The sequence below is a fragment of the Photinus pyralis genome, unplaced genomic scaffold (genome assembly GCF_008802855.1).
Source record: "Photinus pyralis isolate 1611_PpyrPB1 unplaced genomic scaffold, Ppyr1.3 Ppyr1.4_LG3a, whole genome shotgun sequence".
In the NCBI taxonomy this organism is placed as follows: Eukaryota; Metazoa; Arthropoda; class Insecta; order Coleoptera; family Lampyridae; genus Photinus; species Photinus pyralis.
The window spans coordinates 2209507-2454711 of NW_022170509.1; the positions used below are offsets into that span (position 1 = coordinate 2209507).

A 245205-nucleotide genomic window follows, 5' to 3' on the forward strand; every position below is an offset into this window, starting at 1 on the left:
CAATGTCAGGTTCCCCAACACCCAAAGTCACGTGGTCAAAGAACGGCACTCCCACTACGCAATCCAATAGAGTATCGGTACGTAAAATGATCCTGAGGTAAACATTTCATTTTCTGCGTTTTAGCACGAAACAACCAGCGAACACACAGTATTCCGCATTGAAGCGTCGAATCGCGACGACACTGGAAAGTATACTGTGCACGCTGAAAATGAGTACGGTACTGATCAAGCAGACATAGAAGTAACGGTAGTGGACAAACCTGGAATGCCCAAAGGTCCGCTACAGTACACTGCCACGACCCAAGATTCCGTGTCGTTATCTTGGAACCCGCCCAGTGACGACGGCGGAGGCGATATTACCGGCTACATAGTAGAAGTGAGCGAGTTCGGCTCTGACAGTTGGAGACCAGTCCCTGGTTATTGCCCCAAACCATCATTTACCGTGCGCGGTTTAACAGAAGGCAAAAAGTATGTGTTCAGAGTAAGAGCCGAAAATATCTACGGTGTGTCAGAACCACTCGAAGGCAAACCAGTGGTAGCCAAGAGTCCGTTCGATCCTCCAGACGCGCCAGGACAACCGGAAGTTACAGGTTACACACCTTCCACTTGTTCAATAAAGTGGACTCCACCAGCTCACACCGGCGGCAAACCAATCACTGGTTACAATGTTGAAAAAAGAGAAAGAGGCGGCGAATGGATTAAAGTCAATAATTATCCCACACCTAACACATCGTACACCGTCCAAGATTTACGCGAAGGTAACAAATACGAATTTAGGGTTATCGCGGTGAATGAAGCTGGTCCTGGACAACCTAGCAAGCCATCGGAACCAATTACAGCTGGACATCAAAGATGTAAGCCTGCTCTTCAGGTAAACTAAGGTTACATTTGAGTGTTCACAGTTAAACCCGATGCTCCCGATCCACCAAAACCAGACCGCATTACAAAGGACAGCGTTACGTTATCGTGGAGACCACCGAGAAGCGACGGAGGATCAAAATTGAAGGGATACATATTACAACAAAAAGCCAAAGGAGAACCAGATTGGACAGATGTTAATTCCATCCCAACTCCTGCGAATATTTACACGGCACCAAACTTGAAGGAGGGTCAAGAGTACCAGTTCAGAGTGATTGCTGTTAATGATGTAGGTCCGTCGGAACCGAGCAGGCCAAGTCCAAACATTTTGGTCGAGGAACAGCCTAACAAACCTTGTATTGATTTGGGTGGGGTACGTGATATCGTAGTCAAAGCTGGCGAAGACTTTAGCATCCACGTACCTTACGTTGGATTCCCGAAACCAACGGCCAGTTGGTTTGCAAATGATAAACTTTTGGATGAGTCGGATAGCAGAATTTTCCCTAAGCTTGCCGATGATTCCGCGAGCATTATAGTTAAAAACGCCAAGAGGGGAGATACTGGACAGTACAGACTTCAGTTAAAGAATCCATCCGGTTTCGATACCGCCACCTTAAATGTTAAAGTATTAGATCGTCCAGGCAAACCAGAAAATCTGAGAGCGGATGAGTTTGCCGGTGACGCCCTCACTTTGTACTGGCAGCCGCCTAAGGATAACGGTGGGGCCGAAATTACTAATTACATTGTCGAAAAGAAGGAAGCTAGAACTCCCAATTGGACTAAAGTCAGCAGCTATGTTACAGTGCCGTTTGTCCGAATTAGAAACTTAAACTTGGGACATGATTACGAATTTAGAGTAATTGCGGAAAATCTGTATGGGCAATCTGAGCCGGCGGTTACGACTGAGCCAATACGGGCCAGACATCCATTTGGTAGGTACTTCTGTTTAGTAGTTATGTGTTGCAACAAACCGTTTTTAGATCCACCTGGTGCACCTGGTTCCCCACGAGGTATAGAGACCACCGAAGATTCCATTACAATTCAATGGACGAAACCACGCCACGATGGAGGATCGCCCATTACTGGATATGTAATAGAAAAGCGATTGATATCTGAAGAAAAGTGGACTAAGGCTTCCCATGCCCTTGTACCAGACCTCTCTCATAAGTAAGCAATGTTTGGTGACAAAATAAATACTAAGATCGATTTGTAGGGTTGGTGGCTTAATTGAGAACTACGAGTATGAATTCCGAGTAGCAGCAGTGAATGCCGCTGGGCAGGGACCCTGGAGTGCCTCTTCAGACATGATCGTGTGTAGAGCTCCTCCAAGTGCACCGAAGATAACCTCCGATCTTAGCATACGTGACATTATAGTGGTGGCTGGTGAGGAATTTACCATTTCCGTACCGTACACCGCCACACCAAAACCAAATGCGTCGTGGTCGGTGAACGGAAACGAATTTGTGCCGGATAATCGTATCAAAATTGACACCAACGACATTGCGTCCGTATTCCATAACAAATGCGCTAAACGTTCCGATGCCGGAAATTACACGATCAAGCTAACTAACAGTGTGGGATCTGATTCGGCCACCTGTAGAGTTCAAGTGGTTGACAAGCCACAGCCTCCACAAGGACCATTGGATGTTTCCGACATTACACCCGACAATTGTTCTCTAGCCTGGAGACCACCACTAGATGATGGCGGGTCACCAATTACAAACTATATTGTTGAGAAACTGGAACCAAGCGGAGTAAGGAAATGCCATGCGACCATCAGCTAATGTGATATTAATTGTTTTGTCGTAGATATGGTCAAAGGTCAGCAGTTTCGTTAGAAATACGCATTACGACGTTATGGGATTGGAAAGCAACAAACGGTACAGCTTCAGAGTACGAGCAGAGAATCAATACGGTATCAGCGAACCTTTGGAGACTACCGAACCAATCACCGCTAAATTCCCATTCACGGCTCCCGATCCTCCAGGAGCTCCACGTGTAACGGACTACGACGCGAGCTCCATCACTCTCGCCTGGGACCGTCCACACAACGATGGAGGGTCTCGCATCCAAGGTTACAAACTTGAATACCGCGACGTTGCCGACGACGTCAACTGGCAGAACGCCAGCGACTATTTAATAAAAGACAACAGATTCATACTATACAATATGACCAGTGGTCACGAATATGAGTTCAGAGTTCGGGCGAAGAACGCCGCAGGCTTTAGCAAGCCTTCTGCTTCGTCGACCAAATTCAAACTAAAAGGCAAATTCAATGTTCCTTCGCCACCCAATAACCCGAAAGTTGTTAAAGTGGGCAAGAACTATGTTGATTTAACCTGGGAACCGCCTACCAACGACGGTGGGGCTCGTATTACTGGATACGTTATTGAAAAACGCGAGATCGGAAGCCCAATATGGGCAGTCTGTAACTCCTATAACATCACCGATACGAATTACACCGTAATCAACCTTACCGAACGTTCCGATTTCGAATTCAGGATATTCGCCATCAATTCTGTTGGAAGAAGTGATCCCAGCGCATGTACTTCGCCAGTTAAAGTTTGCGAAGTTGCCGATGGAGAAAAACCGCAATGGATCAAGCAACTTGCCAACCAGTCTGTTCCACTTGGAAAGGCCCACTCACTGGAATGTGCGGCAACTGGAAAACCATCACCAACATTCCGTTGGTTAAAGAACGGGCGTGAACTTACACTAGGTGCGCGCTTCAGATTGGAAACAAAAGGGGGTACTAGCTGGTTGCATATATCGGAAGTGTTGGACATTGACGAAGGAGATTATACTTGCGAGGCTAGTAACTCAGTTGGATCTACTACAACTACCGCACGTCTGAAAATTGGAAGTAAGTATAGCACCGTAGTAAAATTAGTATCTTACAATGGCAATCTTTATTTAGCTCCACCAAGGATTGACCGTATTCCTGGAGATCTTCACTTACCAGAAGGAGATAACACTAAGATTAAAATTTATTACTCTGGTGATCAACCGCTCGATGTCATTCTTACAAAAGACGGTAGATCACTTGATGCATCACCTCACATACGATACACCGTATTCGACGACTACATCATTATCTTCATGAAGGATATCAAACGAGACGATGCCGGAACATATAATCTAACAGTTAAAAATGATAGCGGAAGTGCTTCAGGTAGCTTCAACATGTTCATTACTGGCCTTCCGGGTAAGCCGAACGGACCATTGGAAACCTCCGATATTACTAAACACACCTGCTTACTACGTTGGAAGCCTCCTAGCTACGATGGAGGCTTAAGAGTAACCCACTATGTCGTAGAACGTAAAGACGTTACCCACAACCACTGGATTGTGATTTCGAGCTCATGTAAAGACACCTCCTTTATGGTACAGGGTCTAACGGAAGGCCAAGAGTACCTGTTTAGGGTAATGGCTGTAAACGATAACGGAATGGGACCACCGCTGGAAGGTACCAACCCAATAAAAGCTAAAGCGCCATTTGATCCACCATCCGCACCTGGAATTCCAAAAGTGACTGAAATAGGAGGCGATTTCGTCCACCTAGAATGGACCAAACCAGAATCAGACGGTGGTTCCCGAATCGAAGGCTACTGGATAGAGAAACGAGAGGTAGATAGCTACACCTGGCAACGTGTCAACCCCTCGCTCTGTCCGGCGCCTCAAATTAGTATTCCAAACTTGATCGAAGGCCGCCAGTACGAGTTTAGGGTATTCGCTCAGAATATTGCCGGTATTTCGCCTCCATCGACTGCGTCTACGTCCGTCAAAATAGTGGATCCACTCACAGCAACGCCACCAGAAATAATCAAACCGCTTAAGAACGCGAACTGTATTCAGCACCATAACGCGGAATTCCAATGCACAATTACCGGTGTGCCCAAACCGACAATTACTTGGTACAAGGGAGCTAGAGAAATCGGTAATGGCGCTCGTTATCATATTTATAGCGAAGGTGAAGTACAGCGCCTTGTGATACACGATGTATTCGGCGAAGACGCCGATGAATACGTGTGTAGGGCGGTAAATAAAGGTGGCATCAAATCTACGCGCGCGGAACTTATTATTATGAGTAAGATTGTGTTTTTATAGAAAAATGTTTTGATTTATGGTTTCAGCCGCACCGAAACTGAATATACCACCACGCTTCCGTGACACTGCGTTCTTTGATAAAGGTGAGAATGTTGTTATTAAGATTCCATTCACCGGCAATCCCAAGCCACGAATCTCCTGGGTGAGAGAAGGAGAGACCATCGAGTCTGGAGGACACTATCATGTTGAGGTCAAAGATCGCCACGCCATTCTTACAATTAGAGACGGTAGTCGACTTGACAGTGGTCCATACAGGATTACGGCCGAGAACGATCTGGGTCAAGACTCCGCCATTATTAAAATCCAAATTAGCGGTATGATAACTTGTCCAACTTTAACACTGTCATTGTTTTAAATGTTTTAGACCGACCAGATCCACCTCGATTCCCAACAATCGATAATATTGGAGTTGATTCCTTGTCGGTATCTTGGAAGGCACCAGTGTGGGATGGAGGTAGTAATATTACAAATTACATGGTGGAAAGAAGAGAGCATCCTCTACAAACATGGATAAGAGTCGGTAATACTCGCTTTACCACAATGGCCGTCGAAGGACTGGCGCCGAATCACCAGTATGAGTTTAGAGTGTACGCCGATAACATATACGGACGTTCCGATCCATCTGAAGTAAGCAACATTGTTACAACCAAAGACAGTGGCAAGAAAACGTCCCAAAAGAGACAATACGAAGTTGACGAAAACGGCAAGAAGAAGCGAGAGTCCATGAAAGAGCCCATTAAGGACTATGACCAATATGTGTTCGATGTATACTCAAAATATGTCGCGCAACCGGTTGAAATCAAGACTAGAAGCGTCTACGACGATTATGACATATTGGAAGAGATAGGAACCGGCGCCTTCGGTGTTGTGCACCGTTGTCGCGAGAGGAAGACCGGAAATATCTTCGCCGCTAAGTTTATTCCAGTATCTCACGCAATGGAAAAAGAACTCATTCGGAAGGAGATCGACATAATGAATCACCTACACCATCCCAAACTAATTAATCTTCACGACGCCTTCGAAGATGACGACGAAATGGTCCTAATTTACGAATTGTAAGTGTAATTGTAATTTCTGTCTTTTTAATCTGCTCGTTTAGCTTGTCCGGCGGAGAATTGTTTGAAAGAATAACTGCGGAAGGATACCAAATGTCAGAAGCTGAAGTGATCAATTACATGAGACAAATCTGCGAAGGAATTAAGCATATGCACGAAAGAAACATTATTCATTTAGGTAAAGTGGTGTGTTTTAAAAGGAAGCTACAGTGTTTTTGTTGTAGATATTAAACCTGAGAACATAATGTGCCAGACAAAGAAGAGCACAAATATTAAATTGATCGATTTTGGATTAGCTACCAAATTGGATCCCAACGAGTTAGTCAAAATATCTACTGGAACTGCGGAGTTTGCCGCTCCTGAAATTGTTGAACGTGAACCGGTTGGTTTCTACACCGATATGTGGGCCGTGGGTGTACTAGCGTATGTTTTGTAAGTACCGTGCACGCTATGAATTTATCATCAAGGAGTTTGCCTAGGCTGAGTGGATTATCGCCGTTCGCGGGAGAAAACGATATCGAGACACTGAAGAACGTGAAAGCTTGCGACTGGGACTTTGACGAGGAAGCATTTGGCAATGTTTCTGATGAAGGCAAAGATTTTATCCGCAGATTACTACTTAAGAACAAAGAGTAAGTGGTGTAGGTGAGGCGGATGATTCTTATACCGTTTACATTCAGGAAACGTATGACTGCGGAAGAGTGTCTATTACACGATTGGCTCAGTGGTGATCATAGCAGCAAAACAAAGGTCATCGATCAATCCAGGTATCTTCGAGTTCGCGATAAGATACGTGCTCAGTATAAGGATTGGGATAAATACCTCCTGCCCATTGGTAGAATTTCAGAGTATTCGTCCTTACGCAAACTGCGACTGGAGAAATACAAAATACATGATGCATACTTTGGTGCGTAAGCTATTTTTGTAGCGTGATCAAGAGAGTAGGTGACTTCTTTCAGATCGAAGGCAAGCGGCACCAAGATTTGTAATAAAACCGCAAAATGCCTTCTGTTACGAAGGACAGAGTGTAAAATTGTACTGCAGGGTTATTGGCGTAGCTACGCCCACTGTGACGTGGCTGCGAAATAACCAGGAGCTAAGACAGAGTGTGAAGTTCATGAAACGATACGTCGGAGACAATTATTACTTCATAATCAATAGAGTGAAATTGGAAGACAGAGGCGAATACATCATTAGAGCAGAAAATCATTACGGTGCTCGCGAGGAAGTGGTATTCCTAAACGTTAGACGTAAGTAGAATTGGCGATTTTCATACTTTGAACTTAAGTGGTTTCTTCTTCAGAATTACCCAAAGTTGTTCCCGAATACAAACCTGACACTCAACCAATCCGAAGGAGAGAACCACTGCCATACATGTTCTGGCAAGAAGAACAAGAATGTGCTCCCAGCTTTACGTTCTTGCTTCGCCCGCGTGTTATGCAAGAGCGTGATACGTGCAAACTGTTGTGTTGCTTAAGTGGAAAACCAGTACCCACAGTCAAATGGTACAAGGATAAGCGAGAACTTAGCAAGTACGAATATTCCATGACACATTCTGATGGCGTAGTCACATTGGAAATAGTCGGTTGTAAACCGGAAGATTCTGGAAAATACACCTGCGTGGCTACAAACGTGCATGGACAAGATGAAACTTCTTGCATTGTAATTTGTGAAGGAGAGACAAGCACTGAAGAACAAACTAGACTTGCTGAAAAGATTCTACACTCTGGAGGTATACCAACCTTCCAGTTTTTTTTTAAGTAGGCAACCCTTGTGTTTCAGATCGTAAATACATAGAACATCCAATCAAACCGGCGCCCATACCTATTACTATAAAAAGGCCAATCTACACAAATACTCCAACACACCAAGCTGCAGCTCCCCCTGTAAATATCTCCCATTCCTCCTCAAATCTTAGTGTTAACGACATGGATAAACGAACGCCCAAAAGGTATGGAAGATTAGATTCCACAGGAAGTCCAAACAGATCAAGAAGTACAACTAAAGAACTCGCATGTAAGTAACGCTTTGGCAGACCTAAAATGGTCATAAAAGTGTAACTAAACGTTTCCGTTTTTAGTTCTCTTCCTCACAGGTACTTAAACACACATTATTTCCATTTCACTATTTTGTTCTTCATTACTTACGCAACTTCTTTTATAGTACCTCCAGACGATTCAGCAATGTGTAAGCCAGTGTTTACCAAAGAACTTAAAAACATGACGGTCGGAGACGGAGAATCGCTAACGTTGAGTTGTATCGTAAAAGGAGACCCAGAGCCACAAGTCGTTTGGTCAAAAAATAATAAGGTTGAATTAGGTGAAAGAAATCGAGTCGCTACATCTTTATTTTAGGTTCTGAGTTCCTCCGACATTATGGATTTGAAATATAAAAATGGTATAGCAACTCTTCACATTAATGAGGTATTCCCGGAAGATGAAGGCGATTACGTATGTAAAGCAACGAACTCCATAGGAACAATTGAAACACAGTGTCACCTCACGATTAAACGTAAGTTAAGATACAAATGAGGCCGTCTGTAAACTCTCTTCCAATAGCCATGTCGAGCGTAAATGGGGAAAAGTCAAAGAGTGGCGAAGATAAGGCTCCAGCGATTGTTGATCATCTACAATCTGCCTTGATCAAAGACGGTGATCCCGTAACGCTCTCTTGTCGCATTATTGGCGCAAAGAAATTTGACGTGATCTGGCTGCATAACAATAAGGAAATTAAACCTAGTAAAGACTTCCAGTATACTAACGAAGCTAATATTTATAAATTACATATCGCTGAGATATTCCCAGAGGATTCGGGCGCGTACACATGCGAAGCATTCAACGACATTGGCGAAAGCTTCAGCAGTTGTACATTAAACGTCAACATACCCGGCGAGCCGGTTAAGGCCCCTGTATTCAAAACATTCCCCACCTCCGTCACTGTTGCAGAGGGAGAAGTGGCCTCATTTCAGGCTGAAACCGAAGAAGAGCCGTTACAGATCAATTGGCTGAAGGATGGTAAACCCCTTAAAGAAAGCACAAAATATCGTTTTACGGTAGATGGAAAGCGTTACACCTTACAAATAATGTCGTGCGATTCTAACGACATTGGACAATATCAAGCTAAAGCAATTGGGAAGAAAGGAGAATCGTTTGCTGCTTTCTCTGTGAATGTGGTTCTTGGTGGAGATCTATAGAAACGCTCAATTAGTCAATTCACAAAATCGAACGACTTGCATCAGCAAGAGCTATTTTCTCTGTATATGTTGTGTATAAAAACTATATATTGTAAAAATTTGAGTACTTTCGAGTCTACTATGCTAGAAATCTGCTCAAACCTCGTACCAGCATCCTCAATTACCATCTTATGATGTTTATCAGGTTATAGCATAATAGACTCTTGACTCTACGCTAAACTGCAAATTAGTATCGAATTTTATTTTAATTTTTTTGCTTTAAATCGAATAAATGAAAGCAGTCATTGTAATTGTTTTGAATGAAATGAAAATTTTTGTGTGAAAGCAAATCGAAACGTTTCTCGTTGTGCTATTTTTTCAAGTTACTTTAAATCAACTGTGCATTGCTTATGCAGAACCAAATCCATTATGTTGTACTATATTATTATATAATTTCTGAATTAATGACTTTCATTCCAAGTTTTGAGGCTTTTGCGATACCTACAACTGTTAAAATCAGTTCTTGATTTACACCGATAAGTGCTTATAGAATTGTCATTCCAAATGGTTTGCCGTAGTTATGAGCTATAAGGTCTAAGTATATACCTACTAAGCTGGACTGCTGTTAGTGAAATCAAACTTCCCAATCACTCGCAAGAATATTATGGTACGAATCGTTTTGGAATCTACGCAAGTGTATACACTGGGTTTTTTTTGGGCCGGAAAAAATAATTGTCTGAGAGCGACCGGGAAAAAACATTTTCTTATAGAATTTGGCCTGTCGAATTCATAATTTCAAACAGTTTGAAGAGTGGGCTACTAGATCAAGAAAAAGTACGACTCGTTTTGGATTCTACGCACCAAAATTTATAAGAAAAAGAGTTTTCCCGAGAAATTTTAGAGTTTGAAGATTGGGCTACTAGTTCAAAAGTTACAGCCCTTTGAATTTTTATTCGAAATTGGTTTCTAGTCTATAACCTTTGATTGAGAAATCTGATCGAAAATGTACGAATTGTTTTGGATTCTACGCACCAAAATTAATAAGAAAAAGTGTTTTCCCGAGAAATTTTGGTGCAGTCGATTTTTGGTAAAAAAGGAAGGTTTTACACTGCCTTTTTTTGAGGCCCGAAAAAAAAATTGTCTCAGATCGACCCGGAAAAAAATTTTCTTATAGAACGTGACCTGTAGAATCCATAATTTCAAACAGTTCCAAGATTGGGCTACTAGTTCAAAAGTTACAGCCCTTTGAATTTTTATTCGAAATTGGTTTCTTTTCTAGTCTATAACTTTTGATTGAGAATTCTGATCGAAAAAGTACGAATTGTTTTGGATTCTACGCACCAAAATTAATAAGAAAAAGTGATTTACCGAGAAATTTTGGTGCAGTCGATTTTTGGAAAAAAGGAAGGTTTTACACTGCCTTTTTTTTACCCCGAAAAAAAAATTGTCTCAGATCGACCCGGAAAAAAATTTTTCTTATAGAACGTGGCCTGTAGAATCCATAATTTCAAACAGTTCCAAGATTGGGCTACTAGTTCAAAAGTTACAGCCCTTTGAATTTTTTTTCGAAATTGGTTTCAAGTCTATAACTTTTGATTGAGAAGTCTGATCGAAAAAGTACGAATTGATTTGGATTCTACGCACCCAAATTAATAAGAACAAGTGTTTTCCCGAGAAATTTTGGTGTAGTCGATTTTTGGTAAAAAAGGAAGGTTATACACTGCCTTTTTTTGAGCCCCGAAAAAAAAATTGTCTCAGATCGACCAGGAAAAAAAATTTTCTTATAGAATGTGGCCTGTAGAATCCATAATTTCAAACAGTTCCAAGATTGGGCTACTAGTTCAAAAGTTACAGCCCTTTGAATTTTCTTTCGAAATTGGTTTCTTTCTAGTCTATAACTTTTGATTGAGAAGTCTGATCGAAAAAGTACGAATTGTTTTGGATTCTACGCACCAAAATTAATAAGAAAAAGTGTTTTCCCGAAAAATTTTGGTGCAGTCGATTTTTGGTAAAAAAGGAAGGTTATACACTGCTTTTTTTTGAGGACCGAAGAAAAAATTGTCTCAGATCGACCCGGAAAAAAAATTTTCTTATAGAATGTGGCCTGTAGAATCCATAATTTCAAACAGTTTCAAGATTGGGCTACTAGTTCAAAAGTTATAGCCCTTTGAATTTTCTTTCGAAATTGGTTTCTAGTCTATAACTTTTGATTGAGAAGTCTGATCGAAAAAGTACGAATTATTTTGGATTCTACGCACCAAAATTAATAAGAAAAAGTGTTTTCCCGAGAAATTTTGGTGTAGTCGATTTTTGGTAAAAAAGGAAGGTTATACACTGCCTTTTTTTGGGCCCCCGAAAAAAAAATTGTCTCAGATCGACCCGGAAAAAAATTTTTCTTATAGAATGTGGCCTGTAGAATCCATAATTTCAAACAGTTCCAAGATTGGGGCTACTAGTTCAAAAGTTACAGCCCTTTGAATTTTCTTTCGAAATTGGTTTCTAGTCTATAACTTTTGATTGAGAAGTCTGATCGAAAAAGTACGAATTGTTTTGGATTCTACACACCAAAATTAATAAGAAAAAGTGTTTTCCCGAGAAATTTTCGTGCAGTCGATTTTTGGTAAAAAACGAAGGTTACACACTGCCTTTTTTTGAGGCCCGAAAAAAAATTCTCAGATCGACCCGGTAAAAAACAAAGTGTATAATCGAAAAAGTACGAACAAGTTTAAAAACTGAAATATTCACATATTAACGTTTATTTCATACATCTTCAGTTATGTAAAAACAAAACAGTAATATCTTGTAATAATAGAATCCTTCAAATACCCAGTTCCACATTTAGTACAAAATTACACTTTTACACTTTCATTAACAAAAGTAAAATACATGTATCAGAAAATATGTCACTTTATAAAAAAAACTAATGGTACAGTTACATTGTTATACACTATTTTTTAATTTTCATCTAAATCTACAGTTTAGTGATCTTGCAACCCAAAAAAACTTGAGAATGTTTAGAACAATATCGTGAGCAATTAAAAAATATTTTCTACAACCAAAATTCAAACAACAAAAACACAAAATACTAAAATCTGTTCCGTTAATACAAACAATACTTTCAAACGTGCAATATATACAAATATAATGATTTGGCACAGATTGTAAAATACCTAATGCTTTTTTAATCCTAGTTTGGTCCTATATGAACAAACAAGTGTAACACACTCACATGATACGCTTATGAAACGAACACCTAACAATCAGTACATTACACAAAGTATCTATCACATGGTACTAAGTAATCAAACATAAAACCACCCACCGCTTTTCGATTTAAACATAAATATACATCTCCAACGTGCAACTGAAAGAAAATACTCAATTTAAATAAACTCGGTGCGTGACGGAATCTGAAAAAAATCAAAATAGAAAATTAAGTCGGCCACATTACAATGGAGATTAATGCTAAATGTTTACTTACATAACATTAAGACATTGTAGACAGTAAGGAATATTGGAAAGTGGCGCAAAAGATTCCGATTTCATTGAAAATCATGCTACATAAATGGAAAAGAGCAACATAAATCAGTTAATCCTTAATTAATCTGGACAGATTACAAAAGAAGACATCAACCTAAAAATAGCCATCTTCGTTTTTGGAATGCAATAAAATACATTTGTTTACACATTTTACTTTAATTAAACATAACTGACAGAGAATTTAATTTTTTGTTCGTAATAGTAAATTAGAAAATTTAAAACAGGGCGAAAACGAATTACATTCTAATCTTACAGCACTTGCTCTGTTTGCGGTATTCATTGACGTACAAAAATTAAAAATTAACACAGTACCATCTTGATACTTCGACATGCAACTGCCGGATTGTCAAAGAATTCAGATTATCGAGAGTAATAGAAAAAAAGACCAATTTTACTATGTATGTTACAGTCATTAACAAAAGTAATGATCCTGTACCATATGCAACCAACATTTGAATACAGTGTGCAACATGGAAATGGAACCAACAAATTAAGGCATCTCCTCCTTGAAGAAACCGACGGAGCGTGATGTGATAGGCATGTTAGTTGCTTATGCAATCATCATCACCGTACATACAATGAAAATGCTTAATACAAAGAAACACTAAAATACATCAATACGTCATTTTACAAACTAGAAAAAATAATCATTAATTTTTTTGTTTTCGTTACTGTATACATTTTGTCAAAAATGGCATCTTGTAGTCGTCCCATGGACGCAAGACGGATTATCAAGACTGTACTGTACTGTTCCTATTCTTGAAATGAAAATTTAAAAGCGAGAACTTCGTTCAAAAATGTGTTTTTCATCCAATATTTTAGGGCACTACTTCTGTCAAAAAGTGCTCAAATAGAAGCGTGTTTAAAATAAAAGGAAGGGGATGAAACTCAACCAATGCCTGCATGGAGAGTCCTCCAAATAAAATTCTTAAGTTAAAAATTGCACTTTTTTAAATTTCCTTTGAATATCACAGTTTCTTCAAAAACGTGTGGTTGCCACAATCAGATCTAACATGGCACACGATCGAGAATTTTAAATGCGTCAACTTTTAAGTTGTAGTCTTCTTCAAGCACTAATTGATATTCCACATAAGAAATTAAGAAACGAAACTTATTAACGTAGTTTTAGTAATAACTGAAAGCAATAAAAGTAAAAATACAGGAATGTATATTAAAACAAACGTTTTTCGTAAGAAAATAAACCATGAACGTTCCCTTCCAATTGGGCCGAATACGATCTTCTCTCAAATTTTAATTGTCCACTATAAGTCATGTCCCTAGAAAAACTCGTAAGAAAGAAACTAAGCGAAAGTAGAATATACCTCAACATTGATAAAGATCGTGCCCCAATATCTTGACATCCGTGCTTCAATCCACTTTGGAGGTACGGTACAAACCTTAGAATCGAACCTTTATCGACGATGGAGCCACTTACACCTTGGGCAACTTTCAACTTATCCCTTTGACTAGAAATATGTTATTAAATAAATTGCGAATTAACCATCGTTATTACTTGTGAAAGTATCGGTTCATGGCTGAACCTTGAGCATCTTTTCTATCCATCGCTTCTAAGCTTCCCATCCCTCTGTACTTCTTTAACCGAACACCTTCGGCAAAGAAATATTCTCCCGGTGCCTCAGAAGTGCCAGCTACTAACGAACCCATCATCACTAAAACCGACAACTGTTAAAAATAGATCCCAATTGGTACAAGCATATACCGGTCGAGGCGCCGAGCGACAATGCTTTTATTATGTGACCCACCGACTGTATGCCACCGTCCGCGATTACAGGGACACCAAACCTCCGAGCGTACGCCGCAACCTTGTAAACCGCTGTCGCCTGTGGTCGGCCGACCGCCATCACCTCCTGCGTTATGCAAATACTACCACTTCCCATTCCAACACGTAACGCGTCCACTCCGGCGTATATTAAATTTTTCGCTTGTTGAATCGTTACAACTAAAAAATTATGAATGTGACTAAATAAAATTAGTAGCAAAAGCCAACTAGTTCAATATGATACCTATAGTACTGTAACAACCCAACAACCATTAGATTCGTTAAAAACACTCAAAGTTCATAATACAAACAGTACCACAAGAGTAGCTCTAGGGTCTTCACTGGTTACAAAACAGGTTGCTGAAAACCTTCCAAGCTAGATACTCGCTTTCTTATTTCTTTTCTAATTACAGTATAATCACTCTCAGTTTGTACAACAACATCGTAGAATTCTATTTCGCTCAATCATAATTTTAGATGGATATTTAAAATATGTGGTCACTATCTTCACGGAAATGAAGGCTGTTATGCAACGGACATTCACACCATGGTCTCACAACGAAGAGTACTAGTTGGAATTACGTTAGAGCTCAGGCGCCCCCCATTTTGGCTAGAGGACATGACCTGTCGCATTATCATATAGAGTTGTCTACTTCGCCTGAGCTTACCTAGACAATTGTAATTGCATGTAACAAGATAGAACATTACTGAAAATAAGAGACTTGCTCTTCGCAGTCTGAAATATTCGTTTATAAAGACAATGATATAAAGTATGGCACAATACATCAGAATGGCCAGGAAAAAATTGGTAAGTATAAATTTATTGATCATGAGAAAGTGTGACTATACTATCAATTGAAAATTAGGTTCTATACATTTTGACAGATAAAGTATCTGTCAGTGTTCTTTATCTTTGTTTCATTCAGCTGATAATCGATCATCACTGATTACACCACTACCCATTTCTCGTTATATGCAAATAAATCCAATCGTGCAACATTTAAGCAACAACAATTCAAATACATACCATTTCCACCAATCACTTGTAAATTGGGATATGTCTTCTTAATGTATTTAATCATATTTATCTGATATATAGAATTACCCTGTGAGGAATCCTACAAATGATTTCCATTAAGATAAAGGGTAAGGAATAAGACAGATAATTACTAAAATAACAACGTCGACACCGGCTTGAGCTAGTAAGTGCAATCTGATTTTATCCTCTTCTCTGGTACCTATCGCTCCACCGACGATTAATTGTTTATTTTCGTCTTTCGACGCGATAGGGTAATTCCGAGCTTTCTTCAAGTCAGTACGTGCAATTAAAGCTATCAAATGTCCTTGAGAATTTACAATCGGTAATTTTCCTTTTTTGCTTTTTTCCAAAATAGAATTCGCCTCTGTAAGCGTTACTCCGGATTGTGCCGTTATGAGTTTGTCAAAGGGAGTCATAACCTAACAAGCTATTTAAACGACAAGCTTGAAACGCAGCGCCAACTTACTGTTCCTAATTTTATATTTGCTTTATCGTTATCTTCTAAGAAGTCAATATCACGTGACGTTACAATTCCCACTAACTTTCCACCTAACTTTCCATTTTCTGTAATAGGTGTACCGCAGAAACCGTGCGTCTTTTTAACATGCAAAATGTCCCCCACCGTGTTGTCGGGCGACAACACAATCGGATCCCGTATAAAACCGTGTTTGTATTTCTTGACTTTCAATATCTCGTTCGCCTGAAAATCCGGAGTGCAATTGTGATGAATAATACCGATACCTCCACAAAGCTGTAAAAAAAACAATGTTATATTGTGTATTACTATTATTACCACCTACAGCCATGGCGATTGCCATATCCGCTTCGGTAACTGTATCCATAGGTGACGATACTAGTGGCGCTTTTAATATTAGTTTTTTTGTTAAGTGTGACGATAAATCCTGAAAAACAGTTTATAGGACCGAGGTTCCACTGCCATACTAAGTTATACTCACAACTTCCTCTGCTAGGAAATCAATGTAACCGGGAAGCAAGATGAAGTCACTGAAAAGAAAATAGATGCAATGCTATAATCGAATACAAGTAATTTTAAACATAGCTAATTTAAGTCAATCCTTGAAATCAAGATAAAGCGTTTTGTTTTCTCAACAAAATTAGTGCAATAACGATTTCGACTCGTGATCATTGAAAATACGTTTTACCAAAGAAAACAGTACATAAATAACAATTTGCCAAAATGCAAGTGCGCGAGAAATTTACTTATTGGGCATCGAGTTAATGCGTTTAGACAGTAAATCACAGGACACATGCCAGCTCCTGGTTGCCCTAAGGAGCGAACAATTGTTTGCATATTTTATAGTCGATGTCTAACGGGATTTATGGAATATTCGCCACAATACACTGGGTGTCGCATTTAAAAAATACTATAGATCAAATCCGAGGTCAAATCTCAGAAAAAGGTGGTCCAAAAATTTTTGCCGCACTTTTGAAAAAAAATAAGCAATAATATTCGTTATTGCTGGCCGGCTGTCCGACTGAGATCTCAGCAATTACAATAGCTATAGAGACTTCAAATTTTCACTAAAAGCGTTCTGCTATAGTGTAGATGTACAGGCTCTAGTGTATTTTGAGTTAGATTACTTATGAGATAGATAATTTTAAACTTTGCTAATAAAATAGTGATCGGTATTACAAAAAAATGCGCTTTCATCATGCATATGCTGATTTACAACTTGTTTTGATTAGTTTGTGACACAGCGCCACCTGTTACCACTATGACAAACAAATGTTTCAAACAAATTCTTCATACTTATGGAATAGAAAATTTGGTTTCCCCCTCTACCGCCCCAAAAGTGGTGATAAAGGGGATCCAATTTTTGGGTCATTCGATATAGAACAACAATATTAGTAAGATCCCTGGGCTATTTGTTATAAAACGGGTGGACGGTTGGTCTGGACCACTCTATATAACAGGAAAACAATAAGAAACATATGCAAATAAATGCAGAGCCGGCCCGTGTAGCGCAGTTCAGTGGAAGCTCGACTGCGGTACAGGGTCCCTGGTTCGAATCAGGGTTCGGGCATGGATATTTGTAAATGTATAGTGGGTTGGATTGGTAGAGCAGCCTCGGCTGAAACCCCGCCCACTTAAAAATAAAGGCAAAATAAAAAAATAAAAAAAATAAATAATAATAAAAATAAGTAACAATAACAGTTTATTAATAAAATATGAGAATGCGTCTGTAAGAGCACCATAGATTAATATTGGATTTGGCTTCATTTGCAAAAATTGGTCTGTGGTTTACTACAATGTACTTAATTAACTGTGGTTTCCTAATCGCGTATGTAATCACTATCAGTCGAAATCGCTATAAAGTTGTACAATTAAATTCCCAAAATATTACTGTTTATCAACATTTTTTAATATAATTTGATAATTACATAGCTACTTCCTTGAACCGTAATTAAGATAATGCAAATTTATATGACAGAGAATTGAAATAATTCCCTTTTCACATGAATCATCTAACATTTTTCCTTATACAAAACCCGGCCTAGTCCAATGGTGCCCTTCTACACCAACAGTCTCGTGAAACTTTGACATATGCCTGGATTAAAATATTAGCGATGATGCACTGAACAGTGTAGATTGCAACACCTGCCATTACCCTATACCAAATATGAAGATTGTGCAGCGGGCAGAAGTATGGCATATTTAATTCAAGTGTCGTAGGAACTTCATGTTCCACATTGGGTCTACTTGATGTAGGAACACCCTGTAGTACAGGAAAAAAAAATCTGTATATGGGGATTTTACAAATCAAACTGAAGAAACAAGAGAAAATTGGGGCAATACAAAAATCAATAATAAAGAAAAATTACAAAAAAAAGATTTGTTTATGCTCTTCCACTGAACCAGGCAGGACTCAATCATTTCTCGCCCATATTCAAGTGACCTACATAGAAATTAAACCATTTTATACCGCGTATAGCAGGGATTCAAACTTTAATCATAGAATATACCTTAATTCCCTAATTTGATAAACGGTATCACTTAAACAGGATGCGGGACTACAATCATAGGTGTAGCTGTAGGTATCTGAAGGACGAAATGTGCAGATTAAAATAGGTCAAGATATATTTTGGACAGCTGGAAACCGAAAATCTACTGCTACTAGTGCAATGTGTACAATTTACTGCAAAATAAAAATATGTCAATAAAAACTTTTTGAAAGGTGTCCCACAATTCGTCTTTTGTACATACAGAATCCCATACGAGGTCCAGCAAGTGGGAGAAACCAGAAAGAGTGAATACATTTAAAGTGATCAACAGCTTGTGCAACAAGTACCTACATGTTTATTCGATAGCAGCAATAGAAGTAAAAGCTGCACCTTTCTATGCGCTTACAATGTGCAATACATATAAGTAGTCACTCAAGGTCTAAATAAAGGTGTTAATTTACTTCATGCAAATCATATTGCTTGGCAGATACCTGACTAGCACCATAATTTTGTTTTCGTCAAACATTTTTTGGCATATTTCCTACTGCATGATGGTAAGTGAAAAAGTTGATTGAACCTAAAGAAAACACATTTCATTGCCAGCCGTAATTTCACATTTTAAAAATGTGTTTGCGAATTAATTGATACGGAAACCGTATAATTGCACTTATATTACATCGCAATCTATTTAAAGACAGTATAATTTTATGGTTTCTTTGTAACTAGGACTTACTCGTATGTTAAACCGTTTCCATCCGAAATCATCTCTTTAGCACTAAGCCCATCTTCTGGGGTATCGTCATTTCCATTTTCCATTATATTTGGTTTAATATCTGCCATAACAGTGGATGTATTACTAAAACAAACAAATATATTTGCATTAACAGTTTTTCGAGCAAAATGTGAACAAAAACAGCAGCGCACGTGTTTTTGGAAAAGTACAATTAAAAAAGGTTAGGTTTTATTTTAAAAAATCAATAGATACGTACCTGACAAACAAGATTATAAAATGTTTAATTAGTGCTTAATTGTAAAACAAAGGCGGTAATTGGAATATTTGAAATAAAATTTAATGAGAAGTCAGCACAACCACGTTTCGTGCACTACCGCTGCTAGCTAAAGCCAACTATACGACACTTCAGTTGGTAATAAAGCTCCTCGCACACCAATGACAAAGCAACCAATGACGTCACACAATTCTTCTAACTACAACTAATTTAGTTGCGACTTTTTGAGTCTGAAGCAATAATTAAAAGGAAAGACCCAATATTAATGTCGCGCTTATAACTAAATTCGAATAGATATTTGAGTTTGCGCAAATTCGACAAAACATAGATTTCCCTCTCTTCGCTCGCCTCTAATTTCGTCTATAAAAGGAAGCAATTTCGAAATCAGAAGCAGATTAAAGGGCCAAGGCAATGATAATTTTTATACCCCTCCTCCTCCACAACCTTACGTACTTTACTTATAATTTTGTATGGCCGCATGCCCGTCCGTCTGCACGATAATTTTGTTTAGAAACGTCCGATCGCTTTGAAAAGTCGCTATTGTTGTTTACCTATAGGTACCTTAGTGGTAAAAATGATGGTTTTACTAATTTATTAATGGTAAAAGTACCTATACCTACTACAATTACAAATTAATCTGCATCACAGTAGGGCGGCATCTGCCACCCGTTATGTGCGTACATGGGCAAACATCATATTGATACCTACCGAAAGTAGGAGGGCCAACGTATGTGGAAAAAAAGTGATTGCACTGGCTGCACAGTCGGTCTTCATATGCATAGGAGACCCAATCTTATGTGGAGGCGATGAGGATCAACAAATATACAGACAGATGATAGAGGACACGCAAAAACATACGAAAATAAAACTCACAGGGGCGTACAGAACGGTGTCAGTTGGTGCAGAATAAAACAGGGCATACAAATTATTTTGGTAGTCAATTTTTGAGTGGTCATGATCATGGTTGCTTCATGGTGAATAAAGGCAAGGGACAACCCAAAATGCTTGTATTGCAGCGTATGACGACGTAGAACATACTTAATATAAGTGAACCAGATAGCAAGAATAAGTCATGGGGAAAATAGGGGAGAGCACACCCAGACAACGTAATGGAGTTCGCCCTCAAAAATAGCTCGACATGGAAAATACTAGTACAGTTTATGTAGAAGGAGTAATAAAAGAGAAAGAACTGGACGAACGAAAATTAGGAGGATGATACATAATATACTGCCTTTACTGGCAGAAGGAAGTGGAAAACAATTGCTACCAGTAAACATGCTAAGCCAAGGAGTGGTTTTGGTGGGTGTTCCAACCTGGACCAGAAGGAAAATCCCACACTACCATGCGCCAATAGATCTCTAAGGCGCTTTGTGTCTATATATAAAAACATAATACGCCTACACACAAAAAAAAGCCTTAGGTTTGGAACCCTACGTGGGGCACAAGCAAGTCTAGCTGGAGGAGTGATAAGAAGCCAGCTCAGAAAAGAGTAGAAACGTTTAAGGGAATCTGCTCATGGACTATCTAAAAAATTAATCAGTTCTCAGAAGACTGAAACCAGCTCGTTGTTAGCCATGGCGAGTAGAAGTGCACTAAGGTCTGAGTACATTAGGTCTGGTCTCTAAAATATCATCTCAATAAAACAGGGGTAGCACATATCTGCTTCAAGCAGGCTGCAACACACCACCTCAGCCCTCAGATTTTTTAACAAACTGCCCCTCTTAGAGCACACAAAATTGATCTAAGAGTCAACGTATGAAGAGGGAATAAGTTATTATAGATAAGACAAAATTGCTAAATCTGTTTGTATATCCACAAATGCAATTTACGCAATCGAAGCATAACCATTTTTATTTGAAATTTTAATTATCAATCTACATATTTTCTATTTCACGTAGGTAATCGTACAAGAATAGTTTCCATATTACATTTTAAATATGTTTTTACATACATTTTAGCCATCCCAAAAGTCTGGGGGTGGGCTTGAACTGCCAAGATGATGAAATGAGGGAGTAACCTGTGAAAAACATTTATAGGCGGCTTTTTTTACTGTATTTTTTACCTAAAACACCACTCAATGTTTTAAACAGTCTGCCATCCCATGCCTGGATCTAAAATCGGCTGAAAGACTATCCGGAACCGTAATTAGAACTAAAACTATGCTGAAACGAATACAACGTATTTGACTGCAATCCCAATATCTGATTTTACATTCGATTCCCCTTCTTTACTCTAACTTTTCCTTTATATATACTTTCTCATCCCGGCCTTCCGATCGGCAGGTCCAAGACAATAATTTTTCCCAACTACAACGATATCGACAGGTCAATTTCAATCCCAATTCCATAATTTAAACGTTTAAAGGGAATATAAATAATATTGATCGGTAATTAAAATTTCAAATAAAAATGCTTATGCTGCGATTGCATAAATTGCATTCCTGCATATGCAATTTTATCTTATCCATAACTTTTTTCCTCCTTGGGTTCGGCTGTTTTACCTTTTTGCACATTGACCCTTGAATCAATGGCTGCAACTCGATGGTTTGCTGAGGTGCTATTGCAGCCATAAACCCAGGTCTTGTGTTCTCTGTTCGAAGACAGCCTCACACTAGCCGCTGTCTTCCCCCTTGAAGCAGATCTGCAGATGCGACGTGTTATCCTGAGCTACTCCGATTTTATTGAGATGATATCTTAGGGAGCAGTGACTAGGCCTATGTATGCAGACCTTGGTTCACTTCTACTCACTGCTATAGCAATGAGCTGGTTTCAGTCTTCTGAAGTGTCTTAGATTGTCTTAATCCATGGGCAGATTCCCATAGACGTTTCCACCCTTTTCTGAGCTGGCTTCTTACCACTCCTCCAGCTAGACTTGCTGGTGCTCCACAGTAGGGTTCGGGACTGAAGGCTTTTTTGTGTGTGTATAGGAGTGGAAGAGCGCCTTTTAGATCTATCTGGGATTCTGCTTCCGATCCAGGTTGGCATACCCACCAAAACTACACCTTGGCTTAGCATGTTACTGGCAGGAATTTTATTTTCATTTATTTTGTATCATCTCCCTAATTTTATTTCGTCCAGTTCTTATTATTCCTTAAACTGTACTAGTATTTTCCATGTCTAGCTATTTTTGAGCGCTTCCACCACCACAGTCACCAGGTCCTGTTGTTATGAACTCTGAAAGAGGAAAAGCTTCGGCTTTAAGAGAAACGCGGCCCTGGGTCAATTGTTGCCTGTTTCATAATTCCCTGCAGAATTAGCGGATAACCCTAGGCTTATTTTGGAGAACTGCAGCAAAAGCGGATCGCTTACATTTCTTTTCACTTGATTCAGCTCCGAAAAAATCAATTGGATAGAGGAAAGGCGGTCACCCTTGGTGCTGGAAGGATATACTGTGGTGCTGGCACAGGCTTATGGCCTGCACCTTCGAGGAGGGGGGGGGAAGAAGCTGTCCGCTGAGAATGTTAGAATACTTAATTAACTTTCAAAAACGCCAACCAAGTCCGCTAAAGCATTTTTAGAAAGGTAAAGAGGTGCCCCCAGGCCCCTCTCCTTGGTACACCACTGTATGGTTACAGAAATCTTCAGATCGCTAAGTGGATGATAGTGCGACGAGATGTCGCCGTTCAATATTGCTAAAGCGTTTTTAGCTACCTGACAAATGAAGTTAATTGACTGCTTAAATGTTTGTGTCGTATCTATTTGTAATTAACCTTGTGCGTGACTTCAAATCGTGGTAGTATCGCTTTAATTTAATAGTAGAGAAACTTAACTGAACGGTGTATAAAATGCAACAAACGCTTCGCCTCAAACATAACTTAAATAACCATGGATAATTAAGTCTGTTGTTACCAAAATGGTGGGTGTCTTTTATTTGGTAATAATCATTCATTATTTGTGTAGTTCGATAAATTGTGCCAAAGATTGTCCGAAAACTTGTACGTGCTTAGGTGATATTGTTAGTTGTTCCCAGAAAAATTTAAAGACAATACCGTTAGATATACCAAAATGGACATCACAACTGTAAGTATGTTTTTATTTACAAGTGCACCTGTTTGTTTTTTTTGCACTTTTTTCGTTGTAATTATTATTTGTTTGTCTCAAAAACATTAGCCGCAATTGTCTAAAGCGAAATTAAACATTTTTACAGAAATTTAAACAACAACAGAGTTCAAGCATTCAACAGTGAGACATTCAGGAACCTTTCGCAGCTAACAGAATTAAAGCTAAACAAGAATAAAATTCGTGTGATACCAAAAGATGCCTTTAATAATTTGAAACGGTTGAAAATCCTGTAAGTATTTACTCAATTTTAATCTCGTGTTATATTAAGTTAATTGTACAATTTACAAACTCCAATCTAATAAAACATAATGTTTTATGGTACTGTTTTCGCTCCATTAATTATGCTGTTATCATTATTTATTACATAGGAATTTGCATTACGAGAGATTATATCGCTCACTTAAAATTTTATTATGTGAGATTCACAAAGCAGAACTGTTCATAATCTTAACTATTTTTATAGATCGATAAAGGGAACCACTTTGTATTGTCTGCCCCTTAACGTAATTTGGTATTTCATTGTGAGGAATTTGTCACTGTTTATCACTTGACATTGGTGCACCCCTGTTTTGAAAACATCATTTTGTAAAAACCGGACAAGAGTCTTAGATATAAATAATTCTAGTTGCATCAATTATTTTTCTTCTATGGCTATTTTTGTCTAAAGATACAATCAATTAAGTGTATCCTTCTGTGGAGTGCCCCAAGGTTTCAACCTTGGACCTCTACCGTTTTTGTTGTTTATTGATTATATTGCATGTGCTTTGAATTGTAATGTTATTTTATTTGCAGATAATTTGAAATGTATATGTCAGTCAAGTCTGATAGCGATTGTTTTTGCAACAGTAGTTAAGGGAATTGAACAATTGGCGTGACGCAAATGGCTTATCATTAAGTATACATAAATGTGATGTTGTGTCATAATACACTTGCGTATGTTTGGGTAACAATGCTCTTTTGACTCATACGGATGATGAAGATCTTTGATTTCCATAAAGTACTAATAGTCCACTTACTTTACCAATTTTCAGTATCGCCAGTAATACTGAAGAATATACAATTGTTCGAAGATTTCTTTGAAATTTCAACCTGGTCTCTCGTAAACATTTTTTTCTGGCCGGGGACAATGGAAACAGGTTTTGGTGCATTGAGGTACATTGAAGAAGGAACATCAGGTTGATAGATTCATTTGAACAATTTCTGGTGCTTTTATGAAGTTGGCCAAGTTTCTTTGAAGGGTAAACCAAGATGATTGACTATAAAAATGGCGCTGTGTATGACTTTTTACTCAATAATTCTATTATTTTACCAATTTTCAGTATTGCAATTGAATGAAGAATATACAATTGTTCGAAGATTTCTTCACAATTTTAATCTTGTGAACATTTTTTTCTGAACCGGATTTCCCGGCAACGACCGGGCCAGTGTTATTGAGGTACTTTGAATTTTTAAAAAGGCACATGTTCATAGATTTAGTAGGAAACTGGTGCTCTTGTGAAGTTGGTCGTGATCTTTTGCAACCGGGTTTTTTTAAACGGTAAACCAAGATGAACTATGAAAATTGGCGCAGCCGTATTATCCCAGGACGTATTTCCAAAAGGGATCTTTACCCAATAGTTCATTTATTCTGCGAATTTTCAGTATTGCCTGTATTGAATCATCGTTCGAAGTTTTAACCGGATCTCTTGAACATCTTTTTCGGATTTTCCGACAACATTCGGGGCACAACGGATACAAGTACATTGAATTCTGAAGAATACACAACCGTTGGATGGTTAACTGACTTTTGTAAAAAATTGTTTGGTAGCAGATATTCCGGTAAAGGCAGGGGTGCGATTACCTTTGGTTCAGAGCTGAGTAAATAATTCTGAAAATTGTCTAAGTACTGTTAAACAGATGGGAAAATAAAAATAATTAAATATGTTTCTTTTTTATCTTTCAACACGTACAGATAAGTACTCAAAAAAATAGTATGTTGTAAAATAAAAACTTGTTGCTTTACAAATGTAAAGATGGCATTTTTTATCGAAGTTATGCTTACTGAGTTTTGATCCCGGCGCCATGGAGAGGTGATCTAGACCTACCACAACCCCTTTGTGTCAACTCTCGACATATAGAAGATTGAAGTTTTGATTCCAGCGCCATTTTCATATTTAATTCTGTTTCAACTAACCGACGCAATAAAAGGCATCTATGGGGTAATGTTTTTTCAGAGAATGTAATGCTGCATCTGTTTGGTGAAGAAAAAAAGACTGATTTGAGGAAAATTTGTTCTTAAACTTATATTCGGATTTTCCGCTACTGCAGCCAAAACGTTGAATGTATTGTCGTTTTCCTGATGGTTTAGACGGACATTTTGAACGTTATTGCAATTGTAGTTATTTCACTAATTTGTGAACAAGTATAAATTATTAAATTTAATAAACGTCAAAGGCAAATAATGAAACGTGATCGCTGTTTTTTTAGGTAATTCAAGGCATATCTGATTTATTGTAAAATGAACCTTTTTATTTTGTCGATTTCTACGATTTTGAAAAACGGAAAATTATAACTAATAGTATGAACAGGTGCAGTATTTTTTTCTCTAAAAGAAACGTATTTAGACTTTTCTCTAAAATAATTAGGGGAGCTAGTAATTGGCTATAAAGAAATTACCATTGAAATCCCTATGCTGCGTCGGGCTAGGCACCACCCGGTATAGTGTACTACAACCTCTTTGTTAATACCTCCTTCACGAGGTATGAGTAATTTTAGTTTTGATCCCGGCGTCCTGTAGAACTGCTCTGAGTCTATTACTCTTTTGTTAGACCTCCTCGAAATATAGATCATTGAAGTTTTGATTCCTGCGCCATGTAGAGCTAATCTAGACTTATACAACCCTTTCTGAGTACCATTATTCTTGAGATATAGCGTTCTACAACCCCTTTGTTAATACACGCTTCACAAGGTATAAGTGATTCAAGTTTCGACTTCCGCATCCTGTAGAACTAGTTCGAGTCTATTACAACCCCTTTGTTAGTCCTCCTTGTGATATAAATGATTAAAGTTTTGATTCTGGCGCCATGTAGAGCTAATCTAAACTTACTACAACCCTTTGTGAGTACCCCATTCTTGAGATAAACCGCACTACAACCCCTTTGTTAGTATCTCCTTCAAGAGATATAAGTGATTCCAGTTTTTACCCTGGCGTCATGTAGATCTGGTTTGAGTCTGTTACAACCCCTTTGTTAGATCTCCTCGAAATATAAGTTTTGATTCCGGCTCCATGTAGAGCTAATCTAGACCTATCGCAACCCCTTTGCGGATACCCCATTTACGAGACATAAGCTATGGACGTTTTGCCCCGGGCGTCATGTAGCGCTGGTTCAAAACCCTTTTGGTAGTACACCCTTCTTGAGAAATAAGCGCTTGAAACTGTGGCTCCAGCCTCACACACCACAACCCCATTCTCGAGATGTGTCATATAGAGCTGGTACCTACCAGTCCCCTGTTCTCGATGTATAAACGATTGAAGTTTTGTACGTCAAGCAGATCTTACCTAGGCTTTTGACAATCCCTTTATTAGGAGCCCGTTCCAACACCACTTTCTCAAGAAATAAGCAATTACAATTAGAGATTTAACCCCTTCATCAGGGAGAGCCGTGACTAAAACTTCATCAAACACATATTCAAGAGAGATATTACCATAAGTTTACGCACGCCACTGACGTCACGGCAAAAATAAAAATGTCCTATTTCTTGTCTGTGAGGGAGGGTATCTCTAACCCGAAAAGTGCTAAAAAGGTAGGTGAAGAATATGCTGCCAGAAATAATGTTGCAAACTTGTTTCATGTGATTTGAGAAAAATCTGCATTTGTTCCGATGAACAGGAACTAAATTTTGTGCTCTTCCCATCTTGTTCTCTTTCTAGCTAAGCTGTTAGAGCAATAAATTTCATGGGGAAAACTGCAAAAACTATTGTCTGGATGAGCAGGAGGAAGAGCGGCGTTCGCTTGCCAGTATCTTAACATGAGAAATAAATTGTAATAAATTCATATTGATACAAACAACAATAATGAATAATAAGCGTACAGGTGAGCTACAAAAGAGTCATCATAAACACGTGCACCTGTAAGATTGAAAACGACTGGAGGCTTATAATATTCCCACGCCGATTCAATTAAACGCAATTTGTAAAATTATTCCTTGGGAGATATTGATTGGCGCTATTAAATAGAAGACGCTGAAAAATTTACACATTTCCTGTTTAAACTGGTTCTTCATTTATAGTTAGAGCTGCTTACATAGTAAAAAAAACCTGTAGATCTTGATAATCTCATTATTGCGCGAGCATTTATGTTCCTTATTTTCTCATGGTCGCCTTCATTTTTCCTGGGTGAATATAAAAGTTAGTCTTTCCGGCTTTCACTCTTCCTGTTTCATTATACTTTATGCCAGACTCATAATGTATCATATCCTACGTAATATAAGCTGATACAATCAAATACCTTCGATATTACCATCATCTACTTTGAGTTGGCAAGAGTACAGTTTACAACTCATTATGTTTATCCCAGAAAAATTACACCTCGAAAATGCATTTTTAAAACTACCTACAAAATTGATTAAATAATGGACGAAATTTCTATTTTTCTTATACTCAAGGGTTGGACAAATGATGATTTTTAAAAAAATTCAAAAGTGAGCATTTTAAAAATCAGGATTTTTTAACACTAGACCTTCTAGTTTTATTGCAATTGAAATTCAAAATGCCCCTGAATTTTTGTGAATAATCTTCGTACTATTTGCTAAATTTGACTACGTTACATTTACATGGGTCCAAAAACTCACTTGCATCAAATAACATTCAACCTCTACGGCACTGGTAAACAAATATATAAAATTTTAATTTACTCTCAGCTCAGTAACAAAAATCTTTTTTATACCCCTTACTTTGTGGAAGTATGACTCTTTATTCCCTCTGAAAACCTGAAATTCAAAATTTAATGCTTTGGTTTGATTGAACTCAATTAAATACGCATATGGCTTTAGTTGATTGAAATATATTAATGCAAAATGCGATTAATTTCCATTTTTCTTCACAAGTTCCCGGATATAAAATATTGGTAAGATTCATTAAAAGAAATACAAAAAGAATGTAATGTGCGAGGTAATGTGTTTCTCGTGATCACGTATCCATGCTAAATTTGATCCTTATCCTTTGGCATATACCTAGCGTCTCCTAGAATTTAGTCAACTGTCGCGGGGATGTGTCCCTGATGGTAGGAACCAACAGGGTTGCATCTCCACCACTTTTGTTGCCATTGCGCTGGGCCGCGACATATGTCAAACTGCATTAGAGGGAACTCTGCTTTTCTGTTGATAGCCTCTCCCCTGTGGTTCCATTAGTTCCGGATGCTTCCATCCATTGAACCTAACTCCTTCTTTCTTGTTTCTCCCTTCCTTATTGTTGTTCTCTCCCTCCCTCTGTCTACTATTCCCTCTACTGCCTCTGTTTCTGTCTCCCCCTTCTCACTTTTGAACCTGTGCCGCTTTTAGTTTAATTTTTTGGAAACGGTCATAGAGTCTTTCGTTGCTGGGGGTATTCCATACCTCCTAGATCTTCCGGTTGTGCGTTTTCTGTGGTATGTAGAGGAGGATCTTCCCCAACATTTCTGTTATAATAGTCTAGAAGCCTCAACTGTTGTTGGAGGAAAGTGTTACCAAAGGTCTGGGGGGTAGATAACAGTTTTATCGACATATAACTGGACATTACACTCCTGATTTTAGACAAATGGACTATGTTTCTACAATGCAATTTATTATCTTCATCGCTTTCATTCACAGAAAGCGACACTAACGATAGTATGTCGGTATTACAGAAACCATCACAAGGAATATTATCTAATCCAAAACGTATCGACATATATTATAATGCCATGTATGCAGGGTGGCACAATGAGAACGAAACAAACTGAATGACTTGCCAGGAAATAATTTCTTACACGCCTATTTAAATTAATTGTCATTTGCCACCCTATATCTTTCAAACGACCTGCTCAAATTTGAAAAATAAACCTTGGGCGTGTAGAAAATTAAGAGCCCATTCTAATCATGTATCACTCGACCCGAGGTTCAGTTTACAATTGTTGAAGGAGTGGCAACCCTGATTTCGTTACGAGTTATTCAGTCTGTTTCATTTTTGTTGTACCACCCTGTATACATAGAATATATCTTTGAGAGAAGATATATTCAGTTGTATTTTTAATATGCTTACATTTTATATTACATCCAAAATGTATGTTTATAAATTATCCATTACATACGAATGTTATGTGAGTACATATACATTTTTTGCTCGCTATGGGGATAAGGTCTTTCTTGTAAAAAAATAAGGAAATTAAAAAATTCAGTTTTATTTCTTTTAAAGGTCCACTCTATTGACTTGTTTCTACTTTGTAGCAATTCCAAATTTTCGTATTTTTATTTACCGTTTTTTGTAATTTTTTTTTAAGTAATTAATCATTAAGTATAATTAAAGAAATCTGTTGTGTACCTGGTTGTATATTCATCACATATCTTTTGACTAGATGTGAGATTTTTTTAAAATAATCACGAAATTATGACAATGTAGATTTTTAAAAAATAAAATGATTGTGTGTGTAAAATTGAATTTTAATTAATTATTGCCTGTTTTTCAGGGAACTAAGCCGAAATCAGTTGGAAGACATTGAGGCCTTAACTTTCAAACCGTTAGAGCAGTTAACAACGTTACGACTAAAGCGCAATCACATTAGTGAATTGAAAGATGGCGCATTTTTTGGCTTGAATAAGATTAAGTCTTTGTGAGTATCACAATTTAATTTTCGATCAACACTAATCATGTCTTTTCCAGGATGTTGGATTATAATTCTATACAGGTTATATCCAAAAGTTGGCTGTATGGATTGAGGAACTTAAAAGAGTTGACTTTTTCACATAATAAGATTAGCGACATACATGTAGACGCATGGGACGTCTGTAAGGAGCTACTTACTTTGTAAGAAAACAAAAGTATACTTGCAGCAGGAATGCAAATGTTGTTTTTGCAGGGACCTGTCATTTAATCATCTAAAAGCTATACAGAAAGATACATTCAAACACTTGGAGAAATTGCAGAAATTATTGCTAAACAATAACAATATTACCTTAATTAAAGAAGAGGCTTTCGATCACCTTCCAAACTTAAAGATTTTGTATGTCTTAACTTTGCTTAGAAATCGCAATTTTAATGCCATTTTGTAGGCAATTAAGTAACAATCACATTTCGTGGGCAGTGGAAGATGCCAACGGCGTATTTAGCAGCTTAAACAATTTGATGAAATTTTCCATTGCGTCAAATAATATTAAACTGGTCAATAGGAATGCGTTTAAAGGACTTGGTAGTGTTACTTATTTAGATATGAGCAACAACAATATCACTACAATCGAAAAAAACGCTTTTATGGAAATGCCGTCATTACAGGTGATTTATTATGACTGTACAAGAGGTATACTCACGTTTCTCCTTACAGGAAATCAACTTAAATACAACTGTTCTTTTATGCGATTGCAATTTACGTTGGTTTTACGACTGGTTAATTTTAAAACAGTTTCAAGTACAAACCATTTGCTCTTATCCTGAGGAGCTTAGTGGAAAATCACTTCTCGCAATTGCAGCGAGCAACTTTACATGCGGTAATAAAACAAGTTTAAAAAGTCATTATGCAAACATAAATGACGAGAGCGTATTTTCCTCCTAATAATATTAATGCTAGTACCAGGAAGAAATACCAGTAGGCACGAGATCCTTACCCCATTCTTTTTCAAATGAGCCGCCTATCGTCGAAGTCTATACAGTTTAATGAAAAATAGTGGAGTATACAAATACATACAAATTTTGAAATGGGCATTAGTTTTACTTTTATTCGAAATGTCTACATATGGAACTTTCTATAAATGCTTTCGTAAAGAGCATTGCGTTAACGGTAATTTTGGAACCTGTGTTAGTTTTAGTTTCATTCAAGGTGCCTACATATTATGATATTTTGTTTAACTGCTTTCATAAATAAGAAAGTTGCCATTGCGCATGTGCAAAACCAAATTTTAAAACTGGTGTTAGATTTTCTGGTATTTCAAGTGCCTATGTAATAAATTTCATTTAAATGCTTCAGTAAATAAGAAAGTTGCCATTGCGCATGCGCAAAACTAAATTTTGCAACTGGTGTTAGATTTGTCTTTATTCCAAATGCCTATGTTTAAAATTTCATTTAAATGTCTTCATAAATAAACAAGTTGGCATTCCGTATGCGCAAAACAACATTTTGAAAATGTTAATTTTACTTATATTCTTTGTGTTTACATATAAAGTTTCATTTAAATATCTTCATAAATAAAAAGTTAGCTCCGCACATGCGTTAAACCAAATTTTGGACACTGCGCATGCGCAAAACCAAAAAATATGGGACCAAGCCCTTTCAAATGAGTCCTATATCGCCAAAATCGGTTCAGTGGTTTAGAAGGAGTACGTGTGACGTACAGACGGACGTCAAAGTGCAGCCAATAGCGATTTTTCACTTTGAGGAAAATACGCTCACAAGACACAAAAATATAAAAAATGATCGCTTCTTTTCCAGTGGACCTACCGAAACCTAGATTAATCGAAGAACCTAAATTGGAAATTATGGCATTAAAAGGAGAGAATATTAGTCTTAGTTGTAAAGCGATGTCAAGTGCAGCTGGCCCTATGAATTTTATTTGGAAAAAAGACAATGTAGAGCTGATAAATGCGGATGTAAATTTGAAGACAGCTACATATGATGCGAAGAACATTGAAAGTACTTCCATCTTAAGTATTTATAAAGTAAAACATTCGGATGCTGGAAAGTATCAGTGTGTGGTTTTTAACGAATTTGGCACGACTTATTCTCAAAAGGCGAGCATTTCTGTTCTGAGTAAGTTAATTTGGTCTTCACAGTTCTTTTACATAAGGCGGTTTGATTTTAGTTTTTCCCACATTTGTAAAAATTCCTCAAAACTTGACTATTAAGGCTGGCGCAACGGCCAGATTGGAATGTGCAGCTCACGGCGAACCCCTTCCCGAAATCGCATGGCAGAAAGATGGCGGTAACGATTTCCCGGCAGCTAGAGAGAGACGAATGCATGTCATGCCCACCGATGACGTATTTTTTATTGTAAACGCCAAACCAAGTGATATGGGCGTTTACAGTTGTACAGCCAACAATGCGGCGGGTACAGTTGTTGCAAACGCGACACTTACAATAGAAGGTAAGAGAATTTTGCCAACTTCATGTTTCTTTAAACGTTTGTTAAAACAGAGATGCCATCATTCGTGAAACCCATGGAGAACAAGGAGATCACTGCTGGAGAATCGGTCGTATTGCAATGTATGGCAGGTGGTATTCCAAAACCGTCGATTTTATGGCTCAAAGATGGCGGTCCGATCTATGCAACTGAAAGACATTTTTTTACTGCCGAAGATCAGTTGATGATTATTGTGGATACCGTGTTGAGTGACGCTGGAACGTATCAATGTCGGTTAAATAACTCTTTAGGAACAGAAATCGATTACAGCGAACTGCTAGTTAAACCAGGTATGGCACAGTTTTTAATACAGACACTTGTTTCATGTTTCTTTCCAAGACTTAAGCTATCAGCTTGGCTCACAAACAGAAATACAAAAAATACAATAAATTACTTGTACAGTCTCCTGTTCAAAATACCCACAGACCTCTGAATGCTAAACAAAATTTTAATCCAAAGAACAAGTGTTACTGAAATTATATTCCAATCAATGAGACAAATAACCAAAATTCTTTGTTTGGATTCGATTCTTGTCCATAAATGCAATACAAAATCTATTTCGTGCAAATAATTTCCAGGGGTCAATTCCTTTAGGAATATTAAAATTATACAACCAAATTGATATTATGCCATTAAAAGTATGGAAACAGAATGCTTCGATGGCACAGTTGACTTTCTGCATCGCCCGATAACGTTATCTTTGCGAGGAATGCAAAATTGTTCACGCCCATTATTTTGAGTGTTATCGAGAAACTTAGAAGCATTTAATAAATTAAAATCAACAAACGCTCTCGCTATTGAAAATGTTTACAAATTGAATTGCACTAAAGATTTTGTCTTGCAGGTGTAAACATCGATAACGAATTGATGGGTATTATCATCATTACGGTAGTATGCTGCGCGGTGCTGACCTCGGTGGTTTGGGTTGTAATTATTTACCAAACGCGTAAACGTTTACATCCCACAAAAATACCTATGCCCGTAATAGAACCGGCCGCTCTCGATTTCGCCAACAAAACTATGTCACAGTTCGCAGACAATACATCGGAACACTCGTCTTGTAAAGACAGCGGTACTGGCGATTCGGCGAAAAGGAGTAACGACGATTTGCTTCCGGGTGATGAGTATACCTTAATAATTAATGGTGAGATTGTCCTATCGTTGTCTACATTTTTGCTAATTTCTGTTTTTAGAAAACAATTCCGACGATAGGAATGTTCCTGTAAGGACAGCTAGTTTAGTATATTTGGTAGCTGACACAAATAATTCTCATACGCCTCTGCTTCACAAGGACGGCCCGTCTTATCCTAGATCGACGAATCACGATCGGCTGGAGGAGGAGAAGCTCTCAAATTCCGATATTAAAATAGATACTATATCTGTTAGTAACCCCGATGACTAAAAAATATTAATTTATTCTTTATTACTGGCTACAAAAACCGGTGATTAACATAACTTTGAAGATGTATTCTTCCGCAAGATTTGTGGATTTCCTATTTAAAGGTACAAGTTTTTTCCGTGTAAAATTATATCTTTAGTTCCTGTCTAATTTTAAATAATCGACTGTTAAATATTTAAGTGAAGGGCATATTGCAATGTGTCAAATTTTGTTTTATTTCTTCTATGGGAAATGTGTAACTTGTGATTGCTATTGTACCTAAAGTATGTGATGCTCTTAGTTTGTATACTCTACTCACAAAGTGATGGTTTGATTATCTAACGATAACACTACAAGAGTATATTTTAAACAATATTGAGAAGCTGGAGTAGGAAATATTTTCTCGCCAACATATCGTTTAGTGTTTGCAATCATCGTCAGTTTGTGGAGTATATACAGTGTGTCTTATTTAAGATTCCACTCTTTGACATTGTTTTTTGTGTGAAATTAGTAAACATTTTTCAGATATCGCGTAGTAAATAAAAATTGAATCAACGAGTGAGGGAACCGTCTTAGAATGGAATCTTGTTTATAATTCAAAACTTCGTACCGCAAGTATAACAGCAAGCTATTCTCGTTACCTGATTTGAGATTTTCAAGTGAGCTTTTTGGCTAGATAAATGGTTTGGAATATTTTTGATAAAGATATTAAAATGTTTTGTGAAACGTTACCAATAAAAACAACAATATCAAGGAGCTCATTGGAATGTTATCCCATTGTATATTTTCTTGTAAAACGTGTATAGTATATTCTTGTAGGTATTAACAAGGTATTTGTAAAGTATTGTTTTTGTTTATAGAGCATGCTTGTTATGTTTGGTTGTCTATTTATTACAGTTTGCGTGTGCGTGTATGTTATAATATAAGCGTCTAGTGCCGTTTATTTGGTAATCCAGTGCACATAGTTGTTGAAATTATATTCTACAAGTTTGTTATTTGTTGCTTTTATTTATGGAAATATTACAATTTTTTTTTTATTTAGAAGCTATTTTCATTTTTAGTTCTGTTAGCTAATTTTTTCCAATAGGCATTCCATATTTTTTACATGTATATTCTCAATAGTTAAAAAGCATTTGTAAAAAATACAGACTCTGTTAGATGTTAAGGAAACACATTAAAATTCTTTGTTTTACCGATTCTGTTAACTTACCTTTTGCCCACTATTTATAGTATTATTAAGTATAATACCTCATTGTGATTTAACAGTGAAATTTATCATTGATAAGTAAAGTGTTAGAATGGGATATTGAAGTTTTTATTATAATTTAGATTAAATAAGAAAGCCTGTAAACCTGTATGATTTTTGATGAGTGCAGGGTCAGGTTAAGGCTCTATAGTCAATGTGCCATATTAAAAAAGGCAACCAAACGATCTGATGAAATTGTGCTTCTGTAGTTGAAGTCTCAATAGCAGATATTCTTTGCAAAGAGGAAAAGAACGTCTATACTTCCAGAAATAGAAAAAGCCAGTGGTGTGGTGCCAAATTTAGCAGTGCCGGAGCCCTTCAAATGCAGGTATCCAAGGGTATCGAATACCCCCCCCCCCCTCCCAAACAAAATTGAGGTCCAGGAAAATAAAAAAATTTGCAGTAAAATAAATGGGTTTTGCAACAATTTCAGTTTGTAGATTTTTGAATAAATTATTGCTCTAAAGGTGTAAGGCTTATATCTAAGTCGCAAATATCATTAGTATCATCACTAATCTTATCTCCGTCTCCTATCCTGTGCCGGAGCGCCGCTCCCCTTCACAAGCAGTGTCGGAGCCGCTGCGCTCCGGCTCCACTACACCACTGGAGAAAGCAATTTGATAGTTATAATGAGAAAAGAAACTGTACAGCACCAAGTTTGAAATGCGACAGCATTTTTTACGTCGATCTACGAGTTCCATCTATTACGATAATGCATATATTTTAAAGAGTATATTCTATGATTTTCAGAAAAAAAGCAAAGCAAAACATACAGATAGGCAACTCTGATTACACTTAAAACTCCCAAAAAATGAATCTGGGGGGAAAGTAGTGTAACCATTGAGTAATTGTGTAACTTCTCACTAAGTTTATTATATCGCTGTGCTAATTGCTATGAATGAAGATAAGTGTAACGCTAGTAATTATGCGCGCCGTGGGACCACCCTCTAGACTCCCAATGGATGAGCAAAGTGTTTATAAGCGCATAGAAGTTTATAAGTTAAAAAAGACTTTTCTGTTTAAATATTTATAAGATACTTATACTTACTGGTCATATCTAATTACTCAGTTAATTTATTGATTGACCTTGTCTATTAATTTAGTTGTTTCAAGCGCCGTTAGGAATTTAGCCCCTACAACATATTCTACTGATTGAAACCCTCCTAGCCTGCAGACCTTTGTTTATACATGAATAACCAAAAGCTGGAGTATCAGTAACGCAGGTAGGGATACCATTTGCATATACAATCAGACAGAATGCACTTTTTAAACTTACCGGCGCTCATATGGTATGTAATAAGCAAATTCGTACACAGGTGATAGAACAGATTTTTTCTATTTCGGTGTCACAATGATGATTTTGTACAACTGTTTTCGGCCGATAACAGTTGTACAAAGACAGTGATTATAGTCGTTTTTTTTGGTAACTCATCTCTTAAGTTGGCAGTTACTTAGTTAGTACAAGTAGGTACTTCGTTGGGTACTTCCATGTTTGAACTTCAAACTGTCAGTCTTATATGGTCTTACTACGCTGCCAACCTAAAACTTAACGGCATAAAAAGTGTTCCCAACATAAAACATGTTAGTTCTAATGTTCCCTATAGCTATAGTTTCTGATAATGATTTTTTTAATTAAATTAAAGCACCGAAATAGAAAAAATAGTATGAAAAACGCGTGTTACAATGCTTTATTGTAATACTCCTATCTTGCGGACACTCGTGGCTACGCTTCGCGTCGCCACTCGTGCCACAAGATAGTCGTATTACAATAGGTCGCATTGTAACACTTGTCTTTCAATATACTATTCTGTCAACCTCACACTGAGAAATTGTGAATATTTTTCATGTATTTACACAAATTGTACTTTATGTTGTAACAGGCTTAGTTACATTTACAAGGGTCGAAGACCTCACTTGCATTAAATAAAATTGAACCTCTATGGCACTGCCAAAAGTTTAAATAGGACGATTAGTTTTTATTTTACCCACGGCTATAGTCTCAATTTTCTTATATTTCTTGCCTTACGTAAGTTTGGCTTCTTCTCTCAAAACCTGAAATTCAAAAATCTAATGCTCCATGGTTTGATTGAATATATTAAGAAAAACAAGGACGATCAAATTTCAGTTCTTGGATGTAAATTCATAAAAAGAAATATCAAAAATGCGATGCCTATTTCGTGATCACGTGTCCATGCTAAATTTGATCCGTATCTAAACATTTTATCTTTACCACATAATGAATTACTGGCACATTCAAAATATACACACACCCTGAACTGAAACTAACTCATATTTTAATCCAACCAAAGTTGACCTAAAATAAGAATAAAAGCAAATAGAAAGCGAGGGCCAACTGTCGGTATAATCGGAACTCGAACAAAATTAAATATATTTTAGTTGAAACGGCTCATTGCAGGACCGATAAAGGTGGGTTAACTACCCTGGGCCTGCGCGTACCCTGGAGATCGGGTCTAAAGCGACCTTCAAATTGACCTTCAATTATAATTTAACAGCAATTTTCCCAAATAGTGGGTTGATGACTAACGCCTATCACACACATGTTAGAAAGATTTTGAAAATGCCTAAAAAATCAATAATTTTTACATATTAGCTCAAGAGAAATCAAAATCAGATTCTATCGTGTTTAAAGTGACTATCGTCAGTCATGCTACGATCTAAGGAACCGGAAAGCGGATTCAAAAAACCAAATCTATTTAAATAAGGAATACCTACTCGTTCTTGAGCATTTTCTTTAGCAGTTTAGCTGATGTAGAAGTTTTAGGCAGGGGCGGACTGGGTAACTGCGGGCCAGGTGGAATTGCATAGGTTACGGGCCATTTACCCAGATAGCACAGTTCGTTTTATGTACGTCCGTTATTAAGCTGTTATTAGTACATACGTCCTTGGACTAAATATGTACTTCCATCATACGTACAACAGCACACGTTCCATGTACGTAAGGTACACGTATGTACCGTGTACGTCCATTTATGAGTTATTGTTGTTGCGTAAGACTTATTACCAAATTTGTACATCCATCGTACGTACGTGTTAAGACGTCCTATGTTGGTACAACACCGTTCGTTCAGTATACGCCATATCTTCGGTTTGTGTTACTATTCGCGTTTACAGTTTACACTGTTGGTAGCGGCGGCTAATTTTTTCGTAGTTGGTAGAACTCGACACTCGTCCCGTTACGTGTTTTACAGGTTCCATTTGTTTAATGCTTTGTTTTGTTGTAGTGTAGTTATTTTATGGATTACACTTTTACAGGTAAACAAATAATAATTGCAAGTAGTTAAAATGAGGAATGAATTTAAATAATTTGTTGTAGGCGTTGTATGAAGTATTTTCGCGGTTTATTTTGTACGTAACCTCAAATTTGTTGGCGGTAATTTTCAGGATTACAACACTTGTACAGGTAAATAAATAATAATTGCAAGTAGTTAAAATGAGGAATTAATTTAAATAATTTGTTGCAGGCGCTGTATGAAGTATTTTTGCGGTGTATTTTGTACGTAACCTCAAATTTGTTGGCGGTAAGTGCATAAGTACGATTTCTTTTTATAATGGCTTCTAAAAGAAAGAGAAATTCTGTTTGTGCATCTCGGAGCCAGTATCGAATTGCGAGAACACGAACCGATCTGGCCGACGAAATGATTTCTTATGATGTCCCGCAAGTGGCTGATAATATACCCAATTCCGATCTTGATGTACCCAATTCGTTAGCTATTATTGATGATATTAGCAATGTAGAACCCTTACATTCTGTAGTTGATGACAGTATTGACGTGGAAGTGCATAGTGATGAATTTTCGTTATTTAGTTCCGATACTGAATCTAATAATAACGTTCGTGATTCGTCTCCAGAGTCATCCACGTTTAATTTCCCTACCACTACTAATGATCATGCCAGTGAAAATTTTCAGTCTCATTTAGCTTGCTGGGCCATTAAATTTAATATACCTCATGTCGCATTAAATGCATTACTTCTATTGCTAAAAATGTTTTTTGATGCTACACTCCCAAGCAATGCACGAACATTACTTGACACACCTCGACAGTTGCATATCAAAACAATTGAACCAGGTCAGTACTTCCACATTGGAATTATTAAAGCAGTTACAAAATTGTTGGCTAAGAATAATTTAGCCCATTTAACACCTGCCAGTGGAATTAAGATATGTGTTAATATCGATGGTCTGCCTATTGAAAAAAGTAGCAGCAATCAGCTCTGGCTAATTTTGTGTAATTTACAAGGTAATGTTAACAATGTCGAATTAATTGGTGTTTATCAAGGTTTTGACAAACCTAAAGAACCAAATATATTTTTAAATGATTTTGTTCAAGAAGCAATTTTCTTAACAAACAACGGCTTTACTTTTAATGGTAAAATATTTCCATTTGAAATAGCAGCATTTGTTTGTGACGCTCCAGCAAAGGCGTTTATAAAAAAGACGAAAGGTCACGCTGGTTACAGTTCCTGTACAAAATGTTACACAGTAGGTAATTTTGTAGAAAATCGTGTGTGTTTTCCCCAAATAGCAAACCTTAAACATCGAACAAACCAAGAATTCCGAAACAAGGTAGATGAAGATCATCACACTGGAACTACAATACTAGAATCTATTCCTGGTCTTAATATGATAGCTGCTTTTCCATTGGATTATATGCACCTCATTTGTTTAGGTGTGATGAGAAAGCTTTTGTTAATGTGGGTTACTGGAAAACCACCGACAAAATTGCAGCACATAAAAGTTCAAAATATATCACAAGCATTAATTAAACAAAGACCATTTTCACCTTGTGAATTTGCTCGTAAACCGCGATCTTTATCTGAAGTAAATCGATTTAAAGCAACAGAATATCGGCAGTTTTTATTATATACAGGCCCAGTTATTCTGCGTTCAATATTATCGCTAGATATGTACACAAATTTTTTAAGCCTGCATATAGCTACTTTAATTTTATCCAACACAAAGCTGTTATCGCACTTCGGAGATTATAGTGATTCATTACTTAAATATTTTGTAAAAACATTTATACTTATCTATGGCGAACAAAATGTATCACACAATATACATAATTTACTTCACATTTTTGCAGATAGCAAACAATTTGGAGTTTTGCAAAACTTTTGCAGTTTTCCCTTAGAAAATTATCTCCAGTCATTCAAAAGGATTATTAGAAAAGGTGACAAACCCTTATCCCAAATTATTAAAAGAAAGTTTGAGCAAGACTCTTGTGTAATTGTAGAAAATTCTTTCTGCTGTGGCTATCCTATACCCAGTATGGAACACAATAATGGACCTTTAATTGGTAACGGCGTATTGACACAATATAAGCAAATTCAATTTCAAAATTACACCTTGAAGCTTTCAATGGGTGATAATTGTTGCTGTCTGAATGATGGTAACGTTATATGTATTAAAAACTTTGTTTCAAAGGATGACGAGTTATTTATTATCGGGTTCAAGTACATGGAAAGAAGTGATGTGTATCTAAAACCTTGCAAATCTTCATCCTTGGGAATATATTTTGTAAGTGGGGAAGGATCCCTTAATATATGGAATATTAAGAACATTTCGAATAAACTTGTTAAGGTTATTGTAAATGATAAAATTGCTGTGTTTCCATTTTTACATTAGTTTTTTATAAGTTTGAATCTTTTGTTGAAAAATTTTTTTTTAGTTATTGTTTTATTAGCTGTGAGCATTGTTTTTGTTTTTGTCGCTTATAAGTACACTTTGTTATTTGTGGAAAAATACTTGTTTTGGCATTTATTTACAGTAATTCATCATAGAGATCATGTCTGCAAAAGTAACATGGTCCGTAATAAAATTTCCCGAGGACAATGATGCGGTTGAGGCAGTACCATCTAGATGGTTAGTGGGTAATAAATGTAAATGGCCTCCATACCCACCAAACAGCAAAAAGTTAATAGAGGCCATTGAGAAAAGTGAAATGCCTAGTGAAACATGGCAAGAATTTACCATTATACCTTTTCGTAACAATATTTATGGTATATTGTGTTATAATTTTGTATTACTAATAAACGAAAATTCTTTTTTAGATGATTATGAAGCTGTATCACTCCCAGATCCACCACCTGAGCCAGCATTCATCCGTAAGTAATGTTCATGTTATGATTGCAAGGTATATATATTTGTGTAATAAAACTATAATCAATAAAAATTTGAAATCTTTTTTATTGTTATCAGGATTTTTAACTGCAATTTGCTTTTACAGAGAAATTGATTAACAATGTAGAAGATTCGTCTTCACTTCAAGGTGCAATTGATTCTGATTCGTATCAAGATATAAATCCTAACGGATCTTCCTCAAAATTTATGGCTCCATCTCCAATTTGTAGAAAAACTCAAAAAGGTATTCCTATAATATATCCTATAATTTAAAAAAATAAATGCAAACACTTTTCAAGTGCGCAATGATCAACAACCTACTTATATCGAAGTACAACAGCCTATGCTTGACAAAAATTGTGACAAAACCGTTGTCCATACACTAGAAACACCAAATCAAAAAGAAATTGGAGTTAAAGATGTTTATAGTAAGTGCTAAAATAAGTTTTTTCTTTTGTACTCCACTGGTTTATGATTACTATTGCAGACCTATTGTTAAGGCTCACAAGAAAGCAAGAGTTATTACAGCTGGTAGTAACGGACATAAAGGAAAGTTTAATTAAAATGGAGACTGTATTATTGAGAAACCATCAGGTTGACGTAGAAACAGGAGATGCGGAATCCATTTCCCTTAAATTTAACCTACCCATTGATGGTGTCGAGAAGCTAAAAGAATTTGAAGCTTACTTCATTGAAAATGAGAAAGCATTTTAAAAAGCAGTGAGTAGTTCTTGAATTGCTGCAAATTTATATACATTGCATTATTAATTGTAGGTTCATGAAGTATCTCAATTAGGAGGGAAGCATTTGTATGACTTTATTTATAGAGCTGGGAGAACATTAATTACAAATAGCTTCGCATCAAGTTCAGCTACTTGGGAAAGCGACAGAAAGAATCTTTTAAAATTCTTAAGATGAATCATTTGTTGATAGGTACATTTTGTGCTGCATAAGGTATAAATACCTAATTATACTATATAACATTTCTTGTAGAATCTGCTATGCATCTTCATAAACAAGCTACTGTCAAGGATGTAGAGGTGGAGATCTCGAAATGGCTTAAAAGAGCTGCAGAGAGGGCAAAAAATGAAAAAGAATAAGTCTACTTTTATCTTCTTTCGACCTAACTTTTAAAATAAATTAATTCATATTTAAAATATATTGTTTTTAGTTTTCACCCAACACTACATCTATATAAGATTTATTTTGAATTTGTATGTAACAGTTAAAATAAAATTTCTTAATTTCTTGTTCCATATCAAGTTAACTAAAAACAATAATTTCTATATTCAACAAACAATGGGAAGCATAATGCTTCAGCATTCGACTCTTCAGTTTTGAGGGAAAACGCCAGACAGCACACGGTCTGTTTACTAAAACGGTTGCCTCATTCGCAGAAGTTTATAGAAATGTGACGTAGCTCTGAATGTAAAAAAAATTAAACCCATATCATATTAGCTAATCAATTTGACATACAACACACAAATCAGCTAATAACTATGCGATTCATTTTTTTACATTTGGAATTACGCCAGGCATTTACAAACTGCTTTCACTGAGGCAACCGCTTTAGTATACTGACCATAGATCAGTCGGCAGCAGCAATCAAACATGACCTCCAGCTTCGGTCCATACTGAATATACATTGTACATACTGAAAGTATGTACATGGTATGACCTAATATAATGTATTATGTACGTACAAAATGTATGTAATGTGGACGTCCAATTTGTTGACAAAAAGACTAATTTTGGACCAAAAAAATCTCATAACTGGACCAATTGTGGACAGGCTATGGACGGAAAAGTGATCAATACAGACGTCTCTTGGACGTCCACTGTATGTCCTTGTGCTATCTGGGTTAAGTATTAGTGTAGTGAATGAGGAGGCGGGGGGGGGGGGGTAGCTCTGAGGTGCACCACAAAAACATTTTAAAGTACTCCTTTCTCGAAAATAAATTACCATACAGTTTTTTTTTAATTGCAGCTGATAATTAAAAGTAACAAAATATACAATCCACACGAGGTGCGTCGCCTATCATTGTATTTCAGCACTTTCATGCTACGATAAAAAATGATAAATTCATTGTAAAACACTTCAATTAAAACAGAATTTTTTAACAACCTAACATCAACCCCAATTAGAGAAAGGTGTTAATAATTTATTAATAGTGCAAGAAACTAAATACAGCACATACTTATAAATTTCCAACGGGCCATTATGATCTACAGGGCAGGTGGCAATCGCCACCCGCCCCCCCTGGCCAGTGCGCCCCTGGTTATACACTGCCTTCTTTTGAGCCCCGAAAAAAACATTGTCTCAGATCGACCCGGAAAAAAAATTTCTTATAGAATGTGGCCTGTAGAATCCATAATTTAAAACAGTTCCAAGATTGGGCTACTAGTTCAAAAGTTACAGCCCTTTGAATTTTTTTTCGAAGTTGGTTTCTAAGTCTATAACTTTTGATTAAGAAGTCTGATCGAAAAGGTACGAATTGATTTGGATTCTACGTACCCAAATTAATAAGAAAAAGTGTTTTCCCGAGAAATTTTGGTGTAGTCGATTTTTGGTAAAAAAGGAAGGTTATACACTGCCTTTTTTTGAGTCCCGAAAAAAAAATTGTCTCAGATCGACCCGGAAAAAAAATTTTCTTATAGAATGTGGCCTGTAGAATCCATAATTTCAAACAGTTCCCAGATTGGGCTACTAGTTCAAAAGTTACAGCCCTTTGAATTTTCTTTCGAAATTGGTTTCTAGTCTATAACTTTTGATTGAGAAGTCTGATCGAAAATGTACGAATTGTTTTGGATTCTACGCACCAAAATTAATAAGAAAAAGTGTTTTCCCGAGAAATTTTGGTGCAGTAGATTTTTGGTAAAAAAGGAAGGTTATACACTGCCTTTTTTTGAGGCCCGCAAAAAAAATTGTCTCAGATCGACCCGGAAAAAAAAATTTCTTATAGAATGTGACCTGTAGAATCCATAATTTCAAACAGTTCCAAGATTGGGCTACTAGTTCAAAAGTTACAGCCCTTTGAATTTTCTTTCGAAATTGGTTTCTAGTCTATATCTTTTGATTGAGAAGTCTGATCGAAAAAGTACGAATTGTTTTGGATTCTACGCACCAAAATTAATAAGAAAAAGTGTTTTCCCGAGAAATTTTGGTGTACCTAGTCGAATTTTGGTAAAAAAGGAAGGTTATACATAGGGGCGGACTGGGTATACTTACGGGCCATTAAGCCATTAAAGTATTAGTGTAGTAATGATGGTGCCGGGGAAGGGGGGGGGGGGATAGCTCTGAGGTGCACCACAAAAACATTTTAAAGTACTCCTTTCTCGAAAATCAATTACCATACTTACAGTTTTTTTTAAATTGCAGCTGATAATTAAAAGTAACAAAATATACAATCCACACGAGGTGCGTCGCCTATCATTGTATTTCAGCACGTTCATGCTACGACAAAAAATGATAAATTCATTGTAAAACACTTCAATTAAAACAGAATTTTTTAACAACCTAACATCAACCCCAATTAGAGAAACGTGCTAATAATTTATTAATAGTGCAAGAAACTAAATACAGCACATACTTATAAATTTCCAACGGGCCATTAAGATCTACAAGCCAGGTGGCAATCGCCACCCGCCCCCCCGTGCCAGTCCGCCCCTGTTTTTAGGGTTTAGTAAGTTTACATGCATCCTAATTGATCCAAAATAAAAACTCACTCTTAGCCTTCCTAGTGCCCTCTCTAAAAGGGAAGAACCATCATCATTCAATCCATTTAACCGGCTACATACACCGCACTGTTTAAACGTTCGCCAACAACTGGACGCTAAATTGTACATGTGAAGCGATAACAGGTAGAGATCAGCGTCGGCGTGACCTTCTTATCATTAGTCACAAATACCTACTTTAATTGAAAATTGAAATCTCTTTAAATACAAACAATTGCGTCACTCTTAACTACGCGTTTTGACGCTATTTACATAAAAAAATGCTGCTAGCCATTATTGTTTTACGTCTTCCATTTCCCAATTGCACTTTTGCAAAAAAACATTTACGGCAATAAGGCACTGCAAAGCGAAGTATGCATAACTTTTTTATCTGTCAGTCATCTATCCATCTGGACAGGCTTTTACTGGACTCCCGATATCTATCTATGCAACAGGTAGGTACTCAAGTGGTATGAAATAAACTATTACGAGTGGAGTGTGGGGGGTAAAAATGATTCTCTTCTTTATACAATTCCCATCCCCTAACTTCCCACCAAGATCACGGTTGTAACCATTTGCTTGGTAACCTTGCCCGGCAGATTGGAATTCACATTTATCATCCATTTTGTAAGAGAGGTATCATTTCAGGAACCAAAAAACTTACCGGACGATAACAGATTAGAAACCGTGGAGTGAAGGCGGAAGAGAGAAAAAAATGTTTTTACCCATATCATCATATGTGATGCTCTTATGAAGAATCTCAACGTAAAGAATTTATCATCTATCGAAATCGTTCCATTTTTGAGAATAGAGTCCAGGGAAAGAGTCCATACAAAGGCACACCTGAACGTTTCAATGAGGAAGATCAAAATTTAAAGAATTGCCTCTGAACAATGAAACAAAGCTTCTTGAGATTTTGACTTGTCTTGTGTCTAAAAATAAACAGTCAAGAATTCCGGAATCCCTCAGCGAAAGCCCAGTTTTTTTATAACCGATCAATACTTGCAATATTTTTTCCCAATGTGCTCTTAAAGGAAAACTGGTTAGTCTAATTCGGTTGTTTTTTAAAGGCACGTTTTCAATGTACTTATTCAAAAGTAACATCACTGTCTATTAGAACTCCGGATTTCATCAATCGAATGATGAGATTGGGAATAACCCAGTCACTATACAGTTTTGTAAGCTACAGTGCGTGCTGGTCAATAATCTTTATCGTTAGGGTGAGCCGGCCTGCTACTCTTTGGGGTTGTGAACGACCCTGCTTCTTTAGAAATTGGTTAGAGTAGAATTACACTTGATCCGACAGACTCTTATACTCTACGGTGGAGTGGGTGACTGTCTGTCTACCCTATGACGCCTTCTTCTGCGTGGAGATGGCGCTACGTAATGTGGTGTGTTTGGAGGAGACTGTTCGTAGTAGACCCATCTCGGTTCTCTTCCTCCTCTCCTGCGACGCGCCAGAAATGCGCTTTTATCTTTTGATTTTTTATTGAACTTTCTTTACCTGCAACGACCCCTAATTTGCTTAGAACTTAATTTTAGATCTCATCTCCATGCATAGAGCTCACAAAGGGGACGTCTAATTAGAGGCGCATATTTAGCTCCCGCCCTACTTCCGATAGTCAGTCTGGTTCCACCAGCCCTCCAAAAACTCACCCAGTCGGTGGTCTTTGAACAGCCACCGTTATGTGACTATGCCCTTAGTCTACCAGGCTATATTTTTAGCCCCCTGGGCTAAAGTTTGGCAAAAATTATCCACAAGTACAGATTTAAATTGCAAATAATGAAAAAACATATAATTTAGCACATATCTTGCCGCCCCCCGAAAGCGGCGCACTGAGCAATAGCCGTGTTAGCCCATTTATAAACCAGGGCCTGTAATAGAGTCCAGACTCACATTTGGGAGGTGTCATACATCGGGTTGGCTAAGGGAATTAGGTTCCAATACCTTTATTCACTGATGTCCCACCACCGCCGTCAAACAACAGCACAGGAGATTTTTTTATTGCCATTTGAAAACGTCTACAGGGTCGACGATTTCCAAACACTCATTTGGACCGGTTCGCTCCGGCCCAATTGGAAACTATGCAAAAAGGTGATTCGCTCACCACTTGGAACTGGATGGTATTGATATAAACAAAGTATAATATCAGTTCGCGAAAGGAAGGGACTAAAGATTGCAACATTCCTATCACTAGCATTGAAAGCGCGAAAGAAGTCGGTATTTTATCCGAATAGTGGTCAAAGTGGTAATTATTTGACTGACTTTTTCAATCCGTCAGTGTGACATTAATGCAAAATTTGACAATGGTTACAATCGTGTCCGATAGTGCTTCATTAAACACCACCATGGTGCCATCCCGAGCGAGTAACTTGCTCTTCCATACTTTGGGATACATATTAATTGCCATACTGGCTGTAGTTGTATTACTCAATTGTATGTGTTGCTGCATGTGCTTCAATTTCACAAAGATCCTAAGGAGATGGTGGTTTTCCGTTACTGCCCTATTTGAACGTCGCCAGCCACTGCGTGAACGTCCGCCACTTCCAACTGAGGCAATATTCTATTAGTATAACACAGGTAAAGTAATCAATTATTTAAAATAATTGTACTATTTTTTTTCATTATTAATTAGCTCGCTGAGAAGATGCTAAAAAAATACGAAGACTGGGAATTTTTGCCACCTTCCTGTGATATGTTTATTTGTATATCTTGTCTGCCATTTATTTAATAAATCCATTGTATTGGGATGTTTATTAATTCAGTGTTTATTTGATGATTCGCACAATGTTTTGCAGATAAATGTTAAATACAATGACTACCTTTGCTAACTAATTAGATTAATATGAATACTTACGTTGGTATATCGCGTTTGTTTGTACCTAAAGATTCCGCACAGTCATACTTAGTCATATAAAGCTTTATAAATGTTACAGGTTTTGAAGGTAGTCTAATTTTTAAATAATGTGATTTGCAATTTCCTCGGGGCGCTATATGGTTACGGACTATTGATACTGCGATTACTCAGACACATATTAGGTGGAGTCACCAGGAGGAATTAAAAAAAACCAAATACATGAAGGGCCGCGGATCCAGAGTACACTGTTATCACGCTTCCGCAAACCGTAGGCTACCTGAAGTTCGCGGAAGATCACCTTCAAGACGAGGATCTCCAACGATTTTTTGAAGACCCTGTCAATGGCTACCTACACCTGGCTTTCCCGATATTGAAATTATGTGCGACAAGCAAAGAAAACCCTACGTTCCCAACAGTTTCCGGTCACTGATATTCAAAAAATGTCCCATCCGAGCGGAATGAAAATGTCCAAGCTAATCTGCCAACGTTTCGTATGGCTTAAATTGAGATCCGACATCAAACAAAGGTGCCACCGCCATGAATAAATTACGGGCCCATTCTAAATATATACACACCCCTGAATTGTAAATAATATTTTAATCCAACCAAAGGAATGGTATCACTGATTAACAGAATGACCAATTTGTTTAGATTTGATTCTTTTCCATAAGTACAATAGAAAATCTGTTCATGCAATAATATTTTCAGTAGGGGAATTTTTGACACTCAGCTCGCATTCGGAAGCACGACTTATTTTAATCCGGCTCACAATCAATAGCACTGATCCTTGAACTTGTAAAAATCGATTGGGGAAGGTTTTGACATCGCTGTTTTTTAATTCGTTCTCGAGTTAGACGAGGAAAAAATCGGACGGCCAAAACCATCACATAATAAAGGGAATTTCTTTTGAAAAATTCCGCTAAAAAAAGAATAAAAGCTAATAGAGGAAACGCGGGCTTTCGGTATCACCGGAAGTCGTACAAAATTAAACATATTTTAGCTGAAATGGGACCATTGCAGGACCGATAAAGGGGGGTTAACTCCCCTGGGTTTGTGCATACCCTGGGTGCCCGGTCCAAGGCGACCTTCAGTTATTTAACAGTAATTTTTTTTCACATAGTCGGTTGATGACTAACGCCTATCACACGTATGTTGGAAAGATTTAAAAAAAAGCTTAACAAATCAATAATTATCTTTTTTGGATTTTTACGTTAGCTCATGAGAAACCAAAATGAGATTCTGACGTGTTTAAAGTGACTATCGTCAGTCATGCTACGTTCAGGATACTAAAAGGATCCGGAAAGCGGATTCAAAAAACCAAATATATTTAAATAAGGAATACTCGTTCTTGAGAATTTTCTTTAGCAGTTCAGCTGTAGAAGTGATTTTTAGGGTTTAGTAAGTTTACATGCATCCTAATTAATCCAAAATAAAAACTCACTCTTAGCCTTCCTAGTTTCCTCTCTAAAAGGGAAGAACCATCATCATTTAGCCGATTTAATCGGCTACATATACAATATACTGTTTAAAGGTTCACCAACAACTGAACGGTAAATTGTTATAGGTGAAGCGATCAGGTAGAGATAAGCGTCGGCGTGACCTTCTTATCATTAGTCACAAATACCTGCTCTTTAAACACAAACAATTGCGTCGCTCTTGACTACGAATTTGTCGCTATTTACATCAAAATATGCAACTAGAACGTACCTACCTATTCCATTATTGTTTAAAATCTCTCTCTCCTTCGTCTTCCGTTTCCCAATCGCATTTTTGAAAAAAAAAAAATAAAGCATTGCAAAGCGAAATATGCACAACTTGAGTTATATCCGTCCGTCGTATATCCATCTGGACAGGCTTTTAATGACATTATCTTAGACTCCCGATAATATATGTAACAGGTTACAGGTACCCAATACCCTTGAAGATGTGTCAGATGACCTACACATTTTTATGCCTAAGAGCCTCCCCTCTCCTATATGGCAATAGATTTTAAATGGGACAATCGAAGTGAGTCAAAGTTTAAACAAGTGACCGCCCTTAGTAGTATCAAATGAACTACTATGAGTGGGGTAAAAATGATTCTCTTCTTTATACAATTTTAATGAAAGGTCGGGAGTTTTTGCTCTCAAGTCCAGTTCCATTCCCTGACTTCCCACGAAGAGCGGTTGTAACCGAGGTTGTAACCTTGCCCGGCACATTGGAATTTGCAGTAATATCCATTTTCTAAAAGAAAAAGGTTTCGAAAACCAAGCACTATGTGAACTAGCAGATTAGAAACTGTGGGGTGAAGGCGTGAGAGGGAAAAAATTGTTTTTGTTGAGTCCAGGTGGGGCAGAGGAACTTGCTGATTTGTATTCGGCGCCCTTAGGCGACGGTTGCTCCAACGAAAGTGGGAATAGGTATATTTGAGAGAAGGGCATATAAAGTTTTTCCGTCGCGTAGTGTAGTCATCATCAGGGGGTGGACGAAGGCGGAGCGCCCGTTTGCCCTTGAGGCATACTTTTCTAACGGTCGCTCAGCCATAGCCACGCAACGTGCATTCCGTACTCATTTTAATATCGCGCCACGTGGACGTGTTGCTGGCCGGCAATCCATTGTTCCATGGGTAAACAATTTTAGGGAAACTGGTGATGTGAAGAAAAAAAAATTAAAATGAGTACAAAATGCACGTTGCGTGGGTAAGACTGAGCGACCGTTAGAAAAGTTATTCTTTTTTTTTATAAATGGTTAAAATATTGTCTTACTTAATTAAAACTCAATAAATGTCATTATTATTATTATTATTAAAAGTATGCCTCAAGGGCAAACGGGCGTTCCGCCTTCGTCCACCCCCTGATGGTGACTACACTACGCGGCGGAAAAACTTTATATGCCCTTCTCTCAAACATACCTATTCCCACTTTCGTCGGAGCAACCGTCGCCCAAGGGCGCCGAACACAAATCAGCAAAGTTCCTCTGCCCCACCCTGTACTAACATTTAATTAACTGCTGCAACATCCAAACGAACGCACGGACAGAATATCCATCGACCGCCTCAAACCACTACCACCTGCAGCCCCATTCAAATTCAGCATGATCAAGTCAGCCCCCAGCTCAGCTACAAACGAGATCAGGGAGAGCAGTGAAGTCATGGTGAAGTTCAACGCTACCGCTACGACAGCCCGCCATAGACTCCGCAATAACGTCACCTGATTGGTCCACGCGGTTTGGCAACTAGCGCGCGAGCTCGACCATACCAGCCACGGGGCCATCATACACTAACGTCTGACCATCTGCCGGTTCTTATGAAGCTCCATACCGGACCCTCAGTAGTGGCAGGTCCGCAAACTAAGAGCATGACGATTGGAAAACATACACCATCAAGCACAAAATTACAGGGTACTTGAATAACGTCGACAAGTGCCCTATAGTTGGGCAGTGTAGCCGAAAATTAAATTTTGAATATGCAGGGTGTTCACTGGAAACTTGAATTTATTGATATGGGGAAATAGTGGACTCGTGCGGCGGGGGCACCCATCGGGCGCGTGCCCATGTGAGTATAAGAAGCGAGAAATTTAGTGTGCAGTATTCAATCATGTTATTAATACCTATAGAAAGTCTGCAACTTAGCAAAATGTCCCTTGTGCTGTAACAGATTAGGGTTTATAAAAAGACAAAGTTGTAAATACTGCTATATTAAAAATAGACATTGTTTTTTATAACATTGCGTATTTACAGTAACAATAGTGCAGAAAAATTAACAGTCTATGACGCAGAATATTAAATTCCGTTTCATATTGGCAATGTTTCAGTGTACGACGAAGATTCCTTTTTTTGCACAGTGAAAAACGAGGTTTAATTGACCGACCTATCGAATTGGAATTAACTTATTACAAGAATCTCATTTGTACTGCCATAAAACTATTCAACATTTGTCATATAACTTTTATAATAAACTAAACGTCTTTGGAATGCATTTCAATGTGTAGCTTCATCAATTACCTCAGTGGTACGAGTCAATACTGTCAGTTCCTTCGGCAATGGATGAACAGACAGTGTACATACTGATGAACTTCTGCGTGAACATACATTTAATTTTTTAATGGCACGTTTAAATGAACAAGTTCAGATAGGCATCTGATAGTAACATAATGGCAGTATATAAGTAATTAATAATTTGAAACAAGAAACAATCTTAAACGTGGAATCTGAATTCAAACAATAGTAATAATTAAACATTGAACAAAAAAAACAATAAATAACAAATTCTGCTTTATACCGATGTTCTTTGAGATAATCCCACTTTTTCGGCAAAATTACCTAATAGTGAACTGAGCGCTGAATCACTGCCATTTTTGAATTTAAAGCCAATGGTAGTACTGTAACAATGATAAAACAGCGCTCGAATTCTTAGTAATCTTTCCTTGCGTCTGTAAACAAATTAAATTAGGAAAATAGATACCACATCAAAAGCAATTCAAAAATATTACATCGACAATCCGTCTATACCCCTATTGATAGAGTCTTCTTCGTCTATTAAAGTGCAACTGGAATCTTGCGAGGACTGACCTTCAAACCTAAAACAGATCACAATCACGAAACACTCCGTCTTGTATAAAACGTACCTGTTCGAGTTAGTGCCATTGGAATCTATGGTAGAAATTGACGCCGAATCCGAACCTCTTAAGCTACCAGTTCCGCTTATCATCTGCCAACTACCTACACTAAGCGACGAGGACGATTCCTGCCTTTGTCGAAATCGAGATGTGACAGGTACAGTTACAGGAGATGTGCGTCTCGTTTGTGGCGACCAAAGTAAGCTGCTGGACATGTCGCACGGAAAATTGTTTCTGAAAAAAAAATTGCAAATAAAAATGACACTTTTTGTATTGCACGAGGGAAAACTTTATTCCAATATGGCGGCTTAGGTATGCTTACCCATTTGTATTTTCATCATGAAGATGAAATGACACTGGAGGCTGCTCTTGAGATTTGCTACTAACAGAGGAACAGGAAGAGTTAAGACTAACATTTGAGCCTCGCGAATCAGGCTCGAGTAACATACTGTCTAATTGCAAATCACTATCAGTCCTCATAACAGATTTCTCATTACTTCGGTCGCTTAACTTACTACTACTTCGATGCCTGAAAAAAATTAATTAAACATCGGATGTACCAATGGCAACTCTTACCGTATTGTGCCCGAAATACTGAATTCGTCATCTATTAAATGTTTTAGGACGTAAAAACAGAAAAAAAATATTTCTTCCCCTTTCCCGAGGCGATCACAAAGATGATGTCCGAATAACATCCAGTCGTAGGATATTGTCAAATAAAGTATTTGCGAAACATCGAGGCTTTGATGGGCCAAACCGTCGGCCCATAAACTTAAGCGTAATAGTGATATAAATAAAGGCGTCCGATCCCAGCCACTGATACAGTGAATAAGGAGCCCGGAACTGCTATCCTAAAATCTTGAAATTGAAACATACCTACAGTAAACGTAATTAATAACTCGCCTGTAAATATTTTAATAAAAGTTTCATATAATTCTGAGTAATTTTTACAAGATCCCAACCCTTATATTCTTCCCATTTAATTCCTAACTGGGCGGAAATTGAATCTTCTGGAACACAAATGCACGCGTCGACATGAGCTTGTGACCAGTCGAATACCAAATCTTGTGCGGTGTAATCGCTGTCACGAAATTCTCTAAAGAACTCACAACCGGGGTAAGGTAAAGAGATGATTGTGAAATCGGAATACCTATTCTCCTTATCAACCTTTTCCGATGAAGTTACGCTAAAACACATAGATTAATACCCTTGGAGGAACCTATGCCACAGGTATAAATATACTACAGATAGCACATGGCTAAATCAGGAAACACAATTCAGTTAAGGTACCATCAATTTTTCTTGGGTCTGAGGTTTTAATGCTAAATTTTTAGAACAAAACCCTACTATCGCGAGTAGTTGGCACCCCCACCCATTCCCAATTAATTAAGCAGTTCGACACTGGCGTCTACTTTACACAAGAGAATTTATCGAGCTCTTATGTATCAATTATTTATATCTTCGGCCCAAAATTAGTGATCAAGCAAACTTACCTTAAGTGAAGTAAGATTATAATTATATGAAGCGTCCAATTCGACAATATCACTTAGATTATACACCCTGTACTACTGTTTTCAGTGCCAGATTAACCATTAGGTAGAGTAGGCAACTGCCTAGGGGCCCCGTGCACTCACCAAGAAAAACATTTCACGAATAAAAATTATTTAAAAATTTGAAAATAATGGAATCTTATATCGTATGATGAAGTTTGTCTAATTTTTCTGCCTTATTCTCTAAATTAACACCATACATAAGGTTCGTAAGAAAGAGGAAAAAATAATCAAGAATCATATGACTTATGTTGCATTTAAAAAAATACAAGATGGCGGTCGCACTCAAAATCCATGCGTAAAAAAATTTAACATCAAAATAAGAGGTCTGTAAATAAATTGAGACTGGCAGGTTTTGTCTCAGACTAGGACATATAGTGAAACATTTGAAAAGCTTCAGCAAGCCTAAGGAGGCAGTATTTTGTCAAAGGCCCACGTTTCTCGGTGTTTTCAGGCATTCTCAGTTGGAAGAAAGTGAATTGAACTATTGAAGATGAACCTCGCAGCGCAAGGTCTGCAATTGCAAGCTGAAAATATCGTCTGATTCCGGGATCTTGTGCGTTTGGATCGTCAGATTCCCATTTCCTGGAACTTGTGGTCACAAGTGATGTGACTTGGGAATTTGAGTAAGACCCTGAAACCAATTCCTAGTGACTAGAGCATGGAATAGCACACGGTAACATTTCCAAGGTCAAAAAAAACAAGAATGAGCAGGTCCCAGATCAAAAGCATGCTGATTTGCTTTCTTGATGGCCAGGGCATCGTGCACAAAGGAATTGTGCCCCAATGCCAAACGGTTAACCAACACTTTTCATAGAGGTTCTTTAAAGATTTCGGAAAAGGGTCATGCGTGCGAGACTAAACATCAAAAACAGCTGGGGGTTGCATCATGGTTCATTCAATTTTCATGTCTATGTCTCAAACGGTTTGAGTGTGAGAGCTTTGGCTCCATCTTCAATAGCGACCCTGTATATCGGATTTATGGCTCAGTGGTAGAGCATTGGGTTATAAATCCGAAGGTCGGGTGTTCGAACCTGGGTTGAGGTGAATTTTTCATCTGTGGCGGAGATGGAAATTACCTTAGACCAGTTCCGAGCATTCTACCGGCTGCTCCGAATTAGGTTTTCCTGCAGTTTTCCTAATTCGTAAGGTAAATACCGGAGTAGTATAGACCAACTTAAGACCTTCTGCAGAGGCACCTCTAAATAGCATTATGCGGGTCACTCTGTAATTGGGCGCATGCCTGTTGAGGGCCCAAAACAAGAGAGGGATAAAAATAAAATAAAAATAAAATATAATTGCATGGTGTATTTTAAAAAGTAAGAAAGGGGTGAAGTGAAGGAAAGAGGGGGCCCAAGAGTAGCATTGCTTAGGCCCCCTGACAGGGTTAATTCGGCACTGACTGTTGCGCACTATGTTTAAAGAATAAGATTTTAATTTCCCGCTACCCGCGTCTATCTTACTCGTCCGTTGCCCCTCTATAATCATTCTTTAGAGATGTAATGGAGTGGGCGGAAATGTAGGCAATGAGTAGAGGCAAAGAGGGAGGGCGGGGAGGAATATTTTCGGATTGGACAGTTCATATAATTATGATCAAACTTCACTTAAGGTAAGTTCGCTTGATCACAAATTATATATCAGGGCCCAATGCTCAATATCACTTAGATTATACACCCTGTAGTTGTTTAGAGGTCAAGTACTCATACTGCCGCATGCTCGAGGCGGAGATTAATTCTACCATGGTGTAAGACAGCAAAATTTGATGGCCGTCTGGCACACCTTCAAGGTATAGGCAACCTATTGCAAAAAATTCCCGGACTCTAGGACCATTCCCCTAGAAGTTCAATATGGCAGAAGTGGGTCTGGACGGACGGAAAAACCGCAAACAATACCACATTTTTTTTTAATTCTTAAAAATTGCGCTCAAGTCAGAAAATGGCACACGCATGTGCTGCCCTTCCACCCAACCTCACTTAGCCCTTGCTCCTTTATTCAAAACAGCCCCCTCGGCTTAGTTCGAGGAGCAATCCTAGTACATCAACATTAAGCTTCGATCCCCTTCTTACTATCAACACATCTCCACCATCTCGAATGCGTGACCGCCACTGTTCACTTCCCTGAACTGAAGATACTTTCTTCTGTTATTACCACCCCCCAACCAGTTCACCTATTTCCATCGAACAACTGATATTTGTATTCACCTTACCCCCTGACATCCTCATGGACGACTCCATCACCCAACACATACAGTTCGGTGACTCCACCAGCAATGCCAATGGCTCTATCCTATCTGATCTGGTAACCAGTCTGCCTGCTCTAGGGAGCACCCAGGAACCTCCATAATTGGCCATATTTGGTCTGATATTTAGCCACTTCCATGACTTCTGACCATCTACCCTTGCTCGTTAAAAGGTCGGTTCGCCACCACTTCGGCTACCTGCTCGCATTTTATGTAACGATTTTAAAAACACCAATAGGAACCCCCGAACACGTCTCCACAAATCCAATTCCTTCAAACCGGTGACAGAGCCCTTAAGACAGAATACACCCGACTCATCGACAAATCTATACTATACCACCAACCCTCATACAAAATACCCTTAAAAAAGATAAGAATAGTGCCCCAGGTCCTAATGGACTCAACAGGTTGATTCTTCACCACCCACCACCAACGGTCTAACCCTCATATCTCAACTATACAATAAATGCCCTCAAACATCCTACTTTCCCAAGGTCTGGAAAACCTTCAAAACCGTTATGATCCCTAAGCCCAACGCGGACTACTATCCAAACACCCAAAAAAGAAACCTCAAATTTCCCGCTTCACTACTCCTTCAGATAATTGACAACCTTCCAACTGACTTAGACCAAGTCCTTAACTCCACTCCCTACATACTCAGATAACAACCATAGATGTAATAGTACACAGATTAAAAATTTCCGATAAGGACTCCAGCGCCGTCCCCACTCACAACAGCTCAGCACGCCAGATACCACACAGATCACTTCGCTGCACGCATCCGGTACACCAGGAAGAGACCGGACCCCTCCCCCCAATACCATGTAATGGAATTCCTTTTTGATACTTTGTATGCAATAAATTCCTTTAATGTAAATTCCCAGCTGAAGAGGATACTGAACAGCTACCACAAGCGCCATTTAATATTGTATAGGTATACCGGTTTCCTTTTTGTATCAATCGATCGTATCTACACCTAAACCTTCTATGCTCATGGCATCGCTAGCAAAGATTCGTACAGCTTTTTACACATTGGTAGGTCGCTGTAACTTTCTGGTGCTAAATTTTACAATTGTGGCACTGCTGTAACCTTTTAAATATAGTCATTACTCACCTAAATATGGATTTTTCACCTCTTCTCCTCCTTTTCCAATTTAATGTCAAATAAAGGCCAATGGCACATACATTTAAGCATAGGAGAATACTGAAGTAACTACTTCATTTCGCTTGGTGTTTTTGCACGGGAGTAAAATCACCTAGTCAGTCATGCTCGAGTAATCGGCTTTATTAAATGGCATTTGAATGGAAATCACATTAAAATTGTTCATGTGTCTTTGAAATTGACTAATAGTCACTGTTGGTAAGGCAGCCGCCTATCGCTTATGACACATGTGCTTGGTTTACAAATCAGTCATGAGACGCTTCAGATATAATTTACTTGTATTATCATCACCCTATTTCTATAGTACATTGCGGTAAAATGAAAAAAGTGATTGAGTATAAGAGAGAAAGAAGTAGTCACTTCCGTCGGCCACTTTCGTATTGTTTAAAGTGAGTTATTATGGTACATATGAATACAAGAGTTTAAAAGAGCGATTTGTTCCTATTGCTACTTACACTCACATCACCGTAGCTATCTGTAGTATATTTATACACGTGCATAAGAGCAGAACTTACTTCATTCCAAACTTTACTTTCTTTTTTTCTACCATAAAGTCTATGATTGTTCCCACATTGAAAGTCTTTAATAATTTAATATCTTGACTACGGACTCTATCAAATAACTGCCAATCCGACTGGGAATTTGAAGTCTCCAAATCCTCCTCGTCATTGTCATATTGTTCACAAACAGGTTCGGCGCCGTTAAACAGATAATTAATACCAGATCGGCCGTAAATCTCCGGCCCCCCTGACAACGTAGCAGAACGACAAATATATTTACCCTTATATAAAATGACCGGTAAGGGAAATCTCGCTCGACACCTAAAAATTATGGTTCAATTCAAAGAGGAATTCGCAAAAAGAGATTACCTGGCAAATCGAGCTTTTACAATCAGGTCTCGTAGTTTTTGAGAATCGTACATACATTCGTATATCGTATTTGTTGTACGTTGCGTCCCTTGTGAAAGCGGATTCGACACGCATAAATTTTGATTTGGAGTGCGCTCGCATTCAAGTACGATTAACTGGCCCGGATAATGTGTGCTTAATTCGCCTCCAACATTGTTTAACAAAAAAAGGTTGTAGTCAATTTTCATAAGTTCGATGCTACGTAAAAGTGCATCATTGCCCTGCGAAAGAAGATGCGAGTTTGTTGTTAAATACATCAGAATATACTTACGATGGAGTCTGCTTCCTTAGCTCGATAAGTGCTTTTTGAGAAGTAATTTAATAAATTTTGAATATCGGAAGGAGAAACTGTTACCATATTTTGATTAACAGAATTTCCATCACACATGGTTGATCTAACCTTACATGGTACGAAATATTTGGCAAAATATACGAAATTTAAGCAGAAAAAAACTATTTAACACAAAATAAACACACTTCAATTGCGACATACAACATTATCATTCAAAAATAATATCATTTTTGCTATTTATCTAGAAATAACATCAAATAAAATAACGGCAGACATGTTAAATTCGTAACGTAAAGCGCTGATGCCAAATTGCCAAAAACAAAACAAACTCGCCGCTGCCAATTTTAGTTTATTAACTTATCACCACAATTTTTTCAAATGTATATTTCTCATTGTATGATCAAATGCAAGTCCTCTTGGCTCTTTTGGGTTTTCTATTTTCTGATGGTGATGTCAAGGCAACGTCTAGTGCTTCACATGGTCGTAGCCTGAAAGGTTTTTCTGCCATAGAGTAAACCTTGGCAGTAAACTTGGCCTAAGGAACGGCCGCTTGTTATTGGCGATCTTGATGCAATTCAAAAGTTCACTAGCTGCTCAGGTAGTAATCTTTAAAAGTCGCTTAACTTTGGAGCAATTGGAGTCGGATTTACTGATCGCGATTTTTGTAAGCAGACCAAGATGCAATTGAAAGGTCACTCTGCGTCTCGATAGCAACTTTGGAACGTTCCCCTTAGAGGAGGCCATTGAAAATGCCTCCATACCCAGTTCAAACCTACTCTCTCGCTTTCCATGGTGATAACGTTGGAAAGTGCGAAGTGTGGCGATGTTGATGGCCCTATAAGCAGATCAAGAGGTGTAACTCAAAACCTGCGCGCTTGTTCCTCCTTATTGGATAGTTGAGGAAGGGGCCATAAAAAACCACTAGATTGCTCATGTGGTATCCAACAGTTGTCCCAACGTCTCCGCCGATCCTGCTCTTTTTTTAATCTGTCTATTCTTTTACATATCCAGATCGTAATATTTTTCTTCGAGTTTTCTAAATCTCTCCTCCCATACATTGCACTTCTCTTGAGGTAACCTAACGCTTTCTTTGGGGTTGGCTCTTTTTCACCTTGATGATAAAACCTCCAGAGTAGATATATTCAATCATCCTTGTGTTGAGAGGACGTTTTTCTCCTTTGGTCTCGAAAAACGAGCCAACCTTATCTGTTTCCACCTTTGATGAATTGCACCACCGGCAGAGTATTCGTCGAAAAGAGGGTTGGCGGCCTCTGTGTAGTGGGGTTTGCATAGATGCACCTACTGCTTACGTGCTTAATGAAGTTAAGTTAAGTTTGTCCTGTAATTGGAAAGATTTTCTGTTGGACATTTATTAAATATTATTATTATTATTATTATTACTGCTACTAGTTGTGTGCATCCCCTCTTCTTTAAAGATGTCATTAGGGATGCAATTCTAGTCGACTTCATAGTTTTGCAAGCAACTAGGCCATTCTATTTTTTTTTCTTCTGCGCAGCTCTGGAAATGCGCTTTGTTGACGATAGGCGCGACTTGTAAATGGAATGACCCAGTGCTATCAATTGTAGATTTTACCTCCCAAGGGCGGATGACAATGCACAGACTTCTAAGCACCCCAGTTGATGGACTGTTGGTCATTTCAACCTAGTCTCTATGTGAATTCGAAGAAGTGTTGCCTGCCGTTTTAGTTTCCCTTAACTACTAGGAGCCAATAATCTATGATTATACAGTGCCTTTAGTCTGTGCTTAAAAAAAATTAAATTTGTAGCCATCCCCTGATGTTACAGTCTGCCACATCAAGGAACAGCACTGAAGATGCAGACAAATTTCAACAAAATTCCTTCTTGAAAGACTCTATTTATAAAAATATATTACAATTTTGCCTTAACTATAAATTTTACTAATCAACAGCACCAACTTTTGGTAAACATAGGCATTTTAAGCCCTCAAATCATTGTATACAAGCACAACTATAAATTTGATATCACAGATAAAATACTTTAGATCACAATAATACTGAATGAAGTTTGACTTTTTACTTTAATGATTTGCCTTGGTCTTCAAGAAGTTTTAATACTTTTTCTTCAACATTATATAAATGCTGCTCGTCCACTAACGGTGCAATTGCTCTTAGTGACTTTGCTAAATTTAGGAGATATTCAACATTCGTTCCACTGGATCCGACAGCATTTACTATCTGTAAGGCGATGCTGTCTTCGTCAGCCCCACCAGAAAAATTTTCGTGATGTTCCTGTCCTACGTAAACTACACTGTCAAAAGGTGGGTGACCATATAAAGGAAAGAATGTTAAATTCTTGCGGATATATCCTCCCTTCTCTCTGATATCTAAATGATGAATGACTTGATCGATAAAATTATCAGGAACTTTGAAGGCTACTCCCCAGACGCGACTCTACAAAATTTATATTGACTTGACATTAGTGAATGACAATCATTTCTACTTACATGGGCCGAATCAGGAACGATGGTAACTACTCTACCAGGCTGTAAGGAAAGCAAATCTTAGTAAATTATTCAAATTTTGTAGGTATTACATTCTCCCGTGTGCCTCGGTGGTCCATGCTCAGCTGGTAAAATTTTCGAGCGTATCCTTTAATATATCCTACCGTTTTCACCGCGTATGGAAAATCTACCTTCCAAATTATGGAACCGTAGCCAAAAACCCACATGTTTATGTATTTTAAACAATATATTTTTAAATTAAACCAAAGAGAGAATATAACCTACAAAAAATCAAAGTCAAATAACAAAAAGAAAAACAAAAGAAGGCGCATGCGTCTTCGATCATGTCGAAGCGTTGGCTGCATTCAGGTAAACGGAGTTTGGCATTGGACTCATTCGACGACAAAGGGGCCGATTGTTGACAGGAGAACCACTATATTTCTAGGTACTCTACGTTCTCCCCGTGTCGGCGTGTCCTGTTAAGAATTGTGTTAGATGGTAGTGTACCTCTCCGTGCTTTCTCTAGTGCCATTTCTGGACGTCGGGAATCTATCTAATTATCCAGGGCTTCCTACGACCCCATTCTTCCTGTCAGCTGCCTACTTTTGCCCAGGAATTCTGCACCTCCAAGCACCGTTTAACCGCCCAACAGGTCGTCTGGTTCCCACTCAGATGACAGCCTTGAGGAGCCTAGGAAAGCAGTCTTTTCCCTCACTACCTTTAGGTGTGTAGCCAACCACCTCCTTCAACCACTAAAGGTAATGGTTGTTCTCGCACGAGGTGATTAAGGTTTGGTTATTAGTGAGGTTGGGTTAAAGTATACTAGTTGGGTTAGGTGTGAGAGGAGGTGATCAAACATTAGGATAAAGTATGAGTGAGGTTAGGTTAGAGTGCTCGTTAGGTTAGGTCAGAAATCTTGTATCAGGCGAGGAGATTGAACGTTAGGATAAAAGTATCACTCTATTCCCGACTCTTCTGCAGAAGGGCCTGAAGCCGTTGCTCTTACATTTTGTTGTATCTCTTTACAGCCACCCTGGCTTTAGGATATAGCTGGAGAAAGGTAAGAGTTGTGTGACATGGTAGAGAATTACAAGCCGACGGAGAAACTGATGGTAGATGTGTACGTAACAAATGGTGTACTGGGCCTTAGACGACTACATCCATTGTAACATGCTTACAGGGCTGATATGTTCACGGAGCAGACGGGGCAGGCTGGAGAAGGGAATGGACAGAGATGAGCTCATCGATTACTAGAGAATGTCCGCAGGATGGGGCGTTGTCTCCACCGCTGTGATGCCTGGTACTAGACGGGCTCCTCCACACTTTGATCGAGGACGGAGAGTGTACACAGGATTGGTATATTGGCTTTATACTGATAGTGATAAGGCCAATAATACTGTACGGTGCACTTGTATGGTGGCCTAGCCCACCATGCGCAGGGCAACCTACAGGAAGCAGCTAGGAAAGGTTCAGAGACTCGCCTGTGGGAGTCACTGCAGTCGTGAAAACCACGCCAATTTTGGCCATAGAAACAGTTCTGAGACTAGAGCCTTTACACTTAGTTGTGGGACGAGTGGAAGGCTCGAGCCTGCTTTAGGCACGGTTGGAACTGGGAGGAAACCCTCACATCTGATCTCCTCCTCCCAAGAAGGGATGTGATCCGGGCTGTCTTATTAAGACCAAAGAGTTATAAAGTCATTCTCCCGGACAAAGAGCAGTTGCTGAACTCGGATTGCCCGTTCCTCAAACCTGAGGGGCTCGTGTGTTCACAGACGGGCCCCTAACAGAAAGAGGAACGGGCATGGGTATATGGTGATCGACCGAGAGCTGACGTCAGCCTAGCACCGTGTTTCAGGCAGAGATGTTAGCCATCATGAACTGAGCGCAGGAGAACCTCCGTAGAGGTTTCCGTAATAAGCATGCAGTGACAGTCAGGCGGGGGGCCTTGTCAGGAAACATGTGCCGAGCGTCTACGGCGCTTGATTGCAGGCGAATTCTAGATAGATGATGTGAGTTAAATAGGGGCCAGCGCACTGTGGAATGGGGAGCAAACCAAAGGGCAGACGAGCTGGTTCGTGAAGGCAGGTGGGGTAGTCTTCGAGCCCGAGTCTACCCTAGGGATTGCTCCCTCCGTTGTCAGGGCCAAGGTTAAAGATTGGGGGACCAGTCAAATCCAGACTCAGTGGCAACAAGCAAACGGATTCACAGTCCAGGTCTGTTAACAGGGTCCCTTGGCAAATCTAGGTCCTATCCTTTATTGAGAGCAACGGGCTCTGAACCTAGTTGCGAAAGAAAGGAGGTAGGCATAATGGGCCTTTGGTGTGCCTAAGTGCTGCCTTGTCGGGCTGCCCTGTGAATCGATAGATAGACGGAAGAAGCAGAAGAAAATCTTAAAACATATGGTTCTAATTTCGAACTGCAGCCCTTCGCAATTTTCAAAATTCAAGAAGTTTTTTTATTGACCCGCTTTCGTGCTTTTAACGAGTGCGTTCACTAATAAACCACAATTACATTCAATTTGAGTTTGAGTCACTTGCAAAAATTTTCTGTAAACGGCAGCAGTTTCCATAATTATTATTATTAGCCTTGTAGGTTTGCCGCTAAGCCTGCGGCATTTTTGCGTGGTCCACCTGTAATTTAAATTAGTTTATTTTGGAGGCCAAAATGCATACCGTAGCTTAGTGTATACGAAATTTGACGTCTTACGTCCATTTGCGACATATTTTGGTAAATACATACGAGGTCGGTATGGTTTCAGACTATGTGATGCACAATTACTTGAATTTAATCCGAATCCAATATAAAACAAAACTCGGATCCTGGGGTCGCCAGCGATTTATAAAAGGTGCCCGAACGATCAACAGTTAGTAAAACTATACTTAATTTCCGCGTTTCTAGCGGAAATGCGTGAAAATTTTTAGCCTAAGTGGATTTGTTCACTAAATGCAAGAAATATCCTATTACTGCGGAAAATTCATTTATTATGGAACTCAGGAATAAGAAAGCATAACATTTATCAATGTCAGCCTAATTGACGGTTTGTCGATTGACAATTAGAAGCAATAAAAAGGCTTTTCTCGTGGGATATATTATGTCTTCTCTCAAATGTAAGCTTATAGTAATTTTCGCATCATAAGTGCCATTCATTCATAGCATTTATGACGAAAATACTAAAACTATCACCCTAATACTCAAATATGAGGTTAATCCTGATTTATGATGGGGTAGCAAATCCTTGAAGGACACAAGACTAGGAAAATACACAGCGACTTCATATATATTTGCGAACCAGGCTTTACGTTCACTTGACAAGTGCGAAAAATGCTCTCATTTCTCATCTTCACTCATCATCGTAAGGATAACCCATGAGAGAAAAATATATACATTATGGGGTTGCGGTTTATTAAGTCCTTCGGCGCCCTTTCATTACATGCGCCAATGATAAATTGCCCTTTTAATTGTTACGTTACCGAAGTTAACTAATTCACGACCTGTTGGTACGTATTTGTACAATGCACGCGAACGCAACCAGAGGCGGATTGGCCCTAATGGATATTCGAAATTTCCCATAGGAACTGTCTACTACTGCAGCAAAAACGTTTCTATATGCCCCGATAAATTATTAAATTCAATTTAAACTTTGATCTTGGTCAATGTGTTTCATTATTTCATGTTTACACGTCGTATAAAAACTGGACTCAGCACAAAAATAAGTAAAATTTTATGCGAAGCTTTTTATAACTTCATTAATATTTTTGCTATAAAAGTTAAAATAGTACAACGTAATTTGGCGACGAGGGGAATTCACTTTCGAAAACTTGTACACCTTCTCTTTTTACACTAATTCGAGTAATTTAGGTAATTGAAGTTATTGAACTGGGTAGTGGGGTTCCACGGACTAACTACCCCTGCCCACTTATAGGTGTCGGTCTTTGAGGGGTTGTGATATATAGCTTGAAGTAGAAAAGAGAATCAATTCTGCTGAATATTCTCAATAAGGAAAACTGAGACAATCTTATTGTCTTCTTACACGGGATAAGCATGAAGCTTGAGTACGTGCCAACACCTAACTGAAAGGGGTCACGTGAACGGCTTAATGTGCCCCATTTACTGATTTAACATATAAATAAAAAGATATCAAAAAAATTAAAAAAATTCCAACTATTTTTGAGATATGTAAGAACACATACCTACGCACATACAACGGCAACGAAACAGAATGATGGCTAAAGGCTCGCATTCACATAGCCAAACATAATCAGATATTTTAATCATTGGTTTGATACACGCCAAAGGTCATTTTGAAAAATAATATGATTATGACATTTATTTGTCTTAGAATGAAAAACGGTGAAAGTGAGTTGATATAATGATAGTGAAAAAATACTGCAGTTTACAACGAGCAGGCAGACACACTTCATCTAATAACGGGAACATTCCGCTTCCCAATCGTCTGGCAAAACGGCATGCAATCCTTTTACAAAATTGTTAAAAATACACGGCGATTTACAAAACTCCAGTTCCATTTGTTGGGGAACAGTTTCGTAGTTTTCTCCAAAAAAAATCTAAATAAACACAAATGAGAAAAAATGTAGACCACATCATCTCACCTTTATTTCATAGTCACCGTTGGCTTCGTGTAATTCAAAGACCAAATATGCTCCATAATCTGGTTTAAACAATTTTTCAAAGCCCAAAGTTCTCAAAACAGTTATCAAGGTGACATCGTGTCCGGAGAACAAAGCTATATTTAAAGCTGAAGTGCGATCAATTTTTGTTTTCATCTGTGTTATGACTTCTGTCAAAAATGAGCCTCCAGTGAGGCGTTTCATTAGAGTTGTGTCTGAGAAAATGGCGAAATTCATTTCAGCGATCTTTCTTAAGTGATTTAAGGAAATGTTTTTCGTCCATTGTGGCAGTGTCAAATTGTTTTGCAATTCAATTTCCAAGGTGTTATATAGGTATTCCACTGCGTTGATATCTTTTACTGGGTTACCGGTGGCGAGTGTCAAATATTCGTAAAGATCTGCGTTTGCTTCGTTAATTTGTTTTATTTTTGGGGACTGGTACGCATTTTTTAAAGCATCGTCATATACTAGGCACTGCTTTTTCATGGCGATTACCTAAAGTTGGCAAATGTAAACAGTTCATTTGGTATGAGTAGCTTACGTTGTCTAAATGGCGAGGTACGGATTTGACTGGAATGGGTTGCCACAACAAATTTGGGTTCCAAATTTGATCATCTTTCGGCGGAAATAATCCCGCTAAGAAGGTTTGTGCACTCATTATACATCTATCCGCATAACTGCTTCTGACATACACGTTCTCTGCAATGTAATGTTCCGGTAGGAAGGTGCGATATCGTTCTCTTAGAAGTTTGCCCAAATAATACATTTGCGATTTTCCTTTCTAAAAATAAGATAAAATAGGACAAGGTTGAATCTGTACAGAACGAACATTGGTTAGAATTCCCCAACCACCTTTCCAACTTTGGTGTGGGTCATTTGGATATGTTTCGGTAGGTGTGCGATCTCCATGCCTGAAAAGCTGCCTAACTTATTATCAACGGAAACGGAAATCATCACTACTTACTACTTGCACTAATTTTAAAGAACCGGCAGTTTCTCGGCACAGTTGAGAAAGAAGTAGAATTAAAAAAAAATTCCAGATCTTCATGCTATTGACACTAACTGTACACATTTATGACTATAGGTATCGTGTATTAATTATCTTATCGTGGCAATGAACCAGCACTAAGCAGGTCAAAGTTTTTTGATAGTAGTCCAAAAACGTGCATCGACACTATGGAAACTACGAGGCGTGTAAATACCAGGTCTGAATGTCAGGTAACTAAGTTAGTACACTTCACAGTCATCGTTTCGTTATAACCATTCGGAAAAAACTAGTCCCCACGTATCTATTCGTGTGGGAGTTAAGTGATAAAATGCAATGAAACTATTACAATTAACGAATCGACTTGAAGCAACCGGATTAATTTCAATAAGATTGGGTGGGCCCTATTAACATTCCTTCGCTACTTTTTCTCAAAAAGAGCTAATTCCTCTATTGAATGCGAGGTAGGCGCTTTAAATAAATCCCCCATAGCAAAACGGAAATAAACTTTTATTCACCAATAGCCCCCAAGCGTTGGGTACGGCTCCAGTGATACCTTTCAAAGGGCCGGGATACCCTTTCCAAATATGAGCAATAATAATAATTCTCGTTTCTTATACTCTCATATTATCTTCCAATTTGCTCCAATTGCTTTTCGCTAAACCCTCACAAGAAGGCAGAGGCAAAAAAATGCCAGGTAACTAACTCTGTCGGAAATGCCTCTTACGGTGCCTTGGGGAATCGTATTAACCCCAGTACCGGTTGGACACTGGGCAGGCCTCAGACGAACGTTATCCCTGGCAGATTCCCAAACTAGATTGAGTGAATATTTTCCCTCGCTCCCCGAGACAAAGAGAGTAAACGAGGTTATCTATCCCTGGCTCCAGTTAGTAAACTCACTGACAACGTTGTCTATTAGTGTAGGCGATAAAGACATCTAACTGGACATTTTGAGGTGGAAAAGAAAAAAAAATCCCACCCCCCAGACCCTGTGCTAAAGGCTCCAGCCACCCCACCATCCCCCAAAAATCGTGTTTTCGCTCTTTTTTGGTTGATATCTCGCGATCTATGAGGTCTATATGAAATATTTTTAGCTGAAAATATTTCTCGGGAAATTTTATGCAAGGTAGATACGCAGAAGTTAGCCTAGGTGTACCTCTTAGCCTAGGAAATTTATAAAAGGAGGCGAAAATCATCAATTTTCGTGTTTTTTTGCGGTTCATTGCCTTTTTTTGAGCCCCGAAAAAAAAATTGTCTCAGATCGACCCGGAAAAAAAATTTTCTTATGGAATGTGGCCTGTAGAATCCATAATTTCAAACAGTTCCAAGATTGGGCTACTAGTTCAAAAGTTACAGCCCTTTGAATTTTCTTTCGAAATTGGTTTCTAGTCTATAAATTTTGATTGAGAAGTCTAATCGAAAAAGTACGAATTGTTTTGGATTCTACGCACCAAAATTAATAAGAAAAAGTGTTTTCCCGAGAAATTTTGGTGTAGTCGATTTTTTGTAAAAAAGGAAGGTTATACACTGCCTTTTTTTGAGCCCCGAAAAAAAATTGTCTCAGATCGACCCGGAAAAAAAAATTTTCTTATAGAATGTGGCCTGTAGAATCCATAATTTCAAACAGTTCCAAGATTGGGCTACTAGTTCAAAAGTTACAGCCCTTTGAATTTTTTTTCGAAATTGGTTTCTCGTCTATAACTTTTGATTGAGAAGTCTGATCGAAAAAGTACGAATTGATTTGGATTCTACGCACCCAAATTAATAAGAAAAAGTGTTTTTCCGAGAAATTTTGGTGTAGTCGATTTTTGGTAAAAAAGGAAGGTTATACACTGCCTTTTTTTGAGCCCCGAAAAAAAAATTGTCTCAGAACGACCCGGAAAAAAATTTTCTTATAGAATGTGGCCTGTAGAATCCATAATTTCAAACAGTTCCAAGATTGGGCTACTAGTTCAAAGGCTACAGCCCTTTGAATTTTTTTTCAAAATTGGTTTCTAGTCTATAACTTTTGATTGAGAAGTCTGATCGAAAAAGTACGAATTGTTTTGGATTCTACGCACCAAAATTAATAAGAAAAGTGTTTTCCCGAGAAATTTTGGTGCAGTCGATTTTTGGTAAAAAAGGAAGGTTATACACTGCCTTTTTTTGAGCCCGAAAAAAAAATTGTCTCAGATCGACCCGGAAAAAAAATTTTCTTATAGAATGTGGCCTGTAGAATCCATAATTTCAAACAGTTCCAAGATTGGTCTACTAGTTCAAAAGTTACAGCCCTTTGAATTTTTCTTTCGAAATTGGTTTCTAGTCTATAACTTTTGATTGAGAAGTCTGATCGAAAAAGTACGAATTGTTTTGGATTCTACGCACCAAAATTAATAAGAAAAAGTGTTTTCCCGAGAAATTTTGGTGTAGTCGATTTTTGGTAAAAAAGGAAGGTTATACACTGCCTTTTTTTGAGCCCGAAAAAAAAATTGTCTCAGATCGACCCGGAAAAAAAATTTTCTTATACAATGTGGCCTGTAGAATCCATAATTTCAAACAGTTCCAAGATTGGGCTACTAGTTCAAAAGTTACAGCCCTTTGAATTTTTTTTCAAATTGGTTTCTAGTCTATAACTTTTGATTAAGAAGTCTGATCTAAAAAGTACGAATTGATTTGGATAAGTATAAGGGTAATGATTACGTTGAGGTATAAATGAATGTGTGAATATTTTACTATGAAAATACTGTTTTTACGTGAATAAATGGTACATAGAAATACTTTGTTTTACAATGAATATTTCCTCACACATGAAAGTTGAAGGTGAATGGTGACTTTACGCCAACTCTTCAGTTACCTATCTCGTATGAAATTGCACGAAGAGCATTTTCAGTTAAAAATATTTCATCTAGCCCTAAAGGTCGCGATATTTTTGCAAAAAGCCACGAAAATTGATGATTTTCGCCGCTTTTATGAATTTCCTAGGCTAAGGGGTACACCTAGGCTAACTTCTGAGTATCTACCTTGTATGAAATTTCCCGAGAAATATTTTCAGCTAAAAATATTTCATGTAGACCTCATAGATCGCGAGATATCAGCCAAAAAGAGCGAAAACACGGTTTTGGGGGATGGTGGGGTGGCTGGAGACTTTAGCACAGGGTCTGGAGGGTGGGATTTTTAATATGTTGTTTTTGACACCTAACTGAACATATTCCACCATTTTTTTCTTTTCCACCTCAAAATGTCCAGTTTGCCAATTTTACAGTCTCTATCGCCTAGACCAGGGTTTCTCAAACTTAATTGTTCCACGTACCCCTATTAGACTGTCAAGCCCACGGCGAACCCCTTTAAAAAATACAGACTACAGGTAGGCATTTTATTAAAAAAATCATGTTTTAAATTTGGGAAAACAAATAAGGTATTTTCTTAAAAAAAAACAAAAGAACTATTTTTAATAAAAAATAAAATAATTTAAAAAATAACATAAGTAACTACTAAAAGGTTTATTTTTCTTTCGGCCTTAGGTGGTGTTGAAGTGAAGGTTTGTAGGGTGAGTAGGTTCAAAAAAATTTGAGCCTACTCACCCTACAACCCTTCACTTCAATAAGTAGCTACCTTATACCTACTGAAATTAATGTGGTGGGTGGGCTTGTTTTTTTTCGCAAATGGAGTCGATTCTCGGAGCAATTTTGCTCAATTTTTTAGTCTTGATTGATATTCGGCGTTCAGTCGATTCCTATACGTCTTTAACATGACCAGGTGTGAAACCCCACTCTCACATAAATAAGTGCGACTTTGCCCGTGCGCCGTCACGCTTGTTGTAAGCTGCCACCATTACGTAAATTTTTTCGCGTACCCCCTATCATTCAATGGCGTACCCCCAGTGGTACGCGTACCCCACTTTGAGAAACGGTGGCCTAGACTATATGGTAAAATATAGGAATATATTTTCATATATTTTAATAACTTCTAAAACTAAAATTTCAAATTGTTAACAACTAAAATAATTCAAAAAAAGAAAGATAAAAACAGAAAAATGCAAAATTGGATAAACGGACAAACAAAAACCGAAATCATTACAATAAATGAAACCTCGGCCTGCACACTCAACCTCGGTTCACCAATCACCGGACAACCGAAGTCGTCAGAATAAAACCGAAATGAAACGTCGGATAAAGTCAATTCATCGGTACATTACAATCGAAAACGGGGTGCAAAAAGCTTTTGATTAGCGGACTTCTACCGCATGCAGTGGACATCTGATGCAGTGGAAATATTCTTTTTCCGTTTCCACACAGGGATGGACTATAAACCAACATATGAAATTTATTATTTACGTTATAAGAAAAATGAGACAACGTTAAACCTAAGGAAATTATCTCTAAACTATGAGCTGAACTAACAACTAAATAAAGTGGTAGTAGACAAAATCTTAAAATTCTACAAGACCGTATCGAGAACTAATGTTACCGTATTATATATGAATTAAACAAATTAAGCTTTGAGAATAACATTTGGAATCTAATATAAGAAACTACCTCAGGACCCAGGTAGCATTGTTTTATGTTCCAGTAACAAATATTAAAAACATAGAGGAAATGAGCAAAGCTATCTCCTTGCACCAAAGTAGGTATGTCCACCGACAAAGCAAAGAGTTTCCGATATCGAAATAGCGGTAGCGATCTGCTAAAAATGGATTTTGGAAGGTACTAAGTGCGACGTTAGGTTAGAGGAGGTTGTTTAGCATAGCCAAAGCAATGAACACCTTACTCATGTAAATCAAATGATGAACGAAAATGGCGAGAACCCAGGGGAGCTTTCAACAAAGAGGCCAAAAAGTTGCCTAAGGTGCCTAAGGACTGAAGTAAAATTCGTGAACGGAGCATGTAAAGTTGCCTAATCTAGATGGCGAAATACAGGCGATTTATATTAAAGAAAAGACCAAATTTATTACAATCCATTAGCATTACCTATAGTGGCTATAGTGCCTTGAGTGGAATTTAATTCGCACTTACCTAAATAGCAATATTCAATTCTGGGGGTTGTAAGTTTTGTTGTATATCAAAAATGCGTGTTTCTTTCGTAAATTATATCTAAAAGTCTTTAGTAAAGACCTATAAGTAATCTTTAAGAGAATCTTGCGTATATAGCAATTTTCAACTCCGGGGGTTGTAATTTTTGTTGTACACCAAAAATGTTTGTATATTTGGTAAATTTTCTTTAAAGGCCGTACAAGTAACCCTACAATTGGTACCTAACAATAAGATTCCTGGCTGTTTTAAAATTTCGTAATTTTTAAGAAAATTCGCACTTGCAGTCTTTAAGTCCGGGGTTTGTAATTTTTATTGTACATCAAGAATGTATGTTTATTTGGTAAATTATGTTCAAAAGGCCTACAAGTAACCCTACAATTGCTACCTAAGGTTTCTTGCTGTTTTAAAATTTCGTAATTTTTAAGCAAATTCGCTCTTACCTAGCAAGCAATATTCAAGTACGGGGGTTGTAATCTTTGTTGTACATCAAAACTGCTTGTATATTTGGTTAATTATGTGTAAAGGGCCTACAAATAAACCTATAATTGCTACCTAAAGATAACGTTTCTACTCTTTCTAAAATTTCGTAATTTTCAAGAAAACTGGCTCTAATTTAGATAGCAATATTCCAGTGCGAGGGTTGTAATGTTTGTTGCACATAAAAAATGTTTGTTTCTTTGGTAAATTATGTTTGAAGGACACATCTGTAACTGTAAAATGGCTACCTACATGTAAGATTCCTTCCTGTTTTAAAATATTATAGTTTCTAAGAAAATTCGCGCCCACCTGTATAGCAATATCCAATTCCGGGGGTTGTAATTTTTTATGTGCACCAAAAATGCTTATATATTTGGTAAATTTTGTTTAAAGGGCTTACAAGTAACTCTACAATTGGTACCTAACAATAAGATTCCTTGCTGTTTTAAAATTTCGTAATTTTTAAGCAAATTCGCTCTTACCTAGCAAGCAATATTCAAGTACGGGGGTTACTTAAAAATAAGGTTCATTCATTCCCGTTTTAAAACTTAAAAAATAGCAATATTCAATTCTGTGGGTTGTAGTTTTTGTTGTTGTTTCTTTGGTAAATTATGTTTAGAAGTCCTGCAAGTAACACTGCAATTGCTACGTTAAAAAAAAGTTCCTTTCCGTGTTGAAATTTCGTAATTATTAAGAAAATTCGCTCTTTGCCTATGTAGCAATATTCATATCCGGGGTTGTTATTTTGATACGCGTTTCTTTAGTAAATTATGTTTAAAGGGCTGAGCCTTGGTCGTCCAATATATCGCTTTGATTGTTGAGTTGTTTTTTATGCTGTTGATGATTCTTGTAAAGCGGTTTTTTAGTTTGCCGTGTTGTAACGGTAGAGGTCTTGCATGTCCGTAAGGAGTTGTATAGTTTCTGAAGGATTTCTTGACTGTACAGTTTCCCTAAGAAAGTTTCTGAAACTTGTTTATTCAAATATATGGAGTGTGGAATTTTTTGATAGTTCAATCCTTACTGGCTCGAGCATGTCATCTAGGGTTGGCGTTTCTATTTTGTCGGTTTTGTTTTGTTCTGTTTGTGGGTTTTTTAAAATTCGGCTATTGATATCTCCGTTTTGTTAGGTTCAATTATATCTGGAGGAATGCATGTGTGCGTTTTTTTATTAACTTCTGTCGTTCTGTCGTTGTTTCGGATATTTCTGTTGCTCCGTTGTTTTGCTAAGTTGGTCCTTCTTGGTATTGGAGATCTCTGTCAGTAGTTATCAGTCAGTGTGTAGGTATTTATCAGTGTAATCAAAAATAATCGGAGCATCTCAGTTGCTGACAAGTTCATTTGGTATAATAATTTATAATAATTTCCAATTTGTTTTGTAATACTTTAAAGCAATTTAATTTCCAGACAAATTATAGATTTTTCACAACCACACCTTCGCCTAGCCTTGCTTTTTATATTTGACACCTGGTCTACAAAAACAATTCACAGTTCTGAGTTTGTTTATGGCGTTTTATTTATACCAGATATAGGTATTCCATAAAATGTGAACGAAAAAATCAGAAACAATTGGTGGACAAAAAGAAACCTTTTTCTGTTTTCTCATGCTTTATGCGGAAGTGATCAGATGTGTTTGGGATACTAGAAAAAGATGATAGTTTGTACCGAAAGGAAGTTTCGAGACTTCCATAACTAATTTCATCGCAAAGGTACAGTAAAATACGTGTTCCTCAAGTTATACGATTTCTCAGTTTTCCATTCCCTCGCAATAATTCATGGGGCCAATTCACAAATTCGCCCGCCTGATTAAAATACCAATACAAAAATTCAGTTGTAGCTTTTGAAGGTGAAGCGAGATATAAAAGTAAAGGCGTGCCATGTAATTCGCAAATTTGCAATTCAAAAATAATTTAATACACTAATACTATTGATATGTAGAAGTTCAGTTTTTATGTAAATCCGTTTTTGGGAGGTAGGTAATCGATCTCTTCTTTGTCTTTCGTCTTAGTGGGGATCTAAAGAAAAACACTGCATATAAATATCAAACCAGTTATCTTCCTGATTATACGTATTTGTTTCCGAAAGAAATACTAACTATGGAGGTATTTAGCTTTAACAATTTTAATCAAATTTGCCTAAAAACTATGTTTATAGATACGTATAGTTGTTTTTCTCATGGCGGCCGGCCTCGCGTATGGCAGTGTGATTTATAGTTCCAATTTAAATAGTGCGCTCGTTAATTTTAAACAACTTGGTGGTAACTTTGCGTACAGCAGTTTTGAATTTCCAACGTATTTGGGCCCAACAGTTCTTCGTCAAGTAATCGGGCAATACCCATTTTATCCTCCTCAGCAAGTTTTATACCCCGGCTATCCGATCTTTACTTATCCCGGTCTTCCTATTCAAGGTCCCGTGTCTCCTCCTTTTATAACACAACAAAAACCACCCTCTTCGGGATCGCCATCACAAGTCATCATTGATGAAGATACTGTCGCAATTGATTCTGCGTAGAGTGTTTATGGATCATTTGTAAACCCAATGCTTTTAAATAAAGTGAGTTAACTTTATTTGATATTGTTCTCTTTCCCAAAATCCAAACTCATGAAAAAGTATTCAGCACAGCACAAAACTTTTTAAACTAACATTTATCAATGTATCAGCCGAATAAAATCGAATTATGTCAGAAATTTAGGCATCATCATAGATGGCGTTTATTAATCAAGGTTTATCATATTTCATAATTATTCGGTTAAAAGGTCGTCGACAATTATATTACGTGGTGGATGCTGTGAAAATGCATCGATTAATTATTGCGTTTGTATTACTTGTGTCGTGTACTTGTTATATAAACACAAAGAAGCCCCTCAATAACACTAGATTGAAGGTGAGCCGCAGTCTGCAAAATTCTTCAAGTAGGTATGTTTTAAAAAACGCAATGTACATAATTAATTTTTTTAGTTTCTTTGAAAATCGTGGATAAACAGCATCATTTATTTATAGGGCGATGTATCCCTTTGGATGATGTATTACATAGCGAGAACTTAATTTTAAATAATGACGGAAAAAGTCAAGTCAATGCTACTATCCGAGTAAATAATTTATGAGGTTTTGTTGGAACGTTTTTGTAAGAATGATGTTATTTTTAGATGAGCGTTGAAGGGTCTGTTTATATAACTTGCGTAAAAGTCTTAGACCAAGTTTCTGACGGTGAGGGTGCTTATCCGAGTTTTGTAGGCGGCGGAGTTGGCCATAATTATGTCATATTTAATGTAACAGCCGCTTATGGGAGAGGTTTCAATTTTTATGTCGAAATTAAAGGATATTCCTTAGACGAAAATGATGGTGATGTTTGAATATTTATTATTAATCATAATAAAGTAGATAATATCAATAAATATAAAAGTATAGACATCATTTCAATTACTTGCCTCTAATTATTGCTTGAGATTCTTATCTCAGCTATCAGCTTTGTCCCAGACTCGTAGAACATTGCGTTTAGTTATGAATTGCGTGGTTTTTCTTTGCCTGGCAATGGAGGCGGTGGCACGTCAGGTATTTCGGGATTTTTTTTTATGTTTGTGGGATATGGTATCTCAACCTTTTTCTCGGTGTTACCGTTGTTAATGTGTCCTAAGTCTCCAAAAATAGGTTGCTGGTAGTATGGCAAAGCCGGAAACAGCAGCTCAGAGCTGTAAGAATATGGAAAGTATGAATCTATCGCAAGAGGATACAATGAGCCATGATACGTCAACTGAGGGATTGAGGGTTTCTTATCTCCTCGCTTATCCTCGATTGTTTCAGTTTCATTTCTACGAGGTTCGCTCTTCGTATCCTTCTGTAAATAAACGTCAAATTAGAGGTGGCCAGTAAAATGAGCTTAAACCTGATCGGTTTCGGAAGTCGTCTGAAGTAATACGTTGTGAGGAGGATGTACGTATATTGGCGGAAAAGCGACTCCTAGAGCAGTCGTCCTTAAAACTGGTTCCACGACAGGAATTGCATGGCTAGGGGATAGATTTTCATCCGACGATATTAGCGCATTATAGATTTTAGGAACTCGAACCACTCCAGCAATGGATACTGTCACGAACGATGCAAATACAAGTAGTCTGTACATGTTTGCTGAAAATCAATAGGTCACATTATTTATTGAAAACCAAGAAATGTAACATTTTAAGTGCCCCTGTTGCATTTTGGGATTTGTATTTGATAGTTCGATGTACGAAAACTTTTCTAAATTATAAAAATTTACTATATCGGCGTTAGTTAAACAGTCTTAGCGAAGTCGATCAATCTTGAACTTTTACAAGGTTTTTATGTAAGCGTTGCAAACAGCTCACCAGAGTTTGTGAACATCTTGTCTCTATTTACAGAGAATGTGTTTGTTGCACTACAGTTGAAATTAAATGTGGTAGGTAACATTAAATAACTACTTATGGTCAAGAGCATATCGTGTACTTAATTATTTGTATAAATCTGAATAAGAAGGTTAAATCACCCAAACTGAAGGTTTCTTAAGAATCGAAGTTAATTACAAACGTAATTTATGCATAATTAATACATTAAACAAACCAGGTTTACATTCTTGACAAAAAGTGAGGGTGACCTTAAAGATTAATTAGCTGGGCAAGAATTCAAATTAGGTTATATGCAATCTACGTACGCTAGTACATGTATATTTAGAATTACGGTTGTTGTCCTGCGGTGGACAAGACGGTTAAAAAAGGACACAATTATGGGACGTACCGAAAGAATATCTACAATTTAACATCGATATTGGTTAATTAAACGTAAATCCTTGGCCCCTTCTCAATATCATTACTTTTACTAGATGTTACCACAAGGTAAAGTCTGACATTAACGAAATGGCTAAGGTTCCATCAAAACAAACAAAATATACGAAATTAAAAATTTGGCGACACATAAATAAGGGAACAATTTTGTACTTTCCTTTTCCAAAATGCTAGCGCAACCTCAACAAACTATTGCACAATTATAGGTAACCACGCACTTGGAGCACTTAAAACATTCTGCTTTAAGATGTACAAACTTCCGGTAATATAAATAGGAAGGATCTCAAAATATGTAAATAAATCATACCTTGAGTAAAGCTATTCATGCCACTACTACAAGCAAATGCCTTCGCAAATACGCCAAGCCTTTATATAGCTGTTATCCTCCAGTACATTTATTCACTTCTGCTACCTACCAAGATATATTTTTATGGTTACTTCCCTTCACTGGTCGTACCTCAATGCGATTCCTTCAACTACACTTATTCGTTTTTCAATATTTAAACTAGTTTTGAACACGATTGTGCAAAAGAAACACGATTCATTTGAAAATGATAAGGTTTCGTTGGCCGATGTTCCTCTCAGTACGTTGCATGGCAAGATATGTATCTATCTCATCTGCATTTTAAATGTTCTTTATTTGTTGCACATTTTTACTTAAAACTACGTTAGAACAACTGCGAAAACCTGCTGCATACATAATTTATACAAACATCGTGCATGTTTCTGCAGTCAGATTCTATGTATGCATTTATTTATTACCTAGACCTAGACGCTTACACTACCTTGGCAGTTGGCTAACATTAATAACTCGTTCATTCCATCCGTATATGCACTTTAGTAATTGTTGAAAAGGCATTATGCGAATTTAGAAGAGCGGAAGACACTTTAACAATTAAGTAATGCACTTCACCTATTCTCGCGAGTATTGCTGAGCTATGAAATCAACGTTGAGATTGTATATATTAAGGAGAGGAATGTGAGCATAGTAAAAACAAACACTGCTGAAATTGTGAAATTTATGTCATACCTCATACTCTGTATCTCGCTAGTCTCTTAAGTGGTTTTTATCATTAGGCAAGATTCATTACGTAAATCTACGTGCACCTTTACTATTTCTATAGAAATTGTTTAAACTGTGTAACATATTTAATTAACTAATGGAACTGTTCTCAATATGTCGGATTGAGTTGATCACAGTTGTCCAGTCTGTTCCTATTCTTACAACGAGACTTCAACAACTCATGGGTAAGTATAAAGCACCGCATATAAAAATCCCAGGGGAAATTTCTTAGTGGGTTGTTGCGTCACTAGAAACAGAAAAATGCTTCTTGTCAGGCTAACATATTACATAATGCGTCAATTCCAGCAATTTTATTCAGGGCTTCAGCCAAGGTTCTACCAACCCAACTCACTATACAAATACTGGTCCAAGTGAAATTTGACGTCTTGATTTGAGGTGAAGGTCTTCCCGTCCAAAAAATTTTGCAGAGACCGGAACAAGTAGTAGTCTGAAGGTGCCAAATCTGGAGAATATGGTGGGTGTGGTAGTACATCCCATTCAAGCTGTAAAAGCTTTTGGCGGGTTACCAAACTTGTGTGAGGTCTCGCACTATCGTGGTGGAACACTACACGTTTTCTATTGACCAATTCTGGCCTTTTCTGTTTAAGTGAATCGTTCAATTTGTCCGGTTGACCACAGTACACTTCAGAATTAATCGTGGTATTGTCCGGTAGAAGCTAAAAAAAAACTATCCCTTTGAAATCCCACCAAACAGATAGCATAACCTTTTTTTGGTGAATATCGGCCTTCGCAGTGGTTTGAGCTGGTTCACCTTTTTTACTCCATGATCTCTTCCGCTTAACATTTTTGTAAACAACCCATTTCTCGTCGCCAGTAATGATACGCTTCAAAAATGGATCATTTTCGTGACGTTTGAGAAGCAAATCACAGTCGTTAATGCCCCGAAGCAAATTTCGTTCTGTAAGAACGTGGAACCCATATGTTAAGTTTTGAAATAAAACCAAGACGTTTCACGTGATGATGAACGGTCGAATTCGATAAATGTAACCTCTCAGCAATCTCACGAGTGGTTATTTGACGGTTTGCATCTACCAATGCCTTTATTTCGTCTCCATCGGCTTCAACGGGTCTTCCAGAACGTGGTGCATCTTCAAGATCGAAATTGCCGGAACGAAATTTTGCAAACCAATTTTGGCATTGTCGTTCAGTCAGTACATCTTCTCCATACACATCGCATAATTTCCGCCTTGCCTGAACTGCATTTTTACCTTTTCGATAGTAAAAGAGTAAAATATGCCGAAAATGCTGATTTTGATTTTCCATCTTTGATAGGGCACCAAACAAAAACTATTGCAAAGAATCAAACAAAACTTTTACCATACAAGCATTACTATGTCAGCTGTCAAAATTTTAATGTTTATGCGGCTTAAGTGTAAAGTTGGCTGTGAAACAATACAATTAGGTTCTCTGTTGAAGAAAAACGAAATGACTTTCCGAACAACCTGATACAAATATTCATGCCCGAACCCGAACCGCGATTTGAACCAGGAACCCTTAGTGCCGCAGTCGAGCTTCAGCACCACTACGCCACACACGTTCTGGGGAAGAAGGTAAGGCATATGTCACCCTAGTGTAACGTGGAAGCCAAGCGCCTCGGTGGGAGATAAGGTAACATTTGTTTTTTTGTGTAATTAAACGATATGCTATTTGATAAAACTGGTGATACCATTGTATGTGGCTGGGATATCAAAAGTACGCTGGTTTCTTTGAATCCACCAGAATTCGATTTAGGGAGTTCGTCGATAGTAGGGTACAGCGGTTTTAAAGTGAAAGTAATTTTGTATCTATAAAATTATTAAGCTAAACACCCATAATTTTCTATTGTTTTTAAAAAAAATAAAAGCCACCTTAGATAACGATAAATAATAACAATTTATTAGCGCTAGTAACAATTAAGTTTTACGCAATGTATACAAGGTATGAATACAAGTGTTTAAAAAGGACAGTCAACCCTATGCTTTAAAAAGTTGTTTATGTTATAAAATACCGAGCTTATGGGCTGTACGTTAAATATTTTGTTTTCATTGTTTGATTTTCTTTACAGGGCATACAATTCACCCATTAAAGGCACACACAAGTATAGTCACTGTCCTTTTCAAAATTACATTTTTGTAAAGAAAGCTCATTTTGCATAATAATCCGATTATTGTGAGGGTTGTAATTTTTGTGGCACTCCAAATTTGTTTATTTCCTTGTTTTATGTTGTATGCAACTTTCAAAAGCCAGCCTTTAAATTCACAGAAAAGCATAGCCGTTATCCATTAAAAAAATTACGATCTTTTTGTGAAAGCTCACTTTTACATAGTGATTCGTTCATTGTAGTGCTGCAATTTTGGTAGCACTTCAAATATTTTAGATTCTTTGTTTGATTTTGTTTAAAGGGCTTACTAGAAGCTTAAAATGAGGCTTTTGGGCTGGCTTAAATGCAATTTAGCGGGAGGGGGATGTAGGCGGTGGCGGTTGTACCATTGGCTGTGGCAGCGGCACCCACAAATTTGATGATTAGAACATGATGAAGTGAAGGACGTAAATAGGCGAGGGATTTGAAAGCTGGAGAGCAACGGCAACTCCTGTTGATACCTTGACCGTGCGTTCACAATCCCAACAGCCACAAGTTTTGAATTAAACATTTACAAAAAAAAAGTGATTGGCGCTATAAAGCCTAACGGGTCGTAAATGCGGACCAGTTCTGCAAAAAGAATGCGTTTGATGCAAGCACGGTCATTCAGGGAATTGATCTGAAAGAAAAACCAATCGCGCAGCGGAGCCCAATGAAATCCTAACACTTTAATGGTATCGTTAGGCGGATTAGATCCAAATTCTAGGGGTCGGCGCGAGGATTTTGTTGAGGAACAGAACGTCAACAGCGTCTGGTCATTGCTGGACCACCTGTGTAACTTAAATCCGCCTCGTTGCAATAAGGAGATTAATTCGTCTATCGTGTTTTGGGCCTCTAAGAAACTGGGACAAGAAATAACGAAGTCATTCTGTCTACATTTGTATTTAAAAGTTGATGACGCTTACAGAGATCAGGACAAAATTTTAAAAAAAGGCCCTGACAAAGCATCCGTATTAAAAATAAAAATGGACAGGTTTCTTAAAGTTGCTAGTTTACGAAATAATGAATTTCCAAAATGTTTGCATAATCGGGTTCGATCAATCGATCTAATTTTTTTGGATGATGTCGCACTCTGCTATTTTGCGTACCGATCGATAATTCTGTACGTTGGGTTTCCGTTATCATACATCCGTTAATATCGAGCGTACGAAGTCGCGGGGGGGGGGGGGGGGAAATCTAATTTATATATGTTTTACATGCGACGCGAAAGCCTCGTACTCCTGTTGATATAATGTATGAATTCCTTTTGTAATGAGTTGTTATAAATACGTAAATCTACCAATTTTCAAATTCTGAATACAGATGCGTACTCTCAGGACGGCTAGTATGAAATATTTATACTCCTACGCACGTATGAACGGCGTTAGGTACATTCTCCTTCTGAATATATCATAAAGCTTTAACATTTAAAACCAACCTATAAAATCGGTATGGATTAAAAGACTATGGATAAATGATTCACACTTGCAGCACTTCAGTATTTGCAAGTTCATAGTGTAGCAAACAATAACAGCGAGAATAGCGGTTGAATTAGAGGAATCAGTAGGTATTGAAATAATACGAGTAGATTTATTACCAACAAAGATAATAAAAATAATGATCATGTGTCCATTACTTGTTGCTCTTACTTACTAGCAATAATTCGAGCAACATACCTTATGGAGACACTTTGTGGCCGGTGCAAACTTTAACAAAACGTACGCGTTTCTACAGAAAAAGCTATCATCGGCGAAAAACTAAAGATAAAAGATTTGAATCAATTTCAATACAAAAGTGTAACAGAACCGAGGTATTTCAACAATTGAATAGTACAGGGGGAACCAAAACAATCATTCGTTGCATATAAGTCGTGACCTGAAAAGTTCCAAAATTGTCACAGAACGGACCTAACAGCTTTACATATATTTCCTAATGATGTCCTTGCCGACTGTGTAAAAATGTCCCGATGAAACCTGTTATCATGGAAATCCAAAATTAGTTGAAGATTCGCAAAAATTTCAACTGTGTTTTGATAGATTATATTTAAAAGACGTGTAGTAACCCTAAAATTGCTACTTAAAGGGAAAATCCCTGCCGATTTTAAAATTTAGTAATTCTGAAGAGAAATTCGCTCTTAGCTACTCAATTGAGAGGGTTGTAATTTTTGTTGTTCATGAAAAATTATTGTTTACTTGATAGATTATAGATTATAGTCAAAAGACTTACAAACGACCCTACAATTACGACCAAAACATAGAAAACCCTTCCGTTTTAGAGTTTCGCAGTTTCTAAGAGAACTCGCTCGTACTCCATTGTGGGGGTTATCATTTTTATTATAAGTACCTACATAAATTTTGTTGTTGTTGATGGATTATATTTAAAGGATTTACAGGTAACCCTAAAATTGCCACCTAAAGATAAAATCCCTCCCCGTTTTAAAATTTAGTAATTTTATTCGTTTATACCTACATAGCAATACATAATTGCGAGAGTTCCGTATATCAAAATTTGATGTTGTTGTTGATAAATTATGTTTAAAAGACCTTAAAGTAACCTTAAAATTGCCACCTAATGATAAAATCCCATACCCCGAAATGTTGTAATTTTTAGGAAAACTTTTTCGCTATATCCACTATTTGCAACTACACAATTTTTTTAATTAAGATTATGTTTAATGGACTACAAGCAACTCTAAAATTGCTACTTAAGGAGTCGACTCGTGTGACGCAGTTCGAGTGCGGTACGAAGTGGGTTGGTAAATCAGCCTTCCCTGAAACACCGTCCACTCAAAAATAAATGTAAAAATAGGTAAAAAAATAAATAAATAAAAGCCTTTTCCGCTTTTTAATGATATAATGCTCAATGACTCAATAAAAAAACGAATCGGTTTGGTCACTTTTTTATTATTTTTATTATTTATTATCCCTTTCTTGTTCTGGGCCCTCAACAGGCTTGCGCTCAATTACAGAATGACCCGCATAATGCTTTTTAGAGGTGCCTCTGCAGAAGGTCTTAAGTTGTTTTATACTACTCCGGTATTGAGCTTACGAATTAGGAAAAGTGCAGGAAAACCTAATTCGGAGTAGCCGGTAGAATGCTTGAAACTGATTTAAAGAAATTCTCATCTCTGCCACAGATGAAAAATAATAATAATAAAGCCGATCACTTGTATAGCATAGATTAAACCAGGTGTCAAATTCTTGATAGAATAGCTTCCTAGCTGAAACCAAAAATTGCCAACATATGTACGCACTTACACACGGGAAAAATTTATTCTTTAAAAGTTGCTTAAAATGATCTAAAACGTCAACATTTGATGAAATTTCGCATTAAGAAAATTGCATTTCTGCGCATGCGCAACACGATTTTTGCGCATGCATTTTGTTTGCTTTTATTAAAGGGACTTACCATAGAAATTTCGTTTAAATTGCTTCAGAAACAAGATCGTTGCGTTTTGCACATATGCAACACAATTTTTTGACTTTGACAATTTTTTTCTCCGTTTTTTGATAATATAACCCGGCCCAATTTTTTGTAGGTTGTACACAGGAAAATAAGGTCTTCCAAATAATAGAATAAACATTTTAGGTTGCTATTTGAAAAAAAAAGTTCGATGCCGTTACGGCGCTCCAAAATTTCTTTTCAAAAATCCGGCCCGTTATTTTTCTGTTCGGTATGCCTAAAACATATATACAAAATTTCAACAAAATCCGTCGAGCCGTTTTCTCAGAAAATTGCCAACACGTACGTACGTACATACAGACGGAAAAAAATTTTATTCTTTAAAAGTTGCTTAAAATGGTCTAAAACGTCGACATTTGATGAAATTTTGAAATGTTCAAAAAACGGCTATCGCAATAGCTACCTAGCACATGCTAGGAAGCTACAAATGAATGAAAGTGGGCGCATATCATGAAAATAAGTGACCTCAACATCATATTACTAAAATATTGTAGAAGTTACATAGATTGGATATGAGTTTAGAACTCTCCTGAGAAGATTAAATGAACGTTTGTTTGAGAAATGGAACTCCTCATAAAGTACTATGATGAATTGGCTGCGAATAAAAAAGAATTCATTTCCTTATTATTCATTCTTATTCTAGTTTTCATTTATGTATGTTCTATTATTTATAGACATTACTTAATTTGATGGAAAGTTGATATGTAAAAAATTCGCGCGAAACATTTTATACAACACGGAACTAGTCACTTCATCCAAGCAATAAATAATGTCCCTAATTTTAAATAGCAATAGAAGTGCTGAAATCGATGATATAATATCAGACGAACAGACCACTTAAGTTAACGTTCCCCTAACTTTACTGATTTTTAAAAACAATCACAAGGGCGGAAAAAGATGTGAAAAGACAGAGCGTAATTCGTTTTATAACACAAAAATTATTCCCGTTATTTTAAAGCGCTACCCAACTTAGTTACTTCTTTGGTCAAATCTGTTCAACCATGGAAGGAAAAGTCTCTTCTTGAAAACTGGATATAAGTGTTACGTGGGAAAATGCACCAAAATACCTCTCGATTTCTAAGAAAAACTAAAGATTATACATTATCCGTGTATCAAAAGAGAACAAAATCCACCGATTAGAAACTGCTGCACTCAAAATGTAATTAAACCATGTGTATGGTTCGATAGCGTGTAATGAGGATGAATTACAAAAATTTTGTAATCCTTGTGGTCCTTGAGAACATAAAAATGAAGGACGGCGTAGACAATATCAGGGAACACAATACACCAAAATGTCGCAGTGCAGAAACCGAATGGAACCAAATGTTAAATAAAAAATGCTAGAATTAAAACTTAGTGGCGTTTTTGGTGCAATCTCATGTACAAAAATTGTAAGACGAATGTACCAGTACCCCAAAAAAGTATTAAGATAGGGTCAAAGTGGAGGGATCGTAGGGGGGGGGGCTCATGAAAATGTAAAATAAAAAGTCAAGGAAGGAATATGGTGGTGTGATTATAGGATTCAATAATGTAAAAATTGGAGCTAAAATACGTGATAGATTTTCACAAATTGTTTAACCTCTGTTGGAGCGTTAGGGGTGGACTCATGAAAATGTAAAATAAAAAGTCAAGGAAGGAATACGGGGAGCGAGTGATTATGAGATTTGCAGAATTTTAATGAGCGGTTCTTATAGAAAACGTACTGTAAAAAAGAATTTTCATTTTACACAAAAATTTGAACTCAGTTGCAGGGTGGACTCATGGAAATGTAAAATTTAAAGTCAAGGAAGGGATACCTGGGCATTGACAACTTCTCGTAGTGGCGGTCACTCGTCAGCGGCAACATTGAACCTAAATGACAATATTGGAATTAACACTTGACTTAGTGGTGTGTGGGATACAATATCAGGTAAAAATGTGTTTATCGGGTTTATATAAAAATTGGATGTCAAATAAGGGGTAGATTATTACGAAATTCTACCTGTTGGGATGGGTACACTTATGAAAATACAACATAAAAAGTTAAGGAGAGCTTTTAGTCTGTTTTGGAATTGACACACAGATGGACTTGGCTGACATTTACCCTATGATAGCGTGGGGATGGTGATAATCCAATAAAAAAATAAATAATTTATTCTTGGTTATGAATCATCACGTTGCATTTACATTAACTATCAGAGTGCGTCCTGAGGAATACGGATTTGATATCCATAATGTCCCCTGAGTTGGAGTAGATATATTGAAACCGGCCGTGCGATATTTGTGCCTATACTTGAAAATAAAGTTAAAATGAAATACTAAATAAATAATCACCCATCCTTGTTCTAATTTTTACGTATAACCTCCTGATGCTAAGTAATTAATTAACAGCAAGCCTATGAGCGTTTCTAATTTCTGCAATTTTTTTCACGAATATCCCGTTTTATTCATTTCTTTTGATAAGATGCTTCGCGTTTAAGTTGTTCCTAATGTCGATGGTGCTAAGTTTGTTCATTATACTCTCATTCTGACTCCTTTATATATTCAATAAGAGCAAGTAAGAAATAAATCCATAACTTTGTATTGGAGGCGTAATCTTCAGTACATATTGATTAATTATTTAAGACAAACCTGCCCCATTGGGAATAAGGGAAGTTTTAATTGAGTCCGATACGAAATCCATAGGAAACATAAGCTGAAAACTCCCTTGATTTTTTTATGAAAAGCTATCAATATATTAATACCAATTTTCCTCCTTTGAAACTCGGTTAGTATACTGATTTATATGAAAATGGAACATGGACGTTTGTATCGCAAAGTTGCGGAAGGATATGTGTAGGATTAAAAGAAGTAATTTCCTAATTTGTTTCACCTTCATACTTTTATTGTTTAATTCCCCTAAGAAAATTCCACGGCGTGCAAACACTAATGCTTTAATGCTTAACAATTAGCACTGCTCAAGTGTATTTATTTATTAATTGCAAGTAGCTGTAGGTTTCGATATATTGTATACATGTATAGATTTATTGTTTTATTTCGTTTGGCCAATCTGCTAATCAAATCGTTTTCGGTTACTTAATTAAGTGTGAAAGTAAAGCAATTTAGACTTTCTCAATCCATTAGTTCTTGTTGCTTTTCTCCGGCAATTCTTTTATTTGGTGCCTGATATACAACCACTGTTTAATAATGATCGGCATATTTTGGTATCTTTAATTATAGTTAAGTCTAGAGATTCCTATGTGGAGCAAAATTAACCTGAATTGGTCCCCTACAATGAGGTTTTCCCAAATTATAAAACACAATGGCGTTTCTCCAACTTCCGCATATTTTTGAACCCCTAACCTACTGTTTCCTATCGCTTCAGTTCAGTTTCGCAGACTTATTTCTATGACAAGACTGTCCGCAGTTAATTCATCTCCAAAAACGTTTCCCCAAGAAAACTTCGTTCTCGGAGCATTCGCTCCAGAATATTTGCCTCCAAAAGATTGATCCCGAATATCCGCTCCCTAGAAAAATTCGCCTGAGTTTTTACATCCGAACGCGAAATTCCGGCGGCGAATTCTCCGAGAACGAATTTACGTGGGGACGAAGGTTAAACTATTGTGACGAATTTGGCTTTACCGATGACGATGGGAACGAGAAACTAACCTTTTTTTTTTTGTGCAGTCGATTTTTGGTAAAAATGGAAGGTTGTACACTTTCTTTGAGGCGCTCAAAAAACATTGTCTCAGATCGACTCGGAAAAAAAATTTTCTTATAGAATGTGGCCGGTAGAATCCATAATTTCAAACAGTTCCAAGATTGGGCTACTACTTCAAAAGATACAGCCCTTTGAATTTTCTTTCGAAATTGGTTTCTTTTCTAGTCTATAACTTTTGATTGAGAAATCTGATCGAAAAAGTACAAATTGTTTTGGATTCTACGCACCAAAATTAATAAGAAAAAGTGTTTTCCCGAGAAATTTTGGTGCAGTCGATTTTTGGTAAAAAAGGAAGGTTATTATACACTGCCTTTTTTTGAGCCCCGAAAAAAAAATTGTCTCAGATCGACCCGGAAAAAAAATTTTCTTATAGAATGTGGCCTGCAGAATCCATAATTTCAAACAGTTCCAAGATTGGGCTACTAGTTCAAAAGTTACAGCCCTTTGAATTTTCTTTCGAAATTGGTTTCTTTCTAGTCTATAACTTTTGATTGAGAAGTCTGATCGAAAAAGTACGAATTGTTTTGGATTCTACGCACCAAAATTAATAAGAAAAAGTGTTTTCCTGAGAAATTTTGGTGCAGTCGATTTTTGGTAAAAAAGGAAGGTTATACACTGCCTTTTTTTGAGCCCCGAAAAAAAATTGTCTCAGATCGACCCGGAGAAAAAATTTTCTTATAGAATGTGGCCTGTAGAATCCATAATTTCAAACAGTTCCAAGATTGGGCTACTAGTTCAAAAGTTACAGCCCTTTGAATTTTCTTTCGAAATTGGTTTCTTTTCTAGTCTATAACTTTTGATTGAGAAGTCTGATCGAAAAAGTACGAATTGTTTTGGATTCTACGCACCAAAATTAATAAGAAAAAGTGTTTCCCCGAGAAATTTTGGTGTAGTCGATTTTTGGTAAAAAAGGAAGGTTATACACTGCCTTTTTTTGAGCCCCGAAAAAAAAATTGTCTCAGATCGACCCGGAAAAAAATGTTCTTATAGAATGTGGCCTGTAGAATCCATAATTTCAAACAGTTCCAAGATTGGGCTACTAGTTCAAAAGTTACAGCCCTTTGAATTTTCTTTCGAAATTGATTTCTAGTAGGGAATGCAATCCCGCAGCAAAATCTCAATCCCGGTATTTGCGGGATTGTTAGATGTTAATCCCGCGAGATCCCGGAATTTGCGGGATCTCGCAAAACTTTAAATAAATTGGCAAATAAGCAATTCTGTGCGGTTAACTTCTGTATTAAAATAAATCGCTAATTATCACAATATTTAACAAAAAAGTACCTTCGACCTAACTTAGAACTCAAAAATACCATACCTGTAAAACACAAAAAGTCTTCTAAAGTGCCTCAAAAATCATAGTACATTTTTAACGATAAAAGTTTAACAATTATTTAAAAAATAATTCGCCGTTATCAGTTTCATTAACAAAGTAAACAGAGTCGTCCCCTTGGTCGACAAATTCCTCAGTCCCGCAAATCCGATTAATCTCGCAAAAATGCTGCGGGATCCCGGTATTGCGGGATCCCGCAATCCCGGTATTGCATTCCCTACTCGTGTGGTACGATAATAAGTACCTCGTTGTAACTTAAATAAGAAAAGGAGAAGGACTTCATTTCTGCAAAGAACTATAGGGTAATATTATGCGCCCGTTACATAGGATTTAATTAAGATGTAAAGGTATATGTAGCTATTACTGATTTAAAAATTGGAACGTAGATTGCGGACCGACAGGTTAAGAGTTGATGATGCAGGGATGTTAAACCCTATAGACAATAAATTTACTTTCTTGTTAATAACCGCGCGTGCACTTCAACAGTTAAATAATTAGTTTACTTAAACAAAAACACGTACAGTGATCTGCAGTGGTAAAATAGCCGATGTTGCGAAGTAGTCAAGAATTCTCCCATTCTACAACAGTATGACAAATTAATTTTGCAATGGACATTTAACGTATTTTATTAATCCATACACTTTCTCAACAAGATTTTTTTGAGAAAAGAAATTTATCAAAGTTAAAAGTAGACCTTTCTTTGTACACACTAGGTACCGTTTCTATATATACAATGTTAACTCGCTGAATTTTTTCTGTTATTGTAAATTATTTTACAAATTTCCTCTCATGGGGGCTAATTGGCAAATTTATGGCAGAAGCACTAAAGCTACTTGTGGGATCTGCTGTGTAATTTGGAATGTTTGGATTGGGCTGTCAATCGATTTTTTTAAAACTTCGTATAGGTTTCTTGCCCATCCTGACAGTCGTCTGACTACTGGCCTGCATCCATGTCAGTCCCTTTGGCGTATTTGTTAATTATTTAATGCACTTTACTTGTAATAGTAAAATTGTGAAGGATTAATGGTATATGCATTAAACGGAGGGCTTTCGATTTGAATGCCTCATATAATTTTAGGTTAGATTGTTACGAGGGACACTAGAAAAGAAATCTACCTAGCCATTAAAAAAACAAATGAGAAACTTGAAATTAAGGTGTTAGTTTGTATCATATTTTCTTACTTTACCACGCAAATATGAACTTCGTGTGGCAATTACCTCGTATTTCATGTGGTGATTATTTGAAGTTCGAGTAACGCAGCGTTATATAGTCTTTGACAAAAGAAGGGTATTCGCAAAAAACGATTTGTGAGAGAATGGGTATGATGCCCCACCGTATTATGTGCTAAAATTTTGGACTAATCCAGACAATGGACCCACCAAGGTTCTCCTCCTCCTAAAAATGCCATGAATGAAAACAATCGTTGTTTCATTTGATGACTGGACCCAAAAGCCGAAACGTCGAACATAAAATCTAATTATTCCAGTTTGTAGGGGAGAAGCTGCAATGAGTAGGGTCATTTTTTTTCAAAAATCTTTTCATGTAAAGTTACAAAAGAATAAAAAGGAATTAGCGCATTTCGGTTTTTTACGGCTATCTTCGTAGGTATTTGGAATTCCTGCATTTCCTAAGCAGCGTTGGATTTGGCCCCAAAATACTTGGCCTGATCAACGTCATACTTTTTACGGTTTTTGAAATCACAATGGTTGCACCCTGTACACAAGAGACGTCTCAGCAAAATTTATACATGCCAACTTCAGTTACAAAAACGCTCAGGCCTTTCGCATCACGAGGGTCAGACAATACCATATGCTAACATGTGGCCCACTACGAATGGTAATTGATTCGCGTTTGGACGACCGACATAGTAACCGTATCGTTCACGATAAAAAAAGTAAAATTCGGGTTGGAACCTTTGAATTACGTACGGGATGGCTCCATTATATAGGTTGTTTTAGTAACGAGTAACAAAAAAACTCGCGAAATATGCATTTGTGGGAAAGTATCCACTCTTTCGGTCGCGAGTGAATTAAATAGTTTACTCGGGTAAAGAAACTAAAGTGCCATTCCTTGATCTTCAACACCTAAGATAATAATAGCAAGCGAGTTAAATTGTGCCGTTTATTCACACCTCTATAAGGAGTTATTGTGAAATCTGACGAAATGGACACCGCCGAGAAATACGCACATCAATTAAAATAGTGCCTACAGTCGAAAAAAAATTAACTGAAACTGAAATTCAGTAATGGCAAAACGTCTGGATTAATAAACAAATTTCTCCTTTTCTGTATCTGTAGAATATCCCGAAAAACTTACTGCTCTTCTAAGACTACAGCAATGTGAACGTTAATCGTGCATATATATTATGCCTAGGTACCATTTGAACCCTAAAGAGTGAGCGACGACTTTCCGAAACTGACTTACGCGAAATGTTGATTTTTGTTTGAATTTTTCAGTAGTGTATTTTCCCTATTTCCCTCATAATGTGAATGTTTAATTAGGTTGTCAAATCGTCATCTGTGGAAAACTTACTATCAAACAAAAGTGAACTAGTTAAATTGGACAAACGGAATGAATTGAAATGGGTGTGTTTTCCGCACCTATATTGAAATAGGGAAATACAATTGAAGTTCGAATTGAAAATCCCAATATTTACGTATTGTATCGCTGTTTATTTCCGAGGAGTCTAATTTAAAAAGCGAAAGCGCGCTGTCCACGTTGAAATGATGTAAAAGGGGAGTTTAAGGGTGACATCTTTCTGTTAAAGGATAATCGGCACTCTGAGCGCGTAGCTAGATGCGTGATGTCGTGACACCAACTTCGTGGTTGGCACTTTTAAAGACGTTATCATTGTTATGATTATTCCGAAACGTGTTCGGTTTTCCAGGTGCTTAACATCCTCGTCCCGTGGATCCTTTCGGGTTCAGCCGAATTTTTTTAACCGGGTTTACCGAACACAGTAGAAACGCATTGCGGTTTAGGAATGGAGTTACCAGCTCATCTATTATGGAAGGCTGTTGTCAATTGTTGGAACAGTTAAGGACAGATGCACGCCTTCTCCTATTCCTTTATACATTATTCATTCGTTTTCTACATACTGGATGATATAACGATTTCAGCCATATTAACACAAAATGCGGAATCGTTTAATCTGAGTAAACTGCAAATCCAAGTGCAACGGTTCGAGTCGTTGCGACATCAAAGTCAAACAGTGCTAAAGGGTTGACTAGGATTTCCCATTTGAATAATGAACATCGCCATTGTATTCAAATCACTATATACTAATGAATGTTAGCGTTAAGGAGTATCATCTCATTACATTGTCTCTTTTTAAAGAAGATGACGCGGGTGATATATAAACCGAAGGTAACATCTCGCTATACTATTTATCATTGTATGTGATGGATGATTCTGTGTTTCACAGATGACATCATAAGGTTAAGTAATATTCTGTATGTTGGTATCCGTCAGAATCCCTCAAACAGCATACAAACGCAAAGCTTATATGGTTCAACTCACACCGACCGGCCATTTACTGAAGATAATCCTATCACATACACCAATATAAATTTTAAGTCATCACGTACACGAAATTATAAAAAGGCATCTAAAACAATTTACATTTGGGTATCCCCAGGATTAGTAAATAAAATGGGGTAGTTTCCCTTACTTTCTGAATGTTATTAAATGAATCTCCTAACTTCAACGCTGGAAGACGTATTTTACGAAAGAATGACGTAATAAGGCACCGATCACTAGGGCTTTATTTTGTAAAGGCAACCCCAATCAGCTATAACGAGAATGTTGGTTCTTCCAGGTTTGTCCATTTATAGCGAGGTAGGGTTTATGACGGTTAAACTGCTACTGATATTGCGATACGCGCACACATGAAGATTCAGGGGTTTAACTTCCCCGAGCAATTCCATTCGTATCTCTGATAGAAGCGGTCAAATAAAATCTTGCAACTAAATGAACCACACACGTTATCATAGCAAAACAACACTAAAAGTTGGGGCGTTGAAATCATCATTTGCCACTTTCCCTACGACTAACTACATTTTATGTTCGCAAAACTACTATTATGTAGCCTCTGTAGGGTTTTATGATTAAAATCTATTCCACACAACCTTACTACGTTAAACAATATAAATTTCTCCTGGCGTTTACAAAACTGAATTTCATACAAACCTCTTATACACGTGCAAACTTTATAGTAACGCTTTTGGGTATTCTACACTGTGTATAATAAAGGTCAGAGTCAAACAAATTAACGAAGAAGGTAAGGGTTAAACGTACTATTTGACATTAATTAATAATACTTTTTCTTCTACTACCAAAACGTACTGGGTATGAGAACTAAATTAAGCATTTCAGCAGCGCATTAACTAGGACGATCACGGTTGCATAACGGTATTGTCAACATCTAAACAATAACTATATTACCTATCGGTCTAAATCAGTATATACCTATTGCGCTTCCTTCTTCAAGAGTTTAATTCATTATAAAAAATGGGTGGCTGGGATTTGTTCAACATTGAATTGAAATGATTATATTTCATTAATTCGTCAGCCAATCAAATTTCTTATTTCCCTTAGATACCATGATATTGGTATATACTCTTGACGACGTGATCCAAGCCGTCCGACCATTAGTAGATCTAGAATGGGTTTGTCGGATTTGGTCGTTTCAACAAATGCCAGTTATGTTAGTACATAGCATACAGAAATATAAAATCGTAAGAGAATTGTAGGTATAAAGCTTGCTGATAGAAAGCTCTGTACCACATAAAGATAAAAATAGAAATGAATGTCCGAACACACAATTGCAAATTATTTAGCAGGGTACTGGACCCTCCGATCAGCCCCTAAACCAAGACCAGTGAATTTTATAAACCGATTACCCGTTATCTGCTTTATTTCTGGGTGCGCACACGCAAATCTGTACCCTGCACTCAGGATTACAATTGTGTATTTTATTTCAAAAACCGCTACGCGCTAAAATAACTGGCCACCAAAACACACTAATTTTGATCCGAGTTTAAGAAGATAGAAAACTTATTAAATCTTAATAATCTGGACCAATCATGAGTGTAGTTCTCGTCCTGGAGTTATGATATTGCAATTGAAATTACGATTATTGGATTTTTGAACTCACGAATATCAATCACTAATTTGTTACCATGCGTCAAGTGTCGTTGAGTTCGTGCTATGAGAGTAGAGATAGTAGCTAGAAGAGGACCGCCTAGTATGATATATAGTCGGACAATGCTTTAGGATTTGTTGGGTGTCGCAATCTGTGCATGTGGATTGGAAAGAAATGGCAAGTTTTGCGGTCCATGGAGTGCTGGTTTGTGAGAGAGACTGATTGAAATTGAAGGGTCCAATGAATGAATAGAGAATCTGAATATTGAGAATATCCAGTTTGAAGTTTTGTCTTTAACATTTCCATTTAAGTGGTAAGTGCAGTGACTTCATGATAGTATTATGGTAATAAAGACGCAATTCCCAAAATGCCATATGTACCTCCAAATTTTCACCTCTTTTATTCAGGAAAAAGGCTGAAGATCATTCACTTTAATAATGGATAAATATTAAGAAGAGATTGAAAATTTAAGACTAAGGTCCTTTATTCTTTGGTTTCTGGTCCATCTATAATTTTTTATAAACCATTTGTGTGGTTCTTAACTCTAAATGCGCATTATCAAAACATGCAACGCTGCAGAGAGGAGCTTAGGAGGCCGTTTCGCTTCTTCATCAAGGGAAAACGTGACTTCTAAACGTCTGGAGTGACCAATGGGAATCGTAACTGAGACGCTAAAAGAAAGAAAGGCCACGTTTTATCGAGGAGAAAGACGTATTTGAAAGAATTTGTATGAATTGTAAAAAAAATTAGAATTAGTTTTTGTCATATAATGAATGAATTTGTTAATACGTTCTCTAATTTGAACAATAAACAGTTGAGCAAATCGAATCGTTACATTTATTACCAACACAAAATGAGGTTTCAAACATTTCTCTTGTGGTGCATTAAATATTGGGAAACGTGTGAAGGTCGAGTGTAAGCCAAATTTGAATCAGAAAATGTTGCTGTAATACACTGTTGATCTGCCGCTTTAACATCGTTATTATATGGTACTTTCATGTCTCATATTGTGCTATAAAGTTGTTCAAAATGAAGTTTCGCATAATGCAACGCTTTGTAACTTTGTTATTAAGTAGCTTTCGGATTTATCCAATATTTTTGATAAAAGGGAGTAACGAATTACACTTTTCAAGAAAGCTTAAAAATTCTAAAACGCAATGAAATTACTTTATGTAGTCACCTGCGCGATCGACAGCGCTAAAAATTTTACGGCATCGCAATAAATTGTACATTGTTTTAGTACAAGCATTTGTGTGTATCTGCGAGATTTGACATCTTTATAACACTCAAGGGTTCGGAATCTGTAAACTAAAGGAAACAAAATTGGCAAGACTACTGTAGAACTTCAAAATTTGTTTTAGTAACGACTAGGTAACATGAATATAATTATTTAAAAAGTTCTATACATGGTGCTCAGGAATTCCTGTCCATTTTCGTAGTACCTTTAGCAGCGTAGTGGAATTGCGCAGGGTCAGACTGAAAGAAATGTGAGAATATAAGCGATCTTACTGAACAGGCTGTAAAAAATGGTATACGTAGCCCGGTTAAGGGCTCCATTAACTTCAGCACCACCATTTTAAATTTCCTGCTAAAGAAAGATTACTCTAGAATCTCTATAGCTAGTGCCGCTTTGAGGTCAACTGGCACCATTAAAGATTTTGCCTTTGATTTTCAGGGAGCGGGGGGGGGGGGGGGTGCTAAGTTATAAAATTAACACCATCATTACATACGACGATCACTTCTAACGGCAAGTGGCCAAGTGCTGTGTTCGTCAGACATAGCACCAGCTAGCGCCACAAGTTTTCGAATTTGCCCCCCCCCCCTTCCCCCGTGCATTTTCATGTGAAAGTTTGACGTTTTATGTTCTGCTGGTCTGGTGCCAGGGAGCGCCACTTTGAGTTTATACATCTTGTAATAAAGACCTTTACTTTCAGGAAAAACTGACTACATCGATTTATCGTTAATCAAGCCGAAGATTTTTGTCCTGCGTCTGGGGAAAAGCTTAAGAGGACCCGGACCCGGTTCGTAAAAGCCGAATCCGAACACAAATCAAAATGTTGTGGATAAAAGCCGGACTCAGATCCGGACTAAGGCACGGCCAGGACTCACTTTTGTGGGTTTTTTGTAGTAAGAGACTACTAGATCCTTTATACTTTTATTAAGCGGCAGAGCAAAGCGATGTAAGCTTTATAAGGCAGTCGATGGTGTCCGTTTGTCCGTCCGTGAACACGATAACTGTCAAACGCTTGGACCGATTTGGTTCAAACTTTGCACAGATGACCTACATGCCACATGTAACAAGCCTATTGAAAATTTGTCCCGTGCCCCCTAGGTGCTCTGTCGCTAGTTTAGATCCGCTTTAGGAGTTTATTATTTTCACGCCCTCTGTCCGTGTGAGCAATACTCTTTTTAAGAGCGGCCGCTTGCTCAAAATTTGGACTGCGGCTGCGTTATAGTTTAGGAAAGAACGCAATTGATTTTGACCCCCATCAATAGGGACAAAAGTTATAGGGATTCTTGTGGATCGGGAACGGTCAAAATACAATTAGATATAACTTACAGAGTTTCTCGTAAACCGAGTAATGGTTTATTGGACATGATACAGTCGATCTCAGTAACCTTCTAAGCCCTACTTTGACTTCAGCATCGAATAAAATATCGTAGTATACAGGGAGATTCACGTAGCCCGTTTGTTAGAAGCTTTTAAACTTGCAGCTGAAATAGAATCTTTGGTTTACAGCCATAATCGACCATTGCGAATTGATATATTTTAGCGGACTTTTTAAGAATTGTTTTTTATTTTTCATTTTTTAGTTTTCCGGAAAGTTTAGAAGCAAACTCTTTAATAGAAGATTATTATTTTACCCTAAGCTATTAGGTAGGTATAACTTCCCCTATTTAAATGTCTACTATGTCACACGGTTTCCGAGATGTACCAACTCGCATGCCATTTTGTTCATATTTCTTGTATTTGGGAGGATTATTTTACGTTAGTTTACGTTATTTTATGATCATCAGGAACATAATATGAAAATTTCCACCTCGTACTTAATTCCTTCTAAAGTTAAAAGGGCGTACGGACGAGCGAGTAAGAAATCCCAGCGCGAAAATAATAAGTTTCCGCAATCCGGTTGCCACTACAATGACAAAAGAAATTAACCTTGCTATTAATGTAACTAAACTAATTCCATTCTACTTTCTTCGTACATTTTGAAAATATGGATTGAACGCATTTGACGCACAGAAAGGGAAAAATTCAACCGAAAGAAGTCATGCTTGCAACTTCGCCAGGATGCCTTGAATGTTTCGATGCACGAAAATATAAAAGAAAGAACCCACCGGGTCCGAATTTTACCCACCAAGTTCGGTTCGAGTCCGGGTTTTACCCACACTCAAGCTTAGTCACTTTGTAATGTCAAGTTTGATTTTAATAAATTGTTAATATTTAAAGAAATGACTAAATTGTCAAATCTCAGTTGTAACAATAATACACAGCTGGCCAACAAAAATAAATCAAATTCGTGTTTTGGGCATCGAAATAATGCTCTTGTTGGTGTTTTTCTAACGATCTCGGTGCAAGAATAACGATTTTGACATGTTTTGATCAAAATACATGCGGTAAACAACATTCATCAAATTCATGTCTTGGGCCAGAGCTGGGTAAAGCCCTCTTGAAAAGGTCTTGAAGCACTAAGCACCGAGCACTTTGTTTTGATAAAAGTGCTTGCAAGCCCTAGGCACTTTTATGTGATTAAAGAGCTTGGAATTACCAAGCACTTTCTAAAGTAATTGAAAATACAAAGCACCAAGCCCTTGGAAAGTGCTTGAAGCCATTTAAAGTGCTTGAAGCCATTAAAAGTGCTTGAATCACAGTAATTGACAATATAAATTAATATAAATATAAACAATATAAAGCACCTTTCATATTACTGGAAACCAGGGTTTCTAGTCTATAACTTTGATTGAGACGTCTGATCGAAAAAGTACGAATTGATTTGGATTCTACGCACCCAAATTAATAAGAAAAAGTGTTTTCCCGAGAAATTTTGGTGTAGTCGATTTTTGGTAAAAAAGGAAGGCCTTTTTTTGAGCCCCGAAAAAAAAATTGTCTCAGATCGACCCGGAAAAAAATTTTTCTTATAGAATGTGGCCTGTAGAATTCATAATTTCAAACAGTTCCAAGATTGGGCTACTAGTTCAAAAGTTACAGCCCTTTGAATTTTCTTTCGAAATTGGTTTCTAGTCTATAACTTTTGATTGAGAAATCTAATCGAAAAAGTACGAATTGTTTTGGATTCTACGCACCAAAATTAATAAGAAAAAGTGTTTTCCCGAGAAATTTTGGTGCAGTCGATTTTTGGTAAAAAAGGAAGGTTATACACTGCCTTTTTTTGAGCCCCGAAAAAAAAATTGTCTCAGATCGACCCGGAAAAAAAATTTTCTTATAGAATGTGGCCTGTAGAATCCATAATTTCAAACAGTTCCAAGATTGGGCTACTAGTTCAAAAGTTACAGCCCTTTGAATTTTTTTTCGAAATTGGTTTCTAGTCTATAACTTTTGATTGAGAAGTCTGATCGAAAAAGTACGAATTGATTTGGATTCTACGCACCCAAATTAATAAGAAAAAGTGTTTTCCCGAGAAATTTTGGTGTAGTCGATTTTTGGTAAAAAAGGAAGGTTATACACTGCCTTTTTTTGAGCCCCGAAAAAAAAATTGTCTCAGATCGACCCGGAAAAAAAATTTTCTTATAGAATGTGGCCTGTAGAATCCATAATTTCAAACAGTTCCAAGATTGGGCTACTAGTTCAAAAGTTACAGCCCTTTGAATTTTTTTTCGAAATTGGTTTCTAGTCTATAACTTTTGATTGAGAAGTCTGATCGAAAAAGTACAAATTGATTTGGATTCTACGCACCCAAATTAATAAGAAAAAGTGTTTTCCCGAGAAATTTTGGTGTAGTCGATTTTTGGTAAAAAAAAGGAAGGTTTATACACTGCCTTTTTTTGAGCCCCGAAAAAAAATTGTCTCAGATCGACCCGGAAAAAGTACTTTCTTATAGAATGTGGCCTGTAGAATCGATAACTTCAAACAGTTCCAATATTGGGCTACTAGTTCAAAAGTTACAGCCCTTTGAATTTTTTTTCCAAATTGGTTTCTAGTGTATAACTTTTGATTGAGAAGTCTCATCGAAAAAGTACGAATTGATTTGGATTCTACGCACCCAAATTAATAAGAAAAAGTGTTTTCCCGAGAAATTTTGGTGTAGTCGATTTTTTGTAAAAAAGGAAGGCTGCCTTTTTTTGAACCCCGAAAAAAAAATTGTCTCAGATCGACCCGGAAAAAATATTTTCTTATAGAATGTGGCCTGTAGAATCGATAACTTCAAACAGTTCCCAGATTGGGCTACTAGTTCAAAAGTTACAGCCCTTTGAATTTTTTTCAAAATTGGTTTCTAGCCTGCTGGAAACACTTTAAAAAACACGCTAGAAACAGTACTTCCGCATCGTAATTATACTGGAGGAATTAGTGGTTTTATCGCTAAAGTTTTGCTTGTCCAAATTTTCATTTAAAACGATTAGGTAAAAAAAAAATGTTGTTATCGGTACAGTACTCTCCCCGTAACCATGGGTAATGACTAATGTAGAAGTAATAACTGCATGTGCTATAAAAGTAGGTATTACAAGAAAAAAATCCAGAATGTTGCTCGGAAATTCCTTGACACTTGTTACTTGTAAGTACGTACCTAGTACCTACCGAGACGTATCTTCTGAAATAATTGAAATTAGTGATAGTATGTTACGTGAAGAAATGCACAGATAAAATTTGTAAACTTTTAGTATGTAGGTAATAATTCTTAATTACAAATATAAAAGGACAATAAAAGATAACAATTCCTTATAGTCAAAGTAATACAGATATAAGGGTTAAGACTTAGTTAAAAAAATAACTTGCAAACCAAAATTTAAACTTCTACTATTCTTGGTATTTACTATTTTGGCGGTTTGATGTTATTTTCTGGCCTTTTATAAAAATGTTAATTTAGTGGCAAGTGCGTGGTAATTGATTAGGTACTTTTTTTGCCGTTCAGGTAATGTATTATATACGCGGCAGTAAATAACTAATAATAATAAATAACTAGAACAAAACTTAACGTATGCCAGTATGCCCTGAATATGATAGGGCAGCGTTAATAAATGGCAGAACTATTACCTCTTCCTTTTTTTGTTCGCGAAATCGTACGACCCCTTTCAGTTTCACAGGAAACCACACAATACGAAAAACAAGAAGTCAAAAGTGGGATGTGCAGACTGCAGACTAATCACTAATGAAGCACAGAACACGTAGGTAACGTCAGAGTAGGAGTGAAGGAATGAGTAAGACTAAGGGTTTTCTAAATTCGTCACCTAATTCACGATAAGAGCTTCGTTATGAAAGTGCTTGAAGCTCTTTGTAAGTGCTTGAAGCCCTTAAAAAGTGCTTGAAGTTCTTTGAAAGTGCTTTAAGCTCTTTGAAAATGCTTGAAGCTCTTTATAAGTGCTTGAAGCTCTTTATAAGTGCTTGAAGCTCTTTATAAGTTGCTTGAAGCCCTTGATAAGTTGCTTGAAGCCCTTGATAAGTACTTGAAGCTCTTTAGAAGTGCTCGAAATTGTATGAAAGTGCTTCAAGCAGTTCAATAGGACTTGAAGCTCCAAGCACTTTTTAAATTAAGTAATTGAAGCACTTTTTCCTGAATTAGAAAAGTAATTGAAGCACAGAGCTCTAAGCACTAAAAGTAATTGAAGTCCTTTAGCAAGCACTTTTTTCAAAGCACTACCCAGCTCTGTCTTGGGCATATTTATATTGCTCTTAGTCTCTTTTTATTAATCTTGGCGGGTAACTTTTTTGACAGTTTTTCCCGATTCACTGAGTCCTATAACTTTTGTTTCTGTTAAGTCGTTTCCTGAAAGTCAGTAGCGCCCACCTTAGCGAAAGTACCCCTACACCAAATTTCAACACGATCGTCTTACGGACGAACAGACGGACGGAAAAAAATTAAAAGTTATAAAAGGTAACTGGGGATCTTAACTAAGAGTTACAGCGGACAAACGAACGGACAACCATACAAAACTATAAAGGGCCTGAGGACCCTTAATTTACCCCTATACACACTATGTGTACACTGCAGTTTTCTCGGAATTTTCTTATAGTACTTTTCACAGTAGAATACGTAAAGTAAGCAATTCGGGTGCGATTTGCCTCGTTGTATACATATACAGTAATAATTCTGAGTAATTACGACAGGTATTAAATACAGGTATCGTATAGTCGAAATGTCTATATGTAACTAAGTTGAACAGTGGGCTCCCTCTTGGTCTATGATGGCCTCTCTGCTCTGGCTGCTCTTTGTTAAAAATTTGCCTCCTCTTGAATATAACTCCCACTTGTGCTTTGAGGACCAGGACTTGCTTGCGGGGACCCTGTTAGCTGTGCAACAAAAAGCTGAGTTCCAGTAACATCTTTAATAGCATTAATTATCATAGAATTCAATGCCAGTAAAAGCAACTAATGTGTTCCTGAAAGCTCAAATGTGTCTTGTTTAACAGCATTGGTTGCTGGAGGCTTCTCAAACACTGAAACACCGAACGCACAAGAATGACATCTTTTCCTTTCGGGTTAAAATGATCATATGAGAGATTTCAACGACACAATTTTATACTTCTAGAATGTTAAAAGATATTTATGTTAATGGACAGACATCAACATCACTTCCGCATAAGGTATAACTTATAAGATACTGAACAAATACACAAGATTAAACGAAATACTTGCAAGTACACAACTTGAATAAGTGAGACCGAGGAAAAACTATGAGATAAAGTGCTTTTCTATAATTGACTGTCTACGAAGTATAAGGATTTAACCGTTTGATGTCTCGTGTATTTTTCAACGTTGCCGGTTTCCTTGAGTTAGAATGTGTTTTGCCATACGCTCATGGATTGATTCGGTTCACAATACAAATAATTGAATACCTGCAGCTTAACTCTTATAAGTAAACTCTGCATGGACTTTTCAATAACCAAAAAATGGTTGACATACCGTCCAAATATTGGTAACGACTTTTCTTGCAATTGCAACAGGTTTGTTCACTTGAAATAAGGAAAAGAAATACATGTTCAATACTCGCACTTTTGTCCAACAGAAGTGTATTTATATACGATGCAATTGATATAATCAGTAACCATTTATCTGTTGAAAAAGGAAGAACTTAGTGATCAATACGATCCCCTAAAGCGTTTAAAGTATCGCGATACGTAATAATTGCCCCTAGTATGGAAGCGGTGCAAACTTGATAAACTTACAAAATAGTGGGGTTGTTATTTAAATAGCGTATAATCCATTTTAGCGCAAAGTTAAGCAAAATTAAACGCGTTAAACAATGAGTGTGGTGGTTCAGTTTTGTGCAGATGGAAAGGTATTGCGACGGCAAAACGTGGATAAGATATATGGTTTAAGTCGTGAGCTTTCTGTGACCCGGATGAATGTTTGATGGTCTAGGCACCGTATGAGGATGCTACAGCTAGGTTGGCAATGTCTTATGCAGTGGCTGCATGCATAATGGAGAAGATTAAGGTCCGATGTTTTGTACTCCATCGATAGAGCACGTAGTAAGAAAGCGGGGGCGTAGCGCAATTAAGTGATGAAAGAAGTGGTTATTAATACCAGCCCAGATGGGCTTTAACCAACTGTAAAAGTTTCATAAAGGCATGTCGGTGACGCGTCCGCGAATTATAAGTTTACCAACATCTCTTTTGCTTTTTATGCATACAAATGGAGGCAAGTTGTTAACCTAAGCTAGCACAATATATTACGAGACGCCGGCTGTCATATACAAATAGAGGGAGATCAATGATTGACGCCGAAAACTTAGTGGTCGTGGCCCAGGAGCATGTGGCACGAGACGCCGCGGCAGCGCAGTTATGAGCGTCACACGAGCGTCCTCAACCAGTTATAGCCCGACGCTCACCCTCATTGGATTCATCCCTTGTAGAATTTGTGCCGACCTTACGCACGCTCCTCATTACCTTTTACGCTCGCGATGCGGAAATCGCGTTTTTCTTTTGATTTATGACTTTCTGTAATGTGTATGTGCCCAATAGAGGATTAAGCATGGACCATTAGGGACTTATAAGGGCTATTATACAGCATGGCCGAGAAACGTAAACAAAATAATCGGTACTTGAGTATCGGCATTGTATACATTGCAACTATTATAAGTCAAGGTAAGTGCCCTTTTCATGCTGCAGCCCGGTATATTATTCAAATTAGAACAGGGCGGCGCGATTAAATTTGAAAATGCTTCGACGACTAGCAGATTAACAGGTGTCCCATTCTGAAGCTATTTAATTCCATGCCGGTTGTTTGGTGTTTGTGGATTCGGCCACTATTCTTTGTAAAACACTTCCGTCATAATGTCCAAAAACTGTCCCTACCCCGTACACGTAAACCAATCGCGCTCTAAAGTTTTTTAAGAATTACACAAAGTCAACAAACAACTGTTAGATCAAGCAAATGATAGGTATTACTTTTAGTATAAACTTTTGGTATAGTCACTTTCAGTTACGCATATCTTTTTCAACCACATAAAAAACTCTGGCGCTATCATTTAAAACTTTTGATTTTTGGATGCAATTCAATAGTAACTGACTGTTTTCGCAACACCTACAGAATTGTTCGCGAAATCGTTTAATTTTTAGTTGCGCAAATGAAAAGCTTTACCGGAGTAAATGAAGTTTCGCGCTTCTTACTTTAATTATAAAATAAGGTTAATAACTTTTGCCTGTCGAACAAACAATGAATAAATTAATTCCCTTTCTTAGTGACCCTTATGGCTCGCTTTTCGAATTGTGAAATTAAATTTTTGCGTGCGCTTCTTCGCGGAGGAGATGCGTATAATTTGACTATTTTATGGGGTGAAATATGAAATATCCGAAGTTTAATTAGATAGTTCAATGTCCTTTTAGAGTGTCAGAGAAACTCCTCCGTATATATATGCATGGAAATTAGCTGTTTAGACACGTTGTTTGCAGCAAACGCGGGTTGCAATCGCCACGCTCAGTGTAAATATTCATGAAGAATACACATCACTTACCCTTTAGGAACCTCCCTGTACCCTTATTGCCATGTGTTCGCATTCATTTAGCAGTGCCGTTATTGACGCAAACCAGGTATTATTAAAATCAAGATCCGATAATAGATTTATATCCACTTGCATCGAAAGTTTTTAATACTTTCTCCGGCATCCAAGTATTTGCGTGTTTTATTAGTAAACGTGCAGAATAAAAGGAATGTTAATAGTTACGGTTTAGTCACAAGCAGTTACCAAATAAACTTTAGTAGTACCCTCTGGCACGAAATGTACGTAGAAATTATCCCTAAAATGGTTATTATCTATATAATGAGAATCGGCCTTATTTATATTTAGTAACGAAATTGTAATAATTTAAAATCAATTTAAGCGAAACATGCAAAGGGTAAAATTTGTATTCCAAATCGATATGCGGTTTAGACGGGAGCGATATTGAAGATACAGAAACAGAATTATGTATACCACGAGGAGATTTTACAGATTACACCAAAATTTTCGATAGGAGCTTTTACTCTAAATTTAAGTTAAAAAAAATTAAGCAAGAATAAGTAGTCAAAAGAGGTAACGGAACGAAAAAGTTTAAAACTCACCAAACTTTCAACAAATGCATTCAAATGGCTGTGTTTTCCTTTTCATAAAGTTAAATTCGTAACCAAGTTGAATATTTATTTACATAACAGTTCAATTTGTTTACCTTTTTAGGGTCTTGATCGTTGAACTTGTAAAGAAACTGCAGCCGTACTTTTCAGCTCCATTAAGTAAGTCTCCGCAATTAAAAAGAAATGTATAACGAACATTTTTAAATGGTGCTAGGGTTGTGCTAAATTGTGCTGATTCAATTTTAATTTGTGCTGATCTGGAAAATCAGTTTTCCTTGAATTGAATCGCAAAGGCTAATTTGACGCTCAGCCCCCCGGTTTTGTAAGGTACAAATTCTACTACTATTCTAACGAACTGTACTCGATGCATATTGGAATGTGCCGGTCAAATATTCGAAAATAGTTTTGCGGTACACGGTAGTTCCTGCACTCATGTCTCGGGGCCCAACTTGACTCCTAGCGCGACGCCCATTTCACTCTTTGCCCTCTTGAATAAAGGTGAAAGAGAGTGTGACGCTTAAAAATCTCCCTGCAGGTTAGATTTTCGTTTCGAAAACAATCCGCTGGAGCTTTCATTTGAAGCGTTATTGGGTGTTTTCTTATTACAGATATAAGGTATTCAAAACCGTTTGGATAATATGGACACTAAGAAGTACATATAGTAATTTCCCCCTAGAAGGGCCCTATCTAAAATAAGACACTTTGTTATAGCTTTTATAATGACAAATATATTTGTTATTTTTGGAAACATCATCAATGTCGCACATGGTCTGAGCCCCTGTAGGTAGTATTATCACATAACACTTATTTAGTTGTTCATCTGAAAAACTAAGAGTTTAAACCTAAAAAAAAAGGTTTGTGATATAATTCTATGCAGGAAACAGAAATAAGAGGTTGATAAAAAGGGGCTTCCGGGAATAACTAAGATTCTTCCTCACAAATGAAAAGTATAAAGGAAGTTATTTCAGTATTGCTTTTGATGCTTTTACTTTCCATCTTAATTTAAGTTATAACTTATGAATTTCTATTTATTCACATTTCCCGGAACGATTGTATAAGCTTTTATTAATTTTGACATTAATCTTACTACCTGCACTGAACTTCCGTTTCAAATCTGCATTACTGTTGTATTGATTTTTTGGCAACTAAAAAAACGACTACCTCTATTAATTTACGTATACCTATTGACGACAAATAATTAATGAAATAAAATTCTTGGCGGATGGAAAATGCCTCATTCTCACAAATATACACATGATCCGTGTCTGAAGGTACAAAGGAGACAGTTACAAGCTTGTATCAATTATGCTCATTGAAGGATGTTATAGAGTATGCAAAGAACGGCATGTCCCGTTTCAAGTAAAATAGGATTCATTAAACTTTCCAGATAATTTGCTCCTTCGTGATAAAATCAATTTGAAACAACTACGCTTCTGGAGAAGAATTCGGCAAAAAAGTATCGCCAAGATGCCTCTTGTAGTTCTAATACAATATTTAAAAACTGAGACAAAAGCACTAAGAATCACCAGTAAAACTATCATCTCTATCATAGTTTATAGAGATAGATCTTTATCTTTAGGAAAGTTAGGGGTAGCATGGGATGTAGCATTTTTACCGATCATATATGTATGTAACGAGTTCCCGTTATACCGGCAGTTGGCTTATACTCCGTTATTTTAAATTCTAACTGTGAAACTTTTTCGTGTAAGAGACCATAAACCTAAATCGAACCATTTTTTAACTATATGCGCTTTTTTAAAAAATAGATTCTGTTCCGTCATAAAACAAAACATAACTAAATTTGATGTTTAAGCATGAGCAAAAAGCTAGTAAAACACTCAGACTTGCTACGTACCTTATATGAAAGGTTGCTCGTATTACTTTTCACATTCTTCATAAAACACTATCGAATTGATGTAATTTTAGTTACTAAAACTTAATTGGACCACATCAAACACTTTTTTAGAACAACCTGTGAGGTATTTCTGTTCCTTTGACCCTGACCCTGCGCAATACAACTACATTTCCTTCCAGTTTTAAAATCTCGTTGTTTGTAAGGTAATTCGCTCATCCCTGCATAGCAGCATTCAATTGTGGGGGTTGAAATTTTTGTTGTACACCAAAAATTGTTGGTTCTTTAATATATTATGTTTAAAGGACTTACAAACAACCCTACAATTGTCACCAAAAGATACAAATCCCTTCCAGTTTTAAAGTACTTATCGTTATTTATAAGGTAATTCGCTCCTACCTACATTGCAGTATTCAATTTTCGGGGTTGAAATTTTTGTTGTAGACCAAAAATTGTATTTCTTTAATAGATCATGTTTAAAGGACTTACAAACAAATTTACAATTGTCACCAAAGATACAATCCCTTCCCTTTTTAAAACCTTACCATTTATTAGGTAACTAACTGACCCGACGGACGTTGTCCTCTTTCTTAGCTATGAATACATATTCAATTCGGACTGGAATAAATAATAGCAAAAAAGGATTTCAAAAAATGTGCTGTTTCTAGCAAAGGTACCACCCGCCCCACATGCGCATGCGCGATTCTGCCATGTTATGCCTATGAATGTGTGTAGCAAATTTGGTTGAAATCGGTTCAATCGTTTAACCGAAAAAGAGATTTTGACACACTTTCCCCAAAATCTCCCAATCTCTCTCCAAAATAATAAAAAATAAACGCACTCACTTCTAGTTGCTTTTGGCGATTGAGAGCTAGCAACGTACCTTTTTCTTGTTGCGCCAAATGCCGTAATTTGAAAGCAATATGGGTAAATATGAGTAAAAACATGTATAGAATCTGGCTCATTTCCGGAAACCAAGGAATGTAGTGGCTCTGGTAGTGGTACCAATGGCGTCAATTTCACTGGCCCACTGGCGCAACATTATCCCGGGCCTTCAGTTTTAATCTTAAAAGCCTTGCAATGTGGACACACAAAGTTCTTTGGTCTAATAGCAACGATTTACTGTAAACTTTAATCGATTGCTACGTTATAATTAAATGCAGCTCGATAGGGATTAAATGGGACATTTCTGCGTTGTTCATATCGATTCCGTTAACTTCGTTTTTCGAGCTTCGCTTTGCTCGTCGGTTTCTGTATGTATACCACGTGTTTAGTCTATCAACACTTACCAAAAATGGATATTAAGTACCTATATCAAACTTTTAATACAAAAGGCGTGATTGCGGTCAAATAACCTCGAAACTTCTCAAAAAACTCACTGAAATCTGAATAAACTATCCGATCGAATTGACAGCACACTATGATATGAATAAATCAATTTTTTGACGGATAAATTCCGATCCATTGCGGATCGATGTAGATGTTAAAACAATTCTCCAATTTTCTGTGCGATTTTCTTAGTTTTCTTGCCGTAAGAACCTTCTACACAGTATTAGAAAACTTAAAAAAAAAAGATGAATGAAATCGGTAAAGTCGTTCTAAAGTTATTGCGTGACCAGAAGAAACAGGGGTTCATTTTTATATATAGAGATTCGCTCCTACCTACATCTACATAGCCGAGTACAGAGCAATATTCAATTGCAGGGGTTGACATTTTTGTTGTAGGTACACTAAATTTTTTTTGTTTGTTTTATATAGTGTTTAAGTAACTTACACACAACCCTACAAATGCCACCAAAAGATAGAATCCCTTCACGTTTTAAAATCTCGTCATTTATTAGGTAATTCGCTCATACCTGCATAGCAATATTCCATTTTGGGGGTTGAAATTTTTGTTGTAGACGAAATATTTTGGTTCTTTAATAGACCATGTTTAAAGGACAAAGATACAATCCCTTCCCGTTTTAAAATCTCGCCATTTTCAAGATATACCTACATAGCAACATTCAAATGCGGGGGTTGAAATTTTTGTTGTACACAAAAAATTTGTGTTTGTTTAATAGATTAGGTTTAAATGACTTACAAGCACCCCTACAATCGTCACCAAAAGATACAATCCCTTCCCGTTTAAAATCTCGCTATTTTCAAGGCAAATCGCTCTTACATGCATAGCATTCCAACTGAGGGGGTTGAAGTTTTTGTTGTACACCAAAAAATGTGTGTTTGTTTAATAGATTATGTTTAAGGGACTTACACGAAACCCTACAATTGTCACCAAAAGATAGAATCCCTTCCCGTTTTAAAATCTCGTCATTTATAAGATAATTCGCTCATACCTGCACAGCAATATTCAAATTTGGGGTTTGAAATTTTTGTTGTAGACCAACAATTTTGTTTCTTTAATAGAGCATGTTTAAAGGACTTACAAACAACTCTACAATTGTCACCAAAGATACAATCTCTTCCAGTTTAAAGTTTTAAACTTTCGTTATTTATAACATATCGTAATTCGCTCTTACCGACATAGCAATATTCAATCGCGGGGGTTGAAATGTTTGTTGTACCACCAAAAATTATTTGTTTGTGTTATGGATTATGTGTAAGGCACTTACACGCAACCCTACAATTGTCACCAAAAGATAGAATCCCTAATTTGCTGAATTGTTGCATGCTCTGAATCCAAATTGGTGATTTGGTATCAGCTGTTTTTCTTCAACGATTTGTTGTAGTCTGTCAACAAGTAGCTTTTCGAACAGGCAGTAAACCAATCGGTCTGTAAGATTTGATTTCAGTAGGTGTCAATGGTCCCTGCTATTCTTCCACAATCACACTAGCTAGATGCTAGAAGCTAGATCGATGAGCCTCCGTGGGCTTTACCATCAAGGTGGTCGTTAACTGATATCCTACACTTGATCTACTTTATGGTATGAATAATTACCAACATTTGTTTTGTTAACGGCCGGTAAGCCTGTAAAATAAAACATGTTGCGTAGATTTTCCATAGGAGTCGTAATGCCCGTCAACAACCTCACCCCATACACTGCGATTTTCATTTTTAAAAAATGGCATCATATTCCTACCGTAAGCGTATTTGAGTCAATCAGATAATTTTTTGTGATTATGTTTTCTACCACATATAGGTGTATAACCAATATTTATGGGGCACTAAAAGGAGAACAAGAAGAATGGGTAGTTTATGTACAAATTAGAAATCAGGTGCGACTCTTAAATGAAAACGAAAATATTGACTCAACCCTTCAGGTGAAAACAGTATTTCTTTGACTGAAACGAAAGAATGATTATGCTGTGTAGGACCTGCCTCTAATTAGCACGATTTGCTGTTAATTAATGATCCCACTCCAAAAATGGCGCTTAAATCCTTCAACGAAAGTAAACACGCGTTTAAGTGAATTGTCACTACCATTGAATCAAACGGAAATTTTATTTTTCATAAATATAAGATGAGAGGGCAAGATGTATTTAGACGTTCATTTTTTAAGATTAAATGTGGTTTGTAAGGCTTGTATTTCAATAAGGCAAACGGCAAAAGTTTGCGAAACTTCCAAGATAAGATCACCAAAGTAATTGAAGCTTTTCGTGGTCTTTATAATTAAAAGTGGGGATAGTATGGTGGCAAAAATGACACATTAAAAGTCACCTCACAAATTGCTTTATTTTGTGTTTAATCACAAATTTATAGGGTTCTGTCACTTGTTTCTTGTAATTAAGTAAAACAGAGAAATATTTGTCACGGAATTTCCTCCTTTTGTAAATTGCTGTGCAAATACACCCCAACTGTGTAATCTATTTATACTCTTGGCCGTAGTTATTTTACGATTTAGACAAATATTTCAAAGATGAGCAGCAGAAAATGTCACTCGAAACTTTTGATGGAAGACAAACGATAGCCGAGTAGATTGCTTCAGATTAAAGATCAATATTTTAACCAAATTTTAAACGAAATTGACTAAATAATCCCGCTAGAGCTATTAATTTTAAATCGACGAAATGTTTAGTGTACTTTAAAATTAATTATGCAACATTTTAGTGTTAGTAAAGTTTATTATGGCGGATGTCGCTGGTATATAAATGGAAACTAAAACGCTGGGAAAATGAGTCGATGCGTTAAAGTTGTGTTGAAACTGGTGCGGTTTTGGTTAAGATGACAAAAGCGACCACTTATGGTTGTTGTCACGATGCATTAGCTCGGCGTTGTTCTTCCCAGGACAATGAATGTAAAGTAAACAGATTAGTTTATTATCCGGTTATCTTCAGCTGTAATATCTTTGGTCAACAATTCCGATATAATTAATGTAGAGATTATTATTCGCGGTGGTTCATTATCCGTTGAAGAGCAGCCGTTGTAATCCCGTCCGGGTCGAATCATCGTTGGTAAACACATTGTCACCGAAATTACCCTCATTTCACTTATTCCTTTTGAGAAGTTTGGGTTTAAATTGTTCGGAATTTTATTTGAAACTAGTTAGGGGAACAGTAACGGTGCAATTTACCTTACCCGATCGATTTGCTACACATTATACCAAACGTATTTAAACACGATTACATTTTTAAAGCGTGCAATTGCATTAAAACTCACGGTTGTTTACAGTTAAGTGCTATACACTTAACAAAATCTAAACAACAAAGTCAACATAGGTTCTCCTGTAAGACGATCATATTTAGCGCTTAACCTAGTTAGAGCCTTGTTTTATTTATCTTTACAATAAGAGCTTCCATTGGGATGAACCTCAAAAATGTAGTGATCAAATTTAGACAATATTGTTCTTACATACATTTTAATTAACGACTTATGTTTGTCAAACACAAACATTACTTTCTAAATCTCATAAGCTTAACAATCAATAAACATTTTCGAAGCTTCCTGCCTGTATTATATTTAAATCAACGAAATAACAGGGTTAGTTAGGAAAAGACATAAAGAGTCGTTGGATTCATTGAGTTTCGTTATATCGACTTTCATTTTTTTTGAAATATTGAAATACCTATACAGAGCAATAATATATTTGGCACTAACTAGAGGAAATAGCTATTCGAATTCGGAATTTCGACTACAATCACCGGTCTACAGCATTTTTGCGCATGGGGCATATATACCTTATTTGTATTGCTTGTATAGCCACAAATAAGAAGTAAAACAAAAAAAGGTTATGTATTTGTTTTTGTGCGAAAAAAATGCAAAAAACCAAAAAATAAAAAGATCTATAAAATCTTACTTACATAGGCATGATTTATTATAAGGTAACGTTCCTACATTTATAATCTGTTTGTCTTGAGTCTAAATGCTTAAAAATGGAACAGTTTTGCTGTTTTTGACATGTTCAACTGAAGTTTTTCTCATCAACCCCCCAAATATGATCTTCCATCATGCTTCCAGCTTACTGGCCTTGGTAACGTGCCTAAATTCCATTATGTCTTAATGAAAGGGTTGTCCTTGTTATTCCGAATAAGCTCCCATATTATCCTTAAATTAATCTAAATGAAAATGTAACCTGTCCATCTTTAGAGACATTTTATACCCGATGATGCAAAACCAAAACCCATCAGCTCGTCATAATTTTTAGCTCTATGGTTTCCCAGGAAACACCGAACGGGAAACCATGGACTATTGCCTTAAAACTGTTCCAGGATTTTTTTTCCTCTTTGCTAAGTAACCGCGGGAAAATATTACCCTCCATTTTTCTTTTTATTTGAGGGAAAACAAAGATTCCAGCTTTAATTTTCGCCCGTGAAAGCTTTCAATCAAATCGCTATAACTTTTGTAAAAGCAAATATTTTCGATGTCTAATTGCACTTTTTATTTATTTTTGCTTATTATAGTCAGAATATATTATGTAAATTCCATGCGCAAAAAAAATTTTTTTTTGTTGACCTGTGATAATTTAACAATTTATTGGGTGGTGAGGTGATTCTGTTTTCACGTAAAAGTCAACACTACTACCCCTCTAAAAACTATCTTTTTGTAGTCACTAAATGTTGCTACGGCGAATTACTTGTAAATTTGCTGATTTAAGTGAACACTCTTAATAATTGAAAAAATGATACGGTTAATATGTTGTCCTTTTATGGAAGACGATTAAAAGAAACAACTTTACAATAAATAAAATACCTACTGAGTGGTAATTCTATCTTAACGTGAAAGTGCATTACCAAACAAAAGTTCGATTCTCATAATAGTTACCAGTAAGACAATTCTCACTATAGATTAAGAACAAAGAACGTGTAATAAACCTGGCAATTGAGGAGTCCCCAGACATGTTGGAGATGAAATGCCTCACTAATTAACTAATACAATTAGTAGAAGACGTTATAGTTGCAGAATCAGAGTTAGGTAAGTTCTGAGGAAGACGGCAAATATCGCCAAACGTCGCATCTTAGTAAGGTCATGGATCCTCACTATAGTTTCACCGTAATTGTATTGGAAGTGAAATGAAGATTGTTTATTCAATATTTTGTTTATTTACTATATAAATTCGTCTTCACAAACAAATTTACGATGAATTGTACCTTATACTGCCAGAGCTCAATCAAAGTAGCATTCTGGTTACCTTTGAAGTTATGGTTGGAATACAAGCTGTCTCAACAAAATTTGTAGCCCTATAAAATTGGGAAAAAGATGCTTTGACAAAAATTGAAAACGTTGATTTTTATATTGAGACGGACAATTTTGGAAAGGGTTTTTTCGTTGTCGTAGTTGTAAAAATTTGCGTTGGGACACCTTGTATACTAAAGCACATACGTATTTATTTAGAGTTTATGTAAATGCAAACAGTCCATAGTCCATTTCGGTATCTGGAAAAATGCTGCCGTAAATCAAAGTTTTTTACCTGTATTTTAATCTCGAAAAATACAACTAAAGCTTTTTGTTGTGCTTTTAGTGCGAAATATACTAGTGCTGAAAATTGTTTTTGTAAATTTTTTCTTCCCAGTATAATTGAAGACTAAGTTTGTTTTTGATTCATTTTGCACAGACTCCGTCTCTCAGTAAAGAGCGGTGACTGTTTCTTCCATTGGTACAGTAGATTTAGTAATTCTCAACTTCTTTTTAAAAACTGATGATTGCGTGCGATTGGATTGGATAGGTGCGTTTATGAGACATGGCATTTTATGGTCTCAAGGGCCGGAGTTAGACCGAATTTATAGGGTTGCCTAAATCACGCTATAATACGTCATTTATTTATTTCGAAAAATAATAAGTTACTTTAGATTCTTGGGATTTTTAGGGTATGTAGGTACTACTGCCACTCGTTTCACATGAGGATTAATTAACAGTTGTGTGTTTTAGAAGTTTTTCCTTTCTCAGAAACTCCACTTTTGTAACAGTAAATACGCTCTAATCGTGTATACTTGACCCGATCTTGATAAAATTTTTCGCGTTGAAGAAGGAACGCGCTGGTAGAGACGATTCTATCCGTTAAACGTATTTCTCCTAAAATACTGTTGCTAAATCGAGTGTAGTTGTGCAGAAAGTACACAACGGTTTGTAAACTTTCCTTCTAATGATCGTCGGGTTGTAAATTTAGAAATAGAGGAAAATGAGGTAGAATAGGTTTTAACTCTATTTACGGTCGGTCTGTGTACGTAGACAAATTCAAATTGGGCAGTTGTACGAAATTGAGTAAACGTTTGGACATTAGAAAGTCTAGTAAATAGAGATCAAGCATCAAAAAATACTCAGATTACCTTATTACCTTCTACAGAGTCTCCGTTTCCAAATGATAGCTTTTAGAAAATGATTATTTTTCGCGGGTGCGATTTTTCGTGTGGGTGGTGTACGAATTTGACCGCTACTAGACGCCCACTTTAAGAAAAGTATACAAACGAAGGATTTATGAGCACTTCGTTTTGAAAATATATAGAGCCACACACCAATACGCGCACTTACTTTAATCATCAACAGCCCAGTGTTTAGTTTCAACGGCGGAAGTAAGGGTATTTACTACTTCCTAATGGAAAAAGTTATTAACACATCTGGAAATGTGTAGGAAATGTTAGGAATGTGTTAATAATTTTGACATAAATGATTCGGAAATGAACGAAAAGACAGTTTGGAAATGTTTAAGAAATTGCAGAATTTTTGCTACAATTTTTTTTTTAATTTGAGCAATATTGGTGTACGAAATTTTGTAAGATATAGACATGTTGGTAACGTGCAGGCAAATTTGAATATTTTTGGAAATCTGTAATAAATTTTCACAACGCAACGTATCGAAAATGTGTAACAAGTTTGGCATTATTCAAGACAGTTTGGGATTATTTAAAATTTTTGTCAGAAAAGTTGGAAAAGTGCACGAACATTTTTTAAACTTTTTCAATAATTTTAAAAAGGGAAGGATATTTTAGAATGTAAAAAATTAAGAAATAAATAATTATGGAAGTATGAGGAAAATATTTCAGAAATGAGTGTCAAATGTGGAAATGTGTAGGAAATTGTGGGAATATTGTATAAAGACATTTTGAAAACGTACCAAAAATTTGTAGAAATGTTGGAAATGCGTTTCAAATTACGCAAAATTTGTAAGAAATTAGTGAAATGTGCCAAACAATACTTGCGTCCACATTACATTTTTCGCGGAAAGTGCAAAACCGCTGGAACAGCGCGTTAAGAAAAAATTGATAACTTTCTTATTTATTGATCGATATCAATGCAAATTTAAATCATGATAGCAGACCAAATGGGTTTCAATCGCTTGTGTGGACGTTATTTTCTTCGTATCATCATTCGTTGTTAAATTATGGCGATCTGCTTTGGTTATGCGCATTCCGGTGACGACATCATTTTGCTGGCTGTAAATGTTCTCCTAACTTTATGAACGTTAGATCTAGTGGGTGCAGATAACGATGCTTTATTGCTGATACACTCGACTATATCGTTGATTGGCACCAAAAAAAATGTGAAACTAAGTCGTGAGCCTTGGGAGACCCCGTTCTCTAAGATCCCGTAGATAGAGAAAGCACCGTTCAATTTAACTCTGAATGTGCGGTTTTGCAAAAAAATGTTAACAAATGACATCATTTTTCCTTGCAACCCCCAGTTGGCCAGAGATCTTATTATTTTGTTTCGCCAAGTCATTTTAAGCGCTTTTTGGATATCGAAACTTATTGCAAGTACATGCTGTTTATTCGCAAAAGCTTCTCATATTTCAGTGTTGTTGTTCAGTGCTGAGATTTTGTAACAACGAGGAGCTCCCTTGATTTTATTAATTTCATTCCACATTTCTGAAGGTGGCGTAGAGGAAGGTAGTAGAGATATACTCGTCCCAGGAATTTTTCTTTCGTTCTTTAATAAGTTTTCGTACCATAGCTCTGTATTTTTTAAAACGAAACAAATTTATATGCCTTATGACTTTGCTGTCTGATTTTCCAATAGTGTACGTAGCTGCTTCAATAATTAGGTTGCTTAAGTTAGATACCAGGTCTTGTATATTTTTAGCTTCACCTACTGGTTCCAAATGTTCCTCAATATATTTAGGGTATTTGTGCCAGTCTGCATATTAAATTTTCCATTTTGGGAGAAGGTGGTTTACTTCCGTTGTCAATTTTTGTATTAATGGGAAAGTGATCGCTGACATTCAACTCTTGAGTAACTTCCCATTGAGTGGGCTGCTAATGTGCCAGAGCACATACTGAGATCAATGAAAGAAAAGGTTCCAGTTGTGTCATTTCTTTTTGAACCCCAGAGTATATTGTGCGCCGAGTTCATATTACCAAGTAATATAAATGGTCTGGGGAGTTGCGTTTATCTTGTAGTTCAAATTCAAAGGTAACCCAATTTGGTAAGTAATAAGTTGCATATTGTAAGTTAGTGTTATGCATTTCTCTCGATCACTTGTTCTTTTACTACAAGAAGTTAATATAAAATATAAATATAAGAAGCAGCACACAATTTGCAATCATTTACTTGCGAGGCAGATATTGGATAAAATTGCACACGTTTTATGCGATGTAAAAAAACATGCTGGGAGGTTTTGCACCTGTTTTTTTTTCATATACTTATTTTTCATATTGCAAGATCGGGTTTGTAGAGAGTAGACGCGTTATTACAGTGCTCCTAGTATCTGTGATTATTATTGTGTTCAAGTGGTTCATGTACGATAGTAATTAATAATGCCAATATACAAGAATTGTGGGCTTTGTGACAACAACATTCATTTTGATAAGGATATTGTGTGTATATGTGATAAATGTCGTTTGATATATCATGCGGCTTGTTCAGGGCTTTCTCGAACAGATGCTCAACTACTAGCCACTGAAACCAAATTTAGACCAACATTCCACTGCAACAAATGCGAAGAAGAGAAAAGTCAGGTAGCTGATTTACTTAAGGTGATAAGCTCTTTGCAAGCTGAAATACATCAGATGAAGCAAAAGGTAGATTCTTATTCACAATTGGAGCAAATATCACCTGCGGTGACAGAGGAGTTAATAAGTGAATTGTCTGAAAGAAATAAACGCGCGCGAAATGTTGTGGTATTTAATATAAAGGAAAATGAGCAAGGTGAAGGTGACTCAGATAATGTTTTGGTATCAGAGATAGTACGCACAATTAATGTGGATTTTTCTGCTATAAATTTTTTCCGTTTAGGAAAGCCAAACCAACCTAAAAATCGACCAATCAAAATAATTTTTCAAACTGAACTTGATGCAAAAAACTTATTAAAAAATAAACCAAAGATTCTCGCTCGAAATAGGGACATTCGTATTTCTTCAGATCAGACCCCGGCCCAACGCAAGTACCTTAATGATTTGAGAGCTACACTTTTGGAAAGGCAGCAAAATGGAGAAAAGGACCTTACCATCAAATACGTCTTAGGAGTGCCGAAAATTGTAAGTATCAAGAACTCAAAAAACTAAATGTTTCGGTTGACCTGAACTTTTATTATCAAAATGTTCGCGGTCTTAATACTAAAATTCATAAACTTTTTTGGGAAGCTACTACGTGCCCGTATGAAGTTGTATGTTTGAGTGAGACTTGGTTGAACGAAAACATAAATAGCAGTGAGTTGTTTCCCGGTAACTTTACTGTCTTTCGGTGTGACAGAAACTATAACGTGCTAAACGTTTCAAGAGGCGGTGGTGTGCTAATTGCAGTTAACAACGACTATTGTGTGGACTCTGTTCGCTTAGATCTATCGTTTTTGACGGATGCATTTCAACGTATAGAAATAGTTGGTTGTAAAGTTTCGTATAGGAACATCTTTGTCTATGTTATTAATTTGTACATACCTCCTCATTTATCCAGCATGGAATATTACAATTTTTTGGAATCTCTTTCTTTTTTAAATCAACTCTGTGGTAATAAGCTTATTGTTTTAGGCGACTTTAATCTTCCTAATTTTGTAAGTGAAAATTGCTATTTGGACATAAAGTGCAATCACCTCTTACAATTATTGCAATATATAAATTGCACGCAATTAAGTGAAGTAGTTAATTTGAATGGTAGGATATTGGATTTAGTTTTGAGCAACATTATTTTCAAAGTTTGTAGAAGTACTAATATTCTTATAAATGAAGATCCACATCATCCCGCTATTGACTTTAGTGTAAAACTAAACACCCCACGCGTAAGCAACTTTAAAGTGGAACACAAAACTAAAATATATAACTTTAAAAAAGCAAATTTTAACAATCTATATAACGATATTCTTAATATAAATTGGAATATTTTAACAACAATCTCTGATGTAGATACCGCTTGTCTGAAGTTTTATGAACTACTGAAATCAGTATTCGATCAGCATGTACCTGTATATAATCATAAAAAGAAGAAATTTCCTTCGTGGTTTACCGTAGATCTTATTAGAAATATCAAAATTAAACTCAAGTTACATAAACAATTTAAACAAACTGGTAATATTCGTTATTATGAAGAATTTAAACGTGTAAGGTCAACAATTAAAACTCAATTAGAAGTTTTGCATAGAGAGCATATGGCTTCAACCGAAGACGCTTTATCTTCAGACCCAAAATACTTTTGGACATATTTGCGTAATAAAAAGGATATGTCACGTATTCCCGGAAGGGTAACGTTAAATAATCAAACTTATGAGACCTCTCAAACGATAGTCGATGCTTTCGCAACGCATTTTTCTCTTGTTTACAAGAACTCAGTTCCTTCAACACATCATTATATTCCTCTATGCTACAATTATTGTATTAATATTGATTCAATAACAGTAGAAGACATAGAAGCAGCTATCCGAAAGTTGAAGAACAAACCTACATCAGGAACGGACCAAATTCCCGCCTATTTAGTCAAGGAATGTTCCGATATATTTTCATATCCTTTGATAATTTTATTTAACTTATCCCTAAAGCAAGGCATTTTTCCAACAATATGGAAAACGGCAAGGGTTTGTCCTGTTTTAAAATCTGGATCGCCGTCAGAAATTGAAAATTATAGACCAATATTAATTAATTAATCAATTAAATATGTATTCTTTGTAATTTCTCGAAAGTTTTTGAAATTGTGTTGTATGAAAAATTGTTTAAGCAATTTAAATTGCAAATATTTGAACATCAGCATGGTTTTGTTCGGCATCACTAATCTTGCCTGCTTTACCCAATATTGTTCGGAAATTATGGACGAACAAGGACAAGTCGACGTAATATATAAGGATTTTCAAAAAGCGTTTGATCAAATAGATCATTATATTATTCTCAATAAATTAATGGAATATGGATTTTCTCATACTGTGGCAGTTCTCATCGAATCTTACTTAACGGATCGACGACAATTCGTAGTTTATGCAGGACACACATCAAAATACATTATTCCGACCTCTGGTGTGCCACAAGGGTCAAACTTAGGTCCCTTTCTATTTTTGATATTTATCAACGATTTGCCGAAAATAATAAGTTCCAGAAAATTACTATTTGCTGATGATCTGAAAATTTTTAGAAAAATAACAAATGAATCTGATGGTGCTATACTTCAGAGTGACTTAGATAAAATTCATGTTTGGTGTAGAGAAAATAAATTACACTTGAACGTTTCTAAATGCAGGTATATTTCTTTTTCCCGAAAAGTAAAACCAATAATGCAGGAATACACTATTGGAGACACTGCACTAATTAGACACGTAATGATAAAGGATTTAGGCATTTTATTTGATAGTATGTTAACTTTCACGCATCACATACATGATATGGTGAAGAGATCCTTAAAAACGCTGGGATTCATTAGTAGATCTAGTACGGATTTCATTAAATTGTCAACAATAAAGGCACTATATACGTCCTTAGTGAGGTCTAAACTGGAATACGGGTCTGTAATATGGAATAGCGGCTATCAAAAATATATACAGGGTGAATCAGAGCACCCGTCCCAGGCTTTTATCTTGGAATAGAGACGCCTTAGAGTTTTAGGAAAAAAATTTTCATTACCAAAGCCTACCTGAAGAATTTAATGGTAGTAGTCTCTATTTCCGGAATTAACCGGAAGTAGGCGTAACAGCACTCAACTTCAGAATTTCAAATGGAACCCTAGGTCTTGTGTGGTATCGTTGGATAGGTATTTTGAAAACAAACAACTTTTGTAGGAAACATTTTTTTTTGTAAAAAGTGTTATTTACGAAATAAATATTAATTAATATGTTCAAAATGTCTTCCATTTTGATTGATGCAGTTTTGTAGCCGAAGTCGGACGTTGTCGACTGCCCTAAGCACCTCATTTTCATTGAGCAAACGGCATGCGTTTCGAATTCTTTCCTTCATATTCTCCCTCGTGGTTGGGCGCTGTTGATAAACAATATCTTTGACTCGTCCCCAGAGGAAGAAGTCAAGTGGTGTCAGAAAATACCATGTTGTTACAATAAAAAACCCTTTGCACATGTGTGTATGGAAGAAAAATTTAAACAAATAATGTAAATTTAACATTAAAATGCAGGTGTAAAGTTACTATTACCTGTCGTAATAATGACAAAAAACTACGTTGCTATTTACACAAAACAATATCTGTCTTACCTTTTCAAACAAAAACACTTGAATTAAATCGCAGTAGCCGGGAACAGCAGGAATCATTTGGTTTTAAGTCAGCTTTTTTATTTATTTATTTTTATTTCGTAAATAACATATTTATTAATTTTATTTCGTAAATAACACTTTTTACAAAAAAAAAATGTTTCCTACAAAAGTTGTTTGTTTTCAAAATACCTATCCAACGATACCACACAAGACCTAGGGTTTCATTTGAAATTCTGAAGTTGAGTGCTGTTACGCCTACTTCCGGTTAATTCCGGAAATAGAGACTACTACCATTAAATTCTTCAGGTAGGCTTTGGTAATGAAAATTTTTTTCCTAAAACTCTAAGGCGTCTCTATTCCAAGATAAAAGCCTGGGACGGGTGCTCTGATTCACCCTGTATATAAATTGAACAAGTACAAAGGCGTTTTGTAAAATATTTAATGTTTCGGTGTAAATGGGCGTTACCCAGATCAAGGATATCCCAAGAAAATTATGTTACAAAGTTCGACTTATTACCACTTGCAAATTCGGAGAAAGCGTAATAGGCATCACTTTTTTGTATAAATTAATACAAAACGAAACGGACTGCAGTGAGCTGTTACAGTGTTTAAGTTTTTCCGTACCTAGACTGTCGTCAAGGCATGTTTTTACATTTTACATACCGTTGGCGAAAACCAATATTTTAGAGAAATCTCCGATATACACCATGTGTAAAGACTACAATTTAATTTCGAATACAAGTGATATTTTTTGTATGAAACTTAAATCTATTATTCAGTTAATTACAAATTAAAGGTCGTATATTTTTTATATTGTAAATCACAGGTTATGATATCTACTTACTCTATATGTGTTCATTTTGATTTAAATTATTTAAGTATTTTTTTTGTGTAAATTATATTATTAAGTTATCACTCTCTACTTGAATTTAATTTAATTTTGTCCTGTTATTGGATTTATTCTGTTTGGGCAATAAAGCATTATTATTATTATTATTATTATTATTTTATTTCACAGTTAATGCTTCAGACGTCTGACATATGAGCACCTATACAAGAAGCAAATGTTAATTTTTCAGTGTAATTTGCTTGTAAATTTTTAACGTATAATTTTCCCTTTCTAATCTACTTATTCAATTTCTGTGACATTCCCATTTTCACATTTTTCATTAAACAACGTTATTAAAATTCTCGATGTTTTTTTTTGTTGTCTCCCGTACGATTTTGGTTTAATTTTCAGGTAAAGACAGTGGTAAAATTTCAGAATGCAATAGTAATACTTAAAATTACGTAATGCCAAAGAACGAAAAGGATTCTAATACCTTTTACAAAACGCTTTTGTTCTTATTTCCAGATGTTTATTACGATCCTTTCTTAACTTTCTTACTAAGGTTTTCTTTGTTTTCGTAGCTAAGATATTTAAAGCAATCACTTAATTTGTTTTGTCGGTATTGTTACAACTTCCTTTTTAGAACAATACCTAATTTGTTCTCTTTTTAAACCTTTATTTTTTATTTAATTTTTGGTCGCTGAGGAATAGGCTTCACTACAGCAAGGTGGAAACAAAGAATAGGTATTCGAATTTAGTAGGTATTATTATCACAGTTTCTTACTTATCGCGATTTATTTAACACACAAAAATGTACTCAACGTTAAAAGTACACCACATATTACAACGTCCTTTTGATGTTCTAATGAACTTCAATGCTTAGCTGTTCTTGAGTTTTGAAATTGGAGTTTGAAATAAAAAGTTTCGGTTGATAGGACGAAACAAACTCTTATCCTTATGATCTTTTATGCAGATGATTATGATATTATTTTTCATAATTTAAAGCTACGCGAAAAAGTTAGCTTATTACGTAAAAGAGATCGTTTTTATTTTTATACGAATATCCCTAAGCTAGTTAGATATAAAGCAGTCTTCAAAGGGTACCAAATGTTTTTATTGACATCGTTAAATTAACGGTTTCATATATATCTTTAAATTTATGTTTGATTGATTTTTCATCTCAATAGCGTTACGCGCTTAAAATCACAACCGTACCAATTTGCTCAGTTATTTGAGTGTCATTTCATCGCCCTTACGATTTAAAAACGTTCCTTTTATAAATGTGAACCAATTACGGCTAATACATTACAAACATTTTTTCCTTTGCGTATATAGAGCAGGGCGTAGATTTTCGTCATTTCGAAGTATAACAAACATATAAAACCTTGCCATCTGCTCTCAAAGTTTTCTACTTTCGACAGAAGTATATTCGAAAGATGTAAACCACAGACCGTAAGTAAGCTTTAATTGAAGGGATAATGTTTTCATTGGAAATATCACTGAATAATCTGAAATTTTGGATTTTTTTTAGATTCTAATTGCAACTTATCTTAAGTTTGAATTATGTTTTTACCACCCGCACGTTAGAAGTGGGGTATTGCGTTGGGGTAAAAAATGACTCTCCACCTTTTTGACGGTAATACACGTTTTGAAGCACCATGATGCCGGTCTGTCTGTACTCTCATTTCCGGCTAAACGGCTAAACCGATTGGAACCAAATTTGGTACACATTTTGTATGCTGGTCACAGAAAATGTTATCCGTTCTTCAGTTATACATAAAGTAGTGCTGTATCTAGACAGTAGGGCCAATAGATAAAAAGTTTTGTAATAATTTATGTTTATCTCCTTTTTTTGGTTACATAAAGCAATCGTTATTTGCTTCACAATTGCTCAATTTGTTGGACAAAATGTTTCAAAACTTAACGTGAAAACTGATATTGGACTAAATGACTTTGAAGTGACTTCTGTCACAGCGAAGCTCATTTAAAATTTAAACTCATTTAAAATTTAAATTTAGTGTCATACTATTTAGTCAATAATGTACATAGGGGAATTATCGCAGCTGAATACATAGAAAAAAAGTCAATTACACCACTTTTTACCAATTTAATGTAACCAATAAGTCAAGTCATTGCAAGTATACGTTGCATTTCCCAAAATAAATCGACTGCACAATAACTGCAGTGCCTTCGGCCTTATAAGAATTCGGGATACCAGCATTTCTAACTCTGTACTTAATCCTTGGTTATCTTTCAATCTGGTTTCTGAATTGTAGCGCACAGAAAAAACGAAATGTTTTGTGCCAAGGGAGAATATGCCTTTATTTTTTGGTGTAGAATGGTGGACAGAAGAAGGGCGTCTCCATAAAAAAATTGAGATACTATGGCATCAATTCGTTAGCATATACATTTTTGAATTATTTTAGCAAATCATAATCATAATGAGCCTTATCTCGCTTGAACAGAAAAAAGAAATTTATTATGTCAAGAGCTGCACTTCTTAAAAGTTTTGGAAGAACTCAAAGAATTAATACTGGCCCATTTATACAGTAAATAGGATAAAATTCACTTCGAAATTTGGGTATAATTACGTTCATTTCATTTAAAATAACGAAGTACGGGTGGTTCCCAAAATATTTAGCCAGTTCATTGGAAATTTATTTTCTATTTAGTTTCCTATATAATACTCGGCGTTGAAACACTGTATTTTGTATATACCGAATCGATGTTAACTAATTTGAAAATGGTGAAAAGTTTCGAAACTTCCAAAAATCATGAAAGTCATTCTATCTTTATTGAACTGTTAGATGTAGTGGGTACTTTGAAAACCGTTGTAGTTATGGTAATCGAGTGTTCACCAGCGTATATAACAACAAAAGGGGTTTCTTTCGAAAGACATTTTGGGTACATATTATGTGGAACGGATCACCTTTGCGGTGGCTTAAAAGCTGGAGTAGAAGGCGGAGTTCATCATATGACTTTTACAAGAAAACTGTTCATCTGGATCTAGAAAGGAGTTTATGCAGATAATGCATTTAACGAAATAAATCGTAAGCATGCTCTTTGGCAGGCCAGATTGAAATGGGCCCGCTCTGCAAGAATCATATATAATACATACAAAGGTGAATCTGGATTGGTCATTCCTGGTTGTAAGCACCGCATTTATAGTAAGGAAGGATAACACAAGGTGACACCTTGGCGATGTTTCTTGATCCAATGAACGAAAAATCAAACGTAGTTCAGATTTGGTATGCTTCTGAGATTGTATAGGAAACCTTATGGAAATAGTTTGAGGAAACACTACCGAGCCTGCTTTACGCGCGGGATGTCGCGGGATATGAGCCACAAATTGAGGCATTGCTTGATTGTTGCTGACACAGATGCTCCATCATATGGATCCCTCTCCTTTGAATCTCTGATAAAACGACGTGCAGAAGATGAAAAGAAAAAGAAATACTTAGAGTTAGAAGCTTGTCAGCGATGCTTTCTTCCTTCCATTGGTAACTGCTGTTGATGGATTCCTTGAATATGAGTTTAGAACTCTCTTGAGAAGATCGAGAGAACGTTTATTTAAGAAATGAAACGCCTCATATAGTACAACCACGAATTGGCTGCGAATAAAAATTGAATGTGCTGCTGTGAGAGCAAGTAGTAGGTATGTGTTACAAAAAATGGCGTTCTGGTTTAGAATTGACCGATGGAGCTGGAATACCTACTTTTTCGTTCAGAATTCATTTATTATTTCCTCTTATTCTGAATTTTATTATTGTATGTTCTATTATTTAAAGACATTATCCCATGTTTTAATCAATAAATAACGCCACGTTTTCTCAGAATTTCCAGAAATAATCAATTTAATACCTACCCGAAAACGGCTACGTGGGCTATGCCACAAACCAGTTTAATGGCCGCCGATTAATGGAAAAGAAGGTGGTGAAGGAGTTTTACTAGTTGTTAAATTAAATAGCATTAATCCACCACTAGAAAAGAAAAATATGGGAATCAATCCATCACAAAAAAAATATCTCACACTTTCTATAAATCAATGACCAAATGGCGATGCAGTTGTATTTCGAATTTCCGACAGTTACGCTACCACGAATGAAAATTGGTCAAATTTGAACGTTAACCTTCTAATAGATTAAGATTTTCAATTAGATTGATTTGCGATGTGCAGACATAAGGATGTTTTATTATATAAGTCCGGAGATGGTTTCGAACAATTTATTTTGATTTAATGCGGTACGAAGTATTGGAAATGTACCAAGGGATCGACATTTTGAGCGATAATAGCGGTAAGCTTTAGGTTTTGATTTGAACTTAGTCTTAATGCAGTTTCAGGATAAATCCCTGTAGTTTCAATTGGATTGAACTTAATTAATGCGATCGAGGGTTTTGAGAACGCGTTGTGAAATAATTGAAAATTTCCATATTCCGCAGCTGTAGTCTTAAAAGTCTTAAATGGATAAATTTTTATAGGTAATGAAACGTAATTAATAAATGCTTGTCACGGAGTTCCGACTGTGTATTATTGTAGGGTTATAGGGGAAAGTTTATCAAATACCAGTATTAGTAATGATTGAAAGCACTATAGAGTTTTGATGTGAAGGTTCCAAATGTGTAATATGGCACAAACTTCTGCTAACATAAAGTACAAGTTTTAGGGGTTTGAGTGTGATTGATCCGGCGGTCGCAGGTGTCGAACTCGCTCACCAGTCATTGTGAATGTTGAGCACGATTCCCACATTCCCGATCTATGTAGTCCTCAAAGAGACATTTGCCTCTTCTATGCACATCGTGAAGCGACAAATACAACATTTGTATGATGCATGCACCTTTGTATTGTGTGCGGGGTGTGTTTCTCTGACACAATAACAACTTCGTCGCCCTAACATTCCTAAGAACGCTTATGAAAATAACACGGAAGCTTGTATGAACGAAAATTAACGACATCGATCACTCAATCTATGTAATAGATTTCACACAAAGGTTCCTTTATATGATGAAAATTTTATGTCTAGAAAATCAGGAGATACGGAAGAATGAAAACCAATGTTTGAAAACGATCACGTCGTGAGCACAACTCTAAAAGATACATCGATTTGACGGAATAAGAATCTGATATGTTAGAAAGAGCCAACAATAATTTAATAGTTTAAAAACCAAACTGAAATATTTTCTAAATCCATTTTCGGATCTACCTACATCAAAGATTTCCGGTAAACTAGATATAAAATAAAGCTTTTTTAACGCGATTCATTCTAATCCAATTAACCTTTACGAATGAGGTCAACATTATCACAATTACCTTCTCATCATTTGAGCCAATAATATACTGCATTTCCACATTAGTTCTGGAACTTTTTCAATAATTGTTGTTGTAATGTGAATTTGATTTGATCATGTGCGTTATTGCAATGTTCGATACTAACTAAAGTGCTATACAAATTAATTAGACATCAAGTGTTTGTCAAACAAATATCCCTAGTATAATCAGCACAATTCCACGCTTTTTAAAACTCTATCATTCCACATGTCTGTCCTTATTCATTCCGATAATCTGGAAAACAACACCGGATGGACAGTTCCAGTTCCACAAAATGACGTTTTCGCTTTACTCGATCAACCGTTCCATTTACTTCCTTACTCACTTAACCTTTAAGTTTTAAGTTTAGATTTAAACGTCATCCCCTATTACTTGTGCTAAAGGCTATCATTGTATTACATATTCTTACAATAATACCTCTATGCCTTACAACGGTGTTGCATAAAAAATGAAAAAAAATGAACAATTGTTTAATAAAATAACGAACGGCTAGCTTCTAACACAAATTTTACAATGACCATGACTTGCTGAAGATTTTTCGTTTTTTTAATTTCCTGTACTCCAATACTAGGTTCTCTAATTTGATTGCTCGCAATATCAAACTCAAGATTACCATAACATTTTGGATATATTGACGAAAATAGTTCCAACTTACGTATTATTCTCTGGACGTTGTCTTGTTAGTGTCCGTTAATGCGCAAACCACGATAGAATACCTATAGAATTTACCTTGTGTCTTAATTTGCATATTTTAATCCTAAACAGCAAATTTTGAATTGAAAAAGAAATCCCAGCGTACAGAATGTAAAAATACATCGGCACGGTACGACCCAAGTGACTTGGCGCATGTATCGAATCAAATTTATATCATATCACAAGTCTATCTAAGTTGGAACTAAACTCTAAACACAATTCGATTTGCTTATATAGCAAACAACATTCTTTCTAAAATATTTTCTCGAGTGTTCAAGAACGCTTCCCTCCCAAGCTCTTTGCAATTTCGGAGATAGCCCGCGCCTCTTCGGGAGATGATATAACCAAAACAGATCTCCAGGTGATAGTCACCAGCTTGGGCCTTTACGTCGTACTGCACTTTTGCTTGTCAACTGCATATTATGGCGAATTTTATCATGGATGGCACCCAATTTCTGACGAAGGTTTTCCACTCACTCGGTCCCCACAGTTTCTTTTTGGCTGTGTCTTGTACCAAATTTCAAATCACAGGGCAACCGCCATCCGAAACACATAGAGATATTGATCAATCACGTTGGTGGTCGAACACAACTTTTTAACTAGCCCTAATCATACGTTCTACCATTCGGTCTGACTGCGGGTATAAAGCAATGGTTCTGGTTTTGCGAATGCCCAACACAGGCTTTGGATCAGCGCCGACTCAAAATTTCGTCCCTAGTCAGCGTGTAGTTCCAGGGGTACTCCAAATCTGTTTAAAAGTAGAATGTCTGTCACAGTTGTTGTTTCGTGATTTGGTAGAGCATAGGCTTCTGTCCATTTACCGAAATAGTCCATGGCCAACAAGATGTATTTGTTTCCACAAGCTGTCTCTGGGAAGGGGTCTGCTATATCAATAGCTATTCTTTCAAATGGACTGCCCACATTATACAGCCTCATTGATGTGTTCTTCTTTCCTACTGGACCGTTGCTTGTGGCACACACTGCACATTTTCTGCGCCATTCCTTCACATATTGTTTGCAATTTACCCAGTATAACCGTTCCCGCAACTCAACCAGGGTTTTTGTCACTCCTAGATCTCCCCTAGATATATCATTGTGTATCTGTCGTAGTACTAGAGTTTCCAATTTCCAGTACCACTAGCTGAACAGTTGTGGTCGTTACCACGACACGTTTTCTTTGCAGCATCACAGTCCAGGGCATGAATCAACGCCTTTTCCAATTTCTCATGTCTCATGCGTATAACCCCACCGACGAACGTTTGCTTTTGCCAATCTTATCATAACCGGACTCTATCCGACTTAATTGGAACTTTTGTAGTACCAACGTTTCCTCTTTGTAATGTAATTTGAATATTAATGAGTAAGAAGAAAAATATGAAGTTCAATTTTACCATAAGAATGTGCTATTTCTACAGTTTGCGTGTAAGTATACTAATTTCATTAAAATCCGGGGTAAATTAAAAGGGCAGCCATCTGCAGGCCTTCTGCCGATGCATTTTGTTGCCTAAGTGTCAAATATTGACTTAATTCAGATTCCATTTTTAAAAGCAAGGACTTTGTTTTTTTTAACAAATTCCCACAGTAAAGTATCCATAACCTGCAGAGTCTCATCAACTAATTTAAATTATTCTAAAATGTTGTCCAGCCGAAGCGATAAGCGGAACAATTGTGTAGAAAACATGCGCATATATTTTGCCGTTAAGCACATTATAAAGATATGAATATCGCATAAAAAAATGAGACAGAGAGGGTTTTGAATATATATTATATATTGATAAAAAATATTAATGAGATACTGAAGCCAATGTGTTTAGCTATCTATCTGCATCCTTTACGCGCTCACTTCTAAAGTTTGCCACGAAAACACACTTTGATTAAAACCGAGGTTTTCGGTGTTACAGCAGTTATGATGATGTAATAAATTTTACAACACGGCATACATAATAAAGTAAAATATCTCAAACGGGCGCTTTATTGAAACAATCATTAATTCAGAATTGTGGCAACATAAATAATATGTATACAACCACCCCTTATCTCTAGAAAAATGTATACCTCATCCTCATAGATTTAGTGTCTTAGACGACTCGCATAAGAGTCCATTGGAACTTCAATTTATTAAATTACCCGCAAAATTGGAAGATTGAAAAATTTAGTTTTCCTGTACGAAAAAATTATAACATTTGCTCTGTTGTGGAACGAAAGAAGTGGCAATGATTAGAGAGGCGTCAAATATACATTTTAGGTTAGATTTATAGCATTTTTTCCACCCCTTAACTTTTATGTTTTCTCTTCAACTTTAATTTCTCTTTTTTCTAGGGGTGATATTAGCACATTTACAAATGGTTATGTTACAAACAGTAATTGGTTGAAAATAATTTGGTGACAGTTTCGTCATCTACCTTTTATTGAATTATGTCCTCTTGCTGTTAACATTGGCCAACCATTCAAAACGTCAGTCTGCCAGTCAGAGAACTAGCACAACTTGAATATGTAATGAATGTGTACTCGATCGACCCAGACTCAAAAGTTGTAAAGTTAAAGCGGTTTGTACGTCAGTATTCCCAGAGATATAGAATTTTTAATTGGGGGTTGCTACTTAATGCTATACGAACAAAGGTTTCCAAATGCCATAAAATGTTGTATTGGTTTCCCGAAAAGCGGAACGAATGTGAAGCATATCGTAAGAACCCCTAAAGATTATTCTCTCAACATCGTGGAATTCATGGAATGATTAACAAAAACAACTTATCACCCACCAATGTAAAGAGAATCATTCGTCAGGTTATACAAAAAAATAAATACACCTCAAAAATACACACAGGTTGGACAGTATAGTCCTGTCTTGTATGTCTTGAGTATTTACCCCCATACACCCATAGTGAGAGAAGCGGAAGGATGATTTTGATTAGAGGACTGTAACCGCATGCAGTGCACTTGTCCAGTGGAAATATTCTTTCCCATTTCCCACACAGGGTTGGACTAAGAACCGAAATATGAAATTTCTAACGAAATTAACATAATAATATACGTACAACATCTTAAGGTGGTTTACATTGAAACATTGCAAATTTGTTTCCACAATAACTCCCTTCTGGGTCAAAATTTTTGGTTGGAATAACATTCATTCAAATATATAATGTTACATTTGCATTAAACAAAAATTATTTAGGTAATTCCTGCACTTTCGCCGTTATTTAGGAGATAAGATCTTAAAAAACTGCCATATAAAATATCTATCTTTCATTTTTATCACACACTGATAATAATTTGTTACCAAATTTAACTTCATTCACAAGCTAAAAGTTCATGTTACCTCGAAACAAAGTTATTGAGGAAATCGCAATGTAACTTTTGCACTTTTTGTAAACGCCACCTTAAAATTCTACCTGACTGCATTCGGAGCGATATTTATTAACGCTATTTAATTTTAGAATACATTTGGTATGTCACTATACACATACACCGAAAAGTTTTAAAATTAGTAGAGTTTTTTCGACATTTTTTGAAAAATGAATTGCCATTTTCAATTCCCTTTTATAAGATAAACAAAATAAACCATTATTTTCAGCGATATATGTAAAAGCTGTCCAAAAAATTTGTATACTGTTCAGAAGTTTTTTAATGCAACTTGCCGTTTTGGACAAAGATTCTATACTTACAAATAAAAGTAGTTTGTATAATTACATGCATATATTTATAATGCGGTTTTGAAAAAAGGGAAATGAACTGAAAATATGTGCAGCTATTGTAACATTTTAAATGATTAGCTACAAACTGTACTCATTGGTCAGTATACAAACGTAGAAGAGGAAAAATGTGATTTATGTTTCAAACCTGCGAATTTTGACATGAAGCACCCTATATATGTATATTTTGGACCATATTAGGGTCTAAGCATTGTTTAAACAAATTCTGAAGATCATGGGCGTGTTTCGTTTGGTTTATAAAAGTTACCCTTCCCATAAATTTCGTAGTTTTTAAGAGAATTCGGTGTGCCTTACAATCGTACAAGCCACAAATACTAATTGTTAGAAAAGTACACGTACAGAGCTGAGCAGAATACTTTCAAAAAGTATTTGAATACTAAATAGTAAATACTTTACACAAATCAAAGGTATTTGAATACTAAATACTTTTACGTCCAGCACAAGCGAATACTAGATACAGATACATTAAAAAGTATTCAAATACTTAAAAAAATAAGTATTCAAATACTTTAGAATGTATTCGAATACTTACAAAAGTATTCTAATACTATCAAAGGTATTCGAATACTATAAAAAGTATTCGAATACTTTGAAAAGTATTTCATTAACTTACTTTGAAAAGTATTCGAATACAGTAAAAAGTATTCAAATACTTGTCACTCAAATACATTAAGAATTTAAAATAGTATACTAGATAAAAGGCTTAATACTACTTAAAAAATCAAGTTATACTTTGTATGGGGTTAGCTTTTTTTATACTTCTATTGTTATATACAAATTTAAGGGGAGTAAAAGCGTATTATTATTATTATATTATTATATAGGAGGTACCTACCAGGACCTTTCTTATACCAGTTATATCCTTAAGAATACGTGTACCAGTTTTCAAAGCGTCGTGCACATGATACGTACGCCTTTCTGAAATTAATCTTAGCGATTTTGGAACAGATCCATTTTTGACCATCCGTTTGTCCGTGTGCATGATAGTTTGTTTAGAAACCTGCGATCGCTTTGAAAATTGGTACACATGGTCTTAAGGATATAAGAAAGGTCCCTATTCTTTTTAAGTTACGTAGACTATCGAGTCAAAAAGTTTCACTCCAGGATCATTCGGTATATAGTTGTATCGGATTTTTATATTTGATTTTGTGACAATGGAAACTTTCCCTAAACATTTCTAAATTGTTCTCAAATATTTGAATAACTTAAAAGTACTGCCCTTTTTTGAGGCCGGAAAAAAATTGTCTGAGATCGACCGAGAAAAAACATTTTCCTATACAATTTTGCCCGTAGAATCCCTAATTTCAAACAGTTTGAAGATTGGGCTATTAGATCAAAAGTTACAGCCCTTTGAATTTTTTGTCGAAATTTGTATTTTGTCCAAAACTATTTATTGAGAGGTCTAGTCGAAAAAGTACGAATTGTTTTGGATTCTACGCACCAAAATTAATAAGAAAAAGTGTTTTCCCGAGAAATTTTGGTGTAGTCGATTTTTGGTAAAAAAAGGAAGGACTGCCTTTTTTTGAGACCCGAAAAAAAAATTGTCTCAGATTGACCCGAAAAACCAAGTTTAGAGTATGTCGTCAAAAAACCACACAAATAACGTCAAAGTCTTTGTCTTGTATGAAACCCTCAAATGAACACAACTTGTTTCTTAAACAGCGAAAAAGCTTAAACGTTTTGGAATTAGGTAATGCCCTGATGTTAGTGCTCAGTGGCTTTAGAGGATTGGTCACCGATCTTATGTTTTAAAAAGATTGTTAGTTACCGGTGATTAGGTGTTTTAGTGTTAGTGTTAGTGATTCTTATTATTATTACCACCTTATTATTTGTCCTAGTTGCCTCTACCCGCTTAGTCGACATAAGTGCTAAATGTTTTCCTCAATGAGAACCGTACTATTTGAGAGGCCGTTTCAATGTTGTAAAATAATTGAAAAAAAAACATTTCAAAACTGTCTCGTGTGTCACACACATTTATTTTAACGCGAAGGGGAGTAATTACTTTATTATTTAATGTATTCGTGCTTGATTACTAGCTTGAGTATAGCAAATAATATGTTGTTTTTGGTTAAAATAAACAGAAAAGTGGAAATGTGTCAGAATTAAAAAAAAAAACTAATTTTCCGAGATTATCCAACTGATATTCAGTTACATTGAGTTTTCATACAGACAAATATACAACGGAAATAAAATCTTGCGTGTAATTGGCCAATATTTTCATTGTGTTTTCCTGGCCTTTCTCTGTTTGTTAAAATATTCAGATAAAAAGTTACGACGGTATTAAACGGAATATTGAATCATTTCACCGTCCATCAGAATTTTCATTAAAGAAACACATAACACTCATTCAGGTGAAAATCACTGCCAAGGTTAAAATGGTGAGCGACAGCGTAATTAAATAATTGATGGAAACATTTTTTGGGAAACTCTCTAAATCGGCGCATTTTAAAATTAAACGAACGAAGGCACACCGTTAATTAACGGAAATAATATTTCTTTTAGTAAATTATTCCGAATAAACACATCGATTTTATTTAATTGAATTGATACGTTCAGTTTACATCTCATTACTATAGATAATTCCAGTTTTGCGCTTTATGAATTTTAATAGCAGATTATTACATGATTTACATTGTTAGATTCGATTTCATGAACGTGGCCATCGACATCGTTCCAATAACGTTGCACAATTTGTTTTTCATTTATTTACATTGTTAAATTTTTATACCTTTTTCAGAGTCATGCACTCGGATTTGTACGCGTTTTTCATTAAAGTTAAAAAAAGTGATAGGTTTTAACGAAATACTTAACTACCAATTAGTTTTCGTTCAGTTTTGTTTAATTTTTGTTTCTGAAGTACGAAGATTCGTAATTAAAATGCTGACATGTTTCGGGTTGACACATTCGCTGATTTTAATTTGGTACCGGCTCACCCCTCCGCATGAATAGAACCCTGCATTTTTGCCTTGGATCTCGTGAGCTTCAACTCTCATCACTCAAAGTAATATTGAAGTACGTCAAGGAAACTTAAGATCGTGGAGGGTTACAAAAGACTCCAAGATTCTGATGGGAATTCCGATACGCTTTGGGGAACGAATTCACTTCAGACGGCTTAAAAGGTAGCTGTGCTTTGTTGTCCCCTGCAAAATGTGTAGCTATAATACTAACTGTTTAATATCATTATATTTCGGCGTCTCCGGTTCAAATATACATATATTTTTGTAACACTCTGTAGTACGTGGTTTTCCTACTACCATCATGCACAAAGTTGAAAGATAAATCTCGCTCTGTCTCCGCATCGCCTTGAACCCCCTAGCAGTAGGTTGCTCATTGGGAATTTTGCGCTCCATGCGTGACGTCGCGGGATAAAAATTCGTGGTGGGACAGAGCAACGATTCTAACTATCCTGTAGGTAGATACTTAGACAGCTGCTCAAAAAAATAGACGTTCTGGTCTAGGTCACACAATCTCAGCAGTTCTGCCTGGCGAAGTAGTACTCATATAGGCACCAGACGCGCCGTTCATGAAACGTTACTTGAAGAGGTCGTAAAAATCCTCGGCGACGTGCCAGAGAAGAATAAGGAAAATAACCCATTACTGCACCACTCTTTAGCTATACTCGTTGGCGTCATATTCTCAAACACGGCCTACAATAGGACGAAGAAATGGGCCTCTTGCTTAAATATTTCCCGGTAAATCTAACCGATTTGCTAACTTCAAAAATTAACCCAGAGGTTGCTCGGGTTGGATCTCATGTCGGGGTTTGTGTGCCCTGGGCATTTACTGTTAGTTTGTGGCGCAAATGTGCCGAAAAATGACTTGCTCGAGTATCTTTGCAATACCAGGAGAATATTGACCAATTTATTTCAACGTGAGTCTGTGATACGGAGAAATTTGATTTAACCCTCCCTAAACAAGAAGGTCAAAGTAGAAATTGTTCACTGTCGTGACATCCTCATCACAAACAATGGAGGGATTAATATCGGTGAGTATAAGAAGTTCGAAAAGTGGGCAGACCTAACTTCTAATGCAATTGTTTTGGATTGATTGCGACGTTACAACCTCCCGCTAATAATTAAACCTGTCCAATCATAACCACCCTTTTTCTGTTCTCCAAGGACGACAAATAGGCACTTTTCGGAAGCAATTGCTCACCCATTGGATTTAGGTGCAATTCCGAACCAATTTATTTCCAAAATCTTCCTAGTATAAACCCAGTGACAAAAAACGTTTCACTCTCACAGTCAAAAAGCTAAATTTGTTTATCTTTGCTCCCTATTTCAAAATGGAGGACGCTCGAACTGCAAGGAGATTAATTCGAAAGGGCTATTATTTGGCTACTCTAGACCTGAAAGAGGCATATTTTACCTTCTGGTGCACAAGGATCATAGAAAATTTACTTGCCTACCTTTTTGGCTTAACTTCCGCTCAAAACTTACGTAACAGCGGTATACTATGAGTAACTAATGTTTACTATATTGAGTAGATCTAAGGAAGAGTGTTCCCAGAATACACTAACGACAATACGGTTGCTACAATCCTTAGCTTTTTTATCAAATTCGAAAAGTTTAAATCTATAAGAGTCAGTAGAATTGCCAACGGAAAAGTGGGAAAGAATCGCCTCTTGGATTAACTCTCTTCAAAAGTACACAGCTTGTACTTGTACTTGTATTTATTTATTTTAAGCCTTTTTGAGTAGGAGGGGTTTCAGCCAAGGCTGCTCTACCAATCCAACCCACGCGAATCCGGATTCGAACCTGGGACCCTTAGTACCGCAGACAAGCTTCAACTTAACTGCGCTACCCGGGTTGGTATGACCTACATACAATTTAAAAAAACACTGAAATGAACAAATTTTCAAATTTTGAATGGTATTATTCAATATGAGCGATTTAAGTTCCCGAAAATCTTGTCCAAAAGTGTACTTATGTGTTCTCCTGTTGTTGGTCAGAGAACCGCTGAATTTAGTCGCCTCTCACGACATGCAGTATCTCTGCAGTAGTATTCTTTGTACCCCGCACAAGTAAAACAAGAACGTACCAAAATAGAGGAAGGACGAAAAACTAAATAAAATAGGTAATAACATTTTCAAACGTCTCCCTTTACATTCTCCATTGTGTAATTTTAACGCTAGGAAGCCCCACTTTCATATGAATAGAAATTCGTGAATATTGAATTGGAGTTCCAAACATGCAGTGCAGGTCGAATTCCATTCTTTCTGGTTAAACTGTCTTTTTCTTATAGTATTTCAGTCGACTTAGGCGAAATACTTTCTAGTAATCTGCTTTTTAAAAATTCTAGAACAATATTTTGTTTCAGTTTGCGAGTTTTAGTTGAGGGCGCCCTTGCTCTTTTAATATTGAATGCCTTGATTTTCGAGTCGTTTACCTCAAGTTGAAAGTTTAGTAATCTCAAACCCAAGCAGTACGTATACCTACTTATAATTATTTTATAAGATATTCTGGAAACAAGGGTCACGTTTGCCAAAATTCTGTCGTAAAAAATGAATAGCTTAGCATTTGTAAAAATTAATCCTCGGAAAAATTTAACAAATAAAATGGTTCTTAACTTGATTACGTAGTAAAATTTTATGAAAATTCAATCATTTCTGCACTCTGAGTGAAAATTGAAGTTATACTAAAGCTTAAATGCTCGCGAAGAAACTGTTAGAGTTGAAATAGTCAATTGTAGAGCAAAAGCATTCCTAAACATAGGAAAATATTAAATTATTCAGCACACATAAGCATTACACGGTACGTCCACCCGGTTTCGCAACATAAACGTTGCACGCTCAGTGTGGGAGGAGGCGAAACTTCTCTATCTTTGGAAATGATTGTCGGTAAAATTCTCCAATAAAGAATATTCAGAATGGGAAAGTTCGTGAGTTTGTAGAATACGGTGGTGGGAGACTCTAAAAATTTGTGCCAAAAGTGGAACTTAAACATTCACACGTTAACGTTCCATGCTAGATTTAGTTCTGTAGGGTTGTGACGTATTTTATATGTTTCCCCGCTGTCCTACTAACATAAAGCGTTATAGAATTTATGAATACTGAACCAAGAGCGTAAAAGCGTTATGTTCTTTCTGTAAGTAGAACAGGGCAAAGGAATTGATTTTCAAATAATGCATAATACGGGCCTAGCTTTCTAAACAGATTCATGTCCGGCTAACTTTAGATGTCCAACTATGAATTACTTTTGTAATTTCTTTACACTTAAGTTTGAAAACAAAAAGCTTTCATGGCATTTTAAGGTTCCTTGGCGTTGATAAATGACCTCATTTCTATTGCCCATTATTTATTATCCACCACCCCTGTGAGCGTCTTGTTGATAACTACAGCGGAATTTTATTGCGCTTCGTTTCTTTTGGTTGATTACAAGTGGTCTTTGGTACACATTTCTGAAAAAAAAAACGGTTCAGCTAAATGAAAAAAAGGGCGACATTAACGCTCAGGATATGATTACTCATTGATTGCGGCTATCCATCTACTTCCGGTCGTTCGACGGGGGACTTCATTGACTGATAGCATCGTTTACTCGAGACGCTTCAACGGTCTTTCAATTGCAGCGGTCAGTCGTCTCGCAACATTGGCATTTCAATTCGCGTCGGTTTCGGCGCAGTTGGTTCAAAATGATATCATTTCAAATCTCTTTACAATCTATTGCAGCTAAAATTCGCGGACAAACAAAACGTCGTGATGGTCAATACCATTTAAATAAGGCAATAACGTCAAGCAGTTAAATATAGAGGTATCGAAAATGGGGAGAACAATCATCCGTTTCCTTTGAAGAGTTAGCATATCGAAATGGAGGTTATGCGCCATTCGCTTTCACAATAAGTCATCACTCGGACCATTGCCTTTCTGATACCACTATTCTCGTTTTCGCGACAAGGAGAGAATATTGAATTTCTTTATACTTTATCCAATCGCATAAGATACTGCAGAAGTTGAATCATTTGCGTTTTCTTCCAGTACATCGATATATGATACCCATTTATTCATAACGCATATTCTAGGAGCATTGTGTCATTTAGTGGACAGACTGTAGGACTAGTATTTTCCATAGTAGTACTAGCTTTCAATATTAAAATAAGGAATTAGGAATAACACAACACACTATCGCCCCTTCATTCATTCAGTGAGTACGTCAAAAATAGTGCGAAGTGGCCGATATCTCTAATGTTTCTATTTGTGTTTATAGTGTGCAAATGTCCCTGAAACTCGTTACTTTCTGTGTAGATTTGACAAAAAGTGACGTTCGATTTTCATTGGTGTTAATATAATGTATCTATTTCATAGATTAGAATTATTAGGTAGAGCTATTCCGCCCCTTTGGTGATAATTCAAGAACTTCTGATAAATTTCCATCAAACAATGTGCTCAATAGTTGCTTTGTCTACAGTCACGCGTCGTTTTATTAATCTAACCCCAGTCCATTACGTTACGAATTTAGCAAGGGAAAAAGTCGTTGGTCTACCCCGAAGGGACGATGTCTGATAAATTGTGGTCTGTAGAATCCAAAAAATGTATAACCGTCAAGATCTGGCCACCAAAAGCTGAGATACAATCACCAATTCGAAAAGTGTATAACCCTAAGACTCCTATGTGGCCTTTAAAATTTAGTCGAGAGAATTTGTCGTACATCTGCCAGAAAGAGAAGCATTAGTGGGCGATTTAAAATATTAACTATTAAAAATAAGCTGGGATTCGTTATTTTGATGTTTAAAAATTTCCAGATATCCTATAGTTTCATGAAGATCGGAAATTTTTTTAAGTGTGAGCTACGAATTTTTGAAAAATACTTCCAAGTCGGAAAAAGAATACTCAAAGACTTACTTTTATGTGTCGTGGGGATGTTTCTAATGCACAATAATTCGAATCAATGACGTGTCGGAGGAATAGGCCTGTGTGGAGCAGTACACTGTCGCCGTCCGTCTGTCCGGCGAGGTGCTACCGATGAATTCTTAACAGGAACATCATAGATGGGGTACTTAGTTAATTTTTATGGTGATTTTCTGGATGGAAAATTATCAAGTTTCTCAGAAAGATCAGAAACATTTCATTTCAATTGATTTTTGTAACAGAACTATCATGAAACAAATGCTATTGTGTCAAAAAGTAAAACACAAATCAATTAATCGTTTAAGTATAGTAACAATTTAATAAAATTACTCATATCACTTTGTTACGTTATAAACAAATGGCTAACAAATCATGCACAATATTCGGCACTGTAGTGCCTCAGATGGTAGGTAGATAATAAGAAGTACATTGTAAACTTTAAGGCAAAAATTCAAGGTTGATTATAAAATACCAAGTTTTTAGTATCGCTGGTCTTGTAATTTTCTTATCGATCGAATGACGTAAATATCCAACATCCATAAGAAATAAGAAAGTTGATATGATTTACTCGAAACGCATAAGTCATCAAAATGTAATTTTAGTACCATCAGAAATCACTAAGGGTTTTTTGGTATCTTTTTAATTTTCATTCTATTTTATTAGCTAATAACGAGAGCTTTTTGACTAGAACTTTGAAATCATGCTGTCTGATTGCCCACCAGGTTGTTTATAAACAATGACCCAGTAGAAGGAAGGTCACAAATGAGTACGAAGCAACTTGACATATTCGAAGTGTATTGCGCTGAGGGCGAAAAATTCCGAGGACAGGTTTCAGGTGCTCTTGGGGGCAAATGTACTGTCAGGCTAGCCTTAGCGAACCTAAAATCGTTTCTCCTCGAAGGAATTCATGAAAAATACATTTATAAGCTTAGTTTTAAGATTTCCGCCACCTTTTCAAACCATTTGTCTTAAAAAAGTGTAGAGTCGCTCAAGGACTGCACGCCGTCCTTTACGCAGCACAAAATAGCGTAGTAATCTAAGGGTTAAATAACAAACCTGATCATAGCTAGGGAGGAGATGATTTCCAGTGCATAGGTATCACTTTAATTAATTTAAAAATTATATTTTATTAAAATTAATTACTAAATTGTATGCTGAAATACGCATGGGCTTGAATCTGAGTAGAGAGATGGAAACAAAGTTATGCTAATCTTTTAACTATTTTAAGCTCATTACAGGTTACAGGTGTCCTGGAATCCGGAAACTAAAAATATTAAACGTCAACATATTAAGAACAATAGAAACAGAAGCTTTTCCCTAGGAAACTGGAATGTACTGGAGAATAGATCTGAAATTTCAGATGTCTATGTAAAAAAAATGTGACCGAATGAAACAAAAATTACTATTTTCCAGGATATCCCGGCTATCCCACTAGGGAGGTCGTGGAACTTTTTTGAGCATCATCCTGGACAGGTAGGTATCTGAACATATTCTAAAAGGCCCCGCTTAGTAATTATAAATGGCCGGGTCAAAACCTATTTTACTGTAGTATTTCTAAATGCACATCTTCCTTTGGGGAAAGCCCGTGGTGGGCAAGTACTCAAGCGGTACCCTTTATATAGCTACTAATTAGTACATTTTGCGGAAACCAGCGTGGTATGACTTGCATGGTTTAGGGCATTAGCAACCACTCCGTTCTAACCTTTTTCTCCTTTAAAACGCAGTCCCAAACTTCAAGCGTTTTGCAAACTGACAACCACGGTTTCTTTCTGCTGGAGCCCATTTTTTTGTTTCGCCATTTGCTTATGACTCTAAACTGATTTTGTTTATTAACATAGTTTAGGAATTGTGGCGTTACGAATCGCTCCACTTTGTATTTTAATCTCTATTTAATTATATTACGGTGATGCTGACAAAGCGCTTAGCTATTTACATTAGAATTACGCCATATTATAGAATTACTCACATTTGCGATTTACCATCGCATCGACGCAATCAAACAGGAAAGCAACCCTTAATTGGTACCTGCAGAAACATTGAACGATTCGAATTAAATTCGAATTATATTCCTGTTTGCAGCTTGTAGATTTTCTACGCGCGGCTTTGTCAAATTGACGTCCCTCCATGGTACATTTGTGGTTTTAAACAATTGAAAAAAATGTGCTGGCTTAGTACAGCTAATTAACTAGAAAAATTATAAAAAGGTTTACGACGGTAATTTAAGATGCTCTACATATTATTGTGTATATATTCAAGTTTTACAAACATCGTGGGGATTAAATGCACCTGATGCTACGGTCCTTAACTTAATATTCTAGGGATTTTGAGATTAATTGAGCATATTTTAGGATACACGTAATTAGGAACGTGATCAAAAGACGTTCAAATGAAATTTTTATGTTTATGCAACGCCCTCTTACACTGCACTTCAGAATATGAAAACTTGAAGTTCATTAGATATTGTGATTGTGATTACTTTCCTTGTCGAGTCGAACTGTCACTTAGCTAATGCTGGTTTACTGATACTTTGTTATTGATAGATGTGGGATTTAAGTTTCACAAAAAAGCTCGATAAAGCCTAACATGTTCAAAAAGTTTTTATAAGGAAACTTTTCTACATAATTAGTTAGTACATTAGTGTACTTGTAGGTGTATTTCCACTGTTTTGCGCCTAATTTTATTAGTAGTCGCATATTTGGAAGCAACACGATTCTTGTCATTACTATTAAGCTACACTGTTATTCAAATTTAGGTTGCAAACATTAAATTATTCATGCGTTCAATTTCTGAATGCTTTCTTTTGAACCAATTTTTGAACTTTCCATTTTCTTTGCACTATCAAAGCGTCTAAAATAAAACCTAATAGAGATTGATATTTCTAAAAAATGTATTACATTATTGCTATTTTACCAAGAAATCGACCAATATTAGATCAACCCGAAAAGGAAAAGGCACTAGAATCCAAAATGACCAGAATTTTTTTAATTGGACCACTACAAATATACCCTTTTCCCTTTTTCTTCGGAAATCGGTTTTTTGTCTATAATTTTTGATACACATAGTTCTCCAATCTTCAAAATTTCGGACGTTTTGGATCCTACAGGCCGAGATCTATAACGATCAGTTTCTTTGCAGATCTATTTCCGATAAGTCATTTTTTCACCGAATTTATACCAGGTGCCTTCTTGCTATTTTACCAAAAATCGACAAAAATTACATTTTCAGGAAAAAGACTTTTCCTGATAGATATTGACGGACGTATATGAGTTAAGTACCAAATAAATAACGAAATTGTGGTTACGTTTGTTTGCAATAGTTTTATCGTCAACTGACCAAGAAGAATTGCTTCCTTTGTGTAAGATTCGGAACCATGGTGAGAACCTCCAATAGCCATAACGTATGCATGGAGGACTGAACCACTAAAAGAATGAGGGAAAATAATGCATCGAAGGAGCTAAAACATACTGTGCTAAACAACTTCCTTCTCTAGAAATATTTACTAACACTCGCAATAGGACTCACGGGGTGAAATCAACCCTTGACGCGTTTTAAAATGCATAGCAAAGGTGTTCATCAGAAGAGCACATGTCTACTTAACATTATATTATATATTAACATGGACTGCGCTCTGGACTCTTAACTTTCAGGACAGTGCATAAAGTACAGCAATCCGAAAAAACGAACCTCTTCTGATTATCGTTGGCTGTGGTTTCGAGGTTAGTTTTCGTAACCAGCAAATGTATTCACTCATTTAACAGAGTATATAACAGTTTTTGGTAAATTAGTTTAATATAAATGTAACAAGAGAGATTATTAAATTACAATATTTTTATAAATGTTACCCCCCAAATAATTTGCTGATATTTTACCTTGACCACAGTATAACATGTCTATCGGCTAAATTCCCTTTGTGTAATTAACATGGACTGCGCTCTGGACTCTTACCTTTCAGGACAGTGCATAAAGTACAGCAATCCGAAAAAACGAAAGACAGTATTGTTAACCTCCTACCATGCACTGTGTCATAGCCTACTGTCCTACGCCATACTGTCTTGGGGAAACTGCTCGCAAGCGAAGTATGTCTTCAAGCTACAGCGTCGTGCGGTCAGGATCGTCGCCAATGTGAGATATCGGGATGACTGCCGAAATACCTTCAAGACATTAAACATTCTAACATTACCGTGTGTGTATATTTTAGCAGGTTTATGCCATGCTAAGTCGAACGCGCATACTTTTATAACGCAACGTGATGTTCATAGTTATGATACAAGACAGAAACTTTTTTACGTGTACCCTTCTGCAGGTTGACTAAATCCCAAAATGGTCCCCATATTACTATTTACAAACTGTTTAACTGTTTACCTGACAAAATCAAGCAAAGTGATTTTACATCATACAAAGACAAACTAAGAAAGTTCTTAATTGCAAATGCTTTTTACTCTGTTCAGGAATTTATTAATTACAGTAAGGATAACCTGTCATAATTATTAGTTATACATATTTCATATACAGATTCGATTTATGACGATTGTAAGTAGATGTACAATGCATGAAATATATTATTATTATTATTATTATTATTATTAAAAGTGCGTGTAAACTTCACGGTGATTTCTCCTTGTCGTACTTCTAATGAATTTTTTCCCAATTTCCAAAATCACGTAAGTTCCGTTATTTCCCGTTTATGGACTAACTCGAATAATCTTCACAAATAACTTTCTTTATCATTGATAACCCCAACGCAAAAAAATACCAACCCTGAAATTCGAAAATAAAGCTTACTTCTAGTAGCTGTGATGCTCAGAGCTTAATGAAATCTGTAACATACCCTTAACGCAACCTTCCTTACATTAAAAATAACACTCCCTCGCGCGCCCGCAAGCCTGCTTAAGGCAACCCCAAGAGGCCACTTTAAGTAACGTTAAAATGTCGAATGTCGAATTTTTTATTGGTTATTATCTCTTTTCCCATCAATCCTAGATGATTTTAAAGGTCGTTAATCGTCGTTAAACAATAATAATGTCTGTAGGTCATACCAGGGAAGAGTGCTTCTTCGATGCATTTCCCTCATACTGTGTAGTCTTCCATGCATACGTTTTGATGAATCAGCTCTGTACGATTTTATATTTATCGCAATTATTAAATCTCAGATTTAAAAATTCGCGTGCTTGTGGTTTCAAAAAATACCTTTGCAACATTGTTCCATGAAGTCGTCAAGCAGGCCTTTAACGATACATTTAAAAAATAAAGCAGCGCGAATTGTCCGCACACGGGCCCGAAAAGGAAAGCTTATTGTGGACTTCCGTCAGATTTATCAGTAGTCATATAGAATCTATCCAACCTGGAAGTAGAAACAGAGGTCTTTTTTTATTAAAATGAAACCAGTAATCCTCCAGGGGAAAGGAGTATATGACCAGAAATGCCTAAATGTTCATTTGCAAAATCCACAATTCCTTTTTTGGCAGCTTTGAATATGAGAAGATGAAGTTTGTCATTACCTCTTTCGGCAACTAAAGTAAGTAATTACCGCAATGATGATAAAATGTTATAACAAAAGAGAACGTAATTCATTCGAAACTCCACGGCCAATATTGAGTTATGAGAGATACTCTACCAAATTCTAATACGTTTAGAACGTAAATCTAATTTACCGTAATGAGCACTTCAAACTCTTATTTTATACACGATTTACAAAGAAACTCATAAATCGTGCCGTATAAAATATATAAAACAAAATGTCTATCGCTTTTATCATATTAATCTTACATAGGATGATTTGCTGGAGGTTATTTTGTTCGATATTTACATGACGGGGGGAACGTAAAGGAGCATTTCATTATCTAACACTGAAATATAACGCATATTATGTAATTTAAAGTTTGAAATTCCGTACGGCTACAGAGAAAAGACAACGGGGCCCTTAAATCCCTTAGGTAGTAACCGTAATTGATCTTTGTGAAAGTTGCCTTTGGATTACTGACTCCTGTGTCCTGTACAATGAAACATAGGGTTGAAGTATCTACCATAAATTACCCTTTACAGTTTTTAAAAGGCAAAAAAAGAAAAGTAAAGTTACTACGATTTGATTTTACTTACCAAAGCCCAAATGTAGGGTGAGGTGAAATTGTATTTCCATGTTTCTTGTATGTAAGTTTATGTAGTTGACAGTTGTATTGTCACAAAATAATTGTGATACAAAGCTTATCTCTATGGCAATATGGGTAGAATTGTTTTCCAGAGTTGATAGACAGGGTAATACACGGTATATCGACGACAGGTACTTTCAGGTTCTATAATTATAGCTAGGATCATTTCTCCACTTTAAGGAGTTGCTGGATAAAATAGAAGGTTTACCGTACAATTTAACAGAATACGCCTTATTAATTGTTACATATAAAGAGGATAATTAAGAATAATGTGTTTGCCAAAGTTTATTATTTACGAGATAGCTTCGCCGGCCACCAGGGCTATATGGAACACTATCGTACTTTAGACTATGTCAGTTAGAACATTTGTTAAGAATATAGTGTATGCTGGGTTTCAGCGATAGCGGCTGGTAACCGTGCATTTGTCGCCAAAATTATTGAGCACATAGCGCGCATTTAATAAAACGATTATAGCACGTTATTTATCGAAATGTTCCGCTAGTTCCCGTAATTTGTTTTAATTTCCCTTCCAAAGTGTTAACAGCGACAAACGTAATTCGCTACGGAGTTTAATAATTAATTAGTATCTATTTATTTGTATACTAGTTAATGAGAAATTCACCCACATTGGGCTCCAGATGCTTTGACGACAAACTGAAATGTATCCTCGTTTCCTTACGGTCCTGCAGGAGCCGATTATGGCAAACAGATCTACTTTCTAAACTGTAAATCGTACAGTTATGGCATCTACTGTCAACATTTCAGGGTAGGTATTTTATTGATTGCACCTTCAAGTTACTAATCTTCCCCCTCGTATCCTATACAATATATAGGTGTATAAAAGAATATCCCTTTATCATTTTGCATTTGGTACATTTTGCACCCGAAAATGCGTACGTCGTTTGGGAAGAAAAAGCACGAAGATTAATTGCATATAGAAAAATAATTTTCTATTAATTAAAGGCGAAATCTCAAATTTAAGTAACATCTAAGTACAGGTGATAGCAAATAGCTCTTGTATAAGATGTACAGGGTGCGTCTCCTAATAAATCAATTTCTCAAGTTACTTTTTATTTCGCAGTGAACCCGAACCCCCCTACCGTTTTGGTGGCTTCGTGATCAAAGGAGTTATTTTACACCTTCTTATCAGGTCCGTGAAGTTGGAGGTACCACATTAAGATATTCCAGTCATCGACACGCCATAATTTTGTGCCAATTTGTGCCGTATAATGCAAATTTGGTAGTCAAGCCGTAACGGAGATATTCAAAATGTTCTGTGGGTACCTCCAACTTCATTGTTTATTTGTTTATTTGTTTGGCCAGACACCATATAGAATGCAAGCATTCCAATTACATGGCACTGGGATGCTGTACTTAAGCTAGAACTACACAGAAATTACCATCTAATCTGTTTAATTAATAAGGGCCGTGAAATGTCCTTCTGACGGCATTTTGTGCTCATTTTGTGTCAATTTTTGCCGTATAATGCAAATTTTGTGCTCAAGTCGGTAGTTTGTAATATTTATAATGAATTATGAAATATCTAAATTGAGCAGTTGCTCATATTACTTTTTACTTTTCTGTCTTAAAATTAAAGTAACGTTAAATGAAAAAACTGAGAATTCCTATGTCACTGAATTCACCAAAATACATGCAGTACTAACGGCTTTAAATTGGACAGAGATGGATATCTTTAAGAATATTAAGAATAATTAATTTAAAATTTTACTTGAGAATTTTAACTTCACTGACGTATGACTTACGACGATTTTGTCTTAAAGACATACAACCCTTGATTTTACATAAATAGAGTAACGGTACCTAATATAAAGAAAAGCCCTTCTTTACACCACGACGTTGGCATAAAAAAAGTTAACGGTGTTATTCCTGGCTGATAAAATAAAATATAAAAATAAAATTTTCTCTACGAATTTGTCAGGCTCTGGATGAAGTTTTTTTCAGATGCTAACTTCTAATCTGTATAGATTGCAACCAAGCAAAATTTTTAACAACCACAGGAGTGTAATGCTAAGTGTTCTTTAAAGGTTCGAAACGTCTTTTGCATTACCATAATAGCAGAAATTCCCGTCACGCAAAATCGTCCACTTTATTTTTACGAAAGTTTTTTTCCAGTACGTGTGTTTAAAATCAGTTTATTTTCGTTATGAGGAGGAAGATTAATCATCTTTTTGGAGCATTCCAGCCGGAGTGCCTTTATAAATATTTTATAAATAATTCCAAATCAGATAACACTTTTAATTACTTGCCGACAGAAAATATTCGTTCGGCTAAACTTTGAAAGTAGAAGTCTCTTTTGCTTCCTTTTGTAACTTGCAAGATTTTCATTAGAAATTAACGTTTCAAATGAATGTCCAAAAAAATAAGAGCCTTCGCTCTGGTACCATTTGGGTGCGGCGCCTTCTAATTCACATCACAGGAATCTTGCAGACACAATCTGATCCAACTGGGCTTAGTACAAATACAGTCGACAAGATTATGGAGGCTGGATACTGCTACACCAGCTCTTGCCTTTTCCACCCTTCCTACTACAAATACCTGCTCCGTCCCAAAAATGTATAGTGGGTTTTATTTATTTATTTATTGTTGTTGTTTGGATTGGCACAGCTGCCTTGGTCAGTTACTAGTTAAAGAAGCTTTTTATCCACACATCCACAATTATATAAAGTTTGTTACCAATATACATACTTTAAAATGGCGCTCAGTGACGTACGGGTGCAGAGTCAAGGGGGACATCAACCACTATTTTTATTACGTATTCTTAAAGTTCACACCTTTTATGCTGCTATATCCAATAAAGCGCACTATTTAGGAAAATGTAATAAAAAATGGAGGTTGCTATTAAAAACAAATTTGCTCCCTTTGACCATGCAGAAGTACGGCACTGACCGCGAACTAGAGTTGCTATAGCAAACTCTTTATAATAATTGTAAATACAATAAAAAACAAAAATTGTAGTTTTGAAGATATATTCGGTGTTCCAGGCAAATGTCCACCCTGTATAATTTTTTGCTACACGAAGTGGCCTAGGAATCCAATTTCTAAAATCAGCTGTATTTGTGGTACGTAAGTTGATATAGCCAGTATATGAGATAATTAATTGGGATACCCGCATTTAGCACCTTATTTAGGATCAGTTATAGGAATATAATTTCGATTACCTGTTTCTTTGTCTACCTGAAAAACTACACACTTCTAACTGATCTTGTAAAAAAACTTATATTATATCATCAAATGTTGCTTGCTTGTAGATCTATCCACAGCAGAACTGTACACAAATGAAAGCAACCTTAGGCGCTATGCTCGCACATACACGGAAACATAATTTACTCATTCAACAGAAACGTTTGAATCTTTGATGCTATTTTATAAGTGGCTAAATATTCGAAGAATGGGTAGATTTACCATCGAAATAACTGCTTCGTACATAATAAGAAAACGTTTATCCAAACCTCTTTGTTCAAGTTACTACTTCTATTACTGAATTAAGTATAGGGGGTGAATAAAATACAGAACTTCCTATACAAAGCGCTTGTGCATATTTATTTTGCGTTTTATTAGTTCGCACAGTTCAGTATGTATGTTGAATTTACTAAAGCCTGTTAGAATACGCGTTAAAATTCAATCAACCGTAAATATTAAATTATACCATTCAATTGTATAAAAATGTACCGAAACTTGATCGATTTATTTTACTTTATTTTTAATTTCCACCACACTGCTATTGAATTGGGCTAAGGTTCTATGTTTAGCTTTTTGGGTACACGTACACGACATTTTTCTGTGCAAGCTAAAGTTTGAGTGTAGATCTTTATGAAATGAAACTAATTGTAGGGTTTGATTTTATTAACTCAAGACTGACCCATTAATAAATTAAAAATCTTTTATTCGCGTTCTAGTAGTGTTTAAGCGACAATTTATCATAAGTTAAAAGTTTAAACAGTTTCAGTACTCAACGGTTCGCATGCTTGAGTACAATAGATATGAACACAGTGTAATATTGACAGTGTTAAATTGAGGTTCTTTGCAAACTATTTTCACCAACGAATTGACGTTGTCTACCTCGTGCATTGATATTGAATATATCATTTTTGAAATATGTGGTACATTAATTTTTTGCTGATTTGTGCGCCAATCGCCGCCACGTTTTGTGTGGCATTTTTAATGGGGATGGGTTTACTTAATGTAAATGTACTAAATTTTCCGATTGAATTCAATTTTTAAAGGCTAATCGCGACTCGCATTTTATTAATCAATAACAGAATGAATACTTCATTTAGAACGGCGAGATCGTTTATCATCTAATGTTATTACGACATTAAACTACTTCAATACTTACGTATTCATTGTTTAATTTAATTTTATATATTTTTAGTTGGTATATTTAGATTTAAAATCGCATGCCAAATTTTCACGTGAGGTTGGTTCTATACATCAACCAATTTCAACACTGCACCCTCTCGTGGATAAAGCGTGCAGAAACAGGACAAGGGTTCTTTGCAAGTATCTCTTACATAACTCGCTAATCTCAAGTTAAATTAACACGAAGGCCCTTTCAATAATAGAAATTTACAATTTCTTTGTTGGAAAAATAATAGCTTCAGGAGAAAGAGAAGATATGTTGTTCTATGATGGTGCCAACCCATTGGATTCAACAACTTATTTTTTTTATTTTGTTGTGTTTATTTTATTATTTTAGAACGTTTTGAATTTAAACTTAATTGACTTAAGTTTCACATCCCTTTTGTGACATGGATCAATATCTTTGAATCTAAAGCATTTCGTATTTAAACCCCGCGGGTCAACAATACCTCGGGGGCATAAGGTAAATCAAAATGCAAAAAAATGTTGTATATACCTACAAACGTAATGGAAATTTACGAGTATTTGAAACGTTTGTAAATTGCGTCAAATTCATTTGGCCGCAGCGTGGAGTCTTGATTAATATTTATAATTCGATCAATAAATATCTGGAATTTAAAACATTTTATGAATACCTATTTAATTCAGGATCACGTTTATTTTCTATGTAATGCAACAATTATAGTTACGTTTTTTTATGCCGATTACACAATCAACTCACAATAAGAGTGCTAACTATCTTTCTATTACATTTGTAGGTAAATATACCCCTGTTTCGTACGTTTGTAGCTTCAGCTCAGACTCAAAATCAAGCCATTAATCACAAAAATGGTAAACCTGAAATAAAATCTCCTGCCATTTCCAACCAGCCCTTTTCCTTTTAGGAGTTTCATAATTTCTAAGAAAATTTGCTCGTACCTACATAGAAATACCTAATTGCGAGGGTTGTAATTCTTGCCGTACATCAAAAATTTTCTGTTTAAAGGACAAACAGACGAACGATTTTACAACTAAAGATGAAGCCCCTACCGTCTTAAAATTTTGTTATTTATAAGAGAATTCGCTCTTACCGACATAGCAAATATTCAATTGCGGGGGTTGTAATTTTTGTTGTACACCAAATTGTTTTTTTAAATTTGACAGATTATTTTTGAAGGACCCACAAGTAACTCTAAAGGTTCAACGCACAGAAAACTCTATTGTGCTTTAAAATTGCAACACACTGTAATGCCCCGTGTACATTAGGTAGTTTTAGATAGGGTAAATTTTTTTTGTTTTTGTCAAGTAGGATGTTAGTGTGTAAAAAGGGGTTATTGGTATATTTTGGGGCGCGCAATCTTAAAATGCATGTGTTAAAACACGTCGGCATGCCAAAGACGGCAGCACCATGTGTTAAACTTTCCGGCCGATTAGAAAACGGGAATCCGATCAGGGTGTTTCTACGAAAAGTAACTTTGGCTCTCACCCTTACGCCCCATATGTTGTCAGTTGTCGGTCACTACGTGACCAAGTGAAAGACAAAAAGTCCAATAAATTACAGCCCGATTGCCTAACTAAAGTTACCGACAAAGATATGTTCAGTCACACTGATCAAATTTCGCGCTGTTCGGAGTACTAATGATGCGTATCTCGCCCAAAACGCGAAATATCAATAAATCTCAAAATTAGCCACGGTCCACCTGCGTGAGAACGCTTTTTCTTTTTTTTGATGAGGAGGGTTGTTTTTAATGTTACCGGATCTTTTTGAATTTGGCCAATAGGAGTGGTGTCCGTTCGCTGGATTTGAATTTCATTGGATACGTTGTACTGAGTCAATCTTTGGGCGTGTGGGAAATGAAAGGCGTAAGTGGACGGTTTTGAAAAAATTGTGAGGAGATTCGCGAAGACGGGCCAGGGAAGCGAACGCCTGGCAGGTCGCGGAATTATTCGTGGGCGCAAAGTTGCGGTTTCGGCGGTGTCGTAAAGGAGTAAACGCGAAATTCGAGAGTCAAACGGAAAGGAAATTTGTCGAATAGAGCGGCCGGGTAGAGTTAAGTGTGGTTGTCCGTTTACAATCAAAGTTTAAAAAGATCTCTAAAGATCGACCAATAATCAATAGCGATACTTGTTAAAAAGGGTGAATGTCGTATTGATATCGACGTTTGTAATAGTAGTGCCAGAAGTGGGTTTACCTGCAATCGATTTCTCTTGGAGATACCGGCATCGTCACCGATTAATAGAGGAAGACCGCCAACGAAAATTGGAACCAGGTACTGTGAACTTGCTCTATTTTGGTGTGACCAATCTTTCGGGGTTGAACAAGTATAGACATCTTTTTTTTTTATTTTAATCATAGCTTATAGTTCACTCTAATTGTATATCTGATTCTGTATTAGGAGGTTCTTGTAGTAGGTAATTAAGTAGAAGCATTGAATAAAATAGTGTTTTTATTCAATGGTAGAAGTAATTGACAAGAGAGATCACAGCGAGAGTGGCCACTGATAACCCTTTGATCAAACTCAGTAGCGTAGAGTTAGGCTAGTTTGTTGTTTTAGGTTTTTTCTGTAGCGTAAGGGATTATAAGGAAGTGTGGAAGAGGAAGAATTTAATGTAATAATCTGTTCTAATTGTCAATATAAACCCGGTAGTTATCCGGTAGAACCCTAAGAAGTGCAGTGAAAGTAACGAGGACGTTACAACACTTGTATCACCTGGAGCAAGGGCGCACCCAAGACCGCTGTTGATGGGTCAGTTTCCACAAAAAATTGTCGTGAAAAGTCGAGATGTAACACGTTGCGTGTATGAGATCTTCGATTTGTTCAAATGCCATTTGGTATTCTGTTTCCAACTCCCACGTTTCACATCACTGACCGAAAAAATAGGAACTTAGGCTCTGGTAAACTCGAAAACTAATTGTTGGTAGTCTAGAACGAATTTCTTCTAACGTAATGGAGCCGCGTGTTTTCTCCGCAAAATAAAAACTGCGAACTTGAACCACGCGGGGGTCCAGAACCGAGCACCTTAAAATTTTTCTTCTAAATTAATCCCCCCATTCTTTATTAAATAATTAACGAAATTTCCAACATGATGTGTGATAATTAAGTAAACCAGTTTGCTTTAAAAGTAAATCAGGATAGCTGTACCTCTAGCGTCCCACCACGGGAAATGTGCCGAATTGTACTTTTACAATGCGGACTGGCGATACCACATGTGGTTTTTGGTCAGCTATCTTTGCAACAAAACCCGCCGAAGATAAGATTACCTCCTGTATCTCCGACTCACTGGAGCCTAGAATTACTAAAGCTATTCAGCGGAAAACGCGCTATAGAAATCAAGTGACGCAGAAAAGACGATCTTTAATTCCACCAATTACTTACGGATTTTTACAATTCCCCCAGCCATACAATGAATTTGAAAATTCAACCCTGACTCTATGATATGTAATGCCTAAACTATTCGAACCTTTCCAAACGGATAAGGAAGAACTATTGCATCAGTTAAAAATTATAAAACTTATCGAAATCATAAAATGCCGCCTTAATCTGTCGTCCTCCACAAAAAACGTCCATTGGTCAATTCAACCCTCTTTACGCATGCAACCGCCGCCGACAACTGATTTTGTTTTCAATATAATCAGAGTAATAGAAAAAAGTAATGAATTGCGTCAAGAGACGGTAATGGTTTTGCGGGAATGTTATATCTGACTTCGTAGTAGAGATTGATAAACGCTATGAACTTGAGGCAGGGCTGGCAACATCACAATTGTTTAATCAATGCGGAAGCACCAACAGGTTTACCAGATATATTGGTGTAAGTAATTTCATATTACTTCGGCAATCTAAGTACCTTAAAAATTTCTTACGGCGAATGAAGGGAATGGCCCACGCCTGGTGTTTTTTTAAGAAGACTAATATAATTTGAATACCTCGAAACACAAAATACTCGCATTTCATTCCCTTATTTACAAAGCATACGTAGGTAGCTTATTTTACCGGAAAATTACTGATGTTCTTTGATATTATGTAAAGTATTATTATTTAATAACGTCTGTTTACATTACGCAATTTTGTTTGATAAATAATAATTTCGCGATGTAATTTATTTATAGAAAGAGCGATATAAAAAAGCCTCTCGTTCACTAAAAAGCGTTTAACGTTCATTTAAGTACTCTATTACTTCATGACTACAAAACATGTTATGGACTGTTGGACTGCAAAAGCAAGTTCTGGTAAAATTCCAAAAGCAACTTTTTGTTCAAATACAAAGCTTCTTCGTCCCATACTAACTTAAAAACGATGGCTTTGTTGCTGTTGAAAATTAAATGAACGTAGAACGTTTCCATAAAACCCCACTTTAACCTTTTTAATTAACTGATAGTCGGTTGAGTAGAATTGAGTACCTACATTACGCATAAATTTGCAAACATAAAAATTTGTTTAAATGCCCGAAAACTATAAGTGCGTGTTTAACATTTCTAGTGTGTACTGTGTATCCCTTTGCATCATTTTTGGGTTTCTAATGTACCATTTTTTTGAGTAACTCTTATTATATGAGCGATAAATTTTAATTGTAGGAGTCGGTTCTCCATTAGTTTCAATGGTGGAGGGGATGTTCCATTACTGGTATTCACCAAATGAGGAACATCCAGGTGACAAAGAATTACGTAAAACTAAATGCTGGTAGACATTTTTTTTATAAAGTCGCGGAGTTGCAAATCCAAGAATAAAACAATGCCTTTAGAAAAATCAATCTATAAAATTTCAAAAAAATATTAGAAAGCTATTAATCAATAAAGTATTAAAACATGTTGTTCGAGTTGTGAGCTTTAATGGAAAAGGAAGCAAGCAATCGGCAAATTTTGGCACAAGTGCATAAAAGAAACCAGCTTAATGTCTTGAAAACTGTAGGAGTAGTTACGGCACAAATGACCGGATATCTCTTTTCACTCCTGAGGGTAGGTCTGACGACTAGATTGAAAGGAAGAATTATGTTCTATGGTAATCGTATCAGCAGTAGTTTTTATACAATAAACAAAATAATTTTTATTGTTTATGAAAACACTAACAAATTGAAGGATATGGTTAGCATATCAGATCACTATCTTGATGGTGTGTTTCAAAATATTTCAAAAAGCTCGTCGTTGAGCCTTTAATTAATTGTAATTATTATACATGGCCTTACGTTTTAGATGTTTTTGGGACAAAATTATAGTTTGAACACATTTCTGATACGCAAGCACAAATTTGTATCCTTTCAAATGAGATAGGTAAAGTTGGGATTTTTGGGGTTCGAATAGTTTATGCACTATAGATTTAATTTTCCAAGAAATTGTGTAGTTGGTGGAATTGTAAAAGTGCAAAAGTAATTAGGAAAATTGGCGTTTATTTTCATCAAGTCATCTGGTTTGTATAGCGCGTTGTCCTGTGTAGAAAATTCCGGAGTCCGCATTACGAAAATCCAATTCAGCACAATTCGCGCCTGTGAGTTTTTTAAAGGACAGCCTATTTTTTGTTGCAATTAGGGAGTAAAGCGCTCCTGATTGGTTTTTACCTTTTAACAGAAAACGGGTTGACTTAATTATTAGGCGTGATATTGGAAAATGCGTTAATTAATTAATGAAAAAATAGGAAGGAGTTAGTCTGGGAAGTTTTGGTGGCATTCGGTCTAAGACTACGAAGAGGGAATCCTATTTTTTCGGGCACCGATTTGGAACGTTAATTTCCGAAAGTCTTAACAATTAAGAAAGGGTGAAAACAATTTTATTTTGAACGTCGAGATTACGTTTTAAGGTAGAGATGGCGACCCCTTCATATGCAAACCCGTTGCAATATAACGACTGTAACCCAAACCTAAATTTTTTGGGGCTGTAACTAAATCAGAATTAACTTGTAGGTCCGAATTGTTGAAAATACTGAAAATTATAATAGTGATACGAAATGTTGGCAGTAGATATATCCCATTTTTGTTTGAATGGATGAAGGGGAACGAACGCATGGTAATGGATATAGTTTCGTTTATTTCAGGAAAATAGTGATAGAGTAGAATACACCACGCAATTCAATTCCCGTTAAATTAAGTATCATCCGAATTAACAAAAGTTAAATAGTTTGCCTGTCCAATGGCGTTTTGATGCGTTCATACGGAAAACAATAAACCTGGGTGGATTTTCTTGGGACCAGAGGTCCTGATAGCAACATGCGCCTAAGTCACGAAATAAGACACGTGGTTTTATAACAGCCTGACTGGTTTAAGGCTTTCACTGTTGAAAAAACTGAAAGTTTATTACGTAAATACGTAATTCAAGCACTTTAAAAACAAAATTTAAAAAAATACCTACTCATAAACGTTGAACTTAATAATTCAGATACCATTTCTCTAAGAAAAAGTGGAGTGGATGTGTTAAAATTATGAACTGTTGTTCAAAATTCAGTTGTTATAAAAACCCTTCTGTTATTACATGCTTAATGAATTGATTTCTAGAACCTTGTATTATAGTAAGTAGAGTTCTTGGATGACCGTTTGCGAGATTGATCTACGCAAAGCTCAAACTGGAGCTGGAGGAGGAATTTATCTTAAACAAACAGGCCGACAAAGCGCAGATAATCGTTATTTTTGCCTTGTGGCAAAATGCGCCGGACGCTTTAAACAAAACTTTTTTGCATAAACGGTAATATAAGTTTTCCAATGCTCTTAGTAAGCAACGGTGGCATCTATATTGAAATTGCCTTGATTTCCTCGAACGTTACACAACAAAAGTCAAATATAGATCAGTAATTTATCAGAATTATGGTTTAGGGAGGATTGTCTACATTGGCATAAATTAAGTCATCGCTAATTGTAAAGATGAACGCTATAAAGTAATACGTTGCTTAGAATAGTAGTGTTGATATTAGTATAGTACGTTTTTCAAATTCCGTCACGCAACCTGAAAACTGTCGCAGACAAGGGTTGCTGTCACAAGCGTCTTTTAATGAATGTCGCATCCAATAACGGATCTGTGAAGTACTTAAAATACAAGGGACGTAGCGGTTACTTTTGCTTACCTCAATACTAATGACAGTTATTTAGTTAATTTTTCACTTAGAAAACGGAAAACAATTTCTCTGATAACGAAATTCGTTTTCATTCTTTAAAAGTTACAACCCTAAGCACCAGCTACACAGGACACACTCAAAATGCATCATTTACATCGATTAATTTTATTCCCTATCGGAAAGAACATATCAATGACCGGGGACAATTTTTAGTTGGTTTTCTGTCAGACAATCCTTAAAATTGCAATAGGGAAAAGACGTTGACGGATAGTCGACCTTTCCTTCCGTAATAATAATAATTATATTACCAGCTCCATAAGTTTAATTTTCCAAATCAGTTGCTATTACATGAGGGTTGAGGGTGAGAAAATTCATAATTGCCCTTCACTTGTTCGAACTGGACACGTGTCAAGTTTGGTGCCAATCGAGAACCTTCACTGTTAAATGTTGGTGTAAATCCAAAATTCCGTACTTCTTTAATATTGACGCATAATAAAGCACCGGAGCACAAATTTGCACAATTCACTCGGTAAAATTGAACTAGATTGGAATTTTTTTACATAAGCATTAGATTGTAAACCATATTTCATATTTTCGTTAATATTGACTCACAAGACGTGAGAGTTGGCGCCAGAAACGAGCACAATTTTTTTAGGTTCCTGTATTCGGAGGAACAGCTTAATACACATGTTTTATAATGAATTTCGAGAGTGAACTACAGAACTCCATCCGTTCTTCAATTGGCAGGTCGGTTACTACACTATAACGTCACGAAAGTTTCTGCTCTAATGAAAATCATTGTCAAAGATACTGTAACGTACGTTAGTGGGTAAGTATCAGTACAGTCAGATATCGGCCCACAAGCAGTTTTAGATTATGCTCTTTCAACCCTCATAAGTAAAAATAATAAAAAAAAAATTGATTTACTTATATCTGTTACACCCCAACTAGCATTTTCATATATTATAATAATTGGCAAAACGCTTTCGGCACAAAAATTATGTTATAAACATTTCGACAAATCGTATAAAAACTTTTAAAAAAATTATACAACAGTTTTGTTAAAGCTTTTTATACGACGCTATTAAATATGCTTTATAAACGTATATAAACATTTCTATAAAACAACTATATTAAATTTTTATAAGGGCTTCACAGAAACAATTATAAAATAAAAATGCATATTGGAATTACAATAATAAAATTAAAATGTTTTTTAATGATGTTCTGAATGCTGCAACAAGCAATTTTGATTTGCACAGAGGGAAATTGAACGACTTGCGATAATAGCAAAAGACCATTTTGATAATATACTTTATCTATAATTTAGAAACTTATTTGTGCTACAGAGAATAACATTTTTGATGCCAGGGAAATTTTATTGAGCAATATATACCATATATCTAACAAAATTTAAGCGCGCCCTGTATTTTTCAGTGTTTTGGGAAAATTTTTCAAATAACCAAAAAACCATCTTCCTCAATATGATAATTTTCTACAGAAAAAGTTGAACCTATTGGTTGCAGTGATAACTATTGATAATCTTTTTCATTTTTTACCTACTGCAAATGTCACTACAAGTGTGATATTTAGTATTTTCAATTCAACGAACTACGATTCCTTGGGTTGCACCCATTTTAAAATGGAGTTTTTCTATAAAATAATTTACTTTTAGGTGCAACCATTATAAAACAATTTAATTTACTAGGCAACTCTTATAATAGTTATTTGTTTCATTAGTACAAAAAATGTCAGTTTTCGGGACGAGGAAGATAGTTGCTGGACGACGCGTTAGCGGAGTCCAGCAACCTTCCGAGTCCCGAAAACGCATTTTTTGTACGAATAAAACATAAAATTTTTTCTCCAACCTCCTTTACTTCAAATTATATTCGAATTTAGATTCAGTTACAGTTTCACTACTACAGTACCTATAAGAACTTTTGCTTTCTTGTCCTCACGTGTCATGCCACTCTAGTTTTTAGGTTAACTTATAACCTATTCGTTCTTACTTCTTACTTCTCACCTCTCGCGACTTTGTAGGGAGCAAATCTTGAGGTAGCATGTTCTGCCGTTTCTATAATCTCTGGCGGAGTGCAATCCATGTCGCTATCAGTTTCAGTCATTTTATTGTATAAACAATTAATATTGTTATATTTTGTATTGAAATAGAAAACTTACCATACAGTTTTTTAATTAAAATTAATTGCAATTAACTTTTTCAAATTTTGAATTCAAAATGACAGATATAGTGCAATGGGTCTGAAGTAGATGGCGTTACGCGCGACGGCGGGTTGTATACGTATTAAAATTACGTTCACGGAATATGTAAATTACGTTACACATGGTTTAAATAAAAATAGCGAGCGTAAATCATTTTCAATACATGTACATACGTATAATAGGTAACATCATTATTTGCATTGAATATGCAAAAATATTTGATTTGTATGTATAGAAATATCTTACAACCTCCAATGTAAAACGATGTCAATGTGACATATCTCCGTGATTGTAATTTTTTAATTGGCCAACTTTCAAGGTCAATTTCTTTTTGGTACTAGGACCAAAAGTATCCACTTTTTGTACAGTTGCCATGGTGAAAGCGATTAATCCGCAAAACGTCAACTTTAGGTACCGAACACTGTCACAAAATAGCGTCTTATTCAGGTGGTTGGAGAAAAAATATTTTCCTGTTAGTAACACGCGGTGAAAAAAGCAACTATTTCTTGTTTATATTATAGTAGTAAGAGCGCATATATTGTTAAATGGCACAATCATTTGGGCTTTAACAACAAAATAGTGTTCATCCTCCCTCTAATAAAATTAATTAGTATTTTGGAAGTACTTAATGATAAAATACGAATAAAAAAAACTTTGCTGGTTGGGACGTCCTTGTATATAGGATAACAAAGACCCCGCTAGAGATTAAATTTAATCAGTCAGTTGTTGAATCGGAGTTAAATGTACCCAATATGTTTTTTTCTACGACTCTGATGTCTAAATCAACTGTAGCCCGATTGTGTATGTTTTCAAGTATGACGCGTGAACTATCCCCTCCACCCCCAGGTTTTTTCATCAGGATTATGAAATGATTTGCCGATTTTGGTCAAATTCTGGTAGACCATTCTACATTTTCAATGTGTTCAGACAGAAAACCCGATAAACATGGTAAAATCAGTCCTATAAATTTGAAATGCTTTTGCTGTTTTTATTCAGCTTCACCTTATAAGGAAATTGCAATAACACTCAAATCATCGGTACCCCACCGTTCTAAGTATAATGTCTGTGTGCCCATGCTGCACAGGGTGAGAAACGTGGACGAAGACACGTTTTCACATGTTGGACCTGCTGGGAGTCCATATCAGCTAGGAAGTTGAAGAGTTCTACTTTGTTCTCCGGCGTAACCATTCGACAAAGTTCTGTTCCACGCTTCTCTCGTGTATAATTCTTGAGACTATCGCCGTGATCGGCATCAAAAGCGACATCTACCTAATTTCCCTTCCGGTTCGTAATGTAGTTAAACGATTTGCGATAATGTATCGTTTGTGCCCGGCCGACACGGAAAAAGGGTAAAATTATGGTGCAGGAAAAGTATTGATTTATGCTCTAAAACGGCACCGTTACAACGAAAATATAATTTTTTATCATTTCTTATAAAAAAAAACATTCGTTTATGCTGACTTTATTCCAAGATACAGTTGAAGTACGTTTGGACCGCGTTATTCCATCTCGTCGAAGATTTAGAAACGTGGATTCTACTTTCAGGAGAGACATTTTTGGCTGATTTACCATTAAATTAAACCGTTCCGCTACCTTACAATATTTTTAGAGCACTCAAGTAAAATCCGTGTATAAAGTTAGGTACCAGTTTATGAAGTACTTCGAAATGACAACTTTTAAACTTTATTCGCTCCATCATTAATACTAGGCTATTACGGGTGGGTCAAATATATGGCTCAAAGGATCTCTATCAAGTTCTTCCGAATCTGCTAAGTTTCACAAACGGCGATTAAGGTTAATCAATGAATACAATAATTAATAGTGCGACAGCACCGCTTCAATGTAAATATGTTTATTATCGTACCCTACTGAATCTTAAATTTCCAAAAGCATTTTTATTTAAACCATAACTTAAAAATGATTTAAACATGTAATGAAAAGTTTATAGTTTTTTTGCAAGTATGTAATTTCTCTTCCATATCCAGCGCGCAATTTCTTGTTTGGATAGAAAGTGAGTGCGATACTTAAATTCAAAGACAAATAGTTACGAGGCGTTGTACGAGTAACATACCATGTCTACATGTTTAAAGGACATGCACATTGATGATCGATTCGTATTATTGTATATTGCATTACTGAGAGCTTTGCAGGTAGTAAATCCCTTATACAAAATTAATATCAGGGCGTGAATTTCAGAAAACTAATTATACATAATTTCATTAATGGCAGACGGATGTGTAACCAATTTAAGGTCGTCAATTTGGATTTGCAAGAATATTTTTTAAAGAGAAATGAAAGTATAAAGTAATAGAAGTAACGCAATTATTGCTCTGTTGCTTATTATCTCTTTCATTAATGTTTCCAACGCTGTGTAAGAGATAAATCGGAGATCGTATATTTATGGTACAATTTGCTGTAAGGTTATATAACACAATTATGGAAATATTTCACTTTTATTATTTTTTCGATACCGCCCTCCACAATCTTAATCCCCTGTAGCCAGTAATGCAAAGTTGTCATGTTTCCATTCTGTACGTTGTTCGAACGCAAGTGAACGGATTTTTAATAAAAGTAATTAAGTGATGAAGGAAAACGTCTCTACAATTGTTGAAACGGTTTCGCTATTGCTCAGAAACAATTTCAAACACAAATTCCATTCAAAATTACTAAGTAGATGGAGTACTAAGAAAAGTGTTTTCCCCATATGTTAGGAAACGGTTACAAATCGTCTCCATATGGTAAAGTTGAACTACCTAATGGACATATTTGACAATTAACATTCATGATAGAAGTTGTCTATCAGATTAGTTTAACTGAGACCTTATTCTGATATTTTACATACGTTCTTTCTTTTCCAATTCTCTATTTATCTCCGTTTAAACACCCTTCAGTTCTATGATTAGGAAATTTGTTGCAAGCATAATTTCAAAAAATCGCATTACTGAGTTTCTACGATTAAAAGCATGATGTTATATGTACTCACCTTTATCAAGAACAGAAAGTGACCTGGTGTACCTACTCCTGGAGACAAACCATCAATGGACGACGAGTCTATAAAAAGAAAATTACAATTAGAGTGCAGCTTTTAACTAATATTTAATAATTTACTTATTAGTCTGAATGATTGACGTTTGAGTAATCCTGGAACTTAAATTCTAACTTAAATAGCCATCTTTTAGCTTCCTAGCATGGTGGCTATTGCGATCGCCGTTTTTTGGACATGTGAATATAATATAAATAAATATATATAAATCAATCGCTTTTGAGACGACGTGTTTATCATTTTTTTAATTGCATTTTTACTGCAAGCGGTACAAACTGAAGGAGCATTCGCATCGTCGACCGCACGATCTGACGCCATAATCCCGAAGTGTTTAAGAATGGTTGGAAAATTTTTCAAGAATGGAATGGAATTTTTGGCCCGTTTTCAAATTTTCAAAACGTGTTGGATTTTGGATGTGATCCTCTGTGTATAAAATTGCGGAATGTATCACTAATTTTGAGATAAATTATTCGGAAATGTAACAATTATTGCAAATGAAACATGACGAAAATGTGTAAAAAATTTGGAAATGTTTAAGAAATTGCAGAAATTTTGCATACATTTTTTTTAATTGCGAAAAAAAATTGTGTAAGGAATTTTGTAAGACACAATAGAAATGTTGGAAAAGTGCAAGAAAATTTGAACATCTTTCTAGAATGTTTAAGGAATTTTGGAAATGTTTAAGAAATGTCTCAGTAATATTGAAAACGTTTAAGAAACATTGTAAATTTGTGTGAAATTATAGAAATTGTGAAAATGTTCGGGAAATGTTCGAAGAATGTTTAAAGAACATGTTTCAGAAACGTGTAGAAAATTGGAGAGAAGGTTTGTAAATGTTCCAGAAATGTCTGGTAAGTTTTATGGATGTATCAAAAATGTGTGGGAATGTTAGCACTGCTTCCTAAATTATGCAAAATTAAGAAATTATAGAAAACTGTAGTATATTCCGGAAATGTCTCGAAAATTTTGATAAATTTTTGAAAATGTTTTAAGACATTTGGGAAACTTCAAGGGAACCGGTTTCTAAATTATTCAAAATTTTAAAGAAACTATAAGTAGGCATGTTTCAGAAATGTTGAGAACGTACAAGAAAATTTGAAAATGTTTCAGGAATCCATAAAGAAATTTTGGAAATGTTTTCAGAAACGAGGAGATTAATAAATATTGCGGAAGTGATAGAAGGGAAAATGTGTCTCAAGTTCTAGAAATGCGTAGACATTTTGGAAATTACGCAAAATTTGTAAGAAGTTATAGAAATCGGTGTTTCATTGAATTGTGTCCACACCACATTCAATTTTCCGTCCCAAGTGAAAAACCGTTTCCTAATGCGCGTCTTACGAAAAAAAATGGATAACTTTTTATTTATCAATCGATATGGATGCAAATTTAATTCAGTATCATAAACAAATCTAAAGGATGGAGTGTTTTTTTGTTGGTTCACGGTACTGTATCGTTTATGCCGATGTACGGAAAATGAACAGTTTTAAGTTGCTTTAGGGTGAAAAAGTGAAAGTTTTGCACGACAAAACGTGTAAAACTAGTGCCCTTCTAATGTTTAGACAAAGAAACGGAAGTTTTATTGTACCAAGCACCTTTAACTTATTGTAAACGAAAAGCATAAGCGCGTAACGTAAATTGTTGGTGCGTAATCGATCTTCTCCCTTGCGATTTTTTACGTCCGAAAGAATTGGAGAAATTTTCAATCCAGCGTTTAGTATTTTAAGTGTAGTTTTATCCAATTTATTACGTCGTTTATCATAATGTTTTTGAAATATTCCGCAGGTCTTAATTTAAACGTACACCCGGAGCTGGGCTCGCTTAATGTAGATTGGGATGCTGTATGTAACGGCACTTTCTCGAAAAGTTTTGAGTAAGAAGAATTGAGAAACCAAGTGGTATAATAATGAAAGATTAAAGTTTTAAAAGGAACAATTTTTGTCGACGAAGTTTATGTACGTGTTGTCAAAGTTACTTCGTTTTATGCAGGGTTTAAATATTTATGCAGTACGTACTTTTAACTGCATTAACGTTGCAAGAAAGTGTGGCTCTAGAGAGAGAAAGAGCTAATAAAATATATTGTACACTTGGGAAATTAATATCAAGTGTCTTAATCCCAACCTTCTGTGTTGCAAACGGCTGCGTTATTTTTCACAGCCTGTGACCTAACATTATAACGGGCCAACACGACATCTTCTTAGACTCTGGGGTGTCGCGAAGACCCGCTAACTACAATACTGTTAATTCATTTACATACAATTTTCCGAATCATTATTACCGACAATAAGGATAATCCCCGCAATATTAGCTAAATTATTTAGCAACACGTCAGTTCGTGATTTATAGCACACTGTAAAAAAGTAAAACTTTCCTTCTCTCGTTCTCTGAAATTATAAAATAGATCTTTGAAAACAAAATGTATTGTTAGACATTGATATAAATTTTACTCCAAAGTATATACAATACCAGCACGAAATAGGTATCTATGCTTTCCTTATAGGTATAGCAATAAAACCCAAACACATTTCGTGTCATTTTTTTATAGGCCAGAATATCCTTCCTTTCTCACTGTAATCCTTTCTCTTTACGTTTCAAAGCTTTACTACTATTCTAAGCACTTTTCGTTATTTTCGACAACCACCATAATGCTAAATTGTCAGTCTTCCCAGTTAGAGCTGAAACGACTAAATTAACTGAAAAGCTATTGAACTTTTGCAACTAGAAAGTACGCTCGATTTACAGTAATTCATTACTTGTTTTATTTCGATACACATTCTTTCTAAAAAGCATTTAAAGTAGGTAATATGGGAATTTGTGATGCTTCAAATACACATACTTCCCGGTACATATGAATATACCATTCAATATTTTTTAATAAATATACTTTCGTACAGCAAATATGTGGAATTGACAAGTTGTAACCATTTAGCCTGAACTATACGTAGTTTTGGGTCACCTGATGCGTATTGTCTATTACTTATGGTTATATACCGGTAACCAACTATTAACAGAAAATTTCCCATTTCAAAATATGACCCAATCAATGTAGGTAATGGCAAACTTATAAATTTTTAAGCAAATTATGGATAACGGATGCTTTCAATCATATTGTAACGAACATTCCAGAAATCTCGATAGAAATCGAGGCGCCATGATAGATAAGTCATAGACGATAACGAACGAAAGCGGCTGTGACGCAGTCCTTCCGGGAAAAATCAGTACTACTTTAAATTTCCCTCCCTCCGGTATCACTAGCTGCACAGTTGTAGTCGCGCATTCATTTTCAGTACGTCGTGCGTGTTGTTCGTCATATTTGCGCTCTAGTTGTGAGCAGTGCCGACAATCCTCGGGACATGATCTTCTAGATAAGGCGGTGTGTGTAAATGTTTATCTCCATATCGAGCTTCTAACCCTGATACAATTTGCTCAAAATCCTGTTTCTGTTGTTCTGGAATCGTACGCAACACATCCAGCGCATCTTCACCGTATCGCAACTATCAGGAAAGTTGCCTTCTCTTCATTCCATGGTCTGTTGACCGGCTTTCGTTTCAGCGGCTTGAATTTTTGCATTAACTGGAGCAGTTATTCCATTTTTTCCGAAGTAAATTTGGTCTCTATTGGCATACACTTTCACTAATTAACCACTTCCACACTAGCCTACCCTCGACACCAGTGTAACTTGAATTTAATTTCGTTGCTTATTTATTTACAATTAGTTAACAATAAATTTACAACAGTCTTAAAATGGATTAATCTACAACAGTAAGTGGAATATTTATCACTCACAATTTATAACATATCAAGAACGGATCGATGTTGGAACTGACTCGAACCGTTTATATAGCAAACGACCATTGTTATAGAACAGTTTTGAATGTTCTAGAATAAACACGTTATTTTTCCCGGAAGGATTGCATTACATCCGCCTTCGTTCTTCATCGCCAATGACTAATCTTTCAAATGCGCCTCGATGTCTATCAAGATCTATGGAATGTTCGCTACAATATTCACACCATAGGACCGTTATCTGTCTATTGCTAATAATTGCCCATATAAGTTACCTACCAAAGTTCTTACATTAAATACTGTACAAGTACAAGAGATAGCGTATGGAAAATAAAGCAAAAATGCAAACTGTTTACAAAAATTGGTAACATTCTAAGATCAGCCGTCGATTCCTAAAGCAGAACCATGCTGGGAAGGAATTTGGATCTACTTCTTTTCTGTATGTTCGTCAAAAATTGTGCACAAGATGTCCGAATCGTAGTTACGAGAAGTAGTTTATGACTCATAGCTGATGTCAAAGTATGTTTTGAAACGGGTAGTGGTGGCACGATTTTGATCGCACGCATATCTACGCATAGGTAATGATTTATTTCCTAGATTTTGACGATTCCGACATTACTGGCGGAAATTTCCTAGTTTAAGCCGAAATTTTCATGTTTAAGTCTGAATTTCTGTATTGAAGTCGGTAGTTTCCAGTTTAAGCAGAAATTATTTTATTTCAAATGTAAAACTATTACCTGGTACAAAAAAATGAGAATACACTTACATAAGGAATTATTATATGAACTTCTTTCGAAATGTAGAATTATGATTTGACTCCCTTTTCAATGGCACCCGGTTACTTATAAATTATAATAAGTTTGCCATAGTATGCATACCTGGTTCGAAAGTGTATCTAGCCATACAGTATATAGCTATATCTATACTGCTATTTACTTATACATAGCTTTAAGGTCACTACTTTAATGTATAAAACTGGTATGGTACGTTAGCAGAATAGGTAAACATTGAAAGAAGTAAAGGTTATTGAAAAAGGTCGATTTTTCATTTTCATAGCTCATAAAAAAGCGATTAAGAAAGGAATGTGTCGGTTCAATTTTTTGAATCTTTAAACTTGTCCATAAAAAGCATGTAATAATGCCTTTATTGAAGTTTTTATGCACTAAGATGTTACCCTATTAGGCATAACACTTCGATGAACTTCCATTGTGATATCGGAAGACTGTGGATCCCGGTGATACCTATTTACTAAGTGTAAGTGATTTTTCAATTGCAATATACTAGCAAATAATTACATACAGACGCTTTCATTGAAAAAAACGTTCGAAATATTTGATGAAAGATGTGAAAGCGTAAAAATTTAGTTCGACAGTTATTGGGTTACCGTAATGGAATTGCTGTTAAACGAAAAAAAACTAACAACACCAAAGTGGACAAGTTGTGATGCACTAAATTATGCACAGTTTACATGTTTCAGCCAAGTACGCTGTGTGTGGTAGAAAAATCAGGCGAATATGATTACTCGGCAGTTTTTTAATCGGTTTCAAACCCATAAAATAAAAATTGCTAGATAGGGCAGCTTTATTTTTAGGGAAATCTGTAGCATAAAATCTATAAATTTCGTAGGATCTGTGTAACATCGTATCGTTTTTCAGCTTTTATGCGAGCAAGGTAAATTTCGTGCCGCTAGCAAAAAACGTTTGAAAGCTTCTGATGCATCGCGTTTTGTCTATAAAATGTAAATTTTGATATTTTACTCGCAGCACTTTTCGTTAGGGAACACAGCAATGTTTGTGTATACGTGGGAAGAACAAAATGAAATTCCTTTTAGCAGGTTATCACATTTAACACTGTCCATGCCGATGTGGTCCAATTTAAATATAAATTAAAAGCGGCTATAAAGCAATATTCGGAGCTTTGGTGCGAATATGATTATATTTGAGTAATCTCCGCAATTCACGAGTTTGACGCATTTTATCGGACACGGTACGGTATTGTCATCACCGCACCACAAACGGTTAATTCATATAAAATGCATAATTTTATATGCATAGCTGTTTACATATGCAAGTGAGCTGAAAGCGGGAGCGCGAATAAATATGGTTCAGCAACGCGAGTGCACTCGACGCTCAAGTGGTGCTTACATCGACGACGCCGCCGCCGCCGCCACGGCATCTAGAAAGTCAACCGTCTCGTGCTTTCCATATTAGCGGTATCTTCGCGTTCTTTTGCTGGGAAATAGCAAACTCATGCAGACATTCACAGCCACTTGCGTATTAAAAACACCGTCTCATAAATATGCATGGTTTAATTGCCTACTAAAATTAAAGCAAGGATTAGCATTTTAGCGTCTTTTGAATTAAGCAATTATTGTGATTTATTTAACAAACTTATTTTAAATTGTCTAACTAAAAGCTGTTTACAGCCTCTTATTAAGTTTTATTCTGCACCGGGTCATTATTATCAAAATACTTCTTTATTACCATCTTATTTGCTCAATTAAACAACTTCATTAAATCAAATTACACTCATTTGTTACATAATCAGAGTTTTCATTTATAGGACGTTTTCCATCACATTTGCAATTCAGTCATTTGTAGGTAATTACTTATTTGTTTCACTTTTTGGAATTAAAACGAAATTCGTAATAGTACACGCACGGTACGACAAAAAACCCCTTGCGGTGCCTAGCTGAAATAAAATTCCTGAACATAGTATATATAGGTAAAGTTGCTTGATTTAGATTATGAAATAAAGTCAATTTATTAAAGAAAAGACAAAATTTATTGCATTTCATTATCGGGCCTCGAATGGAATTTATTATAGAAGAGGTGCGGGGTTTAAAATGACTATATACTATGAGATTTTTATTGTTATAAATCCATATTTTATTGTTATTATAATTGGAAAATTGTAATGTCCATCATAGTTTATATAGTTTGATATGATATTCTTCTTCGGTCAACTTAGGGGTAGTGTAGCAATTTTTTCGACTACTGGATGTCGACTGAGTCCAGGGCCGTAGCTAGAGGGGAGCAAATTACCTAATATGACGCTATATAGCATGATCAAATATAGAGGAAGGTGCGTGGTATTTGAAATTATGTCACCTATTAAAATTGGATAATTTAACGTTTGGGTATAAATTATTTGCTCTTTATAGGGTGGCCAAATTTGATCATTAGTACCTCTGGGCTACCGTGACGACTACCGGAGTAGTTTTACTAAATTAAATGCCCTTACTTTACCGTGTGTCTTTATCTTAGTTTGTGTTTGTCACGTGAAATCTAACCTTAGTAATTTTGTAACTCATAGTGATTTACATGGTTATGATACCAGATTTAGAAGTCATCTATGTGTACCTTTTTGCAGGTTGTCTAAATCTCAAAACGGAACTAATGCGTTATGGCCCAGAAACTATTTAACCATCTGCCTGATTGCATTAAAGAAACCAACTATATGCTCTATTTAAAGCGAAATCCTTTTAACAAATGCCTTCTATTCGGTTCAGGAATTTCTGGACCACAACATACAAGCGATAGTTTGAGACGAATGTAAGTCTTTTGCTTTTGACAGCAAAAGTTGCATTTTTTAATTTTTAGATAAAAGCCTACAATTTCTTTGTTTATTAAGTAATCGGAAATGTGTTTATTGCAAATATTGTTTTATAATCTACCATTTTCAAAGTAAGTTTACGAGGTCAAGAAAAAAGTTATCGGACCTAACCTCATTTTTTAAATGCAACACCCTGTTTGCCGATAACTTAATAAACAAAGAAATTATAGGCTTTTATTTAAAAGTAAAAACAAATGTAAATTTAAGAAAGTGTTTTGAGTTGAAAGATGGAGTTTAATAGTTTGTTTTCTATTGTTAAATGAGTAAGGTCTATTGTGTGCAGGTTGTAGGTGCATAAATGGTATACATAGATTATTATCAGTTTTACCACTTGCAACTCATAAGAAAGGCCTACAAATGACCTCCCAATTTTAAGAAAGATATGTGCGTTTTGGATCTCTAGAAACCCAGATCTCAATGATTGTCAGTCCACCTGTCTGTACACTCTATTTCTGCCAAACCACTGAACCGAAAGTAACTAAAGTTGGCACACGTGTTCTTAGGCGAAAAATGAACTGCTGAAAAGTTTTTCAAATGTGCATATTTTTTTATTTGCGTTATGCTAGCAAATTATGCGAACTGTATTTTCCAAGAAAAACGAATTTTTACAGGGGATGATACTTCCGCGGGACAGCTAATCATTATTTCGCCCGCCCGCTCTGTAGATGTATTGGCCCGCTCTTATAAATCAATCTGGCTACGGCCCTACGAATGACGCTGAGTCAATTATTATACGCGACTGATGTGAGTAGATTTTATGAGTTGTACATATTGGTTATTCAAACCCTTTCAGCTAATTTCATTCCATTTTACACGACTATCTTATACAGATAGTTGAATTTAAGGGTTTAAGAGTTGTTCAACGTTATAGAACATTTTATGTAAAAGAAAATTGGCTAGATTATGTTAGAACGTATGGAAGGTGTTGGTCGTTTCACTGGTAATTGGTAGACTATTGAAAATTTAAGCATATGGTAAAGATCGGTACCTAAAATTTTTGTTGTTGAATAAACTAATGTATCAAAGACCTACAAGTAACCCTACAATCGCTACTTAAACATAAAATCTCTTCCCGTAACAAATTTCGTGATGCCCAAGAAAATGCGCTCACCTACATAGTATACTCAATCCTTGCATATCAAAATTTTATTTATTTATTTGTTCCTCTCTTGTTCTAGGTCCTCGACTGCAGGCTTTCCTCCAATTACAGAGTGCCCCGCATAATGCTTTTTTTGGGCCCGCTTTGATATATTATGTTTATGGAACTTGCAAACAACTCTACAATTGACACTTAAAGATTAAATCCGTTTCAGTTTTAAAATTTCGTAATTCCAAAAAAATTCCCTCTTTCTACATTGCAATATTCAAGGGGGGTTGTAATTTTTGTTGTACCCCAAAAAATTTTGTGTTGATGAGTTATGAAACTTACAAGTGACCGTAACTTTTAAGCAAACTCGCTCATACATTTGCTTCCTAAAGATCCCTTCCTGTTTGAAAATGTAATTTCTGAGACAATTCTGTCGCATCTACATGGCAATACTCAATAGCGAGGGTTGTAATTCTTGTTGCACATCAATCATTTTTTAGTGCACTTTCACTTTCAAAAAATAAAAAGTGCACTTTTGCGCTCTTGACGTCTGTCTGCCTGAGTCACAAAGGCTCCGGAACTGCACAGACTTGGTATTGTCATTCGATTAAACATAAAAAAATTATTTCATGTTTGTATTCTTGTTAAGGCATGAAAGGATAAGGGCTGTTAAAATCGAAAAAACAAATTGAAAGTGCACTCTTCGCCTCTTGGTCACAAGCGATTGAACGAATTTTTGTTTCGTTGACATGATTATGTTTATAGGACGTACGAACAACCTTACAATTGTCACCTAAAAATAAAATCCCTTTTCATTTTAAAATTTCATTGTATTTTATGAGACTAGAAATACCCAATTGCGGGAGTTGTAGTTTTGTTTTACGTAAAAAACTTTTGTTTAAAGAACTTAAAAACATTTCTATAATTGACACCTAAAAATAAAACCCCCTGCCTTATAAAGTTTAGCAATTTTTTGAAAATTTGCACACAGGATTAGAAAGTTGCGGGGTTTGTGTTTGTTGTAACGAAGGAGTACATTTTCCAAAAACGTCTAATAAACTCAACTAAGAAACCACACCATTTCCTTCATATTTGGACATTCTGAGAAGACCAGTATTTAAAGATAACTTCCCATTACTTCTTGGATTGGGTGTTGGTGATTTTAGGGAAGGTAAGATGAAGGACGCTGAGACATTCTTGTGCAAGGTCTACTACGCACAAGGAAATTCTCAGAACAATGCTCGCTATACATTGTCTTCCACGTAATAAGAGCTCATCTACAAGCAATGGTTTGGAAACAAGCTAATCTGGAGACTAGATTTTACCGAATTCCGAGGAACTAGGTTAGAGTTTCTAAGGGGGGGGGGGGGAGAGAAACTTGGCCAGTTTTCGTGTCTTCAAATGGCTATCCCACAGGTTTGCACTACTGGTTGCAGAAACAGAGGATTTTGTTATGCATTATATACTCATTGTAGCCGAAATTTCACGAAGATCAATTAAATAAAAGGACGACTCAAGCTCTAAAACAATTTATAAGATAAATTAAATACTAAAATATTACTACTTTCTGCCAGAATCCCGTATCTTTGGTACTTCCTGTTGCCACTTTCGGTCAAGCATGTAGTAAATATGAGAGATAATTTCATGATAAGAGGAAAAATTACGACATCTACCACACGATCTGCCATAAATAAATAAATAAACTTCAATTTATTATACGCCAGCTACCCCTTGCGGTGGCCGTTTTGAATTCTAAATTTGACCACTTAAACGTCGGAATTCAGGGTGGTATCATGGTTTTTTGGAATCAGCATATCCAAATTAAAGTCAAAAATCATGTTACCATCAGGAAATTCTCGTACCCTCATAAATATTAACAAATTTATTTGTAAAATGGTATCCGTCATACCTAATTTCGTGAAAATCTGAATTATTATTGCCCAAATGAGTGCAGATTTTGTTTCGTTAACAAAAAGTGTTTTTTTTAAATTCTTTTAATTAATTGACCCATTCTGTGTAACACCCACATTCCATAATTTTCTACTAAAGACGTTTAATGCTCCTGGAATAAAGAAACGTACAATTTCGACACACTGTATTTAATATTTGACAAGGGATTGAAACCACCTGACTCATGCGAAAATCATACCTAGTACCGCGAGGGTGTCGGTGGCTGCAATGATAAGTGCATTAATGTGCGCGATTGGCTCTGTCAGGATTCACTATTTTGTGGAGCATGGTCCGAAAACGTGTACCAAGGAAGGATTTTTCTTCGATCAGTATAGAGAAAGTGTTACAGCGAAAAACCAACCTTTGAGCATTAGACTTTACCCATTACAACTTGATTGTTCTTGTAAAGGGTTTTGAACATGCTTTTAGGGTTTCAGTGCTCTTGGAGGAACTCACTATACCCCACCATCCCAATGTTTAGGTAAGCAATAGTATTACGCCATACATCGATCCGTTCGAGTAAGGGGAAAGAGTGCGCTAGTGTAACAAGTAGGTGTTAATCTCCAATGGGACAAGCTCAAGCAGGTCAGTAATGGCTACAATTAAAACATCTCATTTGCCGCTCGAGCTTTATGAAAATTTATTTTATAATTTTTTTTCGAGCAGCTCGAATTAGAACGTAATGAGTTTTGCAAACAAAAGTTTGTCGCAACGTAATATAAAAGTGTTAAAAACTCGCTAATTACATAAAAATTAATCTCTGTGAATCCTTGAGAGATCATTCTAAAAATTCTTTTAAGAAACAAAACTGTGTTAAACAGTAAAAATTTAAGAAAAAGCGGAAAAATGACGGAATATAAAATTTTTTCTCATAATACAAAGACAGGTATTTTGCCTATTCTTATGTAAACGGAAGCGCGGGAAAATAAAGTAATTTGATTAAATTTTCCAATTAAAATGGCGACGCTATTTTATATAATAATAAAAGGGGTTAATCGTCCACTTCACTCTCAATTTTCTTATTGTTTTTGCAATTATTGTATGCGGCGGTATTTAAATTGTCCAAATTATTTCAATAATCGTATCTAACGCTAGCGGAAAACGTAATTTTTTACTGAAGCGGAATTGTGCCCACTTGCGTGTGAAGCAATCAAAGTGAAAAAATGTTTCTTTTGGTTAGTAAATTTTTATGAGGCTTTAAATGGTTGACGAGTTTTATTCTCATAGAATTACCGAACATGCCGTTTAACTTTAATCTAGAAGTAGACATTTTCCTTTTCCGTCTTATAGCTCCTTCGTACGACGTCCGAGTATTATGAAATTGTTAAAGTTAGACAAATTTAAAATGCAAATATTGAAGACCGAGAGAAGATGCTGCAACAAAATATGTATTTACTAACATCGACGTTTCTAAATCAGTACCCCTTGTCGATGTCGCAAAATGCGTAGAAGCGGGTCTCGACTTACAATGTATAAACATCTGCGCCAATAGGGAAACTTTTCTTTCTGGAAGCATAAATTTTTGTCAGTTGCAATTCAAATTCGAATTTATATAAATTATTTGCACTTATTGAAAACCGTAGGGGGTGAAACAAAGTTTGGATTTAATAAGCCTCCACTATGGCGTTCGCTTAAAATCAACTTCTTCATACCGGTTGGTTCGCCGTATTTACCTCAATGATTAAGGAAGCAGTCCAGCGGAGTACAGTGTAGAGACCAATATGCTTCTAACTAGAAACTCGCGGACGCGGAAACGACCTTAATGATTTTCCCTGGAGACACATAAAGTCTAACATTGCCGGATAAACAGCAGCATAACCTATTCGCATTGTTTCTTATTTAGTAAAAACAAAGACAAGAATAGTCCCGCTCAATACGTTCGAACATAATTAAACGTGCCTGCCAATGTTCCAACCCCATCATGATACCACTTTATACCACTAATTTGTTTTAAGCCTAGATTGATGTTAATACCTAGTCTTACTTGAAAAAACTTTTCCTTCCTGAAATAAGAACGTGTATCTCAATTAACGTAGAAATTAAAGAACTTGGGCGTGAAGTTCGCTTTTGTGGTGTAATTATAAAAGCAGTTTAATTTGCGGGAAATGTTTATAGTCAGCTCTGAAATAGTGGAACACGTTCCGATTTAACGTAACGTCCGGCAATACAATAAATTATCTATTTTCTAACGAATTTTCCATCGTTTGGGAAAGCAATTACAGTTGTCTCTTTTAGGAAAAATAAATGTCGAAAAAAAACTACGGCCGAGATGACAAAAATCCATTTAGTAATAGATCGGTGATAGCATTAAGTGTTTATCTGTCAGGTTGAATTACTTTCTTTACAATCTCGACGAGTTAATACAATTTTAGCTTTACCACTTCCATTACTATTTTGAAAATTCGTTCAGAATATACACAGTGTGCGGTAAATACGTAATTTACACGCAATATGATCTGCCGACCGAGATTGATCGAGGTGAACAATTATGTATATAATCGATTTCTTCTTTGCAAACAGCACACTTTTTGGTAAAATGAACGGCAAAAAATCGAAGAATATTTGTGAAGTAGGATAATCTGGAACTAACATCCATTTAAAGAAAATGGAGCAATGAATTTGCAGATTTTTCTTGTTTTTTTTTCGGAATGAGCTTCTCGCTTTCAAAGGACAACAGTGAATACGACCATGGTTAACAAGGGATAGGGTTACACAGGAGTTAAGAAGAAGAGGAATTCTAAATTATAGGCTAATCTATTGAAAACGGTTAGTATTATACCGGACATTTTTAAATGAATATCCGGGTTTCAAGTAGTGCATGTATGCACGAAGACCATTTCCTATATCTTTCGCTAGAGAAGGGCAAATGGCTGTTTCCCATGGCCGTCACGTTCATCCAATCTGATGCAATGCGATTTTTATCACTGGGGGTTCATAAAGAACCTCCAAAAAACACCCGTTTTTTTTCTAAAAAAAAATTAAAATCGCGGTTCTTTACCTTAGAAAACATTGAAATTTTATTAAAATAAATTAAATTTTTTCGCTTTTAAATATCATCATTGTTATTAATTATCTGCAGTACATTATCCGGCAAGAGGGAATGAAATCCCGCAGCAAAATCTCAGTCCCGGTATTTGCGGAATTGTTAGATGTTAATCCCGCGGGATCCCGGTATTTGCGGGATCTCGTAAAACTTTAAATAAATTGGCAAATAAGCAATTCTGTGCGGTTAACCAAAATTAATAAGAAAAATGTTTTCTCGAGAAATTTTGGTGCAGTCGATTTTTGGTAAAAAAAGGAAGGTTTTACACTGCCTTTTTTTGAGGCCCTCAAAAAAAATTGTCTCAGATCGACCCGGAAAAAAATTTTTCTTATAGAATGTGGTCTGTAGAATCCATAATTTCAAACAGTTGCAAGATTGGGCTACTAGTTCAAAAGTTACAGCCCTTTGAATTTTCTTTCGAAATTGGTTTCTTTTCTAGTCTATAACTTTTGATTGAGAAGTCTGATCGAAAAAGTACGAATTGTTTTGGATTCTACGCACCAAAATTAATAAGAAAAGTGTTTTCCCGAGAAATTTTGGTGTAGTCGATTTTTGGTAAAAAAGGAAGGTTATACACTGCCTTTTTTTGAGCCCCGAAAAAAAAATTGTCTCAAATCGACCCGGAAAAAAAATTTTCTTATAGAATGTGGCCTGTAGAATCCATAATTTCAAACAGTTCCAAGATTGGGCTACTAGTTCAAAAGTTACAGCCCTTTGGATTTTCTTTCGAAATTGGTTTCTAGTCTATAACTTTTTATTGAGAAGTCTGATCGAAAAAGTACGAATTGTTTTGGATTCTACGCACCAAAATTAATAAGAAAAAGTGTTTTTCTCGAGCAATTTTGGTGCACTCGATTTTTGGTAAAAAAGGAAGGTTGTACACTGCCTTTTTTTGAGGCCCTCAAAAAAAATTGTCTCAGATCGACAGATTCTAATAGGGAATGCAATCCCGCAGTAAAATCTCAATCCCGGTATTTGCGGGATTGTTAGATGTTAATCCCGCGTGATCCCGGAATTTTCGGGATCTCGCAAAACTTTAAATAAATTGGCAAATAAGCAATTCTGTGCGGTTAACTTCTGTATTAAATTAAATCGCTAATTATCACAATATTTAACAAAAGAGTACCTTCGGCCTAACTTAGAACTCAAAAAAACCTTACCTGTAAATCACAAAAAGTCTTCTAAAGTGCCTCAAAAATCATAGTACATTTTTAACGAAAAAAGTTTAACAATTATTTAAAAAATAATTCGCCGTTATCAGTTTCATTAACAAAGTAAACAGAGTCGTCCCCTTGGTCGACAAATTCCTCAGTCCCGCTCCATTTATGTGCGGGATTAATCTCGCAAAAATGCTGCGGGATCCCGGTGCAATCCCGGTATTGCATTCCCTATCCGGCAACAAGCCGACATAAGATTGTTTTTAAGGCACATTTTCTTTTCTTTAAGTACAAGTTTTTTTTTGCTATTGCATAAAGTATACCTTCTAATTTGGGGTCCTGTCCATCATCACTACATTCCATATAACCTCTGAGGGTAACGTCCATACAACAATGTTAATGAGGTACCTATCTGTAGCGCACCTTAAGTCTAATTTTATTTTATTGTATTGTAACAAAAAAATTCTTGTCAATTTGAATGTATTATTTTTATTTCTTTCTTTCTGTTTTTTTTTGTGCTTTGGAAAAATAAATTTTGTTTTAAAACTTTCTTTCTGAAGATTGAAGAATTAATCACAAAAAAAACGCGATTTCAAGGAACTCGATCGCCCTGAGTTAAAGAATATTTGAAATACGTTGAAAATGTAAGGGATGTTAAACATACGATGGATCAACTGCATGGCGCATTAGAAAAGTACGAGTCATACCATTTTGAGGTAGCCGCATTAGAACCTCACGGAGACCATGACAAGGACAACGAATTCTTGTACGAGAGAATTGATCAAATTGAGTAAATTGAAGAACGTGCCGGAAAACTCCGGCGAACTGTGGTATCTGAACCACCAACATTATTAGCGACGATAACATTGTAACGTCAAACAGCCACCAACCATCCCAGAAGATGTCCACCCACAAAGATTTACGGAATGGCTTGAACTTTGGGAAAAGTATTCTACAACAAACAACATATCAATATTCAAACTGCAACTCTTTGGAGTTATTGTTCACCCGAGTTTCTAAAACTTATCAACTTCCCAGAAACACCACCATATCTGTGAGTAATGTAATGTAATCTGTGAGTACTTGACACGATGTCTTCGTGCGAAGCGAAAACCAAGTATTAATTGGTAACAGTTCCTGAAAACAAGATGCCGACCAAAATATTGACGAATAGGCCGATTAATGCTTATCTTTTAACTTTAGTCGTGTGTGTTGATGTAGATAACTCCACTCCGGATCGTCTCAAGACAGCAGTGTTAATCTTAAGGCGCGTATACATCTGAGCATTGGGTCGAATGAGCAAGGCGAGCGCGAATGAGCATTTGGAAAGGGGGCTGAGTACACATCTGAATGGGACACGCGAGCGAGACACATCAGCTTCGCTCAATGAATGCTCGTAGTGCGCGTTTGTATTGTATGTCCTTTCCGTTCCCTGTCGATGTCCACACTGAGCACGTATGAGCGTGTTCGCCGCAAGCGCTCGCTTTGATCTACCGACAAAATTTGGATCGGGTCGAGCGTGCTCGGCGCACGTTGCTCAGTCGTCCACATTTGAATGCTCATTCGCGCTCGCCTTGCTCATTCGGACCCAATGCTCAGATGTATACGCGCCTTTAGGTTTTAAATCGAAATCGCTTGAAATTTGTCCCGCAACCCTTTATTCTTTTAATTTTTTGCCATATTTGTTGGGCTGGCGTTGAGCTTGTTAGTGACGACACAAACTGTTATTAGGCGATTTAAAGATCAATGACGTTTTACGTAGTTTTTAATATGTCGTGTTAAAATGGTTTTCAGTTTCGGTCACTTTTCTATAGTGGCCTTCTGATTAATTACTGTTACTCATAGCGTTATTGCAAGATCGGGGAAAACTAATAAACATTTGGATGAAATTCCATCCTAGTATCATATTAGCCCATGTTATATGCTCGTTAGACAATGCACTATTATTGTATTAAGCGTAGGTAAATAATTATCCATATATACCATATATACTATTGGTACCTATGAGGTCTAAATTATCATGACGGTGTCAAATACGTTATTTGGGCAAACATGAAAAATAACATTACTATAAGATCTACCTGATGGTAGTTCTGCAGTATAAATTATTGAATCCAAATTGATCACAAATTTAGTGCCCTGTCTTAATTGTAGATTAAATCGTTACACAGCATATTACATCTTGAAGGTAAAATCACGTTATAACTATTATGTGTAGGAACAATTATAATTTATACGACAAATGCTTTGTCTATACAGATACCTACGGATAGAGGGTTTACCTTAGACTTAGAGATTGCTTGAAGCCACATAATTATTTTAATGGATATTGTATAAGATGACATAAATAAAGTTATCTCGCAACAATTTCATAATTTATTCAAAGAATTTCTTTTAACAAATAACAGCGGTTTCTAAAATAACAATCTCATTCAATTTATTCTCCCTACTTTGTTTTTTTAACAATACACACGGTATAAAATTATATGTAATATCATGAAATTAAATTGAAATTCATTTTTAGACCGAAATTTACTGAAACAACAACACAGTTAAATATTAATCGAGATCCGTTACTTCCAGTTGAAGCTAGATATTGTTACTGAAAAAAATTGAAAAGCGTATAAAGTACGGAAAACAAACAAAATCTTTAACGCTGATGATTTGGCTTATTACAATCAAACCAGTAGGTAGTAAACCTTCCCAGGAGCGATTGGCCAATGAATAAGCAATCGTTAGATGGGTAAAGCGTATATTTCAGTCGTACATACCTTCGAAGCATATTTTGTACGGATTTTTCAAAATGTAAACAAGTAATCCTAAACGATTCACGTATTTTTATTCAGTGATTATAAACTTAAGTGACTCTTTTCCCACTAGTTTTCTACGAATTTTTGTCAGCTTAAATTCTACGTGCAACCCATACACCAGTTCTTATGGTTCTAAATAAATATCGCGATTTACCCTCCACGTATGTGTAAAATAAAATTTGGTGATTATCCATCGGCAGTCTGTTTTTCCGTTTCCGGACGAAATTGGTAAATAAAGTTTTTCGAATCTAGAATAACTAATTTCGAAATTTTAATATTCGCAGAAGTGGTGAAGATGAGGACTTTTTTCAAGCGCTGGCTCAGTGTTTTGTGGTGGCAAGACTGGTAGGGATAATATCGAAAACCAAGTAGATCCATTCGCCTATATACGTTATGTTTGCTAAGAAAAACATTTTGGGAACGTGCTCACAAAGTAAACAATGTGGATATTGGGTTTCTTTGAAAAAGAAATTGTTTTGGTGTCCCATAACATCCAATCTCTGTTTCAGTTCAGTTGAATGTTATAACTTTATTTGAGTTCAAAATAGTGTTTTCATATATGATGTTAATTTTCGAGAACATTTTTTTACTATGCTGTATTTACGCATTTTCATATAATGATCCTGTTAAATATTTACACGAACCAACGGAGAGTGTACTATCATCATATGCTTATATTAAAATAACTTACGATATTGCCGTGGACTTGTTAGGTTTAGTATCAATCCGAGAAGAAAAACCTACCAAACTACGCTGTATTTAATACTAAAAAGATACAGTGGATTTTATTAATTAGATCAACATCGAGTGGGTGTAATTTATATGAAACGTGTGTAGGTAAATATTTGCAATTACCGAGAAAAACATGCAAATTAGTATTAATTGTTACACACGATTTTGGAGCTTGTTCCGACGGGAAAACCGCTTCACTTGGTTCTGATACTATATAAACATAAATTAAATTGAAGGAGTTTAATTGTTCGATCGGTGCTCTTGAAAATGAGGTTTTCTCATCAAAAAGATACAGACCCAAAGTTGTCGAAGTGCTAGTGTTGTAATTTTAGGGATATAGTGCGCAATTTTCATTTTCCTTGCATGTTGCGTAATCCACGATTTGCCCAAATGTTAAAAACTATATTCTCTCTTTGATGTCACTAAATTAATGTTGATCTATCGATAATTAAGGCAGAATGTTACTTTATGTATTATTTTCGCCAAAAAAATAATATATACCCTTACTCTTAGTTTACAAAAAAGTTCTAGTGGTGCAAGACGCCTGCCTTACAACATGACTATATGCACTTTATTTTCTCTCTGTTTCTCATATCGAATCATTTAAAGAAGTTTAATTTATAACTATGACCGTGTTTATTGCCCTATTAAATATCTTCCACCCTTCCAGTGCAAAATTATATTTCTAAAAGCTTCGTTCACCTACAAAATATTTTGCAAAACTTCGAACTCATTCGATTCCCGTCAACAACTGAGTGTAGTGCGCTGAACTAGAAAATTGAAGTTCATTCTCTCTTAATTAGAAGGATCACGCAGAAGCGGTGATTTTAAAAGTTCCATATCAATTGTTTATTTTATGCTTCAAAATGAAGTATAGGTAAGATCTAGGGGCGCATGCAATAAAAGATCATGTAAATTGCCAAATTTATTTGTCATCTAATCATCTCTTTAGATGGGGGTAAAATATGCGTATATGTTGAAGATTATTCAATACGCATTTAACCTTTTATTGCTGTTTATATTGAACATCTAAAACTCCTAAGTAAAGATGCTATTTATAGCACGACTATCATGAGCTGGATAGTGGTATCCATGAGGTTGAATACTTTGAACAAGACGGCTTCATGTTTTTACTTCTTCTAAAAGCTTTTTGTTATAGTATAGATGTACAGGCTCTAGTCTATTTTGAGTTAGATTATTCGTGAGATCGATAATTTTAAACTTTGCTAACTGACCAAAAATGCGTTTTCATCATGCATATTATGCTGATTTACAACTTCTTTTAATAACTTACAGTAGGTAAAACAGTGATAAAATGATATACAAGATTTCGTGATTTATCTAACCGAAAGTGTTTTAAAATGCATTACTGAGCGACCGTAACAGCAAGCGATAAAAAATTATAGTCGCGGATGTCCATATTTCTTCCGACGATGTCCGTAAGCCGCCGGTCCGATAAATACCGCTCTCCACCAGCCTTTTCTTTATGACACAGAATCCATTACGCTGTATTCATCGCGCCCCGTTTTAAATTATATTCCACCTCAATGTATATATTATTATAATTGTGTAAGTAGCGCATATATGTGAAGTTTGCCACTTAGCGTGAGCACACCGCTTCATTTTTCGTTAAGCGTAAATGTCGAGCAAATTTTCTGCCAAAGACTTCACATGGATCAATACATGTAAGGAAAATCCGCATTTTATCCTTTGTATTTCTAAGATAAGTATACGAATTTCTGGCATGTCCCCTTTAATCTGCGTTTTTTGTATAATTGTACGTTGGAATGTATTTCTTCAACATGACTTGAAGCCCGTAATACCTTCTTTAAAACCTTCCAAAAAGACATTTTATTCAAAGTTCGCTGTATGTAAAAGTCGTGACAAATGAACACTTATAAATTTCACAACTCGTGTTTTATAAATTAGTTACAGCTCTAGAAAGTCGAGACTAGTTTTCAACTTGTCCATTTTATATAAAGAAGTAAATTTTTCATGTAGGTTTTTGTGACAAAGTTTTTACTACCACTAAAACATTTTTATTGTTCCATCCAATTTTTTATCTGTTTGTAACATTCACAATTAAAGGAGTTGACTGTACGTGGCCTGTCTAAAACTGGTCACCTTAAGCAATAAAATTTATCGCCTGTGGAGGTACAATTTTTGATATTAGGTGTTCATGAAATACACAAAAGTCAAAAGCTTATGCAGCCGAATAACTAATAGCTCATTTTCGATTAGTTATAGCACAGATTTGAGTGTTTAAATCTGTGGTTATAGCAAAGACTATTCGTTGGAGGAGGATAGTCTTTGGTTATGGCTACTTTTTCTGATTAATACGTAGGGGCATTTATTTTCACTTTATGCAGTATAACAGGGAGAATGGAATTTTTTAATGTTTAGCTAATTAACTTCTTCCTTTTGTAGCACACCATAGAATTAAATAGGCTGTTGTACGGTTATTTAAATTGGGCGTGCTTCGCAGTCCACTAAAGAAACTGCTCATGACTTATGGTAAATATAATACAAGACAAAGTCCACTACAATGGAAACCGTAATGTACTCATTAAAAATAAAGCAAAATAATCAGTGTCATTGTCGGTGAATGGAGTTTTACAAAACCGACAAACCATGTTGACCCATCGACCATTTTTTTATCCAAAGGCTATGAGAACTGAGCTGCATTGTCACACTATATCGTTGCTATAAAGAGGCGAAAGTGGAAATATGCATTTACTTTACTGTATTGTTGAAACATGAAAAAGACCACGCGGATGATACATCGAAAATATAAATTTCATAATAAACTTAATAATTGCTGTTACAATAAAAAAAAGAAAATTACTCCTCCTGTCTCAAAAGAAAATTCATGTACGCATGGGACACTGGCATATCAAGAACCTAATAACTTACTGTAAGGACACTTCGCATGTAAAAAAGCTCGACCCCCAAGGGTTTAAACTAGGGTCATTGTTGCTATATCAACTCCCGTGAGAATTGAAAAATAGGAAATGGTCAGTGATCCCATAGTATCCCATGTGGGGTCAGTTCCTTGGGATGACTTAACTAGGGAGAAATATGTTAAAATGTCCTTTTTTATCTGTTACGCCCAGTCGCAAAAAAATTAATTTCATTCTATTTGTTGGTTTCTGTCTTTATAGTACATGGGTAAAAGTAGTTATAGTTAACAAAATCTTCTGAATTAAAACTTGTGCGGAGGGCACTCCTTTTAAGGGAAAACATGATTTTGTACATACCAACCCTCTAATGTATACCCTGTATACTCCCTAGTGCAACCAGACATCGCGGCTTCAGAGATGGGCTCTAACTTAAGCTTTTGAAAATGCGATTAGTATTCAAAATGTCAAACAACTGTAGGCTTGCTCGGAGCGCAAACAGAGAAGACGACTGCAGATCTACATCAGTTGTATGGGATTGTCTCCAAGGCGAATCAAGCAGCGCTTGAGAGGAGTCTACCGTACACGAATATTCCTGGGTCGAATCTTCTGTTGCTAGTATTGCAAGGACGAATTTTTCGGTGGTGAGTCTCCAGAGACGAATTTAATGCTCACCCTAACTAGGGTTTCATTAAAGAACCATAGACACTTGCAATTCGTTAAGCATATCACGGGGTGTCCTTTTTTTTTACTACTTAAGGACCTTCCTAAGCTAGGATAATGTTCGATACCAAAATTGGTTCGTTTAAGGACCTTCTTGTTGAACTAAACTCAAAATATACGACGATAAAATTTACCTTCAAAATAGTCATTTTTTGATATTGTTGTTTCAAGATCAATTAATTTTCCACTTTCATATCAAAATTACTGCGAACTTTGACAATATCTGGGCACACGCACAGAGTTTTGTGCATATTGGGTAAGAGCCACGTCTAATTTGGGCAATTTCATACTTAAATATAATGGGAATCATGATTCCATTGTAGAAAGGATTTATTTGCCAAGGGATGCATTTACTAAGAAATGCAAATAAACTCAAAGGATTCAAAAATGAAGTCAAGAAATACCGTTCATTTTCGGCGAAACCGAATGTCTTGCGCCAAATTTCAAAAATCATTCTACAAATTGTCAGCGTAAAGCTGCAGGTCTGCCGTAAATGATCACGAAACATTGACCGGGGCTTTAAATAAATTTTTTAGAGGACGAGAGGGTGGTGCTAGCACGCCATTGTCTTGTACAATTAAACACTGAAATTCTACTTACCCAAATGAGGTTGTTAATATTGTTGATGTTATCTGTCCTCCCTCCTCTAGATACCCATCTTCAAGGTCTTTATGCAGTAAAATGAAATCACCCTGTTGGTACGCTTAACCACACTGTAACGTAAATTTAGTTACGTCCCTTATCTTGTTTGAAATTAGTTAACAATAAATTGACAGCAGTCCTAAAATGGATTATTTTATAACGGTAATTACGATTTATGACTCAGAATTTAACATATTTCAAGATCGCATCGATATAGGAACTGGATCGATAGGTAGGTACACAATTTGGTTTGCTTATGTAGCAAACAGCATTCTTTAATGCTTGTTGGCGAGGGAGAATGGGGAAGGGGATTATTTACATACAAAGTACGGCAACTGCAGATGGGGATCAGCCAAACTGAAAATGGATTGTAAAACTAAAGGGCACTATTCAATTGTGTAGGATACCAAATCAAATCCTATTACTAACAGGATTATTGCTATGCTATAAGTAGTGGAGTAGGTAAAATTGGATTCTGAAGACAAATATGAGGCATTTTGATGATTGGTGAGTTTGGTGATCCAAGGTGGAGAACCGTAGGAAATCGAGAGGACCAGATGACAATGATCCCGGAAGAGTCGAACTTTGAGAATCGTCGAACCTCAAACTCATTACTCTAATCAGCGTTAATTAAATTCTTTATATTTGAATAATAACTGTGTGTGTCATTGAGTTTCCTATTTTCCGAGTAATTTTCTTGAAAAGTTGTGATTCCTAATATACGCAATTTACAAATGGAACCCACTTATCGCAGTGGTCGACCAAAACACTTCTTTCTACAAATTAACTTCATGCATGAACGTATATGTATAGTATGTACTAATGCAACAAATTTACGACAGCCCGGCGTGCATTAACGTTACCACCGCAACGGCATTAATCATTAGGTACAATCACTCACTCATGTTAACAATTATTGTTAGCGAGTAAGAAGATAATACGTATAAAGGTGTTTTATACTTTTTTCAATACTAAACGGCTTCCTCTGCACGAAACAATAATTAGTACTCCTACACACTGAAATTTAGACTTCCAAATAGGATCGAATTATGGTGAACTACAGGACGTACCTAATTGTTTCTTTAATCGCGTGAAATTGTATTACCAAATATTTGTTGTAATAAATCGCAATTCTCCTTGTTTTTTTACAAATGAAAAACAACCCCAAACCTCCTAATGAGTTAGCTAATATCGCTTCATCCCTCAAGAAACTTCCTCATTAATCTCTCACGTGTAAGCTCTTTACGACAAAACATTTATTTTTTTATCGACCAAAAAGAAAATCGAAAACGCTTCGAATTTCGATACAAATTTAAGCACAAACCAATCCTACTTTTAAAGCTTTTATCATATATAAATACGTGGCTTTCGCAAAAGTACTCGTACCGGGTTAGCTAAACGATACTTAAAGGGACTGTAATTGAACCTGAAGGTTGTACAATTATAATTAATGTGCAAACTTTCGTTGCTTATCGCTGGAGTGTGTTTAGTTTTTAGTCATAATACGCTTCATTAATTACGTCTCCAAGATGTAAAAGTCATATTAAAAATAAGAATGTAAATATACAAGTGTTGCTGACAGCTTAAAATAAACATTTGCGGTAATTAATTAATTCTTGTTTTGACTAGCTCGCGTAACCGCATTTTGGGAAGCCCATCCAACCCAACAAAAAATGTACAGCTTAAATAAGAAGAGAGTGGAATATTTTATTTAGACATTCATACAGGATCACGTTAAAATATGCAAACCTGCTATTACACAACTAAATTATTTGTTAGGGTATAAATGTGAAAAATTGTTGACAAACGTTTTTTCCTTCCACATTTTCTTCTTTAAATTTACAGCAGAACGTTTATCCATTTCGCGAACTTTAAGTTTAATAAAGTTACTGAACAACTCTTAAATTGTTGTATGCTATGTCGATCCTTTTTCTTTAAATACTCTGAAACGTTTCCCTTTGTAGACCAGGGGTCATTTCCGAATATGCGTTATAACATAGTTTCTCAGCTTTTTAGGAGAAATTTAAATGGCCGTTTAAAAAATCAGAACCACTGCTCGATATTTCAGGTTTGACGTTTTTGACGTCACATCTAAAACACGGTTTTTTAATGTTATTAATATTATATACTGTTTCATTGCTGTTATTTCAAATTTCGATTAAGTCGTTACTTTTTATAAGAGCGTGGTTGGGGTCGCCAATTCCGTTAGTTAAAAAAAATAGTGTATATATCGGTAAGTCACAACCTATTAGCCTAACACTAATGTAACTAAACATTTTGATTAATGTGTAATGAAATATGTTAATATTCGGGCAAATTGTATCAAATAATTTACATGCGTTTACAATAGGAGATGTATATAAAATATTTGTGCGAGGTGTAGTTCTAGAGAATAAAGCACTGAGACGAGGAGGAATATGAAAATTAATTGATGACAACAAATGAGGTGCATCCAATTTTTTGTGTATAATATATTATCCAGAAAAGTAAGGCCGGCAACCTTCCTCCAGCCTCCTGCTTTCGAGGGAGCTAAAGTTGTATTTAGGTAGCAAAAGGTCATGATTGTAACCGCGAACAGGAACTCGTTCCTCTTTAAAATAAAGCATTTTTAAGAACCGTTTTTGGATAGATTCCATCATATTGATGTGAATGTGATGTGCGAATTGTTGGTGTTTGTGTTCTTAAAGAGGCTGAGTACTTCTTCTTCGCAAAATGGAGACAAGAAGATTGAGTGTTTCTTGATTTGATTTCAAAATAGGACGTTGGCAGATTAATCTTTGGATATTTTAATTTTCCGTCTTTTGCCCCAAAGTTTACATTGAAGTGGCCAACGAGAAACAGTGAAATATTCGGTTCGTAAGCAGAATCTATTACTGCATTTAGATATATCGAAGAAAAGCAATCGTTATAATCGTGAATTTTAATCACCCGAAAAGCAATGATTATCCCAATCTGGTCCTATGGTATCGAGCTGTGGGGTTGCGCTAGCAATCCAACGAGCGCAATCGAAAATTATGAGAGCAATAGCTAATGCTCCATGGTATGTAACTAACAAGATGATTTATCAAGACCTTCGTATCCCAACAGTCCAAGAGATACTAAAAGCCAAAAACATTACCAGACACTAGAATCAAACATCAATATTGTATTACGGCCACTAGTATAAGAGAGAACCACAGTAGGCTGAAAAGAAGATGGTCAGTCGACTTGATATGAGAAGTTTTTTCAATGGAAAAACCTCATCCGGACATTAGGGAGACCTTAACCAGTTCTCTCAGTCAGCTAAACAGCTTATAGAATTAAATAAAATAAATTAATAAATTAAATAAACTTGTGTCCATCACATTATATTAAGATTATTGTTGTTACCTACTCATACTCTTAGTTTAGTTTAAATTCAATAACAACTTATTAAAATTTTTTTTTAATTTTGCAAATAAACAAATATTATTATGCTTATAGAATATAATTCTGATTGCTGTCATCACTAAATAAATTAAAAAAAAAAGATTAATGGATGCTCGTATACACTGGACCAACAGATTCATACCAGAATTTATTTTGCCGTAATTGAAATTTTTGCATAAATATTTCCGGATATAAAACGGATACGAATTTTTTCGTGGATGTCCACTAAACGCAAACAGGTAGTTACTACTTCCGCGATTAAACCTGGTGATTCCTCTTCACAACCTTAACACGTAACTTTGTTAAACGAAAAACTTCGTTCTTCTCGACACGATGATTCATTACGGCCCCTAACTATCTTCAAAATCGAGACTTCGCGTACGTGAATAAAATATTTACGCGATCTCCACACTTAAGCTAAAACTGAGCTTACGATAATATATTTAAACTTTTTTACTAACTGTGTGTGCATTTTTTTCTGTATTTTATATTTCATCAATCATAGCTCCAGCGTGAACCCAGAAAGTCATTTGACAAAACTTTAAAGAATTAGTAATTATACAATCTTAGAATAAAAGAACCCACTTTTTCAAATTGAACCAACACGTCAAACATGCGTAAAGTTGCAGACATGCGCTGTATCCACGTGTTCAATCTCGGAAAGAGAAATAGAGAAGATTTTGGAGGTGAGGGGTACGCCGGCACTCGTATCAATTGCAGACTGTTCCTCACAGAGCCTTTGAACATTCTACCGCGACGAGAAGATAGCAATTTGAACAGAGAAAAATTTACTAATAATTATTTGCGCTAAAAGACTTGAGACTGACATTTTTGTGTTTCGTAGGCGTATTAGGTACTTAATTCTATAGGGCCAATGAAGTAAAACTAACAAAAACTTGATGACGTGGTGTGAATTTGTACGTTTTCATCCAGCTAATGATTTTTTATATCAAGTGCGTGAGAAATTAAAAGATTATGAATTCGTATTCCCAATAAAAGTAAGTCATCTAGGTATTAATTATTACACCTGAAAGCTAAAAAAAGGACTGGGTCTTATAGCATTTGTTCTGAATTAATTATATTTGTAATTCTAAAGGTACTTTTAACGAAATACTTTTTTTATCAGTCAGAAAACTTCTATAAAAGTTGAGGAAGTGTAACTGTGGTAGGATAATAAAACTTTTGCTGTGATTATTTCAAACCCAGCTTTTAGTTATTTCAATTTTGAACTTTAACTCTCGCCAAATCCCCAACTCGTAGGATATTGCTAAAAATCAGACAAATAAATGTGCGCACAAATCATTATTGGCTTCTGCAAAAGTATAACAAATGCATCCAAAAAAAAATGTTTCGGGCGATCGTTTTTTGTAGGCATGTGGTTAAAAAACACGCTTATATTCATCATATTATTTTCCCTTCTCAAACAAAATATTGACGTTAGCTTCGTAAAATGGAGCGTTATATCGTTTGCCAATAAAACGGGTCCAAATCTCAAATTATGTAGTAGTCCTTTTTTTGCAAACTATACGGTTTAATCCTATGACCTATAAGAAAATATAACAAAACTCCTTAAACTAAATTATGCCACGAATGCTTGAATTGACAATGTGCAGCTCTTTTAGTTCCATTACGTTATTCGCCCAAACAGAAAACCGAAAAGTCCGCAAACAAACCGTATGTTTTGTGCGTCAAAGTATTTTAATTTGAAAGTACATACAACTTAATTCTAAGGAAGGTTTCGAGTCTAGTGACCAAGATTCATTCGTTTATGAATCGTTGTCGTTTTGTCATTTTGTGCTAGGCTGTGTACAAGCTCTCTGTTTCTGTACGTCAAAGCAAACATATGAACGTATAACTAGTTGCTCAGAACGATGATCTCCATTCGAGATCAAAGAACATATTCCCCTGGCCTTTGAGTAAACCTCTTCCGATTCTCTAAAATTTTTCTAAGACCCCTAAACCAATGTATGCATTGTAATTATAAATTTTAATTTCTATCATAATTTACAGTGATAACACTTTTTTGGTAAAGTTAGGGGAAACATGATGTTTAGAAATTTTTTCGACTATACAGCGTGTTTAATGATATAATAATATAAGTTGTATATATGGGTTATCCTATGGGGCCCTTTCAGATGCTTTTTTTCAGTTTTATACGCGGCAGAGACTATAATGATTTACGGACAAAAAAATTGCGTATTACAACGGAATACAATTGATCTGGCTGTTTTGCACAAGTTAACCAGGTGGAGTGGCCATACGTTATATTCTCCAAACCCTAAGCTCGCTTCCAAACTATATTGAACTATATGTACAACCATAGGGCCAATCGCCAGAAACAATAGGCAGTGGTTGATGCAATTAGGCCCACATGTTCTGCACTCTGATTCCACGTGCGAAACTAAAGCGTGCTGGTCTTAGAAAAGAATGGCGGCTTGCGCGGCAAAATAGTTTGCTTATTCTTGCTTGCTTGCTTGCGATATGAAAAGCTCCTAAATAAATCATAAATTGGTTACAATTCTTACATTGATTCACAACAGGGGGGGGGGGCTAGTTCCAGCGGGGTAAATTTTGCATATGTTAAACAAATTCTTTCATAGTGGCGCATTTGAAATAATGAATTGTTAGTTAACTTCCACTACGATTGAAAGTACATAGTATGGAACTGAAAATACTTTGGATGAAACCTGATCATTGAATAGCCCCTATACCTAAATTTTCAATTTTCAATGAGCCAAAAAAATTCATAATTTTCTTTTTGAATTACGGTTAAAGTAAACTGTACAATTTTCTCAGGCGGGCAGGCAGACAGGCAGATAATAAGACCTATGGACACATAAATATTTGTAATAAGTGTCTATACTCTGAAATATACAACAGTAGCGTATTTTAGTGCCATTAAACTTTGCATTCACTACGATTATCACCAAAAACTAATAATATCTATCAAAAGAAAAAACACCTTGAAGGATTTTACTTCTGGAAACTGCACTAAATAGATACAGATATTGAGAAACTGTAGTGTAACGGTATTGGTTATTTCAGTTTGTGGCTTAAGATGAGAAACTGAAAAATTGAAACTAAGAACGAAATGTAGCCTCTACAATTAATAAAGTTGACACCGTATCACATTTTTAAATAAATCAAAACGAACGTTAGATTGGGAACAAATGTAATTTCACACACCGTGCAGGATGATGAAATATTCACGCTTTTATTAGGATCGGCAAACTAATCCGAGGAGATGTTGTTTGAAATTGTTTAAACATGCAGCAAACTGTGAGGTGTATATTTTAGCGGACGTCGAGCCCTATTCATGTATTTTTCCGAGTGAATAAATTTACTAAAATATTGTGCATTATAGAGCGCATTAGAGGAGGATTTTACTGCGGTCCTGTGAGAATCTCTACTGCAAGATCCACGGGATTTCTGTACACGTGATCTCCTCGCTGGAACTTTCATGCATGTTGTATTAAAATACATTGTTATGACAGCTCTGGGAGCATGCACCATATTTAACATCACACGCTCATTCCATATGCAAACCTAGAAGCAAGTCTTTACCACATAAACGGAAGCAGTATGACGTTCTCTATCTATTTCCAACCGGAACATTTTGTTTCCAAGGCATTTTCCTCTCCCAACAATTATACTTAGACACCAAATTATAATTCCGTTTACCTAATTTTCTCCATGACTCACTGATAAACAATTATAAACAATAGTAAATAGAGTCGAATAACTAGCTTTCGCATAGGAATCTACGTGAGAATATTAAATTTCTACGTAATTTATTTTAATTACAGTTCTAATAAGCTTGCTCGCATGGTAAAATTATATAGTCCCATTTAAGTACACACTAACAAGTTTTCAGTGCAGAACTACATAGCCATTCCACTGTAAATTGTGAAACTCGGTATACACTCGAAGTAAAGCTACCTTCCTACATTTTTCATGTACTTATTATATTTTCTATTAATTAAAACGTTGTCTTTCTTCTATTTGAAGCACGGCAGAATATGAAGTTCCTGTGGTTTTCTAATTTGTTATTTGCCTATAAAATTCTTGTCGAAATTGAAATCCTTTTTAATATTTATTTTAATCTAAAATATTTTCGACTCTAATTGCTAAGAAATACAACGTTTGATTATATTTGCTACAAATACAATCGACAGATATGGAAAGAATGTTGTGCTTTGAAATTTCATTAATTACTGGATGGAGCATTATTAAAATCATTGAAATACCTTAGAAAGGTACTTGAAACAACGACCTGGACGGGGATGAGTTTCGGTAATAAAAGGAAATTGCATTTCATTTGCCGGATATGCTCCAACTACATATACTAACATAATTTTCACCGTAAAAGAAATTGGAATTGTGGTTTTTCTGATATCGTTGTTACGCTAACGGCAATTAATTAACGCACCAAATAGGTTAATATTGAAAAAGAAATAGATCTGTAGATTAAAGCAAATTCAAAATAGCTAATATCCAAATTAACATTTCGAATAAAATTAATTTTTTGCTGTGTTTGGAGCTTTCAGAAACGACAACATGGCTAAGCTTCCCCACGTCAAAAAGAATTCGTATCTTGGAGTATAATGATGAACGGATAAAATAGTGAACTTTTAAACGCACGATTAGTTAAACGTTACCTATAAACATTTTTTTTTTACATTAGAAGACTATTGACCGAAAACTACGTAATAAAATTGTACTGTTCGCGGAAAATTAGCACCCTACTGTGAATGCGGGTATATGCCTTCACAAATCTTTGTTTTATCTTTCAAAAGAATTCTTAGGAGCTTAATTGTTCTTTGTACAATGCCTTAAAAGTATAGAGCGGACATGCTCACTTATTTCGAATATTAGGCATGGATAGCGACTAGCGGAGATAGGGAGGCGATTAATTTGGATAAGCATGTATTTTGGAAAAAAATCATTGCTATCTAGACATTTAGCAAAAATGGTTTTTTTAATATTCTTTTGATGATTATTACAGCATTTATGAACTATTATAGGCAGTGGAATCAATTTTTGAGTTATACATTCATTAGAAAAAATCACAATAATTCTTAATTAATTTCTGTTATGTTAAAAAAACATGTTTGTGGCGTCAAATAAATGTTTCCGGTACCGGTATGCGTAAGGAAACTTTATAAGTATTTATCAATTCTATTCTTAAAAGGTGAGAAAACTTTTAATATGATAACAATTTTCAGTTAAAGAAATTCATTCATGGGAGGTTTTTGTATTCCCGTATACATATTACCCGGAGAAGTTTGGTACAATCCAACATTGTGAAGATATCGACAAGGGGAAGAAAGGGTAAAAGCGAGCTCAGATAGGTAAGATAGAAGCTAATTTGAACTGTGGTTCTCTCTTTAAGTCATTAATTTTGTCCATATTTTCAAAAAAAAAAGGTAAACTGAAGTGTGAATTCTCAACTGATGTGTTGCATCTTGTATCCAAAGCGATTTTCAACATTGTGAAGATATCGACAAGGGGAAGAAAGGGTAAAAGCGCAAGTATTTCGAAATGTTGTGGTTCAGATGTTAGTTTAACTAGCTGCTGAAATCCATATCTTGAATTGGGGCCATAGAACCAAAATTCAAATCTCAGTGAACCCTTGATGTACAGATTTACCTTGACAAAAGGTTGGTTGGTCTAGATTTCAAAAGTTTAGGCCAAGACAATTTTCTTGTCCTACTCGATTATTATAGTAAACTAGCCGGGGTTAATAAAATAGCCAATAAAACAGAAGAAACAGTAATATCAACAGTAAAAAATGTGAGTCAAACACAAACCCTTGAATCGTTCTCCGACAATGGACCACCATTTAATTCATACGAATTTGGAAAGTTTGTAAAACAATATGACATTATACAAAAAAAATTCGAGTCCGAGATATCCCCGTTCGCCGTTCCTTTCAAATGAGATGATAGAGAGAACACTTGAATCTGTAAAAAGTTTGATCACCAGAACGTACAAAGAAGGTCAAGACTCTTTTGTAGCAAGGATACAGTACGATGCAACTCCTAAACAGGGCTTACCTGCTCCTTGTTTGTTAGCAATGGGTCACATGATTGTGATTACAACTACGATTCCAGTAACTATGGAACAGAGGATTGAAAATTTTAAGTAAAAAAAACCGAACAAAGAGAGGGGAAACCAGGTGTTGTGAAAGAACAACTTGGAGAAAGGGAATATATTGTTCATGTTAATGAAGGTCAATATAGAAGGAATAGGCAACACATAATACCCTTCCGCTTAACTTTACCAATACGTATAAATGGTAGAAAACGAGGATAATGACGATGGAATCCCAAATTCCGTGGGAACTTCCCTGCGAAACTTACTCAGGATATGGATCAATGGTAACTAGGTCAGTTGAGATGTGCGCTATGATGTATGTTGGTAGTATTAAATCTTCAACAGTGGAGGCTGATGGGCTTTTATTTCGAAGGGCGTTTATTTGTACACGATTACGATTTTGGTACTTTTTGAAATGAAATTCCATCCTTCTGTTTATATCTGAAATTATTTTTTCAATAACTTTTTCTTTTTGACGGGAATGCTGTGAACTAGAGTTTTTTCAACAGTAATATCCCAAGTGCATAGAAATAGCCGATTAAATTGCGATGTTTTCGTCTATTCATGCATATAATGATTGCTGCTTTATTTTTATGTAAATAATAAATAAATGTTGAATGACTAAAAATTTACAAAATGTGTATTATGCGGTATCTAGTGTTTTTCGTAGGGAGGGCGGCGCCCCAGAGCCCCCTGCGCGAGCCGCCACTGATATTTAATCTACAGAGCTCTATTAATCGACTACCTTTGGTAAATTCGATCTGCAATTTGGGCAAGCCTAAATTTATTGCCTTTTCTGGTAATTTTTTCATTCCATCGGAACAAAATAAGCTATACAGCCAAGTCTTTCTTGGTTGCCAAGTACAGTGACTAATTTTCATGTTTCAGGGTTTCAGCATTTGTTGCTCTGTCGAAAGGTTCCATCGTAAAAATAATGCGCCCCCCCCCCTCCTATTCGAATTATATAATTTAATTTTTAGCGCATCTTACTAGTGACTAAGTTGTGAGTTAGTGTAACGTATTTAATCAAAGTAAATCTACCTAGCAGACATTTACTCCTAGTTGAGACTGGACTGAAACCCAGTTCGTTATATTTGGCAATTTCTGATTCAGCACGTAGGTATAAAATTGAATGGCCAGAAGAGAAAGAAAAGCATTTTTCGGTAGCCGTAACTAATGCATCATAGAATTGTTTTGAATTCTAAGTTCATTTTCCGTTTTAGTATAGCTCACCGAAGTGTAAAATGCTTTAAATGGACGGCGTTTACTTATTTGCAGTTAAATTTGAATTTCCCAAATTAATCTTGGTTTTCTGTAATATCCAAACAACGCACCCAATAGGCATAAGGATCAGAGTTTAAACAAAAACACGATAATAAAGGGAAATAATCAAGTGCTACTTAAATTGCTATTTTGCAGTATCACCGAATTTCATCCCCAATCACGATATAAGCAGTAATGATCTGCCAGACAAGCTTAAATATAGCTTGGAGCAAGTTTAGTTAATCCTTGTATAATTATACCTACACTCTGCTACATTTAATTTTAATGGGTTTATTATGTTAGACGCCTGATAAAATTTAGGTGTGCCTATTCAGATGTTCAAACTCTGGTCCCACTGTTCAACAAAACACCTTTCATATACGTCATTCGGAGTTTTGTGACCAAATTTTAAGGGCAATATTAATTTTTGCGTGTATTTGGCGTACAAATAAGATTCATGCGGGATACACTAATGGATAAAAGAAATAAAAGCCCATGCATAATAATTGATGTATCGAATTCCAATATGACACAATGTTTAATGGCATGTGCCAGTACAAAAGGCCATTTTAACATTTTCCTTTATTTATACTCAAAATTATAAAACTCCATATTTTTCATAACGGAAGCTCGGCCCATCAATCAATTGCAACAGAGAAAGGTTATAGTTTAATCTCACGTACTTGACTTGCCCATCTATTAATAACGACAGTGATATCAATTTTCAAATTATGCCAGTAAATAAAAGCAGTTTTTTCGTTACTGAACATTTTAAAAACTGGCACTCAATTTTAGAATGCGGAACAAACCCATAAAGTTGTTACAAAAAATATATATCTGATGGTATAGTGTAATCCACTAATGCTATGAAATGTCTAAACCGGCAATTTTCTGTACGCCGCTTTTCTATATCCATATTTCTGTTAAATAAAATGCAATGTGAAAGGTCTTCTGCAACAATAGTAAACCGAGGGTAAGTTAGAGCCTGAAAGTAGCGAACATAATGTAACCCTTTTATACAAATTAAAAACCGGGACAGGGAAATGCCTGCGTTGGTTTTCATTCCTAGTGTCGCCTTCTTAAGACTTTTGTTTCTGTCAAATTGTAAACGTAAACATCCTTCTTACACCAAGTAGAGCAAATGAAACTGCCACATTTTTAAATTTACTAAAGTGTATCTAATGCCCGACGCTGGATATAACTTGAGAACGGAATGGCGAGTTTTTTGTTTCATCTGACCTTATTTTCATCGTTTTACGGTACATAAAAATGTTACTGTTGTATAAAACGTAAAATGTAATTAAAATGTATGAATCTTTTGGGTAAAACCTTTTTCACCTTCGCCCGCTGCAAATAGCCGCTCTAATTTAAATTATAAAAAATAAAGCACCCCCAAAATCAAACACATGAATAATCGCTATTGTTCGAAATGTCTATTTTTAACGTTAACAGTGGTAATTTGCTAACTATTTGCTTATTAGCTTAACATACACCTAGGTTTTAAAACTATTACATATTACGCCATTGTGACAGAATAAACAAATAACTATCAATTACATGCACATTTAATCGAGAATTACTACAAACGACGAAACCTTTAAAACAAGCATTGCAATGTGCAAGTTGCTTTTGTTGGAAGATGTACACATATGAATTCTTACAATTGGCTTTACATTCCTACGATTTTTGGAGACAATAAAATTGAGTACCAAAAAACTGTCATTAATGAGTGCACAATATCAACATAATTGTAGCGGTATATTAATTCTTAATTTCACCGCTTTATAAAATTCTTTTGTCTATTACATATGAATATTCACTCATCTGCTTTCATGGAACAGTTCAGAATAGAACATTTCATGTGAACACTGAATTAATTTGATTTGATTATGACGCCGAAACTTTTTCTTTTTTGTCGTATGTAGGTACCTTTAAATGTGTATATATAGTAATATATTTTAATAAAGCCTAACTGTTACGCATTTGATTACTAAGTAGATCAATAGAGCAACAATTAACTCACCCGCTGCAGTTGCAATTGGATTTAGCTGTATAGCAATATTAATTTATTCATTGTATTATCGTTGCACCAGAAACAGCTTGTATACATATAATAGGAAGATTACCTATTTATTGGCAAGCTTCTATCGAGACATGGAAAAATAAAATTGGACAGGACGCTCCTAATGAAATTCATTAACATGTGGGTGCTTATGTATCCATGCTATAACGTAAAATAAATAAAAGCGTTGCTTTTTCGCTTTTTTACATAATCACTTTGGTGTTTTCAGGACTTTTTAAGCTTTTTAACAAAAAATGTGATGAGATTTATTGACGCTTTAGATACAGTAATTGTAAGGTAGGGATATTTTGTAATTATTCATAAGTTATAGAGGTGCTAAACATTTCGCTACGTTTGATGAATTCTGTTCGATTTTACAGGCGAATGCAAATCGCAGAGAAAACCAAAACTATCGCGAATAAGAGACCGTATAATAATAAATTAGATTGATCCTGGACTACTCGTGAAATTATTTCTTCAAGCAAAAACCTAAACGCCCTGTTATACATACTACAAAAACTTACCCTGCTCTGAAACACCGATTTGTGGCACTGAAAGCAGCAGTTTTGATTAAGCAAAACTAAATTCAAGCACTTCAACTCCCAGATAATGGAATCCAGAAATAATAGCAAGACGACTTGGAAAATAATCAATTCAAACAAAAATCAGCGTATAGCAGTATCCAGCAAAATATGTCCCTCAGCAATATTGGACAATCGGTGATTGACCCTCCCAGGAAATTGGCAAACTTCTTTAATGAATTTTAACAGACAACACCTACCAACTTACTTGGATCTATTCTGTCAGATGTCCCTCAAGGTCTGCACATTAGAAATCATTCCCATATGCCGAGTGATCTCTTGAACAAACTAAAGCTCTCCCGGAGCCGATGGTATTGCTCCTCATATAATTAAACAAGCGAAACAACCACTTATCGAGATAGCACCGCATCTTATCAAGGCTTCGTTTGCGCCTGGAATTTTTCCATCGTGTCTTAAAAAGTCCGTCATTATACCTATTTTTTAAGAAAGGAGACGTTCTTGCATCGGCAAACTACCATTACGGCGAACTTGGAACTTTATAACAATATAGTTATCGACCTAGAAAATAAAAGAGCTCCTGTAGCAATCTTTTACGACCTTAGCCGAGCGTTCGACTGCGTTAACCACGACCTTTTAAGATTAAAGCTGGAAAAGTATGGCATTAGAGGAACCCCGCTCCATTGGTTCGCCTCCTACTTATCTGGTAGATCTCAAACTCTCAAAGGACTCCCAAGTAAATTATAATTCCATAGCTCTACCTATCAAGATTGGGGTACCACAAGGAACGATCCTATCTCCCTGCCTAATCTCGATCTAATTACATACCTCCCCATCAACGCAGTTACTCTTTACGAAGATGACGTCCACGTCCACGTCAATAGCAGCGAAGGTAGTATTGAAAAGTACCCTAATCTCATCGCAAATGCTATGTTCAAATGGTGTACAGGAAACCAACTCATTCTAAACAGAGACAACACGAAATATACACACTTTCATTCCGCATAAGAGTGTACCAATTTATCCATTAATATCGCAGGTTCGCGAATCGAGTATCAGGGGAACATTAAAATTCTAACCAATTTATTTATGATGCTGCTAGTGCGTGTATAAATTTATGCTTGTTTTTTCATGAAAGTAATGATGTCCTTATAGGAAGATATATCCGTCTTCTAGTGTTTTCGAACAGACGTTGCGTCTCCGGATTTAATTTTTGAAAAGCTAAAGTACGCTCGTTAAAAAAGTGATGGTAATACTGAGGATCCTTCGATATTTCGTGTATCACTTTATCACACTGTATCACACAATTCAAACGTACAGTTGGAACTCGACAGCCAAAATTTGAGAAGACTACTTAGCCAAGTCGTCGCAATTTAACAATATCTGCCATATCCGAATTCAAGACCTTATATAGCGAATCACATGTATAATGTTTTAAAGGTACAGGACACTGACTTTGGTTTTTTTTAAAATTCTGGTGTTCCTTCAATTGATGCTTCCGTTAAAAACAAGAAATATGCATTAAAAAAACGCAAAATGACTTATTTAATTATTCGCTTGGAACGCGCCATCAGGCACATTAACTGAAGACGCAAAAAGTCAAATAACCACCACCTCGACGTCAGTTACAGGGGAAAAAAGCAGCGGTTAGAACACCACATTACAACCGAAAAGATACGTTTCTTGCGTCCATTGAAACATTTTTTAAATTTTCAATCGGCTTTGATTTAACAGATATCGTGAAGAAGCAGCTGATATTGGGTTCAAATAAACAAAAAATAACTAAATATGAGGCATTGTAAAAATGTTAGTTTCAAAACATGGCAAATGTGCTCGTTTACAACTGAATGACAAGAATTCCAAAATTGTCATCTAAATAGTGTTCGTTTTGTGCTGATTATATTAACGGCAACATGGAACTTTTAATTTGGGGTTACAACTTAATGCCAAGATTCTCGATCCCGACCCAAATTAAAGATTACAAATGCTTGTTTTGTGCTGTTCCGATGTGCCTCCACTCCTACGGTTTGTGCGAGGTGCTGAACCTTTAAACTTCATGCTAAAGTAATAACACTATAACCTTATTGTAGCGACCTAAAGTTGACACCTGACTTTGGTTTGTTTTGTGCACTTGCTCAAAGGTTTTATACTCCACCTTCCGTACTATTATATGCGAAAACCCAAAGTTTTCACGAAGATCCTACATTATGAGAAGAAGAACTTTAATGGGGTTTACAGTGTAATCTTTAGAAGGAAAACAAAAAAAATCCCTCTCTTCCATTCGAACCCAAAGCGTAGATCATTGGCTGAACCAAACGCCCATGATCATTATTAACAGAACATAGGCTGGAAGATCCTTCTACATCCTTCTCACGGCCTCGGCCTCGTTCTTCAGGATCATTTATGTAGACCCCTTAAGCTATTCTGTATGGCGAAGCATTTTGGATTCAATAAAGATGTTAAACGTCCAGTGGAAAATTTGGTTCTACATTTTAGAGACTAAGAGGGACCACAACTTGTATCAATCTCAATGACCCTCCTAGCTTTCCAGAAAACCGGAAGTGTTAGTACAGAAAATATCGGCAGAAGTAAATAACCACGTTCGTTAAAACGTACGTAGGGCATCAACGGAAGGTTTTAAGTTTATAATTAATTTCGTTCGAAATTGGCATACTGAACGCATTGTGATCCCTATTTCTCACCATATAAATTGACAGTGTTATGAAAGGGATAGAAAGGGTTAAATAGAGGCTTAAAGTATATTACTAAGTTATGACCATTTTGTGGTACGTATATGCTAATATCGACCTTTAGTTTAATCTTTGTCTTGGACAACGACCACAAACCTACATAACTTATCATAAATTAATAACTGTTTGTTTTTAGTATTATTGTCTTCAATGCAGCATTGAATTTCACTGAGACGCAGATTTACGTCGAGATAATTTGAAACTGTTACTCTTTAGAAAATCAACCATTAGAGGAAAATTTGTAAGTTTATTGTTTCCCAAAATGAAGTAAATTTTGTGTTATTTTCTCTAAATATTGCAGAAACATTCAACAGTACCACTTCCTAATTTGAATAGTCATCAACTCATCACGTTACTTGGAATGGAAATTATTAAAATAACAGGATTAGTTGAAGTAATTGTGAATACATATTAAACAAACGTGTTAGATAAAAATCGTTATCTTAGCAACAAAGTTATTTCATTTAGGATATTCGAAAGATTAAGGGAAGTTTGCATAAAATAGGATTAAATTTACATAATGTAACCTCGATGTTAAAATCCTGTAGCTATTTACACCTGTTATTTGGAGACATTGTGTGGTACTAATTGTCCCATAAATACTAACTTTAAAGAAACTGCGAATGGTTACACGATATTAACATTACTTCTGAGGATTTTAGGGGTAAAAAGCGAGTAGGTGAACGTCACTCCCAGTTCGGTGTGCTTGTTTCAATTAAACCAAACTAACTTCCCAGAGAAACCAAAGTAAGTAACTTGATAACGTAACACCAACGTAAAGTAAGTAGGTAAATAGTTATTATCCTTGAAGCTAATTTGTACTGTTCTGAGCGCCTCTATAACTTTTAACGGCGAGAAGAACTGCAGGAACGCAAATAAATAGTGGATTAATATATTTCTTTAAAGAGAGCGTCCATCACATAATTTTTCTGCTGAAATGTAGAATTAATTTACTTAAAGTCTAATCAATAACAGGGCAAGCTCCCGTTGCTAAAGGGGGTTTGGGGGTTCAATGCTCCTCATCTTGCCGAAATTTATAATAACAACTGAAAATAATTACTATTATTATGTAAAAATGATTACACACATAGGTATTTGATCAGGTCTATCGACTGTCTCTGGGCCCGATAGGTTTCGTTAAATATCACACATTGACAAAACTGTGGTTAAAATCATAGTTTTGCATCAAAAGCTAATTGTGTTAATTATGTACTCGTTTACATACGATTTCTGCACGTGTGCAATTTGTTTTCTAACCAATGACAAAACAAATGGCGCCTATTTACTTTGGTTTCAACTGCATTTCTGGACAAGTGAACGTAATGCATAATTTTCCTCCTTATTATAACGGTAGCTCTTAAGTTGGATTTAATTTTTGAATATTTTAGAAAGTGCGCATTGTTACAGGTTTATTAGCAGAAAGTGTGCAGGATAGTTAAAGAATAGGCTTCGTAATTTCAAAATCTGAGTAAATTTAAATTTGTGAGAAAGTTCACAGTTTCCATTTTTAAGCTGGCAATCATAATTTTGCTTTGAGTATTTAAATTCTATCGAGCATTTTTTTCATAACAGCTTTAAGATCTCTGTCAACAGAATGAGGGGGGGGGGGGGGGGGGACAAGAGGGCTAAAAACCGCAACAAGGATTAGGTCATTTCTGTATTGTAGGAATCCCTGCGCTTTCATTTAATTCGTAGCGCAGGAACGAAAGAAACAAATTCAGTGATTAAAAATGACTGTTTGCGTTAAATATTTTGTACGCGTTAATTAGTTAGCACGAATAGGTAGGAATCACTAGAGAGAGTTTTGAATTCATTCGGCGAGCACCCGAAAGTATTTTTTTTACCGATTCGGGCCCTAGTTATCAGAGTTCGAAAGTACATTTGTTCTCTGATAATGGTGGGTACTGGAGTCACGGTATTGTGAACCGTGGGGGCTCGCATCAGAAAAAAGGTAAAAATAAATCCGTTCTAAATTACTCGCGCATCCCCTGTGTGGTTCAGGTTAATAGTTTTTGCATTACAGTTTGAACAGCAAAAAAATTCGTGCTGTATCGGTCAGGTTGAAAGTTGAAATTTTTCGGGCATCAGAAAACCCAGTTGTGATTGTAGATATTTTTCTTGAAACGGAAATTTAAAACGCGAGTTCCGTACGTTTACATTTAAATGAAATAACACCCAGAACTAAATTAATTGTAACCTGCCAGTTTTTATCCACGCTAAAGAAAGGGATCAGGTGTCAAGCAAAGACGATATTCTCATATAAGCAGTTGGGTAGCCCAATTACCGTCGCGTAAAGTTATTATCGTATTCGGTCGAGGGCAAATCAATTAAAGGTACCGTTTTTTGCTACAAAGGACTATTAGTTACAGCTATTTCAGCGCAAACGCAACAATAACTAGTCTTAAACATGCGTTGGAAAAAACGTTCATAAAAGGGTAGGATCTTGTGTGGTAGAAATTTCTCTTTTTACGTTAAAAAGCATTTACAACGTTTAAAAACAGTTAGAGGGCCATCTCCAGCTTATTTTTGTATAAACATCGTCATCTGCAGAAGGACCTTCTTTATATGAGGTCTCGTTATTTTATTTATGTAACAATTAAGAGTGGTATTGCTATAAGAAAAAATCGTCGTAACTTATAATCGATTGAAGTTTACACTTATTGAGGAATATTTGGAACGTACGTCCTTAAATATTGCCATATCTGATCATTACAATTGGATTTGATAGAAGAAATTAGTTTTTCATTTCCTTGATATTTCAAGAGAGAAAACCTCTAAATTAATGTGTCCGTTTTGATTATCTTAAGGTAAATTGTGTATAGAAAATTGTGCCGTACCTATATTGTTATTAGGTACACTAAGGTTTGACATAGAGTTAAGATTAGTTCAAAAGAAATTGATATAGTTAATCTGAAAATCACAGCGAAAACTGTAAATAGGAAGTGTAAATTGGAACTATTTCACTATTTGATTGTTTTTATCACTGTATCCAAAACTTTATGGTCACTTTGTGTTTAATTGTAAGCAGGTCAGACAGTGTTGCAAAAATGTGCCCCCAAAAAAGTCTCAATTTGGAATATTCTGAATTGAACTCAATTTTCGTTGTAAGGTAAAAATATGCCTTTCTGAATGTGTATTTTAATTTATATACGTGGAAACCGAAGCGTCACACCCTGTATACTACATACAATGCGTAAATCGGTCGTTTTTGCCCCCATCATTGCAGGGAGATTGTCTTATCTGTCGAACTCCGCCGAAGTGGTTAAGAGATAAATCAAACGCGTTTAAAATAGTGATTCATCATTGAACATGGTCGAAAGACTTGTATGATGCGTCATAAAATGTACATTCATTCAAGCAGTAGTCATCATTAGACAGTTCTTTGATGAAAAAAGGACCATAGCCTCTTTTCCAACAAAAACGTATATGCGCATAATTAATTTTCATTGCAGCCCCAATGTACTGCACCTCAAAAATCATTAATTAAAATTATTATAAACAAAAAGGTTTGCAATTTCAAAACTAGCCCGATTTCTAAGCGAATGAGAACTTATTTCTTGAAAAACTAGATGCTAAACTGTACCTTTCTATGCAGCACGGCAGCATTCTTCATTCTTCACCATAAACAACCCCTATAAAATATTTTTAAGTTCCAACAATAAACGTTACGATATACAAACGAACGCGTCCGCGAACTAACTGCAATAGAAAACAAGTCGAATTCAAAATTTGGCGTTATCAGTTTACCTTCAATTAAATCGAGTTTTACCATTTACAGGTGTCAGTCCTATGCCTATCTCATTTTAATTTTTATCAGCATTCTTGCAAATGTCTTTCGGCCGTAAGGAATAAAATATCTTATCATTTTTAGCTACAAATTACAAAGAAATTTTATTGGGCATTTAACATAAACTTATGAAGTAAATGAAATGCGATATAAATGGAGAAAAAAATGATTGTTCTTTTCGTTGGGTCTGCTACTGCTTGTTATTGTTGTTGACGTTGACTGGGCTACAGCAAAAATCTACTGAGCCGATTTGAGTGGCAGAGGTGACTGAATATTTATATAGCCTCATAAAATGGGTAGAATTCGAGTGATAATGTCCATACAGTTGTCAACACTACAAAAATGTACGAAATCACCCAAAAAATACCGCTTCACACCATACAAATAAATTCCCGCCAAGTCTTGGGCCCAAGAAAGTTTCGAAATCTTGTTTGGGCTCATACGCAATTATAGTCTTCCTTGATCGTCCCTAATTTGTAAGTTAGGTACATAGCCTTTACTAAAACTTGGCAATAAATAGCACAAAATTATTTGCTGCAATTCGTTCGAAAATTTTATGTGGGGTGAATGAACGTTTGGTGAATGCTTTTACTTTGTATGAGCGAACAATTATTTTTATTTGCAGCAATAAACAGCACAAATGTTACATTTTGTAGGGATTGTGGGTATCGCGAACTTCTTTTCTACTTAACTCTTTCATCATTTTTATATACCGTTAAGATTCGTACGTTTATTAAAATAAGTACGGTAGCCAACTGTTCCAAAACGAGTTTGAAACACAGGCATCAACGTGATAATGCACATTGAATTTTAATTAAAGTCAGGCTTGTCAGTCGACCGAGTATGGGAAATGTCTCATTTCGATGATGTCATTAAACTTTAACTATTTTATCAATGGGGCGACTTACGTCGTAGCGTAAATGAACGTAAAAGTAAGGTTTCTATGTATTAAAATTAATATAGCGTTCCATGAAATTAAATATAAGATTACAATCACATTTCGCTGCATTTATCACGATTGCTTAAATATCCCTGAAATATTTTCCTTTGTAACACAATAAATTTCTCCCAAAATACAAAAAAATCGAAGCCTCCCTTTGGTTAACTACGCTCTGACATTCCGGAAATTAAATAAGTATAGAATCAAAATAAAAAGTGTGCAGATATAAATTTCCCAAAGTCACTATAATATGTAGTTCTTTAAGGAATAATAAAATTGTATCTAGAAGGACGTTTTTTTCACTTTGCCGATATTAGTAAATTGGACAGACAGGGTAAAAGGTGTAGTAAAGTTACAAATAGCAAAGTCCTTTAAAACTTAAAGAGCCGATACTGATTACACGTAAGGGTAAATGTAGTTAGCTGGATGTGAAGAACAGAATGTCAATTTTGTACCAGTTAACGAGAAAATGGAATCAGAAGTTAAAGTTATTGTGAGGTTAAGGTTAAGCTAGAGTATCGTTGGGTAAAATTAGAGCGAAAGTGCTGCTAGACTAGGTAGCTAATTGCGATTAAATTATTACCGTCTGAGATTCTCCACAGCGAACAGACGTTCTGCTCGCAAAAATTGAACTTATATAAAATGATAAATGCGAATTTAATAATTACGTAGAAGGTAGGAAAATATGAATTTTGTAGAGTGTGTTGTTACCATCTAACCGGTCGAAACAATAAAGGCGTGAGAAATGTCCGAAACACCTGCAGCGAGAGAGGAGGGTGGAAAGTTCCTTATACTGACGTTGGTATGGCACGCGGGGTCACGTTTTGTAGCATGTGCTTTTTATAAAATGCGAATTTACAATACAGACATGGAAAGAAGTTTACTAAAGTTTTCGGTAAATTGCTGAATACGTTGAATATAAGGCTTATGCTTATGGAGCGATTTAATATGAAAGTATAACCATTTGGGTTCTCTTGCAATTTCCCGACTTGTGACTGGAAGAAACACTATTTATAATGCCCTTCTACATTTTTAAACGTGACGTTTTTAGATACGAGAGTCGTGGAAACTTTAATGCACGTATGCTCAAGTTCCTTCGCTTGAACAAAGCGTAAGGCACAAAAGGGCAACAAGTCGTTCAAGACGATGTATTTTCCCGTGGTTTAGTTCTCATGAGATATAGCTACGATTTTTGCGCAGCGGGAGCCAAACGAGGCAATCACAAAGTCAATGCGCAACAAAACCGGAGACATGACAAATTAAACTTTATGTTTTCTTACGTGGGCTTTCGAGAAGCGCGTATCTAAAAGAATCGATAATTACCATGCATTGCGACCGGTGCAGCCGGCAAAATTTTGGCGGAGAATAAATTATCTCACATGAGTAAACTGTGTTGTGTTGTGGCTACAATGCTCGAGGGAGCAGAGTGACTTAGAGAAAATGAGATCTCGACAACCCTCCCTGCCGTTAGTTGCTGTTCTACCTCCGTACTTCCTTTATTTCCGCATCTTCCTTCAATAACGTCCGTTCCCCAACTCACTTCGCTATTCAGTTGAATTTATACGAGGTTCTGATTTATTACAATAACAGGGTGCGATTTGCATCGAGTCGAAGTGTCAACGGTACTCTGGTAACTGCATCTCCCCATTAATAATTCATGTCTACGCGTGTTAAGTGAAACCGCGATGAAAACGAAACTAGGTACCTACCCATTAGCGCTTAAACCGGTTAACCTGCAAGATACTACCGAATAACATGAGCAGGGGATGTACGAAATAGCCATCTGTATTCTCGAGGGGTTTTTGACTGCAAAATGAGAGCCATAGGGCAGGAATCAATACAAATCTGCCCTTCTAATGCGCCAATATATCTGCTCAACGTGCTGCTGATTACTTTTCCTTTCCTAACTCACTTTTATAATGCGAGTAGTTTTCTTTCTTCCAGACTGAACTTGTTACTTTGTTCGTATTTTATTATATTGCTTTCATTTCTATAATCTGTTTATATGGTCCACTGTCTCCCGTCTGTCATTCGTTGTTATTATTTGTATCATTTCTGCGAGGAAAATGTACACAAAGGGGATTACTTCCTATCTCGAACATTTTGAATCCTTCCCTGTTCCCTCATATTACAAGTGTAAAGTGAAACGGATCAATTTTCAAAAGTAAAGCATTTTGTTTATGTATTCAATTAACGGATAAGTGATTGGACGAGCACCTATCGCAAGCTTCTACCACAATGAAAAAGCTTATTATTTATGCTCAAATAATCAATAGCTTCTGTAGGAACATTAAATTACCTCGATTTTATTTAATTAACGTTGGTGTAATTTGCTTGTTTTTATGGTTTATGAGGAAATTAAAAATTTTTAATAAGATGCTCATTATTACACACAAAATTTGATATTGAAGAATTTAAAATGATTATTTAAGACTATTTTGTCTCGTAATCGCACTTTTTATGTTCAATTGTTGCGTTGATTCATTATGGACCGTAACTACGAAATGACACCTTACTTTAGAACACTCGGAACCCTATAGTAAGAAAAATTATAACTATTTTTAGTGTAGTGTTTTGAGTGGGGCACCATTTCGTACCTACTCCTCCGACCACAAATATGTTTCATAAGCTTCATCGGTAAAGGCTTATTAATTATTATTATTATTATTAATTAGCAATTAGAATAGTACAGTTCTATGTGCTAATATTATGTATTCGAACTACACCCAGTGGAGTCGTGATTCCTTTAAACAGTTAGGTCTTTTGGCAATTTCTTTTGTAGGCGTCTAATTTGGGGATCGTCTGTCTGTGGTGGAAGACTCTCATTCGGATACATTTCTAGTATTTTTTGGTGCTTTTTTAATTATGTCTTTCACATATGAAATTTTGAGGTCCACATGGGGCGTTTGGTTTGGTCACATACCAAGGCGCGGCTGCTATACTGCGAATAGCTTTAGATTGAAAACGTTGTATTTCTTCAACGTTTCAATGACTCGCGTAACCCCATAGCTGGCAGCCATAGGTCCAGATTGGTCTAATTATTGATTTATATAATAATATTTTATTTTCTAGGGATAGGCTAGAGTTTTTCCAATCAATATTTAAAAAAAGTACGCACTGTATAAGTAGAATTACTTTCCACACCCTCGAAATGCGTCCGATCTTGTTCCCTTTTACTTCATTGCCTTCCCTAAAACCCCTCAAAGTTTAGGTTTTTAGCGAACTTTGAAGTAAAGTTAAAGGACAATCGTTATTTAACGAAGTAAAGAGGTAGATTAGCTTAGCACCCCTAAATCGGCACCCTAATTTGTTACACCACCAAAATATTGTGCTTATTTTGTGCTAATTTGCGCTCCAATCCCCAAATTCTGTACCCTTCCCGTTTACGAGAAAATCAAAATTTGCCTTTAGGGGTCCAACTTAATACTGGAACACCATCATTCTCGCATCTATACATGACACTAAATACCACAGATTTAAACACTAATACTATAGTTTTGTGCCGATATGGGCACCAATATTCAAGTTTGTGCGCCTTTCCTTTCGGAGTAATTCAAAATTGATGAAGGAGGTGCCAACTTAACGTACCACCCCTTACAGTCGGATCGCTTTGAAACCTGTTAGAGTTTTATGCCTACTTCGTGCTGATTTGTGCGCCACTGCCCGAGTTTTATGCGCCTTTCGTTTCAGAGAAAGTCAAAATGTGCGGTTAGGGGTTCGCCTTAATACTACACACCTTTATGCTGGTATCGACATGACACACACACCACAGTTTTGTGCTTGTTTTGTGCGCCAATACTCAAATTTTTTCGGGCCTTTCCATTCGGAGTTATTCCAAATTTCTGAAGAGAGAGGTGACTTAACACCCCTCACCATCGGAGTGACTTGAAACCAGGACACTTACTTAGCTAGCTCAAATTTACACAAATTAACCCTAATTTTCCTAAAAACTTTAATTTTAATAACTAAAGAAAAATCTTGATCCCAGGTTTATAATAATAATAATAATGTCTTTATTGAGCTACACCTTATCGGAAAAAAAATTTGTTTCAGCTCGGTTTCGGAACGCTGGAAAATCTCAACACACTGACTTAACCAAAAGATGAAATTACGGAAATCCGTTATTTAAATGAAACAGTCCTATTGAAATTTTCACCAAGACGACGCTGTGAAATTGCTGGTTACTGAATATTAAGGAATTTTCAAAAATTCCGAAATTATACTCAACAATCTTGGTACAAAAAAGTTTTTCAACAATTTTCCTAATATTTTAAGTATTTCGAAATGTATTTTAAGAATATGTTACGTATTTTGTGAAGTTTAATAGTATATTATTCCAAATTTGGTCGAAATACGCACATATAAAAAAGTCATTTGTCGGTAAAAAATAATAAGCAAATTCCATCGATCCGTCTAAGCGTCTGGCTGTAGAGTGGATGAAAAGGAAGAATTTATAAAAAATTTCTTGCATATCAGCGGATTCAGTTCAAAAATTTGGACTAGAAATTGCACTTGCGCATGCAAAGACCAACTTTAATGGAAATTCATCCAGATTTTAGATCCCACTCCACCCTTGAAACTGTTTAAGTTTGAGAAAAATCTTTAGCATTCACGCGTAAAATGTGTATATGCAATTTCGTATCCATTACTTGAGCAATATAATAATTATGTATTGTTCCTACATGGTGCTCTAAAAAATTAAATAAACCACTTTTGAAAGTTTAATTCTATGCGAAATTAGTGGCTTCTAAAGCTTAATCAATTTTAATTAAGTGCATTATATAGCCGGCGACATAATACTAAATTGAATATGGAAATACAAGAACGAGAAAACATAGCGTAAAGAAAATATGATTTAGTTATATACTCACAATACTTGAGAAATCAAGATTTCGGAAATACATGGAAATAATAACTTTACGAAGTTAGTAAGTAAACGGAAATTATATATTGGTATTTCGGGTAAACTCGAAGGGAAACTAGATCAATGTCAATGAGATATTGACATTTATGTTTATAACATTTTCGGTTATTAGAATGGGATATTATCTTTTTATCAATAATATCCTTGATTTTGCTTCGTACAAGATTTTGTGGCATGATACGAAACATCATCATTTTGAATGCTTTTTTCTTGAAGGTAAATGAAATCTGAATCAACATCTAGTTATTATTTGTAGAACATAACTTTATAAGTGACTGAGGAATATATAGATTGCCCAATCTTAGCAAAGAAGGGCCACTTTATTTCAAAAGAAATCGCACTTCGCATCGGATCCGTGTTAAAACTGTTAAATTATTTTATACACGAATATTAAGTGAAATATTACAGTAGACTTCATCTGAAATTCTCATTAACCCTCGACCGTCAGACGGGACAAGCACAATAGGCGAGATCCTTTAAAAGGGCATTATAAAATCAATATTCAGGAAACTAAAGAATGAAATATGGAAACATTATGTAAGTTAGACAAAAGGAAATTAGACATTGGTTCTTTTAAAAACTAGGTTAATGTGTTTCAGACGTTTTCGAATTGTAAGGATAATTCTTAAAATGTACTATGTACTTTCCTTTTAGAATTTGTAAAAGTACTTAGTTACAGCTTGAAAATTACTTTCAGACCCATTTTTAGTGTAAAATCGTTTAAATCGTAGTCTGAATCACCATGACGTTATTAGCAATGGTCAAGCATACTATAAGTGGTGCTAAGAAGATTAACATCAATTTTCTTATCTTCAACTTTTCAGGCATATCCGTGTTTTCGAAGAGACGTTGCGTCGCGGAATTTAGTTTTTGAAAAGCTAAGTATGTATGTATTCGGCTAAATCTGGTACATCTAACTTCCGCAAAGCCGTAACGGCAGCATCATTTGGCCTCATATTTGTCAACGGGCGCAGCAAGAATGATTCTGTGATTGTCTCCCGTAGGAGCTATTCCTGAGCGTAGATCATCAAAGCACGATTAACGTGGTTTAATTCAAGATCATTGTCAATTAAGACTATTGAAGTTAGTGCGCTCTTGACAATGTAATGAACATGTTATTAAACTTCCACTCAAAAGTTTTAAAATCAACCTTGACAAAGTAAAGGGTAAATTTGTACCAAACTCGCCTTCGGCTCGCTCAGTGCTGGCACAAAAACTATATTTTTCTCGAAAGTTCAATAAAGATCTCTTTTAAATCCAAGGGTAATTTGGAAACAAGTTCACCTACCCCATCACACCTCTACTCTGCCTAGGTCTGTGCAGAATTTGTTTTTGGCTCGCTCGGCATTAGTTTTAAAACTATCACCTTTGCCTGCCTTCCACTCGCTCGCCATTGAAGTGGGCCGGTTCTTAAATTTCCACGCAAAAGTGATAGTTTCAAAACCGTCCTAAAACTATATTTTTTCAAAAGTTCAATAACAGATCTCTTTTAATGTTTGGGGATCCAAGGGCAATTTCGAAACAAACCCCATTAGACTTCTACTCTGTCGCGGTTTGTGCCGAACTCGGCTCCGGTTCTTTGTTTGCAGGGGCGGCATTTAGACCGCTCTGCAGCATTTGCAAAAACCTGCATACTTTGTGACGACGGCTCATATTTCTTCAATCCCACCCCTGAACACTGACTCAACATCGCATTCTACATAAAAAAAAGAAATACATTGACGCCGCAGAAACCTAAGGGCGTTTTCACCTACTAATTTTAAAATTTGAATTGTAGGCGGTCTAAATGCGAGCAGTTGGAGGTTAAAACAATGGAACTTCCATCGCACTTATAGGTCAAGCTCAACGTTTTAAATTGTATTAAAATTGCTTTTTTGTATCTTTATTATTGTCGCTTGTAACAATTATTAGCATATCAGAGGAAACCCTTGATTGCGCTCAGGCCAGTTTCTACAACATGTGAATATCTAGGTAGGTATTAGTGGAAAGTGACATTTAGTTTACATGCGACGTACATTTCTGTACTGTATCCTAATATACATTTTGGTAATTGATGGGTTCTGATCTACTATTAAACAGTTTGAATTCAGAATTTGTGTAATTAATCAATCTTCCTTTGTCAATTTATTTGCAGTATATACCTCAAGCAAACATATTATATTTCCTCAAAATGACATGGCGAGGACGTGTTGTTATTCAAAGTAGGTAATTGAGAAACGTAATGGTGAAAACAATCGGCAATCGAGGGAATTAGGAAGTTTCGGTGGCACTTTTCGAAGAAAGATGTATTGCATTGCCGTAATGCTACCCTAATCCCCAACCGGGATGGCTCAAATAAATAATGTTTAAACGCAAAGGAATGGGTGCAAAGTTATTATGACAAGCGGTGCGTGCCTGTGTTGCAGGGACAGGCAAAAGGTCGTACAAACGTGCCTGAGCTTTTCCGCTATACATACAACACATGAGTAAGGAAATAATGGTATTCTAGGTATTATATTAAGACAATGTCAGATGACGAATATGTTTCTTTTGTAAATAACCTTTTCTTTTGAGTGAACTTTACTTATAAATCCAACTGACTGAATCGCGTATAAATTAGGTTCCAGTTTGGAAACCGTTATTTTGCTTCTAAAGTATTTACGTTTTAATATAGCAATAAACAGGGTTTAAATTGAGCTGAAACGTTCGCTCCTGATAGCTTTGTCCAGGAATTACCTTATTTTCTTTATCCTTCACACAATTTGGCGGTGCTCAATTTCATTTTACTGTTACAGATTTTGGCTCGATATAGAGTTACAATGTAAATACCCGGCAACATACCTACTTCTATAATTACTATATTGGAGTCTCTCCATTTTTCGTGTTTTTAACTTTCTGTTTTGATGATTCTTAGTTTATTCGAGACCCGAGGCTTGTATTCATCCCAATCAATGCAAACCTCGCTCTACACAAACTCTAGACTAATACGCACGGCCAGAGAATCGGAAAGGATTTAAATTTTGTCACTATTGAGCTATAAATAACTAGTAGTACGAGCATAGCTGTTCTGTAAAATGTCAGGAACTTTTTTCGGAATGATCATTGCCGGACAACGACAACGGGTTAAATGACATTTGGACAATATGAATAACGTTTTTTATCGTTACAATCCTTAGAATCACGATTGTACAGTTTGGATCGTATTTCTAATAAGACCGAATAGATCGCAGCCTATTGTAAAGTGGCGTACGTTAGTGTTTCACTTTTGTCTTGCATGCTACTTTCGGGCAATCGGGTTGTTAATATTAGAAAATTTCAATTAATTCACCAATCCCTCCGAGTAGTTCCATTTGACAGTGGTTCTTACATTAACATCCTTAGGCTAGAAATAATTTACAAACGGTGATTGTAGAATTTTACTAACTTATTGATAGTTTCTACGGTACTTGCTTATAGTAGAAAAAATTCTGCCAAATATAAATGAACGGAACAATAAATTTACATTGCGGCATTAAATTCGCAACAATTAAGAACTGTATTACCTGAGACCTCGAGAAAGGCATAGGATACGCACAAAGCAATAAATGAACTTCTCTGTTGCTGGTGTCAGAACTTCAAGTGGGAATACCTCAGTAACGAAGTGTCGCAATGGGATATTCACAAAGGGAAAATTGAACGCCTGGGCGAGCGCATTTGTTATTTGTTGTTTGGATGACCTCTTCCAACAAGAAAATTGAGAAATGGTTATTTGCTACTTGCTTTTGGCATGAGTGAATAGATCGAATATGGGTTTAAATATTACTTTACGGAGCAATGAAACTACCAGGCATTTAAATTGTTTCTTTTTTCTTAGATTTTTGAACTCTATATTTTTTGTGCTGTACTGTACCGGGTGGCCGAATAAGAATGGCAATCGGATGTGTCTCACATGTGTCCTTACAATCACCGCTGGAAGGCGAGTTAACTGTGTTTATAAAAAGAAATGTCACTTTTTTGTTTCATGGATTTTACCCCGTTTAACTTTAATTGCATAAAGGTAAAGACACCATTCCAAAACGCTACCAAAAGGCTACGAATATCGTCTCAGGTCAATTTTATGAAAAGCCATGAAAGCGAAAAAAGTTATACCATTTATTTGATGGACACATTTAACCTTTCTTCCTACCCTTATTTTACAATATGTAGGAAAATACGTAGAGGCGTTTTGTTTCCAAAGTTCCCGATTTTAACATAATACCATGCATTCAATTTAAAATGAAAGGTAGGTCTGTTGTTTCTCCCCTTAGCGGTCATTATACGAAACTAAAATATTTTTTTCCCAACATTTTCTTTTAGTAATCATAAATGGTACGTGGACGAGATCCGACGTATTTCAAGCGCGTGGGAAATGAACCTATACCTACTTATTTATTATATCGTAAAACTGTGCCGAGTGATAAACATTTTGCCACGGACGTGGAGGTCATGAGAACCTCCAGTTAAATTATCAATAATATTTTAATTCTACTGTTTTTACTAATATCCTTTATATAAAATGGTATCAATCGGGATACGCTATATTTCAAATAAATTGCAATTGGTATATTATCTTGCAATTAAAAAAATTCACAAAATACAAGTTACTAACAACTGTACTAAAAAATTATTAAAACCATCTTGATCTGTCACTGGAACATCAAATATAGTACTAGCGGTATACCAAAAGATACTGCATTTTCTTATACCAAGGTGCCACTTGGTACAGCTGTTCCTTAGAGCCATTTAGACGATTTGGTCCGAAGAACACTTGACATTTTCCGTGCGGGTAGATTTTAGAGGGGATGGGGGTGATTTATTGTAACATTTTTTAAAAACTAAATATGGCCTACAGACGAGATCTGGGTGTCGATTTCGTATGATTTTAACCCGAGGAATCCAATGGTAGCGCCAGAAATGTAATCCGGATACCGGAAGTCCGTGAAAAGCCGCCATTTTTAGAAAATGACAGACTTTTGATCGAATTATATTTCTAAGGCACACCGGGTCGTGTAAAGTGTCTAGACTTATGTTTTTGGGGTCAGGGAATTCATTTATGATAATAAAAATAACCTACTGGCATCGGAACTGCATGACAGGCTTCCCTACTGCACGCGGTGAAACCCAAGATATTCCAAAGTTTTAATACCTATATAAATTTGTAATATTTTATTTAATAAAAATACACATTAACAAAACATAAAATATATTAAAACATGGGGTAAAAAATGTATAAGCCTATGAAGGATCACTAAGTACATCGCTGACCTCATCTGAGATTGCGTTATCACCACTGAAAATGTATTTCACATACCGGGTGAATATTTTAAAACCGAACGTAGGAAATTAACATGCGAAAAACGTTTTTTGCCGATCGTTGCTCCCCATGTTAACTTAGAGGGTTTGTAATGACACCAATCAAAAGAAGATTTTTTTTCTCATCTAATGATATACGAATTAGCTTATTTTCAGGTGTATTTCTCATTATTTTATCAAAAATTCGGCAATAAATCCAATTAGCAAAATCATGTTAAGCGATGGAAATTTCCTAACGAATTGAAATAGATTTTCCAGGAGGTTTTCACATACACGAAAAACAAATACCGCGTACTAGAGTAAATATTTCCCCTGTAAACGTTGTTTATTATAAATACTTTTTTTTCAGTGAACCGCATTTTACAAAAAAATTAATGCCAGGTGTCATAAACTAAAACTGATATTGATTTCGACGTTTGAATCTGCTTTTTGTCTTAGTCATGGCTTAACATGATTTTGGTAAGTGGATTTCTCGAGTTTTTGATAATATAGTGAGAAATACACCTGAAAATGAACTAATTCGTATATCATTAGACGAGGAAAATCTTCTTTCGATTGGTGTCATGATCATCCCTCTAAGTTAACATGGGGAGCAACTATCTACAAAAACCCCTTTTCCCATGTTAATTCCCTATGTTCGTTTTGGGAATATTCACCCGGTATAAAAGGGTCCCGCAGCCACACCTGTCCAGAGCACGGACTGCCTTCCATACCTGTGGCAGCTTGGACTGCAGAACCTTCCAGCCTTTGGCTTCAAGAGTCCATCCCCATCCTTCTGGACTTGTGGAGCTTCTCATCACCTGGTTTGCACATTCCCAGATATGGCCAGCGACATACGCCGCCCTCCTTATGTATGCTCCTCCACCTCTTGCTGCGGCGACACGGATTACCATGTTCCCCTGCATGCCAAAAATGTATGGGAGATTGCTCAAACAAAGGGTAAGATTGTATACTTTCGATATAATTTACTGCCGAACCTTTAATATTTACCTATATGTAAAATTCCTTTATTTCATACTATCTAGTAATCGCCGCTTTCCCTGACTGATTTTAATATTTAATATTTTAATAGAAAAAAGAGCAGTATGAAATAAAATGTTTTACATTATTTGTATGTTAAATCAGTTAACGTTACTCGTTTCGAAATTCCTGCCTCAGCTACGCTTCAGCAGTAAACATCTCACTCGTTAACGTAAACCTTGATTTACCATACTCATATGTAAATAACTATTTCAATGGTGTTAACGCAATCTCAGATGGGGTCAGCGTCTCAGCGATGTACTTGGTGATTCTCCATCGGCTTATACATTTTTTACCCCATGTTTTAATATATCTTATGTTTTGTTAATGTGTATTTTTATTCAATAAAATAATATAAGTTTATATATTAAAACTTTGGAATATCTTGGGTTTCACCGCGTGCGACGTCTTCAAAAAGTGCAGTGGGAAAGCCTCTCATGCAGTTCCGATGACAGTAGGATATATTTGTTATCATAAATGAATTCCCTGACCCCAAAAACATAAGTCTAGACACCTTACACGACCCGGTGTGCCTTAGAAATATAATTCGATCAAAAGTCTGTCATTTTCTAAAAATGGCGGCTTTTTACGGACTTCCGGTATCCTGATTACATTTCTGGCGCTACCATTGGATTCCTCGGGTTAAAATCATACGGAATCGACCCCAAGATCTCGTCTCTAGGCCATATTTAGTTTTTTAAAAAATGTTACAATAAATCACCCCCAACCCCTCTAAAATCTACCCACACGGAAAATGTCAAGTGTTCTTCGGGTCAAATCGTTTAAATTGCTCTAAGGAACAACTGCACCTTGGTATAAAAAAATGCAGTATCTTTCAAGAATTTCCGTTATACCGCTAGTACTAATAGTTTTTCTGTGCAACGTTTTTGCATAAAGTGGATATTTATAAACGCAAATACATTTTCCGTAGTTTTGAGACACTCCGTCTCTTGAGAGTTCTCCATATACCTAACAATGCGAGTGCCAAATTCTCCAGGAAGAGTAATTCGTAGGGGAAAAATATCTCGTTGCGAACGGGCCGGACGCGAATTATTCCGGGAGCGAATGATAAAGAGAAAGAAATAGCCTCTGTGCGATATAACAAAGACAGAATTGTCCGCACACGATCTACACAGATTTACAGATGTTGCTGCTAAGGCCTTTTGCGAGTTTCCTCAATGCATTATCCGGGAGCGGAATGCGAAACATTCTAGGAGTACTATTATGCGGGTAATTCCTGAGGAAATTATCTGCGAACTAATTTTTTACCACTGTAAAAACAAAGCAATTTGAAAAAAAGATTTTTTGCGGATACAGGGATTTTCGAAAAACTGAGCTTGACCAATCCTCAATGTGGAATATTTTGGAAACTAAACGATCAAATTTCTAATGATGAGTACTTTTGAAAATCTGATTACCCAAAAATATTTACCTACGCTTTGTGTTCAACGCACCAGGTAATGAAAATGAAAAGTGTAGTTATAGCGTTGTTTGAATTAATCCGCATTCATGCTAAATTTAAGGAATTCGGCACCCTCTAAAGAAAGAACTAGAAATACAAAAGGGCTTTGCTAGCAAGACAAGGAATGTGACAGTAAACATTTTGCAAGATAAGAACTTGGTATAATTTCTTATATTGCTTTATCCAATATTTTTTTAAACTGTCATACCTTCTTACACATGCTCAGTGCCAGAAAAAAGTGTTCGAATAGTCCTAACTTGTACTTTGACTAATAGTTTTTAAGGCCTATGGCAACTAATTACTTAAAATTTTGCAGATGCTTCATAGAGAATAAAATCCTTTACATTTTCATTTCAACCGGCCTTATGGTTCAATGATAGAGCTATAAATCCGGAGGTCGGGTGTTCGAACCTGGGTTGAGGTGAATTTTTCTTCTGTGGCAGAGATGGGAATTACCTTAGACCAGTTTCGAGCATTCTGCCGGCTACTCCGAATTAGGTTGTCCTGCAGTTTTCCTAATTCGTAAGGTAAATACCGGAGTAGTATTAGAACAACTTAAGACTTTCTGCAGAGGCACCTCTAAAAAGCATAATTATGCATTACGCTACTCTGTAATTGGGCGCGAGCCTGTTGAGGGCCCAGAACAAGAGAGGGATAATAAATAAATAAATAAATGATAAAATTACTCTGTTAACGTGCAGATTGCCTAGAGATTATGACAAAAAAGTAAGAAATAAATCATACACAAATTAAAACAAAACTTGATGATTAATAATACTGGTAGTGAAAGCGATAGATAAGTAACAATTTCAAATAGATTCTCTACGCGAGGTTAATTCTATTACATCCTTATTCATGAAAATCCCTAGTTCACGTAAGCCATTTGCAATGATGTTGTATTTTGCATAGTGAAGAGTTATTATGTTGCAATTAACACTATAAATTAGCGTGGGAGTTAGAAAACATAAAATATGAGGGTTGGTTAAAGACAGAATGGCCTTAATTACAGTGCATTTTTAAATCTCAGTCTGTATGTGCCTTTTGTGGCATTAACGATGTATTTATTAAAGTTACCAATAAATGTAAAATTCGAAATAAATCTCTTATTATCATTTACGTACACCACAATTGGTGAGATAATCGATTTTCTTTATTTATATTTACTCCTTTAGGGTGGTGTATTGTTAATTTGCCTTTTTGTTGCCATGAATTACATACAAATGGCAAGTAAATGGAGATTTTATACTGTACTCTCCCATTAATACACAATAACGTGAAAAATACAGTTTTTTCATTATAATTTATTTCCTCCTTTTTAAATTTAGATAATTTCATATGTCGACAAAGGGTTTTCTAAATCATTGAGGATATGCGTGCATGTTGTCATCGCACTATCTGATTTTATACGGCCACCTCTGAGCCTGAGAAGTGTTGATAAGTGTAGACTTTCCATTACTAAAAATTGTTTATAAATTTAGAGATAAAAACCCCCAAAATTTGACCAGAACGCCTCCAATACGTACTTTATACTTACATCTTATTGTTCAAACATCATAATACAGTGTTGACAGATTTTAGGTGGCAAAAAAATGTAATTCTCAAGTCATACCACGCTTTTCTTGACCAGAGAAATTCGACTTAATTTTGTTAAAGTACCCACAATTAACAATAATTCGACAAGATTTACAGCAAATGTTATTTTTAGCTTCCTAGCTTCAGCTAGGTGGCTTTTGTGATTACTGTTTTTTGGAAATGTCAAAATTTCATGAAATGTCGGCGTTTTAGGTAATTTTATAAGAAACTTTTAAAGAATAAAATTTTTTCGTCTGTATGTACGTACGTTGGCAATTTTCCAAGGTAACAGCTCGACGGATTTTGTTCAATTGATATGCATCCGGAAACGAATAATAACGGGGCGAATTTTTGAAAAAAAAATTTGGAGCACCGCAACGGCACCGAACTTTTTTTTCAAATAGCAACGCAAAATTTTTATTATAAAGGATGTATGAATGTCAAAAACTCTTTTTAAAATATCTGGTTTGAGCTAGGAAACTGTCCTGTCAGAAATTTGGCACCTGGTTTACAAACGTTTCCATAGCCTGTTGGAACTCGAAAATAAAAAGTCATAGTTTCTTTTTTCAAAAATAGTTGTAAACCGAACATATAAAGGGACAGTCTTTGAGTCCCATCACTTATCTTCATATCTTACTTAAGTAGACAATTCAATGAAACTGTATTTCGTGATAAGCACGTAATAATTTTTAGCAAATAAATGATACACAAATTTAAAAAAAGTGGAATCGTTTGTTTTTGTAAAGTGTCTAGCTAGCCATCTTATTGAAAAAAAATTCTAAATTGGGAATATACCATTGTATTTTTTCTCCAATTGATCGCCTTTCCATTTCCACTACTTTCAGAGATCCGTCTTAGGGTTTTTTATAGCACACGCTTTTGCTTAGCGATTATGGTTTCTAGGAGGATAAACTTGATACATAGTTGCGCACGCGGATAATGTATAACTATTTAAGTTACAGGAGGTCTAGTTATAGATTCATAGGTCTACCACCTACAATATAGATTAGATATAGATAAAAAAGCAAGAAGTATTAACAATGCATTGAAAGGTTTCCGTTCAGGATTATTTGGGATATAATGGATAGAAATTCTAAGCGCACACATTTGTTGATACCTTTATTTCCCCCCTTCCAGACCCTATAACGAGATAGCCTTTGCTATTAAACTGCTAGAAAATTGATCCCTCTTTCTGATAAGAGCTTGCCTGTCTTGATAAACAAGGACACAAATTTAGAGGTAACGACATAATTACAAAGACTTTGTTTGAGGATTACAAAACATTTCGGTATTGGTATGGATACCCTACTAGTTCCCCCAAATCTTCTAATGAATTAGACAGTGTTGCGAAAATCTCAAAATTTATCCCCACAGTCCCAATTCACTCCGTCGTAGGGGTTGAATCACCGAAAGACAAAAATGTCTTTCTAAAAATTTAAATTTACCTACTATTCCGAGTGTATTTTAATGTATGTACTTGAAACATAACCCAGGGTGGAAACCTGCGAAATAGCACCCTGTAGGTATACACAATTTAGTGGAATACGAAAGTAATGATTTCTTTTCGTCTACGTGTCGGGTTCCCCCCGAACGTCTCTTCTCACTTCAGACAAAATACTCGACAAAATAGTCATATCTGTCCAACTTCGTGTTATACGTACCGTACCTATTACATTACAAAACACCGAAGGGGTAAAGAGATAGATCAAACGCGTCTGAAATAATGATTCATCATTGAACAAAGTCGAAAGTTTCAATGATTAAGAAGTTGTATGTAGATTCAAAATTATACACCTCAATCCGATTTCCGAGGAAAGGGAAGAGAGGCATTCAAAAATTTAATAACCTGCCCTTTTCCAGAGCTACAGGTACCGACATTTTAGACGCATATTCGCATAAAAACCATATTTAATTTTCATTATTTGTAGTACCATGAAGGTAATCGTTAAAATATCTTAATCAGCTTTGCAATTTCAAAATTGTCGCGATTTCAAAACGAATGTGAACTTATTTATTGAAAATTACATGCTAAACTGTACCTTTCTCTGCAACACGACAGCATCCCCGATTCACATCTATAATCAACCCCCACAAAATATTCTTAAGTGCAAACAAACACTACACAAACCGGGCCGCGAAATAACTGCCGTATTAAACAAGTCGAATTCAACATTTGGCATTATCAGTTACAATTAAATCTGGTTTTTCCATTTCAGGTGTACATTATATGTCGTGTGATTTAGTAACCCTATTTCACTTTAATTTTTCTCAGCGTTGTTTCAAATGTCTTTTGAACGTAAAGAGTAAGTACGAGCATTTTATCTTTTGTAGCAATTTTCTGCGCTACAAATTACAAAACAATTCTGCTGGGCACATTTAATAGTTATGAAGTGATTGAATGGCGACATGAATATAATTACTTTCATTTGTTACGTAGTCTCGTGGTCTCCACCAATGCGTTAGGTCCATGCAAGGGCAAGGTATTATTTATTTTTAAGGAGGTACAAAGAAGAAATACCTAAGACCCATCATTTTCAACAATCGTGGTAGTCCCACTTTTATAGGCCGTGACGCTATACGGGAAAAAAATCTGAAGAATTTGTAATATGTCCTAACGTAGTCTCTGAAGAACCTCTTAAGAGTCTTAAGAGTCTACCTGCTCCCAAAAACTCTCAAGGTATACTCCCTAATGAAATCCGAAGATCCTCTAAAAAATCTTATGGAACCTCTACCGAATGTTTCAATAATAATAAACATTTTATACAGCATATGTAACTTCTTTTAATCCAGTATTTTCAATTTCATGGAATGAGTTTCCGCATCAAATCAAAAGGAAAAAGGAGCATGTATATGAAGAATAGATGCAATTTGCGAGTGTCGATTGGCTATTGTTAGTTTGTAACACATTCCATACTTTTTTCATGACAACAGTGGGTCAATCCTCTGTTTTGATTGTTTAACTATCCAATGTTTTTGTTGGGATATGGCATAATTATGTAAGTGCCTAGAAATTATTCGGAAGTATGAAAGGCAAGTTAATTAAACGTGTAGCGTGCTCCAAAGGGTTTCGGAGGTATTCTGAAAACGTTATTTAAAAAGTACGAATTCAACTAGGTTCTTATTAAGTGTAAGGAACGTGCATCGCTATATAAAAAGGATTATCCCCATTTGCAGATACATTACAGTGGTAAAAATGTGTCGAGCGCGTGCAACCCCAAAGTTTGTTATCAACATGACGAAAGAGTACTTTAAAGTAAGTAGGAAGGAAATTAATTTAAACTTCAAAGTCCTTGTGGAAATAAACCGTCGCCTTTTTTGACAGAATTGCGCTATTAATAAGATAATAGCATCGTTCTAGTTAGCAACATAGAGCGAGCCCAATATGAAAGATGATTTTGATTCTCCACTCTTATAAACAGTGTCACTAAAGTAAAACGTAATAATGAAACAGGATTAACGTGTTTAAGGTGGCGAAGTGCTTACATACAGAATTTGAATAAGTGTTGAAAGTAAGTTAACGCCGCAAAAAATTTACACTAAAAAGCTGCTGAAAGATAAAAGATAATAGGTAAGATTCAGTTTTCAGCTGTGTGGAGGTAAGTTAAAATTCTTCTGTAATCTTTTAGTTATCTCAGCTGTTTAGAAGAACCGTTGCAGAGTAACGGCGAACCATAATGTATCGGATAGGATACCGGAAGCCTAGCCGTAGTGCCGTAAAGTTTGACTCTGATGTGCCATAAAATAGTTAAGGAGAACATGCATTACTCTCGCGTGAATTCGCAAGTGGATTGCCAGACACCTTCATCTGACAGCCTGCACAATTATGTTCGAAATCCACTTGCAGTTTTTCTTACTAAAGCGCAATATCTAAATTTTCTACTTGTTTCGCTTGGAATGTGCGTTTACGTCTTAGAAGCACATTATTCAGTTCGGCCCATCTAGTTTAGGAATTTGTTGGGCATTGTTGGAGCATCGGCGCTATTTACACGTCATACGAAACGTATTTTAGTCTGAAAAAATCAGAGATAATCGAAAATTAGATGAGAATTACACCTTCTCTTCCAAATGAAAGAGATGAAGGACGTTGAACGACGTTTTCCTTAGTTTACTTCTTGGGTGACACATTGCCGGTCGGAATATGTAATATCCGGTAGCTGAGCACCGCCGCCGTCGCTTCAAGTGCACTTGTCGTTTCATTGCTATATTTTTCCTTGGAAATAAGAACTGCATTTACCCTAATGCACATAAAGCTCCGCTAATTGCGGCGTTTCACTGAAATGTGCATTACGATCTCATGAATTTTAAATAACAAAAATGGCAGGTATTTTTCTTAATTCTACGTCTACGTTGAAATCCAGCACTTAACTAACGACTACTTAGGTGAAATTATTAGCAGGTGGTAATTCATTTATCGATCTTTGAGAATTATAGATTCTTGACTACTGAACGTTCGAAGTTCGTAACATTATAGCAGTTAGGTTTTTTACAACCAGATAGAGTGGAATTACAGAATTACTGGAAGATAATATGAGTCTTTAAATAATTGGAAAATAGTGTACAGTGTGTCCCAAATTCGAAGGTGGGATGACATGAAGTAGGTTGCATGTAGGCAAAATTGCGCATTTTAGAGACCGAACGAATTCCGAATTCTTTCAAAGAATCCCAAAATTCGCTAATATCTTTGTTATTTTTGAAGAGAGCTTTAATAAGAAATGGCACTTCCTCAATAAAACTTCTCTTTGTTCATTTTCATTCTCACTAAATGCATCTGGATCTGAATAGCTTGACTCGGGTGTATTTAAGAATTTCAAATACTGACTTATCAGCTATTTTTGACATTCACGACTAGTAATCCAACCAATCTCCAATTTTTCCTCTTAATAATAATGTAGCAAAATGAAGCACGCTTTTTTTTCTTGTATTGTAGCTTGCTTGTTGTTATTAATGTTTATGTGACGACAGGTTGCGATAGATGTCATGAGATTTAATCTGAAATTGAGTGCATCAATTTTGTTACATACTCTTGAACATTATTTCATATATTGAGATATACGTAAATAAAATACACCTACACTGAAATTATGAATTCGGATTCAGACATAAAGTCAATAACGACTTTTAATATGTGGTGTACCTTCAATTTATGCATTCCAGTCTATACATTTAGCTAGCAAGCTCAAATTGACGAAATAGTTTTGATGCTCGGAAACTATTTCTAACACCATTTTTTTACATAATCTGTTTACTATACAACGAGCATTTCATTTAGCCTAATATTTCAATGTCCATTTCGGTTTACTCGATATTTTCTGTAACTGAAAGCATTTACGCCTTTATTGATTTAGTCATGTCTCTGGCGGTCTCTTTGTTTGCTGCAAAATTGACTCTGCAACGCATTACGGAAATTGTTAGACGGTCCGATCAGACCATATTCATCTACAGCAAGATTTTAGTGGTGTGCAATCAATGCAAAAGCATAATGTTAGGTACCTGAAGGATCAATAAATGTTAGTAGTTAAGGTGTTTAATTACAATCGCTTAAGTGCCTACAAATTCGTTCGGTATATTTTGTTCTATTTTATTTTTATTTTTTTTAATTTTCTTTATTGTAATTATGCCACTGCTCGTTCACATCTCATCTTCATCTCAACCATAATCGTCCAGGTTCCTTTTATTATCCAATCCCAACTGGGATATTAACTCTTTCCTTTCCCCTTGAATCTTTAGAAAGAAATCGTCATCCATCCAGATGTTGGTGCCTCTTAATCCTTTGGCTTGCTTTAATACTTTTTTTCTATCTTGAACAGTTTTGGTCTCGTTTCCTTTGTATACTAAATCTCCCTCTTCCTCTTTTTCACCTTCATCATCTACAGTCTCTTTGATAACTGCCTTGTTCTCCTGTTTCTGGAATATATTTTTACTTAATTGTACGTTTTCTTGATGCTAAATTATTGCCTATTCCGCGTTTCAACGAACAGGGCAAAATTACAACAACAGACTATTTTTTTATGATTAAACATTCGATTAGGCTGTTTTTGGTCATTGTATAATTTATAATACCTTACCACATTATCTTTGTTATCTACTCAATCATAACACGTCGTACTTGCATTCCAATAATCAATTTTATAAAGGTGTCCACTATTTAAATGCACCAGAAAAGTGAGTATTATTAAATTGGCATAGTAAATTAAAATCACTTAACAAGGTACTTATCTAATTTCATAGCGCGCTTTGAAATTTAAAGATCAATATGCACTCTAGCTATACTGGGAAGAGAGGCTTTGTGTTAAAGCATAGAGTGGTTATTAGTATTCGTGTAGGTATGTTTGCAAACAATCTCTGAGTAAACAATAGTGTTTATATTTAACAAAAAACTAAGTTATCGCGTCAACAATACATAATTTGGAGAAATGCGATCGTACTCAACTACAACCCTTCTATTATTATAGGAATTTGTCTTAGTAAATACGACTGTAATTAAGTTTTGCAGAAAATTTGCCAACAGAAGAAGGCGACAACTTAGTTCATTGCATTCATTCGGCCGCAATTTGAAGTAGACATCACTTTTCTTTCAGAAATAAATACTCGCCGATTAACCGGTGGGTACTCACTCTAAAACTTGCAGAGAAATCTAATTATCATGTGGTGCAATCACGGATTTTGCATTTGATGGTTTTGATCTAACGTATATGCTTGAGAAATAGGAAGCATTCCATTTCACCGATTGTAGGTATGTACACATTGTAGCATTATAAAAACAATTACAAATTCAATTGAACTTTTTACTACTGGAAAACGCAAAACTAATTACCAATCATAAGCGCATGGCGAATAAACATCTTAAACTTGCTCTTCTTAAGTTTAATTGAAATAAATTAAACAAATATAGCAAACGAGCTCCTGCGGGTATGGCTATAGCATGTGCAAAACTAAATTTTAAACCTGATGTTAGTTTTGCTTTTATTTAAAGTGTATATGTATGAAATTTCATGTAATTGCTTCCATAAATAAGAAAGTTGGTACTGCACATCCTACACAAAACCAAATTTGGAAAATGGCGCTACATTTGCTATGTATCAAATTTTGTTTGAATGCCTGTATAAATAAGAAAGTTGGCACTGCGCATGCGCAAAACCAAATTTGGAAACTGGTGTCAAATTTTTTTTAATTCCAAGTGGATATGTATCAAATCTTATTTAAACGCCTCCATAAATAAGAAAGTTGGCACTGAGCATGCGCAAAAACAAATTTTGAAACTGGCGTTCAATTTGCTTTTATTCCAAGTGGCTATGTATCAAATTTCATTTAAATACCTTCATAAATAAAAAGTTTGCAATTCGGTCTGTAAATGGTCGAGATGCGCAAAGGGCACTTTGGAATGCTGATCGATTAGGCTCAACTTTTGGAATTGTGTTTTATATGGCTAAAGCTATGCGCATATTGAATGAAACGGAGATGTCAAAAAGGCCTACTTTATTTTTTCGTCTACATTGCCAATTCACGAACTCCGATCTACAAATTTGATAGAGAATTCACCTGCAAAATTTCATCGTAATCGGTCCATTCGTTTATGAGTTATTATACTAACGGGCGGACGGACAAACGAACGGACGTACGGACAGACACTGCAAAATTATAAACTCGCTAGGAGCTGTTAATAAATGGAGAGGCTTTAAATCAGTATATTATAGTATTGTGAGAAATGACAATTTTTTTAAACACAAAAATGTTGCTCAAAGTTGTAATGAATTACTGGATTAGAGCTTATTGTAAAAACTTGACATTCTGATATAGTGTGCAGATTAGAAGTTAATTACAACAATCCCCATAATATTGTCTCAAAAAGAAAATGATGTAATATGCGATGGACTACTCGCAAATGAAACTGAATTACAGCGAGAGTAAGGTATTTTATTCAATCTTGCTTTTTAATATGCCGATATGGCCAACATTCCATATTAAGAGGAACAGTGATCAGCTAAGAGACCGGGAATTGCTTGCGTTTATTAAAAAAAATCCTGCATATTTTTGAAAATAAGTACTTTGATTATTACAGCGTACTGCTTTAATTTGACCGAAATTATTTGTTGTAAGATTTTCGCTTTCATGTTTCAGAAAATTTGAAGCAATTCCCCATTTTATTTAACTTTTCATATCTGAAGGTGTCGTTTTAATTCAAATCAAATCAAAGCGTAAGGTAAATTATTCTGTTTTAAATTTTCCCATTCATTAAATAGTAAAAAAAGGCGTTCCGGTGACATACTTAATCACCTACAACTTAGGCGCCTAAAAAACCTTTAAAAATAAAATTGATTTTACGCATAGTTTGGCGCATTTATACTCGAGAAATTTACCAAAAACGAAAAAGAAAAGTATGGCACAGTACCTTATTTTAATCCATGAAGATGAAGTTCCGTGGACTTCCGCTGCAGTTCCTTGGTTAGCACTTTAATTATCCCGGCGTTTTTAATGATTTTTGATTAGAAATCACACAATTATGAACATTTTTCGGATAAATAAATTCCGCGCTCATAAAACGTTACCGCGAATAGTACGATTTAAGTTTCATAAACACGACGCGCATGCCAAATGACTAGGCACGATCGGTAAGCCGATTCACTTCCAGCCAATGGCAAGCTAGCTTGTTTCGAACTAACGACGAACACCTGCTGTTTATCGCAAATGTTATCGGGTATACGTCCAATTTGCTACATTTTTGTATAAAATTTATCAAATAATGGATTTTGAATTAAAATGCATTTCTTATAGACTGTATATTTTAGATGTCAAATTTAGGTACTGAACGGGTCATTTGGAAAAATTTGCGTTCCCATTTATTCCAATGGGATATAGAGAGTTTTCTGTTTTCCTTTATGTTCTTTCTCGTATCGATAGCTGGGGGAAAATAATCTTTTGGAAAACTCTCTATATCCCATTGGAATAAATTTAAGCGCAAATTTTCCAAAATGACTCGTTCAGTACCTAAATTTGACATTTAAAGTATACAGTCTATAAGAAATGCATTTTAATTCAAAATCCATTAATTTGATAAATTTTATACAAAAATGTAGCAAATTGGATGTATACCAGATAACATTTGCGATAAACAACAGGTGTTCGTCGTTAGTTCGAAACAAGCTAGCTTGCCATTGGCTGGAAGTGAATCGGCTTACCTATCGTGCCTAGTCATTTGGCATGCGCGTCGTGTTTATCGTACTATTTGCGGTAACGTTTTACGAGCGCGGAATTTATTTAACCGAATAATGTTCATAATTATGTGATTTCTCATCAAAAATCATTAAAAGCGCCGGGATAATTAAAGTGCTAACCAAGGAACTGCAGCGAAAATTCACGGAACTTCATTTTCCTGGATTAAAATAAGGTACTGTGCCATATTTTTCTTTTTCGTTTTTGGAAAATTTCTCGAGTATAAATGCGCCAAACTATGCGTAAAATCAATTTTATTTTTAAAGGCTTTTTGGGCGCATAAGTTGTAGGTGATTATGTATGGAACATCCTTTTACTATTTAATAAATGGGAAAATTTAAAACAAAGTAATTTGCTTTACGCTTCGATTTGATTTGAATTAAAACGGCACCTTCAGATGTGAAAAGTTAAATAACACAGGGAATTGCTTCAAATTTTCTGAAACATGAAAGCGAAAATCTTACAACAAATAATTTCGGTCAAATTAAAGCAGTACGCTGTAATAATCAAAGTACTTATTTTCAAAAATATGCAGGACTTTTTTTAAACAAACTCTAACAATTCCCGGTCTCTTAGCTGATCTGTTCCTCTTAATGTAGAATTTTTGTCATATCGGCATATTAAAAAGCAAGTGATTGAATAAAATACCTTACTCTTGCTGTAGTTCAGTTTCATTTGCGAATAGTCCAGTATATCGCATATTACATCAGTTTCATTTTGAGACAATATATGGGAATTGTTGTAATTAACTTCTGATCTGCACACTATGTCAGCATGTCAAGTTTTTACAATAAGCTCCAATCCAGTTTAGTTCACCGCTCAGCATTGCCCTTGATAGGATATTATCAGTGTCCCTCTTTGATAGCTTAAAACACAAAGAGACTCAATTTAATTTATATCAAGGAAACGTGAACCTTGTAGTGTAGTTACGTCGCACGCCCAACACAACGCCAACACATGAGAATCCTCAATAATGTTATACTAGCAATTAAAGCTTATCGTGACGGATTGGACACCCCAAATAATATTTTTGAATTTTATTTTTACCATCTTGACGTCGATCTTGATATTGCACTCTACTATAAAAAAATATAAAAAAACGGTATCTCCTTAAATTTTACAATTTCCATAAATTTCCCTTTACATTTGCCATTTTTTCATCAAAGTGTAAATAACATAAAAACCATAAATTCCGTAGATATTGACACAGGGGCATCAAAAGAAGCAACATTTCACATAGAATACAAAAACGGGTACTTTCAGCATTTCACGGAAGCAGTTCTTTTCTTGTTTTACTACTACTCAACTTCCAAAAATAATGAAAGAAAAAACGTCCTTTACGAGGTCCGCTAGTTGGCTAACATCAGGGCTAACAGTAACCCCTGGACATAATAAAATTAAAATCAATTTTGGCCTGTTTGATACCTACCTGAACTCGAACATGTTAACATAACCCGTGCATGCAATAAGGATGACGCATGAATTAATTAAGAAAATTTAGGTTTACTTCCGATAAGGGAAAAAATAGATAGGCTGCAGGTACTTAGCCACAGAATCTTAAAATTTTAATATTAGGAAAATATTTTTTAAATTTCATACTATACTGCCATGAATTATGCCCTAAAACACAAATGTTCTAAAGTATGTAAATATTTATTTATTGTCCCTCTCTTGCTCTGGGTCCTCAATAGGCTTTCGTAGGTGCCCCTACAGAAGGTCTTAAGTTGTTCTATACTATTCCGGTATTTACCTTACGAATTAGGAAAACTGCAGGAAAACTTAATTCGGAGTAGTCGGCAGAATGCTCGAAACTGATCTAAGGAAATTCCCATCTCTGCCACAGATGAAAAATTCACCTCAACCCAGGTTCAAACACCCGACCTCCCGGCTATGTTATTCAACTTTACAATACAAAAACTGTTGACTAGTATGTATCTATTATTATATTATTATTATAGTATATATGTAGTTCCATTTCGTTTTGACGCATATTTTTAGAAAATTCACACGTATAATGCATAGCAATCTTTGATTACGAGGGCTCTAGCTTTTGTGGTACACCAAGTATTTTTGTTTCCTTCAAAGGTTATAAATTATGATTAAATAATCTGTAACCAACCGTGCAACTTTTCTTAATAATAATAATGTATATTTTTCCCAACAGATGAGTATCCAATTAACAGATAAAATCCATATAACAAATACGCAAACAAGTACAGTAACAAAAAGAGAAATTTAAATATATGAGTAGAATAACAATAAAATTAAAAATACATCATATAACAAAGACAAAAAATATTTTAACATTTCTTATAATATTAATTATTAACAATGAAAATCTAAAAATTGAACCCTTGGCAAATACAAGATATCATAGTTTTTAGAAAACATGTTACAATACTTACACATTCTATAAAATGGCGAATTCTTCAAAATATTAGAATTACAATAAACTAAACAAATATAAAAAACGAGCTCCTGGGTATGACCAAAGATCATACTACACTAGATAGACAGCGCTGTATAAATTTTAGACTCTCATAATTTGTCCCGCCACATAAGTCGACTGCGTCCTCCAGCGGCTATGTTTTTATGAGAATAGTACAAACTACCTGGCGGGGTAAGAAGACGCGCGAAATGGCAAAGCACAGTTATTTTTAGAACAAAGGGCTATTGTATGGGATATCGGTGTCATTCTTAAGCGCAACCTTGTGTGGGTGTTATAGATGTTTTATCTGGTTACCTTACTGTAAATTAAAATTCCGAATATTCACATCTTGTTTTAAATTAAATTTTTTATCGTAACACAACGAAGTTGAGGTAAAGCTTATGTGCTCGTGTTTCTGTCTGTCCGTCCGTCCGTTCCATCGAGATCTCGGCCCCTGGGCCACCTAGAGACTTCGGGTTTTCGCTAATTGATAGCCGTTATGGTCTATATTTGCCCATTTCGATCAGTTTCATATTTTCCATATTTTGCGCAGACTGCGCAATGCCAACTTTCATATTTATGGAGATATTTCTTTGAAATTATAACCACAGACGCTTCTAGTTCCGACTCACTTTAGCTGGATACAATTTTATTATGTAGGAGGCTAAGCGGGATATCTCGTTTATCCCAATCATAAAATGCTTAATTACAACAAATCTAAGTATCGTAGATACCTACGTGAAACTAAAAGTTTTCAGAAATTATGCTAAGAAAAAAGACGCTTTTGCAATTATTAATTTAATCCGAAAATCTGGAAAATGTATTGGTTAGCGCTGGTTAAAAAAAAGCAAAAGGAATATTGTGTACAACCTTTCAAATTATTTCTTTCATTGTAACGTCCTGTCTGTAATAGAATCTACCTTGTCTTGAATGACGCCCACGTACAAATGTAATTTTATCCCAATGATAGTGAGGAGTGTTCAGTAGGTCATGTTTATGTGTCTCGTGTTTAGACAATAATCACTCTTTGTATTTATGATATGATTCGAACTCGTACGAAGACGGCTTCGGATGAATCAGTTACGTTCTTAACTTTGAAAGCCCCCTATAAATATTTTTATGGAACTACTTAAACGCGAAACAACTCTTGCATATACGCTGGCTATCTAGTGTAGTATGATCTTTGGTATGACTATAGCATGTGCAAAACCAAATTTTAAACCTGATGTTAGTTTTGCTTTTATTTAAAGTGTATATGTATGAAATATCATTTAATTGCTTCCATAAATAAGAAAATGGGCACTGCACATCCTGCACAAAACCAAATTTGGAAAATGGCGCTACATTTGCTTTTATTCCAAGTGGAAGTGGCTATGTATCAAATTTCATTTGAATGCCTCCATAAATAAGAAAGTTGGCACTGCGTATGCGCAAAACCAAATTTTGAAACTGGCGTTATATTTGCTTTTATTCCAAGTGGTTATGTATCAAATTTCATTTAAATCCCTCCATAAATAAGAAAGTTGGCACTGCGCATGTGCATAGCGAAATTTTGAAACTGGCGTTAAATTTGGTTTTATTCCAATTGACTATGTATCAAATTTCATTGATCGATTAGGCTCAATTTTTGGAGTTGCGTTTTATATGGCTAAAGCTATACGAATATTGAATTTCATGCAATTCGGTTCATAACTCACGGAGATGTCAAAAGGGCCTTCCTTATTTTTTGGGCTACATTGCCAATTCTCGAACTCCGATCTACAAATTTGATAAAGAATCCACCTGCAAAATTTCATCGTAAGCGGTCCATTCGTTTATGAGTTATCGTGCTAACGGATGGACAGACGAACAGACACCGCAAAATTATAAACTCGCAAGAAGCTCGTTAATAAAGTTCATTAAAATGGTTAAAGATTTACAGACTTAGAGAAGTATTGATAGTATGATTGTTAATAATTGAATATGACGATTGATTTTTAGAAAACTTAATAGTTAGGGCTAGTTTTTAAATTTTTTATTGTTACTCTGTAATCTGTATACGTTCTGTTTATAAATGTTTGGGGGGTCACGTCCCTAAGTTGCTCCTTCAGTCTTTGAGGTATATTTAATTTGGGATTTTTTCTTTGAGGACTTCAAAGCTGCGGTACAGAAACTAAACAATTACTTGCTCCTAAGCATAACCAGGAGATGTCATAATTATTATGATCCTGTGATTTCGATAGGAACACGTCTAAACAGATTAGTGCTGTTTACGCGCCGATGTCGTTCGGAAATTGTAGGAACGAATGATGTCAATAAATAAATATAATAATAATAATATAATAAAATGTCGCAATTAAATACAGAATAATATATAATATATATTACTTTACCATTACACCTTGCGCTTCTTGATAATTATTTATCGATCTGCTCGCCCGTTCGCTTTAAATTCTTTTTGTTGGGTTATTTTGCACGATAAATCTTTGACATTTGAAATGAGCCCCTTTAAAATGTTGGATGGCATTTGACGATCTCGGTAATTGTTTGGAATTAGGAATGTTTATTCATTCTCTAGAATTACTTATGTAGTTTATTATACAATTTTGATATAATTAAGTGTTGTTACATTTTTGTTGGAAACGAATAAACATTATTTTTGTTATTATTATATTTTTTATGTGTTTGGTTACGACTGCTAAGGTCTTGCGCTTTTTTTTATGAACACTTTACGTGCGTAAATTTTCCTAAACATGTCAATTACTTTTAGAAACTGTATTAAACCTTCAATACTTACACGAATGGTGGTTGTGTCTAATCTAGATTCATCTACCTAGCAGGTGCAAGTGTGTAAAACTAGTGTGGCCTATTCGCATTATTGTGCATACTACTTCCTCCCTTTTTGTTAGATTGTATTCATTATTACATGGTCTTACATTCATTTTGAAATTACTTACCTCAACTGGTACTCTATTTCATCCCCTTCAATACTTTTCCCAATTGCCGTTTTTAATAATCCATTTCTGGGAACGCACTTCGTTGGGAGCAAAATGATTATTACAATGGTCACTATGTTGAAAATCGTCATATGCTACCTCGGATAGGTTTAGTGCCAATGCAAAAAATGAAAAGGCCAAATCTATTGCCTTAAAATTATTAGATATGCCGTTAAAGTGCGTTGGTGTACCCGTATTTAGTAGTACCACGGGATTATTTTCCATATACTCTCCTAAAAACCGACGACGATGATCTGTTGTCGTATTTCCCCATATCTTTGATTTGGCATTGAAGTCTCCAAGAACTAAATATGGCGATGGAAGCTGATGTGTTGTTAACTTCTCTATATCTTTTAAGCTTCAATTAGCATTTATTTTATTTTATTATTATTGTTATTATTATTATATTCGGTGTTTCTTGTGAGAACTCAGGTCTAGCCTGGTTAACTAATCGCACGGATTAAAATCAAGTAACGATTAGTGTTTGTGTCTGTGTTTGGTGAAGTTATGTAGGGTACTAAAAAAAAAATTAAATAAATAGGGTTTATATTTATATTTAAAGGGTTTATTATACTTTGCCTGGAATGTCATTCTGTATATATGTTGCAACTCCACCACGCGCTCTATTATCCGTTATGTCATTTCTTCTGTAGGTATTTGTACAGACTTCGGGCTAAGTTTTTAGCGCTCTGGGCTATATTTCGCTCGGCGCCCGCGTAACTAAAGTTTGTAATAGTTAAATTGCGTACTTAGTGACTGAGCTTCATAGGGGTATTTATCTGTATTTATTTTGAAACAAAATGCACCAAGAACCACTGGCAGAAGTAAACAGCTTGTTATTGCAAGCGTTGAATGATAAGCCCAGATCTAAATTGCAAATAATTAAAAAAATATAATTTCGCACATCTTGCCGCCTTCCTAAAGGTGGTGCCCATTTATAACCCGGGGCCTGTATTTGTAGCCTTATAAGTGAAACGTTAAGTCTCCTTCACGGTAGTGTATTTTTGTCCGTTACAATTCCACTGAAAAATGTGTCCGTGGTCGTTGATATTGAACGGTTTTATACAAGTCTTCCTTAAGACAAATCAAGTATTCATTTATATAAAAAAATAAATACTTACGTTTATACGCATAAAATATACATTAAAGATATCACAGAATCCATGACAATTCTATCACGCATTTACCTTCTACCACAGGAGTCCTTACCTCTGTCTCCAGCCCAGTCAGTTGCACCCTAAAGCACGTGTTTTATCATCATCACAAGAAAAAGAAATGTGGTTGTCTCTCCTGCTATTACATTCCCAAAATAGAAGTAAACTCTTCGTTAATATCATGGGCAGGCTAGAAACCAATTTCGAAAAAAAATTCAAAGGGCTGTAACTTTTGAACTAGTAGCCCAATCTTGGAACTGTTTGAAATTATGGATTCTACAGGCCACATTCTATAAGAAAAAATGTTTTCCGGATCGATCTGAAACAATTTTTTTTTCGGGGCTCAAAAAAAGGCGATGTATACCCTTCCTTTTTTACCAAAAATCGATTACACCAAAATTTCTCGGGAAAACACTTTTTATTATTAATTTGGGTGCGTAGAATCCAAATCAATTCTTACTTTTTCGATCAGATATTCACATGCGCTTGGGCGCAATCTTGCCAATCCAATTCGAAGAAGCAAATGCAGGAATTGGCACGTATTTTTTTAATCTGGTGATTAAGTTAAAAAATTTAATTAAACTAATACATTACTATAAGATGATTATCTACACTGATATACGATCCCTCCTTTCTGCAAGTAAAACGCAGGTAACAAACAAAAAACAACTACCTACTACTTACAAGTAGCAAGCATTTCTAATTATCAATATGTCGTTTTTGAAAGTGTCTTTAATTTTGATATTCGTAGCTCTAGTAAATTGAATTCCATTTGTTTAATTACAAAGTAGATGTATGCAGTTGATCGACTGACGTTTCATTTAGCTTACAATTATAAATTACACTCTAATGGAATCTTACCAATCCAATCAGAACCTTAGTCCTGTATAGGGAATGCAATACCGGAATTGCGGGATCCCGAAATACCGGGATCCCGCAGCATTTTTGCAAGCTTAATCCCGCACATAAATGGAGCGGGATCCCGCGGGATTTGCGGGACTGAGGAATTTGTCGACCAAGGGGACGACTGTTTACTTTGTTAATGAAACTGATAACGGCGAATTATTTTTTAAATAATTGTTAAACTTTTTTCGTTAAAAATGTACTATGATTTTTGAGGCACTTTAGAAGACTTTTTGTGCTTTACAGGTAAGGTTTTTTTTAGGTTCTAAGTTAGGCCGAAGGTACTTTTTTGTTAAATATTGTGATAAATAGCGATTTATTTTAATACAGAAGTTAACCGCACAGAATTGCTTATTTGCCAATTTATTTAAAGTTTTGCGAGATCCCGCAAATTCCGGGATCCCGCGAGATTAACATCTAACAATCCCGCAAATACCGGGATTGAGATTTTGCTGCGGGATTGCATTCCCTACTAGAAACCAATTTCTCGGGAAAACACTGTTTCTTATTAATTTTGGTGCGTAGAATCCAAAACAATTCGTACTTTTTCGATCAGATATTCAATGCCGACTTGGGCGCATCTTGCCAATACAATTCGAAGAGATAGAAGGAATTGGCACGTCTTTTTTAATCTGGTGATTTAAGTTAAAATTAATAAACTGAATACATTACTATAAAGTGATTATTACACTGATATACATCCCTCCTTTCTGCAAAGTAAACGCAGGTAACAAACAAAAAAACACTACCTAACTACTTACAAGTTAGCACAGCTTTCTAATTATCCAATTATGTCGTTTTTGAAAAGTGTCTTTAATTTTGAACTATTCGTAGATCTAGTAAAATTGAATTCCATTTGTTTTAATTACGAAGTAGATGTATGCCAGTTGATCGACTGACGTTTCATTCGCTTACAAATTATAAATTACACCTAGATGGAATTTACAATCCAATGCAGAACCTTAGTCCTGGTTATAGGGAATGCAATACCGGAAATTGCGGATCCGAAATCGCGGGATCCGCAGCATTTTTTGGCAAGCTTAATCCCGCACATAAATGGAGCGGGATCCCGCGGGATTTTGCGGGATGAGAAATTTGTCGACCAAGGGGAGACTTGTTTTTACTTTGTTATGAAACTGATAACTGGCGATTATTTTTTAAATAATTGTTTAAACTTTTTTCGTTAAAAAATGTCTATGATTTTAGGCACTTTTAGAAGTTTTTGTGCTTTACGGTAAGGTTTTTTTTAGGTTTCTAAGTTAGGCCGAAGGTACTTTTTTGTTAAAATATGTGATAAATCGCGATTTATTTTAATCAGAAGTTAAACCGCACAGAAATTGCTTTATTTTGCCAATTTTAATTTAAAGGTTGTTGCCGAGATCCGCAAATTCCGGGATTTCCCGCGAGATTAACATTAACAATCCCGCAAATAAACCGGGATTAGATTTTGCTGCGGGATTGCATTCCCTACTGAAACCCTTTCTCGGGAAAACAACTGTTTCTTTTAATTTGGGTGCGTAGAATCCAAATCAATTCTTACTTTTTCGATCAGACTTCTCAATCAAAAGTTATAGACTAGAAATCAATTTCGAAAGATTTTCAAAGGGCTGTAACTTTTTGAACTAGTAGCCCAGTCTAGAAACTGTTTGAAATTATGGATTCTACAGGCCACATTCCATAAGACAATTTTTTCCGGGGTCGATCTGAGACAATGTTTTCTTCGGGGCTCAAAAAAAGGCAGTGTATAACCTTCCTTTTTTACAAAAAATCGACTACACCAAAATTTCTCGGGAAAACACTTTTTCTTATTAATTTGGGTGCGTAAAATCCAAATCAATTCGTACTTTTTCGATCAGAGTTCTCAATCAAAAGTTATAGACTAGAAACCAATTTCGAAAGAAAATTCAAAGGACTGTAACTTTTGAACTAGTAGCCCAATCTTGGAACTGCTTGAAATTATGGATTCTACAGGCCACATTCTATAAGAAAAATTTTTTCCCGGATCGATCTGAGACAATTTTTTTTTCGGGGCTCAAAAATAGGCAGTGTATAACCTTCCTTTTTTTTACCAAAAATCGACTACACCAACATTTCTCGGGAAAACACTTTTTCTTATTAATTTGGGTGCGTAGAATCCAAATCAATTCGTACTTTTTCGATCAGACTTCTCAATCAAAAGTTATAGACTAGAAACCAACTTCGAAAAAAATTCAAAGTGCTGTAACTTTTGAACTAGTAGCCCAATCTTGGAACTGTTTGAAATTATGGACTCTACAGGCCACATTCTATAAGAAATTTTTTCCGGATCGATCTGAAACAATTTTTTTTTCGGGGTTCAAAAAAAGGCAATCTATACCCTTCCTTTTTTACCAAAAATCGATTACACCAAAATTTCTCGGGAAAACACTTTTTCTTATTAATTTGGGTGCGTAGAATCCAAATCAATTCGTACTTTTTCGATCAGACTTCTTAATTAAAAGTTATAGGCTAGAAACCAATTTCGAAAAAAAATTCAAAGGGCTGTAACTTTTGAACTAGTAGCCCAATCTTAGAACTGTTTGAAATTATGGATTCTACAGGTCACATTCTATAAGAAAACTTTTTTTCCGGGTCGATCTGAGACAATTTTTTTTTCGGAGCTCAAAAAAAGGCAGTGTATAACCTTCCGTTTTTACCAAAAATCGACTACACCAAAATTTCTCGGGAAAACACTTTTTCTTATTAATTTGGATGCGTAGAATCCAAATCAATTCTTACTTTTTCGATCAGACTTCTCGATCAAAAGTTATAGACTAGAGACCAATTTCGAAAGAAAATTCAAAGGGCTGTAACTTTTGAACTAGTAGCCCAATCTTGGAACTGTTTGAAATTATGGATTGTACAGGTCACATTCTATAAGAAAATTTTTTTTCCGAGTCGATCTGAGATAATTTTTTTTTCGGAGCTCAAAAAAAGGCAGTGTATAACCTTCCTTTTTTACCAAAAATCGGCTACACCAAAATTTCTCGGGAAAACACTTTTTCTTATTAATTTGGGTGCCTAGAATCCAAATCAATTCGTACTTTTTCGATCAGACTTCTTAATCAAAAGTTATAGACTAGAAACCCTGTTCATGGGTGATGAAAATTAATTTTACAAAATACGCAAGTTCGTTTCTAATTATATCAATTAGTTGTAATGAGCTCAATGAATCATCTAAAATCTTCTTATTTCCTTTAAATTCTCGAAAAATTGCTCATCCAAGGTTCCTTCTAATTTATTCAAAGTTTCACACATTAACTTAAATTTTCTAATTTGTTTATTAAAAACTCCCTCCAGCATTTTGTTTAAGTTATTCACAATCATATACCCAAAACGCCCTTATGTCTTACATAATTTCATTTAATTTTTACGCTTCATTACATTAACATACATTACCCCAATGTGTATACAATATAAGTCATTGTATTTCATTAGAAACTGCACATTGTCTTATATAACAATTATTCTAGCCCCACAAACTCCCATCATATTCTACCAAAACATCTTTATATCTCCCCCATAGTTACCTTTAATCCACTCTACGTTCCATATATCAATTTACAATAAGTTCATCAAAAGTTTATCTTCATTCATCACTCTCCAGAATTTCCATAGGAGACTTTCTCCAATTTTTATGTAAATGTCATAATAAATAATAAAGGTTCCGTATTACTTCTTGAGAATGTCCTAATCATGGCCTAATAATGATCTTAATCAGGGTCCTAATGTTTCTTTCCTCTGCTGTTTCGTTAAAGTTTTTAGTCCGCTAAGATTTATTCTTACTCTCTTACATCTATTTATACCCTCTCTAAGATTTCCTCTAAATTCCCTAAAACTTTTTTCCTTATCTTAAACTGTCTCAATTTCAATCGCTTCAGAGCCCAAAATTCCCCTCTATTCCCTTCACAATTTTCTTTAGAATTCCTACGTGCTTCGATACAATTTCCTTATATTTTCCGAGATCTCTCAGAATTTCCTTCCCTCATATTAACCGAAATTTCCCATATTTTATATTAAGCATTTCCCCAAAGTATGCCCTCGTCCAATTTTTTTTTTATTCCTCATAATACGAAACTTGAAATTGAAATGTGTTAAAATTCACATGACTCAATTGATTTACTTTTATCTAAGATAAAGTAGAAGCAATACAACATCTAAAGATCCAGGAGGATCAAGAGATCTGCACGAAATGTATACCACATACGCAGGATAACAAAATCGGAAAGCACGCGGCTGTTAAATTATGAAGTCACAAACCAAAAGATTTAGTATCACCATCCCCTAACTATACATACATAGGTAGATTTAAATTATATATCAGTCTACTTCAGAGAGTCTTCAGTGTTGTGGATTACTTTTGACGCCAAGATAAAATCATATATAGTGTTGGAAGAAAAGTGAAAACTAATACCCGTTTTTCTGTTTAAAAGATTATAAAAACGTACTCTTGCATTTTAGGCGTATGAGTTTCCTTAATTACTTTTTATACTATTATCTTGTATCGATCGTCCACTGGTAGGCTACGTCCTACGTGCAAGATGCAGGCAAAGTAGGTCAAAGGTATGATATTGCCTCATTCCATGCGTAACCGAGTATGATGCGTAGCGTAGAAAATGAAAGGATATTGGAATATAGTTCTGGTAAAAAGGGTAACCAAAAATTATTAGCAGTATTTCGTGGAACTTTTCGTTCGGTATTTTATTCAATGAAGTATCCGTCCTTTATGTAAATAGATAGCGTTAGTAAGCCTTACAGAAGAGTAAAAAATTGGCGTGGAAAAAGTTTAAGTAGATCTTTAAGGCGCTTCGAATACCCATTAAACAGTGCCCTATGAGGGTGAATAACTTATAAGATGTAATTAATTTTTTCTCTTCGAATCATTTCTTATGCATCATTATTGAATTTAATAATCGAGAAATAAAATGGATGTCTGTTGTTTTATTCTTTCTATGATAACGTAGTGCTTGAAATGAACATTGACGAATGTATGTAGTATGTTTCATACACTTAAGTTTGTATCGCTCTTGGGTTGACATAATAGAGAAAACTTCCTAAAACTCAAAGCTGACTATTTTACATTAGTTTCATAATGAATAATGCTTTCCATGGTTCGTATACGATTCCAAAAGTGATATTCATTAAAATTTAAATCTTCAGCACCTAATTGTCGCATTACTCTGTTTTGTGTTTCGAAAGTTTAAAGCATTTTATGCACAGTGTGTGCATGTCTCATGCTTTGTTAATCTGCACGTTAGTATTTTGTGTAATTTATGGTTGGAACCGATGTTAGCATCAGCACTTTATTCTAGAACTAATTTTACTAATGTAAACTCTGGAGACTCATGTTTCGTTCGGCACTTTTTATTGTGCCGTAAATCCAAATGACGTAATTAGCTCGGCGATTAATCTTAATAGCTCGCGATAACTTCTTTTGTTGGTTATATGATTAAGATAAAGCAACAAAACGCCCTCTTCGAGTCATGGTGCTACCAACCAGATTATACACATTAAAACAACCTAGTCTAAGGTATACTTAAAATCCAACCAACAATTCATTTAATTTGTACGACTAAAGACCAAAATTCGCGTGGAATTTAAGAAAATGCATTCTATTTGATACTAATACCGATGATATTTACATTTAACTTATTCGGTAGCTAATTATTCAAATAAAGTTCCATAATTTAATCCCTTTAGACGTAATTCTATGGCTGTCCATTATGTGCCAACCTGGAAACTTTGGGTTAATTTTAAAGTTAAATTAAATTATACATCGCACTATTACCGAAAATATGGGGCGAAAAGAAAAGAATGAACCAATGACCCAATCCCCCAACGTATTTTCGATATATCTACTGATATTGAGCTACAGCTTGGATCTCAGCTTATTTAAAAATAAGGCTGAGAATGCATTTCTTAAATAAAAATTAATTTTTAAGCACTTACTTGCTCCCTTCAGTTGAACCTTTGCTTGTTTTTCGTGTCCCATTAATCCCAATAATATACCTACATATATGATTATGCGTATGCCGTTGAGTAGAAGGGGGGCACCTTCCGCCATCTTGGATTTTGTGACGTCAGCTGACCTTGGGTTTTTCCCAAGGTCATGGGTTTTTCCCAAGGTCGTGGGTTTTTCCCAAGGTCATGGGATTTTCCCAAGGCCGTTTCTTTGGGTTTTCCCCAAGGTCGTGACCTTGGGTTTCCCCCAAGGTCGTGGCCTTGGATTTTCCCAAGGTCATGGCTTTGGGTTTTCCCAAGGTCGTGGTTTTGGGTTTTTCCCAATGTCGTGGCTTTGGGTTTTCCCAAGGTCGTGGTCTTGGGGTTTTTCCCAAGATCGTTACTTTGGTACAGGATCATGGTCTTGGATCCTGGGGCAGGGTTGTGATTATGGATTCTGGATCAAGGTCGTGGTTTTGGATGCTGAGTTGAGATTGTGTGATTTGGATTCTGGGATTTGAGTTGGACTAAAATTGTGCTCTGGGATTTTCCTAGCGAATTTAAAAGAGAGAGGTGTAGAGAAAAATAAGAGATGCTGTATTACAAACCTAATCTAAGTACATACTCTTAGAAAATGGTAATCCATACATTTCAAATTTTACAAAGAAGAAGAAGAGGAAAAAGCAAAGCGAGAAGCAAGCAAAACAAGAAAATATTTGTGTACTTACTTTTTCTTAGTTTTGTTTGAAAATCCTTGTTTTTCCAAGTTTATCCACACACACACACACCCTCCCTAACACATAAGAAAGAGAGAGATGCACAGATTAGCACTGTATAATTACGTAAACTGCAGTAGATTATGCGAGGCTAATAAAACTTGTAACAATACGTTAGGTGATGTTAATGAGTCGGTAGTCAAATACTAACTGAAATTAGAGCGTACATTTCTTATTTGGGTATTTCCCGAGGCCATTGCAATGGGTTTCCTCAAGTCATGGCCTTGGACTATGAACTTGTCGTAGCATTGGGTTTTTCCCAAGGTCATGGTCTTGGACTTTGACCTCCCCAAGGTCATGGTCTTGAACTTTGACCTCGAGTTTTTCCAAGGTCGTGGTCTTGGACTTTGACCTCGAGTTTTTCCAGGGTCGTGGTCACGTAGTCGACCGCTATGCTTTAAACCATATTTATGAACCTCACTCAAAAGGGATGCTTTTTTATAAAAAATCAACCGATCTTTAAACGATTTTAACTTGTCTTTATTAGTATCAACCCTTAAATGTAAACAAATTTATATTACAAAACGTAGCAGTATACAATAAACGGATGATGTCGTCGTTAGACTTTAAGTTATCATTAAACATGTTTACAAAATCGCTAGTGGCAACATTATTCATTTTAAAAACTAAGTACATCAAGCAATATTGGCCGCAAAAAGTCGAAAGGGGATGTTGTAACATTAAAATGAGAAACGGCTAACAAAGATTCAAAAGATGATTTTTGCGTATTACTGTTTCCAAAAAATAATAAGTACTTAAACTGAAAACTTCGCACCCCGAAATAGCTAACGATACGAACTCGTTCATTTATTTTATAACATTTTAAAGACAAAAATACGAAAGCAAAACAAAATTATTTAGAGTTTGCTCTGCCTTAAATAAAAAATCTTCGAGTTTAATTTATAGATTCATAAAAAAAAGATTAGGAAGGAAGGTAGGTATTCGAAATACGTTTCAGAACTTGTATCGTATAAGTGCCGTTCTTAAGACTACTCATGAAAAAATGTCTTTAACAAGGTGTGTATTCATAATACCTCGGGATACAGAACCAGTACGAGCATGTACGCTCAAGTTGAAAATTTCAAAATGTCCCTGATAAAACTTTAAAAAATGCCTCCGGGCGATTTAATCACATACAAAATTTAAAAGCTTTAAACCTTTTGAAGGAATTTACAGACAACAACATCTAACGCTACCTAATTTTTATATAAATTAGAACATGATCCACGCAAAAATAAAACAATTGGAACTGACCAAATAGAAACCATTTTCAGTTCATTTGATAGCATATACAATCACAAGTATTAGATGATAGTAAAGCGCAATTCAATGAATGTAATGGTTTTGAAGACTGATACTTCGAAATCATTGCGTATGTTGAGAATTTATTAACTCATAAAGATCATCATCATCGTGTAAGTGATGTCCAAGCTCATATATAGATTCCAATTAAAAAAATTACATTATCAACAATTTTATTTAGAGGAAAAAACATTAAGATAATACATATAGGTAAATTTTTGCGATATTGTACTTTCGATAACTTAATTAATAAAAAAACAATTACAAAGGAATAGTCAATATTTAACATTCTGCTTACAAGTTGAAAGTAAAAAAAAGTGGTTGTTGTAATTCAAGTTTGTTACGGTAATTATGCTATTTTTAGTAATTGCTTGCTGTTATTTAATTTGTAGATAGTAGGGTAGTGTCAATATAAAGAAAAGAGCATACTTGTCTGTCTATGTAAATTGGTTTTTATCATAATATACGGTTATAATTGAAGACCTAGTACGCCACGCCTATTGAATTTATCTGTAAGTGTAAAAAATTTGGAAAAATTAAACGAAAAATACAATTTAAATATTGAAGAGTTGGCAATGTGTTATAGTGCCATAAATCAATGGAGTGTGTCCTTTTTGGAAAACTTTGTCTTCAAAAGTCAATCTTTTTGGTGTAGCATAGATACAATGCTAGAACGTGCCGTCGTTCCCGTACCAAATGACACGTTGTACAATTTGCTAAAAAAATGCTGCGGAGACCTTCTGAATGGATTAATTTACCAATCGATATCCAAACGGAATTGTCGTGGAAAAAGAAGAAGCTAGATGATCTCGGTAGAGACCTACTACATCTTGAAAAAGAAACGGACGCAGAGTTAGTTAGACGAGTAGAGACATAAATAGTTATTTAATTTCTAGTCAAGAACTTGTAGATATTCTAATAGGTAGTTTAAATAAAGTTAAGGATGATATAGATATTGAGTTGTTTAATAATAGTTATTTTGTAGATGTTAGTTTTAATTACTTAA

At 35.8% G+C, this 245205-nt stretch overlaps 10 protein-coding genes across 24 annotated transcripts in view; 5 read left to right on the forward strand and 5 right to left on the reverse strand.

Annotated features, from left to right (window-relative positions):
- LOC116165857 (twitchin) overlaps window positions 1–9499 on the forward strand; it is a 49360-nt gene extending 39861 nt beyond the window's left edge. The window contains exons 61-79 of the mRNA XM_031480564.1: window positions 10–77; window positions 125–854; window positions 903–1790; window positions 1839–2025; window positions 2072–2612; window positions 2668–3721; window positions 3776–4945; window positions 4992–5279; window positions 5330–6020; window positions 6065–6198; window positions 6245–6452; window positions 6500–6652; window positions 6701–6927; window positions 6980–7270; window positions 7324–7752; window positions 7803–8036; window positions 8184–8329; window positions 8375–8531; window positions 8579–9499. Coding sequence (XP_031336424.1) covers window positions 10–77; window positions 125–854; window positions 903–1790; window positions 1839–2025; window positions 2072–2612; window positions 2668–3721; window positions 3776–4945; window positions 4992–5279; window positions 5330–6020; window positions 6065–6198; window positions 6245–6452; window positions 6500–6652; window positions 6701–6927; window positions 6980–7270; window positions 7324–7752; window positions 7803–8036; window positions 8184–8329; window positions 8375–8531; window positions 8579–9213 — 8231 coding nt within the window. The 3' untranslated portion in view covers window positions 9214–9499. The remainder of the gene's footprint in view (window positions 1–9; window positions 78–124; window positions 855–902; window positions 1791–1838; window positions 2026–2071; window positions 2613–2667; window positions 3722–3775; window positions 4946–4991; window positions 5280–5329; window positions 6021–6064; window positions 6199–6244; window positions 6453–6499; window positions 6653–6700; window positions 6928–6979; window positions 7271–7323; window positions 7753–7802; window positions 8037–8183; window positions 8330–8374; window positions 8532–8578) is intronic.
- Window positions 9500–11932: 2433 nt separating this feature from the next.
- LOC116165861 (inosine-5'-monophosphate dehydrogenase) lies at window positions 11933–45498 on the reverse strand. Of its 5 annotated transcripts, XR_004144203.1 has the most exons (13): window positions 19505–19750; window positions 19249–19371; window positions 16508–16556; window positions 16352–16453; window positions 16018–16302; window positions 15683–15970; window positions 15540–15630; window positions 14453–14692; window positions 14246–14402; window positions 14055–14198; window positions 13915–14009; window positions 12674–12749; window positions 11933–12602 (listed from the first exon to the last, which is right to left on the reverse strand). XR_004144203.1 is itself a non-coding variant. In XM_031480581.1 (12 exons), the coding sequence occupies exons 2-12, from the start codon at window positions 19353–19355 to the stop codon at window positions 12571–12573; spliced, it is 1590 nt and encodes a 529-aa protein (XP_031336441.1). In that variant the 5' UTR covers window positions 19356–19371; window positions 45398–45498; the 3' UTR covers window positions 11933–12570. The 5 variants fall into 5 exon arrangements, 4 of the variants coding, with proteins under 4 accessions (XP_031336441.1, XP_031336440.1, XP_031336443.1 ...); XM_031480581.1 differs by lacking the exons at window positions 12674–12749; window positions 19505–19750 and adding an exon at window positions 45398–45498; XM_031480580.1 differs by lacking the exon at window positions 12674–12749.
- Window positions 23157–35474, forward strand: LOC116165859 (leucine-rich repeats and immunoglobulin-like domains protein 2). The gene is made up of 12 exons (XM_031480576.1): window positions 23157–23541; window positions 23669–23812; window positions 30264–30407; window positions 30458–30601; window positions 30654–30797; window positions 30847–31066; window positions 31116–31278; window positions 32217–32534; window positions 32587–32868; window positions 32919–33194; window positions 33749–34048; window positions 34098–35474. Exons 1-12 carry the CDS (start codon window positions 23375–23377, stop codon window positions 34304–34306), a joined length of 2511 nt encoding a protein of 836 aa, XP_031336436.1. The 5' UTR covers window positions 23157–23374; the 3' UTR covers window positions 34307–35474.
- On the forward strand, window positions 38494–42553 carry LOC116165860. Of its 4 annotated transcripts, XM_031480578.1 has the most exons (9): window positions 38551–38801; window positions 38863–38949; window positions 39011–39067; window positions 41319–41550; window positions 41602–41655; window positions 41778–41915; window positions 41971–42099; window positions 42159–42391; window positions 42446–42553. In XM_031480578.1, the coding sequence occupies exons 4-8, from the start codon at window positions 41337–41339 to the stop codon at window positions 42383–42385; spliced, it is 762 nt and encodes a 253-aa protein (XP_031336438.1). In that variant the 5' UTR covers window positions 38551–38801; window positions 38863–38949; window positions 39011–39067; window positions 41319–41336; the 3' UTR covers window positions 42386–42391; window positions 42446–42553. The 4 variants fall into 4 exon arrangements, 3 of the variants coding, with proteins under 3 accessions (XP_031336438.1, XP_031336439.1, XP_031336437.1); XM_031480579.1 differs by lacking the exon at window positions 39011–39067 and having other exon boundaries at window positions 38863–38919; XM_031480577.1 differs by having other exon boundaries at window positions 38552–38801; window positions 39011–41550.
- A 6420-nt stretch (window positions 45499–51918) lies between the features above and the next one.
- LOC116165661 (myotubularin-related protein 14) lies at window positions 51919–59274 on the reverse strand. The gene is made up of 9 exons (XM_031480282.1): window positions 58969–59274; window positions 58659–58918; window positions 58305–58610; window positions 53742–54024; window positions 53415–53689; window positions 53161–53367; window positions 52848–53072; window positions 52713–52799; window positions 51919–52652 (listed from the first exon to the last, which is right to left on the reverse strand). Exons 1-9 carry the CDS (start codon window positions 59083–59085, stop codon window positions 52496–52498), a joined length of 1917 nt encoding a protein of 638 aa, XP_031336142.1. The 5' UTR covers window positions 59086–59274; the 3' UTR covers window positions 51919–52495.
- Window positions 59275–60845: 1571 nt separating this feature from the next.
- On the reverse strand, window positions 60846–61793 carry LOC116165703 (putative glutathione-specific gamma-glutamylcyclotransferase 2). Its single transcript, XM_031480364.1, has 3 exons — window positions 61564–61793; window positions 61475–61513; window positions 60846–61421 (listed from the first exon to the last, which is right to left on the reverse strand). The coding sequence occupies exons 1-3, from the start codon at window positions 61696–61698 to the stop codon at window positions 61044–61046; spliced, it is 552 nt and encodes a 183-aa protein (XP_031336224.1). The 5' UTR covers window positions 61699–61793; the 3' UTR covers window positions 60846–61043.
- Window positions 61794–65726: 3933 nt separating this feature from the next.
- Window positions 65727–67362, reverse strand: LOC116165877 (prostatic acid phosphatase-like). 3 transcript variants are annotated; one of them, XM_031480603.1, is made up of 5 exons: window positions 67064–67362; window positions 66929–67018; window positions 66641–66880; window positions 66082–66594; window positions 65727–66036 (listed from the first exon to the last, which is right to left on the reverse strand). In XM_031480603.1, the coding sequence occupies exons 1-5, from the start codon at window positions 67169–67171 to the stop codon at window positions 65893–65895; spliced, it is 1095 nt and encodes a 364-aa protein (XP_031336463.1). In that variant the 5' UTR covers window positions 67172–67362; the 3' UTR covers window positions 65727–65892. The 3 variants fall into 3 exon arrangements, with proteins under 3 accessions (XP_031336463.1, XP_031336465.1, XP_031336464.1); XM_031480605.1 differs by having other exon boundaries at window positions 65781–66036; window positions 66929–67010; window positions 67064–67360; XM_031480604.1 differs by having other exon boundaries at window positions 65781–66036; window positions 66929–67022; window positions 67064–67360.
- Window positions 67363–74515: 7153 nt separating this feature from the next.
- LOC116166118 lies at window positions 74516–75134 on the forward strand. Its single transcript, XM_031480956.1, has 2 exons — window positions 74516–74669; window positions 74722–75134. Exons 1-2 carry the CDS (start codon window positions 74664–74666, stop codon window positions 75076–75078), a joined length of 363 nt encoding a protein of 120 aa, XP_031336816.1. The 5' UTR covers window positions 74516–74663; the 3' UTR covers window positions 75079–75134.
- Window positions 75135–75310: 176 nt separating this feature from the next.
- Window positions 75311–75963, forward strand: LOC116165980 (probable salivary secreted peptide). Its single transcript, XM_031480776.1, has 3 exons — window positions 75311–75479; window positions 75526–75656; window positions 75714–75963. Exons 1-3 carry the CDS (start codon window positions 75362–75364, stop codon window positions 75918–75920), a joined length of 456 nt encoding a protein of 151 aa, XP_031336636.1. The 5' UTR covers window positions 75311–75361; the 3' UTR covers window positions 75921–75963.
- On the reverse strand, window positions 75911–228088 carry LOC116165979. 6 transcript variants are annotated; one of them, XM_031480773.1, is made up of 4 exons: window positions 227883–228088; window positions 161862–161929; window positions 76451–76689; window positions 75911–76402 (listed from the first exon to the last, which is right to left on the reverse strand). In XM_031480773.1, the coding sequence occupies exons 3-4, from the start codon at window positions 76682–76684 to the stop codon at window positions 76067–76069; spliced, it is 570 nt and encodes a 189-aa protein (XP_031336633.1). In that variant the 5' UTR covers window positions 76685–76689; window positions 161862–161929; window positions 227883–228088; the 3' UTR covers window positions 75911–76066. The 6 variants fall into 6 exon arrangements, with proteins under 6 accessions (XP_031336633.1, XP_031336634.1, XP_031336632.1 ...); XM_031480774.1 differs by lacking the exon at window positions 227883–228088 and adding an exon at window positions 204062–204161; XM_031480772.1 differs by lacking the exons at window positions 161862–161929; window positions 227883–228088 and adding exons at window positions 77668–77772; window positions 77818–77834.
- Between the last annotated feature and the right edge of the window lie 17117 nt (window positions 228089–245205).

Coding starts and splice junctions, on each gene's coding strand:
- LOC116165860 (XM_031480578.1), top strand. CDS start 41,337: ATGTCTGCAAAAGTAACATGGTCCGTAATAAAATTTCCCGAGGACAAT. Junction 41,916..41,970: donor TTGTAGAAAAACTCAAAAAG/GTATTCCTATAA, acceptor ACACTTTTCAAG/TGCGCAATGATCAACAACCT. Junction 42,100..42,158: donor TGGAGTTAAAGATGTTTATA/GTAAGTGCTAAA, acceptor TTACTATTGCAG/ACCTATTGTTAAGGCTCACA.
- LOC116165661 (XM_031480282.1), bottom strand. CDS start 59,085: ATGTGTGATGGAAATTCTGTTAATCAAAATATGGTAACAGTTTCTCCT. Junction 54,025..58,304: donor AAAGTAAAGTTTGGAATGAA/GTAAGTTCTGCT, acceptor TATGTGTTTTAG/CGTAACTTCATCGGAAAAGG. Junction 53,073..53,160: donor CATGATGAAAATACAAATGG/GTAAGCATACCT, acceptor TTTTTTTTTCAG/AAACAATTTTCCGTGCGACA.
- LOC116165979 (XM_031480770.1), bottom strand. CDS start 77,016: ATGCTCTTGACCATAAGTAGTTATTTAATGTTACCTACCACATTTAAT. Junction 76,690..76,907: donor CAAGATGTTCACAAACTCTG/GTGAGCTGTTTG, acceptor ATTGATTTTCAG/CAAACATGTACAGACTACTT. Junction 76,403..76,450: donor CGACTTCCGAAACCGATCAG/GTTTAAGCTCAT, acceptor GTTTATTTACAG/AAGGATACGAAGAGCGAACC.
- LOC116165980 (XM_031480776.1), top strand. CDS start 75,362: ATGCATCGATTAATTATTGCGTTTGTATTACTTGTGTCGTGTACTTGT. Junction 75,480..75,525: donor CAGTCTGCAAAATTCTTCAA/GTAGGTATGTTT, acceptor TAATTTTTTTAG/TTTCTTTGAAAATCGTGGAT. Junction 75,657..75,713: donor AAGTCAATGCTACTATCCGA/GTAAATAATTTA, acceptor TGTTATTTTTAG/ATGAGCGTTGAAGGGTCTGT.
- LOC116165877 (XM_031480603.1), bottom strand. CDS start 67,171: ATGTGTACAGTTAGTGTCAATAGCATGAAGATCTGGAATTTTTTTTTA. Junction 66,595..66,640: donor TACCTCGCCATTTAGACAAC/GTAAGCTACTCA, acceptor TGCCAACTTTAG/GTAATCGCCATGAAAAAGCA. Junction 66,037..66,081: donor ACGGTGACTATGAAATAAAG/GTGAGATGATGT, acceptor GTGTTTATTTAG/ATTTTTTTTGGAGAAAACTA.
- LOC116165703 (XM_031480364.1), bottom strand. CDS start 61,698: ATGTGGGTTTTTGGCTACGGTTCCATAATTTGGAAGGTAGATTTTCCA. Junction 61,514..61,563: donor ACCGAGGCACACGGGAGAAT/GTAATACCTACA, acceptor CTTTCCTTACAG/CCTGGTAGAGTAGTTACCAT. Junction 61,422..61,474: donor TCGTTCCTGATTCGGCCCAT/GTAAGTAGAAAT, acceptor TAAATTTTGTAG/AGTCGCGTCTGGGGAGTAGC.
- LOC116165859 (XM_031480576.1), top strand. CDS start 23,375: ATGGTGGGTGTCTTTTATTTGGTAATAATCATTCATTATTTGTGTAGT. Junction 23,542..23,668: donor CCAAAATGGACATCACAACT/GTAAGTATGTTT, acceptor ACATTTTTACAG/AAATTTAAACAACAACAGAG. Junction 33,195..33,748: donor CGAACTGCTAGTTAAACCAG/GTATGGCACAGT, acceptor TTTGTCTTGCAG/GTGTAAACATCGATAACGAA.
- LOC116165861 (XM_031480581.1), bottom strand. CDS start 19,355: ATGGCAGATATTAAACCAAATATAATGGAAAATGGAAATGACGATACC. Junction 15,971..16,017: donor CAAATATAAAATTAGGAACA/GTAAGTTGGCGC, acceptor ATAGCTTGTTAG/GTTATGACTCCCTTTGACAA. Junction 14,010..14,054: donor CGATCTTTATCAATGTTGAG/GTATATTCTACT, acceptor GAGTTTTTCTAG/GGACATGACTTATAGTGGAC.